Here is a 288358-nt window from a genome sequence, read left to right on the forward strand (position 1 = left end):
TGTTTCCAATTGGTGTACCTCTCCCACCTCACTCTACCTCCATAATTTCTTATGGGTATTTTGTCTTTGCTGTACTTAGCTGGAAGTTTGTACAGCTCCCCCTCAACTGCCACTGTTAGATTAGATGGAACCTGACATTTACGGTCCACTGCGACGTCACATCAAGTACTGGTAGCTGCCACGGCACATAGCTGACTTAAGTGATAAAAAAGGCTTTAAAGCATCAATCTCCAACAAAATGCACTAAATTGCAGGTATGGTGTAGCATGCCAAAAATCTTTTCTGTGTTTTAATTAGTGCTATGGTTCTGTTAACTGTTTTTGAAATGGATGAAATTTTCCCCAGTAGTAAGCAGCTTCCAACTTGCATGTCATATCTCAAACTATTGAGCTCACTGAAATACTTACACATTTCATTAATTATGACAGCACCTCACTAGGCAAGAAATCTTTCTGAAGTTGTGTATTACATTGCATTTCCCATAAACTTTAAAAAAGGTATTTTAATGTTGGCCCTAATTGTCAAAAATCTTAATTTGTAATTATGGCCGGTGTTTTGTTTATGGAAATCAAAGAAATTTTCGCATCGGGCAAAGTTTCCTACTTCTTATTGCATATCTCAGTAACTATTGTATGCACTGAAATAACATTCTGGTGTCTGCATATAATGAAATATATTTAGCATGGAGTCTAACTTCCTATAAGATGTCAGCTGGGTCAACAGTATTCCTCTGTCTCACAATAGGAAAGAGAAATTCGTCAAAATAATTTGACAAATACAGAATTTAAACAGGAACACAATGTTCATTAAAAAACAGTACACAGATGATGAGGAAACACCACTTAATTTGGTCGGACTGAAAATGTTGGTGTCACTGCTCATATGGACAGATAAAATAGTCCTACACACACTTTTGTAATATACCATCATCATTCCCTGCTTCCTGTAAGTTGATCACGTGTTTCACTACCTTTTTCCAGTCTTCAGGTGTGCCTTTCACTGTTGCCTGTTTCAAATGGCACTCCACTTCAATGTAATTACGTTCCTCTGCAGGCATATGGTACTTGACCAGACTCCAAACGAAATTATTCAAAAGCAGTCTTGATTGCAGCTGACCGGTTTCAGCTTTTTAATTACAGACCATCATCAGAGTTTGCACCATCTGGATGATGATAACCATGGAGAAGGCTTGCAACAGCTGCTGGAAAACTGGTATCCTCCATGCTCTTTACACATGAGGCTTCTGTGATGGCCTGGCCTGTTTCCTTCAGGAATTTTTAAAAGACAGTTTTCAAGGTTCATGTGGATTCTGCCTTGTCTGACATCTTTACCCAGGAAACTGGTGTGCCTCATTGTTCCATCCCGAGCATCATCCTCTTTGCTGTTACCATTAACCCTGTAATGGCCTGTCTCCTGCCAGGCATCTCCTGCTCCCTTTTTTTGATTTTTGGCATCTATTGCAGTTCTCCATGGACCTGTCTCACTGAGCAATGTCTGTCATCTTTTCTCCTGGAGCATCAACAGTGGCTTTTATCTACTGACAAAACTGTCTGTATGAATTTCTGGTGGTGCAATTAGTTTCTCCCGCCATCTTTACATCTTCGGCCTGTTGCTCTTCTGTTCATTGAAACTACAAAATCCGTGGGCTCATGCTTCATAGGAAAATATCTTGGTCCTCCCATGTCTCACCTGGCAGCACGCTGTACAGTCACTCAAATGTCCTACGTGTTCTCAATAGCACTTGCTGGGGTGCAGATTTAAACATGCTCCTCCATTTGTACTGGTCCCTTGCCCATTCGAAACTAGGCTATGGGTGCTATGTTTATGTATCTGCACATCCATCCCTCTAATGCAGTCTCAACACTATCAACCATTGTGGTATGTTTGGTCACTGGTGCCTTTTACACTAGCCCAGTTGAGTCAGTATGCTGAAGCTGCTGAAATACCACTGTGACATACTCCTCAGCAGGTATGCTTGCCGTTGGTCTGCCATGCGTGGCCACCCATCTTAAGCTGACTCATTTGATGACTCCTTTGATCACCACTATGGGGCACGACACTCTTATCTGTTAACTCCTGGAGTCCACTTTTGGCACTTGCCACAGTAGCTTAACTTAACACTAACTGCAACTTTCCCAGTGGGAGTGAACCCTTCCCCACCTTGGCTGTGTGAAGGGCCCGTGTTAACCTTGGCCTTTATTCATTTCCTAAGGACACTATTACAGCCCCACTCTACCACTTTGTTTGATGGCTCTCAGACTGACTGTGATGTTCGGTGTGCCTTTGTCTTTGACACCCAGATCTTTTGATATTGGCTCCCAGCACACTGCTCAGTATTAACAACCAAGCTCTTTGCCATTTATCAGGCCACAGATTACATCTGGTGACACAGACTTTTCAATTGCGTCCTCTGCTTGGACTCTCCCAGCACCCTTCAAAGTCTACCGCACCTCTTAGTGCAAAAGGTCCTCGAAAACTGTCACTTACTCACTTGTGGTGGAACCACTCTGATGTTTATGTGGGTTCCTGGTAATGTCTGTCTGCCAGGAAACAAGGCTGCTTATGCTGCTGCCAAACCTGTAGTTCTCGTACCTCAGCCCACTAGTTCCTGCTACAGGCGTCGTGCGCTACAGGCGTCGTGCGCTACAGGCGTCGTGCGCTACAGGCGTCGTGCGCTACAGGCGTCGTGCGCTACAGGCGTCGTGCGCTACAGGCGTCGTGCGCTACAGGCGTCGTGCGCTACAGGCGTCGTGCGCTACAGGCGTCGTGCGCTACAGGCGTCGTGCGCTACAGGCGTCGTGCGCTACAGGCGTCGTGCGCTACAGGCGTCGTGCGCTACAGGCGTCGTGCGCTACAGGCGTCGTGCGCTACAGGCGTCGTGCGCTACAGGCGTCGTGCGCTACAGGCGTCGTGCGCTACAGGCGTCGTGCGCTACAGGCGTCGTGCGCTACAGGCGTCGTGCGCTACAGGCGTCGTGCGCTACAGGCGTTCCACCACCCATGAGGTGTTTTCAGTGCTTGTGTTTTGGGCATATGTATTGCCACTGTACAGTGGATCCTCTGTATGATGACCTCTCACCAGATTGCCCAACTTAAAAGAGAGGCAAGAAGATCCAAGAGTACGAAATCCCTGGATCATCTGTCTTATACAGAGACTCGCCAAAAATGACACACTCCATCCAGTATCACTGCCTCTGTTATATCCTCCCTCCCCCCCCCCCCCCCCCCCCCCTCCTAGCTCTTCCTTACCCCAGCCCTGTCCCTTCCCATCTGGGTGCCACTCCACCTCCCCAGCCAAGCAAGGAAGTGCTCCCCTTCTTCAGAACCTGCTGGTGATGGGGTTCCTCCCACTCCCTCCTCCCCCCAGGACCCCACACCATGGCATCTCTCAGGCCGGAAGCCTCCTACCACAACTCTGCCACGAGATGCACCATCTGTGCATCCCAAGGGCACCTGCTCTTCCCGGAGGAGGAGGAGGAGGAGGAGGAGGAGGAGGACCAGGTCCCAAGACAAGCTCGCCGCCCCCCCCCCCCCCACCCTCTCCATGCCCCTGGAGGTGTTATCTCCCCCCTCGCAAACTGAGTCTGACGTCTTATTTGTGGATGTCGTCCCATCCTTGTCATTGATGCCCACTGACAGTGATGTAACATCCTCTCTGCTTCTTTATGTGCAACCTGAACTCTCATCCCACAGTCATCCAATGGAATTGCAATGGATACTATCATTACCTACCAGAAATGCGTTGTCTTGTTTCCTCCTACTTTGCGTTCTGTCTTGCTCTTCAAGAAATGAATTTCCGTGATGACCACTCTCCAACATTCCATGGTTATCGGGTGTCCTGTCAGAACCATGCTGGCCCTAGGGTAGCATCTGGTGGGGACTGCACTTTGGTTTGCTCTGATGTCATTAGTGTCTGGATCTCCCTTTGAACCAACCAAGACTCAACCTGCGTGCGTTAATTTTCGTCAGTACAAGTATCTGTGGTCAAAGGGTATCTTATAAATTTTTCAACCTGAGTACAAATGACTCTGGCAATCACCATTTGCAGTGTTTACTTCTGGCCAAGTAGGAGACTTCTTTATGCTGAACTGTCTACCTTAATACAGCAACTCCTCACCCCCCCCCCTCCTCCTGTTTCTCCTCCTCAGGGACTTCAATGCCCACCACCCACTGTTGGGAGTGCCACTTAAATGTGTAGGGGTCTTCTAATTGACAAACTTACCACAGACTTCAATTTCTGTCTCCTCAATGATGCTTTCCCTACTCACTTCAGTGTCACTCATGGCACCTCTACTGCTGTTGATCTCAAGATCTCCTCACCTGCTCTCGTGGCTTTCCTAAATTAATCATCCCATGGAGGCCTTGGTGACAGTGACCACTTTCCAATGATTCTATCATTCCCCTGCTGCTGCCAGGCAGACAGGCCCCCATGTTGGGCATTCTGCAGAGCCAATTGGTCTTTATATATGCCTCCTGTGCACTAAGACACCTCTCTCTCAAACTGCATTGTTGCAGTTGTGCAAGGCCCCTCTGCAACTATTCATGTTGCTGGTACTGCTGTCCCCATATCCACATGTAACCCCCCCCCTCCCCCCCTTCGTCATTGATTGGTACCATTGTGGACCAAGGAAGTAGCAGTCACTATCCATGACTGCCAATGGGTGCTGCAGTGATTTAAATGACACCTTTTACAGACCAACCTCCTCGCTTTTAAGTGTCTCCATGCTAAGGCTTGTCATTGTATTAAGCAGAGCAAAAAGGAATGCTGGGAATGCTGTGTTTCCTTCCCAGGGACCTATGCCTCTTCACCGCAGGTTTGGTCCAAGCTCCATGGCCTTCTGGGCCACCAGTGATGGTTAACTGTCCTGGGTCTTAACCTCCAAGGTGCTCTGTGCACCCATCCATTGGTCCTTACAGAGCACCTCGTGATAGACTTAGTGACCACATCGGCATACTCTTCCTATCCTGCCACATTTCTCTGGCAGATCGGCTGAATTGAACGTACTCCCCCTTGTTTCAACCCACACCACGCTGAATCCTCCAATGAACCATTCACTGAATGAATGGCTTACCTCTTCGTGTGACACGGCCATAGGTCCGGATTCCAGCAACAACCAGATGATCCAACACTTGGATGTTACCTAGTGGCAACATCTCCTCAGGGTCTTCAACTGCATTTCGCTCACAGGTGCTTACCCATTGCAATGGTGAGACAGTATAGCTTTCACTGTCCTTAAGCCTGGGAAGAACTGAATGTCTCTAGACAGCTACTGCCCAATTAGCCTGACATCTGTACTTTCTAAACTGCTCGAGAAGATGGTTAGCTTCAGATTATGTTCGGTACTCGAATCTCTGGGCTTGTCGCGGTCTTCTTTGACCTACGTGATGCATCCAACATGGCTTGGTGCCATCCCTCTGGGCTTCTGGTTACCCCAGTGCTGTATGTAGACAATTTGTGCATCTGGTATAGCTCCCACTCAGTAGCATCTGCTGAGCGCCAGCTCCAAAGTGCCGTCTAATGGGCCTCTGCATGAGCCATCTCCCATGGCTTCCAGTTCTCTCCCCTAAACAGGGGTTATGAATTTTTGCCATTGACCCAAAGTATGCCCCAATCCACAACCTTATTTAGTCTACCAGCTCCTCGATGTTGTAGCCCAGTCCAGTTTCTTGGGCCTAACTTTTGATAAAAATCTGACATGGCTGCACTACATTCGCCATCTGAGGACTACATGTATGTGGAAGCTTAATGCTATCAGCATCCTGGCCCACACATCTTTGGGTGCAGACCTTTTCACTCTTCTCCGTCTTTACCGTGCTTTGCTCTTGTCCAGACTTGATTATGGTAGTCAGATTTATGGCTCAGTGGCTCCTTCCACTCTGCAAATACTTGACCCTGTTCACAATTGTGGGGTGCATTGGCTGTTGGTCTTTTTGCACTAGTCCCTTTGACAGTCTCCTTGCAGAAGTGGGGATTCCCCCTCTACAAATATGACGGAGGCAATTTGTGATTTCTTATGCAATTGTCACTTGCCACTTCCACGACCATCCCCTGTACCATGTCCTCTTCACAAATGAGGACTATCTCCTTCCTGACAATTGCCCATGGCATGTGTCTCACTTCCCCCTATCGGGATTTCCATCTCCACTCACTGGAATGTGCTCCATGTATTTCCTCTCCCCCCTTGGATTGTGCTTAGAACACTGATTAGGACCAACCTGTTCCACATATGGTTTTCCAGCGTCTTTTACATGCCGTTCTGGCAGAGTTCCATGGTGCCACCATCTTCTACACTGATGGTTCTAAGGCGATAGATAGTGTGGGATACACTTTCACATCTCCTACTGACTTAGAACATCATTTATTGCCGGGATCATGTAGTGTGTTCACAGCAGAGCTTCTAGCCATTCAGAACCCTCCATTTTGTTCCTCAGACCTCCCTCCACAGTGTTTTAATTTGCACTGACTCAATAAGCAACCTGCAGGCTATTGACCAATGATACATCCATGACATTCTCTCTGCCCCTTGGCTGTGTCGGCTGTTCAATTATCTGTCTCTGGGTCCCAAGTCATGTGGGCATCCCAGAGATGGACTGGCTGACTATTTGGCTAGAGGAACAGATACTTACTCCCCCATTTCCTTTGATTCCAGTTGGGGATATGAGGAAATATTGCTAAGGCACAGTTACATTGATTATAAAAACAAAACTGCCTCATCAAGTGTTTAATGACTACACCTGAAGTACGGCTTTAGAGATTGCTTACAGATCAGCAGTTGGGGAAACAGAATACCTAAACAGCTATTGCAAACACTGACAGGGATGGATTTCTTACCAGAATATTCCTTATGGATGATGTGGCTCAAACTGCTACCTACAAAACAAGCAGTGCACACTTGACAACCACAATTAAGAGCTGTGTGCACAGAAATTGCAGCACAACACACTGATGACATGAGTCAGACTAAATGGTGTAATATAGTCTTTCTGCGTGATCAGGATGACATGACATGTTGCGAAATGCAGTTGGTCTCGGTATCACCAAGGTTTCAGAAGTAAAGCTCAAATCTGTAGTACCATGCAGTCACCCAAATGCTCCTGATACCAACTGAAAGGTGCCAGTGGCTGTTGCTTTCTTCTTGTTGCACTAATCACTATTCTCTTTCAGTTACATTAGGAGCTATGAAGATGTACACTTCCATTACCACCAGAAGAGTGTAGCCAGTTGCACCACACATGATGTTGTCTGCTAACAGCTCATTACAGAAAATTTTAAACAACACTGCTGTCTTTACAGATCTGGTGGTACAACATGGAAACTGATGAACAAATGTGACACAAGCAGCCCACTGTTGCTCACAAATGGTTAGCTCAAGTCTATTTCAAACAAAGTGGAGGCAAGTGCCCAGACTTGTCCTCAGGGCAAGGCAAATTTCACTCCCATTCCGGGTTCTGACACAAAAGTCACAGAGTTCCCAAAATAAGACACAAAATGCCATTGCTTAACCTTTGTGGCAGGTTTACAGTATATAAGCTTCCAAGAAGTGCACTTCGAATATCAGAAGTATGTGGGAGCTTTCCACAAAGAGTTGCCTCAACAATTCCAAATAATTGCTTTTGTGTGGTTGGCTTGAAATGACTCCAAAAGACTTTATTTGTAGTAAACAGGTTAACAGGAACCAAATTCCTGGTGGACACAGGATCTTATCTCTGTATGCTCCCCCATCACAGCTTCAATGCAGATGATTCTGCAAGGTCACAGATTTTGACAGCAGCTAATAAGTATGTTGTTCAGGCAGATGGAAGGAAGCAGTTGAATTTTGAACTCAGTGTGGATAGGCAGTTGCATTGGCCTTCATAATCATGAACTTTGTCAAACCTGTAATAGGGACAGATTTCCATCACCACTTTCTACTAATGGCACATCTCCACAGTGGGAAACGGCTATCACTGGTAACAGTAGAATCAACACAGTGCAACTGGAACTTGGATAGCATAATAGAAGAATTTTCAGACATAAAGTCAGTTGAAGAGGCAAGGCACTTGGGCAAACACAGTACTATATGTTTCATTTGGACATTGCCTGAGCCACCGGTGGTTGCCAAGCTGCACCACCTAACACCAGAAAAATTTGCAGCTGTGCAAGAAAACATTAGTAAGCAGGTCCAAGAAGGTGTGATGGTACCTTTGGTTGGTCAGTCAGTGGTCCTCGCCATTGCACGTGGTGTTAAAGCTGAATGATATGACATTTGTGTTGAGACCAGAGCTCTGAATATCAGAATTTTGCTAACCCTATTCAACACATAAGGGATTTCAAAAATGCTACTGCAAAAGCTCAAATATTCAGTATCATTCATTGTGAAAAGACCCACTGACAAATACTGGTTGCACCCACAGGTATAAAAGATGGCGATCACTAACAAATTTGGCTTGTTTGAGTGCCATTTCATGATGCACTGTCTGAAAAAAATGTGGCACAAACATGGCACCATTTCATTCACTAGCTTCTCAGAGACATTGATTTTGTGTTTTCTTATGTGGATGATATTCTAGTATTTTCAGAGCCGCTAGAGTAGCATGCAAACCATTTCAGATAGCTTTTCCAATGCCTATGCTAATATGGGGTTTTTATCAACAAAGAAAAAAGCATCTTGGGAAGAAAGTAATGTGAACTTTCTCGGTTTTAACATGTTGGCAAGGGGCATAGCTCCAATGTCTGAGAGGATGGACAAATTTCACAAAGTGCTTATACCGCAGACATCAACATTTGTGGCACTTCGTCAGAATGCTTAATTATTACAGAAGGTACCCACTGAAAGAAGTGGAACTTGTAAGGTGCCTCTTATGTGAGGAAGACATTTTTTACCAGTTTTAATAAATTATTGTCTCTTATTGATATATTCACGATAGTTAGGAAGTGCTGTAGTCCATAGACAGCCATGAGTCGGAGAGCATTTCCCACACTGGCTGGCTAGGTGACGAAGCGACCATATGTCGTGTGTAGTGGGGTGGGGCTCGGCACTGGACTGTAGCAACAAGCGTCAGCCTGGGAAATATACACGACGGGAAGTACTGCCATCTTGGCACCAGTCACCGATTTTGTTTATTTATATTTAATAGTTTGTCATTTATGACAACATGAATACTAGGAGCCTCTGGATGTTTAAAACCATTTATCATAATTTTTCCTCATTAAAATTCACACCTGTTCATTAACAAATGCATATCTTAGTAAGTATGAACTTGATCGGAAATCCGCGATCTGTGACGAAACTAGTAAGAGATACGGACTGCGCGCCAGAGTCAGCAGTCAGCATTAAGAGCTCTTCCTGTCTTATTCGATGGTAGCCATGCTCTTGGTTATGAGTAGTTTGTGATATGAGTAGTTTGTGATATGAGTGTTTCATTATTGATCTAATAGGAATAGAAGTGATATTACGGCATTCTGAATGTCAATTTCAAGTAAATAGATACCCCAAAGTTGATCGACAGCAATTTCAGATAATTAGCTTCAACCGACAGACATCCAATGCGCCAATGAAGAATCTGGTCGGGACAACATTTACGAGAGCTGCACCATGCACATGTAGGAGGTAATAAGATGACACGACCACCAAGGTGGATCAAGGAACGTCCGAATTAAACTCGCAAATTCCGGGTGGAAATGCTGACCAGTTACGCTGTACGTCACATATACCACCCTCTACAGACTAAGATGAGTAATAACAGTATCAGTTTAGAATGAGGGAATCTTGCAAACTGCAGACATCCCTTGCAGAGTTGTTGAAAGGAAAAATATATGGCTGGCAGGAGGAAAGTGAAGTGTGTTAAGGAACTGGTGGCGTTCAACTAAATTAAGTTATATGCAGCTCAAGCGATGCTCCTCATGCACCTGTGGCATAGTGCACTGACAGTGTTAATGGTGAATGCAGGCCAGTTATAGGTCGGAGCCACCTTGCAGCAACTTGTACATAGTCTGGCAGCCCATAGCATTTTTCTTGCAAATGCTTATGACAGCAAAGCAAAAACTGAGTGCAACAGACATGGAGTTTTACGTTATGTATGCTGCAATACAACACTTTCACAACTCAGTAGGAGGCACACACTTCACCATCTAAATATTTCATGATTGCAATGCAAATCTATTAGCTCTATTGAGATGTGACAGTTGGCACTAGTCTATCATAAATAGGATTGTTGCTCGCAAAATCGATTTATTTTGTGCATGAATGATAACATATACGTGACTGTATAGAGCTTATGAAATATTAATTATTGATAGAATTTCCCACTGCTTCTAATTTTTCAGAATTTGTTAGCATTTGTACAATTCTGATAATGTTCAGTGGTATTACAAGGGGTGGTCATGATGTTTTATCTTATTCCTGCCAACAATAAGAATCGATTTTGAATTACTGATGTTTTCTCTCTTAGTAATTTAGAGTAATTTATTTGAAGATGAAAGGTACATTAGGAACTTCATGATACCTGGGATTGTCTGCAACCTTTTTAATATTTATTTCTTAGAAGAAAAGCTATTCTTAAAGTGGTTTTGGTCAAAACCTAATTTCAGTGACTAAGTTCTTATTGAAATTTCTCAGAGACTGATGAAAATATTGGTTAAAAGCTGATTTGTTAACATGGGATTTTTTTCTGTTGTAAACATTTGTTTCTAGAAAATGGCTACAAATAATTTCATTTGAAAGTGGTGTATGGTATGCAGCCTCTGTGAGCACATTGTAGAAAAAAATGCAACATCAAATACATATGCCGCGTTTGTAGGTAGTATGATTCTGAAACTTTTCATGTAATTGAATGGAGATGGTGGGGGGGAAAGGAAAGGGAAAGAACTAATATCAGCTGTGTCAGGACTTAATGCAAAATCAGTGGCGATAAGTGAAACTGTGTGCCAGACTGGGACTCAGACCCAAGATCTCCTGCTTACTAGGCAGTTGCGTTAAGCATCGCACCTCCCAGACACAGTTTTTTTTTCCCAAATCCACGGATTATGTTAGCAGGCTCCCTGCCCAACACACATTCTCACCTAGTGCCACTTCTTTGTAGTACCTGCCCATGTCGTCAGTGCTCACTAATTTTAGATGCCAAATGGAGGCCAAATGTAAATGTGCATCCATACTGAATGATGGGAATTTCTTGCCCAATGAGGTGAATCAGTTTATTCGTATGAATGTGTGGTCTGTTCCTTAGGACATGTCTGAAAGAACACACACCATCATTCATGTAATAATTACGTAAAAATTATTTACCTAGATGTTTTGCAAGAATAGGTGGAATTTGTTTTTAATTGCTTTAATGTGAAATAATGAAGGTACAATGATGTCTGAAGTCCCACAGTGGCCAACGCTCTATCAATACACACTGATGGTCATTAAAATTACAACATGAAAGGTAGCAAATAAGGGAGTGTTGTTATATGTACTGCAATGTAGCAGAAAGGAACACACACACACACACACACACACACACACACACACACACACACACACACACACACACACACACACGGAGCCATACAGTAGTTTCCTAGTGTCTCCACCCCATTCCTGTATCCGTTGTTGTTCGGTGCACACCTCTGCTACTGCATTAAGGGAACCCACAACAATGGCAGGATACTACAATATCTCAGTCCTTTCCAACACTAGTCATGGGGTGCAGTTGATATCTTGCATGGTACTGAATACAACCTTCTTGACCCCATCGATTCCCTTATCACATGACAGTTTGAATCCCGATCAATGTCAATAGCAGTATCATGGAAAGATATACAGCAGTCTAAATAGGCCACAATCCTGTTGTAGTTGTATTCTGTCCTGGCTGGTAGATGGTCCTCCTTACGTGAGGCATAACGTGATCTCACAGATAACATACATTCAAATGATTTCTGAATCAGAAATCCATGGCACAATCTTTCCTCATATGTAGAATATAGATGGCATCACACTATACCCACTTTGTACGGGTACGCTGAAATGCTAATAATTTGTACAACCAAGCATGTAGTATGCTGATTGCTAATTTGACTTTTGTTGCAGGCAGCCTTCATGGTTTGCAACTTTGGTGGCCACTGATGTATAATTAATAATACCAACATTTGTCAGAACCAGTGTCCTCGACATTTTGTAGTTTCGAGTGTGACAGTCGGAGGAGGAGGAGGAGGAGGATGAGGATGATGTCTGCATATACATGTAGCCAAGCTGCCACCCGTAGGAAATTGTACAGTTGAACTCTTGAGCATTGATATTATCGACTTCGCTCTTATTTGTATTCTCTGTCTGAGGCTGTTTTTCGGAGTAGAAAGTAAGCTGCAGTGTTGTAGTACTTAAAAAATTTCATTGTATTATGTGTGGGTCTGCACTTCTGTTAGATTTTGGTACTTGACAGTTGCCACAGCCTTGCTGATAAAATTGAGGTTTGTTCACATGTGAACTTGAAGACTTTAGTACTAATGAAAGAATATTCATCAATAGTTACATGATAGCTGAGTATGAACTTTGATGAAATATTCTGCAACAAGGCCAGATGATTGTAGCAGTCTTTTTTTAAGATAAGTGGATTAAATAGTACCAAATAAAACACTGGTTATTCACAATCAAAATTTAACTGCAGCGAGCTAGAGCTGTTATGTACTTGCATCAATGTTCATTTAATTTGGTGCAAATGAGCTATATATTTATTTTTACCTTTGTTTCAAACTCATAACACACCATTTCAGGAGCCTGATTGTTAGTGTGTGTGACCCAACTAAGATCCGTGGAAAGAACTGAATTTTTAGTAGGATCACACACTTGACCACAGCCCCAAGAATATTGGATTACAATTGTGCATCCATGAGTGGGGCCCAATATACAACATGCAGTAAGGCCAGCACACCCCATGACAGTTCCAGTGCTGGAGATGTATATTTGTGGAAGGAAAGATAATGCTTGATACCATTAGAACAGGGTGGGATGCAAGGCATCGGCCATAAAATACTCCTTTTTACTTAAAAAGTGACAGGAAAACCTTGAAATAGGAAAACCTTGAAATAGGAAAACCTTGAAATAGGAAAACCTTGAAATAGGAAAACCTTGAAATAGGAAAACCTTGAAATAGGAAAACCTTGAAATAGGAAAACCTTGAAATAGGAAAACCTTGACATAGGAAAACCTTGACATAGGAAAACCTTGACATAGGAAAACCTTGACATAGGAAAACCTTGACATAGGAAAACCTTGACATAGGAAAACCTTGACATAGGAAAACCTTGACATAGGAAAACCTTGACATAGGAAAACCTTGACATAGGAAAACCTTGACATAGGAAAACCTTGACATAGGAAAACCTTGACATAGGAAAACCTTGACATAGGAAAACCTTGACATAGGAAAACCTTGACATAGGAAAACCTTGACATAGGAAAACCTTGACATAGGAAAACCTTGACATAGGAAAACCTTGACATAGGAAAACCTTGACATAGGAAAACCTTGACATAGGAAAACCTTGACATAGGAAAACCTTGACATAGGAAAACCTTGACATAGGAAAACCTTGACATAGGAAAACCTTGACATAGGAAAACCTTGACATAGGAAAACCTTGACATAGGAAAACCTTGACATAGGAAAACCTTGACATAGGAAAACCTTGACATAGGAAAACCTTGACATAGGAAAACCTTGACATAGGAAAACCTTGACATAGGAAAACCTTGACATAGGAAAACCTTGACATAGGAAAACCTTGACATAGGAAAACCTTGACATAGGAAAACCTTGACATAGGAAAACCTTGACATAGGAAAACCTTGACATAGGAAAACCTTGACATAGGAAAACCTTGACATAGGAAAACCTTGACATAGGAAAACCTTGACATAGGAAAACCTTGACATAGGAAAACCTTGACATAGGAAAACCTTGACATAGGAAAACCTTGACATAGGAAAACCTTGACATAGGAAAACCTTGACATAGGAAAACCTTGACATAGGAAAACCTTGACATAGGAAAACCTTGACATAGGAAAACCTTGACATAGGAAAACCTTGACATAGGAAAACCTTGACATAGGAAAACCTTGACATAGGAAAACCTTGACATAGGAAAACCTTGACATAGGAAAACCTTGACATAGGAAAACCTTGACATAGGAAAACCTTGACATAGGAAAACCTTGACATAGGAAAACCTTGACATAGGAAAACCTTGACATAGGAAAACCTTGACATAGGAAAACCTTGACATAGGAAAACCTTGACATAGGAAAACCTTGACATAGGAAAACCTTGACATAGGAAAACCTTGACATAGGAAAACCTTGACATAGGAAAACCTTGACATAGGAAAACCTTGACATAGGAAAACCTTGACATAGGAAAACCTTGACATAGGAAAACCTTGACATAGGAAAACCTTGACATAGGAAAACCTTGACATAGGAAAACCTTGACATAGGAAAACCTTGACATAGGAAAACCTTGACATAGGAAAACCTTGACATAGGAAAACCTTGACATAGGAAAACCTTGACATAGGAAAACCTTGACATAGGAAAACCTTGACATAGGAAAACCTTGACATAGGAAAACCTTGACATAGGAAAACCTTGACATAGGAAAACCTTGACATAGGAAAACCTTGACATAGGAAAACCTTGACATAGGAAAACCTTGACATAGGAAAACCTTGACATAGGAAAACCTTGACATAGGAAAACCTTGACATAGGAAAACCTTGACATAGGAAAACCTTGACATAGGAAAACCTTGACATAGGAAAACCTTGACATAGGAAAACCTTGACATAGGAAAACCTAAATGAGGATGCCAGAGGTTGAAAATACCGCTTCAGTTGTAAATTTCTTTTATTATCACGACCGGTTTCGGGCTCTTATAAGCCTATCTCAGGTGTCACACACCCCCCCCCCCTCCCCTCCCCGAGTGCTGGGGTGGCAAAATCTTCCTGGGGAACTTCAGAAATCTTCTTGAATCCAATACATTGCAGTGACTACACACCTAATTAGGGGACTGTAATTATGATTACCATTCTTGTTATTGAGCTATTCCATTAATGCAAAAAATTGCCCCTATAGTGTCTTGTCATCTGAGTACAAATCAAACTGCATCTGTACATCCGAGTAAGGAACAAAGGAAGGAAAAGTAGGCGTTGATATCCTGTCAACAATGAGGTCATTAAAGACTGAGCACAAGCTTTGACTGGGAACAATATTTCCTGTGTGCTTTCAAATGAAACATTTTGGCTTAAGCAATATAAAAAAACCACAGAGAACCTAAATTTTTAAGGCCCGATGGAGATTTGAACCACTGTTCTTCTAAATATAAGTACAGGGTCTTACTACTATGCCACATTACTCAGTAGTAAAATTTACAATTTCTGCAAGTACAAAACTATGTATATCAGAGTGAAAGAAAAGTTTTTTTTTGCCCTTTAAGATACATCTCATCTGATTCCCTACACGTTTTTCCCTGAGTTTTGACAATAAATCCTATGTGACATATACGATTTTAAACTAAAGTATTTCATTAAGAAGTGCTGTATATGGAAATTTATGAATTACTAGAGGTGGAAAGTAGAATTGTACCTTGCTTCCATCTTGAAACTGATGTAACAGCTCCAATGAAAATTACAATTAATACTATACCAAAAGTTTGTTTTTAAATATTATCTATCCTTAAAAACAGACAAATAACTCTCACAGAGCAACAGCTGCTCACAATACATTGCTGGCAAAAGTGAGGCACTGAGAAAGGGAGAAGGAAATAGGAGGCAAGCTGGCTACAACTGTTGTAAATAGTCCTTGATACTGATACTGAGTCAGAGTTTAGATAAAAGCTGGTTCCAGACATGTATCTAGAGATCTTGCTGACCATGGGAGTACATCATCACAGACAGGTGTGCCACGTGTGAATGAGCATTGTAGTGTTGAAAGAATGACACCAAGACACTTTTGCATGAGAGGTAACATATGAGAACACAGGATATCTATGATGTATTACTGTGCTGTCAGAGCTGCTTCAATCATTAACAGCTGTGACCTGAAGTCATACCTGGTGGCTCCCCACATTATGACAAGGAATAACACTGCTGTACCTCTCAAATATTAGAAGAATCGACCTCTTCCCAGGTCATTGCCATATTCACTGACAATGGTCATCTGGGCTATGGTAGAAACAAGATTCATCAGCAGTCCAAATTTTGTGCTCACAGCAGCATTGCAGATGCAGCCATTTGTGTTGTGTTAATGGCAGCCAACACATGGAATGGTAATTCCCTAATCCAGGTGCTGCTAGTATCAGACCAATTGTGAGGGTTGACCCAGAATATTGCATGAGGTCCATTGTGTGTTCTCAGATGGCAGGTGCATATATGAAGAGGTTACAATGTGCTTGATGCACAACAAACTAATCCAACCTTGTGGTGGGCAGACACGGTCAGCTGGAACCTTACTGATGAGTAAGGAACCCCACAAGGTCCTATGCCGTTTACTGTCACATCTGAATGTCCCACAAATCCAGATATTGCACAATTAGACCACATGGCTGAATGCAGACCCACAAGCAAGGCCCTTTAAAACTGACGGGTGCAGCTAACACTGTCACACCAGTATGTGACAGCCCTGCATCCTCCACAATGATCACTCAACGTCTAAGGTGGTTCACTCCCCATATGTACCCTACCAGGCCTGCTAACAGCACTAAATGTGAAAAATGTTAATGCACCATGGAGGCTATTCTGCCTGTCACAGAATCGAAGTCTAATCATACACATACTTGTGTACTGATATGAAGGGACACTGACATCAAACCATGTCTTCTGGGTGCAGATTTCCACTTACTTGGAGAGTTTTAGGAAATTGTTGCATATCTATAAAGGAGACACTGTAAAGAACGCTTGTGCAATCCATTCTTTAGTACTTGCGTGTTGGGACCCCACCAGGTCAGAGTAAAGGAAGACATCAAGGCTGACATGCTGCCAGATTGTTATTGGTAGGTTCCATCAACATAGGAGTGTTACAGAAATGCCTTGTGAAATCAAATGGGAATACTTGGTGGGAAGGTAGCCTCCTTTTCCCAAAACACTAATGAGAAAATTAGAGAACTGGCATTTGCAGAGGACAGCAGAATGACTCTACTGTAGTCAGTCAATGTACATTTAAAGTAAGGATTGTGAAGACAAGATCAGAGAAATTAGGGTTCATACAGAGACAGTCATTTTTTCCTTTGCGCTGTTTGATAGTGGAATAGGAAGGGAAATAACTAGTAATTGTAAATGGTACCAAGTATGTGAAAAATGCTAAATTAAATTGTAGTTAATCTATCTCTCGATAACTGTCAGCTGGTTCTCTAGTTGAAGGAAGGCAAAGACATATCACCTTCATTTGAATTTTGTTTACTAAAATGCTGAGTTTTCAGTGAACTTTGGACTGAGGACTACTTCACTTCATTACTTCAGGATATGGCTGTTTCTGACTGTCTAGACTTGCACATCAGTATTGCACCATATCAACATGAACATCGGGTCAGAGAGAAACCTGTTGTCCTGGCCAGTTAACCTATGAAGCTGAACATCATTCAAACACTGTAAGATAAACAGTATACCAAGCCTGGATTGCCATAGGCTGTTTGCTTCACAACGGAGAACATTTTGGACAATTCATGAGAAAATTTTCTGCAGTTGTTTCAGCTACATGGCAAGTTTCTGTGATTTACTGTCTAACCATTATCACCAGCAAAATCAAATAGCAGCTGCAAGGCTAAAATTTAACTGATATAATAAACAGTCTGGTCAGCTGTAAGTGGCTTCCATCACAGACTTATTAAATCACTGCAATTTCACATATAAACAGTGTAGTGAATCCTATGCCAAATCACAACTTGGTTCTTCGCTTAACTAGTGATCAGGAAGTACAATCAACAGCACTTCCATCATCAGATCTTTCTCTCAGAGCAGTATTGCACTTCACTAGATCATTTGACATTGCTTCTAATGCACAGCAAGTTTTTCAGAAAGACAGTGCAGTAACTATCAGGCCTAGTAGTTGACACTGTGATCAACAGTCCAGAGATGATCAAAATACAAAATAATCTTCTAAGAACCAACTGTCACATGATATTCTGTAATCTACATCAGATCTGGATACTTTCTCCACTTCCCCAGTGTGTGCTTCTGACCACTATCTATGAAGCCACCTTGGCACCCAGAGCAAGCAACAGCCCATAACGGAGATTCACAATAATGCTGACAATGTGCCCTAATGCATCACATCTATGTAAGTCATGTCCTGAGTAGCACAACAAACAAGTGTGGTGTCACTGCCTCCACTGAAATGCCAAGCATTTTTCCTTTAACAGGCTGACAAACCTTTCTTGTCTCTTCCCAAACAAGTGTCAATGTCATGGCACGTGCCACCAATTGAATGCCACCAAAGGCATTCCACTGCTGGCTACTAAGGAAGAAGAAAGCCGGGATGTCATCCCATCCATGCTCTGCCTCACATCTTCCAAATGCCTAGTATGAAATCCCATGTGGTCCATTATGTTTACTGTCCCTGACTGGACAAAGATGTTGAACAGGTGGTCCAAGCCAGCTATGCCTGTGTGCAAACTCAGGTAGCCCCAGCCCAACGATTTTTCCCTGTGACCAACCCAGATCAGCCATGGGACTGAGCATATGTTGTCGCCGAACCATTTCATGCAGTAATGGTGGTGATTGGATTGGATAAAGGTTTCATTCCATAGATCTAAAATTGAGATGATTCTCGTGAGTGTGGAGTAAGTCTGAAAGTATAAGATAGGAAATTTGAATATAAAACCCACTACCCCAAGCATTTGTCACAGGAGACTGTCAAAACAGTAAATGCATTAGAGAAAACTGGAATTGTTAATATTTACAGAAGTAATATACTGTCAGAATGAAATAGTTATGCACTTTTAATAAATTTATAATATACAAAAAACCAAATCTTGACTGTTGTGACCAAGTACTGTCAAAACAGAAATATAAGAAACAGTTTTGCTTAAGCTGGACTAAGAGATGAATAGAGTGCAAGGAGTTGCCTATAAAAATGTCTTTCAAACTCTGTTTAAACCGTGCTTTATCTGAAACCAAGTTCTTAATGGTTTCTGGCAATTTATTGAAAATGTGTGTTTGTGAATACTGGACACCTTTCTGGACCAAGGTAAGTGATTTTAGGTCTTTATGTAGCTTAATCTTATTTCTGGTATTGGTACTATATGTTGAGCTATTGGATGGAAATAGATATCTTACTTGTGACAAATTTCATACAGGAATAAATACACTGAGAAGCAGTGGTTAAAGTACAATGTTCCTTCAACAGGTTTCTATATGATGTCCTTGAATTTACACCACAAATGAGTATTATTACTTGCTTTTGCATGCTAGAATGCTTCTGCTTGGTTTGATGAGTTATCCCAGAATATGATCCCATATGACATAATAGAATGAAAGCAAGCAAAGTATGCTAGTTTTTATATTTATATCGCTCCATCTGGCAACATTCTAATTGCAAATACAGACTTGTTTACGCGCTTTGGCAATTCTGTGGTGTGCACTTACCAAATGAATTTATATTTAACACTGTCGACTTCTTTGAGCTGCATGTCCTCATATGTTATAAACATGCAAGAAGGAAATCTTATGGGTTCTGAACTGCATATAGTGGTCTTTTCAATGTTTAATGACAGTGAGTTAGCTTTAATCCATTTATTAATGTCAGTGAACATTTGATTAGCAGCTATTTCTATATCTGTACTTCACTTGCTACTTATTGCAATGTTTGTATCATCTGCAAACAAAACAAACTTGTCATCTGGCAGATGACAGATGAGAGGTCATTATTGCACTCAAGGAAAAAGCAGTGGACCCAAGATGGGACCTTGAGGAACACCAAATGTAATCATTTCCCAATCAGATGATGACTGACTGCTTACTACACAGGTATTGTGCAATGACACACTTTATTTCCTATTAGTTAGATAAAACTCAAACCATTTCGCAGCACTGTTGGTGACACCATAAAATTCTAATATACTTATAGGAATGCTGTGATTCACACAAAGGCTTTCGACAAGTCACAGAAAATGCCAGTTACCTCTAATTTGTTATCTAATGAATTAAGTACATTCTCACTGTACGTGTAAATAGCTTTCTTTACATCTAAACTCTTAAGAAACTCAAACTGTGACTTGGACAATACATTATTTGCAGTCAGATGCTTAAGGAGGTGCTTGAACATAACCTTTACAAATAATTTTGAAAAAGCTGGCAACATGAAACTGGTTGATGGTATCATTGTATCCCTCATCTTGTAAAGAGGCTTAACTTCAACATATTTTAGCCAGTCTGAAAATGTTTGCTGATACGAGACTGATTACACAAATAACTAAAGATAGAACTCCATTGGTATGTCATCATATACACCAGAGTTCTTAGATTTTAAGAGGGATGCTACTTCTTTGGGAGACATGAGTGTCATTTCCATCCTACTGAAGTTATTTGTAAAGACTCGTCCCAAAATACTCCGTTGCACTGTTTACCAAACCTGATAACTGCAAGTTGTCAGTGACAGAAACAAACTGTTTAGGAAGTATGTAACACTACATGTACTTGTTACCAATGTATCATTTATTTTTAGAGCTATCTGTCCCTCTTCCTTACCGAGCGAGGTGGCGCAGTGGTTAGCACACTGGACTCACATTCGGGAGGACGACGGTTCAATCCCGTCTCCGGCCGTCCTGATTTAGGTTTTCCGTGATTTCCCTAAATCGCTTCAGGCAAATGCCGGGATGGTTCCTTTGAAAGGGCATGGCCGATTTCCTTCCCCATCCTTCCCTCACCCCAGCTTGCGCTCCGTCTCTAATGACCTCGTTGTTGACGGGACGTTAAACACTAATATCCTCCTCCTCCTCCTCCTCCTCCTTTTTGGCCCCACCTGTCTCTTGCTTCACTATATCACGTATAGTTTTTATTTTGTTACCTGACGTAATAACCTCTTTTCCTTGATAAAGTTGCTTAGATTTCTGGATTCCTTGCTTCAATGTTTTTGCAGTGTTCTTTGTAATGCCTTACAATGCTAACATCATAGCTGTTTCTAGATAGTAGATACAGTCTTCTTTTTGTCCCACGATATCTTCATTCCTTGTGTAATCCATGGTTTATTTTTAGACTTCTGTTTGATTTGTCTTTAGGGGGGAAAAGTTCAAAAGAGGAAGTAACTTCATTAATGAATCCTTTGTATTTTCCATTTTAGTCAGAAGTACTGTAAACATCAATCCAGTTCACATCTGAGCAATCTCCTGACATTTTCAATTTTTGAGTGATTTATTACCTTCCTATACTCAGAATTAATAGATTTTTTTAAAATCCTGTTGTGGCATCAGATGCCGAATGTGGCGTATTGACACCACATGTAGTGGGTGGGTGCCAGGAGGTGCCATATTAAAACTCGGCCAAGCTTTCCAAATGATTTATTCGTTTCCACTACAGTGCTTCGTTGACGTCGGTCCATGTCACAGGCCCCGCAATGCTGAGGCCACTGACCCAGCAACCTGTGCAACGCAATGCTGTGTCGTGCTGGCCTTGGTCGCCAGCTGTAGAGTTCAGATTACGTCAGGATGGCTGTGCCAGCAGCCGACTCAGTGGCCACCGTCCCCGTTGACTCTGCGCTGCTCTACTGGGAGCTGTAAGCTGGCCCTGCTGCTGCTTCTTCCTCACTAGCGTAGCTGAGAACACGGCGGCAACGACCACCCCTGATCCGGCATCCGAACCTGTGGCCCTAGCCACAGAAGTCTCCAGCGTGTGTCAGGAGCAGACACAACTGCCTGCGGTAGCGAGCCAAAGAGTGGCCTGCCCTGGCTGGCTGCAGACCCCGTGTTGACCTCAGAGGGCTGAACCAGCGACCCACCGTGGACTGGGACACTGTCACCCCATCTGTTGCTGCATGTAGCCCGGTGGAGTGACATGTCCTGCCATCCAGGAGAGCTGCCACACTTGAATGCCGCACTTTGGCCTCAGAGGGTCAAAACAATGGCTCGCCGTGGGCTGGGACGCTGGTGCCCCATCTGCTGCCGTGTGTCGCCAGTAGTGTGACCTCCTCTGCTGTCCAGGAGATCTGCCACACTTGAATCAATCTTGTTAGAAAACACCACCTATTTATACTCAGCTGCACGCCTCTGTTTCGCTAACGCATCGCTCCGCGTCACGTACCCACCACACCCCGGTTGCACCATTAGGCCCGTTCTGCCTGTAGCTTGCACCATGCGAGCCGCCGCGTTTATTCTTTTCAGTGGTTTGATGGCCCTGTGGCCTCCATTCCACTTCGCAACCGCTGGTCAGCGTAACTCACTGCAGTCCAGCTCACACCTGGCTGTAACTTGTGTTCAGAATATAGCACAAAACTAACTTTCCCTCTCCTAAATGGTGGTGCTGCTACAATCCTGACAAGTTTCAACATTCAACCCAAGATGCTGCATGTCATGATCAGATAGGCCATTTACTATTAGTTTTGAGATTTGACTTATTTTCCTAGATTTGTCTATTTGTTTACTGTCAGAGCTTTTCAATAAATCCACACCAAAATCGACCAACAGCAACCAATATTTCCTTTTCTCTCTCTATCTCTGTCTCTGTGAGATGGGGCAACGGATTTTCCAGATTTTTTTTTTTTTTTTTTTTTAATGAAGAGGTTAAAGTTCCCTGAAGGTACTCGGTATATTCTTACTATTCCAAAGGACTTATGAAATGCTACTTCTGTTGCACAAGATTCTAAGTGCTGCTCCGAGAAAAATTTATTGATATAAATGTTCTTTAAATCAAAACAGTTTCTGACAAATGTGGCAACTACTCCTCTTTCCATATTTTCTCTACAGAAGTAAGAAGCTAACTTGAATCCTGTAACGTTTAACATCTCTCTACCAGTGTCACATGATGATCAGAGGGGCAGATTATATCAACTGGTTCGGTCAACTCTGTCTTCAACACAAATATGCTTATCCCAGTCGTCAGATATTCTGATGCAATAAGGATAACTGATTTTGTGCGCTGGCTGAATTACAACTAGATGAACCTAATTTTTCTGTCAATTTTTGAGTACCTCCAGTTTCAATCAGAGGCTGTCTGTATGAACTGTGTGCATTAGATTTGCTTTCTGGCTGCCTGTTTTATGAATGTGAATGTCATTTTCAGCCTGTCTCTGAAAATCTTTTGTTTCTGCCCTTCCTATCCTTAAAAAAACTTGTGTTTTGGTACTTCACCACTTGTGATAGTACCCCCTAAAGTTATTTGCTATTAGCAGAGACAGTTTTCCCTTGCTTGTCCCATTGTGTTAAAGGCCATGCCTAGTATAGTCCCATCTACTTATAGTCAACAAGAACCACAGTGATATGTGACCCCATACCTGATCCAAGAAGCCATTCCACCTACAAATTAACTTTGCTAATAGCGATTAAATGGGGCCAGTCATGGTGCCTCAGAACAGATAAAAGCTCAACACCAGTATGCCTGGTTGCTCACACTCAATTGAATAATTAGGGTCACTATGCTGTTGCCTGCTCCAGCCTCTATCACCTGACCCAGACCTGCATTAGGCTTAAAAACACTTATGACCTGGTAACCTGACCACCAGTTGGCCAAAACCTTTACCATTTGAACTACCTAAGAACAAAGACTACTACTTCTTCTTCTTCTTCTTGCTCTTCCTATTCTTCTCCTTCACAGCTTTTTCTGAATTCTTTCTTTGCAAACACTTCTTGAAAGTTTATATTGTCCTGTCTACTCCTACATCTACTTGTGGTGCATCAGTTTTCAACTGTGACAACAGACCAAACCTGTTTTCCACATTTACAACAACACTGCCAGAGACAGTCCTATTCCTATTTCTTCTATAACCTGTTGTCACTTCCTGCCTCTTTTTCCTTCTCCCCCATTAACCTTTCCGGACCTTGTTTTGTCTTACCTAGTTCCACCAGAAGGGCAGCAATCTTCTCCTTGTTCCACTATCTTCCTATATCTGCAGCAAATACTACACAGCCAATGAGCCTTATTTATGTCCCCGATTCCCATGCTATATTCACCCCATGAAAGACACTGCAACAACCCTCACACCATGCCACAGAAATAATCCTTCAGCAAATCATACACTTCTCACTCATGCCAAACAATCTTTAGCTTTAGTCTAAATTAAACAAGAATAACTTACTATACTACTCAACTAATATTCAAAACTTCCAGATAAATAGAAATGATTAAACCTGCAATGTTTACATGATGAAAGAAAAGTAAACAAAGAACTGAGCCTACATTATATGCACTTTCCTCTTTGGCTACTCACTAGAGAATCAAATGGATAGTGTGTAAGGCTACACTACCAACAGAAACTGTACTTTATTGAAATAATCGTGTAACTTATAGTATACAGTAACATAAACAAAACCTAGTCCAAAATTTGTGCCTATAAAATATTTTCTTTTTCCAAAAAATGTGTAATTAAATGTGAAACCTTCAATTTACACCTTACAACAGGTACTAATTTACTTACGATATAATAGTGCCTTAATTGTTATTACTCAGTTAAATACACATCTTTACAAGAGCTCTGAATGTACACGACTCGATCAACCAAAGATCATTTGGTAGCAGTTGTACCCTCAATTTTTTTCCTACAAGCCATGGATGTCTAAAAGAACAGCAGATGCTACCATATGTGCCCTTACAACTATGTTTGCAATAGAGAGCATTCCCCTTAACTACTTTTACAGATGATGGCCCCCTGTTAACTTCATCTGTGTTCCAACTGTTCCGCCAGCCAAATAGTATTGTATATCTGACCATCACCACTTTTCAATCAGCATCTATTTCTGAGGTGGAGCATTTTCACTATCATTCATTTTGAAAGTGTAAAGTTTAAACTCTAAATGGAACAATAGTCATCGTAAGTTGCACAGTGAATGTAAACCAACAGTGAAACCAATACAGTCCATAAACTAAGCAGGTTTATTATAGTAACAGTGGTAAGACAACTAAGTACTTCATACACACCACAATAGAAGACTGGCCAGCTGGCTGCCTTAGCTCCTTGTGACAGTCACAGCCCATGTGACGTACCATTTCCACCATTGGCAGCAGTTGTCGTAGTGCGCCGCATCATTTCTGCATTGCTATTGATACCTGCTGTTGCTGATTACACAAAACAAGAGTTGTTGAGAATCTTCAACAGGCAGGGGACTTCCATGTAATGTACACAACTGCTCCTATCTATGGCCACAGGTCAGCTAAAATTTTGCATGTGCACAGACCTCACAAACTGTTTGACCTTCTGCACCTGTCCCTGTAAGCCTACAGTGAGTGTTAAAGTATCTGTTACTGTACAGAATCCTATGTCTGGACTTGTACCTTGGGTCAGATCCCAGGGCAGATGCAAGGTATTAGCATTGGTCACAGGGGGGCACCAGCTTTTTGATTAGTGGCCAGACACGAGCATATGTTCAGTAATAGGACTCAGTTTTGGGTACAATAACACACAAAACCTGTGGCTGAATTCAGCCCTAACACAGCCTTTAGCAACCACAACTATAGGCCTATGCAATGGTCTGAACCAGAGACCCACCACCACCACCACCACCACCACCACCACCACCACCACCACCACCACACAGATGGGGATGTCCTCAGAGATAAAGCCTTTAACTATAGACCTACATCTCTAACATCTATCAGTTGTAGAATTTTGGAACACGTATTATGTTCGAGTATAATGACTTTCCTGGAGACTAGAAATTCACTCTGTAGGAATCAGCACGGGTTTCGAAAAAGACGATTGTGTGAAAGCCAGCTCACGCTATTCGACCATGAGACTCAGAGGGCCATAGACACGGGTTCCCAGGTAGATGCCGTGTTTCTTGACTTCCGCAAGGTGTTCGATACAGTTCCCCACAGTCGTTAAATGAACAAAGTAAGAGCATATGGACTATCAGACCAATTGTGTGATTGGATTGAAGAGTTCCTAGATAACAGAACACAGCATGTCATTATCAATGGAGAGAAGTCTTCCAAAGTAAGAGTGATTTCAGGTGTGCCGCAGGGGAGTGTCGTAGGACCGTTGCTATTCACAATATACATAAATGACCTAGTGGATAACATCGGAAGTTCACTGAGGCTTTTTGCGGATGATGCTGTGGTATATCGAGAGGTTGTAACAATGGAAAATTGTACTGAAACGCAGGAGGATCTGCAGCAAATTGACGCATGGTGCAGGGAATGGCAATTGAATCTCAATGTAGACAATTGTAATGTGCTGCGAATACATAGAAAGAAAGAAAGAAAGATCCCTTATTTAGCTACAATATAGCAGGTCAGCAACTGGAAGCGGTTAATTCCATAAATTACCTGTAGCAGGTCAGCAACTGGAAGCGGTTAATTCCATAAATTATCTGGGAGTATGCATTAGGAGTGATTTAAAATGCAATGATCATATAAAGTTGATCGTCGGTAAAGCAGATGCCAGACTGAGATTCATTGGAAGAATCCTAAGGAAATGCAATCCGAAAACAAAGGAAGTAGGTTACAGTATGCTTGTTCGCCCACTGATTGAATATTGCTCAGCAGTGTGGGATCTGTACCAGATAGGGTTGATAGAAGAGATAGAGAAGATCCAACGGAGAGCAGCGCGCATTGTTACAGGATCATTTAGTAATCGTGAAAGTGTTACGGAGATGGTAGATAAACTCCAGTGGAAGACTCTGCAGGAGAGACGCTCAGTAGCTCGGTATGGGCTTTTGTTGAAGTTTCACCAAGGAGTCAAGCAGTATATTGCTCCCTCCTATGTAGACCATGAGGATAAAATCAGAGAGATTAGAGCCCACACAGAGGCATACCGACAATCCTTCTTTCCACGAACAATATGAGACTGGAACAGAAGGGAGAACCGATAATGGTACTCAAGGTACCTTCCGCCACACATCGTCAGATTGCTTGCGGAGTATGGATGTAGATGTAGATATCAAGCAATTCCTGCTACCCACTATATGTAAGCCAAGCCCTGAGCTCTGTCCGCAGCTGGCAGACTGGCCAAAAACATGTGCAATGATATCACTTCTGGTATATCCTGGTGTCAATACAGTGCTGGATCCATTGGTAGATTGCCGAGCACCAACTTCCCCCTTGCCCAGGAGATTCATTTCTGTATGCTGATTAATGGTGAGAGGAATTTAATATCACAGCATATGGACCTAAATAGTAGGTCAAAGACAGACCTGGTGCCAAATCTTAATACTCTGCCAGCCCATAAACAGGGCCATAAGCCCATGACAGATTCATACCTCAAAAATGATAGTGCAGAAATACATGAACAGTGTGCTGTGTCTGCCAAAATGAACTCTATAAAACATGTTTGGGAGCAATTAAAATTCTAGTGTGTCATCACAGTAACCATCCTCATACACTGGGTAACATTGGGAGGGCACTTGTGAGAGTGGACATGCTTGACCAGTAAAATCTCGGTCACCTTATGGACAGGATGGCACAGAGGTCCCTAGTTTATTCCATTGAAGGAGATGGATCAACATAGTTTTTCACAGATGTGCACTTCTGAACAGACTGCATTTATTTTGATCATTGTTTTATTTCGTTTTTATTTCACTGTAGAGTTTCTTCATCATAAACTTGCTCTTTCGTTCCTTGCTCACTTTGACTAAGTCGACATACCTCAGGGAGTATGTAGCTAATGCAAAATGTTTGAGCAATTTATCAACAGTATCCTCCCCAGTTAAGGTTTTTGGTTAACTATGACTGTACTTTTGCTAAATGTGTAGCTCCTGCAGAAGAGATTGTACCCCACCAAAGAGTCTTGTATGTTAGGAATCTGTTGCGGAATATGTTTTGTAATCCTATTATGAGTGCACTCATATTCTAACTTTTCTGAACAATGTACCTAAAGCAGAAAGGGGGAACAGACAACTGGTAGAAGCTAGGACCCCCCCCCCCCCCCCCCCCCCCCAGCACGCACAATTCATTCATTCATTCATTCATTCAAACGTACCTGTTTACTATTATTACAGGTGGGTTTCATTTGGGAATAGAACATTTCCCAATTTTTGAAACAGTTGACCTGTACATTTATGGTCTGCGATTACATGTTACAGGATACTTCAGATTTAATGCATTCTACGACAGTAAATAAATACTATGGAGCTGTGGACAGAATTCTCAAACAGCATTTATTCAGTTAATTTCCAGAGGAAACTAGATTGGAGACAAGATTTAGGACAAGAAAATCAGTCTCAAATCTTTTCTTGGAGGTCCATGTTTATAACGTAACAATGACAAAAGGAATCGCCATATACTGGAGTGTCAAAATAGGGAGTGAGGTCAATTTATATGCCTTTTAAAATCCTGTGAATTAAATAACTCAAAGTAAACCTCGATGTCTACTGGAGCTGTATTCATATGACTAATGGGTTGTCCATGTGGTTGTACGGCTATGGCCAATTGAAGCTCATCCATGGCAGCAGAGTAATGTCAGAAACACTGCCACCTAACAACACAAAGAACCAACCTAAAGCAAAGGTAGTTCTTGGCCACCCGTATACTAAGCCAGTGAAACAGATTAGGAGAATTTCATGACTTACATGAAGAACAGAAGAGGGGCACGGGGAGAAATTTCACCTACGAGAACATTTCATCATAACTTTCCGTCTATTCAGCATACAATTACAAAAGGTCAAATTTTAGGGAAACTATACAACCTGAGGAACAGTTGTCTTTAACACTGAGGTAAGATGCATACACATTTGTCAAAACTGAAAAAAATGCTATACAATACAGTCTTACAATAATAATCCTAAATTGTATTACAAAATAGTTTACAAACAATTTGCAACAATGGAGAACTCATTGTAGTAACTATACATATATTGTACAAGGAACATATAAAATATTTCAATTATGAGCCTGTACTGCTGTTAGCAAAATACGACACGTACGTAGCCGCAGCAGGCATAGGGACAATTTCATTTGTGTGTTAGTAGCATTTTTGTCACTGCATCTTGAAGTGGAGTATTCCTCTTCATGAACTGAAATGCTCCCAGGTGGCAAGTGCCCACAATATTCAGATCGCTTGATGATTGAGGAAATACACTGTAGGATAGGACAGTGGCAGGCACAGCACACAGTTCTTCATCAAGAAGAACATGCAGTTTATGATGAACTACAAGTTTCCTGTGGATAGATATGTTCTTTAAAAAAAGTAGCAGGCTCATTAAAAAAGGTAATCACTGTCCTACTTCAAAGCAGCATTGCTGGCAAAAAAAACTGAGTTTCTTCTTCTGTGTTACAAGAAATGGGTCACCACGTATGTGGGAGTGCTATGTGTTCATTGCGGACATTTCATCTTGATGGGTTCGGTGGAGATTCCATATTATTCATCATAGAGGTTGATCACTGAGGACAATGGGTTGGCTGTGAACTAAGAGTAGACTATCGGGACGTACCTTCAACTAGCAATGACAAAATGCTTGTTGAAGATGCGTATCGTGGGCCAGATGCAAGTTCACTTTCTTGTGACATATGAGACGCAAAATTGTTTTCTAGTTCAAAATCAGCATATGTGATATTGTTATCCTGGAAGGTGAAATGTTCCCATGGAATCTTGTGTGTTAAATAGTGTCCTTCAGAAACAGCGTAGTTTGGAAATGTTGCCATGATGAAACGTCCTTTAGAGGCACTTTGTCTCCACTCCTCCTTTGTATAAATTTGTTGTATTCTCTTCGAGAAACATCTCTTAAGCTATGCCACTTCTTCTTTATCACATAATTAGACAACAGGTTTAAAATATACAAATAATAAAAGTTACCCTGTCATGAATAATATCATCAATGTGTAATAGTGTATTAAAATTCTTTAGTCATGCCATTATTGTGGAGACTTTTGGCTGTTGCATCAGTTGGTGAGGCTGAAACCATATACTTTCCATGCATCTCTAACAGACAACTGAAACAGTGAGCACCATTTTCTGAAGAAATGAACAGGTGTTCAATAGCTTGGTGCTGAAACTGCATAGCTTCAGCGGCACCAAACCCACAAATGTCAACAATATTTAGTGCACCAGGAAGTTGTTAAGTTGTATATGGCACAGTTTGGTCAGGTACCTAGCAAATGGTTCTTCTTTCAAAATACTTCATTTAGAATACTAGATGTTATAGTTGGGAGAGTAGTGAAGGTAACCTCTCACGAAATTTGGGTTAATCTGCACATACTTTTTCTAAAGAAGACAATGTCAGGCCAACAGTAGAAGGTTTTTGGGAGAAATGACAGTTTCCAAATCGTGTGGAATGCATAGACAGCAAGCCTATCAGAATAAAGAATTCCTCACTATTCGTGTAATATGTTTAGAAATTATAAGCAGTTTTTCTGAATTATTTTACAAGCTATAGCAAGGTGGCTACTCACACTAAAAATAGTGAATGCGAGTGTGGGGGAGGGGAGGAGACGGAGCATACCACAATAGGCTGAGCTATATACCAGCAATAAACAGTTTAACTGCAGTTTTTAAACGTCAGTAATTTATATCAAGTATTTAAAATTTGTGACTTATAAAACTCAATAAAATTCAGTTACAGTGCTACATTCAAAACACAAAATGCCCTGAGATTTCCTCGATTATTTTAAAAAGTTTAAGACTGTAATTACCTGAGAATTCCGGGTTATCCACAAGAATCGACACTCTGTGTAGCTGGTCCGAACTATGTTTCCAGCTGTACACACAGGGAAATATAGCGAAGAGAGAGACTGATGTCTTGTTGCATTTTAGCCTTTTTAAGAAACCCGAAAGGTGATATCAATCCGACATAAAAAATCCCAGACGAGCCAAACACTTGAAACCACTATCTTCCCATATACCATAAGAATGACAGTTAACCCTTTGTTGAAGGGTGTGAAATGAAAAATGTTTATAACTTCTTATACAATCTTCCAGAAGACTAATAGCTAATTTAGTGCATCCAATATGCAGGGGTAAGAGAAGTGGATCAAATCACGTATTAATTAGGCAGACGATACATTCGTCTGCTCAGGGATCATCAAAAAAGTTGCCCTTTTGCTGTGCCATATGATGGGTCTTTGCAACAAAAAAGGACACCACATTTTGACGTGTACTCATCCTTTGATTCACTTGCTTCACATATCAGTGGCTTGTTGCATAGTTTCATGTTAAATTGAAAAATGAGGTAATGTCACAACAAAAAGTCATGTTTAAAAAGATGTCACATTTTTCCATTAAACAACACTTAAAATTCACACCATGACATGCTTGCAACATAGTGAGAACACTAGTGCAAAGAATTTTTATGAACTGCTTGCAGAGACATGCAAACTATGATCTGTACTGTATGCAGTCAAAATAGGCATCAACTTCTGGCACACATTACTTTTGTCAATAGAATATTCCGGAAACCTCTACTGCCATGTCAACTGTAATAACACGTAGTTTTATTAACAGTGGAAACTCTGATACAATTTTATCTTCTTACAAATAAAAAAAAATCTAAATTCTAAAATAATAATAAGTTATGTGAAATAACCATGAATTAAAAATCGAAGTCTCCAGAGTATGACACATGAAAAAGTTTGTTTAAAACATGTAATACTAAGGTTCGGTATCAAATTAAATTAAGCAAATTTAACTATGTTTCTGTAATAGAAAGTTGGCTATATACCTAACAAATAATAAATCGCTCTGGTGAAAATGAAATTTGGAGTTCCTGTAAGTACATACAGTTTCTGTAAGTACATATAGTATTTATTACCCAAGTGACTTAAATGAAGGCAAATTAGATTATTTACAGACACTAACTCTTTTCAGAATTATGTTCCCGTTTATTTTTAAAGTTAAATTGATATGACTATCTGTCTGGGATTTCATGTTTAAAGTGTAACTCGCAAAAACATTCTCATAATTTATAAAGAACCTGAAAATGCTTCAGGGTATCGAAAAATTCCATAAAAAATCATGTATTGGCATCCAACACTCTAGAAGTGAAAGTGGTGTCAAACAATTAATATTGTCTAATAGCCTAAATCTTGGTTTGTTGCAAGATGTTGGGCACTACTGAGCTCTTCCAAGGAGGAGGCTACATGCTAAACACTTACCTGACGAGATCATTCTCAGTGTAAGAACGTGGACCAGTGCAAACTACTTTGAACATGAGTCTTTCTAAAGCTTGATAAGTGATAGAATGAGAGTTTGAGACAGTGACTAGTAAATGGAAATTGATCCAAGGAAGTACTAAAATTGGAAAGCCAAGTAATTTTACAGAATACCCACCGCATGTTCAAAATGGCTCTAAGCACTATGCAACTTAACTGCTGAGGTCATCAGTCGCCTAGAACTTAGAACTAATTAAACCTAACTAACCTAAGGACATCACACACATCCATGCCGGAGGCAGGATTCGAACCTGCGACCGTAGCGGTCACTCGGCTCCAGACTGTAGTGCCCAGAACCTCACGGCCACTCCGGCTGGCATACCCACCACATGTACCTGTAATAGTTTTAGTTAAGATGTCATGTATTCAATAAATCTGACCACAACATTTTAGGTTTTTTAATTAATTTTTTTTAATTTTTATTTTTTTTAAATTATTATTTCCACTTACTGTCCATACTCGTGTCCTCTGCATCTTTCAATTGTAGGTTCCTCAATAAGATATAGTACATGTTTTAGTCTATAATTGCTGGTTATTTTGCCTATTTGCTTCCGGTTTTGGTAAACAGTGCTATCGTCAGGCCAATCACTGGCACACAGTAGTCACACCTGCTTCCCAAGGTCTGACAAATATTGACTTCTTGACACACCTACTTGGGAAGCAAGCATGACGACTGTGTGTCACAGGATGGCCTGAGGATGATACTGTGTACCTAAACCAGCAGCCAGTAGGTAAAATAAAAAACTGTAACTATAAACTGAAATGTACATTATTCCTAAAGTGCACTGGTTGCTGTTCCAACTGACAGTAAGTCGAGAATGCCATTGGTAACACCTGGTGTTTCATATTCCACAGTGGCTGGTTCTCATTCATGCAACTGGCAAGCTTCTCTGCGTCTATAGTTGGTAATTAAGTACAAAACACACCCAGATGCAAGCAGGAACTGGTGTTTGCTTGCACCAATTACATCTGACCAATCCCATGTCACTATGATCACTCCATCAGTTGGCTGTGTATGGTCGTATGTGGCCAACACGCTCATGTACAGTGGACATATCCCAGTGTCACTAAATGTCTGGAGATTAGTTGGACAGCCACACATGGTCAACTAGTCTGACAAATATGGTTCCTGTGGATACTCACCTGAAGAGTTTTTCATATGAAAAATCTGATTATAGGACTTAAATACTGTCAACAAACCTTGCAGTGAATCTTCTGTAGAAATGTTCTGTTTTTCAGTTATACTAGATACTGGAGAGTGTGCAGTGGTTTGCTATTAAGATCCTGTGCTTTGCAACTAGCTTAACACAGAGATCACAACAGAAAGTGAAGAAGGAAACAAAATTATAATTGAAGTGTTTTAGTAAAATGTATTTATTTGTCTCCATCTGGAAGACAGTTATAAAATATATGTAAAGGCAGGAAAATACATATACAATTAGCCCGTCTTATAACACAATGGCATTCAGCCACACTGGAAAGAGTATTTCACACTATAACTGCAAATATAAACACATGATCGTTCATTGAGTTCTTAATAAATTCTGCAGCCAGTAACATTTTTATTTATTCCAGAATTACATTTTTCTATTAGTAGGCACCAAAATCAGCCAGTTAGAGGCCTTAGGTCAACTCGTACCTTCTCATCAACACTCAGCATACCAACTGTAGGGAAAAATCCTCCTTTAGGAATTCTGACTTGCCTAATGCCAATTGTTTTGCCATTGCGTGTGAAGAAGACCTAAGAGAGAAAAGGCCCAATTAGAATGTCAGTGAACACAAATAATTTCTTTAACATTCATTTTTAATCATCAAATTAACTCTAATAATGTATTTAGAAGCCCACAAATTATCAAGACAATGTATCATTTACAACTGAGCACTATAATTTGGGCCGAACACATTTGTCATTACGTAACCATTGACAGCTCTCAACCTTATTGATTAAAATTGATTGGTTTCACTGCAAACACGTTGATAAAGACAGCATTCATTGAAAATGGTATAACACAAAAACATATCTTTATTAACAGAGAAGAAAAACTTTATATTTACAACATAAACACACTTGAAAATAAACAACAAATTTGTTTGTATCATGTCTCCTTCCTGCTCTGCAAACCTACGTTATTCATCACTTAATGATATCACTCTATTTCAGGAGTGGCCGGGAATTTAGCTTGCGAGCTGTGCCATCACACGAGTGCTACAGTACTCATCCTGGCTGCTCATTTCCCCCCCCCCCCCCCCCCCCCCCCCCCCTGTCACAGTACAATGTGTAAGCACGAGCAACTGTAAGAGGGGGTAACAGTGAATGTGCCAATTTTAAATGGCAATGCAGCTCCACTGCCTATGACTGGGTTTCGAATTTCACTTTTCTCAGAAACATAGATCACAAACAAAATAAATTTTCAGTATTTATTTTTGGCATGCTGTAGACATAAATATTAGATTATCTCGTACAGTCAGCGTATGGGCGGATCCAGGGACAGATTTTTCAGACTCTGGTTGCCATGTAACACACATATGTTGATTAAAATATTGTACCACTTTTGCAACCTCATTATAGAGACTACTTGAGGAAAACAATGTACACATCATGGACAGTTTTAACATAAAAGGATTTGTCTTTAAAACAGGAATAACACTGCACATCAATTAGTTAGATTTCACACGCAAGGGGGCATTTTCAGCTGAAATGGCAAAGTGTCTCAAACACAGCTCGCAAACAGATGTAAGATTGGTAGTGTCCTCAAAATGTTTAGAAAAGTATCCTTGTAATTCTTTCGGGGCCACAATGAACTTTTCAAACCTCATATTTTCTTTAACACTAGTCAGCTTAGAGAACTGGAATATGTTTGTCAGAATGTGTCCCTTCTACAATGTCATTTTATTTTTTAATACCTCCCCATCAGGTCAGAAATAAGTTGTTTCCGGCCTAGCAATATCTTACTGTGGGCATTGTGCGATCAAGTCCATTTCAAATGCAAGGTCTGTAATCCATTCCAGATATTCTAATTTTTATTATTGCACCCCTTTTCTCCTTCGTAAGTTCAGCATTAGTGGGTTTTAAATTGAAGAATCATTACAGGCATGTTGCTTTACTCAACCAACATACTTTGCAGTAATATATAAACTCCATGTACTCTCCATTCAATTCCACAAAATCTGTTGCAACTGCAAGTGGAATAATGTACGAGACTTCAGACATTTTACTATTCGTACCACCAATTTCTTTGTGCTCCCTACCTGCAAATTTAGCATAGTGTTCTTCATGAACAGAACAATGAATCTCATGTGTCAATCATTGTAATTTTTTGCTCTTTCGCTGCCAAATAAATCTTTAGTTTGTTTCTTTATGGTGTTGTAAGGTCATTTTGCAGCAAATTTGCAGTATCTGTTGATTAAGCAACTACATAATCTGAGAATTCTTGAGTCTCTCTTCAGACATTCCCATTCAGTTTTAAAGGCTTGTGACAATAGATTGCTGCACTGCTTCTTATCATTCACACAGCCACTGGACCTGTGAATGTCCTTCATACCCAGAACAAAGAGTGAAGGGTAAACAGCACTTGCACCACAATTCTGCTGAATTCAAGAGAGTTGTGCCGACCGAAAAATGCCACACTGTAATACAAAATAAAATGTCACAATGTAGTGGATACTTTGGAGGAGGATTGAGCAAAGTCGAGACAGGTCAAGTCTTGGACCATTAGGGTGAAGTTTTAGAGATAGTAGAGGATCCTAAACTGAGTATTTTGAGAGAAGCAACTAATGATCAGATTTTTTTTTTTTTTTTAATTGACATAAACTACTTACAACTATCATCACAACCACCTGAGCTGTAATGATAGTCCTCTACAGTGACTGACAAGGGTGTCTGACAATTGATTTGTGCAGTACATTTAGAATTTGATGGTCCCCATCAGTTGATTTATTTTGCCAAACAAATAAAAAAAAATGAGCTTAATACTACTCTTGAAAGTCTGTTTCACAGTAACTTACCTAACAGTGGACACAGTCATCAGTAATCGCTGTGAAATGTGTCTCAGGGAGTGACCAATTTAAAGGGCTCTTACAATCATTCTCCTTTGGACTCATCAAGACATGGTCTATTTCCTACACTATTCTTGTGCTCTCCAGACTTGTGCTACTCCTTCTCTAATGACATTGTTGTTAAATTTATGTTAAACTCTAACCTCTCCTTTCTCTGTGCAACGCCAGAATAAACGGTACGTAAGGAACACTTTCACTGTTGGAGTGCAATGGAGAAATCATTGTGAAACACCATTCCTCACTCCTGGAACTGGAGAAATTGGAAAGCATGTGCATACTATAGGCAAAATCCAATTGAGGAAATGTAAAAGAACATTTATGTCTTTCAGACAGAATTGGAGGAAGCAATGAAACACACTGAAACTCGAGGAAGGTATAAGGAAGGAGGTTGGGTAGGCACTGGCAGCTGGTAGAAAGGCCAGGTGAAAGACACTGTGAGAATTTTACATTACATCTGCTGTATGGGTTCACTAGAGAAGAGCCCAGGGTGGTAGCAGGAGCAGGAGAAGGAGAAGTATTAGGAAATATACAGCAGACTCCAGCTGTGATATCTGAAACTAGAATCGTGGAAAGAAGAAAGTACTGTTGATGGGTCGTAAACAGAGTTGAGATAAATATCCTTACTTTCAGGAAACTGTAGGGACATAGTACCATGTCATCAGCATTACTTCAAATGAAGGGTTGATCAAGTGGTAGAAGGCAGTGGACCTTCATATAAGGATTTCACAAAAGAGGACGCCAGCAAAAAGTTTGGGCACAAGTGGTGACCTGGAGAAGGCAGCATTGACTTGGAGTGCCTATGTGCACTTTGTTGAGCTGTTTTGGCATCAAGCCTGGGCATGAATTAATTCTTCATCAAAACAAGCAACCACCAAAAAACAAAGTACGATAATTTAAAGCTGACCTTTTGTCTTTAAAAGCACAGTTGTTTGCATTGTAGAACACTAGTGTTGAGATACAGAACTGCAACATGTGTTATCCTCATACAGTAGAATGAGCTCTTCTTGTATGGCTTCTTTTAGGGGTGGGGTTCATGCATTTAAAGCAGAAAAGGAACATAATTTAGCCAAAAATGACTTTCCATAGTTAGTGGTACTAAAGAGTCTGCAATGTATAAATATGACTTTTCACAGTTATCAACACTGAAGAGTTTGAAATATAATGTATTGGGAATGGCAGGGGGTGGAATACGGGGGTAGGAGGGAGGGGGAAGCAGGAGCTGGCAATTAAAAAAAATATCAATAATTCTGTGTGGGTAACAATTTCCTAGTGGTAATACACGCAACCTGTTATTTTTTTATTTGAGTTTATAAAAAACCTCAACTGCCAAAAGCATATTTCTGTTAACTGATGATGTAATACAAAAATTTTATAAACACTGATGAGCCAAAACATTATGACCACCTAGTTAAAAGCATGTTGGTCCACCTATGGAATGCAATGCAGCAGTAATTCTGCATGGCATGATTCAAGAAGTTCTTAGTAGGTTTCCAGAGGTAAGCAGCACCAGATGTCTTTGCACAGGTCATGCAATACCCATAAATTAGGGGCTTGTGGTGTGTGGGTGCAGAGCTGGGGTCCAATAGCCCCGGATATGTACCACCAGGTTCAGATGACACAAATCTGGTGGCCAAGACATCAATGTGAGTTCCCTAGCATGCTCCTCAGAACACTGTGGCGTGATTCTCGCCTAGTGAGAGGAACAATTATCCTGCTGCATCTGTGAGGTGCATGTTTTTAGCAGCCATCCATCTGGATGATGGTGTATCCAGACACAAACCATCTATCTGATGTAAAAAGAAATGTGTTTCATCCGACCAGGGGAAATGTTTCCGCTGATCAACTGTCCAGTCTCAGTGATCCACATGCCCTCTGTAATCATAACTGACGATGGCATCATTACAGCTACAAGAAAATGCATGTTTTTTTTTCCCCCCACCAGTTGTAGTTGTGATGATGGAATGAAAATACCTCAGGAATTGTAAAGCAACTGCGGACAATATTGCCACACAAATGAAGAATTTAACAGAGTAATGAATTTTGTGACAGTGATTTCGCTGTCTTGCTTTAGAATCTATCTACTTATATTATTGTTAGCTTTGGGTAGTATCAATATCATGCTCTCCTGTGAATCACTCATGATGCTACCTTGAATGACAGCATACGGGAAAATGCACTTTCCTGTCCTCCATTATGACACTTAAGCAGTGAGGTAACTGTTAGAGCCATTTTGTACAACTATGATTACTTCTTGTAGAGTCATAAAAAGATACAAAAAACCATGGACCTTTTGAAATATTCTAAACGTTAATACGGGTATGGCTCAAAAATCAAATAATTATAATAGACAAAAAAAAAATGTAAATTTTATGATACATATGATTGTAGAATATCAAGTAATGTATGCTGTTCTGACATTTTCACCAGTTCCATAAGAGATTGTACTACATAAGCAGATGTCATTGAGTCTAAGCGTTAATATGTCTTCAGCTGTGGCGGGGTATTTGCAGGTAGAGAGCATTATTTGTTAACTGTAACAGACGGTTGCACTACTAACTCCATTCAGGCAAGAGAGACAAAGTAACTGGTTACTGCAGTACACACAATCTCACTATCACACAAGTGACAGTTACTGTTGTTATGTTCAGCAGCCATCAAAAATTCAGAATTTCATTCTAGTTATCTCCTTTTGGTGTAGGACTGAAAACTGTGGTAAGGATAGCTGGATCAATCAAAGACTACACAGGATTTGGAGCTTTGTGGATCTACTTGTATAATTTTTTTTCCCTTGAACTAGAGTAAGAAATGGAAAAAGGTAAAAAAGTAGGGCAAGTCAATAAAGAATAAGAATAACTCAGGCAGTATAACTAAAGTGGTGAAGTACTTTGTGAGATGAGTGGGGTCAAATGGTGAAGATACGAAACATGAAATGCATATACACATACACTTGACAAATGTTGCCACTATGTTATGGGGAAAATTGACTACAAAAAACGGGTTGGTCTACCAGGTGTACAAGTGTGAAATGTGTATTTCAGACAACAGATGTCGCACCACTGCAGTTAAATTTGGCACAGGACCATTTTTTTGTGTCATCAACAACTGTCAGACGTACAGTGATAAATTGGAAACGTGTGTGCATAGTGTTCTGTTACTGAGTTCAATATGTCGAAATCTATACCGAACAAAGAGCATTCACAGACAGCATTAATTTTTTGTTTTCACTTGAAGAAAACTGCTGCTGAATCATACCAATTACTTCAAGAAGCTTATGGTGAACATGCTCAATCGCAAGATACGTGCCAACAATGGTTTCAGTATTTCTAAAGTGGTGACTTCGATGTTGCAGAGAAGGAACATGGAAAACTGCCAAAAAAATATGAAGATGTGGAATTGGAAGCATTACTGAAAGAAGATGATTTGCAAACACAAAAACAACTCACCAAGCAATTCAGTGTTAGTCAAAAAGCTGCTTCCAATTGGTGAAAAAAAGAGGGGGAAATTCAAGAGACCGGTAGGTGCATACCACATGAGTTGAATAACAGGCAAATGGAAAAGAGCAAAAACACCTGAGATTTTGCTTGCTCGGTACAAAAGGAAGTCATTTTTGCATTGTACAGTTACAGGGAGTGAATTGTGGATTTAGTTTGAGAATGCCATGCACAAAAAAATCATGGGTAGACCCAGGCCCACCAATCACATCGAGCGCAAGATCAATCGCTTTGGCAAACAGATGATGCTCTGTGTCTGGTGGAACCAGAGGGGTCCGGTTTATTATGAGCTGTTAAAACCTAGGGAAATGGTTCATACTACATGTTACCAACAACAATGACTGATGGGAACTGTTTGCTGCTTGAAAAAAGGTCACAATACCGAAAGAGGCAACATAAAGTCATTTTCCTTCATGACAGTGCTCCTCCACATACAGCAAAACCGGTTCATGACACACTGGAAACATACAGCTGGCAACTTCTAGCCCATGTGGCTTACTCACCAGACTTGGCTCCTGATTACTACTTGTTTGCATTGATGGGTCATGCATTTGCTGAGCAGCACTTTGGCTTGTACGAATATGTGAAAAAATGGCTTGATGAATGGTTCGCAGCAAAAGCAGAAAATTTTTACTGGCGTGGTATTCACAAACTGCCCGAAAGATGGGAAAAATGCATAACAAATGATGGAGCATAATTTGAATAAAGTATTATTCCTCTGAGTTTAACATGTTTTTTTTTGGATGAAACAATCTGCATTTCATACTTGTGCACCTGGTACAATGAAACAACTGACTTTGAAGAGGTTTTTATACAACAAATCACTTTTTAGTGTTTCAATTTATTATCTATTTTCATGCATTTATTTATTCACATTTTTATTCTAGCCAAGATAGATCCTGAAGTACTGTCACAGTACATATAAACAAATGGGTTCTACAGATGCTATACAGAACTGCTGATCACAATCAATAATACTGTCACCACTAAAATGGAATACCACTGAATATATCTAGCAAGAATCTTAAACCTTTCCTATGGTAGTCCATTCACTATGTTGTATGATAGCCTGCAAATGCAGCAATTCTTGGCACATGCTTCAGTATGGGAGAGCCGGTCTCATTTTCATTCCCCATCTCCCATGGCCATTGATGACAAGCAGCTCAATCAATACATTTTAAACAGCAAGTCTGCCAGGTAAGCCTGGAAATCACCTAGTTCGGAAGCACAAGAGAAGATCAAGGTTGTTCGGTTGTTCTTTGGGTGCTGTGGAATGCCCTGCACTGGTCACTGGAGTTAATTACTTAACACTATCCAACATAAATGTATTCAACAAAAACAGTGTTCTGTCTCTGTATACTTGACACTTACATTTCTATAAGGCATATCTTTATGCAGCAAAATGATGTCCCTATATTTTGTCAAAAAGAAACACTGGTTGTCTTTCCATCTTCTGAATTGAAGGCTACATGATAATCACTTTTCAGTTATCCACGGCAATTCTGAGAAGACCAGAAGTGATTTTGAAAGCTTTTCTAGATGATTGGTTGCAGAAAGTTTGTCAATATTGACAGCTACATTGTGTCAAGTGCTTGCAAACCTGTGTGTGTGTGTGTGTGTGTGTGTGTGTGTGTGTGTGTGTGTGTGTGTGTAAAAACCATGGTGATATGTATCTTATTCAAATTGCTTTGTGAATAAAATGTCATTTCCAGTTTTTACTGACTGACCCGCCTTCACGTAAGGTATGAACAGAGCCTTACTGAGGATATTCCCATAGGATCATAAGGTGTGCATATGATATAGGATAAAATAACATAAACAAAGTGGAATGCAAGGAAGGAAAACCCTCAGAGGTGTTTTGTTTGTATTTTATTTCTAATTACTACTTCTCATCACACTCATACCCGTTCTCCTACCAAGTTACATGAGCAGTCACTTGTGAATAGTTCAAATGGCTCTAAGCACTATGGGAGTTAACATCTGATGTCATCAGTCCCCTAGACTTAGAACTACTTAAACCTAATTAACCTAAGGACATCACACACATCCATGCCCGAGGCAGGATTTGAACCTGCGACCGCAGCAGCAGCAGCAGCAGCAGCAGCAGCAGCAGCAGCAGCGCAGTTCCGGACTGAAGCACCTAGAACTGCTCGATCACAGCGGCCAGCACTTGTGAATACACTGAACTAACATACAAGAGGAATAATGACAACATACTCACCCAGCCATCCTCACTTAGTTTTGTTCACAGTTGCCCCCCCCCCCCCCCCCATTTAAAAAAAAAATTAAAAAAAAATTGGTTAAGAACAAAAATGTCATGGTTCCTTGAAAAGAACACAGCCAATTTCCTTCTCCCTTCTTCTTCTGTCCAGTCTTATGTTCCGTATATAACAACATCATCAACAGAACGTTACATCTTAATCTTTGTCACCTCCATGGGGTGCTGACCCTTCCTAGAATGGACTGGTCACTTTTAGGTTTTGCATCTGGTAGACAGTCTTCCCAGAAATGGATATCATGACGATTGTACTCAAGTATATACCCACATACTATGTTGTGAAGAAGCTAAGAAAGGTAGAATGTTATGTAAAGGGTCAAGAGAATAAGCCAAGATAAGAGCCAGATGAGAACCAAGTTGTCAGAAAAAAAGCAGCAAAGCTTAAGAGTGGGCCATGGAATACCATTAGGCAGGAACTGCAGTACAGAAAAGAAGGGTTATTGCAATGGCTTGGAGCACTATGCTTGTCATGCATGTATCCATGAAAGAGTCTTGAATGGTGGAGGGATGATGTGATAAGGCTACAAATGTAAGAGAACAGTGAGGCTGCACAGCCAACCTACATAACTTTACAACACAAAAAGAAGATATTTACCAACTTAAACCCATATTTGAAAACTGCATATTACTTTACATAAAACACCAAATGATAATCAGATTCTAGTCATATTTTGGAAAATATACCATATTTGAAAACTGCATATTACTTTACATAAACACCAAATGATAATAAGATTCTAGTTATATTTTGGAAAATATACTAACTGTAAATAACTCCTGGAAAAAATACCAACTGTTATGCTCAGCTCAGTGTTTCACCATTACACAGCATCACTTGTAAAAAATATAATATAAAAACTTATTTACACTGCCAGAAAATGTTGGTTTATCTTAGATACAGGTTTCTATAATGAAATTGTAATTCATAAAATGTATCACTACTTGAAACTCCATTTTGCATTTCATCAGTTCTTGGTGCATATTTGCTTCTTGGAGAACAAAAGGATCAGTCATCAATGACACAAGATATATCAAAACTGCAATCACAATATACAAAGGCAGCAAACGCATGCTCACTAAAAACATTTTTTCACATGACCATAATAATAAGCTGAGACGAAATGAAACTTACTACTTGACAAGCTAAAGACAACAGAGATGTCTGAAAGCTATAAAAATCGATATCTCACATCCACAGCACAAGACAATGGCCTTTGAATTTCCTTTGATGCTCATGGCACAGATATATGTGGTACTCAAAGTGTTACAAATCCACTGATGAAAAGGTCATTATCCTGAGTACAAATTCAGAATGGAGAACAATGAGGAAGAAGATGTATTGCATCCTTTTAAAGGAACTGTCCCATTATTTGCCTTATGTGATTAAGGAAATTAACAGAAAGCCTAACTGGTTGAACAGGTATTTGAGTCACACACCTTATAACCGTACAATTATCGACACCCTTGGTAAAGACCAATATTAGCGTCTGGTGGTTGTGATTTCACTGACATGCTAGAGGTTTCTGGATGTTAAAGTTTTGTGCCAATGGTCAGAGATCTCAAGTAGACTGTGTGTGGTTTGAGACAATGGAGTTAGTGGCTACTGGTACAGAGTGATAGTCAGGCTGTGTTACAAAGACATATGAGAGGTGTGACACAGATTGAATATTGACGGGTAATAACTTTGTAGAATTAATTATGAAGAATCATGAGTTCTGAGCAGTTTGAAGATGGCTGAGTGATATTCTATGGTCACTATTAATAATGCATGGCAAAGTAATTTCTTTATGGGCGACCACCCACAAAAGTTGGATACTGGAAGTAGTCTTGAACTATTTCAGATAACATAATTGAAACATTCTTTGGACAAACAACATAAAAGAAACTGACTTATTATAAACACAGTTTTTTTTAAGTGACTGTTATCATTTCAGAACAGTCATTAAATACAGTTGTCTGTAGGTACAGGATGCAGTACACAAGTTGCTTTAGCAGATGGTTCAATTCACAGGATGTCTACGTGGACAAGGAAAAATAATTCCCGGATTTTTCCCAGTTAAAAATACACTTTCTCCCGGGCAAAAATACACTTTTTCTGTGTTAAGTGGCACTGTAAAACTCATCAATCCTTTGAATGTTTATGGTTTTATATACCGACGTAGAATTTCCCATGACTTTAGAAAATGAAACTCAGGGGGCGGGGGGGAAAAAAAAAAAAAAAAAAAAAAAAAAGTTTTGAAACACCTCTGATGTGCAGCAATATGTATGCTGCATATTTTCGTATTATGAAGGTATAAATTTGAATTCCACCAAATACTGCATGTTACTTTCCGAAGCATTGAAATCGAGATTGCGATGGGCTTTTGTAAGCCACTCATCACTCATGTCACGTGATCTCGCCAATTGATGACAGCATAGGACATGTGATGTAGTCAGCCAATAGCAAGATCACTCTTAAGTAGTGCGAAAGCACAAATAAGAAATGTTAATGGTTTAAATTAATATACATAGCATTCACATATAATATTGGTCTCCAAGATTAATAAGCTGGAAGAGAAGCTAAGCTTCCACTTATAATGTTGATCTTTTCTGCGTGTGATACACTTTAAGATACATCACACAAATGTGCCAGTAAAATTTTTAATAACGACGTAAATGTGTGATCTTCTGAGCTCAAAATTCTTCTAAATGGCCATCCTCAAAGAGTTGATTTTTAAATGAGAGTCAAACGCTTTGTTATTTACGAAATTCATCATACATTGTTCATCTTGCGTAAAAGAAAATTTGCTTTTAATGTATGTAATGATTTTCAAACCACCACTCGAAATATTTTCCCGCTACCTGTTGGAAATAGGTTCGTTTCAGCAGTTGCAAGAGAGCGCCAGATAACAGTCATCACCATGCGATGACGCAGGAAGGCCATATGTTCGTACGTGTAAAACATTAAAAGATCTTACATTAGGTCATAAAAGAAACAAGACATCAAAGGATACTTCAAGAACATCGTAATTTCGTGAACCATACTAAAATGCATAATTCGGCTTAAAGTGCACATTTGTTTGTCCAGATTCGGATGTAAATTTTCTAGGAGTACCAGTATTATATTATCTCATGTTTGGTTCTTTATTATGGCATAATGTCATATGTGCACTCGAAATCAGCAAACAGTTGAAACCAGCCAACAGTGTGAAATTAAACAGTTCGTTTCAAATAAACTGACTGCCTCAGCAGAAAAGATTAATAAAAGCCAAATCTCTTCAGCAAACCAACAAAGATAACTTCATTGTTCTGCAGGCGATTAATGCTTGACTGTCAGAAAGGCGGAAATAAAATCTGAAACTAATGACATATTTTAGACATCCGTAATTATGCGAACGTGTTTTAATTAATTTGATATCTCCCGGTCAAAAAAATCTGTTTTATCATTTAACGTGAGAGCAATAAACGAAGAGGAAACAACAAAAGCCCTGAACGTAAACACAGGTTACGTGGAGGTGACCCACCTCCCCACCACAACTCAGACTGCTCTGTGCATCACGCCCGGATTTACTATAGTTCCAAACTGGGGCAATATTAGGTAGTGGCGCCAAGCCACACTTCTGTAACGAGAAGCGGGAGAAGGTACTACTCATACGTGACTCAACTACGCATGCACAAGAGCCCGCCCCCAACTGCTCAAAGGAATCTAATTTAAACAGTTGTCACGTCACGCTCCTCGGAGGCAATTTGTTGTTATGAAGCACTGCAGTCTTCCTAAAGCCTTTGACACACTTTGCTGTTGGCAGACACTTGTATGAGCACTGTGTTTTGTTGTTGTATGCAGTGCATTTCCTTTGAAACTTAAGTTTGTTTTACCTTTCTTTTTTTTTTTTCCTTCTTCTCTCGCTCATGTTTCGTTGCTGCAGTTTTATTCTGCAGTAGCGGGGTACAGTAATATTCTTTGTTAGAGTATTGGTTCTTACCTCTCAAGGAGTATTGGTTCTTACCTCTCAAAATCACAAAAATTTAACTGAAAACTAAAACAATGAAAAATTCCCGGAATTGTAAACAATTCCTGGGTTTTTCCCAGTTTTCTACCGGATTAAAAAATTCCCGGGTTTTTCCCAGATCTCCCGGTTGTCCCGGGTCGTATACACCCTGAATTCAATATCAACTTGCATGTCTGATGTTACAAACCCCTTCCCCTCATCTGATTGCCACAGTCTTGAGTGAAAATTATTATTCTAAAATATAAAACCTTCTGGATGTGGCCCAATGTCTTAACCACTGTGCTATCTCACTTGATGGTTTCATACACAGGCATAATAACGTAACTAGATATCTAGATATTTAAAAACTGTTCAGTAACCTTCACTTTACTATCACATTCCATTTCATAGCGTCCATTCCACCAGTCTTCATCTTCACTATCACTTGTGTCAAGTAGAAGCAGTAAGTCATCAACTTCTGTGGGAGACGATGGGCTCATATCGACAGAACCACCATCACTGTAAAAACGCAAAGCCTCATTAACACACTAGTATGTATTGGACAGACAAAAATAAGCTAAAGGTTTATATAACATCATTTAATCTTGTATTGGTTCCGTATTATCCATATGGGATACACTATCTATTCATTGTACATACAAACTGAATTATACTAGTTGGTTGTCAGGTCTTTTGCAAATCCAAATTTATTTAGCACATCTGTAAGCCACCAAATGATTAAAATGCTACAAACTTTAATTAATGCATCTGAATTTATTATCTTGAAAAAATTCCATGCCATTAAAATACATCACAAAAATGGAATATCAACAATGTATACAAATGGAAGTTTGATGATGATCTTCATTTACATAAAATAAATTAAAAGAAACTGTATGGCTAACAAAATCTTTATGGAAAGCGCAGGAAACTGATTTTACTATGAAAGAATATAGAAGAGGCTCACGTACACAAAGAAAATACGTTATTAATATAGGTGAAATTTGCACCACTTTCCTTTTCATAGATAAGTTGCCAGTACAATGTTCTAATTAATTTTTTATTTAATTGTCTTGATGGCAAAGTTTTTTGTAAAATATTAGCAATTTCGGCTATGCAACAGCCATCTTCAGAATCTATCTCGTATTATGTTTTAAATGTTTATGACATGTTGCACTGCAGCACAGTGAGAGAGCTGTTGCATAGCCAAAACCAATCTTGAACGAAAAAGTTTGTGATCAAAACAATCAAATAAAAAATTATGTAGAGCATATGATCGCTCTCCAGATGTTTACTGCATGTTAAATTCTGCTCAACCTTTTAGTCATAAGAAATATTTACAGGTTTTGGCCATGGTAATGCAGACAACAAATACTGTAATTAAACAGAAACGCTACATAATGCTTTGGAAAAATTTTAACTGTACTAAGGAAGTTTAGTGCCCGATACCCAGTTGGTCAAAATTACTAGACACATGGAAACCATTCTTTAACATACATTCTACATTCTGTCCTACCCACTCTTGTGTAGATTTGTTACAAGAATTCCTTGCCTCTTGCTTCATGATTCCTTTCATATCTTCTCCATTTTTCTTTCACGCTCTCACCTACACCCCCTCTCATGACAATATTGTAAAATACAAGTTTTACATAACTGACATTGTATGTGTCCTTAAAATGAAGGGCAAAATTCCTAGACCCATTTTATTTTTAAATCAACTCTCTCTCTCTCTCTCTCTCTCTCTTTTTTTTTTTTTTTTTTTGCTTGAAGCACTTTTACTAGCATTTCATCATTGCAATATTAAACATGACTCATGGATATTCACATTGCTTAATGGGTGTGAGTCAGGATGAACATGGAGTCTACTTATTGGGCTACCCATTCTGGACAAACTTGAAGTGAAGGTGGCTCAGTTCTACTGACAAGCTGACATAGCTCAAGGTCTATTAATAAGTGTTTGTACACCGCTGCATTAAGATGTATAACTGCAGTTGGTAGTTATCCATACAACTCTGTATGTGTCCGTTTGCAGTTAATTTTTCTAAATTGGCATGCTTTTCAAGGCACACTAGATCAAATATATATTTTGTCCCATAGTAAAAGTATAAACATTACTAGGTTCCATAAAGAATAATCTTCACCTAAGGAGCCAAAAAGTTTATGAGACTTCATGGTGGTGTAGAAAATTGTGTACTGAGCTCATATGTCAGATGTTTGAAGACAGATTACATGAACAGTGATATAACACAAGACATGATCAGCCAGAAAATTCTACTGCTGCTAATACCTACATAAGCAGTATGGCGTGAAGAAAAACAAAACCAACTTGTTTCAACCATCTCAAGCTAGTCTCATTAAAGACGCAGTCAAAATAGTATACTAAATGTACTAACATGGTTAATCTAGTAGAGTTTGGGACAATTAATGGGGGTGCTAAGCCTTCACCAGTTCCAAAGGAATGAATTCAGTGAAAATGAATCTATGGTCAAACAAAGGAAAGATGGTCATTAACAAATTACGCAGACTTCCATGTCAGAGTCTGCAGGTTGAGGATGGACTTCCTGTGCCACACCATAAAAGGTTTGTAGTAGTTTCCAGCACAATAAATAGTGGAGTATAAAAAGGACATAACTTCAAAACAAACTGACATGAAACACACTGAAAATAAAGAAAAATGTGTGTCATTACATATCACGTACACCCTTACTTGGTTTTGAATATCACACAGTACAGATTAGTCATCATCAAGTTCCATGCAATCCTGCAGGTGGTGAATGAAAGCTTCTGTCATGTGATTCAGTATGTTCAATGAGATCTCCTCGACAGCTGTTTGCATACTTTCCTTCAGTTCAGCCGCCATATGAAGACATGTAGCACACCCTTGACTCTTCAAGTATCCCCAGGAGTAGTAAAGCCATCGGCACATGGACCGAGCATCCAAACGTTGAGCGTTGAGCGTGCCTAGTTTCTGATGTCATAGCGTGGAATAGCACGTTCGGGAGTCTTTCCAAACGTGCAGAGCAATATCTGACATGTCAGATATGCTGAGCGCGCGTCTGAGCGTTGACCAATGAGATGGCACAACGCCACCTACATCACACGCACGCCGTCTTCCTTCAGTACTGAGTTGTGAGGCGCCATATTGGCATTCATTTCAAGCCTATATGTATATATGCCGTTTATGGACACCAGCAAATTGAGAATCACAGCAAAACCCGTTGTTAACTGTGTGATTCGTTCCAATAAAATAATGACAAATATCATATTCGTGGCAAAATAAGTATTGTAATTTGCGTATTATGAGAGTAGGCTATTTGAAGGCAGCGACGCACTGAAGATCCACCCAAAACGCATTGTTCTTGGTACAACTTCCTATAATTAAATTTCAGTTAGTAACATATCTACGATTAAGGTTTTCAGCAATGGTTAGCATAAAATAATGGGAGGTCCTTTGTATGTTGTTCGTGTAGCCCAATGAGGAGCGTCAGTGTCCTGTGCTGAGGTGTTAATTGGGGTGGCGGTTCACGTCTCGACGCTTCTATATTTTTTTCTTAATGTTAGTGTTTTAATTGGGTTCTGATACTTTATTATTAGTTTAATAGAAGAATATATTATAATATTTGATGTTATGTAAACCATTTTTTTGAGGGGTGACTTTGTTCGATTGGCTTAATCTATAGGGCAGCTTGTGCTACTTGTATAAAGATATATTGCTCGTTTTTCTTTTACGCTTTGTAATTCACATGTTGCAAAGATTCTGCAACTGGGGGGTAGGACCAGTCCTCATGTAAGACTGACTTTGGGGTTTTACTAAAATGTGGGAATAATGAAATAATCAAGAACCAAATTAGTACCGCACTGTTTGTAATGGAACTTTTATAAGCCTGTGTCCTTATTTATTGGACATGGTACTTTCCTTTTCGTGGATGATGCAGAAAATATGCGTTTTAATAGAGCTAACGTGGGAATTTTACGCGCGCCCGTTAAGTAAACAGTGTGATTTACGAACTGGAAACATCCCACAACTGCCGCTAGAGTGTGTCGCGATACCGTATACCACGCTGGGGCCCACGTACCATATGCACAAGTCACACCGTTCCTGAGCGTTCAGCAGCACGTTGAACTTGGCACGCTCAACGTTAATGTTCGGCAGCAAGGTCAGTGTGCCGACGGCTTAAGGGGCAGTCAGATCAGGCAATGATGCTGGCCAATGTGTGTCTCCAGTTCTGGAAATGTATCAATGAGGAAAATGAAGCTGCAAGACATTCATAGACCAGTGGGCCGTATTAGCTGTTGCCACATCCTGCTGGAACTGTATGTTGTCATTCAGCCTTGGAAGGAGGAAATCGTTTAAAAAAAGGACCGATGATGCCAAACAAAGCCATGTAACACAACACGGTCAAACGTTCACAAAGCAGTCACATGAGGATTACCTCAGTTTATAAAGGCCACTTTCTACATGAAAACAGGACTCATCCAACATCAGTATTTGGTTTCACATCTGCTGGTTGGCTGCTGAAATTTCCAGGAAGCACAAGGAGAAGGTTTGTCAGGCAACTTATCTTGTTTGTTTAGTTTCTGTACAACCTGGAAGTGAAAGTGCAGGTTATCACAGATGATGCTACACAAAAAACAATCTGTCACTGTTAGTGCCAAGGCTTGTCTGGTAGCAGAACAGTGAGGATTTCGGTTGAATGCTTGATGTGCTTCCTCCAACTAAGCCACAGTCCATTGTGTCCTTCACTGCCATGGACTTCCTTTCCTTGAACGAGAATCCTGAACTGTTGCACCCACTGTACAATCGTCCATTGATCTGGGATATTTCCATGTTGCTTCAACTCAAAATGGTAATTAAAGAGTCACTGAAATGTGAGAGGAGATAAGTTGTTTTTCAAATAAGCCTCAACAGTGAATGGTCAACAACGTGATCTCCATAAGGCCATAATTAAAAATAAATGTCCTTCCTCAATGCAGCGCAAGCATACTTATTTTACACGTGCACAAAAGCAATGGCATCTACATGACACAAATCCTACTATTCAAGATGCCAACACACAACAATAAACCAGTAACTAAATGACCGATGTGCTGCTTGCAAATGGTGAAACTGATGCCAATGGCAGAACTGTTGCGCAACTGTATGTGGAAAGGTTTCCTGATACAAATAATTTGTATCATTTGATCTTTACAGTAAGATTATGATGGACCAAACAGTTTTAAGTAGGTATTGTATTTCCTGACAACAGATTTTCCAAAATTATACTGCGTACTCCAAAAAAGTGTTTTTTCTGTGATTAATACTTTTTCTTTAGGAACAGTAGTATTGTGTAGTACTGAGGAATTTATGGGATATGCGGTAGACCTAAACACTCCATAACTTATTCTCTATTTTGGTCCATTATTAGGTTTTAATACAAATGCAGTCTGTCCACCCTTGATCTGAGCGGTTGTCTTTAAATAGGATGTTGTGAAAACTGAAGATAAAATGCCCACCAGCACTCCCCAAGTTGCAGAACATTGGTGCATCACACGATAATGTGGAGAGTTGCCTGTGAGCAAGAGTTATCCATACCAACTGTAGAAAGTCCAGGCAACAGTAGTGGAGAAGACCCTGTGACTGATACAGTCTGTGCAATAGCCTTTACAGTGCTACACACATCTGCCATATTTTCCCACTTGGGTGATATTTACCAATTAATGCACATTCACTGAAGACAGCTTTGTGAGTCTGTACAGCAAACATATTTGGACACTTGAAAATTCACATGTACAGATGGTTAGAAATAACTAACAGGTTAATTGTGATTCTACGGGCTGGGATAACTTGTGATCAGATAACTGGGTCATATCTAATGTCTCCCATATTACTAGGACAAATCTACCTCATTTCCTCTTAGATGTTCTTCTGATCCTATTCACTGAGGTGTCACTACATTTTCATCAATTAATGTGGTTGCAAAACGATGGAGCGCCAGCCATTTTGATTCCAATGCATGGCACCATACAGGCGCCATACACTCAAATCTGTGAATTGGTAGAGGGAGACATGTCTCATGGCAACACCTATCACCAGATTATAGCCTCTCGACTATTCACTTTGGGTATTATGAAAATGGTAGTGTATACTAATCCTGTACCAACAATGCAGGACCTCATCACACAAATCTGTACCACAACTGAAATACTGAATGCACAGCCACACTTATTTCACCATGTGAGTCAGACTTTTCACTGCTGATGTATACTCTGCAACCAAGTTGAAGGTCAAAATTTTGAACCCATTTTGTAACTACTGCACAGTATGACACTCTCATCTGATTTCTTCAGAAATTGTGGAACACTGAACTGTCATCATATCTAAACTGTTCTCTAACTTTGAAACCCCACAGTCCCCAAGACACAAACTTCCAGACATATCTTTAAAAACTACCAGTTTTTGTTCTGCTCAACAGACTAAGTATTCAATAGTCATATGAATCTACTTTACAATGATGGCTAATTGGTTGGAAAACTAACTAGGATACCAAACACAATCTGAATAAGCTTTGATGTTGTTCTCAAAACTTCAGCACTTTGCAGCACTAAACTTGTGCATTTCTGGACAGGTTTTCCCTCTTTCATTTATTTATTTTTAAGATTGTTGTAACAATCTTACATAGATTAATGATACCTAAATTCACTGGAACTGTTTATAAGCGACCTCTTTTGTGGAATATTAATCTGGTATCTCCTGCCTCAACAATTATATTACAGTAAAACCCCTTTTTAACAAACCTCTGGGGACTAGGTTTTTTTTCTTTAAATAGCAGTTTTCTTCCTTACACTAAAGAGATGACAGACAGTAATTTCAATGTTTTCAATTATATAAGTATTCATTCATTACGAGTTTTATGTGCTGCTTTGGATGAAGCTGTTGGGTTTTTGCTTAAGTTACAGTACACGTAAAACCACTTTGCTTCCTTCTTCAAATATAATGTACTGACAGACACTGTCACTCCAGCTGGTTTATACTGCATGAAATGACTGAACTGATGAAGAATAACTCCTTATGGTGTCAAGTCCTTGCACAGCTACAGAAAAACTTCTTGCAGGTAAATCCATCTTTCTATCATCTTCCTTGCTGTCTCCACAGCTGCCACAATTTATTTTAACATGATCCTTCACAAGAGAATCGGAAATCCAACTTACATCCATCTAGGGTATGAAGGGTAATGAGAAGCAGTACTGAAATGTCTCACTTGCAAAAACACTGCAATGATTTTCCTTTCCCCCTTATGGAAAATGGCTTCAGCTGGAGATGATGTGGTACAAAAGACAGAATCTGCAAAATATATGAATGCTGCCTGCAGAGTAACAGTTTAATCATCACAAAATATTCATCTTCATTACTGTCTTTCTCTCAAGGAACTAAATTCACCCTGCACAACAGCCGTTTTTTATTTTGCTTTAACAGATCGAATTATGTCCAGGTCCAGAGGTGCAGGTGACTTGTATGTTATGGTAGGAGGAAAAACATAACATTACCAATCACAAAACATTAGCCTCATTTCCTCCACTTAAATTTATCATGTTTTTGGAATTGATCAAGTCAGAAATTTGATGCACTCAATCTTCAATTCCAATTTGCAGCACAATTTCTCTTGCCTTCTCTCGCAATGCATTCCCGCCAGTCTACAGTTCTTATTTCATATAACCATTTTCCTTGGATATAATCTCTGAATGATGATGCGTGAAAACTTTTTTATTTTTAGTGCAGACAAACCTTCAGCTTCTGTACTTAGAAAGGCTTTTTAATATACTGCACAAAGAAGATGGTGTCAAATTGTATTTCTTTGTAAAGATGTAGAGCTCAACATTTTAACATTATGACTGCAACATTGTGAATAACAGTCCACTTGTGTTGAATAATAGTCTGCCTCCAGAGCTGAGCGGTCAGTGCAGCTGATTGTCATGTTGGGGATCTGGGTTCAATTCCCAGTACTTGTAGGGATTCTTCCTTGGTGGGAGGACTGGTATGGGGTGCCTCAGCCTCTTGATGCTAACTGAGGAGTTACTCAACCGACTAGTAGAAGTTCCAATGTCAAGAAACCTGACAATGACCTGGAGAGTGGTGTACTGACCACACGCCTCTCCATACTGTATCCAATGACCCCGTGGCAGAGGACAGAACAGCGATCAGTTGGACCCAAGTGGCTCGTCAAGGGTCACGACGTGCAACTCTACTTCTCTACTGTGTTGACTAATATGTTTTCTTTGTTTACTGACATAAAAATATCTCTAGCACATAATTCTATACTTTGCTGAACAACAGAATGTGATTACAGTTTCTTTTTTACCATAAAACATTTGCCAGTGTCAATCATGGTTTTTGTTCAATTTATGTTATGCGCAAAACATTTTGGGAAATATTTACTGTTGTCTAAAGCATTTTTATTACACAACAATGAGTTAAATGTTGTGGTTACTGTGTGAGCCATTGCATCATTCCAATGTAGAAACTTGTTTAAATTTGCAGTAACAACACTTCATATCTTACAAATGTTGGGAAGGCCAAAAAAAATGTTATATTATACTACTGTGGACTAAGAAGTAATGATGAAGGGCTTTTTTTCAATAAAGTGAACTTCCCAGAATGATTCTGCAGTTCACACACAGCAAGAATTACACACAGTTCATCATAATTTAATGAAAACATACTTGAATTATAATTGTTTCCTCAAATGCATAGCATGTGACAAATATGTCAAAACCAAGCCGTTGTTTCTAGCTGCACGTTTTGCCAACCACTTTATAATGAAAACCATTAACACAGTGTGTTGTGTTCACACGATTACATTTCAAGATAACATCTGTGTCTTCACATCATACGACTGTCACTGCACACAAAGTTGAGTGGATATTTTATATATCCTTTTACCTTCTGACCATGTAAAAAAATCATTTATCACCACTTTCACTCAGACTTATCTTTCCATATTAAGATGTTTGCACAGATAAAAAATTTTGACAAATTTGGAACGTTTACTCAAGGTGTCATGTATGTTATACAAATTGATCCCCAAATTCAGAAGCATGGACGATATACAGATGTAAGAAATGTGCATATTGTACATCCTGATGATGCGGTAGCTGCTAAATGTGATTGTATGACTTTATCAAGTCCATTGATACATCATTCTATTCAAGTTTAGTGTAACCTGTTTGAACACAAAAACCTTAAAGAGATGTTAGGAAGTTTGCAAAAAATAGCTTTAATTTGTAAATTGTTTCATATTTATTGCATAAAAGTAATCTTTTGGCTAAAGTGTGGTTCATGAAAAACAAATTTCAAGAACATTGTTCTTATGGCTGTTTGTTGTGGGACAGAAGGAAATATTGTTTAATAGGGGGAATTTCTTAAAGGGGGGTTAGACAATTACGGTTTTTGTTACTGGATATTGTTTAATGGTACATCTCTGCAGGTTGATAATCTCAGAAATTTGGTTGTTGTGACTGGTTACAGAGATCACTCAACAACAGTGTAATAAAACAATGTATGGTGTTTTTGCCTCTTTACAAGCACTACATATCAGTCTATGCTGTCATCTGCAAGTCTTTGCAAAAAGCAACAATTTCCTTGTGATGCGATTTCTCAGCATATGACGACAGCATGCACAGTCTCAGAAAATCTATCTCTAGTCCCACCACCAATTCTATGTGTGTGTGTTTGAGGTTTACGGGCACTAAACAGTGTGGTCATCAGCGCCCAAACGCATAAAAACAGGAACACATGAAGTGAAGGGACTAAGACGGACAGTGAACAAGAAGAATGGCTAAAAGACACAGACCTGACACAGTTCCAAATCCTCACAGACAGAGGCAAAACAAGAGGAGAAGAAACGCACTAAAAAAGGAAAGGAAACACAAGGAAAGGAGGACAGAAACCGAAGGGAAACAAGCGGGTATTCGTGACTGGTGGACCTCTTACCAAAAACCTGGGTGAACCAGTCACCCAGCAGCACATTAAAACCCTCTCCCTAAAATCCGAGGCAACAACTTGGACAGGACACAAAACCGTAAGACCTTAACCACAGTCATTGCGTCTTGCAAATAGAGGGCAAATCCGGTGGCAAAGAAACCACCGCCCTCTGCTCAGAGAATAAAAGACAGTCAAGTAAAATGTGGCGGACAGTAGTCTGGACGCCACAAGCACTGCAGATTGGGGGGTCCTCCCGCCGGAGTAAAAAACCATGTGTTAAGGGACTGTGCCCGATGCGGAGGCGAGTGAGGAGAACCTCATCCCGCCTGCATGACTGGTAGGACGTGCGCCATGGCCACGTGGTGGCCTTGACCAGACACAGCTCATTGTCACCGACTGCCAGCCACTCCTCTTCCCATTGACGCATAACACGAAAACGCAGGAAGGAGGTAACAGCATGGAGGGGGACGGTACATTCAACAACGTGAGGGAGGGAACATGCATCTTTGGCAGCCACATCCGCCAGTTCGTTTCCCCCAATACCCACGTGCCCTGGCACACAGCAGAAAGAAACCTCCTTCCCCTGCCGTTGCAGGTGGAGTAGGGCATCATGGATGTTCTGGACGACTGTATCTGCTGGGTACAAGTGTTGCATGGTCTGAAGGGCACTCAGGGAGTCAGAACAGATGAGGAACTTAAGACTGGGAACACATCTCATCCTCATCTGCTCCAATGCCCGCAAGATCGCAAACAATTCGGCATCAAAGATGGTAAACGCTGCAGGAAGCCGTAACTTGACAACTCGATCAGGGAAAACAACAGCACAACCAACGGAGTCCCCCTGTTTAGAGCCATCCGTAAATACTTGTACATGGTCGGGATGCTGGTGTAAAATATCAGAAAATAAGGAGGTAAAAACAAACGCAGGAGTGCAGCTCCTCCGGTACTCCGACAAGTCTAAAAGGACGCTGGGCCTCTGGAGCAACCAGGAAGGCAGGCGGGTAAAACCTTGTCGTTGGGGGGCCACACGCTCCACACCAAGGGACTCAAGCAAATGCTTGGCACGAATCCCAAATGGCCTCGTTGCCCTTGGACGACTGGAAAAGAGACATTCCATAGGCGGTCGGGCAATGGTAGGGTACGCAGGAGAGGTAGGACAGGCACGGAATTGACACACCCGTCGCACCATGAGGAGTTTCCGCCGGATGGCGAGTGGGGGTTCTCCTGCCTCAGCACACAGGCCTGGGACTGGTACGGAAGGCACCAGTGGCCAGCCGGATACCCTCATGGTGTACTGCGTCAAGAATCTTTAGATACGAAGGCCTTGCTGACCCATACACGGTGCAACCATAGTCAAGACGCGATCGGATGAAAGCCCTATAAAACTGCAGCAGACGCGCCCGATCTGCTCTCCAGGACCGACGGCTCAGACACTTCAAAATATTCAGTGCCTTCAGGGCCCGCACCTTTAGGTCTTTAAGGTGAGGCAACCACGACAACTTGGAATCAAAAGTGAGGCCCAGGAACCTCACAGTGTCTCTAAAAGGAAGAACGGTGTCCCTCAGACGCAATTCAGGGGAGGTAAAAAGATGTCGAGAACAATTAAAATGAACACACACACACATTTGTCTGCAGAAAAGGTAAAACCCGTCTTTACAGTCCATACCTCTAAGCGCTTTATCGTAAGCTGCAACTGCCGACTAGCAGTGACAAGACTGGAGGAAGAACAGAAAACAGCCAAAATCGTCCACAAACAAGGAGCACTGGGCAGGACTCCGGATAGTGGACGTGATACTGTTAATGGCGACGGCAAAGAGAGTGACACTTAAAACGCTTCCCTGAGGAACACCATTCTCCTGCACGTACAAATCAGATAGCACATTACCAACCCGATATCGAAAGAGGCGGTGGGAAAGAAAGGACCGAATGGAGATGGGGAGACAGCCACGAAAGCCCCACTCATGGAGTTGATTGAGGATAAGGCGGTGCCAAGTAGTGTCATACGCCTTATTAATGTCAAAGAATACACATAGACAATGCTGGTTACGTAGGAAGGCCTGTTGGATGGCCGTCTCAAGCAGGGTCAAGTTGTCTATAGTGGAACGACATCTCCGAAAGCCACACTGAGAGGGGCTAAGGAGCTGCCTGGTCTCGAGCAGCCAAACCAGGCGACGGTTGACCATGCGTTCCAACGTCTTCCCGACACAGCTCGTCAAAGCAATACTTTGATAACTACTGGGATGCGTTCGGTCCTTCCCTGGTTTGAGGAGGGGAATCAAAATCGCCTCCCTCCACGAGTCAGGGTACGTACCGGATAACCATATCATATTAAAACAATTCAGGAGAACTTCCTTGGATGGCAGCAACAAGTGCTGCAGCATGCTGTACCGGATTGGATCATGACCAGGCACAGTATCATGAGCCACAGACAGTGTCGAATCCAGTTCCCACATTGTGAAGGGGCAGTTGTAGGGTTCAGAATTTGGAGACCGGAAGTCCAAGTGACCCCTCTCGATGGCAGTGCAGTAGCGGCAGAAATATGGATCACAGTTAATAGTGGCGGTAGATTCCACAAAATGCATGGCCAGTGTCTGGGCAATGTCTCTCGGCGCCGTGAGGAGACATCCTTGATTCAGCAATGCCGTGACAGGTAGTTGGCAGAGTTTCCCGGAAATCCTCCTGACGGCTTCCCATACTTTCGTAGAACTAGTGGAGCGGGAGATGGAGTTCAAGAACGATTGCCATGACCGTCGTTTGCTCTCTTTAATCACTCGCCGCGCTTTGGCCCTTGCCACCCGAAAGGCCGCAAGATTGTCAGCTGAGGGACGGCACTTGAAGTGGCACAGAGCTGCACGGCGGGCTCGGATGGCTGAGCGGCACTCAGTAGTCCACCAAGGGACAGGACGCCTCTCAGGATGACCGGATGACCGTGGGATTGACAATTCAGCAGCATGGGAGATCATGGCCGTAACATGGTCTACCCATTCGTGGACGCTGGCACGGTGTTCCAAAACAGCCAGTTGGCTGAAAAGTGTCCAGTCAGCTCTGCAGAGGTGCCACCGGGGCGGCACTGGTAATGCGACAGCCTCATCCAGGAGGCGAATCCAGAGGGGGAAGTGGTCACTAGAATGGAGGTCAGCAGCAACCTCCCACAGAGCAGAATCCGTGAGTGCTGGAGAGCAAAAGGAGAGGCCAATAGCCAATGACGACCCGGAAGCAGTACAGAAATGAGTGGGAGCACCAGAGTTGAGGATGCACAGTTCTTCAGACATCATGAGGTGGTGGTGGTTGTTGGGATGTTTAAGGGGGACTAAACAGCGAAGGTCATCAGTCCCCCCATTCCAAAAACAGGCGAGCCTAAAATCGGCAGAGCAGGTAAAAACCAAAGGGGGGAGGAGACTCCCCCCCAGGCACTAGAAGAACACAAATGCAGCAACAAACACTAAAGACAAGAAGAGTACAGATAAACACCAGACAGAAAGAAACAGAAGAAAAGAAGAAGGCCGGAGACTGGTTGACTGACCATGAGAACAAAAAAAGGGGAAAGAGTCAACCATCCGACGACACACCAAAACAGCAACAAATATTGGGAGACGCGAGGACAAGAGACACAGAAAGGGAAAGGTGCAGGACCTCCCTAAATAGAACCATAAAAAGGACTACCACGGATAAAATTTAAAACGTCATCAGCCATGGAGGCATCATCACATAAAATCAAAGGCAAAGTGCCCGGGAGATTAAAAGACTGCCGGAGGGTGCGCAGTCGGGGACACTCAAGCAAAATGTGGGCGACCATCAGCCGGGACCCACACCGACACAGGGGGGGGGGATCCTCCTGACGCAAAAGATGACCGTGCGTCAGGTAGGTATGGCCGATGCGCAGCCGACACAGGATGACAGAGTCCCTGCGAGAAGCCCGCAGGGAGGAGCGCCACACATCGGTCGTCTCCTTGACAGTCCGCAGTTTATTCGGGGAAGTCATGCCACACCACTCAGCAGTCCACATCCCAAGCACCCGACGGCGCAACACCAGCTGCTGATTGCGAGCCGTGAGGCCGATCTCCAAAGCTGGGGCGTCGATCGCCCCTTTGGCCAGCCTGTCAACACGTTCGTTCCCCGGGATGCCAACGTGATCTGGCGTCCAAACAAAGACCACCGAACGTCCAGAACGGGTAATGGCGGAAACGGACTCCTGAATAGAGGACACCAGAGGAGAAGAGGTATAGCAGCGGTCGATGGCCTGGAGGCTGCTCAGGGAGTCACTGCAGATGACGATGGACGTACCTGAGCAGAAACGCATATGCTCAAGAGCGCGCAAGATGGCCACCAGCTCTGCAGTAAAAATACCGCAGCCAGCCGGCAAGGCACGGTGCTCAACATGGGCAGCGTGAGCAAAAGCGTAGGCAGTGCGACCATCAACCAGGGAACCATCAGTGTAGACAGTCTCACAGCCCGAAAAGGAGGCGAGGAGCGCAAGAAAACGGCGACGGAGGGCCACAGGCGGAACCGAGTCCTTGGGTCCCTGTGCCAAGTCCAGACAGACGGACGGCCGGGGCAAACACCACGGAGGCGTAGGTGCACGGACCCGGAAGGGAGGCAGAAGAGGGAATGACCCCAGTTCCGACAGCAGGGACTGGACGAGGACAGCTATGGAAAGCCCAGACCGAGGTCACCGTTCGGGCAGATGGAGGACCACGGCAGGCAAAAGCAGGCGACAATTGGGATGGCCCGGCGAGCAATGCACGTGGACAGCATAGTCGGCGAGCAGTCGATGGCGGTGAATCCGCAGCGGGGGAACCCCGGCCTCCACCAGTAGACTACCCACGGGGCTCGTACGAAAAGCGCCAGTTGCAAGCCGTACCCCACAGTGGTGTATGGGGTCTAAGAACTTCAACACTGAGGGTGATGCAGACCCATACGCCAGGCTCCCATAATCAAGCCTGGACTGCACTAGGGCTCTGTATAATCACAACAGCGTGCAGCGATCCGCACCCCAAGATGTGTGGCTCAGGTAGCAGAGTGCGCTGAGGTGCCGCCAGCACTTTTGCTTCAGCTGAGTAATATGAGGAACCCATGTGAGCCGGGCATCAAAGACGAGTCCTAAGAAGCGGCAAGTGTCCACCACGTCAAGCAGGTGGCCGTCGAGGTAAAGTTCAGGATGAGGGTGGACCGTCTGACACCTGCAGAAGTGCATAACTCGAGTCTTGGCTGCAGAGAACTGAAAACCCTGAGTCAGAGCCCATGATGCTGCCTTGCGAACGGCAACTTGCAGCCTGCGTTCGGCGACTCCCGTAGTCGTGGAGTTAAATGAGATGCAGAAGTCGTCGGCATACAAAGAAGGAGACACCGACGACCGAACGGCTGCAGCCAGACCATTAATGGCCACTAGAAATAAGGAGACGCTCAACACCGAGCCCTGTGGGACCCCATTTTCCTGTATATAAGATGAACTAGAGGCGGCACCCACTTGCACCCGGAAAGAGCGGCGCAATAAAAAGGTTTGAAGAAAAGCTGGGAGCTGACCACGAAGAACCCACTCATGCAATGTAGCAAGGATGTGATGCCTCCATGTGGTGTCATACGCCTTCCGCAGATCAAAAAAGACAGCAACGAGATGCTGATGTCGGGCAAAGGCCGTACGGATAGCAGATTCCAGCCGCACCAAATTGTCCGCTGCAGACCGCTGGGATGGAGCGAGGAGACCGCGCGACTCAAGGACCCAACACAAACGCCGCCCCACCATACGTTTGAGCAATTTCCACAAAACGTTGGTGAGGGTAATGGGACGATAGCTGTCCACCGCCAGTGGGTCCGCACCGGGCTTCAAGATGGGGACAATAACACCCTCTCGCCATTGCGACAGGAAGACACCCTCGCTCCAAATGCGGTTAAAGATGGTGAGGATGTGTCTCAGGCAGTCCCTGGAGAGATGCTTCAGCATCTGCGCGTGGATGCAGTCTGGTCCTGGTGCTGTATCAGGGCAATCGGCGAGGGCAGCGAGGAATTCCCTCTCGCTGAAAGGAGCATTGTATTTTTCAGAACGACGCGTGTGGAATGAGAACGGCGTCTGCTCGTCTCGCTCCTTTAAAGAGCGAAAGGCGGGGGGGGGGGGTAAGTGGCAGTCGCAGAGCTCTTAGCAAAGTGCGCGGCAAGGTGTTCAGCAATGGCGGCAGCGTCCGTGCAGACAGCGCCATCCAAGGAGATCCCAGGGACACCCATAGGGGTCTGGTATCCATAAATCCGACGGATCCGGGACCACACGAGCGAGGGGGAGACACGGGAGCCCAAGGATGAGACATACCTCTCCCAGCACTCCTGTTTACACCGTGCAATAAGACGACGGGCCAAGGCACGGAGCCTCTTAAAGGCGATGAGGGTCTCTAGAGACAGGTGCCGCCTATGTCGCTGGAGAGCCCGCCTACGGTCGCGAATAGCCTCAGCAATCTCCGGCGACCACCAGGGTACAGCCTTCCTCCGAGGGAGTCCAGAAGAGCGGGGGATGGCAGCCTCGGCCGCCGAAATGATTGACGTGGTTAAGACACGGACCACCTCGTCAATGTCACCCTGCGGGGGAGACTCAATGGTTGCAGCAGAAGTAAAAGCCGGCCAGTCAGCCCTGTTGAGAGCCCAGCGGGGCAGGCGCCCAGAAGAATGACACTGGGGCAGTGACAAATAGATGGGAAAATGGTCACTACCACACAGGTCAGGATGCACTCTCCAGTGGAGGGATGGGACAAGTCCGGGGCTGCAAATAGAGAGATCGATGGCCGAGAACGAGCCATGGGCCACACTGAAATGCATGGGAGCACCGGTATTCAAGAGGCTAAGGTCGAACTGAGCCAACACATGCTCCACGGGCCGACCGCGGTCATCGGAGACAGTCCCACCCCATAGAGGGTTGTAGGCATTGAAATCGCCCAAAAGCAGCAATGGTGGTGGGAGCTGAGCCAGCAGCGCAGCCAAGACATGTCGGGGGAGCTCCCCATCCGGAGGAATGTAAACAGAGCTAACAGTAATAGCCGGTGAGAGCTCAACCCTGGCAGCAACTGCCTCTAAAGGCGTCAGAGGGGGTACTGGCGAGCTACAGACAGAGTGGTAAACAAAGAGGCAAACCCCACCTGACGCTCGTTGACAGGCAGCGCGGTTCTTATAGTATCCCCGATAACCGCGAAGGGCGGGGGTCCGCATTGCTGGAAACCAAGTTTCCTGCAGAGCAATGCAGAGAACAGGGGAAACACTCAGAAGCATCCGGAGCTCAGACAGGGGGCGGAAATAACCGCCGCAGTTCCACTGGAGAATGGAAGCAGGAAGGGACTGGGAGGGCGTGAAGGCGACTAAGAGGCAGACGGCGCCTCAGAGCCAACTGCCGCCACCGGGGGAGAGGCAGCTGTGTCCATAGGAAAGGCCCCCCAAGGGTTCCGTGAGGGCGAGATACGAGGCAGAGGCGAGGATCTCCACCTCATCCCCAGAGCCACGACTATGTACAGCAGGCGGTACTGAAACCGCCGGAACGTCCTTCTTCTTGGACACATTCCGTTCCTTCTTCTCACATCGGCCCTTAGGGTGAGAGGGCTGGGAGAGCTTCTCTGAAGGAGCGTCGGAGGCTGAGGACGACGCAGAAGCCCTACGACCAGCAGGTGGCGGAACCTTCACCACTGGCTGACCTCCGGCCGGGTAGGAGAAGAAACGGAGGAAGGGAGAGCCCCGAGGGACCCCTTCCACGAGAGAGGAACCGGCAGAGGCAACGCCGGCGGAGAAGGAGGGGGAGGGATCGAGCCCCCCGGTTTTGGAGGAGACGTCACTCCCGAAGTAAGCGAGGGGGGAGCGACAGAAGAGGGTTTGGCCCCAACTGCTAAGGGGGCAACAGAGGAAGGCTTGTCCCCAGACACGAGGGGGGCAGACAGAGATGCACGGCCCCGAGGGGCCACTGAAGGCGGCACAGATGAGGCGACAACCGTCGCTCGCGTGGGCGACGATAACGTGGCTGCAGCATAAGATGTTCGAATGGAAGCAGGATACAACCTTTCATATTTCAGTTTTGCCTCTCGATAAGTAAGCCGGTCCAGAGTCTTAAATTCCATTATCTTCCGCTCCTTATGAAGAACGGGGCAATCCGGCAAGCATGGAGAGTGGTGTTCCCCACAGTTGACACATACAGGCGGAGGCGCACATGGAGAATCGGGATGAGAGGGGCATCCGCAATCTCGACATGTAGCGCTGGATGGGCAACGGGAGGACATATGCCCAAACTTCCAGCACTGGAAACACCATATCGAGGGAGGGACGTATGGCTTGACGTCACAACGGTAAACCATTACCTTGACCTTCTCAGGCAAGACATCACCCTCGAAGGCCAAGAGAAAGGCACCGGTGGCCACCCTGTTAGTCTTGGGTCCTCTATGTACACGACGGACAAAATGTACACCACGTCGTTCCAAGTCGGCTCTCAGCTAGTCATCGGATTGTAAAAAGAGGTCACGATGGTAAATAATCCCCTGGACCATATTTAAGCTACTGTGGGGAGTGACGGTAACAGGGACGTCACCCAGCTTATCACACAAGAGCAACGCTCGTGACTGGGCTGGGGAGGACGTCTTGAGAAGGATGGACCCATTCCTCATTTTAGACAACCCCGCCACTTCCCCAAATTTATCCTCCAGGTGTTCCACAAAAAACAGAGGCTTCGTCGTAAGAAAGGAGTCACCATCAGTCCTGCTGCAGACAAGGTATTGCGGTACGTAAGGCTCCCGCTTGGCACTAGATCGGCGTCCCTCCCATGGCGCAGCCAACGAGGGGAACGACTGAGGGTCATATTGCGCAGCATCAAACTCAACTCTGCCTCGCTTAGAGACGCTGGTGGCCGTGCGACCACCAGCTTGGTGTGATTTATTGCGCTTCATTGCGCCACATCCGCCCAGATGCCACCTACTCCGAACGAGGGCTCTCCCCAAGGGCGCCACCCAGCCAAAGCAACGGGTACCTGGCCGATATCCCGTTGCCCGGAGTCCCCGTGCCCCAAACAAGATGGGCACATACTCCTTGGCATGCATGGGGAGGAAACAGCTCTGGCATCTGTAGTGCGATCCCTGCGTGGTCAGGGGGCTACCACCAAGAGGGCCAAGAGGGTACATGACGACCCCACCACAACAGACTGGCTACCGTGCTGGATTTTAGGTGTTGAAAGGGTCCACAGCTGTCGTGGGCGCTAAGAAGAGGATTGCGCACAAGACGAGAAGGAGACAACCCAGAAGATGTTGGGTGTAATCCCCCCCCACACGACAATAGGTAACATGCAAGATGGTGGTGCATGATGGACCAATAGAAAAACACCACGTAAGGCGTCCTTCCCCAAATGGCACGCACTAACAACGGAAATTTGGAAAAAAGGAGGTCAAACCCAAGAGGGGACCATCACAGAAGACCGAAACGTTTGAGACTCCTTTTAGTCGCCTCTTACCACAGGCAGGAATATCGTGGGCCTATTCTTACCTCCGAACCCGCAGGGGGGTTCAGACATCATGAGGCTTTCCAGAATGCGACCCCTGAGGGAAGTAGTCGGAGAGCCCCATAAGACATTATGAGCATTGAAGTCCCCCAGAAGAAGAAATGGGTGGGGGAGTTGGCTAATAAGGTCTGTGAGAGCCGCAGAGTCTATCGCATCCTGAGGTGTGGTAAGTAAACTGAACAGACTGTGAGCCTCCGACCCACAAGAAGGTCAACTGCAACTGCTTGCAAGTCTGTAACAAGAGGGAGCTCAGATGACAGGTGCATGTCACAGACAAAAACCGCAACACCACCCTTTGCCCTTTCCCCCGTCAGATCATCTTTTCGATAGATGGTATAGCCCCGTAAAGAAGGAGCATCAGTGGCCCGAAAATGTGTCTCTTGGAGACATAAGCACAAAGGGCACTCTCGTACAAGGAGTTGTAATTCGGCCACATGCGTCCTGTACCCATTCAGGTTCCACTGTAATATGGGAGCCAGTGATCAGGGTGGCTGAACTTTCACCCTGCCCCTGTGCTTTGGAGGAGAGCCCGTACTGGCTGGAGATTTATTCTTGGGGCGAGAAGATCGCCCCCGGTCGACATCAATGTCCATCAGCTCCGATGATGACCCACGGGAGATGTCAGACAGTATGATGGCCTCGTCATCGGACCGACCCTGACTAGTCTCCTGAGGTGGCAAAACCTTCACCTTCGGCGTCTTTGTCTTGGGGGGCTTTGAATGCAGAGCCTTGTCAACAGCTGGAGCTGTACTCGCCTGGGCAGAAAGTGCCATATGGGGACAGGCAGGAAGTACCCCAATGTCAGCAACCATGGCCTTGTCCGACGTTGCGGGGAGAGCTGCAGGTTGCAAAACAACTGCAGCAGCACAAGTGCACTGGCAAATGCAGGTATTAGTGCTAACACTAGCCACCTCCAGAATGAGATTTTTCCTAGCCACCTCTGTTTGCATAGCAACAGTGGCCATTTGTACTGGTTTTTTCAGAGCGGAAGCGAAAGATGTTGAAAACACAGGAGGTTACATGGCCTTAAAGAGCTTCTTGGCCTCACCATAGGGGATGCGCTTAGATGTTTTAATCTCCTGTATCTTCCGTTCTTCGAGATAGATGGGGCAGACCCGGCTCCAGACAGGGTGACTGCCAGAGCAATTCATGCACTTCACAGGCGATGAACAATCGGCTCCTTCATGGGCAGGCTGACCACATTTACCACAAGTGGCTATCCCATTGCACCCCAACGTAGTATGCCCAAAGCGCTGACATTTAAAACAGCGCATTGGGTTAGGGAAATATGGCCGTACTGGCAAACGTAAGAACCCCACTTTAACATGCTCTGGGAGTCTCAGGCAACTGAACGTGAGAATAAACGAGTCGGATTTGACAAGGTCCCCTTCGATTCGTTTCATAATATGCTGTACATCAACAATACCTTCGTTAGCCCACTCAGATTTTAACTCGTCTGTGGGGATATCCACCAAGTCCCTACATGTCACAACACCCTTACTATAAATCAAAGTGGAGTGGAGCTCGATCTCGGTAGTGTACTCTCCGAGACAGGTTGCTTTCCGAAGAGAAGCGACTTGACGGGAACTAGAAGTCTCAACTAACAGAGTCCCATTGCACAGTCGCTTCACAGATTTCAGTGTTCCTGCAATTCCCTCAAGACCCTTGTGGATGTAAAAGGGAGAAACCCTCTCAAATCTACCCTCCTTCCGTTTAATAATCAAAAACACATTCTGATTATCAGCATGTGCTCTGTTACAACAGTCTGATAAATCTCTAGCAACACCAGGCACTGGAGGACTCGTAGCATGAAGTTGCTTTTTCGATGGGGTGTGTTTTCCTACCAGTGGCCCACCCAATCCACTGGTAGGGGGAAATGTAGAGGTCGAAGGGTCCATTGCGGTCCCACGAGCAGCTAGGGAACTAAAGGTCCGCTCAGACAGCCCCGCGTGCCTGAGTAAGCCTTATACAACTGGGGTGCGGCAGGTGCCCCAGAGGTTGCCCGCTTGCGACTGTTCCACCCCAACAGCCATGCATCTTATAGGCGCGGAGCACACCGTAAGATTGAGGGTTTTTTATAGAGGTTGGCCTTCCTCGCAATCCAGGCGATCAAGCCAAGATTACCAGTCCCCGCAGCACACAACGTTCCACTGCCGCGCCATACGGTGGTCGCTGAAGCATGTCCGGGGGTTAAGGTGACAGGAGACTGGCGGCGCTGAGCAGTTCCCAGCTCAGGACCCCGGGGTCGCCAAGCCCGTACTCAGCAAATGAATGCCAAGCCCCTGGGGGGAGCAATTCTATCCTTGCCTGATTACATTAATATGGTAGGATGAAGCAATGAGATGGTGACTCAGGAGTATATGATGGGTGGCTTTCTCGAGAATGGTCACTTGTTACTCAGTTCCACACAATTCTAGATTCTCAGAAGCTGATTATTATTTTGTGGTTTGCTTATTTGCTTATGTCATGTGTGAATGATAAGTAGTGTAAAACTTGCAAAAATATTATCCAGACTTGAGATGCCAAGAATTTACAAACAATGAATAATAAATCCTTATATGTTGCATTCCAGCAGGAATATTGGACTTCAGAAGAAGCATAAGAACACACTTTCTTGAACACACTAGAAACAAACTAGATACCCTCCTACCCCACCCCACCCCCGGAAAAAAAAAACGAACAGTGACTACGCTTAGCTCAGATAGTGCTGAAAACAAAATCTACACTATGATTGTTAAACAAATAACATTTCATCATGAAAAAATGTGCCAAAGTTATTGCAAGGAGTTGAAAATTTTTTATTGCAAGTATCATTTCCACAGAGAAAACTAAAAGTAGATGTGACACCACAAAAAAGTGATGAGTAATGACAGTTTTCTATTTCGTATTTTTGGAGAAACACTCTATGTTTACAGAGAGACCGCACACTACATTTGCAATTCTGTGGAATAAATAGGTAAGACTTTTAGCTTTGAACTTTTTTGATCTAGAATGTCTCTCCAGAAATGAACAAACCATTTTAGTGTAGCTCCTCAATGTATGAATTATTAATAAGCAGTTACAAATTTACAGAAATCTTGCATTAAAGCATCAGCTATGGCACCGTAAATTCATTTCCTTTCTACTAGTACTGAGATGTGTTTATCCCACTGTTTCTGGCTTAAATCATTATCAGTTCCAACCAGGCTGGGATCAAGACAATTTACAGCTGTTATCTACATATATGACAATGCAGATTGGATAAATATTTTGCAAGTGAACTTTTCAGGGGATGCTTCGCACTATTTTGGGACTGAAGCAATTCAGCTATCTGACTGCTTCTGTCCACCTTCATATCATTATGAGTATCAAATTTCATAAACACATGTTTTCAAGAGGGTAAACTTAAAACATCTTGAAGTGCTTCCAATGCAGCATTCCTTAAAATTTCCAGTTCATAAATCATTCTATTGAACTTTTCAAAATCAATGTGGAGAAAAAGGAATAATGTAACATCTGAGGCCAACTTTATGACTTACTTTCATATCCTGCACTTAGGCTCAGACTGTCTCCCCACCCCCCACCCCTCCACCCCCAATCTGATTACATTCTTATAATGTGAACATCATTGCTATTTGCACAATATTGAAACCACACAACCACCTCACAGAATAATATTTGAAAGTAAAATTACCACAGCTGGAACATTGACAGTGTACAGTTCTTCATGCTTGTGTATCTTTGAACTGACTCTGTAGAGTACTTAAGCACGAGACTGCACTTGGAAACACCCTCCATCAACTAGCAAGACTACTGTGCAATAACAATTTCTCTAAATGATATACAGGCTGCTTGTAATTCTACTTTAGCTCTTTTTCCCTTCATTTTGACTGGCGAAATACTTTACATTACACAGACAGACTAAAAACATATATTAGGGGAACATTTTTGGGCAGACTGATAGAATCTTTCTGTCTTTGTATCATTAGATAGATGCCAAATCAATGAATACAAAATAATAATTTATAGTTTCATCAAAAATTTTGTTAAGTATAAGATTTTGGCTCTCGTACTACCCTTGACGAAGCCAATCTTACTCTGGCCTTTCAATGTATCGTCTCAACTGGGTTAGAGTATCATAACCTTAATTGTATGACAAATCACTGAAGGAATATATATGAACTGCTGTCATTATATGCAATAGTAATAGACTTTGATGACAACAGTGAAGCATGTTTAGAAATAGGCCACTGTTTACCTAAAACGTGTTGTGATAAAATTAGTGAAGTGATAGTTTATATCAAAATTAGAAAAAACAAAGACTAAATATTCAGTGCTGATTAATGGAATATACCTGAACTGATACATAAAAATATCTTGCTTTTGTGAGACCAAGGAAATCATATGCGAAACTTCCTGGCAGATCAAAACTGTGTGCCAGACCAAGATTCGAACTCTGGAGCTTTGCCTTTTGCGAGCAAGTGCTCTACCAATTGAGCTACCCAAGCATAACTCACGAGCCACCCTCACAGCTTTCCTTTCACCAGTACTTCCAAACTTTACAGAAGCTCTCCTGTGAAACTAGCATTCCTGGAAGAAAGGCTATTGCCGAGACATGGCTTAGCTGCAAGATGGGCAATGTTTGAAATTCTCACTCTGCAGTGGAGTGTGGGTTGAGATGCTGATATGAAACTTCCTGGCTCACATGGGCGTACACTCTACTTCAGAGTGAAAATTTCATTCTGGAAACATCACCCAGGCTTTGGCTACATCATGCCTTTACAATAGCCTTCTTTTCACGAGTGCTAGTCTTGCACATTGCACAGGAGAGCTTCTGTGTAGTTTGGAAGGTAGGAGATAAGATATTGGCGGAAGTAAAGCTGTGAGGACGGTTTGTGAGTCATGCTTGAGCAGCTCACAGCACTTGCCCGTGGAAGGCAAAGGTCCCAAGTTCGAGTCTTGGTCTGGCACACAGTTTTAATCTTCCGCCAGGAAGTTTCACACCACTGTCCACTCCACTACAGCATGAAAATTTCATTCCGAAATCATAGCTCCCTGACAAATTTTGACATGTAATTCGCATGTAAACAAACTCAGATTCCAAGAGAGAGACGGTCTCTAAAAAAACCAGCCATAACTTATTTATTCCCCAGTTTAAGGGAACACTTGACCAAAAGTTACATACAAGATGTTCATGAGTAAAGAGGCAATGTCAAAGTAAAATTTACAGAGACACTATAGTTGACCAGAAGTCCTTCAATATATGATAGTATTTCTTTTTTCCAAGGAAATTTAGTAATGACTTCTGTGAATCAATGCATTAATAGCATAATAAAAAGGTAAATTTAGGTCTAAGAAAATGGTAGCCATGCACTTATGAAAGAAACAGAATAGTCAATGCTGAAATTAACTGGATGCAGAATCAACTAACAGACAAAATATTGAAGGCATGCCAATCATATTTCCTAAATCAGTAAGGAAAAAAAAAAAAAAAAAGAAAAACAGATATGATATTAAAGAGAATCCAATTGAAAAATAAGATGGTAATGTGGTGTGATACCAAGTTTCTCCTGAACAGCTTAATCTTAAATCAAAGGAACACATGCATTATTGTTACCTTCTTTGAAAGCAAATCCCCAAAATTTAGTAAAGGGTCTTCAGTGCTTGCCCACTTTCCAGAGTATAAAATGCCATACACCGAAATATGGTACCTTAAATCTGGTACATAGCAAGCACCACAAACTAACAGATTCCCCCATCCACATAGGAAGTTGTCATGTGTATTGGGACAATGCTCCATTTTTAGTTATTAGCCACGCCCCTCTCAGCATATGGCACAAGAGGCGATTGCTGCATGGTTTCGGCTGGCATCCAGCTGGTTGGCCATGAGCTGTAAACCAGAAAGGCTGACACCAGCTGGCCAGCTAGCACCATGCAACAAAGTCAGAAGTGGTATGGTTGCTTCCATGTAGCCTCACCAGTGCGGAAGGTGACTGGAACACTTGCAGAGGATGTCAGTCTTGCAGTGAGGAAATCCTGATTCTACAAGTGGCAGTATGAGATCCCACGGCACCCATGCCAGCATAGAATGGTGGAATTATGTACTGCCCCCATCACGACCCACTGCCCCCTGGGAAGATGTCGAGCTGTTGCTGGCATGGGCGTGGAAGCGGCCCAGCAGTGGAGAAACATCAAGTCCAAGGAGGAGAGCTTGGTGCTAAGAGACAAGAGGTGGCGGCTCACTGGGCTCATGGTGGCTGCTTCCTGAACTATGATGCAATGGTGCCTGGTATAGCCTCCCTTGTTAGAAGGTGGTGTTGTGCTGTGTATATGCTTCCACAGTAACACCCAAAAAAATAGTGGTGGCACTACATTGTCGTCGTCAATGTCATCGTCATCTTCAGTCCAAAGATTGGTTTGATGTAGCTCACCATCCTAGTCTAACCTGTGCAATGCACTTCATCTCTGCATATCTGCTGCAGCCTATATCCATTTGAACCTGCCAACTGTAGACCAGCCTTGGTGTCCTTCAACAATGTTTACCCCCCCCCCCACTTTCTTCCATTATCTACCTGATGACTTCTAAATTTTCTTAATGCCTCAGACAGTGTCCTCTCAAGTATCTCCAAGAACGACTTTTTAATGTTTAAAGTTATATTCAGTGTTAAGACATTTACCTTTTACAGAAATTTTTCCTTGCTACTGCAAGCCTGCATTTTACATCCTCTCTATTCCTGTTATTGTCAGTTTTTTTTTTTTACCCAAACAGCAAAACTCGTCTACTGTTTTATGCGCCTCACTTTCTAATGTAATTCCCTAAGCATTGCCCATTCTTTTACCTTTGTTTTACTTTTGTTGATGTTCATCTTGTATCCTCTATAGAAGATATTAGCTATTCCATTCAATTGCTTTTCCAAGTGCCTCTGCTGTCTTACAGAGAATTACAATGTCATGAGAAACCTCAAAATTTTTATTTTGTCTCCCTGAACCAAGTTCCCTTTCGAAATTCCTCGTTGGCTTCCTTTACTGCTAACTCAAACAACTTGGGAATAAGATACAGCCTTGTCTTAGTCTCTTCTCAACTATTACCTCCTTCTCATTTTCTCTGAAACTTGCTCACTGTATTTTATCCCTGCTACCATCATAATTTCAGAATATATTCTGGTCAACATTCTCAAAAGCTTTCACTGAATCTACGAATGGTATAGAAGTAGATTTGTCTTTCTTCAGTCTTCTAGGTGTTATAGTAATATTGCCTCTTCTTCCTATATTTCTATGGAGCCCAAACTGATCTTCCAACACATAAGCTTCCAACAGTCTTTCCCTTCTTCTATAAATAATTCATGTCAGTTTTTTATAACCACAACTTATTAAACAGACAACATAGTAATATTCACAAATGACAGCACCTACCTTCTTTGGAATAGGACTTATTACATTATTTTTGAAGACAGGGGGTATTCTGCATATCTCACATCTTGCATACAAAATGAAATAGCATTGTTGTAGCTGGTTCTCCCCCACCAACCCACTACACTCTCGTAGCAGGGGGAGAGGTGATACTCTGATGTGGCATGTCCCAGGTGGTGGGTAGGGGGTTGTCACTGGTTCGTTGCCAAACTTCAGTGAAATAAAAGACATCTCATGGACCAAACACAAAACAACTTCTAAGGTTAACAACCATAGTTGTAATTCAGAGCTTGCTCCATAAAAGGTTGACTACCTTTGAAAGTCAAATGTGGAAAGAGATCTTTTGAGGAAAAATACACTGCTTGGCAACTATCAAGGGAGACTGCACACGGATACGGTAGGCAGTCAGTTGAAAGATATCTTTGATGAGTTGGAGCATCTGAAAATACTCAAGGCTGACAAAAGATCAAAATTTAGACTCAAGACAGGGCAGATAAACTACATAGCAACACACAATATAAATTCTGTCATACAACCAGGAAATTCAAAATTCTGACAGACGAAAAGGATCACGAAGGGATTCTAACAACTGGGCTTCAAGAAATGAGAAACACTGATCAGGAACTAATAGAATAATCAGGATATAGAGTTTATAACACAATACTATGAAAAAGAGTAATGAAGCAATGTCCACAATTCAGAACAGGATTTGTGGTCAGTATCAACATAACTGAATCTGTAATAGAATTTAAATCATAATCTCCCAGGCTATCAACACTAACTATACAAGCTGCAAATAAAATATACACAATAATAAATGCCCATGCCCCAACTAATGAGAAAAATAATGTGGTGTCACCGCCGGACACCACACTTGCTAGGTGGTAGTTTTAAATCAGCCGCGGTCCATTAGTACATGTCGGACCCGCGTGTCGCCACTGTGTGATCGCAGACCGAGCGCCACCACAAGGCAGGTCTCGAGATACGGAATAGCACTCGCCCCAGTTGTAAGGACGACGTAGCTAGCGACTACACTGACGAAGCCTCGCTCCTTTGCCGAGCAGATAGTTAGAATAGCCTTCAGCTAAGTCAATGGCTACGACCTAGCAAGGCGCCATTAGTAACATTGCATGTATCTAAAGAGTCTCACTTGTATCGCCACAATCTCCAGATGTACCAAAAGGATGGATTAAAGTTAAGTATTACAGAAGCTACGTACTTTTCTTTATAGCATTCATTACGTATCCTGTTTCAGACCTCACGCACCCTGCCTTTCGGCTTCCTCTCATTGTGTCTAGGCTGTCTTGTCTAGACACAACAAATAATATAACAAGAAAGAACACAGAAAATATGTGGATGAATTTTGGAAGATTTTAGATCAGACAACAACAAACATAAATAATAACCACACCAAACATGGAGATTTTAATGCAAAAGAAGAAGAGATATAGAGACATAATAGAGAAATGACCACACAGACTGGAAAAAAGGAGAATGGCAATTGGATCATGTCAGTATGCATAAAAATTGCCACAGGGAAATCTACAATGTGAAATTTTTGAGAGGAACAGATATTGGATCAGATCATTACATGATGAAAATAAAACTTAAATACACCCCACTGACAAAGAAAACAATCCCATCCAAAAAAGAAGAGAACCTAAGACCCTCATAAAGTGATAAGTAACAAGTAATTCGAAGAACGAGCAAGGAATCTAAAAATATTGTATGAGATAGAGGAAGTAGCTCCCCAGTTGAAACAAATAGCTGAGCAGGTAGCCCCAGTAAATCCATGGAGAAAACACCAATTATGGAACAATGACTGATAAAACAGTAGCAGATAGACACAAAGCCTGGATAAGCTATCAAAGTCATAAAATAGATGAATCACATTTGGAACTCAAATAATAAGGGTTAAAAGCCAATATCAAAAAGATATACTTCTGAAGACAGAAGCAAACAGCAATAAAATAAACTCAAGAGATTATTACAAAATATTTAACAGACAACTACCAAGATGTGACACTCAAACTTTAATGTTAAAGGATAAACATAATAAGATGCCTCATAGCAGTAAAAAATTTACAGAAAGTTTAGCAGAAACATTTAACAAAGTACTAAACTGTGAAGATCCATCAAACTACTACAAACAAAAACAGATATCCCTATTAAAATACCAGCAGAAAATATAAACCCACCCACAGTCAATGAAGTCTATAAAGCTTTGAAACAGCTCAAAAACTACAAAACAAGTGGAGAAGATCAAACATTTGTGGAACTTTGGAAATATCCAGCAGAATCAGTGAAGATATCATTACACCAATGCATGGTGAAAATCTGGAACAAAGAAGAACTACCAGAATACTGGACTACAGCTATAATCAACCCATTACACATGAAAGGAGACAAATCAAATCTTGAAAAGTATAGAGGAATTTTCCTTTTGGATATCACATACAAAGTCATGTCAAGAATTCTGTGCAATCAATGTAAGGAACAACTTGAAGAGGCATTAGGAGAATGCCAAGAAGGATTCAGACCCTGGAGAAGCTGCCCAGAAAATATAATCACTTAGGAATTTCAGTTTCCATCGCAAATTTATAAAAATTATAAACTTAACTCTAACAGACACCAGATCTAAAGTAAAGTTCAGAGGGGAAATATCTGAACCATTTATTATTAAAATGGGTTTAAGACAGGTAGATGATTTATCATTGTTACTTTTCAACTGTGCACTTCAGTACATGATGAGGAATGGCACAAAGAAAATTCTAGAAACATAAGAATTGGAATTAAAAAAGATCAAATGAACCTAAACTGCTTGGGATTCACAAATGACTAAGCATTACTAGCTAATAACATTCAAGAAGCCAAAAATCAAGTAAGTCTACAAAATATAGCCCAAAAATAGGACTCCAGATATCAACTGAAAAGACTGAGATACTGATGGCAGATCCACTAGTAAAACCACGCAACAGTAAAAATATTGAAATAATTTAAATGCATAGGAGAAATTTTAGCATACAACTTGGACAAGAAACCTGCATGTGCAAGTAAGAACTAACAAAATGGTAAGAGCTCAAAAAGCAACATGGTCTACATACAAAGAAAAAGTATGTCGATCAAAACTAAAGTAAAACATTACAAGGCAGTGGTTCCACCAGAGTGACACACAGAAGTGGAATTCTTTTCAAAGTCACCCAGAAAAATGGAACTGACAAAATCGTAAAGGTAGAGAGAAGAATAGCTAGAAGATGCACAAACAAGAAATATCACAAACATGGGCAATGGTGGATAGTGCCAAATGAAGTGGTGTTCAGCGAACTGGAGCCCATTACAAATACTATATGGAAATAAGGATCTATCTTTTTCACTCATATTATTAGTACACCACAAACCAGATTATCAATAAAAATTGTAAAGAAACTTTGGAACATGAAGCAACAATTACGATGGATAAAGGAAATCAGGGAAGATTTGAAAGAGCTAGAATTAACCCTGAGCGATTTGCAAAACAAAAAAGAAAATTTAAACAAACTGAAATCATAAAAACTAGATTTAAACCAAAAACAGGCAAATAACAAACAATAAAAAGGTTCTTTACAGATGAGGAATGGCAAAAAAGATCAGAATGAGTGAAAAGATACAGACAATTTAGAAATAAAACCTATTGAAAATGATGACCAGAGAACAACAACAACAACGAAGTTGGTGATCCCAAATATTTTAATAGGTCTGAAGGATGTCATCTACTTCAGGTGCCTGATTTTCACTTAGGTCTTCCAGTGCACTGTCAAATTATTCTTGCAGTATCACATCTCCCTTCTCATCTTCATCTACTTCCTAAGATACTGCTCTCAAGTTTCTTTCCTTTAGATAGCCCTTTTTTATAAATGACTTCCACCTTTGATCCTTCCCTTCTTTGATTAGTATTGGCTTGTCATCTCAGCTGTTGATATTTATACAGTTGCTTTTCTTTTCTCTGAGGGTGTCTCCAATTTTCTCACAGGTGGCACCTATCTTTCCCATAGTCATGCATTCTTCTACAGCTTTGCATTTCTCCTCTAGCTATATTTGGTTTGTCATTTTCACTTTGTCTATCTCATATTTGGACATCTCTTCTGTCTGCTACATTCACTGCATTTTTATATTTTCTCTTTTCGTCAATTAAATTGACTAAGGATTTTTATTGGGCCTTGTCTCCTTGCCTGAATCATGCTCTGCTGCTTACATCATTTAATATCTCAAAGCTACCCATTCATCTTCTATTTTTTTCCATTCTCCTGATGTCAATCATTCCCTAACGTTTCCTCTGAAACTGTTAGCAATATCTGGTTCTTTAAACACATCCAGGTCCCGTCCTCTCAATGTCCTACCTTTCTGCACTTTCTTCAGTTTCAATCTGCAGTTCATAAACAAGAAATTACAGTCATATTCTACATGTACCCCTGGAAACATCTTACAGTGGAAATTCTGGTCTTGAAATATCCATCTTACCATTATGTAATCCTCCTTTCATGATTCTTAAGCCCAATCATAGCAATGATTAAACTGTGCTCTTTACTAAATTCTAACAAGTGGCTATCCCTTTCACTCAGTCCATGTTTTCCTACAATTCTATCTTCTCTTCCTTTTTCTCTATCAAATTCCAGTCCATCATCACACTTAAAATTTTCACCCCCCCCTTAACTATATGAATAATTTCTTTTATCTTATAATGAATTTTTTCACTTATCATCCTTATGTTTCCTGCCGCCATTGTATAAGCAGCTGCCAGCAGCAAGTCGTATACTTCTAGCTCACTTATTTGTTACATTGTTTAATTCATAAATTTCGGGTGTATTATAGTATTTGAGAGTTGTAGCATCACGCTTTAGTACCTGAATAGTGTAAATTCGTGTAGTCGTTTGTCTTCTGTTTTTGTTTTGAATGGCCAGTGTCGGTTGGTCACAGCCAGTGTGCTTCCTGCTGCTGCTGGATAAGCAGCTACCAGCAGCAAGTCGTATACTCCTAGCTCACTTATTTGTTACATAGTTTTGTATAGGAGGTGCAATTTTGAGTTTTAATTACTGTAATCGTAAATTCAGGCAGACTGTAGCGCAGTCGGTAGCCATTTGCACACGTTAGTTCATACATTGTTTGCGTGTTTCCCTTGCGTTATCTAGGCATGGACTCGTGTTTCAGTAACTGTTGTTCAACAGCGATTAGAATGGACAGGGACTGCGATTGCTGTGTTTGGATGAGGGCTGAGTTGGCATCCCTTCACTCACAGCTGCATGCAGCGCTGACTTCGGTCGTGCAGCTTGAGGCTGTTGCCAATGGGCACCACTGTGGGAAGCCGGACTTGGGTATCACGGGGATGTCAACCTCATCCCGTCTGTCCCCAGATCGGTCTGCCGCTGTGGCTGCCCCGGTTGCTGCCCGCAATGGGGCTGAGCCCTCGCCTATGGTTGATTGGGAGGTCGTTCCAAGGCGTGGCAGGCAGCAAAAGACGTCCCCGGAGGCTGATCAGAAAGCCTCCCCAGTGCATCTGACAAACAGGTTTCAGGTGCTGTCTCTGGCTGAGCCAGATGCAGCAGCCTGCCCTGTTTCAGAGGATGATTCTCAGCCTTCAAGGTCCGGGCAATCGCAGAGGGTGGGCTTATTGGTAGTTGGGAGCTCCAATGTAAGGCGCGTAATAGGGGCCCTTAGGGATATGGCAGTTAAGGAAGGGAAGAAATCCAGTGTGCAGTCCGTGTGCATTCAGGGTGGAGTCATTCCTGATGTGGAAAGGGTCCTTCCAGATGCCATGAAGAGCACAGGGTGCAGCCAGCTGCAAGTGGTGGCACATGTCGGCACTAATGACATGTGTCGCTTTGGATCTGAGGAAATTCTCTCTGGATTCCAGCGGCTATCTGATCTGGTGAAGGCTGCCGGTCTTGCTTACGAGATGAAAGCAGAGCTCACCATCTGCAGCATCGTTGACAGAACCGACTGCAGACCTTTGGTGCAGAGCCGGGTGGAGGGTCTGAATCAGAGGCTCAGACAGTTTTGTGACCGTTTTGGCTGCAGATTCCTTGACTTGCGCCATAGGGTGGTGGGGTTTCGGGTTCTGCTGAATAGTTCAGGAGTTCACTGCACTCAGCTGGCAGCTACACAGGTAGCGGAGGCTGTGTGGCGTGGACTGGGCAGTTTTTTAGGTTAGAAGGCCTCAGGAAAGTATGGGGTGAGCTGCAATCTCAAAGGGTGCATCGCAAATACAGGACATGCTTGGATCAAGGAACAGTCGGAATTGTAGTTGTAAATTGCTGTAGTTGTGCTGGAAAGTCCCTGAGCTTCAAGCGCTAACAGAAAGCACAGAAACTGAAATCATTATAGGTACAGAAAGCTGGCCAAAGCCTGAAATAAGTTCTGCAGAAATGTTTACGAAGTCTCAGACGGTGTTCAGGAAAGATAGATTAGGCAGAATTGGTGGTGGAGTGTTTGTGTCTGTCAGTAGTGGTTTATCTTGTAGTGAAGTTGAAATAGATACTCCGTGCGAAATGGTATGGGTGGAGGTTATACTTAACAGCTGAACTAAGTTAATAATTGGCTCTTTCTACCGACCCCCAGACTCCGATGATATAGTTGCTGAACAGCTCAGAGAAAATTTGAGTCTCATAACAAATAAATACCCCACTCACACGGTTATAGTTGGTGGGGACTTCAAGCTTCCCTCGATATGTTGGTAAAAATACTTGTTCAAAACAGGTGGTAGGCAGAAAACATCTTCCGAGATTGTCCTAAATGCTTTCTCCAAAAATTATTTCGAGCAGTTAGTCCACGAACCCACGCGAATTGTAAATGGTTGCAAAAACACACTTGACCTCTTAGCCACAAACAATCCAGAGCTAATAGAGAGCATCATGACTGATACAGGGATTAGTGATCACAAGGTCGTTATAGCTAGGCTCAATACCGTTTCTTCCAAATCCACCACAAACAAACACAAAATAATTTTATTTAAAAAAGCGGATAAAGTGTCACTAGATGCCTTCCTAAGAGACAATCTCCATTCCTTCCGAACTGACTATGCAAATGTAGACGAGATGTGGCTCAAATTCAAAGATATAGTAGCAACAGCAATTGAGAGATTCATACCTCACAAATTGGTAAGAGATGGAACTGATCCCCATGGTACACAAAACAGGTCAGAATGCTGTTGCAGAGGCAACGGAAAAAGCATGTGAAGTTCAGAAGAACGCGAAATCCCGAAGATTGGCTAAAATTTACAGACGCGCGAAATTTGGCACGGACTTCAGTGCGAGATGCCTTTAATAGGTTCCACAACTAAACATTGTCTCGAAATTTGGTAGAAAATCCGAAGAAATTTTGGTCGTATGTAAAGTACACAAGCAGCAAGACGCAGTCAGTACCTTCGCTGCGCAGTGCCGATGGTACCGTTACCAACGACTGTGCCACTAAAGCGGAGTTATTGAACGCAGTTTTCCAAAATTCCTTCACCAGGGAAGACAAATGGAATATTCCAGAGTTTGAAACACGAACAGCTGTTAGCATGAGTTTCTTAGAAGTAGATACCTTAGGGGTTGCAAAGCAACTCAAATCGCTTGATATGGGCAAGTCTTCAGGCCCAGATTGTATACTGATTAGGTTCCTTTCAGATTACGCTGATACAATAGCTCCCTAGCAATCATATACAACTGCTCGTTCACCGATAGATCTGTGCCTGCAGATAGGAAAATTGTGCAGGTCGCACCAGTGATTAAGAAGGGTAGTAGGAGTAATCCATCAAACTGCAGACCTATATCATTGACGTCGGTTTGCAGTAGGGTTTTGGAGCATATACTGTATTCAAAAATTGTGAATCACCTCGAAGGGAACGATATATTGACACGTAATCAGCATGGTTTCAGAAAACATCGTTCTTGTGCAACGCAGCTAGCTCTTTATTCGCACGAAGTAATGGCCGCTATCGACAGGGGATCTCAAGTTGATTCCGTATTTCTAGATTTCCGGAAAGCTTTTGACAACGTTCCTCACAAGCGACTTCAAATCAAACTGCGGGTCTATGGGGTATCGTCTCAGTTGTGCGACTGGATTCATGATTTCCTGTCAGGAAGGTCGCAGTTCATAGTAATAGACGGCAAATCATCGAGTAAAACTGAAGTGATATCAGGTGTTCCCCAGGGAACGACCTCTACTGTTCCTGATCTATATAAATGACCGGAGTGACAATCTGAACAGTTCTCTTAGGTTGTTCGCAGATGATGCTGTAACTTACCGTCTAGTAAGGTCATCCGAAGACCAGTGTCAGTTGCAAAGCTATTTAGAAAAGATTGCTGTATGGTGTGGCAGGTGGCAGTTGACGCTAAATAACTAAAAGTGTGAGGTGATCCACATGAGTTCCAAAAGAAATCCGTTGGTTTTCAATTACTCGATAAATAGTACAATTCTCAAGGCTGTCAATTCAACTAAGTACCTGGGAGTTAAAATTACGAACAACTTCAGTTGGAAAGACCTTATAGATAATATTGTGGGGAAGGCGAGCCAAAGGTTGCGTTTCATTGGCAGGACACTTAGCAGATGCAACAAGTCCGCTAAAGAGACCGCTTACACTACACTCATTCGTCCTCTGTTAGAATATTGCTGCGCGGTGTGGGATCCTTACCAGGTGGGATTGACGGAGGACATCGAAAGGGTGCTAAAAAGGGCAGTTCGTTTTGTATTATCACGTAGTAGGGGAGAGAGTGTGGCAGATATGATACGCGAATTGGGATGGAAGTCATTACAGCAAAGACGTTTTTCATCGCGGCGAGATATATTTACGAAATTTCAGTCACCAACTTTCTCTTCCGAATGCGAAAATATTTTGTTGAGCCCAACCTACATAGGTAGGAATGATCATCAAAATAAAATAAATCAGAGCTCGAACAGAAAGGTTTAGGTGTTCGTTTTTCCCGCGTGCTGTTCGGGAGTGTAATGGTAGAGAGATAGTATGATTGTGGTTCGATGAACCCTCTGCCATGCACTTAAATGTGAATTGCAGAGTAATCATGTAGACGTAGATGTAGATCATCATCTGCAGAGCTATTAGGTATATAAACTTGTACTACTGTTGTGGATGTTGACTTTCCATCTATCTTGGTTAGGTGATGTCATAAGCGTGTGAGATCGCTCTCTAAGTTTTCATATATTTTTAGGTTTCAGATACATATTTTAATGGTTTTTGTGAGAATATTTACTATATAAGTGACGTATTAGTAGTTTCTTCATTCACCTCTGCCTTTCTTGTGTTGTGACCTGATATTTGTTAGTGTTTCGTATCAAGCAACTTAACCTCATGCCTGTGTTTACATTCCGCGCTGACCAGTTGCAGCTGTAGCGGCGCATCGAAAGCTAAGTACTAATTAATTGTTTGTGTATAGTGGTTTATTTAGGAACTTTCGTAGTCTTCAACCGGTGTTCTCGGTGTTTTCTGGTGAAATAATTTCAGAAGAACCTTTTGGGAACTGTTTTCAGCTTCGTTACTGTGCCATTAGACATTTGATTCTCTTTCTGTATTAGTCTTTTGTTATATTCACATTTGTTGTTTATTAATACTGTTAATAATAGTCATTACTTCCCTTGTAGAGTAAGTTTGTGATTATTGTAGTCAGGTTTTTAACATCTTCTTATTGTAGTAGCAGAACTTAGAAAAAGTAAAATTTTACCATGAGTGAGAAGTGTGGGCTTTGCCGTAGGTTCGTGAGTAGTGGATTGCGGTGTGAGACTTGTTCGAAGTATTTTCACTGGGGGGAATGCAGTGGGGAAGCCAGTGGGCATTCTGGTGAGATCCTCTCCTGGAACTGCAGGTTATGTAGCAAGAGTAAGTTGATAGAGGAGCAGGAGCGTAAGATCTGTGCCCTTCAGGTGCAGCTGAAAAACGCACAGGAGGAGCTAGATAGGATGAGGAGGGAGAAGGGGGTTGGGGAATGGGAGCTGGCTGTTGGCAAGAGATCTGCTAGGAGAAGATTTTCAGATAGTTTTACTATTGGTGTTTACAATAGATATGACCAACTGTCAGAGTCTAGTGCAGAGGAATCTCTAGTAGCTGTAGATGTAGGAAGTATGCAGCAGACCTCAGTAGTTACTGTGCCTAGAGCAGTTGCAAAGTCAAAGAGGAAGAAGAAGGTTCTGCTGTTACAGGGTGTTTCAAAAATGACCGGTATATTTGAAACGGCAATAAAAACTAAACGAGCAGCGATAGAAATACACCGTTTGTTGCAATATGCTTGGGACAACAGTACATTTTCAGGCGGACAAACTTTCGAAATTACAGTAGTTACAATTTTCAACAACAGATGGCGCTGCAAGTGATGTGAAAGATATAGAACACAACGCAGTCTGTGGGTGCGCCATTCTGTACGTCGTCTTTCTGCTGTAAGCGTGTGCTGTTCACAACGTGCACGTGTGCTGTAGACAACATTGTTTATTCCTTAGAACACAGGATTTTTCTGGTGTTGGAATTCCACCACGTAGAACACAGTGTTGTTGCAACAAGACGAAGTTTTCAACGGAGGTTTAATGTAACCAAAGGACTGAAAAGCGATACAATAAAGGATCTGTTTGAAAAATTTCAACGGACTGGGAACGTGACGGATGAACGTGCTGGAAAGGTAGGGCGACCGCGTACGGCAACCACAGAGGGCAACGCGCAGCTAGTGCAGCAGGTGATCCAACAGCGGCCTCGGGTTTCCGTTCGCCGTGTTGCAGCTGCGGTCGAAATGACGCCAACGTCCACGTATCGTCTCATGCGCCAGAGTTAACACCTCTATCCATACAAAATTCAAACGCGGCAACCCCTCAGCGCCGCTACCATTGCTGCACGAGAGACATTTGCTAACGATATAGTGCACAGGATTGATGACGGCGATATGCATGTGGGCAGCATTTGGTTTACTGACGAAGCTTATTTTTACCTGGACAGCTTCGTCAATAAACAGAACTGGCGCATATGGGGAACCGAAAAGCCCCATGTTGCAGTCCCATCGTCCCTGCATCCTCAAAAAGTACTGGTCTGGGCCGCCATTTCTTCCAAAGGAATCATTGGCCCATTTTTCAGATCCGAAACGATTACTGCATCACGCTATCTGGACATTCTTCGTGAATTTGTGGCGGTACAAACTGCCTTAGACGACACTGCGAACACCTCGTGGTTTATGCAAGATGGTGCCCGGCCACATCGCACGGCCGACGTCTTTAATATCCTGAATGAATATTTCGATGATCGTGTGATTGCTTTGGGCTATCCGAAACATACAGGAGGCGGCGTGGATTGGCCTCCCTATTCGCCAGACATGGACCCCTGTGACTTCTTTCTGTGGGGACACTTGAAAGACCAGGTGTACCGCCAGAATCCAGAAACAATTGAACAGCTGAAGCAGTACATCTCATCTGCATGTGAAGCCATTCCGCCAGACACGTTGTCAAAGGTTTCGGGTAATTTCATTCAGAGACTATGCCATATTATTGCTACGCATGGTGGATATGTGGAAAATATCGTACTATAGAGTTTCCCAGACCACAGTGCCATCTGTTGTTGAAAATTGTAACTACTGTAATTTCGAAAGTTTGTCTGCCTGAAAATGTTTTTGTCCCAAGCATATTGCAACAAACGGTGTATTTCTGTCGCTGCTCGTTTAGTTTTTATTGCCGTTTCAAATATACCGGTCATTTTTGAAACACCCTGTAGGTAGTTCTCATGGCAGAGGTGTAGGCCAGCAGTTGCAGGATGTGCTGGGGAGTGAGTACCAGGTCACCAGCATTGTGAAGCCTAATGCAGGGTTGGCTCAGGTGACTGTTAACATAGGGGGGTTATGTAGGGATTTTACTAAAGAGGATCAGGTAGTGATTGTGGGTCGGGCTGGTAATAGTATTGGTAGGGAAGGGGAGTATAACATAGATGGTGACCTGGAAAAGATAGCCACGCAGACTGGCAACACGAATGTGCATTTCGTGGAACTGTTTCAGCGTCACGATCTGCCTCATCTTAATACAGCCGTCAGGCGTAATAACATGAGACTTGGGGGTGCGCTGATGACAGAAAGCATGGGTCACATTTCAATGGTGTCGGTGGAGTCTATCAGCAGGACGGGTTTCACTAGACATGGCCTGCACCTCAACAGGTATGGGAAGGGGAGGTTGGCAAAGCTTATAGGTGGCAGCATAGGTGGGGTTGGTGGGATCACTCATGGGAAAATTCCTGCAGTAGTGGGTGTTAGAGCTGCAACTTTTTTAGATTGAAGTCAGCTGATAGGTATTCCTGCTTAAGGGAAGTCTCTCTAACAAGGGAATCACTTTTGACAAAGCTTAGGTATCCGAGTAATGAGGGAATTAGTATATTTCATCAAAATATACAAGGTATTAGAGATAAAGTTAGTGAACTGCTTATAGATGTTGACTCTGAAATTATTGGTATATCTGAACACTTCTTAAGTAAGGAGATAATTCAGAGGCTTCCTTTACCAGGATACAAGTTGGCTGGCAGCTTTTCGAGGAGCTCTTTGCGGTGTGGGGGAGTAGCCATGTATGTGAAAAATGGCATCCCATTTGAGTCAATTGATGTTTCAAAGTACTGCACTGAAAAGGTGTTTGAATGTTGTGCAGGTGTGATTAAATTTAACGGAGCTGAACTTCTAACTGTTGTTATTTACAGATCCCCAGACTCCGATTTCACAACATTTTTGTTAAAGCTAGAGGAGGTTCTTGGTTCACTTTATAGGAAATACGAAAAGTTAGTTATATGTGGTGACTTCAATATTAATTGTATAAGTGATTGTGCAAGGAAGAGGATGCTGGTTGACCTCTTTAATTCATATAATCTTATGCAAACCGTATTCTTTCCAACGAGAGTGCAAGGGAACAGTAGAACAACCATAGACAACATTTTTGTTCATTCCTCATTACTAGAAGGGCATTCTGTTAGCAAAAAGGTGAATGGCCTTTCAGATCATGATGCACAAATTTTAACTCTAAAAGATTTTTGTGCTGTAACACGTGTTAACAGAATGTTCAAAACAGGGCACTAGCACAAACAGGCAGCCTGTGTGGCTGACTAGAGGGATAAGAATATCTTGTAGAACAAAGTGGCAATTATATCAAAACGTTAGAAACAGTCAAAATCTAAATGCAGCAGCCCATTACAAACAGTATTGTAAGGTGCTTAAAAACGTTATTAGGAAGGCAAAAAGTATGTGGTATGCAGATAGAATAGCTAAGTCTCAGGATAAAATTAAAACCATATGGTCAGTCGTAAAGGAAGTTGCTGGTCTGCAGAGACAGGTCGAGGATATACACTCCTGGAAATTGAAATAAGAACACCGTGAATTCATTGTCCCAGGAAGGGGAAACTTTATTGACACATTCCTGGGGTCAGATACATCACATGATCACACTGACAGAACCACAGGCACATAGACACAGGCAACAGAGCACGCACAATGTCGGCACTAGTACAGTGTATATCCACCTTTCGCAGCAATGCAGGCTGCTATTCTCCCATGGAGACGATCGTAGAGATGCTGGATGTAGTCCTGTGGAACGGCTTGCCATGCCATTTCCACCTGGCGCCTCAGTTGGACCAGCGTTCGTGCTGGACGTGCAGACCGCGTGAGACGACGCTTCATCCAGTCCCAAACATGCTCGATGGGGGACAGATCCGGAGATCTTGCTGGCCAGGGTAGTTGACTTACACCTTCTAGAGCACGTTGGGTGGCACGGGATACATGCGGACGTGCATTGTCCTGTTGGAACAGCAAGTTCCCTCGCCGGTCTAGGAATGGTAGAACGATGGGTTCGATGACGGTTTGGATGTACCGTGCACTATTCAGCGTCCCCTCGACGATCACCAGTGGTGTACGGCCATTGTAGGAGATCGCTCCCCACACCATGATGCCGGGTGTTGGCCCTGTGTGCCTCGGTCGTATGCAGTCCTGATTGTGGCGCTCACCTGCACGGCGCCAAACACGCATACGACCATCATTGGCACCAAGGCAGAAGCGACTCTCATCGCTGAAGACGACACGTCTCCATTCGTCCCTCCATTCACGCCTGTCGCGACACCACTGGAGGCGGGCTGCACGATGTTGGGGCGTGAGCGGAAGACGGCCTAACGGTGTGCGGGACCGTAGCCCACCTTCATGGAGACGGTTGCGAATGGTCCTCGCCGATACCCCAGGAGCAACAGTGTCCCTAATTTGCTGGGAAGTGGCGGTGCGGTCCCCTACGGCACTGCGTATGATCCTACGGTCTTGGCGTGCATCCGTGCGTCGTTGCGGTCCGGTCCCAGGTCGACGGGCACGTGCACCTTCCGCCGACCACTGGCGACAACATCGATGTACTGTGGAGACCTCACGCCCCACGTGTTGAGCAATTCGGCGGTACGTCCACCCGGCCTCCCGCATGCCCACTATACGCCCTCGCTCAAAGTCTGTCAACTGCACATACGGTTCACGTCCACGCTGTCGCGGCATGCTACCAGTGTTAAAGACTGCGATGGAGCTCCGTATGCCACGGCAAACTGGCTGACACTGACGGCGGCGGTGCACAAATGCTGCGCAGCTAGCGCCATTCGACGGCCAACACCGCGGTTCCTGGTGTGTCCGCTGTGCCGTGCGTGTGATCATTGCTTGTACAGCCCTCTCGCAGTGTCCGGAACAAGTATGGTGGGTCTGACACACCGGTGTCAATGTGTTCTTTTTTCCATTTCCAGGAGTGTAGAATCAGTGCGTAGTGGGAATGTCCGTGTTACTGATAAGTCGCATATATGTACAGTATTTAATAATCACTTTCTGAATATAGCAGGTGAACTAAATAGAAACCTAGTCCCAACAGGGAATCATATAGCGCTCTTAGAAAAAAGTGTTCCGAGACTGTTACCTGAAATGCTCCTCCATGATACTGACAAGAGGGCGACTGAGCTAATAATTAAATCACTAAAGACCAAGAACTCTCATGGATATGACGGGGTATCTAGCAGAATACTGAAGTATTGTTCTACGTATGTTAGCCCAGTTCTCAGCCATATCTGTAACTTTTCCTTTAGGAGTGGTCAGTTTCCTGACCGATTAAAGTACTTGGTAGTGAAGCCACTTTATAAAAAGGGAGACATTGATAATGTTGACAATTTTAGACCCATTTCTATGCCATCGGTGTTTGCTAAAGTTATCGAGAAGGTTGTATATACAAGGTTACTGGAGCATTTAAATTCACATAATTTGCTGTCAAATGTTCAGTTTGGTTTTAGAAATGGCTTAACAACTAAAAATGCTATATTCTCTTTTCTCTGTGAGGTTTTGGAAGGATTAAATAAAAGGTTGCGAACGCTAGGTGTTTTCTTTGATTTAACGAAGTCTTTTGACTGTGTTGACCACAAAATATTACTAAAGAAGTTGGACCATTATGGAGTAAGGGGAGTAGCTTACAATTGGTTCGCCTCTTACTTTAAGAACAGAAAGCAGAGGGTAATTCTCCGCAATATTGAGAGTGGTAGTGGTGTTCAGTCCCAATGGGGCACTGTTAAGTGGGGCGTTCCCCAAGGGTTGGTGCTGGGGCCACTGCTGTTTCTTATTTATATAAATGATATGCCTTCTAGTGTTACAGGTGATTCAAAAATATTTCTGTTTGCTGATGACACCAGCTTGATAGTGAAGGATCTTGTGTGTAATATTGAAACAGTAACAAATAATGTAGTTCATGAAATAAGTTCATGGCTTGTGGAAAATAATTTGATGCTAAATCACAGTAAGACTCAGTTTTTACAGTTTCTAGCTCACAATTCAACAAGAACCGATATTTTGATCAGACAGAATAGGCATATTATAAGCGAGACGGAACAGTTCAAGTTCCTAGGCGTTCGGATAGATAGTAAGCTGTTGTGGAAAACCCATGTCCAGGATCTTGTTCAGAAGCTAAATCCTGCTTTATTTACCACTAGAGCAGTATCTGAAATAAGTGACACTTCAACACGAAAAGTAGTCTACTTCGGATATTTTCATAAGCTTATGTTGTATGGTATCATTTTTTGGGGTAATTCTTCTGATTCAAAAAGGGTATTTTTGCAAAAACGGGCTGTTTGAGCTATATGTGGTGTAAGTTCGAGAACTTCTTGTCGACCCCTATTCAAAAATCTGGGAATTCTGATATTGCCCTCACAGTATATATTTTCTTTAATGTCGTTTGTTGTTAGCAATATTAGCCTATTCCCAAGAGTTAGCAGCTTTCACTCAGTTAATACTAGGCAGAAATCAAATCTGCATGTAGAATGCACTTCCTTGACTCTTGTGCAGAAAGGAGTGCAGTATTCTGCTGCATCCATTTTCAATAAGCTACCACAAGAACTCAAAAATCTTAGCAGTAGCCCAAACTCTTTTAAGTCTAAACTGAAGAGTTTCCTCATGGCTCACTCCTTCTATTCTGTCGAGGAGCTCCTGGAAGAGCTAAAAAATTAAGCAAATTCCAGTGTTACATTGTTGATTTTCTTCATTTAAACTTACGGCTTGTCACCTGAATATGTTTTTTTATATTTCATTTTATCTGTTTCTAATATCGTGTTATAATTTCATGTATTGACTCGTTCCATGACCATGGAGACCTCTCCTTAATTTGGTCCCACGGAACAATAAATAAATAAACAATATAGCTACTATGCTGTTCATAGGTAGCATTCCTATTTTATATTCACTATTAGAGCTACCCTTGCATTACTCCTGTTTCATTCTGTGTTGATAACCCTGTAATAACCTTTCTAGAAGTCCTGTTGTTCCTACCACCACATTCTACTAATTCACACTAAAACTAACTTCATAGTTATTCCTGTCTCTCTTCAGATCTCTAACCTAACTGCCCAATTAAGGGATCCGAAATTCCATGCTCTGATCAATAGAATGCCAGTTTTGTTTTTGAAGATGACATCCAACTTACCTATGACAACTCTTCAAAGCTGTCACAGTGATTGATATGAATGTTTTTCACTGTATGGACCGGTTATTAATATTTTACTTATTACCACCTAGTAGCTGATTTTTGCTTAGGGAGCTACGTTCATCATATTGATGTGTGGCAAATGTGTGTTGTTCATCATTTTGATGTGTAGCAAATGTGTTATTAACTACAGGGACAGGCATAGCATAAGTGCAGATGAAGTAAACATAGTGACCTGAACACCAACCAACATTGGGAAGAGTCAAATGGCTTTAAACAACACATCTACATCAATAAACCAATTACAACAACACTGAACAGCAACTAATCTTGATTGTACAATCCATTGGTGACACACAGTCATCCATCTTCCCCATGTAAATGTCCATCACCTGTAGCTCCTACTACCTACTCACACTTTCCCTCCACATGAAAACAAGCAACATATTCTTGCAGTTAAGTTTTTCAATTCACTAACATTAGTACTTTAAAGTTTACTAGATTCTGGTTTTCACTATGTCAGTCACATCAAATGTGAATGTAAAAATAACTGGTGAAGTGTAAGTAGGACTCGTGCTCTGGGGGTTTTGTACAAACTTTTTAAAGTCTATAGATGATGATGATGGTGGTGGTGGTGGTGGAGGTGATAATAATAATCTACAGATACTCTGCAAGCCACTGTATGGTGTGTGGTGGAGGATACCCTGCACCACTACTAGCCATTTCCATTCATAGATAGAATGAGAGAAGAGCGGTTGTCATGGTCCTTACGCACAATGTATGTTGGCGAGTGTAGGATCTTTCTGCAGTCAGGTTCAGATGCCAGTTCTTTAAATTTTCACAAGTGTTTCTCAAAGAGAATGTCGCCTTCCCTCCAGGGATTCCCATTTGAGTTCCCGAAGCACCTTCGTGTTGTTCAAACTTACCAGTAACAAATGTAGCAGCCTGACTCTGAATTGTTTTGATGTATTCCTTCCATTTGAGCTGGTACACATCCAAAAAATGTATGCAGCACTGAAGAATAGGTGGCACCAGTCTCCAATATGTGATCTCCAACTGAAGTCAACTATTTGTCTTCCCTACCATAGTTCTCACATGCTAATTCCATTTAATATTGCTTTGCAATGTTAGGCCCAGATATTTAAATGACTTGACTGTGTCAAGCAGGATGCTAGTAATATTGTAACCGAACCTTACAGATTTTTTCTTCCTACTCATCCACACATTAACTTACAATTTTCAACATTTAAACCCAGCTGCCATTCATCACACCAACTGTCTTTTATCTTCCTACAGTCACTCAACTTTGACACCTTACCGTACACCACAGCATCATCAGCAAACAACTGCAGATTTCTGCCCGCCACATCATTTATGTGTACTGACAACAACAGCTGTCCCATCATACTTCCCTGGGGCACTCATAAAGATATCCTCATCTCTGATGAACATTTGCCATTGAGGACAATGAACTGGGTTCTATTACTTAAGAAGTCTTTGAGCCACACACATTATCTGTGAACCATTTGCTCATACCTTTGTTAACAGCCTGTAATGGAGTACCGTGTCAAACTCTTTCCAGAAATCTAGAAATATGGAGTCTGCCAGCTGGCCTTCACCCATAGTTCACAGTATATCATGTGAGAAAAGGGCAAGTCAAGTTTCACATGAGCAATGCTTTCTGAAACCATGCCGATTTGTGGACACAAGCTTCTCAGTCTCAAGAAAGTTTATTATATTCAAACTGAAAATATGTTCAAGCATTCTGCAGTGAATCAAAGTTAGGGACATTGGTCTGTAATTTTCCGGGTCCATTCTTTTACCCTTCTTATACACTGGAGTCATCTATGCTTTTTTTCCAAGTCACTTGGGACTTTGTGCTGGGTGGGAGATTTATGATAAATGCAAGCTAAGTAAGGGGCCAATACTCTAGAGTACACTGTGTAAAAGTGAATTGGGATTCCACCTGGACCTGGTGATTTATTTACTTTCACATTCTTCGGTTGTTTCTCTATGCCAGGGATGTTTATTACTATGCCATCCATAAGAGTGTCTGTCCGATCGTCAAATGACGGTATATTTGCACGATTCTCCTGTGTGAACGATTTATTGCACAACAACAACAACAACAACAACAACAATAATAATAATAATAATAATAATAATAATAATAATAATAATAATAATAATAATAATAATTTAATGTGGCTCATTGGCCTGGTGCAAGTCTTTCTATTGGATACCATTTTGACGGCTTGTGTCTCCCTAACATACTGCAGTTATGTGACTGGGGAAGGGGTCCTACTGTTTAGATGGGAATCCAAACCACTTGTTGCCTCTGGCAACCCCACACCTCACTCAGAGGTGTAGGTTAGATTAAAACAAAAACTGAAAAATCTGACGCCTGACCAAGCTTCACTCCCGTGACCTCAAAATTTCCATGCACACGCTTTACCACTAAACCACCAGGACCACCATGTATATAGATAATTCTTTATTCAAGATTTCTGACACAGCTGCATGTATTTTATACTGTTCTAGTTTCCAACACAGCTGTTCATTTTCAGACCAGAACTACAGAACATTTCAGCATTAGGAAAACATGTAATGAAATAACATTAATGTGATGTATTTTGAACTGTTCTTAATAGTGCAATTAACATTTTTTTGTTTTTAACAAAGTTGCACTGAAGTGTTTATCAAAGCAAAACCTCACCAACATTATGTGGTAACATAACACAGTCTTATAACAGACATGGTGGTAATCATATAACAGTGTGATACTTTTGACAGGTGAAACAATATTGACTGCACATACTACAAACAAGTTCACAAGTCAACAGCTGTCACTAGTTTCCTGCCATGTATGCATGCTCACGATATGTGGCCAATTGCATGTCACAGTCACAATGTAATTTGTTCACACCCACCATCACATAACAGTACATTACAGTTTTTTAACTGCTAAGTAAAAGCAACAAATCTATGTTCTTATATATTCCATTACAACACTTTGACCTACAAAATTTGCATGAAACCATGTGATATGGTTAAGAAAAACATGGGAGACTGTACCAAAGTCATCTCATCATGGTAGCTCCTGCTATATGTACTGTCATCCTACAATTTTTAGCTTATTTCTGCTACATCTGTCTCATTATTGAAATTAACTGTGCACTTAAATCTGTTTCATTAATACAGAAACCTGTGACACTGGCACATGCAACGGCAGAATACACACCCATTAAAGGCTGTCACACTGCAACACAAAGCATCAAAAGTACTACACATCAAGTGACATTGTAATTCTACATTCAAAACATTAAATTATAATGCTATACACACCCCAATATAGTTAAAATAAAATAATGATTCCATTATGTTATACCAGTAACTGCTCATCTCACAATTCTAAAGACAATATTTACTTACACCGCCATCTTCTCACAGACGATATCGAAACGGGATTACATTAATTTGGTTAATGTTAAAATAAACAGTACCCATAGCAGGGGACTAAAATAAGGGGTAACTTTGATACTGTTTCCCATACTTTTCTTAACACATATCACATGATCACATAATGGATGCAAATGATGTAGGTCAAAGCACTGTGATGGAATATGTAAGAGCAAAAGTTTTCTGCTTTTACTTAGCAATTAAAGAACTATGATGTACTGTCTAGTGGTAGTTGATACAAACACATTACACAGTGACTGTGACATACTACTGGCCATGGGCCATGCGCATGGATACACGGCAGGAAACCAGAGACACCTGTTGACTTGATGTGAACCTGAATGAGATTTTCACTCTGCAGCGGAGTGTGCGCTGATATGAAACTTCCTGGCAGATAATGTTTTAATCTGCCAGGAAGTTTCATATCAGTGCACACTCTGCTGCAGAGTGAAAATCTCATTCTGGAAACATCCCCCAGGCTGTGGCTAAGCCATGTCTCCGCAGTATCCTTTCTTTCAGGAGTGCTAGTTCTGCAAGGTTCGCAGGAGAGCTTCTGTAAAGTTTGGAAGGCAGGAGACGAGATACTGGCAGAAGTTAAGCTGTGAGGACCGGGCGTGAGTCGTGCTTTGGTAGCTCAGATGGTAGAGCACTTGCCCGCGAAAGGCAAAGGTCCCGAGTTCGAGTCTCGATCGGGCACACAGTTTTAATCTGCCAGGAAGTTTGATGTGAACTTGTTTGTAGTACATACAGTCAGTACTGTTTCACCTGTTGAACATATCCACTGTAATACGATTATCACTATATTTGTTATAAGACTGTGTTATGTGACCCAAATATGTCGGTGAGGTTTGTTTCGATAAGCACTTCAAGTGAAGGTAAGTTAAAATCTAAAAGTGTTAATTGTGCTATTAAGAACAGTTCAGTTGTGTCATGTTAATGTTATTTCATTAAACATTTTCCCGATACTGCAATGTACTGTAACTCTTGTTTGAAAATGCACGACTGAGTTTGAAACTAGTCGCCAGCATAATATAAACAAAACCATAACAGATATTTTGAATAAAGAATTATCAAATCTAAATTGCTTGTCCTTTTCCAAGAAAAATGCTAGAACTACATAAATATGTATATAGACAGTTCATCTGCTCACCTCTAAGTTTTGAGTGAGTTTGAAAATATCAAAATATGAGACATGTATTTCCATATCTTTTGACTGCATTGTCTATGATGCTTATATTTTTTACACCACCAAGGGACAGTAGACCTCAGTATTTGATGTAAATTTCAACTTGATACCTCTATCCTTTCCTGGGAAAAAGAGGTCTTAACAGATGGACGGACAGACGGACAGACAGACAGACAGACAGACAGACAACATATGGTGAAAAAATATTTTTAATGTGATATAATTACAAATTAACATTTTCAGACTTTTTCCCTTTACTTTAACTGTGAAACCTTGCTTCTTGTCAAATTTAACGATTGTAGGTCACTGGCAAGTACCGTGCAGATTTTGAAGAGTGAGTTTGCAAGTATTGAAAATGTGACATAAATTAATGCCAAATAATATTGTTGAACAGTCAACTACTACTCATTCAAGACAACACAGATACAGATAATGTTTAGACTTATACAATGCACCACAAGAGGGAAATTGAACATAAGTACAAGGAGTGGTATAAAGTTTTAACTGCCCTCTCAAAAAAAAAAATTAACTTAAATAATATATATTTCATTTGTTTGGAGGTGCATATATACAGTCCTGATACACATTTAAATCCTCACATTACAGTACCACAGAACACCACAAGAGAAGCCAAAACAAAATGGTGCAGCCCATCTCCACTTTATCAATGAGCTGTGCCATTTACTTTGGGTTCTTCTAGCAATGTGCTACAGTATTGTGGCATGAGGATTTCAGTATTATGAGGACTTTAGATGTGCACCTGCAAACAAATAAAAAATTAATTGTGTAACTTTATATCACAGAGAAGATAATTAAAACATTATGACTACTTCTCGTAGGTTACTGTATGCAAATGTTAATTCTCTCTCTCTCTCTCGAAACTTGGACACCTAATGCTTTTCTGCAGTAACAACAAGCATTTTATACAAGGTGTCCCACGACTGGTCAATATTTAGGGATATGACGGGAACGTTCATTCAAAGCAAAAAAGTCTAGTAAACATGGGCTCTAAAATAAACACCTTAAGAACTATGATCACTTCATCTTTGATACAGTGTAACAAATGTCTTCTCCTGCAAGCTCTTTGCTTTCCATATTTCAAAAGGTGATAGTATGGACCAAAACATGAAAAAATGTACAGTAAATACAGACTCTAAAATGCATACCAAGAACTATGTGCACATGTTCATATTTGCTGCTATGAAACACATCTCTTCTAATGAAGAAGTGCTGTTAGCTCTTAATGTATTCATTTTAAGGCCCATCTGTACTACACTTTTTTGCTTTGAATTATCATTCCTGTCAAAATCCTGAGTATTGACCATTCCTCCTACAACACTTTGGTAGACGTAGACAGAAAACTTTTTTCAACTAAAGTTACAACATGGATAAGTGACAGTAAGAGATCAAACCTGTCATAATCACAGACGTAATCACGAGGAAATATTATTCCACAGCCCATATGATCACCTTTGTAGCATCTAGGACCAAATGGGTCACCTAGTCCACTACCAACAAAGATTTTTCCATCATCTGCGTGATAGCCAATGGAGCCTTTGTTCCAGCCTGGATGTCTATGTTTAGGATAATTCTGAAAAAATGTAAAATACTGTTATTAATTGTAAAACAAAATACATACATAATTATGAAACAACAGCACTAGATATAATCATCTGCAGCGACAAAAACAATAATGGTCATTGCTAAAGTGTGTGTGTGTGGGTGTGTGTGTGTGTGTGTGTGTGTGTGTGTGTGTGTGTGTGTGTGTGTGCAGCCCTTCCAATCCCTTAGTGATGACAAGTGTAACTGCCAAATAGTTACAATGATATATCACCAAACATTTTTCTGTTCCATTTCAGCAGCTGAATGCAAAGTGCAAAGTCTTATGTTCCCATAACATAAAACAATGTAAGAAATATTCAACTTTTGGATCATATACATCTAAGAATATTCGTAATGTGGCCATGTAGAAGTTTATTAGACCATATGAATAGTTCACACATCCAAATAGAGCTGATCATCAGAATATATAGCCTATTTTATTCCACATAATTACAAATGAAACTGCACTGAACACATTACTGATAATTATGATGTGTGGCTACACTGCTATACTTAATAAAATCACTATAACAGGTGACATTAATAACACTAATATGCAGGACACTGTCAGTGCTGTAACAGGGACCTGAAAGACATGTCTTCATTGCAACAGATTTCACACTAAAATTAGCATAAACCCTGTGATTAATTCTATAAAACCTCTCCTGGAGGTTCTTTCATATGATACTAACATCTTCTGAAATAAAATGCACAAAAAATTGCACCACTATAATATCTGTGTGGCCTAGATTCAAGGGATGTAGGAACTGAAACAATAATAATACTACTGAAACCATATTATATACTTTTGTCTGGAATAAAAACAAAGCAATAACCAAACTAAAGCAGTCTGTTTCAAAGTGTACATCTACCATATAATTAAAGTGTTAAATGATAACAGGTTGGTCGGTTGTTTTTGGGGAAGGAGACCAGACAGCGAGGTCATCGGTCTCATCGGATTAGGGAAGGACGGGGAAGGAAGTCGGCCGTGCCCTTTGAAAGGAACCATCCCGGCATTTGCCTGGAGCGATTTAGGGAAATCACGGAAAACCTAAATCAGGATGGCCGGACGCGGGATTGAACCGTCGTCCTCCCGAATGCGAGTCCAGTGTATGATAACAGGGTGCACAGTTATGGAGAAGCTGTGATTAACTTCATGATAGGCCAAGATGAATATGCGACCGAAATGCAAGTGCTAAGGACAGAGAGAAACACTATGAAGGTATGTTGGGGTTAGATTTCCTGGGAGCTAACCATGCTCAGAACAGTGTATCAGAAACAGAATCTGATTTGGTCACCCTAATTGTCAGACTTGGAGGAATGTTAGTGCTGCTGAGGTAATGTGCTATAGACAATGTACATTTGATTAAATGTGAGTGCATACTCCCAGGAACAGGAAAAAGTCTGTATATCAACATGAAGATGCCAAAGTGCAAGAGAAGTAGTTTGTTGTTGACAGCTTTCAGTAAACGATGACTTGATAGACCGGAGGCATTGCTATGTAGCAAGAACAGTCAGCGTCATTAAAGAAGCACCTAGTGGGAAAATTGCACTTTGCAGTAAGCATTGCTAATGTGAGTAATGCAGAAGTGGAGCCACTGCAATGAACTACTGTAGCATCAGTGCCAAACATAGACCCACGAGATGTGATAGAAGTACTTACCAAGGAGCATGATATTCAGGTAGTAAATTATTGTCCACCTAATGACAGAGTGAAGAAATTAATTGACAAAGCACTTGAACCAATTGAACAAGAGCTGCTTACTAAATTAAAACAAGGAAATAATTTCACCAGTGCTATTTAACTACTCTGATATTCTCCTAGAACACAGATAGAGACCAGTCTAACTTAAAACTGATTGGAGCCTTGAAGAACTATCCAGAAGTGATGAATGCAAAAGAACTGCTGACATTCCTAAGCACTGTGAATTTCTACTGGCGTGACATTCAGGGGTGTGCTGACACAGCATGACTAAAGACTCATTTACTGAAAAAAGGAAGAGCTTTTACTTGGCATTCCAAATGTTCGCAAGTGATGGAAACATTGAAAACAGCTTTGACAATTGCTCCCATGTTGGCTTACCTAGACTTCTCAAAACCCTTCATCCTAGCAACTGACACTAGCAGTTTTGCCATTGGGCAGTTTTATGACAGGAAGTAGATTGAGATGAGCATCCAGCTTCATTTGCTTTGTGTCCTCTGAACAGAGCGGAATGCAATTACTCAGAAACTGAAAAGGAATTATGTGCACTTATGCATGGCATAAACTACAACCGATGTATCTTAGTTGGCCGACTGCTGAACATCAAGGACCCCAGCAGTACATTAACCAGATGGGTCTTACATTGAAGTGAGTGCCATTTCGAGGTAGTTCACTGACCCTAAAAACTGCAAAGCCATGTGGATGGATTGAGTAGAAAAGTCGGAATATGTTTCATAATCAGCAGGGAAGAGGAATTAATAAACAGGGATGAGGCTGACGTGCAGTGTCAGTCCTGGAAACAAAATCCTAAATTCGAAGTTGGTGATGGGATACTGTACAAGAGAACTGCTGAAGGTAACCATATTGTCATACCTCAAGTCTTACAAGAACAAGTGTTAAAAGAATGTCAAGATTGGCAGGACAAAGGTGACCAACTAATCTATAAATAGTGCAAATCTACTGGTGGCCGAACGGGAATTCCAATGTCTACAGTTACATTTCGCATTATGACTCATGCAATAAGTGGAAAGATGTGGGCAAAACCAAAGCACATGTTTAGAATGGTAGGTACTGATATTGTAGGTCCCTTACCAAAAACAAAAGACTGAAAGCATTACACCTTAACTATTCTGGCTCATTTCTCAAGACCTATTAATGACACAAATCCCAGACCTAAGTGCTGATACTGTGCTGGATGTGTGTTTGTCGAAGACTGGATTTTGAAATATGACTTACTTTCTTCTATAATTAGCAAGTAATGTTCCAGTTCTACTTCCGACTTACTACAGAAAATATGCAGGTTACTGAAGGTTGGCAAGTGGAGGATAATGCCAGCTCATCCAGAGAGGATTGGCCAAGTGGAAAGAGTTCATCAAGCCCTCATGAAAATGATAAGTCACTATGTTGCTAGTAAGCCGGTTTCGTGGGACACCTACATACGATATGCACTCAGTGTGTACAACATGAAGGGCCACGTGAGCACGCAATTCAGCTCTTAGGAAATTGTCTCTGGCAGGTGAATGACCTTGCTATTTGACTAACAACATCAGCAAGAGGCAAGAGCAATGAACATGTCATGGACTTGGTCAGCTAAATAAATGAAGCATGAAAGTGTGTAAAGGGTCGAAATCATCAGTCATTTCTGCAGATGGCTGTTCAACATGACTGCGTAGCTGTTATACCTAAATATTGCATTGGAGATTTAGTTTATTTGAGCAGTCCAGTATTGAAGAAGGATGACATCTGGAATTTAAGAGTTTGCTAGAAAGGACTGTATGAAGTTCTTAAAATCACTTCCCCAGTTATATGGAAAGTTCAATAGTCGTTTTACTCTGTCATAGCGCATGTGAACCACATAAAGCCATACTCGAGCAGGTCAGCTACTGAACCAGTAGCATTTATGGCCTATGAAAGGGAAACTGATTGCTTTTTAGATCTTTGACCCCACAACAATCTCGTTAGACATAAGTGGGCATGTTTGACTTTGGTGGTAACTTACTTAGAGGTATTTGGAACCTTACGTAACAAGGACTTGGTTGACATGAATAATAAGTAGAACAGAAGTGCCAATCTTACCGCTTAATCAACTTCACCCTATAGCTCATTCAGAAACACATCTAATGTTCACTGTCCGAACAATTTTGTCCCACTGTGCAAATCATTTTCACTAAGCTCATACATATAAGCATTAACTTTCCTAATTCAATTCTAAAAATGCTAGATTCATTCCCCATCCAAAACAGGCATGCTGTGGAGTTGCTCCCTGTATGGCTTTGCAATGTTTATCCTCTTTTTATCATCACACAAGTGTCTGTTTAAATTTGTCGTTAAGTAGCTGCAGGACTGCACACGGTATCACATGTGACAAAATCGAGTGCATCATCTTGGACTGGCTACTATTTACTTGACCCAGTTCCTCCCAGTTTCTGCACCTGCTTTTAACTGATGAATTGCTGAGCATAACTGCACTGTAACAGTTTGCAAATCCACACCTTACTGTGTGCCCATCATGACTGATTACCCAGTTACTCCAGTTATTAAAAATTTGTAATCAATGCCATTTGCATGAATGCCAAGCAAAGCTAGTACCTTTAGTGCTGGACCTCACTCTGCTGCGTCACTGGAGAGAAGTTCTATGAGGAAGAATGGTGCCTTTAACATTCTTGCACAAGTCCCATGTACAGATACTACACGTGAATTCCCCAATAATATTGATCACTGCTACAGCCCATGGAAAATTGTAGGTTTTCTTCTCATAGCAACAGTCCAGTTACTTTTACTTAACTTAATTCATAACATGGCATACATACACTCTAGTAGTCAATGTCCCACTGTCCACATGACATGATGGAGCTGTGACTGGTGATGACATAACATTCAGCTGGTAGAAGGGTCCCCCTTTTATTGTGCATGGCTAGCTATATTCGTGGTTGACAACCCAGGCATGTGGATTCAGCAGACACAAGAATGTGTGTACAGAGCTGGAGGGTGAATTTTCGAATGCTCTCCTTCCACGCTCTCACAACACACAAACATTCCTCATGAATCAATCTATCTATTAGTGAAAACCATAGAAATATCCCTAAAATAGTTTCTGACACAAACTTTCACATACAGACAGAAAAATGCAGCACCAAACTTTAATTTATAATATGTGCAGATTATGGTTATGACTGCTTCGTAATTGCTGATACCAGTTTCAACACGGACATCATCAAAGAGTGTATGTCTATTTGTTGCCGTTGGAATGAATATACACCGATCAGCCAAAGCATTATCACCACTTGCTCAACACCATGTTCCTCTACATTTGAAACACAACACAGCAATGACTGTATGTGGCATGCATTTGAAAAGTACCTGACATAGGTGGCTTGAGTTGGTTTTGCATATGTTATGCAATTCCTATATGCTACAGGCCAGTGGCTTTTGGGCACAGAGCTGGCACCAGATATCATCCCTAATGAGTTCCATCAGTTTCAGATCAGGTGCATTTCATGGCCAGATATCAACATGAGTTCACTATCACAGTTCCCAAACCACTCTAGCGTAATTCTGACCTTATGACATGGACAGTTATCCTACTGGAGGATGCTGTTGCCTTCGGGGATGATTTCCAGCATGGAAGGATGCAGTTGGTCTGCAATAATGTCACACAATTGCATGGAAGCATAGATGAATGTACCACATAACATGATAGTCCACCCACTGGTATGCAATCATGGTAAGGTACATCCTTTTAGCAAACATTCATGTGGATGATGATGATGATGTGTCCAGAACTAACCATCAACCTAGTGTAACAAGAAATGTGATTTACCCAAGCACGCAACACATTTCCATTGAGTCACAGTCCAAGCTCAATGATCCTGTGTCCACCACAACTGATACCATTGCTGGGTCAACACTGGAAATGTAGAGGTCATCTGCTGTGGAGCTCAGCCTCAAACCTCCATGTTGTGTGATAAGTGGATGTCCAACACCTTATAGGTTTCACTCTCCTTCAACTGCTTGTCACGATTCTTAAGGCAGTGGCGTTAAACAGCTTTGTTATTTCTGAGGAGATGCTCATTACCAAGCACCACGTTAGTGGATTTCCCGTGTTAGACATATACAGACAGGGCTGTACAAATAGTCACAGGTTTCTTTGATGCATAGGAGAGTGAAGAAACTGAATTGGCAGACTCTTGAAAATAGACATACACTATCCTGTAAAAGCTTGCTTACAAAGGTCAATAAATCAGCTTCAAATGATGACTCTAGAAGTGTACTACAATTCCCTGTGTTGCTCCCATAGGGATTGTGAGGACAAGGCAAGATTAATTACATCATGCAACGAGACATTTAAACAGTCATTCTACCCAGGCTCCTTAGACGAATGGAACAGAAAAAGCCCTAATAATTGGTATAGTGGGACATACTCTCTGCCATGCACTTCACAGTGGTTTGCACAGTATAGACATAGATGTTGATTTGTGGTCTGTATCACTGCTAGAATGATTCCCCCCATTTGTCTCTGTTCTACTTACATACTTTCCATACAGCATCATATGACCATAACACCACCATGGGGCACTGAAACTGACAGTGTGCAATGATCTTAATATTTTGGCTTATCAATATATTTCTGTTGTAAAGTGGGCTATCTGTCCTAAGTACAAGGGACAGTCACATAGTTCCAATTATCAACTCAGTGGAGGAGGGGGAGGGGGGGGGGGGGGGAGACGAGAAAGAAATTCAATTAACATTTTGTTTGCCCATGGGCACATGTCCCCGGTCCTGATACACATTGAAATCTTCAAACCACAGCACAAAACCACAGCCAAAACAAAATGTCACAGCCCATTAATAAAGCAGAGATGGGTTGTCTCATTCATCTTTAGACGATCCAGCAGTACGTCCTGGAACTGTGGCTCAGAGACATCAACTCGCACCCAGAACTGCAGAGATTTATCCATATAGACATATAAAAAAATCAATCACATATCTTTACTTTTTTGAGGTGATAACCAAAATCCTACACCAACCCATTGTAGTTTTCAGAGAAAGCAATGACAATTATTTTACATGATGCTTCATCACGCCCGCCACTTAAAGCAGTAATTACCCCAGTCGATTGTGGGATCATTCAAGTCTTCTCCAATGATAACAGTATAACTGGAGCACAGATGTGTCAATGAGCTGAACTTTTCACTAAAATTTCCAATTATACCTGAGGGTGAGAGTAGTGATGTGAACAGGCCAAATGCCCAGTGGGCAGGAAATTTATAAATGGATATTTGCCAGGAAGTTGCCCAAACCAGTTTTAAATGCCCAAAATCTGCCAGATTTTGGGAATTCATAAAAAAGTATTTGTCAAAGTTTTTACTGGTAGAAAGTACAATTTATGAATTAAAATAAGGGACAAGATGGTACTCCCAATATTAAAAGTCGGTAAATGTTTACACCTGAACCTATGTCACTCATTGCCTTTATGGCTAAGAATGAAAGGAAAGAAGAGAGGAGTATTTTTTTTTTTACTAGCACTCCAACTTGTGGTACCAAGGAATGGTGTGTGTTGCTGGCAGCTGCTTATCATTTATAATGTAGTTATTCTACTCTCTCTCTCTCTCTCTCTCTCTCTCTCTCACACACACACACACACACACACACACACAGACAGACAGACAGAGAGAGAGAGAGAGAGAGAGAGAGAGAGAGAGAGAGAGAGAGAGAGAGGGGGGGGGGGGGGAGACTTCCCATGTCGAACAGCTGTGAAGTGGTCGATAGTTGGTATAAAAGAAGAACATTGTCCTTAGGCTATCGCTACGTAATAATAATCCGTGTCAAGTCTGAATACTATTGAAGGGCAATTATTGATAGAAAAATTATTACTGTATGTATTAAACAGCTGGCCTGTGTTTCTTGATGATAAATGTATTCTGTTTTCAGTGGGGGAAAAAAGCATTATTGTCAGATGTAGTGACATTTGAGACAGACTATAGTTTTCTGTACTGCTCCTTTCTTTATCTACTTTTGTACAGCTGCACTGCTGTGAAGATAAAATTGACCTCATTAAAGATGAAAAAGCTATGTTTACAGTCTAATTTATTTCCGCTTATAATTCTCCCCTCCTAACTCTCAAGCACGCTTTTTCAACTTGGTTACCCAAACACTAAAGAAGCAGTTTTACAAAACACATTTTCCAATAAAAAAGTCAGCTTGAAATATTTTATAATTGTCACTTATCAATTTAACTTTAAAATGCATAAATGCCTGGCCATTTATGAATTTTGAGCATTTGTCCAGGCACTCATCCTCGACATTTGCCCAACTTATAAATGCTCAGGTATTTTGCCCCATTATGTGAGAGTGACTGTCAGTAGAAAAATCCCTAATGTGATGAATATACCATCTTCGCCTTCAATTAGCCTATCATTTGAACATTATTTAATCTAAACCTCAAATGTTCACTGCTGTCAGTTGTGGGTTTCAGACAGTTATCTATACACAGTATTATTTGAACTCCACATCTTCTTAGGTGTACCTCACAAATTCTGGGACTGGATGGAAAGTCTCCTAACCAAAACTTACACACCACACAAGTCACCTACCTGTGTAGCAGCCTCTGATGGGTGATGTACCTATGAACATTTAGGGAGATTCTATAGTCGTTAACTCCAAGCCTACAAAGTAACAGCCCAGTTTGCCACAGAACCTTCAAAGTTTCATGTTTAATCCTTTTAGTTGACTCAGAAACAGTGAGGCATAATCAGCTATGGTGACAATATCACAAATTTTAAGCTCTGTTCACAATCCTTGAGCAAGTTTGTCTTCTCTACCTTCTCTGCCAGTTGCTGGAAAGATCCAAGTATGACCTCTGAGCCTGAACGAAGGGCATTGTTTGTTCCAACGTGCACCAAAATCTGCAACTGATTACATTCTGTTACCTACATGGTTGCCATAACAGCCACTTCATCATGTTGAATGAGGCCCCCATGCATAAACACTAAGTGTACAAGGTGACCCTTTCCATCTCTTGTTGCCATTTCCCTAAGGGGTATCATAATTCATTGTACATTCAAACTGATGATGATTAACAGACCATTATCCTATCACACACACTTAACAGATCATTACCCTTCTGCACATGCTTCTCCTTCTCCCTGAAAGATGATTCAGCAGGCTTCTCAACATATAAATTACCTCGCACTGGCTCGGTTTTAGCTTCTGGGGGAGAAAGCACCTCAAACTTGTTGGAAAGAGATATGTTCTCCGTGGTCTCTACTTCCACTGTATAGGGGCCACAGACCTACAACTGACATACAACGCAAACTGTAATCGACGAGTGACAGTAGATCGAGTACTTCATAGAGGGGACAGTATCCGTGGGAGAAGATAGTATTTGAGATACCTATGGTATCTCTGGTATGTGACTCTTGGTAGTTATGCCCTACAGACCCATTTGCAGTAGTTCCCAATCACTTGACAGCACTCAGGGAAATTTCCAGCTGCTTACAAACAGCAACTAACTTCTCACGTGCCTGAGAACGGCATTCACACCAGGGTCAAATTGTGTTGGTGCCATATTTTTCTGGATAGTAAACAAATGACTTTAAATTAATCACATCTCTTTCAATTTCAGGATATGTTATGCTACAAGGATTGCAAGTTCCTTCTAGCAGCTGAAACTGAAACACCCAAGAAAGTTGTAACGAGGGAAAATCCTTGATAAGTGATTTTTGTAATGAACTTGAAGACAGATGTTGTCGAAAAGTTCGGTACAATGTAAATACTCTTGGATTGAAGAAGATCACTTACGAAGAAGCAGAAGCATTGAGTCATTGATAGGCACAAGCATTGAGTCATCGATAGGCACACACAAAAAGAAAGTAAACTTATTAGCTTTCAGAGTAGGGCCTAATCTTTTTTCAAGCTGCGGCAAAACACACACACCCTAATATCGTTACATGGTGTTGGCTGGACAAACAGTGTCAGTGCTGCATATTAGCAAGTGGACTAGGTTGCAGGGGTTGGGGGGCGGGAGGGGGGGGGGGGAGAGGTAGAGGGAGAGGGGGGGAAAGAGAGAGAGAGGGGGGGGGAATCGGTGGGGGGTAGCACACATTGAAGGTGACGTGTGGGGGGACAAATTGGGAGAGGAAGTGGAAATTGTTGGGTGGAGGGTGTGTGTACAGTGGCTTACCAGAGATTGAGGGCAGGACGGTTACAGGAGTGAAGGAGATGTTGCAAGGATAGCTCCTATCCGCGTAGTTCAGAGAAGCTGGTGGAGGGAAGGATTCAGATGGCTGGGGTTGTGAAGCAGCCACTGAAACTGAGCACGTTGTGCTCACTGCATGTTGTGCGACCAGTGGTTGACCACTGGTTGTTCTTGGTGACAGTTTAATTGGGGTCATTTATGATGGTGGACAGCTGGTAGGCAGTCATTTTGTCACAAAAGGCTGTGCAGTGTTTGCGGCAGAGCTGGTATATGACGTGGCAGATTTCACAGGTTGCCCAGCCTCTGATGAAGTAGGATAAGCCTATGACGGGACTGGAGTAGGAAGTGCTGGGGTGGATTAGGCAGGTCTTACACCTTGGTCTACCACAGGGATATGATCCCTGTAGTTCTAATTTATGACAAATATGGACATTACATACTACCTTCGAAATGGAAAACTAAATGAAACACAATTGGCAGTTATAAATGCACCAAACACCATCTTAACACAACAGCAGTCAACTATGTAAAGTCATGTTTATGTCATGATATAAAATTCCAAATCTAGAATTTTATGAACTATAAGATGCACTGTTTTTCTTTGCAAAATCGCCTCCAAAATTCAGTTGCATCTTATAGTTGAAATTAATATTAAAACGTCAAGTGTTTGATTTAAAATTCCCACCAGTCTTAAGAATGGCCAGATCTTTGATACAGCAGAAAACCTATCTCTATCTGGCAATACTGGGTTCAACTGGCAGTAGCAGTGCAGTGATGCGACGAACATGAGTTGCAGGGATTCACAAGCTTGATAACATTGTCTCCCTCCTGCCACATCTTAACAAACCCAGAACACTGTCTAGCCTATGATGCAATATTGCAGTCTACAGTGACAGTGGACTTGAACTGAAAGTGATCTGTGTTATCAGTAACAGCACAATATTTTTGTAAATAGCTAGTTTTGTAATGCAAAAAAAGTTATTCATATGATGTGAGTGGCTATAAATTGAAAGTAATAGCATATGCAGAAGAACACGGAAACAGAGCAGCTGAGCGGTCTTTAGGCCTTCCACCAACAGAAAAAAACCATTTGCGATTGGCAAGCTAGTGTGTGTGTGTGTGTGGGGGGGGGGGGGAAGACTTAAATGTGCAAATTAAGGGCTGAATGCAAAATCCCCACAACTGGAATATCACGTATGGAAATTGATTCAAGGACTTAAATGTGCAAATTAAGGGCTGAATGCAAAATCCCCACAACTGGAATATCACGTATGGAAATTGGTTCAAGGACTTAAATGTGCAAATTAAGGGCTGAATGCAAAATCCCCACAACTGGAATATCACGTATGGAAATTGATTCAAGGATACCGTCAAAATGGCACTGGAATTAATACAAAAATGATTCAAATAATGCTCATAAGCTAGCGCTACAGTGGAACTTACCAGGCTTTAAGGGTGAAGTTTGCTGGTGCTACAGGTTTATGAAGTGTCACAGACTTAGCATGCAAACCAATACCAAAATAACCCAAAATAACCCAGAATATGCCACAAGCATGTGAAGAGAAAGTATTATCTTTCCATCACTTTATTATTCAACATCGAAAGAAAACCAGTGTGGAACTAAGCCAAATAATGAATATGGATACAACTCCTTTGACATTTGATGTGGAGAGTAACAGAACTGTCGCCATGAAAGGTGCTAAAACTGTAACTATAAAAAACAAGTGAAGATGAAAAAATGCACTACACTGTTGTCCTCCTGTGTTGTGCTGATGGTGCTAAACTTAATCCAATGATCATTTTCAAGCACAAAACAAAGCCAAAACCTTCTGAAATACCACTAGGTGACAAGGACTCGTAATGGAAATGACAAATAGACCTCATTTTGTTATATTATACACTAATTAAAGTTGTGTTAAGAAGCATTTGCTTAATATGACATTAGGATAGGTGTTGCAATCAACAATCGATATAGAAATTGTATGTTCCTTGTCGCTATGACTGTGATCTTTGGTGAGCAACGGGATTTCGGCCACTTGAGTTTTGGCCGTGATCAAGAGTAGTTGTTTTCAAGTTCTGGCAATAAATATGTGCTTTTTTAAGCAAACCATGGACTCCTGCATCATGATTTTGATAGTCTAGTGATAATCAAAACCTGGACCTACCTTGCACCCAGAGCAGCAAAGGAACCATCCATCGCCTAGACAACAAGACTGCATGGGCAATGGGCACTCAGCAGCATCAACAAAGGACACACATGGCCAGCTAAACAAAGTACTTTACAGCCATTAGCCACACCGTAACGGTGTCCTTATGGAGATAACCTTGCATCATAGTAGAGCGGGTCTATGATAAATGGGGCCACTGTGCCATCTAATAAGCACGTGGTGCAAAGAAGTGCAATACATGGAAGTCAAGGGAGATGAAACGAAGCGGTACAGTGGACTGAACACATGAGTGAAGGCCCAGACTGAAAAGATAAGTACATTTGTGTAGTGCTTTTTATTCCTTTCATTATTTTGTTTGTGAAATTTTACAAAAATGACTGTTGCAAAAGAGGAAAGTGGTGCTGAGTGTGAATATTTGTTACTCTCTGGGGACTTAAGACATGCCAATAAAAATGGAAGAGGAGTCATTCAAAGAAGTGGATCAACATAAAATCAATGTTAAAAATGATGGAACAACCGTTAGCTTTAAATCAAACAGTTGCAGCACGCTTACAAGCTAATGAGGAACAGTTACAAAACATGAATCAGAAGGTCACAGACAGTTTTCGGGTCATAAATCAGAAAGTATCACATCTCAAGGGAGTGATGAACAAAAAAATTGGTAATGTCTTACTTTGGGGTAATAAACTTCGCAACGACATATCCAAGATAGACAAGAAATTTAGCAGGATGGAAACAAAGATTTTGGCAGTTGAATCTAAAGTGGGAGAAGTAAAATCTAGTCTGAGTAACAAAATTCAATCTGTAAAAATGAACTGATCACAGGCAGAGAGAAAAATGCAAAGTGTTTTGTTAATGTTAACAGACAAATAGGTACAGTTTGTGTAAATGTAAAAGCTATGGCTCTAGGTCTTGAAAGTAGAGTAGGTTCAAAACTAACTGTTGTGAATGATTAAGTGGAAACAGTCAGTAACATAGTAACACTCCACGAGGTTGAAACTAAGACAAACGTTAGTGAACTAAAAAGTACAATATCAGAGTTAAACCTGAAATACTTAGCAATGATGTATCTAACAAAAATATTTCTATGAACACATGTACCTTATTATCTAATATTCCACTTAAAAACATTTCTAATGAGTGTAGTTTGCATCCTGTCGACTTTCTGCAGAGTTGTAAGGACAACGTTTTGCCTAATATGAGTGAAAGTTTGAAAATTAAGTTTGCAAAAAAAGTTTTGGAGGGAGAATCTTTGTCATGGGCCTATCAAAATTTTTCTATGGGCATGTCTTATGCAGAATTTGAAATAGAGTTCTTAAAATGGTTCTGGTCTCAAACTAAACAAGCCAGGATAAAGAGCGAGTTCCTGAATGGACCAAATTGTAGGGATACACAGGGGGCTATGAAACAGTTTTGTAAAAATCAGTTGAAGAAACTTGTACATTTGAGTAAACCCTTTGATGAGTTCACACTGATTGATGCTTTAAAGAGAAGGTTGCCAGCTGATGTGCAATGGGACCTAGTTTATGGACCGTATGATAACACTGAACAATTTCTAAACTACATGAACAAACTGACAGAATTATAGACACAGTGGGGAAACCAAAAAACTATTTCAATCACACACAGAGATGTGGGGATCATAGTTGGGGAAATACTAATTTTAACGGAAGGGGAAACAGTAGGTCTAACAACCATAGTTTTCATCATAGGGAACAAAATAGTCACAATAATAATAATTTCAATTCAACGTAAAACCATAATTTCCATTCAAAAGGACAATCTGGGAAGACTTGCAACAGAAATAATAACAGGGAGTTTGAAAACAGGAACGGGAATTGGAATAAACATAGTGACACCAGGAGTCAAAATGCCATGGGAAGTCATGAAGTAAAAAACTAGCATGCACTCCATTGTCGGTCCACTAGGTGGGGGCGAAAAGCATAGATAATGGAGGGACCAATAACAGTGACTACACTGTACCAAAAGATACATCTGAAGTAATGAGTAGTTATCTTATGAATGTGTACTACCCTGTAAATACAGTACCTGTTAAGAATGACACTTGTTCCTCATCTAACACTAAAAATGCAGGTAAGAGGAATGAACACACTGGTTGTAATAAACAGTCAGAGGAAGTAATTGACTTAGTTGAATTTTATGAATGGGCAGAAACTTGTAGTTTGTCAGAGGACCAGCAGGTTAACAATTTACACGATTTAGGAACTGAAGCACTGATGAGAGAACCAGGTGAGCAAACTGCTGACACTGATTTCATTAGCAAAGAATTAAATACACTTGGGTGTGAAAGCAACATTGTAAGTTTTCGGGAGAGAGAGGTTGATGTTTGTAGAATTTGGGAAAATGAAGATTTAATGGTACATGATGATGGTGAGAAATATTTCGTTCATTTGAAAGAGGAAATGGGAGCATTAGGTGTCTGGTAGAAACTGATATGCATATTGTAGATATACCCAAGGATGTTGTTAACAATTTAAGTGGTGTTAATGTCAGTGTCACAACCAATAGGTCCTGTAATCCAACATCTTATGAAGGAACATGTGTAGATGATAAATATTCTCTGAACAGTAAAACTGACTGTGCAAGTAGGCTACCATTTGCAATGAACAAAGGTGAATTATTTCTTTATAATATGTGGTTAAATAGTGATGCAATTAGAAATGATAGTAAGTTAGAAAACTGATTTTCAATATGTGTCAAATTTTATATCCTGATTGGTGGCAAAACAATAAACATATTGTTGAACAACTGAAGGATAAATACCTTAGTGACGAACAATGTTATACCGATTAAAATGTTTGGATTAATTAAATTATCAATGTAAGTGACAGTGTTAATAATGTGTATGTTAATGTAATGACAGTAGGTAATAAAGGTGACAGTAATAAAGGTAACTGCAATTCAGGAAGTCATTGTTTTAGTGAAATTGAAAATGATTTGTTGTATGAATATGTTCAATCTGAAAAACGTGATGACATATGTAGTCCATTCATTAGAGTAAAAGTTGGTACCTCGGAAGGCAAGTGCCTTGTGGACACAGGGAGTCAAGTGTAGGGAATATCTGAAATACTAACCACAAAGCTGAAGTGCAAGAAAGATTACATTGAAATGCCAGTCATGGGGTGAAAATAAATGGTGCTACAGGAAAACACAGTAACTTAGTGAAAAGTCAAACTTTGTTATCTTTTACAACTGAGGCAGTCACATTTACGCATGGATGCCTAATTATACCAGGACTCAGTGAGGACTGTTTTCTCGAGAGTCATGGATTAGGAATGTAGATGTAAGATTTGACTGGGGAGGACAAAAACCTATCACAACACCACCAAATGGGGGGTGTATCTCCACCAAGTTTGTCAGATCAAATACAGTTTTGTGTAATGACAAATTTAATACTATAAATTGTAAAGGAGAAAAGATATGTTGACAAAGTCATACCAGAGCTAGACTTAAGTGAAGTAAATTTCAAAACACTTGCACCAATACTAAGATTTCAGAAGATAGTGGTCTAAATGATGGGCAAAAACAGGAACTAGAGTCTTTGTTATGGGAATACAGTAATGTCTTTAGCAACATTGCAGGGAAAGTTAGGGGTTACCAATGTACTTTGTTAGTGAGGCGCCATGATCCATTTTTCATAAAACCTTATGGTGTACCCATTGCAAAATGTATAGTGGTTGAGAAAGATTTACATAATTGGAAGTGTGTGGCATTATTGAAAGGAATATCAGTGCTTATAATAGCCCCTGGTAGTTGTGTCAAAGAGAGAGGGGAGTGTGAGGATAGTTCTTGACTCCAGGTCAAGGGGAACAGACCACACTGAAAACATCGATGAGCTGTTGCACAAGTTCAAGAATATAAAATTAATGTCAAGTCTAGACTTCACCTCAGGCTTTCACCAAGTACCCCTAGCTCCCAACTCTAGGAAATACACCGCTTTTCTATACAATGGTCGTTTCTATCCGTATTGTGTAACCCCTTCCGGCTTGAACTCTTTGGTAGCGGAATTCATTAGAGCTTTAAGACCACGTGCTTGGGCACGAACTTGTATTCTAATTAGTGATTAATGTAGATGATATTTTAGTAACTGAACAAGGTTGGAATGAGCATGTTGTGCTTTTTAGCCAGGCATGTGAGAAATTTAGAAGAGGGGGAATGACAATAAAACTGGAAAAGTGCAAATTTGCAGTACCCGAGTTAAAATTTTTGGGCATGTCATAGCAGAAAAAGGAATTTTGGCAGATCCAGACAAAATTAAAGGGCTATAGTATACTCTGATGATAAAGCCTTAAGCTATTTACAGGAATGCAAGTTCTATCATGTTAGGCTTACAAGATGGAAATTGTATTTACAATTTCACTTTGAAATTAAGTATATTAAAGGCACTGACAATATAGTTGCAGATGCTTTGATCAGAATGAAGAAAAACAGTTTAAAATGAGGTCTTTTAAAGGGGTCACAGATGAAAAAGTTGTTAGATCATTGTGTGATAGAATCAGGAGGAGCCAGAATCATGACAAAAATTAGAAATAAATAAAAAAAGAGCTGTTTAGGGAAAAAGAACTATGAAAAATCAGACAAGTACTATAAGGTGTTTAAGGGTACACCATATAGGAGAACTGATGAAGAATTGACAACTGGAAACTATGCTGGCCTGAAGATGAAGCCGAAAGGTTAATTAGGTATACACATGAGAGCCATGGTCATTGTGGCATCCAGAAATGTATGCAGAAATTACAAGAAAATATATACTTCTACAACATGGCCAAGAAAGTTAGAAAAGAATTGCCAACTTGTGATAAGTGGCACCAAGTCAAAGTAAGTAACAAGAAACATCAAGACGAAACGCAAAACATTACTCCTGCACAACCTCCAGACTTAGTTGGTGTTGATATCTATGGGCCTCTTCCAAGGAGTAGGAGTGGCCACGGCTACATTTTTGTCATGGTGGATGTATTTTCTAAACTAATCAAGTCATATCCTATCAGAAAAACCACAGATAAAGACATACAAAAGTTGAGAAAGACTATTTCTTAAACGTCGGGAAACCAAAAGCGATCTTGCTGGATAATGGTTCACAGTTTTTGTCAAAAGTTTGGAAAGCCTTTATTGATAAGTCGGGAATCAAACATGTTCAAATATCCGTATATAATATGTCGTCAAACCCGGCTGAGAGTGGGGCAAACTGCCTCCGGCCAGAACACATACAGTACATATAGGGTGAGTCACCTAACATTACTGCAGGATATATTTCGTAAACCACATCAAATACTGACGAATCGATTCCACAAACCGAACGTGAGAAGAGGGGCTAGTGTAATTGGTTAATACAAATCATACAAAAATGCACGGAAGTATGTTTTTTAACACAAACCTACGTTTTTTTCAAATGGAACCCCATTAGTTTTGTTAGCATATCTGAACATATAAACAAATACGTAATCAGTGCCGTTTGTTGCATTGTAAAATGTCAATTACATCCGGAGATATTGTAACCTAAAGTTGACGCTTGAGTACCACTCCTCCGCTGTTCGATCATGTGTATCGGAGAGCACCGAATTACGTAGGGATCCAAAGGGAACGGTGATGGACCTTAGGTACAGAAGAGACTGGAACAGCACATTGCGTCCACATGCTAACATCTTTTTATTGGTCTTTTCCACTGACACACATGTACATTACCATGAGGTACACGTAAGCACGTGGTTTCTGTTTTCAATTACGGAGCGGAATAGAGTGTGTCCCGACATGTCAGGCCAATAGATGTTCAATATGGTGGCCATCATTTGCTGCACACAATTGCAATCTCTGGCGTAATGAATGTCGTACATGCCGCAGTACATCTGGTGTAATGTCGCCGCAGGCTGCCACAATACGTTGTTTCATATCCTCTGGGGTTGTAGGCACATCACGGTACACATTCTCCTTTAAATTACCCCACAGAAAGAAGTCCAGAGGTGTAAGATCAGGAGAACGGGTTGGCCAATTTATGCGTCCTCCATGTCCTATGAAACGCCCGTCGACCATCCTGTCAAGGGTCAGCCTAGTGTTAATTGCGGAATGTGCAGGTGCACCATCATGCTGATACCACATACGTCGACGTGTTTCCAGTGGGACATTTTTGAGCAACGTTGGCAGATCATTCTGTAGAAACGCGATGTATGTTGCAGCTGTTTGGGTCCCTGCAATGAAGTGAGGACCAATGAGGTGGTCGCCAATGATTCCGCACCATACATTTACACTCCACGGTCGCTGTCGCTCTACCTGTCTGAGCCAGCGAGGATTGTCCACGGACCAGTAATGCATGTCCCGTAGATTCACTGCCCCGTGGTTTGTGAAACCCGCTTCATTGGTAAACAGGTAGACTGCAACGCATTCTCTGTTAATGCCCATTGACAGAATTGCACTCGATGATTAAAGTCATCATCATGTAATTGCTGATGTAGCGACACATGAAACCAGTGAAAGTGGTCACGATGCAGTACGCGCACGACACTACTTTGACTCAGTCCACCGGCTCTCGCAATGTCCCATGTACTCATGTGTGAGTTCATGGCAACAGCAGCTAACACACCAACTGTACCCGCTTCTCCTGTGACGGGCCTGTTACGGACCCGTTTGCGTGCTACGACCATACCTGTTGCATACAGTTGGCGGTAGATGTTTTGCAATGTGCGGCACGTTGGGTGCTCTCTGTCCGGGTACCGTTCTGCATACACCCTGCAGGCTTCAGCTGCATTTCGTCGACACTCGCCATAGATGAGTATCATCTCCGCATCTCCGCCTTTTCAGAGTTAGAATACACCATGGTCACAGTTCCCACAACACTATACTATCACAGACGTCTGGTAACATGGTGTACTACAGTTGGTCTGCGTGCGGAGACGAATGCAGAATAACAATAGCAGCAAGCGCTACATGTGGACACTGCGCCAGCTAGACCAAACCACAACAGTGCACTACAGCCACACTCGTAAACACGGTCGTCATCGTAAACATGTCCCTGCAGATGCTGCTCGCTGACCGTGGCCCATGTTTGTTACAACACGCAACTGAACGTCGGAGGTTTCAAGCGTCAACTTTAGGTTACAATATCTCCGGATGTAATTCACATTTTACAATGCAACAAACGGCACTGATTACGTATTTGTTTGTATGTTCAGATGTGCTAACAAAACTAATGTGGTTCCATTTAAAAAAACCTAGGTTTGTGTTAAAAAACATACTTCTGTGCATTTTTTTATGGTTTGTATTAAACAATTACACTAGGCCCTCTCCTCACATTCAGTCTGTAGAATCGGTTTGTCAGTATTTGATGCGGTTTACGAAATATATCCAGCGGTAATGTTAGGTGACTCACCCTGTATACAGCTACAGAACATTCCAGTACAATGCTTCTTGACAATTGTGGATACTTCTAGAATGTACTCAAACCGAATATAGAAATTAAAATTGTGCAATCCAGGTGAGTTTTGAACTCACAACCCTCCATACAACAGTTTAGTATCATACCCACCACACCATGGTGCTACTCAGCTTCTTCTGCGACAATATTACAGTCATAAACACCCTAAATGGTACAACCAGGTACTAGACTTTGAAGATGTCATGAACAACTTGCAACATACTTCCACAGGATTTTCACCTTATGAAATTATGTTTCATCTAAAACCAGACAACATTACCACTGAACTCGCAGAATTTCCGCCATGCACAATGATGACTGTGTGAACATGAAGCCATAGTCAAAGAAACCATGATAAAATGGGGAAATTAGAAAAAGACAACATGATAGCAAGACCAAAGCAACCAAGTTTAAAATTGGAGATTATGTTTTAGTAAAATCACACGAGTAAGCAAAAATGTTAACTTCTGAAATAAAGAAATTATTTGATATCTACATGGGTCCATTCGAGATTGTGGAGAATCCACACTCTAATGCATACCAATTGGTGTATCCTAAATCCAGGAAAGTTCTCAGGCTAAGGAATACTGTTTCATTGAAATTGTGTAAACAAAAGGGAAAGACTATTCTGAGAAAGTTAAAAGAGATTCAACAAAAGTTTTTTCACTGGAAATTATGAAATGTTGCGTGTAAAAAACTGACCGATTTTATAATACAGTTTTGTACCCTTGAAAATGTTTATTATTTCTTTAAAATGTATTTGCTGTATGGAGTGTTTGCAATGAATTTTCTTTGTGTAATATGCTCATCATGTCAGTTCTTGATATTTCTATATGTTTATGCAATTTGGATGATATTTGATAATGTGTGTAATTTTAGCTTCTGTAACATTCTCACACTACACTCGTTGAGACATCACTTACAATGTAAATCACTAATCAGTGCTAAATCTGTCTTGCAACAATGAACAGTTTTTTAATTCTTTTAATCTTAAAGGCAGAGTCTTAATTACTATAAACCTAAGTTGTTGAAATGTGCAACCAAACAAGAGGGAGAATCGTTTTAAGTAAACAACATGAATTACTGTATATTTGTTTCTTGGACACTGCAAAGCATAGGCAGTAATATTTTTCTAAGTTTGATATATACATATCATCCTAATACTTTCAAACAACCATGACTCTACCCTTGCACTTTTACGGTGAATATGAACTCTTGTAACAGACTGACTGTAGCTTTACTTCTGAAAACAATTTAATTTTTTGTTTATCCTTGGTTTAGGTGTCATAGTTTGCGATACGACATTTTACACGCAATATGTTAATGCATTTGTATCACAAGTTTATTGAATTTATTGTTAGTTAAGGGATCCTTTTTGGAGCAGTCGATATCTGTGTAGTATCACTCAGACAGATCCTGTAAAGTTATCCCACTAGAGAAACATTACCAGAAGGATAAATATGTATCCTAACCATGTACTTACATATAAACATTATGTAACCAAGAGGCGATCACTGAATTTGATTTTTTGATAACATGGGATTATAATCAATGATGAAGCAATACAAACAGCTAAGCTGTGGAAATGGACTTGTTTCAGTACAAGCAGAAATCAAACCTATTAAAGGAGGTCAACTGAACACAGATGGACAATGTGGGACATTACTGTGACTATTGAGTACAGTGGTGAACAAAAGAAAGTAAAACAAACCAATAGTCAAAAGTTACAACCTTTCAATGGTACCAGAACTTCAAGCGCTGATAGAAAGCACTGAAGCTGAAATCGTTATAGGTACAGAAAGCTGGCTGAAGCCAGAGATAAATTCTGCAGAAATTTTTACAAAGGTACAGACGGTGTTTAGAAAGGATAGATTGCACGCAACCAGTGGTGGAGTGTTCGTCGCTGTTAGTAGTAAGTAGTTTATCCTGTAGTGAAGTAGAAGCGGATAGTTCCTGTGAATTATTATGGGTGGAGGTTACACTCAACAACCGAGCTAGGTTAATAATTGGTTCCTTTTATCGACCTCCCGACTCAGCAGCATTAGTGGCAGAACAACTGAGAGAAAATTTGGAATACATTTCACATAAATTTTCTCAGCATGTTATAGTCTTAGGTGGAGATTTCAATTTACCAGATATAGACTGGGACGCTCAGATGTTTAGGACGGGTGGTAGGGACAGAGCATCGAGTGACATTATACCGAGTGCACTATCCGAAAATTACCTCGAGCAATTAAACAGAGAACCGACTCGTGGAGATAACATCTTGGACCTACTGATAACAAACAGACCCGAACTTTTAGACTCTGTATGTGCGGAACAGGGAATCAGTGATCATAAGGCCGTTGCAGCATCCCTGAATATGGAAGTTAATAGGAATATAAAAAAAGGGAGGAAGGTTTATCTGTTTAGCAAGAGTAATAGAAGGCAGATTTCAGACTACCTAACAGATCAAAACGAAAATTTCTGTTCCGACACTGACAATGTTGAGAGTTTATGGAAAAAGTTCAAGGCAACTGTAAAATGCGTTTTAGACAGGTACTTGCCGAGTAAAACTGTGAGGGACGGGGAAAAACCCACCGTGGTACAACAACAAAGTTAGGAAACTACTGCGAAAGCAAAGAGAGCTTCACTCCAAGTTTAAACGCAGCCAAAACCTCTCAGACAAACAGAAGCTAAATGATATCAAAGTTAGCGTAACGAGGGCTATGCGTGAAGTGTTCACTGAATTCGAAAGTAAAATTCTATGTACCGACTTGACAGAAAATCCTAGGAAGTTCTGGTATTACATTAAATCAGTAAGTGGCTCGAAACAGCATATCCAGACACTCCAGGATGGTGATAGCATTGAAACAGAGGATGACGCGCGTAAAGCTGAAATACTAAACACATTTTTCCAACGCTGTTTCACAGAGGAAGACCGCACTGCAGTTCCTTCTCTAAATCCTCGCACAAACGAAAAAATGGCTGACATCGAAATAAGTGTCCAAGGAATAGAAAAGCAACTGGAATCACTCAACAGAGGAAAGTCCACTGGACCTGACGGGATACCAATTCGATTCTACACAGAGTACGCGAAAGGACTTGCCCCCCTTCTAACAGCCGTGTACCGCAAGTCTCTAGAGGAACAGAAGGTTCCAAATGATTGGAAAAGAGCACAGGTAGTCCCAGTCTTCAAGAAGGGTCGTCGAGCAGATGCGCAAAACTATAGACCTATATCTCTGACGTCGATCTGTTGTAGAATTTTAGAACATGTTTTTTGCTCGAGTATCATGCCGTTTTTGGAAACCCAGAATCTACTATGTAGGAATCAACATGGATTCCGGAAACAGCGATCGTGTGAGACCCAACTCGCTTTATTTGTTCATGAGACCCAGAAAATATTAGATACAGGCTCCGAGGTAGATGCTATTTTTCTTGATTTCCGGAAGGCGTTAGATACAGTTCCGCACTGTCGCCTGATAAACAAAGTAAGAGCCTGCGGAATATCAGACCAGCTGTGTGGCTGGATTGAAGAGTTTTTAGCAAACAGAACACAGCATGTTGTTCTCAATGGAGAGACGTCTACAGACGTTAAAGTAACCTCTGGCGTGCCACAGGGGAGTGTTATGGGACCATTGCTCTTCACAATATATATAAATGACCTAGTAGATAGTGTCGGAAGTTCCATGCGGCTTTTCGCGGATGATGCTGTAGTATACGGAGAAGTTGCAGCATTAGAAAATTGTAGCGAAATGCAGGAAGATCTGCAGTGGATAGGCACTTGGTGCAGGGAGTGGCAACTGACCCTTAACATAGACAAATGTAACGTATTGCGAATACATAGAAAGAAGGATCCTTTACGTATGATTATATGATAGCAGAACAAACACTAGTAGCAGTTACTTCTGTAAAATATCTGGGAGTATGCGTGCGGAACAATTTGAAGTGGAATGATCATACAAAATTAATTGTTGGTAAGGCGGGTACCAGGTTGAGATTCATTGGGAGAGTCCTTAGAAAATGTAGTCCATCAACAAAGGAGGTGGCTTACAAAACACTCGTTCGACCTATACTTGAGTATTGCTCATCAGTGTGGGATCCATACCAGATCGGGTTGACGGAGGAGATAGAGAAGATCCAAAGAAGAGTGGCGCTTTTCGTCACAGGGTTATTTGGTAACCGTGATAGCGTTACGGAGATGTTTAACAAACTCAAGTGGCAGACTCTGCAAGAGAGGCGCTCTGCATCGCGGTGTAGCTTGCTCGGCAGGTTTCGAGAGGGTGTTTTTCTGGATGAGGTATCGAATATATTGCTTCCCCCTACTTATACCTCCTGAGGAGATCATGAATGTAAAATTAGAGAGATTAGAGCGCGCACGGAGGCTTTCAGACAGTCGTTCTTCCCGCGAACCATACGCGACTGGAACAGGAAAGGGAGGTAATGACAGTGGCACGTGAAGTGCCCTTCGCCACACACCGTTGGGTGGCTTGCGGAGTATAAATGTAGATGTAGATGTACTGTGAAGTGCTACGACATTATAGGCTCATCTAAGTGAAAATTGTAAATCTTCTTTTGCATTTCATTTACCTTAAAATTAACAATTGTAAGTTTTCCTTTACTTTGTGTAACACAATTTGTGTTAAACCTAATGTGTTGCCAATTGCTATGGGTGGAAAGTTAGCAAAATTAAAAGAAAATTGTCCTATTAAAGATTTTAATTTATTTAAAATCATGTTCTTGGCAGTTCCATTATTCTGGGGTCAGAATTTTGTTCGCATGTTCATATTTACAAAATTCTTGGGGGGCTATTGTATTGTAATGAAACTGACAAATAGATCTCATTTTGTTATATTATACACTAATTAAAGTTGTGTTAAAAAGCATTTGCTTAATATGATATTAGTATAGGTGTTACAATCTATAATCAATATAGAATTTGTATGTTCTTTGTCGCTATGACTATGATCTTTGGTGAGCAACATAAAACAAACAGTAAAACATTAGAATCTAGAATTTTTAAATATACTGTCTTTCATACGCATTCTCATAAAAAACAAAAATCGAAAGCTAGTATATAAATGTAAATAAACGTGCAAAATGCACAGATTTTGCACTTAGTTGGTGTTGTAACACCTTCTACTTTCATGGAGAAGACAAATTAGAACTGCTTAGGATACAAAACTTTATAGCTTGCATTTTTGGAGGCATTTGCCCACATTCAAACAGCAGACTTCACCTTGGTTATGACATTAGATTCAATTGTTGGTCCGACTTTTTTATATATGCTATTTCCAGAGAAAATGAAACCTGCTTTCTCTAATGCTTGAAGCAGTCACCTTAATGAAAGCAGTTTTCAGTTGTTTTGCATTTTTGCATATGAACAGGACACCAAGTGTGGCGCGGGGGGGGGGGGGGGGGGGGGCATATTACCTGTTTTGTCACAATGATTTCTTGGAACTTTCCCTCTTGTATAAAGTAAGAGCATTTCTTCTCTATCTTTGGTGGACACATAAATATGAGATGTGATCACAAAATATGGTGAATAATTTTATTAGAAACAAATAAGCTTACATGAAATTTGATTTAATCTCCAAAGTACTGTTCTTAGCTAGCGATGCACTTAACCCAATGTTGAATCTACGACTGGAAGTACTTCTGGAAGGCTTCTTTTGAAAGGGTGTTCAGCTGCTCTGTTGTGGCCCCCTCAATGCCAGGAATTGTTTCAAAATGTTTTCCTTTAAATTTTCGGGAAGAGCCAGAAGTCGCATGGTACTAAATCTGATAAGTAAGGCAGACGTGGATGGACAGGAACACTTTTTCTGGCCAAAAACTTGGCAATCAAAAGCGAGCTGTGCCATGGAGTGTTGTCGTGATGAAAAAGGAAGCCGTTGGTTAACTTTTTCGGTCTCTTTCTTCATACATCATTTCGTAAAAGTTGCAATACATCCTTGTAAAATTCGGCATTTACAGTTGCTCCCCTAGAATGAACTCTGATCGCATTATGCCCTCAATATCGGAAAAAAAAAAAAAATTGAGCATGACTCTGATATTAGATTTGCACTGAGGTGCCTTTTTAAGGATAGGAGATTCACTGGTTTTTCATTAGGAAACCCACGGACCCAAGATTCATTTCCAGTTACAATTTTAAGCTGTAGAGCATGCTCTGCAACAGGATATTGTGTGTTGCCAGTCCACACCCTCTGTTTATGCCCATTCATCCTAAATGATACCTGGGTGGTAGTTATGCCAATGTAAAAGGCCGAACAGTGTGTATATAACAGCTGGTATACAGGGTGAAGTGAAATTCATGCACTCGGGCTTCGCAGTGCGACTCCTCACATGTCGGCAATGAAAAAATGTGTCACAAAATTTCGTCCAGCAAGTACATCTGGCAGAAAAAGGACGTTAAATATCAGCAAACTGGCAACACTGTAACCAGATGAAGGGTAACTACCTCTGACAGCACATTCTACTTGTGCTGTGCAGTTGGTGCAGTGGATAGAGTTTTGGGTTAGCGCGCAGGTCAAGGGTTCAACTCAGGGTTGGGGCACTTTTTTTTATCACATTTATCCTGAATTTACAACATTTTGTAATGCTGAACACAACAGGTACGTGGTTAGACAAATAAGAAATAGACAGCTGAAACAAGTAATGGGACCATGGTGACAACACATAGAAATAGTAACCGAGTTTGGACATTATTTGCACGGCATGTTGCAAGTCCTACTGACAACGTAAGGCCCTAACGAAATGTAATGGACCTGAACGAGGCAAGAATAATAGTTGGTACTAACCTATGTGAACATTAGAGGAAGGTACAAAGAAAACAGGTTTCGCATCTAGTAGATGAAGTGGTGCAAATAAATTTGGGCCCCCGATGTGGAAAGGGGTTCTTTCAAAGCGAATCAATCTTCCATTTCTACGATTGTAGTTTATAAGTGCAAATGTTTTCCAGAGGACCCGCTGCAATTGCTGTTGACAATTAAGATGCCAGATACCATACCACCTGGACTACATTTACCAAATAAAAAAACATATGCTTGAACTCAGGATTGAACCCTTGACCTTCTGTATGCTAACCCAAAACATTAACCACTGCACCAACTGTACAGCGCAAGTTAGCTGTCTTGACAGAGGTAGTTACTATACATGTGGTTACAGTGTTGGCAGATTGCCACTCTTTAATGTCCTTTTTCTGCTGGATGTACTCGCCGCACGAAATTCTGCGACAGACATTTTTTTATTGCTGTCACATTAGGAGTCACTCTGCAAAGCCCGAGTGCACGAATTTCGCTTCACCCTGTATGACGTGTCATTTCACAGGTGGCTCTCCCTTTGAAAGTATATGTTTTTCTAACTACAGGGCTGGTACAGCTGGTGGTAGGAGGGTGCCTAAGGCAAGTCCTGCAGTGGGGCATTCTCACCTCAGCCTTCACTGGACATTAATTACCTCACCAGCCTAGTTCAAAAGCAGATTTCCCAGGCCATCACATTCAATTGTGGTACTGCAGATTCCTCCAAAAAACAACTTTAGAGCACACCAATTGTCACTCAGTATCATCCTGGTCTTGAATGTATTATTCAGCTACTTCAACTAAGCCATGACTACCTAAAACCATGCCCTGAAACGAGATCCATTCTATCCGAGATTTTGCCCACCACACCTAGAATAGCTTAATAGCATTTTGTTGCCCTCCCAATCTGTGCAATATCCTTGTCAGACACTGTGCTCCCTCTGCACCTGTCTCCCTACCCTATGACTCTTGCCTGTGACCGTCTCTGCTGCAAGACTTGCCATATGCACCCTCCTAGCATCACCTATACCAGCCCTGTAACTGGCATATACTATCAAAGGGAGAGCCACCTGTTAAATGACATGTCATATACCAGCTGTTATATAAACACTGTTCAACCTTTTACATCAGCATCAGTACCACTCAGTTATCAGTTAGGAGGAATGGACATAGGCAGAGGGTGTATACCTGCAATGTACAATATCCTGTTGCAGAACATGCTCTACAACATGAGAGTTATGACCTCAGTGCCTGTTTCACCACACGTGCCATCTGGATTCTTCCCCCAAACACCAGCATCTCAGAACTCCACAGGTAGGAACTAGCACTAATACGTGTCCTTGGTCCTCGGCATCCCCCTGGTCTTAATTTACATTCATTCCATATCAGCATTTCTTCACAGCAACTACTCCTTTCTTCACTCCATTTTAGTTTTCTACATCTTTCATCTTCTGACCTGTCTATTTTTTAACACCCCCCCCCCCCTCTCTCACCTTTCTTACATACAATGCACTTAGCTTTACACTGTTATTAACTTGTGCATGATGTTTTAGCAGCAATCTCTGTCTCGCATATTACCCTGTCTTCTATCTTTAAGTTCTCAGGTTTTCGAATCTCATCCAGTACAGTCCCCAACAACTAGTCTTTCCTTCTCATCCTGTCTGGCAAGTCTCTCTTCACTCGCAGATCCTGGGTGACTTTTCTGAATTGTATACCTTTTCCTAAAACTTTAGACTCCTTTTCCTATACCCCTCCAAGTACAACACTGTAGTGCTACAAGAAATAAGATGGGAAGGACAAGGACATATGGATACGCCCCAGTATTCTCTCCTGTATCGTGGACCAGATAGAAGAACAGGACAATTTGGAACAGGATTCATAATAACAAAGGAGGTTGGTAAAAGTGTTTTGGACATTGAACCCATAAATGAAAGACTTAGCAGATAGAGAGTGAAAGGGAAATACAGCATATGTACCAGCACAGGAAGCAGAAGAAGAAACAAAGGAAAAGTTTTATGAACATCTAGAAAGGGCATGCAATGAAGTACAAAAGTATGATCTGTTCTTGGTTATGGGAGATTTTAATGCACAGGTTGGGTGAAGCGAATATGGAAGAGTATCTGGGAGATACACACTACAAGAAGAAAGTAACAAGAATGGAGAAATGTTATGTCAGTTTGCTGCTAGAAATAATATAATCATCAGGAGCATGTTTGCCACATAGAGGAATACATCTCAGAACATGGAAATCAAATGTAAGTGGAGTAGTCAATCAAGTATACCACGTGCTAGTAAAGGCATGCCACGTCAATTATTGACGTGAGGAGCTGCAGGGGCCCTAGCTGTGACTCAGTCCACTATGCTGTAAACGCTGTAGTGAGAGAGAAACTATCTGTAATACCTAAACCTGGAATGGAGAAAAATACAAACTGGGACACAGAAAAACTGAATAACCCAGAAGTTGTGAAAGCATACCAAGCAAAAGTTAGAGATGCATTGACTCAGGGAGGAAACAATGGGAATTCAAGAGAGATGGACTAAGATCCAAAAAGCACTGAAAGAGGCAGCAGAAGACATAGTCGGGATGAGAAGAGATACTCGAAATGAGTGGTTTGATGATGAATGGAAGCTAGTAATAGAACATATGAATGCAGCAAGACTGAGAATGATACAGAGAGAAACAAGAAGAAATGTGGATGTGTACAAAGAATTAAGATCCAATGCCCAAGGAATATGCAAGAAAAAGAAAAAGGAAAAGGAATGGCTGACATCAAAGTTTAAAGAGATAGAAGAATTAAAGGAACAGAATGAAACGAAGAAATTCTATCATACTGTGGGAAAGATGAGAAAAAATTTTCTACCTAAACAAAATGCATGCAAAAACAGAAACTGTGAGATAATAAGAGTTGAACAAGAAATATTGCAGAGATGGGCAGAATACTTTGAAGATATGCTCAACAAAAACTCAGATCAGGCCCCAAGAGGTACACAGGAACAGGAAGAGAACACAGAGGCAAGAGAAATTGAAAGGGATGAGGCACAAAACCCAAAATCCAGAACTAATAAAATCATGTGGGCAACGTCTGAGACGTGAAATATTTAAACTAATAAAGAACATATGGGTAAATGAAAGCATGCCGGAGAAGTGGAATACTGGAATAATATGCCCAATATATATGAAAGGAGAAAAGCTGAATTGTGAAAACTATAGAGGCATAACCCTACTGAATACAGTACATAAGATTTTCTCTGGAGTGCTGACTGAAAGAATAAAAAAGTGCTCCGAGAAGATACTCAGAGAATACTAATGTGGATTCCGAACAAACAGAGGTACATTTGATCAGTTGTTTGTTGTTAGACAAATAATGAAAACATTTTATAAATATGATATAGTTATCCACTTCCTGGTCATTGACTTTAAACAAGCTTTTGATAGTATCAATAGACCAGCACTGTATAAAGGGCTGAAAGAATTGGGCATCTGTGATTAACTGAGAAGGTTAATCGAGCTAACGATGAAGAATACAAAAGCAAAAGTGAATAACCGAATGACCAGGCAGTTTGACTTTGAGGATGGAGTGAAACAAGGTGATGGCCTCTCTGCAGTCCTGTTTAACTTAACACTGCATAGTATGATACAAAAAGTAGATAAAAGAGGAACAATAATGATGAAGTCCAGTGAGACATGTACATATGCAGATGATATTGCCATTGTGGCAGGATGTAACATTACTTAAAGAAATATATGGACAAATGGAAGCAGAAGGAACAAGAACTGGACTTACTGTAAATGAAAGCAAGACAAAATATATGGTTATGTCCAATTCTAAAACTAGAAGAATACCACAGGACCTGAAGATCTTTGATAAGTGCTTCAAAGGTGCTAGATGCTTCCATTATTTAGGTGTGCCCCTAACCAGTGATAACAGTATGAGAAAATGTATTAAGGAAAGGATACAAGCAGGAAACAAAGCCTATTATGTAAACCTAAAGATACTCAAGAACACTCTAATTGCAAGAACAACTAAATTGAGAGTATACTATTCCCTTGTGCGACCTGTTACCACATATGGGTCAGAAACATGGACAGTGACAGAAGCAGACAGTAACAGCCTAAGGGCATTTGAAAGGATAATCTTGCGAAAAATCTATGGGCCTGTGACAGAGGCAGAAGGTTGGAGAGTCAGATACAACCATGATATACAGGAGCTTACACAAAGGAAAGATATAGTGAAATTTATCAAATCTCAGAGAATATGTTGGTTAGGACATGTGGAGAGGATGACGGAAGACAGGATGCCCAAATGAATAATGAATGCCAGACTGTATTCCACCAGAAGGAAGGGCAGACCAAGAGTTTGATGGATGGACGATGTGCTGGCTGACCTCGCCAAGATGGAGATCCATGGACGGAAGGAAAATGCTGAGAACAGAGAGATATAAGATTGTTAAGGAGGCCAAGGCTCACCAAGGGCTGTAGTGCCAAAGAAGAAGAAGAGGGATATTTTGCCTGTGTCATATATATTGTGCACCCGGGAAAACAGTTTTGCCGTAGCTGGCTTTCCCATGGATCTCAATAAATGTAAGGAAATGTTTTCTACTCCAGAGGCCTTGTTTTGACTTAGAGGTTTCCATGCTCTGTCAGATTCTTCTCGCAGTATCGTATCTCCCTTCTCATCTTTATTACTTCCTCTTCCCTTTCTATAATCTTGGCCTCAAGTTCATTTCCCTTGTACAGAGAATTCCTTTCACCTTCCACCTCTCAGCTTTCCCTTTGACTAGTAGTGGCTTGCCATCTTTGCACTTGATATTCATACAGCTAATTCCTTTTATCCAAAGGTCTTCTAATTTTTCTGCAGACGACATCTCTCTTTCCCCAACATAAGCGAGCTTCCACAGCTTTGCATTTGCCCTCTAGCTATTCCTGCTTTGGTACAGTACACTTTCTGTCAGTCTCATTTTTTAGACATCTGTACTCCCTGTAACCTGTTTCATTTGCTGTATTTTCATATTTTCTCCTTTCATCAATTAAATATCTCCTGTGCAATCCAAGGATTTTTACTAGGCCTTGTCTTTTTACCTGTTTGACCCTCTGCTACCTTCACTATATCGCCTTTCAAAATTACCCATCTGTTTTCTGTAGCAACAATGGAAAATCCTGGATGGAATAATACAGGAAGTAAAGTAAAAGAAAGGCAAACAGGAAATATGTAAAGTAAAGGAAAAGCAGCCACTTTCGTATCACTGATTGATGTGTGGCACATAGCAACATGCAACAGAAAACAGTATTTAGACTAGCTGTTAAGCTCTTGCTCTTTCTCTAGTAAAAGTGAGTGTGTGCGCACCACCATCACACACACACACACACACACACACACACACACACACACAGTAATTGTTGCCTTATGCTACCTTCCAAACTCTCAACAACATCTGGTTATTTCAGTTTATCCAGGTCCCATCTCCTTAATTTCCAATGTTTTTGCAATTTATTCAATTTTAATCTGCAGTTCATAGCCAATAACTTATGGGCAGAGTCCACATTTGCTCCAGGAAATGCCTCATTTTATTTCAGATTTCAAAATTTCTATCTTACCATTATATAATCTACACTCCTGGAAATAGAAAAAAGAACACATTGACACCGGTGTGTCAGACCCACCATACTTGCTCCGGACACTGCGAGAGGGCTGTACAAGCAATGATCACATGCACGGCACAGCGGACACACCAGGAACCGCGGTGTTGGCTGTCGAATGGCGCTAGCTGCGCAGCATTTGTGCACCACCGCCGTCAGTGCCAGCCAGTTTGCCGTGGCATACGGAGCTCCATCGCAGTCTTTAACACTGGTAGCATGCCGCGACAGCGTGGACGTGAACCGTATGTGCAGTTGACGGACTTTGAGCGAGGGCGTATAGTGGGCATGCGGGAGGCCGGGTGGACGTACCGCCGAATTGCTCAACACGTGGGGCGTGAGGTCTCCACAGTACATCGATGTTGTCGCCAGTGGTCGGCGGAAGGTGCACGTGTCCGTCGACCTGGGACCGGACCGCAGCGACGCACGGATGCACGCCAAGACCATAGGATCCTACGCAGTGCCGTAGGGGACCGCACCGCCACTTCCCAGCAAATTAGGGACACTGTTGCTCCTGGGGTATCGGCGAGGACCATTCGCAACCGTCTCCATGAAGCTGGGCTACGGTCCCACACACTGTTAGGCCGTCTTCCGCTCACGCCCCAACATCGTGCAGCCCGCCTCCAGTGGTGTCGCGACAGGCGTGAATGGAGGGACGAATGGAGACGTGTCATCTTCAGCGATGAGAGTCGCTTCTGCCTTGGTGCCAATGATGGTCGTATGCGTGTTTGGCGCCGTGCAGGTGAGCGCCACAATCAGGACTGCATACGACCGAGGCACACAGGGCCAACACCCGGCATCATGGTGTGGGGAGCGATCTCCTACACTGGCCGTACACCACTGGTGATCGTCGAGGGGACCCTGAATAGTGCACGGTACATCCAAACCGTCATCGAACCCATTGTTCTACCATTCCTAGACCGGCAAGGGAACTTGCTGTTCCAACAGGACAATGCACGTCCGCATGTATCCCGTGCCACCCAACGTGCTCTAGAAGGTGTAAGTCAACTACCCTGGCCAGCAAGATCTCTGGATCTGTCCCCCATTGAGCATGTTTGAGACTGGATGAAGCGTCGTCTCACGCGGTCTGCACGTCCAGCACGAACGCTGGTCCAACTGAGGTGCCAGGTGGAAATGGCATGGCAAGCCGTTCCACAGGACTACATCCAGCATCTCTACGATCGTCTCCATGGGAGAATAGCAGCCTGCATTGCTGCGAAAGGTGGATATACACTGTACTTGTGCCGACATTGTGCATGCTCTGTTGCCTGTGTCTATGTGCCTGTGGTTCTGTCAGTGTGATCATGTGATGTATCTGACCCCAGGAATGTGTCAATAAAGTTTCCCCTTCCTGGGACAATGAATTCACGGTGTTCTTATTTCAATTTCCAGGAGCGTATTTGAAACCCTCTAATGTGTCCAAGTCTCTTCATTGTATACACGCTCCTCATATTATTCTGAAACCAAGTGCTAGTGATGATTAAATTATACTTTGCAAAATTCTAGTGCCTGGCTTCCTCTTTCATTCCTTTCCCCCAGTCCATGTTCTACTACTATTTTTCATTCTCTTCATTCCTACTATTGAATTCCAATTCCCAATCACAATTAAATTTCCATCTCCCTTAACTAACTAAATGCTTTCTTTTATTTCATCATATGTTCTTTCAATCTCTTCATCTTTAAGAATACAGGGTACTTACAAATGGTGGAAAAATCGAAACTTTTATGACCTTATTAAATTCTATAGTCTTTCCTGATTACATTGGTATATACATTATAGAGTTTCAAACGAAAAATGACCTATATACATCAAATTTTAAAGTTACAGTCATGTATGCCGCCACACCCCCTTTATTTCTGTTACAGGAACCAGTATTATTTTGAAAATAACCATGAACTTTCTGTTTCCAGCAATTATACATATGAGACATTGTATATGTTGGTAACAGTGCAGGTTTCTAGTGTGTGTGTATGTGTATGATTATCTTTGCTAGTATTTACTTTTGTTTCGCTGAAGCAGTTTGCTCACGTGTTACTGAATGTTTGTTGCCCAGGTGCTACATATATTTGAGGAAGTACATATCCTTTAGTGTGCGATAAATATGAGCTATGCCACGCATCAAGAAATTCAATAACAGGAAATTCCATGGTAACCAGTTCACAAACAAAGCAAGCCACACTGTTGAAAGTAATCTATGTATTAGTCCTTCAGGAAAGAAACTCCTACATGGCACGCCTCCTGGTGATTCAAATTTTTGTGTTAACAATGACGCTGTCTGTAGTGGATTTGTTGTTACTGATGTGGGCATCTTATCTTCTTTGATAAAGGAAGTGGCGAAATGTAAATAATGTGATGGTGTAGGCTGTCTGGAAATAACTGCACAACAAAGTAGCAGGAAGGTTTAGCGTCAAAATTAGTTGTTCTGTGTATATCTTGCAATAAATTTCCCTCGAAAATGACTTCGAACATTGCGCATTATTCATATGACGTGAATTTGAAGTTAGTGTATTCAATGCATGTAATAGGAAAAGGAAAAAAAGGCTGCTCAAATGTTTGGTGGTTCAGCAAGTACATAAAAATACTTTTAGGTGCCTTGGCAGTTGTATCTAAAGCATCTATTAAACGTGCATTAGAAGAAACTGTAAATATTAGTGGCACCTGGGACATTGCTGTTGCACTTGATGTGACATGGCAGCATCGTTGCAAGTGCTACTTCTCTGGAGAATGGAAAAGTTGTTGATGCTGAGTGCTTATCTAAGTACTGTCACACCTGCCAGGACATACTGAACATCAGTGTTCTAAGAATTATGATGGTTACAGTGGAAGTATGGAGTGTGATGGAGCTCTAAAAATATTTCAGATTTCAATAAAATTATTGATTTCAATGTTTATGGTGATACCTTGGTAACAAAACTGGAGTGTTGTAGACACGTGCAAAAGAGGATAGGCACTACATTGAGGGAGCTACAAAGAGAAATGAAAGGAAAGTTGCTATCTGATGGAAAATCTATGTCTGGCCAAGGCATATTGACAGGAACTGAAATAGACCTTCTTCAGAGTTATTATGGAATGGCCATTAGATGAATTGCACCTCTGAATGATGTTACAGCAATGCAAAAAGTTATATGGGCCACCTACTTTCATAAGTTGTTCACAGATGACCACCCTGTTCGAGGACTTTGCCCTAAAGGAGCAGATTCTTGGTGTGCTTACCAAATAGCGAAAGAAAGTGGTCAAATATACCACCATAAGCATTCTTTTCCTGAGCCTGTTATGAATGAAATAAAACCAATTTTTAGAGACCTGAGTGACCCTGTTTTGCTTAGTAAATGTCTTCATGGGGGCACTCAGAATACAAATGAAAATTTCAACCATTGCATTTGGGAAAGAGTACCCAAGAATGTTTTTGTAGGACTAAATACATTAAAAGTTGATGTACTAGATGCAGAGGTATGTTTCAATGATGGAGTGATGGGAAGGTTGGAAGTCCTGAGAAATTTAGGCATAAAATGTGACTCTAACATGGAAGATCAATTGCTTGCATTGACAGATAACGGGTGCATGAAGCTGAAAGATTTGCTCTTCAAGTTACCAAAGAAGCAAGAATCATGAAAAGGAATGCCAGGAGAGAGCTTGAAGATGAAGAAATGCTGCAGGATGAAGACTATGCTTCAGCAATGTTCTGGGGCACAGTTTAATTGGACTCATATCTTCATTCGCAATGTCCTGCTAGTTATATTTTCCAGAATTCAGGTACAAATATTTCCTAACGTTTATAAAGCATTGCTCTAATTTTTTCTGTAACTTGCAATAGTCCATACTTACGTAGTAGACCTAAGCTTTATTGCAGAATCAACTAAATTATAGAAAAAAAATTATGAAAATTGAAGTGTAACATGTGATACTTTTTTAAACTTGTAATATACATAATAGGTGGAATTAAATAGGTCTCATACCTCAGCCATCATGACACGCATATCTGGTATAAATTTGGTCTCCTTCAAATGTATTAACATTGGATTAAATGGTACCTCAATTTACGGGAGCATTTTGGAGAAAAAAACATTGCATCAATTTCTTTGTAATTTTTTTTAATAACCCTACGCAGGTTCAAAAATATTCAAAATACTTCTAAACTGTTTAGAAAGTGTGCTGCATTACCTGATATGAACAAAAAATCTGTAAAACATATACATCATAAACAGTTCCTAAAGGAAATAGGTGTTGATTTTTACATAATATTGAGCTGGACAAGTACCCTGTATCCTTAACCTGGCTATCTGATTAAGAAATCTAGCTGGCCGCTGTAGCCGAGCGGTTCTAGGCGCTTTGGTCTGGAACCGTGCAGCCGCTACGGTCGCAGGTTCGAATCCTGCCTCAAGTGTGGATGTCCTTAGGATAGTTAGATTTAAGTAGTCGTAAGTTCTAGGGGACTGATGACATCAGATGTTAAGTCCTAGCTCAGAGCCATTTGAACCATTTAAGAAATCTAACATTCCACACTGTTACCCACAGCATGACACCTCCCCCCCCCCCCCCCCCCTCCTCTGCCTGAGTAGTCTTTACCCAGATATCAGAATGGGGGACAATTTTTATGTCCAGAGATATCAGCATTTAAACATTTGATAGAACTGTGTACCCTTGCGGAAAAAATGATAGCTATTGTTTCCCCTAGCATCTTGCACATGAATGTATTCATTATGTATTCATTTACCAAACAATACCTTTCTATTTGACAAACTGGCTTCATATGCTTTGAGATTTATGCTAAGAGTGATGTGTGTCTGGTATTTTCAGCCATCATACTACCAGAACAGCAAAGCCATGTTGGCTGATGTTACAAAGCCAGATCAGTCAGTCATCTGTACTGTTCCCCTGCAGCTACTGAAAAGGCTGCTCTTCAGGAACTGTAGATCAGTCTGTCCTCTCCACAGATATTTCCTCCATTGTGGTTGCACCTACATTATAGCTATAGTCCCTGGTTCACTGGGGCAGGGGGCTGATAAACCTACTTCAATAACATTTTTAGAAACTAGCTGCTTGCTAGCAACATAGCAGCTCTGATAGGGAAATAATTGATACGTTAGGAAAAAATTGAAAAAATTATCTTGTTCTGAGGCAGGACTGTGCTTTCAATAAGGAACAGCTTTTGGGCTGTTAATAATCTTGCATATGAATGTATTCATTTACCAAACAATACTTTTCTATTTGACATAGTGGCTTCATATGCTTTGAGATTTATGCTAAAAGTAATGTGTGTGGTAATATTTATTTTTATAATGCTGCAAGTAGTTTATGATCATCTTTACTTATTATGACATAACTAGTAATTCACGTGAGGCAGCATTCACCTGCAGAGTCTCACAATCCTGAAGTATAGGAACGAACACACACACACACACACACACACACACACACACACACACACAAACACACACACACACTCTACTCCTCACCTACCACTTTCCCCCCCCCCCCCCCCCCCCAAACCAAGTGCCTTTAGTAATCCCTGTGGCATCTTTACCAGCCTCCATCATCCATCACTAGTATCTTTCGCACACATCTGATTACAGAACAAGTGTAGTGGTTAACAGTATGACGGACAGAAGGTAATAGTGCGAGACAAACTGTTTCAAATGTGGTTATTGTTAAACATGATAATATGAACTGCTCCTAGCCTTAGTGCTGATGAGTGCTGCCAATCCTCTACAATTGTAAGGTTCGTACATACCTCAGTGTCCTTTCTGCAGTACAATAATTGAAACTTGTGTGTCATGAGAAACACAAATCTTGGCTTCACTGCCTTATTTTATAACTTCAAGTGATGCTGAATGCTAGTGGGATGGATGGCTGCCAAGGCAAAACCACCTTTAGTGGACTCGTGCTGCACCCCACCTGTATTAGGCTTACCTAAACAACAAAGGATTTTCTTCTAATGCTACATATTTTCCTAGCTTTTTGCGTCACTCCAGTGTAATCCACTGATAAACTCTTAAACAGTTTGTGGTTCTGATGGACCATTGGACATTAGTAATGCCTAACAATCTGCTGAAAACAGCCTGGAAGGGTTGCCCTCCTGATAAAGAATCTGCTAAGAAAACATTGTAAATTGGAAATAGGACACATCTATTGTGTCAAAATATTTTTGTAATTATCAGAAGGAAACTACAAACCACTGAGAATTATATCCATTTTGTAATCATGTGGGTTTTCACAGGTGAGCTGGACACACTATAATTCTCAGTGATTATCGTGTAAAAGCTGAAATTCATAATGCTCTTGACTTCTATTAAATATGTTAAAAGTATTATGAAACAATGGAAAATCCAGGATGGAATAATGACAATATTATGAAAATGATAGATTGCTACTCGCCATATAGTGAATGTTGAATCGCAGACAGGCAAAACAAAAAGACTGCTAAAAAAGTAAGCAGTCAGCCAAAAAGCTTTCTTCTGAATTAAACATCACACACACATGCAAATTCAACAATCACACACATGTTCTTGTGAAACACAACTAGCTCTTTACGCTCATGGAGTAATGAGTGCTATCAACAGGGCATCTCAAATTGATTCCATATTTTTAGATTTCCAGAAGGCTTTCGACACCGTTCCTCACAGCTGTGTGCCTGTGGAATATCGCCTCAGTGACTGGATTCATGATTTCCTGTCAGAAAGGTTGCAGTTCATAGTAATAGATGGAAAATCATTGAGTAAAACAGAAGTAATATCCAAAATTCCCCAAGGAAGTGTTACAGGCCCTCTATTGTTCCTGATCTATATTAACGACAGAGAAGAAAATCTCAGTACCTGTCTCAGATTGTTTGCAGATGATGCTGTCATTTACCATCTTGTAAAGTCATCAGATGACGAAAACGAATTGCAAAATGATTTAGATAAGATATCTGTATGATTGACAATTGACCCTGAATAAAGAAAAGTGTGAACTTATTCACATGAGTACTAAAAGAAATCTGCTAAATTTCGATTACGTGATACGTCACACAAATCTCAAGGCTGTAAATTCAACTAAATACTTAGAGATTACAATTACTAATATCCTAAATTGGAACGATCACATACATAATGTTGTGGGTAGAGCAAACTAAAGACTCCAATTCATTGGCAGAACACTTAGAAGGCGCAACAGGTCTACTAAAGAGACTGCTTACACAACACTTGTCTGCCCTATTTTGGAGTATTGTTGTGTGGTGTGGGATCCGCATCGGGTTGACTGATGGATGACATCGAAAAAGTTCAAAGAAGGGCAGCTCATTTTGTCTTATTGCAAAATAGGGGTGATAGTGCCACAGACATGATATGTGAATTGGAGTGGCAACCATTAAAACAAAGGCATTTTTTGTTGTGTCGGGATCTTCTCATGAAATTTCAATCACCAGTTTTCTCCTCTAATTGCAAAAACATTCTGTTAACACCCACCTACATAGGGAAAAATGATCATCACAATAAAATAAGAGAAATCAGGGCTCGCACAGAAAAACTGAAGGCTCATTTTTTCTGCGTGCCATTTGAGAGTGGAACGGTAGAGAGACAGTCTGAAGGTGGTTCTTGAACCCTCTGCGACACACTTTATTGTGAATAGCAGAGTAATCACGTAGATGTAGATATAGATGTAGATGAGTCTCTGGCTTCCGAGATCAGTCTGGCCTCGACCGACAGAGACAGTGGTCATGTTTGTGAGAGTTGCATTTACACGAATATGTGTGTGTGTGTGTGTGTGTGTGTGTGTGTGTGTGTGTGTGTGTGTGTGTTGCTGAGTAGCAACCTATCCTTTTTTTAAAATTATTATGAATATGATCATCTCTCAGATTAAGTAATAGTTGGGTGGGAGATAGTTTAATGAGATGGATAGCTGGTGAAACTTAAAAGACTAATGCCCTTATTGTGACATTCAATTCTCATCTGTCACTTGACTATTTTAAGACATGTTTTCTGCATTCAAAATATGTCTGATACCTCAAACACACTGAAATGATACAAGGTCCGGGAATGTAGTTACCCAGTATTGGTCTATAATGAACAAGCAACATGTGGGAGTTGTGGGAATTTGAAAGTGTGTGCAACCCCCCCCCCCCCCCCCTCCTCCAAATAAAAAAGAAAGAAAGAAAAGAAAAATATTTGCAGGAAATGAATCTGAAACAAATAATGGATTTTAAATAATTTGTGAACATTAAGTTGTGTTTAAAGTTGCAAAAAAGTGTTAAAGAAACTCGTGAAATGTGATAATTGGGGTATGGCAACAATGCTGTAACTCTGAGGACTTTTTACAAGTGCATGAGTGATTTAAAATCAGAAATGAGTCTGTAGAAGACGACAATGTTCAGGTCATTCCTTAACATCAAAAACATATGAAAATGTGCATAAAGTGGTAAAAATTGTTATTCAAACTGGCAAATAACTATTTGACAGCTTACCGAAGAACTTAGTGTCTAGTACAGGTCTGCACAAAGCATTTTAGCTGATAATTTGCAAATGAGATGCTGGAGGGTAAAATTTGTTCCCAGAATTTTGAGTAATGAACAGATGGAAAATCATGTTTTGCTTTTCATGAATTGAAGGAACATCTTCATTCAGATCTGGAGCTCCCAAAGCATGCATAAGTTACAATCTGTCTCTCTCCGTGTGTGTGTGTGTGTGTGTGTGTGTGTGTGTGTGTGTGTGTGAAGTGTGTGTGTTTCTCCTGCTGCCACTTGGTGAGTAGATTTTCTTTTTATCTATTACGCTGTCAAAAATTGATTATTTTCATTGTTATATCACTTGAATAAGTCTAGGTTGCAAAATATGGACAGAAAAATTGAAAAAATGGTGGAAACTAACTTCAGGGTAGATCAGTTTGGGTTCCAGAGAAAAGTAGGAAAACACAAGCCTACACTGAGCCTACAACTTACCATAACATGTAGAGACAGCTTTTAACAATGTTGACTGGACTACACCCTTTGAAATTCTGAAAGTAGCAAGAATTGAATGATGGGTGAGAAATGTTATTTACAACTTCTACAGAAACCTGATTGTAGCTGCAAGAGGCAAAGGACATGAAAGGAAAGCAGACGTTGAGAAGGGAGTGAGATAGGGTTGTAGCCTATCCCTGATGTTATTCAATCTGCACATTGAGTGGGCATTAAAGGAAACCAAGGAAAAACCTGGGAAGGGCTTTTAAATTCTGGGTGAAAAAATAAAAACTTTGAGGTTTGCTAATGAGATTGTAATAATCAAAGACAGAAAAGGACTTGGAAGAGCAGTTGAATGGAATGGGTAGTATCTTCTAAAGAATTTATCAGATGATCATCAACAAAGGTAAATAAAAGGTAATGGAATGTAGTAAAATAAAATCAGGCAATTCTGAGGAAATCAGATTGGGAAATAAGACAGTAAAAGTAGTAGATGAGTTTTGCTATGTGGCCAGCAAAATAACTGATGGTGTCCAAAGCTAAGAGAATTTAAAATGCAGACTGGCTATTGCAAGGAAAGCACTGTGCTCCCTGCCGCCGTTGGATAAGCAGCTGCAGCAGCAAGTCGTATACTCCTAGCTCACTCATTTGTTACATAGTTTAATTCTTAATTTCTTTGCGTGTTTTTGGTACTTGCATTGTTTAATTCATTAATTTCGGGCGTATTATAGTATTTGAGAGTTGTAGCATCGCGTTTTAGTGCCTGAATAGTGTGAAATCGCGTAGTCTCCTTCTGCCGCCGAGCAATGTGTCAGCAGTGCGCAAGTAGCAGCATTACTGCATTTACTAGGCAATCTTGTATTTTAATAACCGTTTAAATTTTGTGTCGTTTTGTTTGCGCTTTCTGTAGATTAGTTCAGACGTTCTTTGCACAACAGTTATTAGCATGGATAGGGACTGCAACTGCTGTGTTCGGATGCAGGCTGAGTTGGCATCCCTTCGCTCCCAGCTTCAGGCACTGTTGGCTTTGGTCACACAGATTGATGCTGTTGCCAATGGGCATCACTGTGGGGGTCCGGATGGGGGTTTGTCGGGGACGGCCAGTTCGTCAAACGCATCCCCCGATCGGACTACGACTGTAGTTGCCCGGGATACTGCCCACATTGAAGCTGATCCCTCACCTGTGGTAGAGTGGGAGGTCGTCTCAAGGTGTGGCAGGGGGCGAAAGACATTCCGGAGAGCTGAACGGAAGGCCTCTCCAGTTTGTCTGACGAACCGGTTTCAGGCTCTGTCTCAGGCTGATACTGATCTTCGGCCTGACATGGCTGCTTGTCCTGTCCCAGAGGTTGCCCCTCAGTCTGCAAGATCCGGGCAGTCGCAGAGGGTGGGCTTACTGGTAGTTGGGAGCTCCAACGTCAGGCGCGTAATGGGGCCCCTTAGGAATATGGCAGCAAGAGAGAGGAAGAAAACCAATGTGCACTCCGTGTGCATACCGGGGGGAGTCATTCCAGATGTGGAAAGGGTCCTTCCAGATGCCATGAAGGGTACAGGGTGCACCCATCTGCAGGTGGTTGCTCATGTCGGCACCAATGATGTGTGTCACTATGGATCAGAGGAAATCCTCTCTGGCTTCCGGCGGCTATCTGATTTGGTGAAGACTGCCAGTCTCACTAGCGGGATGAAAGCAGAGCTCACCATCTGCAGCATCGTCGACAGGACTGACTGCGGACCTTTGGTACAGAGCCGAGTGGAGGGTCTGAATCAGAGGCTGAGACGGTTCTGCGACCGTGTGGGCTGCAGATTCCTCGACTTGCGCCATAGGGTGGTGGGGTTTTGGGTTCCGCTGGATAGGTCAGGAGTCCACTACACGTAACAAGCGGCTACACGGGTAGCAGGGGTTGTGTGGCGTGGGCTGGGCGGTTTTTTAGGTTAGATGGCCTTGGGCAAGTACAGAAAGGGCAACAGCCTCAACAGGTGAGGGGCAAAGTCAGGACAAGTGGGGACCAAGCAGCAATCGGTATTGTAATTGTAAACTGTCGAAGCTGCATTGGTAAAGTACCAGAACTTCAAGCGCTGATAGAAAGCACTGAAGCTGAAATCGTTATAGGTACAGAAAGCTGGCTGAAGCCAGAGATAAATTCTGCAGAAATTTTTACAAAGGTACAGACGGTGTTTAGAAAGGATAGATTGCATGCAACCGGTGGTGGAGTGTTCGTCGCTGTTAGTAGTAAGTAGTTTATCCTGTAGTGAAGTAGAAGCGGATAGTTCCTGTGAATTATTATGGGTGGAGGTTACACTCAACAACCGAGCTAGGTTAATAATTGGTTCCTTTTATCGACCTCCCGACTCAGCAGCATTAGTGGCAGAACAACTGAGAGAAAATTTGGAATATATTTCACATAAATTTTCTCAGCATGTTATAGTCTTAGGTGGAGATTTCAATTTACCAGATATAGACTGGGACGCTCAGATGTTTAGGACGGGTGGTAGGGACAGAGCATCGAGTGACATTATACCGAGTGCACTATCCGAAAATTACCTCGAGCAATTAAACAGAGAACCGACTCGTGGAGATAACATCTTGGACCTACTGATAACAAACAGACCCGAACTTTTCGACTCTGTATGTGCGGAACAGGGAATCAGTGATCATAAGGCCGTTGCAGCATCCTTGAATATGGAAGTTAATAGGAATATAAAAAAAGGGAGGAAGGTTTATCTGTTTAGCAAGAGTAATAGAAGGCAGATTTCAGACTACCTAACAGATCAAAACGAAAATTTCTGTTCCGACACTGACAATGTTGAGAGTTTATGGAAAAAGTTCAAGGCAACTGTAAAATGCGTTTTAGACAGGTACGTGCCGAGTAAAACTGTGATGGACGGGAAAAACCCACCGTGGTACAACAACAAAGTTAGGAAACTACTGCGAAAGCAAAGAGAGCTTCACTCCAAGTTTAAACGCAGCCAAAACCTCTCAGACAAACAGAAGCTAAATGATGTCAAAGTTAGCATAAGGAGGGCTATGCGTGAAGCGTTCACTGAATTCGAAAGTAAAATTCTATGTACCGACTTGACAGAAAATCCTAGGAAGTTCTGGTCTTACATTAAATCAGTAAGTGGCACGAAACAGCATGTCCAGACACTCCGGGATGGTGATGGCATTGAAACAGAGGATGACACGCGTAAAGCTGAAATACTAAACACCTTTTTCCAAAGCTGTTTCACAGAGGAAGACCGCACTGCAGTTCCTTCTCTAAATCCTCGCACAATCGAAAAAATGGCTGACATCGAAATAAGTGTCCAAGGAATAGAAAAGCAACTGGAATCACTCAACAGGGGAAAGTCCACTGGACCTGACGGGATACCAATTCGATTCTACACAGAGTATGCGAAAGAACTTGCCCCCCTTCTAACAGCCGTGTACCACAAGTCTCTAGAGGAACGGAAGGTTCCAAATGATTGGAAAAGAGCACAGGTAGTCCCAGTCTTCAAGAAGGGTCGTCGAGCAGATGCGTAAAACTATAGACCTATATCTCTGACGTCGATCTGTTGTAGAATTTTAGAACATGTTTTTTGCTCGAGTATCATGTCGTTCTTGGAAACCCAGAATCTACTATGTAGGAATCAACATGGATTCCGGAAACAGCGATCGTGTGAGACCCAACTCGCTTTATTTGTTCATGAGACCCAGAAAATATTAGATACAGGCTCCCAGGTAGATGCTATTTTTCTTGACTTCCGGAAGGCGTTCGATACAGTTCCGCACTGTCGCCTGATAAACAAAGTAAGAGCCTGCGGAATATCAGACCAGCTGTGTGGCTGGATTGAAGAGTTTTTAGCAAACAGAACACAGCATGTTGTTCTCAATGGAGAGACATCTACAGACGTTAAAGTAACCTCTGGCGTGCGACAGGGGAGTGTTATGGGACCATTGCTCTTCACAATATATATTGACCGAGCGAGGTGGCGCAGTGGTTAGACACTGGACTCGCATTCGGGAGGACGATGGTTCAATCCCGCGTCCGGCCATCCTGATTTAGGTTTTCCGTGATTTCCCTAAATCACTCCAGGCAAATGCCGGGATGGTTCCTTTCAAAGGGCACGGCCGACTTCCTTCCTCGTCCTTCCCTAATCCGATGAGACCGATGACCTCGCTGTCTGGTCTCCTTCCTCAAACCAACCAACCAACCAACCAATATATATAAATGACCTAGTAGATAGTGTCGGAAGTTCCATGCGGCTTTTTGCGGATGATGCTGTAGTATACGGAGAAGTTGCAGCATTAGAAAATTGTAGCGAAATGCAGGAAGATCTGCAGTGGATAGGCACTTGGTGCAGGGAGTGGCAACTGACCCTTAACATAGACAAATGTAATGTATTGCGAATACATAGAAAGAAGGATCCTTTATTGTATGATTATATGATAGCAGAACAAACACTGGTAACAGTTACTTCTGTAAAATATCTGGGAGTATGCGTGCGGAACGATTTGAAGTGGAATGATCATATAAAATTAATTGTTGGTAAGGCGGGTACCAGGTTGAGATTCATTGGGAGAGTGCTTAGAAAATGTAGTCCATCAACAAAGGAGGTGGCTTACAAAACACTCGTTCGACCTATACTTGAGTATTGCTCATCAGTGTGGGATCCGTACCAGATCGGGTTGACGGAGGAGATAGAGAAGATCCAAAGAAGAGCAGCGCGTTTCGTCACAGGGTTATTTGGTAACCGTGATAACGTTACGGAGATATTTAACAAACTCAAGTGGCAGACTCAAGTGGCAGACTCTGCAAGAGAGGCGCTCTGCATCGTGGTGTAGTTTGCTCGCCAGGTTTCGAGAGGGTGCGTTTCTGGATGAGGTATCGAATATATTGCTTCCCCCTACTTATACCTCCCGAGGAGATCACGAATGTAAAATTAGAGAGATTAGAGCGCGCACGGAGGCTTTCAGACAGTCTTTCTTCCCGCAAACCATACGCGACTGGAACAGGAAAGGGAGGTAATGACAGTGGCACATAAAGTGCCCTCCGCCACACACCATTGGGTGGCTTGCGGAGTATAAATGTAGATTGCGGAGTATAAATGTAGATGTAGATGTAGATAAAAAAGAAGGCATCTGTTAACAATGTATATACATTCTTTTCTGAAAGCTTATGTCTGGTATGTAGCCTTATATGGAAGTGAAACATGGGGGATTAGCAGTACAGGTAAGAAGAGAAAAGCTTTAGAAATGTGGTGCTACATAAGAATGCTGAAGATTAGATGGATAGATCAAGTAACTAATTACGAAGTACTGAATCAAACTGAACAAAACAGAAAATTATGGGACAACTTGAGCAAAAGGAGAGATCAACTGGTAGAATACATAGAAAGAAGGATCCTTTATTGTATGATTATATGATAGCGGAACAAACACTGGTAGCAGTTACTTCTGTAAAATATCTGGGAGTATGCGTACGGAACGATTTGAAGTGGAATGATCATATAAAATTAATTGTTGGTAAGGCGGGTACCAGGTTGAGATTAATTGGGAGAGTGCTTAGAAAATGTAGTCCATCAACAAAGGAGGTGGCTTACAAAACACTCGTTCGACCTATACTTGAGTATTGCTCATCAGTGTGGGATCCGTACCAGGTCGGGTTGACGGAGGAGATAGAAAAGATCCAAAGAAGAGCGGCGCGTTTCGTCACCGGGTTATTTGGTAACCGTGATAGCGTTACGGATATGTTTAATAAACTCAAGTGGCAGACTCTGCAAGAGAGGCGCTCTGCATCGCGGTGTAGCTTGCTGTCCAGGTTACGAGAGGGTACGTTTCTGGATGAGGTATCGAATATATTGCTTCCCCCTACTTATACCTCCCGAGGAGATCACGAATGTAAAATTAGAGAGATTAGAGCGCGCACGGAGGCTTTCAGACAGTCGTTCTTCCCGCGAACCATACGCGACTGGAACAGGAAAGGGAGGTAATGACAGTGGCACGTAAAGTGCCCTCCGCCACACACCGTTGGGTGGCTTGCGGAGTATCAATGTAGATGTAGAACACATCCTGCGGTGTCAAGGAATCAATCTGGTAAAGGAGGAAAGTTTGAGATGAATACAGCAAGCAGGTTCAAATTTATGTTGGCTGCAGCATTTATACAGAGATAAAGAGGATTGCACAGGAGAGACTCACATGGAGAGCTGCATCAACAACAATAGTACTTTATTCCACATTATCCTATTTGCAGCAATATCGTTTAGTCTCCTCTGACTTGATTACCAACTTAGAAAGTCAATTATGGAAAAATTAACACTTCACGGTGAAATCTTAACAGCTATGTAACCTTTTAAAACAGTTGACACAAAATTTCAATAAAGTGCACAGATCACATATTCTACAGCGTAGTATGGTCCTTTTGACTGTTTTCTGTAATGAAGAACTTCTGCTGTGGTCTAATTTGAAAGTACCTGTATTTTACATTTTTATTTGTGCAAATATAATGTATGCTTTGAGAGTAATGGTGTTTATTGCACTATAATGAGAAGAGTACATGGCGGAACTGTCCAAAATCTGGAATACTGACAAATTTGATTCTGAGTGTTCCTCAGTCTATGGTATGGAAAATTTTACGACAGTGGCTGCAGTGCATGTGGTGTCACCGCCAGACACCACACTTGCTAGGTGGTAGTTTTAAATCGGCCGCGGTCCATTAGTACATGTCGGACCCGCGTGTCGCCACTGTGTGATCGCAGACCGAGCGCCACCACAAGGCAGGTCTCGAGATACGGACTAGCACTCGCCCCAGTTGTAAGGACGACGTAGCTAGCGATGCACACTGACGAAGCCTCGCTCAATTGCAGAGCAGATAGTTAGAATAGCCTTCAGCTAAGTCAATAGCTACCACCTAGCAAGGCGCCATTAGTAACATTGCATGTATCTAAAGAGTCTCACTTGTATCGCCACAATCTCCAGATGTACCAAAAGGATGGATGAAAGTTAAGTATTTCAGAAGCTACGTACTTTTCTTTATAGCATTCATTACGTATCCTGTTTCAGACCTCACGCACCCTGATTTAGCTTAGCGCGTGTCTTTCGGCTTCCTCTCATTGTGTCTAGGCTGTCTTGTCTAGACACAACAATTTTTGGCGACGAGTCAACGGAAAGGGTCTTGTTCTTTCTAATTGCTTACATTTACTTGTGTCATGGCTTCGCCAGATGTACTGTCAGAATTTTATCGCTTGCAGAATCAGCAGACGCAGGCGTTATTGGATGCCCTTGGACAGCTCGTCCAGGGGCAACGTGCACTGCAAAACGATGCGGCCGCCGCCGCTTCATCGCTACCGCAGCCACAACATGCAGTTGCACCACCATTCCGTAATTTTCAACCAGCTAAGGAAACATGGACGGAGTGGTCACGCCAGTTTGGATTTCATCTCGCCGCCTACAGAATTCAAGGTAACGAGCGGCAGCCTCATTTATTGGCGTGTGTAGGGGTGCAAACGTACCGTGTGATAGTGAAATTATTTCCCCGACGCGACGTAGCAACTCTGTCCTACGAAGAAATTTTGTCGGCATTGGACGCCTATTTCAAAGAAACAGTCAATGTAGTTGCAAAGAGGTATACTTTCTTTCGTACGAAACGTACGGCCGGTCAGACTAATAGGGAGCGGGTTGCAACATTGCAAGGCCTTACAAGGGATTGTGCTTTTGAGTGTGAATGTGGACTCCCTTATTCAGATACAATGGTACGTGATGCAATTGCACAGAACGTTTCTGATGTTCGCATACGGGAACAGATTTTGAAACTAGTCAATCCCTCCCTTCAACAAGTGATAGACATATTCGATAGACAAGACACGCTTGACTTTGCTCAGGAATCATTTGCAACTTCGCCAGCCGTGTGTAACATTAACCGGCCCGCCGGGCGCGCTGCACGGCCCGGTAAACTGCCCTCGCGCACGTCCGCGCAGCTGTCGCTACGCTCTAAACCAGGTGTGCCGCGCAAGCATACAAATGCAGTGAAATCATGCCCGCGGTGTGCAACTAGACATTCGCGTGACAATTGCCCGTCCCGTCAAGCTATTTGCTTTTTCTGTAATAAGAAAGGACATGTTCAAAGTGTTTGCCAGAAAAAGCTCAGATCAGACAATCACAACCATTCCAGGCCCTTTGCTTCGCGCCGGAATCGAACCAAGAATACTCAGGCTCGTGAACCTTCGCCCATGGACATTCATGTAGTTAATTCCACTTCGTCCAGTGCCACTGTCTCTAACAGTGACTGCGTTCATCCCACACAAAGTGTGCGTCGACGTCGCCGGAAATCACGTCAATTAGCAAGTGATGCTGTACCTGTATCAGTTCAAATTGCAAGGGACAGTCGCTCTTGTCGTCAGCAGGACAATAAACTTTTTGTAGATTTGGACTTTAATGGCAAGGTCATACCATTCCAGCTCGATACCGGAGCTGCAGTTTCATTGCTCAATCACGACACGTACAAACAACTGGGCAAACCTCCGTTGCGTGCCGCAAATGTTCAGTTAAATAGTTATTCAGGTCAGAATATCCCTGTGTTAGGACAGTGCACTCTGCTTGCAACATACAAGGGACAAACAAAACTGGTGTCATTTTACGTTCTTTGTTCTTCTACTGCCGTGAACTTGTTTGGTTTAGATTTATTTCAGTTGTTTAACATGTCTATAGTACATCAGGTCCTATCAGTGAATCAGACTGTGCCTTCAGACAGTGTTTCTCGTCTGTGTGAAGAATTTGCAGACATTTTTGCACCGGGCTTAGGTTGCGCTCAGAACTATGAAGCACATTTGGAACTGAAAGTCAACGCACAACCGAAATTTTTCAGAGCGCACAATGTTCCTCACGCATTGCATGATGAGGTCGCAAGAACATTAAACGATTTAGAATCACAAGGTGTGAGTGAATGTGCGCAATGCCTCTTCCATTTCAGCTCCGCTTCATCGCTTACGCCGTACAGGTGTTCCGTTCGTCTGGACGATGGACTGCGACCGCGCTTTTCGCCAGTTGACATCGGCGTTGCTTTCACATACTTGCCTTACGCCATTCGATCCCCAGAAACCCCTTTTGTTGATGGTAGATGCATCGGATTTCGGGATCGGTGCTGTGCTTGCGCACAAAGATGGATCGCATTATCGCCCTATTGCCTTTGCGTCAAAATTGCTCTCGTCTGCGCAAAGAAATTATTCACAGATAGAGAAAGAAGCTTTGGCTCTCGTATTTGGTGTTACTAAGTTCCATGATTTCTTGTATGGTCGTCACTTTACCATCAGCACAGACCACAAACCTTTGACACCGCTTTTTCATCCGACCAAGCCTGTACCTCTGCGTACAGCGCAGAAATTCATTCGCTGGTCTATTTTCCTCTCGCAGTACCGCTACGATATCTTGTATCGGTCCACTGCTAAGCACGGAAACACTGATGCGTTGTCCCGTTTGCCTGTTGCTGAAGATAGAGCATTCGATTCTTCCGAACTTGCTAGCCTGTTCATTGATGCGGAAACCGATGAAGTGGTCGAACCGTTTCAGATTGATTTTCGTCGTGTAGCTACAGCCACAGCTGCTGACCCTGTCCTTGCTACGGTTTTGCGTTTTGTTGCTACGCAATGGCCTTTGTCAAAGTCACGGATCGAGGATCCGTTGGTTCGCCGATTTTTTGCTCACAAGGAGAGACTTTTTGTTCGACGTGGTGGTTTTGTTGTTGTGTTCTGATAATGATCAGTCCCGAGTCGTGGTCCCACATTCGTTACAGTCCTCTGTTTTACGGCTTCTTCACCAAGGACATTGGGGTATAGTGCGAACGAAACAACTTGCTCGTCAGCACTGTACTTGGTTCGGAATCGATGCTGCGATTACGAATATGTATTCTTCTTGCATGGCGTGTGCCGATCAACAATCCGCACCGCCGCGGAAAGTCTTTGCATGGCCAAAAGCCACTTCCCCTTGGCAACGCTTGCACATCGATTTTGCTGGCCCATTCCGGAATGCTCGATGGTTGGTTCTGGTAGATGCCTTCAGTAATTTTCCTTTTGTTGTCCGGATGTCTTCCACGACGTCCTCTGCCACCATCCAAGCGTTGTCTGCTATCTTTTGCATTGAAGGTCTTCCACACACTATTGTTTCTGACAATGGCCCACAATTCATGTCCACAGAATTTCAGTCTTTCTGCCAGACCAATGGTATTCAACATCTGACATCCGCGCCGTTTTCGCCTCAGTCAAACGGTGCCGCTGAACGATTGGTCCGCACTTTCAAGTCACAGATGTTGAAGTTCAAAGAGTCGCATTCTCAGGAGGACGCGTTGTTGCTCTTTTTGTCATTGTATCGCTCTCAGCCCCGAGATGGTCGCTCGCCGGCTGAGTTGCTCCACGGTCGTCCTCATCGAACCTTGATGTCTTTGCTGCACCCGCCGCATCAGGTTCCTGTGCAGGGGCAGACTTCTGCTTTTGCTCCAGGCGACGTTGTATTCTATCGCAACTATCGAGGTTCACGGCGTTGGCTCGCAGGGCGCATTCTTCGCTGCCTCGGCCGCGCGATGTATTTGGTTTTGGGGGCCTCTGGTGAGGTGCGTCGGCATCTCAATCAGCTGCGCCTCTGTCGTCGCACGGGTTCTGCCGCTCCCCATCTGCTTTCAGTGATGGTGCCGTCCGGTCAGCGCCCTGGGGACCCATCTACTGGCTCGCCTCATCCCCAGGTGTTACCGACGATGCCTTCCATTTTGCCCCATGGCGACGCGCCGCCGCCGGCGCCGCCCGCAGTGGACGCTTCGCTGCGGCCGCCACGCGCCTCCCTGGGTCACGCGCCGCCGATCGCTTCCCGTGACCAGCTGTCCTCAGCCATGGAACTCTTGCCCGCTCCGGACTACATGACGTCATCGCGCGTCGGATACCCCGACGCAATGGAGGTCGACCCTTCGGCCCCTCCTGTCTCTTTACGGGCGCATACACCGCATGTTGACGTGCACCCTGGACTAGGTTTTCAGGCGTTTCCTAGCTCCCCTCGGACCGAATGGCCGGGTGCGGGTGGCACAGCCTCGCCTGTTGTTAGGCTCCCCACCTCATCGCATACGTCGACATGGGGTCCTCCCCACGGCGGGCAGAAGCCTTATAACACGACCGTTCGCCGATTTGCGGGGAAGGAATGTGGTGTCACCGCCAGACACCACACTTGCTAGGTGGTAGTTTTAAATCGGCCGCGGTCCATTAGTACATGTCGGACCCGCGTGTCACCACTGTGTGATCGCAGACCGAGCGCCACCACAAGGCAGGTCTCGAGATACGGACTAGCACTCGCCCCAGTTGTAAGGACGACGTAGCTAGCGATGCACACTGACGAAGCCTCGCTCAATTGCAGAGCAGATAGTTAGAATAGCCTTCAGCTAAGTCAATGGCTACGACCTAGCAAGGCGCCATTAGTAACATTGCATGTATCTAAAGAGTCTCAGTTGTATCGCCACAATCTTCAGATGTACCAAAAGGATGGATTAAAGTTAAGTATTTCAGAAGCTACATACTTTTCTTTATAGCATTCATTACGTATCCTGTTTCAGACCTCACGCACCCTGATTTAGCTTAGCGCGTGTCTTTCGGCTTCCTCTCATTGTGTCTAGGCTGTCTTGTCTAGACACAACAGTGCAAAATGTACAGGTTGCAACTATTGCCAGCGTTAAAGTGACAATCATAAGCAGAGACGATGTGAGTTCTGTATGGAGATAGTGAACAGAATGGAAAATGAATTTTCTTGATAAGATAGTGTTCACTGATGAGGCCATGTTCCACCTTAGTGGTAATGTTAAGTGCCGCAATGTGTGGATATGGGATACACAGAAACTGACTAAGGTCTGGGAACATACATAAGACTCACCAACAGTGAATGCCTTTTGTGTTGACTTCCATAAGAGTCAACTTTTTTTTTTTTCTACGAGCAGGCTGTCACTGGAATTACATATCTAGATATGTTGCAGAACCACCTGATGCCATAATGTCAAGAGGACATGGGTATATTCATTTCCTAACAAGATGGAGCCCCTCCACATTACCAACAAGAGGTCACAGCATATCTATCCCACACTGCTCCTGTTTGGGTGTCTGTGGGGATATGTTAAAGACAAAGTGTTCCTCCCTCCACTTCCTGCAACTGTTAACAAGCTTCACAAATGCATCAGTGGTGCATTGGCTGAAAAAGTAGGTTTTGAATTAGTAATATCCTGTGTGAATATCCAGGAAATTATTGATTGTATCTATACCCACATTGAACTGGATGTTATATATTCATCTTTTTGAGAAAGCTTGGTGTGCCTAGTCATCCCCCCCCCCCCCCCCCACACACACACACCACACCTGTGACAGTACATAACACATTTTAACAGAAATTCAAATATAAGAAGCTTTGTTTCAAATTTCCCCATACACATGTCTACTGACATAGGTGATAATGGGGAATCTATTGCCCATCCATCAATTAAAGCTTATTAAGTGAAATAATTCAGATTGCACAAACTCTACAATGTCTATAGTGGTACCTTGTTCTGTTAGACTAATGTGGTATTGTTGCACACATAAAATGTCCATGTCTTATGTCATTGGTCTACTAAGGAAGAGAAAGTGAATGTCAAAAGAAACTAATTTATTATTGGAAGTGGTGTTCATGTGACCTAAGTTATTTGACACATCTATAATAATCTTAATACTAAATTTTACTTTTAAATTTAGTTACGATCTTTTTCTGGTGGTGTAATGAAGTCCATGAGTGCAATATCGATATCAGCATTCAACTTTTTGTGTGGAAGCTAACTCACTGTGAGTGCTGTGTTAATAGCAATATTGTCGTACTAAAAAGAAAGAAAAAGGATATACAAATGGTCAGAAATCCGGACCATATGAAAATAATTATTTCATGGATCATAAACTTAAGGACAGTTTGTCAGTCTATTTAAGGTTTTATTAACCCTTGCAGACCTGATTTTTTATTCACTTATAAAAAAAGTCTGATATGATTTTTACATTCAGGTGAGTCTCCTGACAACATTTTTCTAAAAGAAAATTTCATATGATCTCTAGTTTTCTAGATATTTAATGTACACAATTGTGTTCATCAGGTCTCGAGCTTCATGTCATACATTAAGAAGGTTAACAGAATGGATCAAGTATGCCACTCTTTATTTCACTTTAAAATAGAAGAAGCAAGAAAAATAATTCCAAATTACAGTTCTTATTTAAACAGCAATGGTCAATGCACTGATTTTGAGGTTTAGTATGAAACTGCAAAAAACAATTTCTGTCCTTTTGGAGACACAAACATACTTTACATTTTCTGCACTGAATTCTAGAACGCCCTGTACATTTTGGAAATTTGCAGCTACTTGGAGTTCCTACATCATGCAAAGGCAAATGGTCAATGGAATCAAACTGTATCTCTGTCGCTGGTCATAATTCTCCTCTTTTTCTTGGTATGACTCTCATGTCTGACCCAGTCCTTCATCAGACGGACGCCCCCTCTTCTTTAGTCACTTTCTTCTGGCACAGTATCAATCCATCTGCTACCCTGATACGAAAGGAAAGAAGGACCATTTGCTTCTTCTCTGGGATAGACAGGTTGTAATGTGTAAATATTAGTATGTGCTGCCATGCTAGCGAAAAAGCCATCTTTTGAAGTATTGTATTGGAGAACACAAGACAGATTCTTCAAAATTTGGAGCTTTGTATGTTTTTGCCATGGTACTTAGAGGCTTGCATTTCCATTTTATGGATTCTTTAGGTGTCACCAACATGTTGTCACACAGGCTATTCAATTCTGGGTTGTTTTCATTGTATAGAAAAATTCATTTCAGCGTCCATCACCTCTACACACATAATTCACGCCCACTTTATCTGCTCCAACACGTTTCACTATTTGTGGAGCTTGCCTTTCAATAAGTGGTACACTGTCATCCTTATCTCCACTCAAACTAATGTCAGAAATGTCACCATTTTCAATTACGTCCATAATCAAGTCTCAGCCTTTCTCCACAGAAAGATATTCCTTATCCATATTTGTAAGTCAAAAGCCAGCAATATAAAATAAAATCATATGTACAGGTCATTTATTCTCCTCCTTCCCGCTGGTACTGAAATTATTGAAAAAAATACCACATATAACTACCATAGCCATGCAAATACAGCTGAGGCACATTTTAGGTTACATTTCCTAACATACACCATTAAGGACCTGTTGTACACAAATGTGTACATTAAACTTACTTGATACGTAACACAAATATGAACTGAATGAAATTGCTGAAACTTCCACTGAAAGAATGTCTAATGTTTCCAAAAGAAAGAAACCACACAAAACATTCATTATCAAAACCCACAACGTAACTATTATAGCAATAAAGTCAACGGGTAATGGCTTCCCACCGAGAGACAACACCAGAACACCACTTTACTATGTGGTTCACAGACTGCTCACAAGAGAGCAGCAGCTGCTGGAGCATGACTAAAAGAAACATACACAAATGTGCACAGTGAGTTTGGATGCACCTGACATTTCTTGTCATCAAAATATTAGTGAACAAACTTTATGTACACAATTGTGACCACCAGGTCTGAAATGGTTAATAACATGCAGGAGTATAAGACAAGTATTAGATTCACAACAACCAAACATCAATTCCCAGGCTCACAAGATGACTAGTTTTCTGTGAACAGTGACATTACCCACACAAAAATTTAAGAACAGATTAAAGAAATGGATCCCAATAGATTTCCTTGCAAACCGTTACTGGTAAGCGCAACCAGTTAAACACATAAAATGACAGAAAACTGTACCAAAGAACAAAATACTTCTGTCAAAGGACAAAGCACCACCCGGATTAAAATACTACAGAACTATAGATCTAGAGTTAAATTAGTTCCTTTTTCAAGCCTGTAACTCATAAAAACGTTTGAAACAATGAAAGCTCCATGAAAATTATGGTCATACCCTCCTGGTCAATCCAATCGCTATATAGCAATTTTCTCCGGGATCTATAATTTCAATTTCAAAATAGTGATTTGTTGTAGTCAGTGGAGCTCTGGCTTGGGCCAACCCCACGTCAATTATGCTTTTACCCCGTCCAGTGTACTCCAAAACCTGCAAAGAGGATTAAGTGTAACATACATAAACATGTTCACTGATGGATAAGCAATAAAGAGGACTTCCACATTATTATGGCAGACCAAGTAACTTTTTATTGAATGCTGCACTACACTTTGAAGTGACACAGATACATGACACTAAATCTTAACACAGTCGCCAAGCCGTATACAATGCTCAGAATGTTCTACCAATCATTCAATCCATTGACGGTAGAAGTCACATATCCTGTGTTGTGAGCAATTTATAGAAGCAAAATCGAGAAGGTGCCATGTGACTTACATACTTCTGAAGCTCAAGTGCTGTATTTCTTATTTATACTTGCAGATTACAAAAATACACATTTTCACTGATGCTCTGCATTAAAGTCCTCTCCAAAACATGACATTTTTTGTATGATTTAGTGTACAAAAATATTGGCAAATGTGATGCTGACAGACAAAAGAATTACTTCTATTCCACCCTAAACAGTTTCATTATTGTAGGAAAAGGCACTTTCGGTGATGAAATTAGCAAGCTTTTTTAGAAACACAGAGACAGATACTTCACAAATAACAAAACCCTGAAACACATTGTGTTGTACCTTCAAACTACACTAACAACTCTTATGAACATATATCCATGTTCATCTGTGAGCACAGCTTGACATTTTTATTTCAACCATATGATCATAATGACGAACTCTATTAATGCTGACACACAAAGATTCTGTTATATATACCTCCTCAGGTACAAAGAAATTATGAAGGGATACAAATCCCTTCATAATTTAGTGGAAAACAACTTTCCACGCCAACAGGAAATGTAGACAATGTCAAATTTCTGGTGTTGTGCTAAAGACAATTTCTCTGCAGTGCTCAAACATAGATTCGTGGCAACTGTTTTCATTCTACAATGAAGTGCTGACAGATTGTAAGAATCACATCTCAGAATAAAACTATGAAGCTGTAACAACGTTTTCTTCTGAAAAACTTTCAAGTGTATGGTTGCAGAGTTGATTAGATTTTGTAGGTTTAACACAAATGTTTCTATTTTTTCCAATAAGTACATGTAAAGTAACTGATACATTTAAAATGAGAATATCAGAAGCTAATAATGAGACAGGTCATAAAATAAAATGATTTTCCCCCATCACCAGTTATAAGACAAACATCAACAAAAGTAAAACAAGTATAATGGAATTTAAATGAATTAAATCAGGTGATGCTGAGGGCATTAGAAAAACGAACACTAAAAGTAGTAGCCCAGTTTTGCTATTTGGGCACATAAAATGCACACTGGCAAAATCACGGAAAGTATTTCTGAAAATGAAAAATTTAATAACTTTGAATACAAAATTTAGTGTCAAGATATCTTTTCTTAATATATTTGTCTGGCATGTGGGCTTGTGTTGGAGTGAAATGTGGATGGTAAACACTTCGCAAAAGTTGCGAATAGAAGGTTTTGAAATGTGGTGCTACGGAGGAATGCTACAGATCATATGAGTAGATGGGATAGGTAATGATGAAGTACTGAACAGAATTAGGTAGAAAATAAATTTATAACACAACTTGACTACAATAAAGGGTCAGTTGATAGGACACATCCTGAGGCATCAAGGAATTGCCAGTTTTTTCATGGAACGTGTGTGTGTGTGTGTGTGTGTGTGTGTGTGTGTGTGTGTGTGTGCGCGCGCGGTGGAGGGAATAAAAACTATAGAGGCAGACCCGGCTTGACTACAACAAATCTGTTCAAATAGATATACGTTGCAGTAATTCCACACAAAATTAAGAGGCTGGCACAGAATAGACTAGCGTGGAGAGCTGCATGAAACTTGTCCTTGCATAACGACATCGTCATCTTGATAAGCTTTCAAAGTGGTGCAAAGGCTAGCAACTTGCTTTAAATATTCAGAAGTATAAATCTATCTACTTCACAATATGTAAAAATAGTGTCACAGTGCTGCAATATAAATAATTCACAACTGGTAACAGTCAACTCATATAAATACCTGGTACAGCAATTTGTGGGAGTAAGAAATTATACGGTTATGCAGGCTGAGTGGTACATGGCAAACTTCAGTTCATTACTTGTATACTGGGAAAATGGAATCAGTCTAGGTGGTGGTGGTGGTTAGTGTTTAACGTCCCGTCGACAACGAGGTCATTAGAGACGGAGCGCAAGCTCGGGTTAGGGAAGGATTGGGAAGGAAATCGGCCGTGCCCTTTCAAAGGAACCATCCCGGCATTTGCCTGAAACGATTTAGGGAAATCACGGAAAACCTAAATCAGGATGGCTGGAGACGGGATTGAACCGTCGTCCTCCCGAATGCGAGTCCAGTGTGCTAACCACTGCGCCACCTCGCTCGGTGGAATCAGTCTACAAAGGAGGCTTACAAAATACTAATGTGACTTGCCCTGGAATACTGCTCGCCTGAGTGGGACCATAGGAAATAGGATTGGCAAAAAATACTGAATACAGTCTACACAAAGAAGGGCAGCACAAATTGTCACAGGTTTTGTTTGGCCAGTGGTAAATAGGCCTGAAATGTGGATAAACCTAAACAGGCAGGGCTAGACGACAGATATCAACTATCATACAAAAGCACACTTCCAAAGTTTCAAGAATTAATATTAAATGAGGAACCTAGGAATATATTAGGGACTGGAAAGACGGAATTAGACTAAATCCAGACACTGAAATAGTCATTCTTTCAGTGCTCCAGATGTGAATGGAATGGAAAGAAACCCTGATATCTGTTACAATGGTAAGTATCCTCTGACAGATACTTTGCAGTGGTTTGCAGAGTATTTTTTATGTAAATGTAAACTAACACTAGCACTATTGTTACTACCACTGCTGCCTCCCCAAGAGAAAAATTTGACAGTAACAATCTACATATAGTGTGTCAGCAGCTATTAAATGCACGAGCACATGGCACGCTTCATACCAGCTGACAACACCAACACTTTCCACGCCTGCCATCTGTCAATCACAAAGTTATTTTAACAAAGCTCTACTTCTACAGGGTGTAAATAAAGTCCGGGAACACTTAGAATTGTTTATTGCACAAGAAGTAAACATTGTACAGATGTCATATGTATTACAGTTTTAAGAGAAACTCTGAAAGTTTTTTTTGCAAACATTCGATATGCGAACCATGAGTGACCCAGCAGACATTAATACAGTAATCGAATTCTTGCCATACCCGTCCCAGCATGACATCGTCGACTGTGGCAGTCGCTTCCTGTATTCTCTCCCGGAGCTCTGCTACATCACATGGTAGAGGCGGTACATGCACCAGATCTTTAATGTGTCCCCGCAGAAAAAAAAGTCACACGGAGTGAGATCTGATGATCGGGGAGACCATTTCATGAAACATTTCGAACTACAGCATGCAGAAAGCTAGCTCCACACCTGAACTTGCCATGTTTGCGACTAGCGCTGACCATCGGCAAATTACCAAACTACGCTGTGGCGGTATACATGAAAAAAAAATTTCAGGGTTTCCCTTCAAATTGACATATGTATGATATCTGTACAATGTTTGGTTCTTGTGCAATAAATAATTCAAAGTGTTCCCGGACTTTGTACACACCCTGTATCATAGCACAACATTACTTCTTAGGCACAATTATGCTAGTGTTACTTATTATAACTGGATTTGTGAGAAAATTTATTAACACAAGTACAAAGAGTGTAAAATGTATGAACAACAGCAGGCACTAGAGCAGTCGTCTTATAAAAGAAATAACAGGCTATTATTCCCATTTATTAGATGTATAAAATAGTGAAATATATTATAATGTGATAGTTCTATTGCAGTATACACACCACAACAGACAGAGAGTTTCATTACTAAAATAGCCACATGCAGTGACCAAGCCATTTTCTATCATATCCTTTGTAACAACAGTACTTGCCTAACAATATATGCAGAGTTTTGATTAGTGTGAGTATTATGAGGAGGAGGAGGAGGAGATGACAGGCACTGGCAACAACTATCTAAGTGTCCCATGGAGTTACTTAGATGGCTTGGATGGTAAATTGGTATGTAGTTTTACTCTATCAGGAAGTTACTGTTTGCATTAACACTTGCTTTGTCTAGTCTTAGGCTGCCTTATATGCCAGAGTCAGCATGACCCTATCAGAGGACGCGCCTGTGGATAAATGTCATCTGAGTAATAGTGCCACAGTGATAGACAGTAACACTGTAGCAACTGCTCAGTTTCCATGGTAACATCAGGTGGCGCAACTATATCCCCCTTCCCAAAGCAGTGACCAATGGGGCAGAAGGCGAAGTTTGTGTGCAGTCAACAGCAGCGCTACCAGGTAAGGTAACAAGCTGATTGATATATATGGGTGCTGATGCAGAAAACTGTGGCAAGACAAGGCTGAATGGAGACGACAGAGTTGTCAAGGGGCCAGTGGGTCTGCCAGGGGCGGAGAAGCAGGTGGCCGCTGATTAGGATGGTGGACAGGAAGTTGGTTTTGATGGCACTGCAAAAGTCAGTTGGCAGAGGCCATGAAATACAACATGGATCCAAGAAGGGCTGAGATCATTCCACAGATCCACACTGGGGTACTTGAACTGATGCGCCCACATTGAGGCACCCACTTTAAAAGGAAGAGGCCTCGGTGATGATGGGTGCAGTGTGTCTAAAATTGTGCAGTGAGGGTTGTGACCCTCAATGGGGATGACCCTGTAAGATGCTAGAAAGTCAAAGAAAGCATTAGATGCACTATATAACATCATTTGCTTATGGGGATAGGTTTTAAATGTGTCGATAAAGTGTTTCACACCACTTCTATAGCTGGGTGAAAAGGTGTGCGCAAAGGTGTTGAATCTCACTAACGGCACAAAACCATTTGACATCGTAGGAGGACAAAGTAGTCTGTTATCAGAAATGAAAATGTGTAGGGTGCTCCAGCAGCAAAGACCTTTTCCAAGACTGCAATAGTAGCAGTAATAGTGACCTGAGGCGTGTGCAACATAGACATGAAGTGCAAAAAGCGACCAATCACAATCAACCACATGGAGCCCAAAAATGGGCCAGCAAAACGTAAGTGGATAAGTTCCCACAGTTCTGCAGTGCCAGGCCAGGGGAAAATCACTGGGGGGTCAATCCAAATGAAGTGGTCCAATAAAAATTAAGTTGGTTCCTTGACTATTTTTAAATATTTTAATTTTTTTATATATGATTACCCTATAATTTTTTAAAAAAATTTACCTTTCACCTTTACTGAATGGCGGCCATTTCGTTTGTAAGCGTGCGACGATGTTTCAGTTTAGAGTAGTTAGCAAAAATATGAATATCTCTGCACTGGGTTAAGTTACAACCTTGAAATAGACATATTTGTTTTTAGAAAAGTGTCCTCTACAACATTGTCTATTACACAAAATACCCTAAATTCAAAAATAACCAGTCAAAATAACCTCCAAAATTTGGTATCCAAATTTTCAAAAATCCACTTTTTAGGCCCAAAAATAACAAACAAGGAGTGATTTATGAGAGTCTATTTTTTTTCCTATAGTTAGATATCATATACTCCTAGCCTCATATAGAGCAAGAACACTTACAAATGTTTCCTTAATTTTTTATGAATTTTTGAAATTTGAAAATTTTCATTTTTTGTATAGTTTGGGGTTAATGATCTCAGGTGGGACTGAATATAAAAATATAATTTTTGCACAGTTGGTACATCTATTTGATAGAAACGTACTGTAAAAATTTCAACATTGATATCTGATTGTGAACAAATATATGAATTTTTGAAAATGAGGAGATAATTCACATTACTCTACAACTGATCTTATGGCTGTTGCCTATTCACATGTGATATTGGCGAGATATAATCAATTATTATTGAAGTAAGGTACAAAAAGTGGAAACATCACTGAAATTAACATTTATATTATTTTGACATACTTAAAATAAATATTTTCAATTAACATCCTTCGAGATGCGGCTGTTCCTAAATCTGGTGGTAAATGTTAAGAACACTTATTTCTTCAGACAGCTACTGTGATATAAAATAAGACCTCCCAGTTGCTATGGTAAGTTAAAGCACTGAAAGTTTCCATAAAACATTTTTCATTGGTATCCAAACTTTGTCACTAGTAGATTTCTTGAATGATGTTCTTGGGCCAGCAGGGTGGTAAAAATCCACAAAAACATCATTGTTTTCCAAACTTATTCTTTCCACCTCTGCAAGCCACCACTGTCCGTCATACACACATGCCACTATGTCATTCAACGTTAAAGACAGAGATGTAATTTTACTGACACAATGATCCTCATAAATTTCGGTTTCTGATGTTACATAGCATCGAGCTAAGTTTTCTGCAATGCCAATGAATTTGTGGAAATGCCTTGTTCCTTTTATTGCTATACAGTTTTCAAATCTGGTTTGAAGTGTTGTTTTCATATGCAGAACCACTTCTTCTTTCTTGGTCAGAAAATAGGTAACGTCTTTAATATTATCCTTGCAAAAGACATACATGGCCTGTACTGTGAGAATTTGGTCTGTGGTTGGTCTTTGTAGGCTGGCTTCTACTCCATCACATGCATTTTTAACATGGCAAGATGCAAAAAAGTGTCATTCAGCCTCCAACCCAAAGTCTACTCTGTGGTTGCCCAGATTTGAAAAATTCTTTTTGTACTTATACAGACTACCACTTCCATCTGAAAAGTAGATCAGCTCCTCAACCCTGCAAAAATTTTCTTTCGTGTAATTTATGACATACTTTTGAAAAACATGTACAGCCAAAGTGTTGTGCTCCAAGTAGTCGCTTTGTATGCAAATTGAAGAACTGCAAACTGCATCTTTCTCATTTTTAAAGTAGAGAATGAATGGATGCACTGTTGTCTGGTCACTGACCCAGTGGTACCCTTGTACTGCATCCTGAATCACAAATGTAAAATTTTCTGCAAAATCAGCTAGCACTATGCATTCAGTTTCATGAAGTTGTGTTTTTTCGTCCTTCAAAAACTTACTTTGTATTTTAGAAACATAGTGGTGACTTTTGAGGTTTGGAAGTTACCAATTAAAGATTCCAAGTACTCTTCCTGAGATTTAACCACTGTTATCATTTCTGCTCTGTTAGTTGTGACCCACTGTTTGAAAGTAATACTGTCTGGCATTTCCTCACCATATTCGTGAAACAATTCAATAACGGTTTCCTTACAAGGGCATTTATTACACACACTCATCATGCAGCCATAACTGTTAGTGTCACAGACCATTAAATCTAGTAACTCTCTGTACATAAGATCACTGAGGTTTTGCATCCGCAATCATCATTTTGACATTTTGATGATATAAACAAACACGCACGGAGTGTGTCCCTGGAATCCAGCCAAAATACGCCACTTAGGGTGGAGGTCACAAATTTTTGACCTTCCAATTTTGCATTCAGGATGAGAATTTCTGAAAGCTACATAAAGTTCTTTTAAATTTGACAGCATTAGTCATTTCTGCTTTGTTACTTTAACTGCATTTGAAACAACTCTTTTTCTATCTTTGCAATCTGGGCACATTCTACTGTTTTCATCATCTTCACAAAACTGCTGGATCTTTTTAATTGTTTCTTCACTTATACCTACTCCTTTCTTCTTTCGTAAAACTGGAAGAATGCCTTGCTATTTCACTAATTTTTGGGTTTGTTTAACCAAATGATGAGAAACGTTGAATTCATGAACCATTTTTTCTCTTGACCATGAGTCAGGGAGCAAACTTAAAATTTTAACCTTTTCCTCTTTAGATGTCACTGAACATTTAATTTCTCTATTAATCTCAAATATTCAGTGTCAGATGATGCTGGTGGTAAGTTTTGTTCTTCTTTAGAAATGATGTTGGTATCTGTATTATTAAAGCATGATTCCAAGTCTTTTCTAATTTTGACTGAAATATGTTGTACCTTGAAACTTCATGGCAGATTAAAACTGTGCGCCGGACTGAGACTTGAACTCAGGACCTTTGTCTTTTGCAGGCAAGTGCTCTACCAACTGAGCCACCCAAGCACGACTCACGCCCCGTCCTCACAGCTTTAATTCTGCCAGTACCTCGTCTGTGAGGACGGGGCGTGAGTCATGCTTGGGTGGCTCAGTTGGTAGAGCAGTTGCCTGAGAAAGGCAAAGGTCCCAAGTTCGAGTCTCGGTCCGGCACACAGTTTTAATCTGCCAGGAAGTTTCATATCAGCGCACACTCTGCTGTTGAGTAAAGATTTCATTCTATGTTGTACTTTATTTTCAATAGCTGCGTTTCTTTTTCTGCTACTTAATTTCATTATTTTCGAAGCAGGAGATACATCTAACTTAGAACAAGCAAAATCCAATATGCTAACAGCTTCCTCATTAGGAATATAAATGTCATTAAGAAGGTTGCACGATTCTGGTTCTGGATTCACAACAAATATTTTTGAGTAACAATTTGGGCACAGGGAATTTCCAGGAATCACATCATGTTTCACTTGGGAATCTGTTTCACACTCACATAAGAAAGACAAATGTTCAAATTTTATTTCCCTCAAACCTTTAGTAATAGGCTTTTTATGAACTTTAAGTGGATCACAGTACTTTCTTCCAAAAATGTGGTTGTACTTCAGAATATATTTCTTCTCACGATACTCACACACTGATGTTACAGAAGAACTTACTCAAAATTTAAACAGAGTTTGTCAAACTTCATCAAAGTCATTGACATTTTTCAAGTTTTTTGAAACTGAACTGTAAACTGTTTTGTGACACACTTCACTTGCTATCTGTCCGACACAGCACTGTTCACCAATGTTATTGCATTCCAGTTAATCTCTCAAAATTAATTATAAATTACACACAGAACAAAGCACATAACACATTCTACACTCTCTATGAAGTATGTACATCCACTCTAAAAGAGGTTTCAGAGCAGACTGACTACAACAATGCCACATCCAGCAATAATGTACTTCTACAATGCCACACCCAGCAATAATGTACTTCTTTATTGATGATAAAACTAAACGTAAATGGGCATTTTTATTACCATAGAACAAAAGCGAAAGCTCCTATTGTTAATTTTTGCATTTTTAAAAATAAATAAACTAAATGAATATTGCTTGATGCAATAATTTACCAAGAGACGTATGTATTGTAGAAATTTATTTTATGAACTTCTTATACGCTACCAGTTTTGGCATTACATTGATGCCATCTTCAGGCCCCACACATCATAGTCGTGAAATCGCTATACACGGAAGCAGCCATATAATCGGATCTGTGAATCAAATCGCTATGCAACAGCTCTTGATGGCCTGGCCAGCAATGTAATGCCGAAACGGGTAGCATATAAGAAGTTCATGAAATAAATTTCTACAATACATACAGCTATTGGTAAATTACTGCAATACATGGCAGCCACTGTCCCACAGTCCATAATGGACCAATAAAGATTAAATGAATATTGGGTGAGAGCGTTAACTAAATATATGTCACAATTAAATTTGTTACAATGAAACAATAAACCATTTAAATAGGCAACAGCCATAAGATCAGTTGTAGAGTAATGTGAATTATTTCATCATTTTCAAAAATTCATATCTTTGTTCACAGTCAGACATCAATGCTGAAATTTTTACAGAATGTTGCTATCAAATAGCTGTACAAACTGTACAAAAATCATATTTTTATATTCAGTCCCACCTGAGATCACTAACCCCAAACTTTACAAAAAATGAAAATTTTCAAAATTCAAAAATTCATAAAAAATTAAGGAAACATTTGTAAGTGTTCTTGCTCTATATGAGGCTAGTAGTATATGATATCTAACTATAGGGAAAAAGAAATAGGCTCTCATAAATCACTCCTTGTTTGTTATTTCTGGGCCTAAAAAGTGGATTTTTGAAAATTTGGATACCAAACTTTGTAGGTTATTTTGATTGGTTATTTTTGAATTTAGGGTATTTTTTGTAATAGACAATGTTGTAGAGGACACTTTTCTAAAAACAATAATGTCGATTGCAAAGTGGTAACTTAACCCAGTGCAGAGATATTCAAATTTTCGCTCATGTTCACACATCTTTTTAAGCTACTCTCTTGGTGCTCCATCTCAGATTATCTTCAGATTATCATCACACTACTACTCAATTACTCCGAGCACATGGACAACAGTGAAGTGCAAACATTACGAACCTAGTATGACACTAGTGCTACTATGACTGCTAGTGAACACTGTATAACCAGGACTAGAGGAATAATTGATGGTTGGTTGGTTTGTGAGATTGAAGGGACCAGACTGTTGTAGAGGACACTTTTCTAAAAACAATAATGTCGATTGCAAAGTGGTAACTTAACCCAGTGCAGAGATATTCAAATTTTCGCTCATGTTCACACATCTTTTTAAGCTACTCTCTTGGTGCTCCATCTCAGATTATCTTCAGATTATCATCACACTACTACTCAATTACTCCGAGCACATGGACAACAGTGAAGTGCAAACATTACGAACCTAGTATGACACTAGTGCTACTATGACTGCTAGTGAACACTGTATAACCAGGACTAGAGGAATAGTGATGGTTGGTTGGTTTGTGAGATTGAAGGGACCAGACTGTTGTAGAGGACACTTTTCTAAAAACAATAATGTTGATTGCAAAGTGGTAACTTAACCCAGTGCAGAGATATTCAAATTTTCGCTCATGTTCACACATCTTTTTAAGCTACTCTCTTGGTGCTCCATCTCAGATTATCTTCAGATTATCATCACACTACTACTCAATTACTCCGAGCACATGGACAACAGTGAAGTGCAAACATTACGAACCTAGTATGACACTAGTGCTACTATGACTGCTAGTGAACACTGTATAACCAGGACTAGAGGAATAGTGATGGTTGGTTGGTTTGTGAGATTGAAGGGACCAGACTGCGATGGTCATTGGAGAGGAATAGTGAGAGAGACTGCACAGAGACTAAAGGATACATAGTTATATATGCTTTATACCAACAATATTACAAATAAATACATTTATATTTTAAACCTTCTATAGCATTTGATGTGTTCTGCAGTATTTATCCATCTCATTACACTGATGGACACATAAGACATTTCTGTGATGAGTTGGTGATTTGTGACTATTTGGATTCATGGAAAATTATTTGACACCTCTTCATTTATAACTAATAAGTATTTCTTTCAGTGTCGCTGGAAATAACTAAAATTTTTCTTTTCTAGAAACGGGCAGGAGCAGAGTGTATCTAGATATTTTCATTTTTGCATCATTATTATTATTATTATTATTATTATTATAAACACTTACAGTACTTATTCATTTCCAAAGCCAACAATTTAATCTTTGCTAAACAGTGTAAGTGAACCGGTGAAAACTAAGCAGTCATCAATGACAGAAGCACAGATTTCAGGTGGCAAGGTGTCACCTCCTCCCTGCCACTCTTTTGATGAAAAAAGAAGAGGAATAGGCACAGTGGATGGCTGAACTCCGGGCCATGCCTAGGAGCTGTAAATTTAACTTCATTTGTGAAGTGCTAGTGCTAGTTCTGCAAGGTTAGCAGGAGAGCTTCTGTAAAGTTCAGAAGGTAGGAGACGAGGTACTGGCAGAAGTAAAGCTGTGAGGACGGGGCGTGAGTCGTGCTTGGGTAGCTCAGTTGGTAGAGCACTTGCCCGCGAAAGGCAAAGGTCCCGAGTTCGAGTCTCAGTCCGGCACACAGTTTTAATCTGCCAGGAAGTTTCATATCAGCACACACTCCGCTACAGAGTGAAAATCTCATTCTGGAATAAATTGTTTGAAGAGGGCGGGTCAGTTTGGAATCACTGGGAGAAACAATTTTCAACCACCCATCATTTCATGAGGCATATTTGGAAGCAATTTCAGGGTTTTCCTTGAGCAATTTCGGAGTTTTCCTTGATACAACCCCATGTATGTCGAAACTTCCCTCAGAAGTAATTACTGCCACAGTGGTTTCATTTCGAAACTATAAAAATATATCACAATCTCCTATAATCACATATCATAATCTCCATGTAGACTGTTGTTCAGTACGCTCTAGGTAAATGCTAGAATGCACTACATTTATAGAGGTACCTCTGCGTACCACTAGATGTTTCTGTCTTGTGACAGCATCAGTGTTGGTTGTTTTTGGGGAAGGAGACCAGACAGCGAGGTCATCGGTCTCATCGGATTAGGGAAGGACGGGGAAGGAAGTCGGCCGTGTCCTTTGAAAGGAACCATCCCGGCATTTGCTTGGAGCGATTTCGGGAAATCACGGAAAACCTAAATCAGGATGGCCGGACGCGGGATTGAACCGTCGTCCTCCCAAATGCGAGCAACATCAGTGGTTTCATGCAGAAGGCACTAGTACTTGAAAACAAAATTAATAAAATGGCGGTTTCAGGCAGAAACCACTGGTACTCAATAAGTTAAAGCAACAGTTAGCACTCAAACAGTTACTGATTCCATTCCACCACCACATATTGAGGAGCTTATGGATTGCCTAGCATGTGGACAATTGTTTTCTAAAATTGATTTAGCCAATGTTTACCTTCAACTTCGTCGGGGGGGGGGGGGCGGGGGGGGGGGGGGGGGTGGATGGCGGTCAATACACTTGCCAGATTGTACCAATACCAGTCAGTGCCTTCCCTTCAGAAGCACATCTGCTCCAGTATTATTTTAGTGCTTTCTTGAACAAGTGATGTTGAAAGTTCTGCCCTGTTCAAATTATCTAGATGACATCATGGTGTGCAGACAAACACCAGAAGATCATCTCAAAAATTTTGAAGCATAAGTGTAATTTCCAGAAGCACTCATTTTTCAACATTGAAACTGAATATCTGGGACATCTCATTGATGTCTATGGCACTCGTCCGTCTCTAACGAGGGAAACTCCCCATCGCACCACCCTCAGATTTAGCGGTATGATGGCCCAGTGGATAGCCCATCACAAACTGAATGCACATCAAGCATGACAACAGGCGAAGGTGTACTGAACTGCGAAAAAAAGCAAAATAAAAACAGTGAATGGTCCAAGCTTAACAAGTGCAATATCGAGAGTAATAGAACAGCTGTCGTGGTAAAGTGGTTACAGTTTTAGACCATAAACTAGATGAGCCATTTTCAAAACTCCCTCGTGCCATTTACTTTTATTTCATTTTATTTTTTCACATTATGAATTGTCCATACATTCACTTAAATGATTGTTCCCTTTATGTAGTCTTGGCAGTAGCCTTACTATACATTAGTTATAGAATATGAGTCATGTGCCAAGAATATATTACTGTCGCTAGTAAATGTGAAGAATGGTGAGAGCAGGCAAGATACCACGCAGGCATCTCTCAGAAATGAAAAACAACAAATACATGGGTGTGAACAATGTTACAATAAAGGAATTCAAGAGTTAAAACTTCCAAAATGTAACGCAATTTCAAAAACACTAAAAACATGTTTTGACAGAGCACAGAGAAACTGTGGGTTTTCATCATTTCCTTGTGAGTGATCATACTCACACAAACACCTAAATTGGGCAAGGAGTCACATCTCACTCACTTACCAGACGTACAAATTAGGTTCGTCGATAAGAAATTCCTGTCATACAACAACATACTATTGCTAATGCCATGTATGACACACCAGACATGTTTTGCGGTGGATGGTTGACTTGATGCCTTGTCATCAAACGTTTGCAAACTTGCAGTTGCAAATGGACATTACACCACAACACAGACACAAATTTGAATAAAGTAAAAAGCAGAGAAAAAAGCAGTCCAACACTGTGACCACTTAACTACATTGCCATTACTGTTTGAGGCTGCTCTATATTGATCTTCTTGTCCTTGGACCATTCATTTTGCTTTTTTTTTTACGGTTCAGCACACCTTCTTCCTGTTTTCATGCTTGAGCTGTGTTCAGTTTTTGATGGGCTGTCCACTGGCCCCTCTTACCACTAAATCTGAGGAGGGTGCGATGGAGAGTTTCCCTTGCAAGCTTGTACACATTTAGGGGACAGCAGTTCAGGACAAAATGCCCTACTATATCAAATTTATTCTAAATACAGCACAAACTGCCACTCATTTGCATTGACTCCAGCATAAAAATGTTCTTTCTAAAGCATTGGAGTGAGTGAACGACCCATTCAAAAATTGAAAAATGCACTGATTAGTCACCCATGCCTTCTTAAGTTCAATCTGCAAAATTCAGTAGTGCTTGCACTTGCTGCATCATCACATGGAATAGGAGCAATTTTATCTTACAAATTTTAGTAACAGTGAAAACCCCCATTGCTTTCATGTCTCAGACATTGAACAAGGCCCACGTCAACTCCAGTCAGTTGGAAAAGAAAGCCTTAGCTTTATAGTGTCATGAAATTTCATCAATATCTGTGTGCTAGAAAATTTTTTCTCATGACAGATCATAAGATGATAATAGCTCATTTTCATCCAAAAAAATATGTGTCTGATAGTACTTCACGGAAGCTGCAATGCTGATCAGTACTTCTTTTAAATTACCAGTATGAAATTCTCTATTGCCTTATGGAACAGCATGCAAACACAGACAGTCTTGCTTCCCGATAGGAGATGATTCAGAATTCGATGTATCAGAAGCTTCTTGTCTTCAAATTGATCAATTTGATTTGCAAGCACTGCAAGCTTTTCTCTTTGATTGTTGGTGGATTGCACAAGTTATTGAACAGGTTCACACACTACGAATGATGATGTATTACATTCGGATGGGTTGGTCTCATAATCTGAAACAAATTTCATATGCAGAAATATGCAAATACTATGCGCAATGCAACAGTATTTCTCTACAGAATGATGTATATTTATTGCACACTCCAAATGAACAAACATGAGTCACGATTTCTGCATCATTTCAGCTACACGTTTAAAAATGTTACATAGAGGGCATTTGGGAATTGTTAGAACTATGCAGCTAGTGTACCTGCATTGTACAGGCAGAAAGAGCAGATGACTTCCCACTGTCAAGCACAGGCAGACAAACAAGTAGCATTGCACCAGAAATTTTTCAGCTAGCCTTGACCTGACAATCCTTGGCAACACATCCACATTGATTTTGTTGATCCTTCTTGGAACACATGGTAGCTGATTATTGTTGATGCATACAGCAGAAATCCGGCTGTCATTCCAATGAATTTGACAACTGGTATTATTATTATAAAAGCACTTGCTCCTGCCCTTTGTTTACAATGTTTGCCATGAGCTATCATTTTGGACAATGGTCCACAGTTTTATTCACTGGAATTACAACAATTTTTCTACACAGCTCTGATCTCTCCCCAATCAAGTGGTGAAGTCGAACATATTGTTTGCTCTTTCAAGACTCAGATGTCCAAATTTTGTGCTTTGCACATCAGGGAAAATGCTTTGTTTTTGTGAAACTTCCTGGCAGATTAAAACTGTGTGCCGGACCGAGACTCAAACTCGGGCCCTTTGCTTTTTGCGGGCAAGTGCTCTGTCGACTGAGCTACCCAAGCATCACTCACAACCCTTCTTCACAGCCTTAATTCTGCCAGTACCTCGTCTCCTACCTCCAAACTTCACAGAAGCTCTTCTGGAGATGAGGTAGGAGACAAGGTACTGGCAGAATTAAGGCTGTGAGGACAGGTTGTGAGTTGTGCTTGGGTAGCTCAGTCGGTAGAACACTTGCCTGTGAAAGGCAAAGGTCCCGAGTTCGAGTCTGGGTCCAGCACACAGTTTTAATCTGCCAGGGAGTTTCAGATCAGCGCACACTCCTCTGCAGAGTGAAAAATTCATTCTGCTTTGTTGTTGTTTCTCAGCACTCACTGCACTCTGCATTTTCACAATGCTTTGCTGGCAGAATTATTACACTGTCATTGTCATCTTACTCTATGGCATGTAGTTTACCCTTGACAGCCTTCTTCAGACACCAACATTGCAACAAAACTCCACACAAAAAACAAAGTTTTTTATTATGACTTTCAAAAGCCTAAAAAACTGAAAGTCTGGCATTGTCACTCAGACAAATGGCTGAGCTAATTATGCCGTTTGTGGCAAAACAGGCACCCACCAACAGTACCATAATCAACTGTTTCTTCCATGATTTTTGTGATCTTGCCCTTGATTTTGATGTTTCAGAAATGTTGCCTGCATCCCAGAATGGTGCCCCCGAGCAGCCCTTGCTGCGTCAGCTGTAAAGCCATAAGTGTCCACGGCAGTGGCAGTGCTGCCCCCACCTGTCCTGTTGGATGGACAATAGGATGGACATCCTACCTCTGGATATTTTGCAGATGTTCCCGATGGTTTGCAAGACAAATGTCAGGATGCAGGTTGGTTGATGCCATCTGCCACAGCCAACTCCATTAGCAGTCCACGACACAGACCTTCCCCACATCACTGCCCACAGCCCACAATATGGAACGATGGTGCACAATTTTTTATTTATTTATTGAGGGGGGTAGTGGGAGGGAGGAAGAGGAATGTGGTATCAACCGTGTCTTTGTCGACCACACTCAGCATGCTGTTCTCATCTCCACAGAAGAAACATTAAAATCAGCCACCGTGACCCACTGATAGGGAGGGCACACCAGATGCCGTCAGGTGACATTACACACGCAACCAGATGATGCCGAGTTCACATCATCTCACTGCCTGCAACTGTCATCAGTCTGCACATCTTTTTAAGCTACCATACTCTGAGCTCCACCTCAGATTATCTTCAGTTTATCATCCGGCTACTTTCCAATCATACCAAGCATACAGATGGCAAGTACAGTGAAAATTTTACAAACCTAGCACTACACTAGTGCTACTACAACTGCTAGCAAATATGGTACAACCAGGACCAGTGGAACAGACAGAGAGATTGCAGAGAGACTACAGGATACAAAGTTACAGATGCTTTATACTGACTTAAGTGTAAATAAATAAATTTATGTTTTAATCCTTCTTAGTGTTTGAAGTGCTCTAGAGTGTGCATCCACTTGGTTGCACCAACATACAAAACAAACATACCACACATTTCATCTCTGACATGCTCCAATGGGCAGTGTGCAGGAGGCGCAGCAATCAGAGCTACAGGAGAGGAGGATTTAGGACACAGCAGTGGTTCTCCTCTGAGATGAACAACAGATCTCCCTGATTTAGGTGAAACTGATGCTCCTGTGGCTAACAGGGGCAAAATTCATGCATGGGAAGTGTGTCCAGCCACCAATGTTGCACAAAGTGAACAAGAGGTCATAGCATCTGGTTCTTGCAGGTATGGTTACTATGTCATGCAAGGCTAAGGGAAAGATGGAAATGGCCATATCCAAATCCAAAGTGAGCTGGAAACATTCCAATTCACATCGGTCGAAGACTGGGTCAAGTCCCATGGCAAATCGTGAGAGCACATCCGTGTTCGCATGTAGCATTGCTGCTCAATACTGGATACAATAATAAAAATTAGACAAATGCAGTACCAAATCCAGGAGGCAATGTGTGGTCCAGTCTGGTAAGAGATGGTTGAGGCCGAAGGTAGTGAGAAACATTTAACGGTCTGTGACAACATGAAATTTCTGTTCATGAATTTCTGAACTGCATATACAGTGGTGATGGTCTCCTGCTTTATTTAACAACTGCTGCTGAGAAGCAGATAAGGACTTATAAGCATACATGATAGGGTGCTCAACACCACCTGGTTATTTATGGGATAGGATTGCACCAATACCATCAAGGGACATGTCCATTGCTACTACTAAAAGCAAACACAGGGGTGTACGTCATCAAACACAGTACCTGCATAAGTCAATCTTTTAAAACGTGGAAAATTTGTTGAGACCAAGGTGACTACTTGAAATGTGTACCTTGGTACCATAACTGTTTCCATGGATACAACAGTTTGCAATGAATCAACAAAAATAGTTGATCTTACCCAGAAACACTTGTGAGTCTTCGATATTCATAGACGGGGGGGGGGGGGGGGGGGGGGCTGCATTTTATCAATATCTACAACATACCATATTTATGTGATTATAAGGTGACCCTGAATGTATAAGACAATCCTGTTTTCTGAAAAGAAATTTTTATTTTTAACATATTCTCACTAATCAAAGTTGCAAACTGTTTTATTGATATAAATAGTGGTGTGACAGTTTTTGGTCAGCACAACTCTTGTGAGTTTGGCAGAATCATGGTGTTAGCACTGTTGACCCTTCGCTATTTGTTTGTGGTGTGAAGGACGTTCACAGGTCCACTGGCTGTTTGCATAAAAAGGGGCAGTCTAGCGATGTACTGTCACAATCCTTTAAAATGAATGGGAATGACAGAAGTGAGGGCTGAGAATTCTCAATTCACGTAAGCAATGGTTACTGCATATTAGCTATGAAACAACATTAAAATATCATGCAGAAAGAATTTAAAGATTTGGTAGACAATGAAAGAGCAAAAAATTACAATGGTTGACAGATGGGATTTATTGTTCTGTACATCAAGAATCACTTTGTGCTAAATTTGCAGGCATGGAGCACATGAAGAAATCAGTGGTACATATAGCAAAATTCTGAAGATGCACACATTATTCTATTGTCAGTTCCAGCAGTTTTCAATGGAACTGAATGAAGAGTCTGGGGACTTCATATATTACTGAAAAGTACAATGGCCAACTGAAGGGTCATGCCTGGAATGATTTTTTTATTTAAAACCTGCTATGAAGGAAAAAAGAGTGTAGCAACAAAAATTAGAACATCTGGAATGGATTGCAGACTTCACATTTTAAGTGGACTTGATTTCACACTGACGACAGCAAGACACTGCAAGGTAACTTATTTTTGATTTGATGGATGTGTATTTAAAAACAAAATTGCAGTGTAGTAGGGACATATTCTGACAAAGACAGTCCAGTTCCCAAAGCTCACAGGTGTTAGAGAAAACACGAGGTTTTAAAAATTCATTGTAGCCTTGAAAGAATTCCGAGGATAGTTTTATAAAGGTTTTGAAGACATTGTCAATCTTAAATCTGTTTTTGGACTGGTTGCCACTTCAGTTGAAAGTGTTCTTGTGTACGTGCAGATGTCAACGAATTACCTGTATGGTAATTCTAGTTTTAATGATAAATCTTTTTACATTAAAACTATTCAGGATGTCTACTTTGCTTTCCTCAGGTAGAGTTTCCAACTGTCCATAATGAAGTTGCAAAAGTACTACAATATTTCAATCAACATATTTGTGTGAAAGAAGTTTTTTCAATTATGAAACTAAATTAAGTCACGTTTATGTGGCAACTTGAGTACGAAACTGTGAAATTGTCTCCATCTGTCCGTATGCCAACAGTTTGTACAAGACAGAAATTATGTCTTCAGTGTGACAAAAATAATTAAATAATGCCAAAAATTTGTTTTGTTTGTGATCTATTTTATTGAGAAATTTGAAATTTAAAACCTTGTCATATGCAGTGCGACTTCATTGCCATTTACACGCAATGCATTTGCTTTTTTCCCCTCTTCCCCCTCCTCACACTCAGACAGTTGGGTGTGCCAATAGGGGAAATGTGCAGCAAAGCTGAGCACTTTGGCACTCGTGCCCAGGCAAGGTCCTTGAGCCGAATTCATCATCATTATCATCATCTTCATTTGTAAACCCACTGCCATTTCTTCTCTCTTGGCACACTTCCCCTATTATGTCATCTTCTGAGCCATCCATAGCATTGGATATGCAAAACTTTTTGAATTCTTAGTTGAGATTCTGGCCCAGGCAGTAAGGATCCACTGGCCCAGCAGTAAGGGTTTGATCTCCTTGCAAAAGTCACTCACCATAAAACTATCACACATGAGCCTCAAAAGGTCTGTTCACAACAAAATCCATTACTTGATGTTGTGAGGTCATACCACTAGGAGTTATTACCACATCTGTGTAGTTTTCCGATATCAGATCCTTAATTTACTGGAAGAAATGTCCCCTGAAAGAAACCTGCACCATTATTTCTTTCTGTTAAGAAAAGAGTCTTGCATTCTGCTCAAAACAACCTTCAACCAATCCAGCATTGGATCATTTTTTGTCCATCCATTTCCTTGGCATCTAAAGATAAGCTCTGCAGGTAGTTTTTCTTTTGGTATGGTTTCTCTGGAAAGAACCACATATCTGAGGACTTTCTTTTCATCTGCTAGCACCCCCAGAATTGCTGTTTTTTGGTCCTTTCATTGCCAGAACTTCTTATAGGAACACTTTTAACACCCTTCATGTAGACACCACCTATGAACATTCGCTTCAGTGACACCAAATTTTCTTTTTGCTCCACAGCTGTTCATGGTCTCTGCTCTGTTAACTTAAAATTAGTGTTGTATTATTTGCATGAAGCAACTGTTGCCAACCCTGAAAATTAACAGTGCTATACAGCAGTAGCAGCTTTACCACTGTTCCTATAGAAATGTATACTACTGCTCAGTATTTGTACAGTTTTAAGGTTAGTTCAATTCTAACGGCAACTGTATTCATGCAAACTACAGTTTAAGCTTGGTAAATGTCCATAAAAAAGCCAAGTTATGCATTACATTCCATAGTTGGCAGCATGATGAAATTTGTAGCTTGCTCACTGATCCCCTCCTCACATTTGTCCTTGTGCTCGGCTAAGTTAGTGTTACTGTCCCACCTCCCACCCTTCCGAATTCTTCAAATTAAATCTATGCACAATCTCAACTGTCAAAAACTTCAGTTGGAAATGTAATTTATTACACTAAGTAAAACTGCTGACCTTAGTTTAATCTGCAAATGTAAGATGACTCTGCATTTTTCAAATGATGAATTCAGTACATATAAAAAAAAATAAAAAATGAAAAATAAAACCCTCGTCTTAACACGCAGGCCAATACAGTAATCCATAGTTGGTTCCAGTATATCTGCTGCAAGTTCAAACCCCAAATGTGTCAAGGAAGGCTGCATGAAAGAACATACATACATGATGCCATTTAAGCCTTGTTGTCTCAAAAAAAATTCAAGGTTGTGAATGTGAAGACAAATATGGAGGTGCCCCAGTAACCAAAATATTGTCAAGGTATGCAACACAACTGATCCATAAAATGCCGAAATACAGCAGACTGAAAAGATCCAAAGGTAACTGTTTATAGCAGTAAAGGCCATACAGCATGTCTAGTGCTAAGAATGTTTGTGATGTTGCATACACAGGGATTTGAAAATGTACCTCTTTCAGGTCAGATTACTGAATAAAGAGCCATGGCTCAATTTTGCAAATAGTTCATCTGGGAACAGTAGAGGATAAGTTTCCACTTCTGCACATGTATTGATTGTTACTTCGAAAGGTGCCATTGGGTTTGCATACTTCTACCTGGGGAGTGACCCATTGACTATGGGTAGTAGGCATTAAAACATTTTCATGAGTGAGCCTATCAGCCCTGTTTTGGAAGAATCCTTACAAGCTGAGAGCTTAAGCTTTGAAAAAAAGTGGAATCATTGTCCTTTAACAATGGTGCGAACTTCAAAATCAGTTGTTTACCACATCACCAACAGGTGAATGCTAGGTTAAAAGGCAGACTGAAAAATCCATGGTCCAACTGAGATTCAACCCCATAACCTTTTGGTTTCCCTACACACGCTTTACCACTAGACCACGAGGCCTGAGATGGTGGCAAAGGAGTTGCATACCAGACAGATACACTGTGTGATCAAAAGTATCCAGACATCCCCAAAAACATATGTTTTTCATATTACGTCCACTGTGCTACCACCTACTGCCAGGTACTCCATATCAGCAACCTCAGTAAACATTAGACATCATGAGAGAGCAGAATGGGGCACGGACTTCGAAAGTGGTCAGATGATTGGGTGTCACTTCTGTCGTATGTCTGTACGTGAGATTTCCACACACCTAAACATCCCTAGGTCCACTGTTTCCAATGTGACAGTGAAGTGGAAACATGAATGGACAAGTACGGCACAAAAGCATACCTTGTCTGTTGACTGACAGAGACCGCCGACAATTGAAGAGGGTCATAATGTGTAATAGGCGGGTATCTATCCAGACCATCACACAGGAACTCCAAACTGCATCAGGATCCACTGCAAGTACTATGACAGTAAGGTTGGAGGTGAGGAAACTTGGATTTCATGGTCGAGTGGCTGCTCATAAGCCACACATCACGCCAGTAAATGCTAAACGACACCTTGCTTGGTGTAAGGAGCATAACCATTTGATGATTAAACAGTGGAAAATCATTCTGTGGCATGACTAATCATGGTACACAATGTGGCGATACAGTGGCAGGGTGTGGGTATGGTGAATGCCCAGTGAACGTCATCTGCCAGCATGTGTAGTGTCGACAGTAAAATTCGCAGGCGGTGGTGTCATGATGTGATCACATTTTTCATGGAGGGTTTGTACCCGTTGTTGTTTTGTGTGGCACTATGACAGCACAGGCCTACACTGATGTTTTAAGCATCCTCTTACTTCCCACTGTTGAAGAGCAATTCGGAGATGGCGACTGCGTCTTTCAAAACGATCGAGCACCTGTTCATAATGCACGGCCTGTGGCAGAGTGGTTACAAGAAAATAACATTCCTGTAATGGACTGGCCTGCACACAGTCCTGACCTGAATATTATAGAACACATTTGGGATGTTTTGGAACACCAACTTCATGCCAGGCCTCACCAACTGACATCGCTACCTCTCCTCAGTGCAGCACTCCATGAAGAATGGGCTGCCATTTCCCAAAAAACCTTCCAGCACCTGACTGAACGTATGCCTGTGAGAGTGGAAGCTGTCATCAAGGCTAAAGGTGGGCCAACACCATATTGAATTCCAGCATTACCGATGGAGGGTGCCACGAACTTTTAAGTCATTTCCAGCCAGTTATCTGGATACTTTTGATCACATAGTATACCAACCATATCCAATACATACTATGTTACATGAATTCTTTGCAAGATATAGACACACATTAATCTGGTGAAAAACATCTCTAGGAATGCTTATGGAGGATAAAATTCTATCAGACTCTACCAATCTCCCGATTTTGCTGTCATTGATCCAATTACCTGTCTCAAACTAGTCAGGACTGCACACATTATCCAATAACGACCATGAGTAGCATTTGCATACAACCTGAATAAATGAATTTAGAAAATGACAACTATAATCACACTGTAGTGTGGCTGATGATAAAGATCAATATGTTGCCAATCGGCACATCACTATTCATACTGATGAGGTCTGTGTGGCTTATTTCTTTTTCCTTTATGTATCCTATTACATGACAGCGTACATTCGGCATGGTGAATGTGCAATTATTCTCACAAACATATCTCAAATTCATATTAAATCTTAAAGAAATAAACTCTCAAAAGGCAACGTATCAACAGTATAAAAACAACTTTGGTCATCATTTTTCAAATGTTATTTTTTAATTATGTTGTTGCTAAGACAATTAAAAAACAATAATGGAACTATACACACCCCAGACTAAAACAGGCAGAAATACTCACCTGGCCATTAACTCGTATATCACTTAGCCTATACCAGTCATCTTCGTAGCTGTCAACTGACATCCGTGAATCTTCTTCAGGAAGCCAGCTAAGATTTAATGGCACATGAATTACATTCCCAACAGATGACTGCATTTGTGCCTTGGGCTACAAACACCACAACAGCATAACAGTCCAAAGAGTAAGCTGAAACAAAAATATTTGCCATAACAGTGACATAGAGCAAATACATTAAATTGCTCAACAATAAAGGAAAATACATGCCCCTGCCAAGTTTCAGAGGGTCATATGCCGAAGAAATTAGGCAAAAGAAAAATCTCTAGGGTCTTTTGACCCAAAGCCAGTACTTGAGAGTTAAGATGGGATGCACAAGGGATTTGTAAATAGTCTCTTTTGTAGACTGGCTATATTATACTGCCAACAAAATGAAGTCTGCCACTTGCCATATCTAAGATAATGTGGTCATTCCATTTCATATCACTACAACTTGTTATATTCTCAGGTATTTGTATGAGCTGACCATTTCTAACTGTGAAAAACTGATATTTTACTCATAAGGCACTGTGTTTTCTTTGCTTTTGTCTGAATACTGGATTTAAAAATCCAATCTGGTAAAGGCATACAGAATAAAAATGTTAGCTGCTATTGTAGGAACACTGACTGTTACTTGGTTCTTCAAAGCAATAAGACGATTGCTATACATAAACACACAATGTTTACATAAAATGTAAATGCTAACTCCATCCACAGGTCCTGGCAGGTCCATTGGTACCAGTTGACTGCCTTGTCACCCTCTGCCAATGGCGTCATTGGATGCAGTATGGAGGGACGCGGGCCCACCACTCTGCACTCTTGACAGTTGTCAGGTTTCATGTTCTGGAGTTGGTGCTGCTTGGTCAAGTAGCTCCTCAACTGGCATCACGAGGATAAGTCCTTATTTTCACTACACTTTGCAAAATAGCACTACTACTATTACTACTACTACTACTACTACTACTATTACTAATATTGCAGTTTTGTTTGAGCTGGTGTTGAGGTGGAATTTATAACTACATTTTTAATTATCTTACTTCCACGATTGTGTGGTGGTGGTGGTGGTGGTGGTGGTGGCGGCGGCAAAGAATCTGCAGATGATTATGTCATGTTTCATCAGTCGACTTTTGAGAACGATATTCTCTAGGATGCACAATGTGCAGCTAAAAACTTAACATCAAGTGCATGTTGTGCCACGGATACATTTTTAAATTAGTACTGATGAATGAAAACCACAATCGTGTGACACAGCAATGCACACTGCAACAAAGTTCCAAAATCAAAGTCAAGGTACAGAAAGCAAAGTAATTGTTGTTCTGGAGAGTTGGGATTACTATGGATTCAATACCTAAGTATTAACTGCTAGGTCTGAAAGCTGTGCTGAGCATTGATTTACAATAGTGGGCTAATGGCCATCCCCATATAACCTACTCTCTCTGACCCCTATGCTTGCAGTTGCCAGAAGCACTGGACTTTGATGAGTCCAGACGAGCTAACCAAAAACGAAATAAGCTTCATCCTAACTAACAAAGAGGAGTACTGTAAAGATTTGTCTGTAGGGAACATATTTGACACAATTATTTTACTTTTATTCACAGTCCTGCAATATTTTAGAAAGGACAACACTTTCTGCCTGGACTGCTATTAAGTGAATTTATTCACCATGATCAAGATTTTAGACTATTATGGCATTCTCAACTGTAAGAAGCTAAATTCCTTAAAGACTACTTAAACTTTAAGAATACATTCTGTTCTCCAAAATTTGACCTAGGAAGAGGACCCTTTCTTCCAATGGTTTGGGGAGGCACAGCGGTGTTACTCCTTGTGTCATGATATGACTTTGGGTCACAGGTGGTAGTGATTGAGGGAACTCTGATGGCACAACAGTATGTCAAGGACATCCTGTCTCCTCGTGTGTTACCCCTCATGTAACAGTATTGTGGTGCCCCCAGATATGTCTCCAACAGAACATTTGTGGGACCAGCTCAGACATTTTCTCTGTCCCAGTGGCAGCATCCAGGATATCAAGCAGCAGTTATAACAGCTGTGGGCCAGCTTGTCTCAGGAGAGGATTCAAAGACTTTGTGACCCCTAACCAACCAAATAAGTGCATGCATCCAGACCATATGGGGTGCAACATCATAATGATAATTGGGCTCATACTGCAAAGTTCTTTGTACATCTGACTCAATTTTGTAATCACAGAAATAAAATCACATATCCTCTCAACACGTGAAGTTTCATTTTGCTTTCTCTTCCATTTCGGGTGCTTAGCTTTTGTGTAACACAGTACAGATTATGTTCCTCTGACACTTGTACCCATGTTATGGCCAATAACAAGCACATAATTTGAGGTTCACTGATGAATCTTTCAACAACTTCTACAAAATCAAATGTCCTTACATTGTGCCACCTTCCTATAAGACTGATTAGATACATATTCCTGAATGTGTCCGTGCAGTTACACAAACAATGTGTGCTACTGGTGATGTTTAACTGGAATTCACCATCGGGAGGTACAAAACCCTCTACAGCTTCCTATCACCTCCAAAAAATGCTGTTACTTGGTGTGCTCTGGTAAGGTCCATATTCAGTGAATAACTGTCAACAAATTGCTCACAAAGTACAAAACATTAGCAGATGAGGTGGAAAAAATCTATCACTTAATTGAACACAGGAAACATAAAACGTCTGGAATAAATTGGTTCTGCTTCTCAAATATGCCACCTTGCTTGATAAACTTCAAACAACAATTTATATCCTCAAATCAAATTAGCAAGATGGTATGGGTTTCTGAGGAAAAATTTTGTCTTTTCTACAAGAGTTATGATTCTTCTAAGATTTGACACAGGATCTGACTCCTGCTGTATATTGGTAATCTCAAAACAAAGTGTATCAAAAACGTTTTTCATTACTATTGTCAGCCTTAGAAATATTCCACTGAGAAGGAAGCACAAAAATATTAATTAGTCATAATCTATGATGCCACAGAAAAGAGAAACTTACATGTTGGTGATACACAGTAAATTATCTTCTTACATCTCTCGATGATTGATGGGGTACTGAAATCGTCAATCCTTTACTCTGTCACAAAATGGAGGTGGACAGCCATAACATCCTTCCTGGGATAAAAGTACTTTGTTCAGCAAACTGGAACATGAAGAATGCAAATAACAGGCATCTTACTGCAAAGTAACAAAAAAATTCATTTACAGTCAATCATACAGAGCTCATCTCTCTTTCCGAATGATAACAATAAGAATACAGTTGGCCTCTGCTCAACCTTTCTCACAAAGCACATTAATTTTGCTTAAATCTATTATAATGGTAATGAAAATAATGATCTGTCAACTGACAGGACACTGTGTTGTAATAGTAGTTGTAGATTTCAGTCTGAAGGCTGTTTTGATGTGACTCTCCATGCTAATCTACGCAGTGCAAGCATAGTCACCTCTGTATAACTACTACAACCTACAGCCATTTGTAACTATTTACTGTACTCAAGTCTTGATCTCCCTCCACAAATTTTCCTCCACACTTCCTCCCACTATCAAACTCACAATTCCTGGATGCCTAAGGATGTGTCCTATACAGCAATCCATTCTTTTAGTCAAGTTGTGGCATAATTTGTTTCCAGCACTACTGTATTCTATCTCTCTTCATTAGTTATCTTAATCTTCAGTCTTATCTTGTATCAATCGCCTTTTCAAATACTATTATTCCCTTCCTGTTCAAAAAACTGTTTATCATCCACATTACATTTCTGTACAGGGCTACATGCCAGACAAATATCTTCAGAGGACATCCTAGCAGCTACATTTATAATGTATGTTAGCACAGTTCTCTTTTTCTGAAATATTTCCCTCACTATTGCATCTGCATTACATATCCTCACTATTTCAGTTATCGTCAGTTATTTTGCTGCTGAAATAGTAAAAGTTATCTACCACTTTTGGTGCAGATTTTATAAAGCAGTTGGTCTTTAATTAGCACTCAGGTCAAGCTGAACTGAGAAATCTGTGTTGATAAATGTTAACCTCAAATTATGTCACCACGAACTAGGATAAACTTTGAGTGGCCAAATTTCATGGACCAAGTTCACTGCAATCTTCGGTTTACAACCTAATAACACTACCAAAGAATGGATTTTGTTTTGGGCAAATACATGTTGAAAAGGGGTAAATAATAAATAAGTTATTGTTAACACAATAAATAGTAAAAATATGTGAATATGTTACTACCATGCTGCTGAAGTTCGAAACAGTGTTTTTTCAATCAATTGAGGAAAATACTGGCAATTTATGTAATGAATGCAGATAATAATTGATCTCATAAAAGTTAATGGAAATGACTCATAATTAATGTAATTAATTCAAAGACATATCAAATCGGATAAAGAGAGGGAAATTCGAACTATCTGAAGCAGACAGACAGCAGTCAATAATGATCAAACATCTCTTACGATAATGTTCTATAGGCACGAACAGCAGCAACTAAACTATTTCTATTACATTTTTAACTACTGAACATGTCTTTAAATTGTTATCACAACTGCACACACATTTCTGCATAAAAACAGTAATTACTTGTAAGACAATGAGCAACTACATGTTAGTTGGCCAATACCTAAACATAATTTTGTCCTCGTAGCTCAGTGGTAACATGGTGTATTACTGATCAGATGGTCTGGGGTTCTATTCCAGATCAGTCATAAGAATGTTTTTTTCCCCACTTATTGCTACTCTCACCTGAGGCAATGCTTATTAATGTACAAAATACTGAGTTCAACTTGTTTCGGAGCCCGCCTTAAACTGTAGGTCCACATATGTCTGGGGGACTGAAGATGACAAGGGTACACCTAGACTGAGAGGACCCTGCCCAATAAATCGCTGTGCTGGTCAAACCAACCTACTGATTGATGTCAGCTCTATCTAAGGAGACAGTGCAAATATGTACCTTTGCCGCTCTTCAGTTTGATTTAGTTTCTTTAGGGTTAAATAAAAATGGCTTTGAGTCCTACAAACTATTGAAAATTTGAAGTTAAAATCTTCTGGGTTACTAGGCCGTGTCATGTTTCTTCTAAAATGTTTGACGTTTTGACCCCTCTGTTGGGATCTTCCTCAGGATCTTTTGGTGTCCGCTACTGCTAGAACACTGTCAGAGACGAGTGTCGCGTCCACTTGTAAAGGGCGGGTTTTGTGGTGTTGGTGCTGGAAAAGTAATAGTATTGGTTAAAATTCATTTGGCTACCATTGGTGGGCCATAGTCATAGGCTAATAGTCCCGCTATGCTGCAGAAGAAGGGGCGTTGGTAGCTCATCTCCTATATGGCTATAGGCTTCCGGCATCGTGGCTCCCCGCCGTCAAGGAAGTAAATACGCGGCCGCCGTGTGTGAGTGGCATAAACAATGCACTGCAAGTCACCTCGGCAGGCAATAATATTTTAGGTAAACATTCCCCGTCTCTTGCTCTGTCCGTTTCGAATCTAGCCACTGATGACGACCAACCAATAGCAGCAGCAGGCATTTCAACCAATAACCCTTCTCCATCATAAGTGTGGAATAGTGCCTTTCTATTCAATGACGATGGACCGCCAATGGTATCCACAGGAAATGAGCTACCAAGTTGGCCATTAATGTTGTATTCCCTGATTTAATCCAACTTCATTACACTACATTTTGTTAATATTCATTTTATAGCTTGTTTCCAAAACATCGTCCATTCAACTGATCTCCAGGTCTTGGCCATCTCTGTCAGAATCACAATGTCATCGACAAACATTCTCAAAGTTTTTATGCTTCTCCCTGAACTCCAATTTCCTTATCAAATTTCTCCTTGATTTTCTTAACCTCTTGCGCAATATCCACACTGTAGAACACAGTGAATAGGCAACAGCCTTGTTTCACCCCATTCTCAACAACTGCTTCCCTTTCATATCATTTTACTCTTAAAACTGGAGTCTTTACAAGTCTTAGATAATCGTTTACTCCTTGCATTTTATCACTGCTATCTCCAGAACTTCAAAGAGTGTATTCCAGGAAACACTGTCAAAAACTCTCTCTAAATCTACAAGTGCTATAAACACAGGTTTGCATTTTTTCAACCTATCTTCTAATCGGAGTCACAGGAACAGCACTGTCTTGCATTTTACTACATTTTTCCAAAACCCAAACTGATTTAGCCCAAGACTGAATCTACAATTTTTTCATTCTTCTTTAAACCATTCTTGTCAGTATTTTGCAAGACCTGCCCTCTTTGGAAATGGAACTATTATATTCTTCTTGATGTCTGAGGGTATTTCACCTCTCATACATCTTATATGTCACATCTATATCTACAAAAATCACAAACGGAGTGATCGGAAAACAACTTGTCTGTACGCCTCCATGTCAGCCCTAATTTCTCCAGTCGTTATGCAAATTGTACATTGATAGCAGTAGAATCTTTCTGCAATCAACTGCAAAAATACCAGTTCTCTAAATTTTCTCAACAGTGCTTTGCTAACCAAGGTCATTGCCTTCCCTCTTGGGATTCCCACTGGAGTTCATAAAGCATCCCAGCAATACTCGCATGTCGACTGAACCTGCTGATAACAAATCTAGCAGCATGCCCCTGAATTGCTTCAATGACTTCTTTTAATAGGACCTAGTGGGGATCTGAAACACTCGAACAGTACTCAAGAATGGGTCGCATTAGTGTTCTATACACAATCTTCATTATAAATGAGCTACACTTTCCTAAAATGCTCTCAATAAACTGAAAGTCTACAATTCACGTTCCACGCTATCAACCTTATGTGTTTGTTCCATTTCATGTCACTTTGGAATGTTACACCCAAATATTTAATCATGGCGGTGTTTAGCAGCACACTGTACATGATCATTATAGGGTGGTTGTTCCTACTCATCTGCATTAACTTACATTCTTCAACATTTAGAGCAAGCTGCTATTCATCACACCAAACAGAAATTGTGTCTATGTCATTCTGTACCCTTCCCAAGATTTACACAATGACATTTTGCTGTACACTACAGCATCATCAGCACAGTTGCACATTGTTGTATATAAAAACCGAGAGTGGTCCTAATATACTTTCCTGAGGAACTCCTGATGATTCTGTCTCTAATGAGCACTTACAGTTCAGTGCAATGAACTGGGTTCTATTACTTAAAAAGTCTTCAAGCCACTCACATATCTGGGAACCTATTCCCTATGCTGAGACTTTTGTTAATGGTCAGCAGTGGAGTACTGTGTCAAATGCTTTCCTGAAAACTAGGAATATGGAATTTTTCTGTTGCCTTGTATCCATCATTCACAGGATAACATGTGGAAACAGGGCACGCTGAGTTTCACAACAGCCACGCTTTCTAAATCCATGCTGATTTGTGGACAAAAGATTTTCTGCCACAAGGAAATCTATTACTTTCAAGCTTAGAATATGCTCAAGAGTATTGTTATTAAATCACAGTGGGTCTGTTCCATTCTTAATCCACTTACCTGACACAAACTTCTCCAGAGCACAGGCTACAGTCTGTTTCAACTTTGTCCATAATTCCTCTACGTTCATCATATTAGAACTAAATGACGTCCATTCAGTATACAAGTAGGATACTAACAACTGCTTATCTGCTCTTTCTAACATAAAGATTCTCCTATCCTTCTTGACTGAAATAATTTAGTAACAGTTGTCGCTATGACAATGAGATTATTACTAATTCTCGTCTCTACACTGACACTGTCAATAAGGTCACGCGTGTTTGTAGCTACAAAGTTCAAATATTTCCATTACATGTGGTCTGTCAACTATATGCTCAAGGCAGTTTTCACAAAATGCATTTAGAACTACTTCACAAGATTGTCAGTCAGTACCATCTGCAACGAGTCCATAGATGCCTCAGTCTATCCATGGTAGGTTAAAGCCGTCTCCAACTGATACTGCATGTTGGGGTACTTCCATGCTAATAAGCGTAGAGTTTCTTTTGGATGATTCTCCAACTGTTACAGCAGGATCGTGTGGCTGGTAAAAACATCCAAAGATCAACTTTAGTTCACACCTAGGCCACATATTTGTGTCCATACTGCTTTGCTGTCAAACTCAATTTCAACCTTAATGGACACAATATTTTTGTCGACTGCAATGAACACTCCAACTTCTATGGCACCTAACCTGTTTTTTTTTTTTTTTTTTTTTTTTTTTTTTTTTTTTTTTTTTTTTTCAATATATGTTCCACCCTCACTAAATATTTCAGTGCTCTCTACTTCAGGATTCATCCAGATCTCAGTTTCGAGTATAGTCTGAATGTGACAGCTTTCCTGGGGAGGAGTAAATTCAGGAACTGTGTTATGAGTGCTACAACAATTTACTGTCAAAATTTTGGTGGTCAGTGTGACTTTATCTTGTGCGTGATTCTCTGCATGTCATTGTCAGCATTCAACAAAGGACATCAAACTATTATCCAGCCTATAAACCCTACATGTACTCCACAGCACTCTGCTAGTCAAGTATCTCCTTTCTTTATGCAGTGCACCCCTGGTCTATCAAAGGGATTCCTACAATTATCCATCCCACAACACAGGTCAAAAAATTTGCAGCCAAGAACCCCAATCAGTTCTGGGTATGATATTGCATATTGTGAGCTCTGCTTGCATCCTACAAGTGAGGTCAGCTGTTTTCACCTGCCGCCCGTAAGGCACACTGCATCATCAGCAGCCACAGACAAACCCTCCTCCACATCTCAGATGAGGTTCCCCGGCAGGTGTAACAAGCACCCATTGGACGTCTTTCTAGCCCCGGGTGCTATTTTCCCAAGGAGCTCTATAACATGTGTAATACTGCAGTTCCGTCTGCCTCCGGTAGCTGAGTGGTCAGCGCGACAGAATGTCAATCCTAAGGGCCCGGGCTCAATTCCCGGCTGGGTCGGAAATTTTCTCCACTCAGGGACTGAGTGTTGGGTTGTACCATTCATCATCATTTCATCCTCATCAACACGCAAGTTACCGAAGTGGCATCAAATCGAAAGACTTGCACCTGGCGAACGCCCCCACCCCCCTTTCCAGTACCAGTTTGGGCCCTACTGAAGAAGAGGGCACTTGTCCACTCACAGGGTGACTGGGCGAGACCAGATGGTAAGTCCTCACACCAACTCTCCACCTCGAGCAACATGAACGTATTAAGATCTGCCAATCACTCTGCAGTAAACACAGTTGTCCCACATCCAATGCACTGGAAAGTGCTTCAGCAGCAGAGCCCATGGGCAAAACAAGACACACCTGAGGTGTCCATGTGACGTGTCAGTTTCTCCGTCACCACTACACTGCAAGTCAGCAGGCCACAGACAACAGACCGCAGCAACCGCATCTTCTGTTGTTCACCAACTGTGGCCTACTCCTTCTGCATCTGGACACAATATATAAGATTCTTTATCCATTCTAGTGCTAGACTTTAAACAAAAATAATAGGTTCAAAAAAGATAAAAATGAATTCTGATGTTTTTTATTTTAAGATTTGCACTATCAAACTTCTTAAGATCACATGCAAGCTACTAGAAAGTACTAAGACCGTTCTTGAGACTACTTCATTGAATGCTGGCAGGATAGGAAATGCAATAATTCTGTCATGGTATGTTCTCCCAAGTACAACAATAATTTTGAGTGAATGTTGTCTACCCCAGGTCCCTTATTTTGGATAAAGTATTTCATGGTTCTGTCTAATCACCTACTTCTTCTTCACTCTATGTAATATTGTCATGAAAAACGTTTTATTTGAATAGACCTTCTATACAGGGTGTTCATTTTAACTGAAGACAAAAAAAGTTACAATTCCAGTTTGTTTGTTTCGGTGTAGGTGGCAACTTTGAAATCTTCAATGGGAACCACCTATGGCAAAATATACATACATTTTGCCTCGAGTATTTTCTTCACTTCATCACATATGGCGCTGTAATTGGACATGCTACTCAATGGCCCTTGAATATCCAATGACACGTGGGACCTCACCTTCACGCTGTGAGGGTAGAACATGCTAGTATTTCATAACTTATATTTGGAAATACCATTCACAACACTGTACTCCTCCAACGTACTGAACAGGGGACTACCCAATGCACCACCATGACCGTGTTGCAAACAACGACGTATCATAGCAGGCAGCACACTGTGACCAGTGCTCACGTATCATGGAAACATAGAACAGACACCGGCTTTAAACATTACAATACTTGCACAGTGTTTATTGCTTGCACACCTACCTATTAGATGTGCAAGTGTATGATGAATGTTGGAACCACAGGGGGGGGGTGGGGGGTGGGGGGGGGGGGGGGGGTGGGGGGGGGGGGGGGTGGGGGGGGTGGGGGGGGGTGGGGGAACTGGAGTGATCCTGATTTACAGGGAATGTAAAAGAAGTGTAGAGGTTGTTTTTGCCTTGTATGCCAAGTGTTTTCCAGAGAAAGCTCACACTTATTTGTTCTTTTACAAGATTGTGAATGCCTTTATGTCTGATGGCAGTGTACAGACTGGAAAATGGAAAGGATGCAAACACATAACAGGAGAAGCTAATGAAATAGCTGCACTAGTGGTAGTGCGCAATAACCCACAGTTAAGTTCTCCGCAATTACACCTCGATTCCGGTATGTCCATAGGTATTATTGTCACAATACTGCATCATCACAAGTATCATCCATACCATGAGTCATTGGATCAAGAACTTCCTGGTACCAATTTCTATACAGATTGTGTTTTGTGAAAGGTCACGTCAACAAATGCCAATGACCCCCCCCCCCAATTCTTTGCCGAGGTACTATCTTCCGACGAGTTTACATTCACATTCCATGGCAGTGTTAACCACCATAACATGCATTACTGGAGTGTACACAATCCCTACTGGTTACGGCATCAATGTCCTTGGTCAGTTAACGTATCGTGTGGAATCATGGGGAACGAACATTGGTATGTATTTTATCAACAACGCACTGAATGGACGTAAATATCGAATGTTTTTGGAACAGAAACTACTGGTACTACTGGAGAAAGTTGCCCTGCATGTTTGACAACATTTGTGGTTTCAGCATGACGGCTGCCCAGTACATTATACATTGAAGCACAGAGGTATTAGACTGAATTTGCACTGGTCGGTGGATCAGCAGAGATGTCCCTATTAATTGGACATCAGTGGATTTCTTCCTGTGGGGATATTTAAAAGATAAGGTGTACCACCAAGTGTCAACAGGCCATGAAGACACGGTCTACTGCACCAGAAATGCCTGTGCTGATCTGCTTCTGTCCTGTGTACGGTCATTTGAGAATCAGATAACTAAGTGTACTGAAGTTGGCAGCACTATGTTTGAACACTTACTCTAATTGGAAAAGTATAGTAGTGTTTGCCTCAAGCCATGGGCACAGCGGCACATCGAGATGTCCTCTGTTCGCTACATCAGAGGGATGCAAGGCTGCAAATCAGAGTTTCCAATTACAAGTTATGAAATACTACCCTGTCCTACTATCACAGTATGGACATGGGGTCCCATGTACAATTGGATATTGAAGGACCATTGAGTAGGCATGTCATAAATTATGATTGGATAGCCATTTTTATTCCTCCGATTACAGTACTATCTGTGGCAAAATGAAGAAAATGCTTCAGACAAAATGCATGCAGATTTTGCCATAGAATCATAATCTTTAATATAAAATGGGGGTGCCCAATCAAGATTCCAAAGTTCCGTAGAGTGTGGTATCATTGGATGTCCCCTTCAGAGACAAACAAATTGGAGTTATGACCTTTTTTTTATCTGATGTGTAGTTTTGGAGATATTTCAATGTCTTCAGTTAAAATGAGAACCCTGTATATCCCTACCATCTTCCAATGAAACCCCAGTATCCTTAATTCTCTGTCTTTCTGAAACTTACTCAGCCTTAATCTGTAATTAATAAGCAATGAGTTATGGGCAGAATGTATGTCTGACCTTGAAAAATGTTTGCAGTTTAAAATATGGTTTCAAAATTTCTGTATTACCATTGGATAATCTATCTGAATCATTTGGTGCCTCTAGATCTCTTCGACGTATTCAACTTCCTTTCATGAGTCTTAAATTAAGTATTATCAATTATTAAAGTTTCCTTTGGAGAAAATTCTACCAGGTGACTTTGCCTTTCACTCCTTCCCCCTGTCCATGTTCTACTGTTTTTCATTCTCTTCCTTTTCCTTCCATAAAATTACAGCTATCCATCACAAATCTTCATCTCACTAAATGATCTGACAATTTCTTTCCTCGTAAAGCTACATCTACATTTACATCTCTACTCTGCAGACCACTAGGAGGTGCACGGCAGAGGATATGTCCTACTGTATCAGGTATTTGGATTTCTTCCCATTCCATTCGAATATGGAGCACGGGAAGAATGATTGCTTAGATGCCTCTGTCGGTGATGTAATTAATCTAATCTTGTCCTCATGATCCCTACGTGAGTGATACATATGGAGTAATAGTATATTCCTAGAGTCTTCATTTAAAGCTGGTTCTTGAGACTTTGTAAGTAAGCTTTCTCAGGATAGTTTATGTCTGTCTTCACGAGTCTGCCAGTTCAGGTTCTTTAGCATCTCTGTGACACTCTCCCATGGGCCAAAGAAACCTCTGAATATTTGTGCTGCCCTCCTCTGCATATGGTCAAAATCCCCTGTTAGTTCTACTTGGTATGAGTTCCACACTTTAACAATTTCTAGGATGGGCCATACAAGTGATTTGTTAGCAAACTCCTTTGTGGACTGTACGCGTTTCCCCAGTATTTACCAATAAACAGAAGTCTACCATCTGCTTTAACCACAAATGAGCCTCTGTGATCATTCCATTTCATATCACTACATAGTGTTACACCTATGTATTTGTATGAGCTGACTGATTCTAATTGTGACTCATTATATCCGCAGGATACTACGTTTTTTCATTTTCTGAAGTGCACAATTTTACATTTCTGAACATTTAATGCAAGTTGCCAATCTCCGCATCACTTTGAAATCATATCAAGACATGACTGTATATTTATGCATTTTGTTTGAAACAGTACTTCATTATAGATAGCTGCATTATCTGCAAAAAATCTGAGGTTACTATTAATATTGTCTACAAGATAATGAATATACAACACAAACAGCAAGGGCCCCAACACACTTCCCTGGGGCATACCCAAAGTTACTTCTGCATCTGTCGATGACTCTCTGCTCAAGATAACTTACCAAAAATCCTCAAAACCAGTCACAAGTTTCACTTGAGAGTCCATATGACTGTACTTTTAACACTAGGTGCAGATGTGGTACAGAGTCAAATGCTTGTCAGAAATCAAGAAACACTGCACCTATCTGACTGCCTTGATCCAAAGCTTTCAATACGTCACATGAGAAAACTGTGAGACAGGTTTGCATAAGCGACGTTTCTGGAATCCATCCTGGTTGGAATAGAGGACGTCACTCTGTTCGAGATACCTCATTATGTTTGAGCTCAGATTATGTTCTAAGATTCTACAACAAATTCATGTCAAGGATACTGGATGTTAGTTTTGTGGATGATGTCTACCACTCATCTTGTAAATGGGTGTAACACGTGCTTTCTTCCAACTATCGGGCATCGTTTCTTGTTCAAGATATCTATGATAGATTATAGTTAGGAGACGGGCTAACTTAGCCACAACTTCAGTATAGAATCTGACAGGGATTCCATTGGGCCATGGAGCTTCGTTCAGTTTCAATGATTTCAGTTGTTTCTCAATACCATGACAATAACACTTCTTTTACTCATCTTTTCAGTTGAACAAGGATTAAATTGGGGCAATTCTTCTGGGTTTTCCTTTGTACAGGAGCATCTGAAAACTCAGTTAAGCATTTCAGCTTTTGCCTTGCTAGTCTCAATTTCAGTTCCTGTCTCATTAGAGAGCATCAGTTCTGTTTCACAAGATGAAGTAGCTAAAGCAATAAAAGGACTAAAAAATTCCAAATCGGCAGGTATTGATGGTATACCTGCAACAATGTTAAAGAAGAGCGCATCAAACCTAATTGAAGTACTCACACATTTATGCGACTGCTCACTTCAGGCAGGCACTTCCCCTGATGTGTTAAAAACATCAAAAGTTATTCCTGTATATAAAAAAGGGGATAAAGACAATGTAAATAACTACAGACCCATCACAATTTCCTCCTGCATCTCTAAAGTACTGGAAAAAGTTATGTATGAGAAACTTATGAAATTTATAAATAAAAACAGCATCCTATGTAATGAACAACATGGATTCAGAAATAAGAGGTCAACGACAACTGCTGTCTATGAGTGCATCAATTCCATCCTAAACCTGATGGACAAAAAACAGGAAACAATAGGAGTCTTTATTGACTTGTCAAAAGGTTTTGACATGGTGGACCATAAAATTCTGCTATCAAAGCTAGAAAGATATGGTATTCGAGGTCTGTCCAACAAGTGGATCAGGTCCTTCCTGACAAATCGTATGCAGGCAGTATGCGTCAAGCACATAAATATTGAACTAAAAACTGTATCTAATCACTTATCTGACTATAAACAAATAAAATGTGGTGTACCCCAAGGATCCGTATTGGGACCCCTTCTGTTTCTTCTGTACATAAATGATCTAAGCTTAAATATTGATGCACACAAATCAATCATATTTGCAGATGACACCACGATTCTACTAAAAGGAGACGACGATGAACAGTTACAGCAGACAGTAAACACGGTCACGAAACAACTTAGCAGCTGGGCACAGAGTAATCAGCTTGTAATAAACAGTAAGAAAAGCGTTGTTCTAAAATTCCACAATGTTCCTAATAAGGACATGTTTATCCCATCAGTCTCTATCAATGACGAACCAGTTGGTAACAGTACTGAAACCAAATTCTTAGGACTTTGGCTGCAGAGTAACATCAGATGGAATAAGCATATTGAATATCTCAATGCAGAACTGAGCAAAACATGTTATCTTCTTTGTTCATTAAAATCATGCTGTAGTGAGAAAACAGTATTGAATGCATATCATGCGTACTTTCATTCTCGTCTTAGATATGGGGTCACCTTCTGGGGAAACTCTAAAATAGCTAATAGCACTTTTAAACTACAAAAAAGGGCCATTAGAATCTTGTTTGGGTGCAAGCCTAGAGACTCTTGTAAACCCCTGTTTAAGAAATCTGGTATTCCCCCATTACCATGTGTATACATTATGGAAACCCTTTTGTTCTTTAAATTAAATGTAATAGGCAAGGACCAGAGACTACAAAAAAACTGTGATATACATGAGCACTTTACCAGACAAAACAGAAACTTACATATGACTCAAATCAGCACAGCACTGTGCCAAAAAGGTACTTTTCACATGGGAGTTAAGCTTTATAACAAACTTCCTGAAAACATAAAACCTATCACTGAGGCCAATACATTTGGAAAATCTCTAAAGTCATATTTACAGCATCACTGCTTCTACTCCATTGAAGAATATTTATATTTATGAAATGTGTTATATAAATACTTACATGTAAAGTGTATTATTGTAAGCTTAAATATGTATGCCTTGAAATTACTTTCAGACTGTATATTTATAACTTGACTTGTCCAATGTCTTATGCATAAGCTGCTATGTAGACAACAGGACCAATAAAATACAATCTACAATCTACAACGACTAGGCACTAACTCTGCTGCCACCAACAGCCTTTACATATGATCAGAATTTCTTTGGGTTTTCTGGAAGATCATTTGACAGAATGGTAATCACAGGAGGCTTCACACATTGCTCTCGACAGAGAAATGCATTTCATTCAGCATCTCTCTGTACATAGCCCTACACTTTGTTTTACACCTGTTTCGTAGTCGTCTCCGTTCCTTTAGGAGTTACTTTACAGTGACTGTATAACATGGAGGGTCCTGCTCATTATGAACTGTTCTACTTGGTACACATGTATCCAGTTTATGGTCAACTATTCCTTTAAACTTCAGCCATAGTTCCTCTACGTGCTCCCCGTGCTGAAAATTTCGAGTTCCTCATTGAGATATGACTCTACTGCTTTTTATCTAATTTACTGAACAGTCATTTCTTTCTACTTGTTTCAGTTGTCCTTTGTACTTTGGTAATCACTGTTTGCACAACCGTGTCATGGTCACTGATATCAGTTTCGATGTGGACATCCTGAAGGAGGTTAGGTCTATTTGTTGCTATCACTTCTAACACATTTCTATCATGAAAGGAGTTCTGAACTGTCTTTTACAGGTAGTTTTCAGAGAGGCATTTTGTAATGTTTCACAGGATGTCTTGTCATGCCCACCACCGACAAAACTGCAATTTTTGCAACTAACGGTTGGATGACAGAAGTGTCCAGCAATGATTACAGTATAATTGAGGAGCTTACATACAAGGGAACTAAGGTTTTCTCGAAAGTTTTCGGTTACATCAGGAGGTGAATCTCATGAGCAACAGGAGTACCAAATTACCATTTTATGTCCACCTCTGATACTGAGTCTGGCCAAAACAATCTCATGTGCAGCTTCAATTTCTAACTTGGTGAATCTGAGTTTTTTGTCTACTGCCACAGAAACATCATCTCTATTCCCCATTAGCCCAGACTTTCAATAAACAGATAAATTCTCCCCTAAAATCTCACTGCTATCAATTTTTGTACCTAGTATTATGTGAGTTTCACTGCTTTTCAGAAGTGCTTCAAACTCTGGCACTTTGTTGCAAATGCTTTGGCAGTTACCTACTAGGATTTCAATGCTCTTGCCTGTGGGGGATGGGCATTCTTTTGGATTTTACACTTATACTCTGCATCACCTACACCTGTCGTTATCTGAACTGGATGGAATCGCCTAATCAAAAAAAACCTTGTGTGCACCCTACACACAAGCAGCTACCTGGGTAGCAGACGCTCATGTGTAGTGCACACCTGACCCATTTAGGTGAACCCCACAGTTCTCAACCGTATGGCTCATGTCCAGGAAAAAGAATCCTGTAATGTTTGAATACTCCATTAGTAGTGTAGCGCTTGACACAGTCATGTCGATTAAATATTTGGGCGTAACATTGCAGGGTGATATGAGGTGGGACACGCATGTAATGGCTATTGTTGGGAAGGCGGATACTCGTCTTCGGTTCATTGGTAGAATTTTAGGAAGATGTGGTTCATCTGTAAAGCAGACCGCTTATAAAACACTAATACGACCTATTCTTGAGTACTGCTCGAGCGTTTGGGATCCCTATCAGGTCAGATTGAGGGAGGACATAGAAGCAATTCAGAGGCGGGCTGCTAGATTTGTTACTGGTAGGTTTGATCATCATGTGAGTGTTACAGAAATGCTTCAGGTGCTTCGGGTGGGAGTCTCTAGGGGAAAGGAGGCGTTCTTTTCGTGAATCGCTACTGAGAAAATTTAGAGAACCAGCATTTGAGGCTGACTGCAGTACAATTTCATTGCCGCCAACTTACATTTCGCGGAAAGACCACAAAGATAAGATAAGAGAGATTAGGGCTCGTACAGATGCATATAGGCAGTCATTTTTCCCTCATTCTGTTTGGGAGTGGAACAGGGAGAGAAGATGCTAGTTGTGGTACGAGGTACCCTCCGCCATGCACTGTATGGTGGATTGCGGAGTATGTGTGTAGATGTAGATGTAGAAGTCACAGCCTAAGTTGTCACAGAGCTTTCGAAGTCTCTGGTTCAGTCCTTCCACTTAATTCAGAACCTGCAGACCATGATCAGTTCTAGGGACAATGCTGCAAATTGTGAGCTTCATTGAAACTCCATGTGGGAGGCTGGTCTTCTTAACCTTCTCTGCCAGTCACTGGAATGATTAAAAGTGTGCCCTCGGAGCCCAGAAGACAGGCATCATTTGCTCTAGTGTGTGTCACAATCTGCAGTTGGCTGCACCTGTTTCTCTCATTATCATATGCAGAGCAAGAGGGTGTCTACTCCGTGTCTAACATGGCTATGATAATGTATTCACAATGTTGTTTAAAGTCGCTCACACTCATTCTTCTTCCTTATTAATCATTAGACTTACTCCTGCATTGCTCCTATTTAATTCTACATTGAAAATCTTACACTCACCTGAGCAGAAGTCTTATTCTTTATGATATCGCACTTCACTACTTTTAACAATTCCTACATTCAACCAATCCATTTCTCATTTTAAAATTTGTATCCTACTTATCCGATGAAAGGATCTTACATTCCTTGCTCTGACATTCGAGAGTAAATTATATCTGTATCTGAGAGAAATGGCACAAGTCCCAAATTTTCATCTTAAATGGGATACATATTATTAACTTGATTGGAAACAATCTGGACAATAAAAAAAACAGTTTATATTTGCTGTTGGATCACAGTCTCCAAGAATTTTTTTAATAACTTCATATTCACCATGAACTGTACATTTATTACAATATCCACAATTGCAATTTTGACTTGAGACCTTTTCTAGTGATTATTGTTGCAATCAATGTATATGACAAGGTTAGAGACATCACTTGAGATGTGGAAGTGATTTGCTATTTTACTAACCATACACATATCCGATTTCTTAAGTTCCAAAATCACAGCAGTCAATTAAGATAACGCAGAGAGGTGTTTGTTTATTTATTTATTTATTTATTTAAGACTGACTGGTAAAACAGTATCATGATCCAACCTTCGGATCATGAGATATTTACCTTTTAATTAAGCACTGGAATCAGAATTCACTATAGCATACGATGGCTGAATGTGGCCATTGACACACAAAGGGCAGCTAAGTGCCCGATAGCTTGCAAATCATCACAGCGGGAGTCTGGAGCACAACACTGGAAAACTTCTGGAACCTTGGCACAAGGATATGATGGGAATGAACTAAATGTTAAATGCAGTTTGTGGAGCAGACAACCCTTAACAACATGCAGGTGGACTCAGTCCAATCCCTTGAAGCCATGAAAAAGAAAAATAGTTAATCCGAAAAATATGTTTTTAAGGAATTACTTTAATATATGGGAATGCAGCCTTTCTTAGATGAGAACTCGAGAAGACTTCATCACTGAGTTAGCACGATTGTAAAATTTTTTCAAGAAGTGTTCCAAAAGAATCTTCACAATGTAGGACATAATATTTTTAAAATTGTAAATATTATTAAAGTGGTTCATCTGACCTTAGAGTACACCTAACAGTTATAAGCAGCTGTGACAGACCATTACGTAGACGAGAACAAGTCAGGTGTTGGCTGAGGCAGGATCTGTGTCAAACAGCAATTTCATGTTGACAATGTCACACAGGTAGTGCTTTTAATTGATGTTTTGAAGTTATGTTTTGATGGTAACAGCATATACAGACTCAGACACTGGTAGTGTAAATGAACACTACTTATGTTGCGTGCATCATAGCAGCATCTGTCACCCTATCGTCGGTAAGTCGGATGATGTTTATTTTATTATCTACTTGTGTACTTTCTCATTGTTGTAATCAGATTGTCACTGATGAAATTCTGGTGGCGATTGTGGACATAGTTTGTTTTTTGATTTGGAGCATATAGTGCAATTTATTGACAGGCTGACCCAGAATTAGCAATGGTCATATAAGCTCCATGAATTCTGATGAGTGTCACCTATAGATTTATGAATTCGTTGTAACTAATGTACACCAAAAAAATTGGAGGACATAGGGCCACAACAACATATTATGATTTTGGGTACAGAACATATGTCGCAACTCTATATTAAAAGGGAGTTGATTGCGGCACTGTATGACGATTAAATAAATTTCATCAGATTCTTGGAAAGGATCTGCGTCTAAATCTACACGATTAAGTGCCTGGCAGAGGGTTCATCAAACCACCTTTAAGCTACTTCTCTACCGTTCCACTCTTGAACAGCACACATGAAAAATGAACACTTAAACCTTTCCATGCAAGTTCTGATTTATCTTATTTTATTATGATGACCACCTCTCCCTATGTATGTGGGCACCAATAAAATACTTTCACACACTAAGGAGAAAGCTGGTGATTGAAATATCATAAGAAGGTCCTGCTGTAGTGAAAAACACCTTTGTTTCAATTATTGCCACCCCAATTCATGTATCATTTCCATGGCACTCCCTCCCATATTTCACAATAATACAAAACAAGCTGCCCTTCTTTGAATTTTTTTGATGTCCTCTGTCAATCCTATCTGATGCAGATCCCACACTGCACAGCAATACTCCAGAAGAGGGCGGACAAGCATAATGAACACACACTATATCACAGACTTGTTACATTTTCTAAGTGTTCTGCCAATAAATCGAAGTCTATGGTTTGCTTTGCCCACATTACTATGTGGTCATCCCAACTGAAGTTATATGTAACTGCAATCCCTAAGTATTTAGTTGAGTTTACAGCCTTTCGACTTCCGTGATTTATTGTGTAACTGAAATTTAGCGGATTCTTTTTAGTGCTCATGTGGATGACCTCACACCTTTCATGATTTAGAGTCAATTGCCACTTTTTGCACCATACAGATATCTTGTCTAAATCATTTTGCAATTCATTCTGATCATCTGATAACATTACATGACAGTAAATGACAGCATCATCTGCAAACGATCTAAGAAGATTCCTCTCAGACTGTTTCCAAAATTGTTTATGTAGGTCAGGAATGACAGAGGGCCTATAATGTTTCCTTGAGGGATGCCAGACATTACTTCTGGTATTACTTGTTGAATTTCCATCAGTTATTATGAACTGTGACATATCTGACAGGAAATCATGAGTCCAGTCACACAACAGATAGGATTACTTCTTGAGAATAAAGAGCTAGTTGTGTTTCATAAGAACAATATTTTCTGAATCTCTGCTGGCTATTTGTCAATAAATAATTTTCTTTGAGGTGATTCATGATGTTCGAGCAAGTATATTCCAAAATCCTGCAGCAAATCAATGTTAGTGGTATGGGTCTGCAATTCAGCGTATTATTCCTGTTTCCTTTCTTGGGTATTGGTATGATTTGTGCAATTTTCCAGTCTCTTGGTACAGAACTTTCTATGACCGAGAGGTTGTATATGATTGCTAATTATGGAGCTACTATATAAGCATACTCAGAAGGAGCCTGATGGTGTACAACAGATGGAACGGATGTAGTGGTTACATGGGCAAGACGGCAGGAACAACAATTCTCAGCCATGGCAAGGTGGTGGTAGGCAGTTGCGCCTTATGTGTAGTTACAGCTGCAGGTCAAACTCATGCAATGTGTGATCATATAGGAGCCACTGTGAGGGGGCACCAGAGAAAATGAGGTCTGACATCTCAACATTTAGAGGACATTTTGCAGTAAATATCACCATTTTGCAAGGGCATGAAGTGTGGAATGAGTATGCCACAGTTTACCCTGAGGGTGTGAAGCAGGCACACCTGGGGACAGATGGTCCACTGGCTGGCCACGTAACAAAGCTGATGGGAGTTCTGGGAACCTTGGTCAGAGTGGAGATGCAGTTAGCCTTGAAGAATGGGTGCAGGGCACGCAAGCAGTGCAGCACTTAAGAGCAGTGCAGTTGGCAAGTATGGGAATTGTAGGATCCAAAGCAGAACTTGGAAGGAAGCAAGATAGGCAATGCTTCCAAAGTACAGGCATGGGAACTTGAACAAGCAAAATAATTTTTAGAGAGCACAAAAGTGCCTCTGGAGGAAAGCGACATTATCTACTAATTCATATTCAATGAGGATTCTGAATACAAACCATTCTTCGTGCTGGATGATGAAAATGCATTACCTTTAGTCTCACTGGCTGAGCAGCACAAAGCACAGCACATATGTGAACTGTCATTTCATGACTAAATGAGTCAAGAGTTTTGGTGTATGCTTTTAGGTAGAGTAAAACCTGAAAATTCACTGATTAAGTGAGATTTTGACTGAACAGTATTTGAAGAGGATCCAGTGCAAACTTAAGATGGTATTAAACCTATTGCAATGGTAATAGTAAATGGATTACAATATGAGCTACTCAGAGACAGTGGTTCCAAACTTTTCAGTGATTTCTCAAGCATATTTAGAAGCCTTGCCAAGCCAAACAAACAAGGTAGTTATGCTACTATTAACAGTTATGCCAGTATTAAGTGTTAAGAAACTTTGGAGCATCAGGGAAGTTGTCAAAAACCATCAGGTGAGAAATCATTCAGCCTGTCCAATTTAAAGATGCTGTACTAGAACATACATTTTTAATTATTCTGAATCTAGTGGTGCCGTTTGTGAAGCAAAAGGAAAAATGTTTGGGTACCTCTGAAATTTGTAGTGTGGTAGAAATAAATGCTGGGAACCCATACCCCTGTGCCAGGCGGTTCATTCTAGTGTATTTTGTAGGGCTGGTTTTGGGGCCTTTTACTTTCTCTCAAGGTAAATCGACATACTAAGGGTTCATGGATAATTCTGCTAATTGCCAATTACGGCAGGTCTTATTATGAGCATCATGTACAAATGCAATAAATTTATGTAAGGGAATTTAAAATGTTGGATGCTGACAAAACTACATGTTTTACAGTACAACCGTGAAGAATTTGGGTTAAAAATAAACCAAAAATTACTCATAAGCAGAAAATACAGCACTACTCAACATTAATAAAAAGAATAAAAATGAAGTCACATACACTCACTGTATAAAATACACCATCACACCACAAGAACAAATCATAAAACAAACAGATAAGTGCAGCAATCTTAACTAATTTTAGCAATATGTGACAGATGGGATAAAAACTTATGAAACTGGATTTGTGCATACTGGACATAGTAACTAACACTATTGCTGCACTAGTATTAGTCTTAGTCGTAGGAAAGAGGAATTTTGTTAAAAATTCAGTAGATGCGTGGTTGGGTAATGAATTATGGGGCCTTGAAGTTATTGCAATGTATGAGGCAGGGGCACTAGTCCAGAGCCAGGAGGGCGATGTGTAAGTGGCTGATGTATGGGAATTTAACCCTGCCATAGTTTCTGTCTCTCTCTGACACTATGTCAGAAGTGAGGGGAAAAGCAGTATAAATAGTCAGGCACTTTTAGCTTAAGGGGTGTGTGCCAAGTCAGTCGAGAGTCGGGTTGGACCTGTGCTGGTCTACACTTATAGGGGCCAGACTGACAGCGATGTTGTAAATATTCTATGTAAATCTGTACTTTGTTTCCATGTACTTGTTCGGGCTGTATTCCACCTCTGAGGACACAACACCGGGACGGGACAGCACGGCAGCTGGGTACCTGGAGACTGCACAGTTGGCCTGAAGGAGGAGTGACAGCAGTCTGCAGCGGGTCCAGGACGGGCCACATTCGCTTCCAACCTGGTGTACCAGGGTCTGGGCGAGACGTACGCTGCAGGAGGCGGGGCACTGCTGCAGCAACACCAGAGACAGCGGCGGGTGTTGCCATTCGGCAAGCACCACTAGTGGCGAGTTGCGGCATGGCATCCAGGAAGGCGCGGGTTCAAGTCCGGTCCTATCCTGTCCTGGGAGCAGAAGTGGCCGAGGGCCACAGGTGACCAGTACAACCACCTTCGTCCCATGGTCAGACAGAGCAGGCCAAATGGGGCAGAGGGCGGCAGGGACCAGGGACTCTAACAGTCTTTGGAATAGCGGGCAGCTATGCAGTGCAAGACGCAACACTTGGTGGGCGGCCACCGGGCGAGCACGGCTGAGTTCCAGCTGATTGGCCTTGCAGACGGCGGCAGCGGTGTCGGCATACCAGAAGCTGCTGAGCCGGCTGGACTCGCGGCACAGTGCGCGGGCGGAGTGCCGACGTTACGCTTCTGTAACTTATGTGAATAAAGAAACGCTTCCGAATACCGCTGTATCACTCTGCACTGCCCCTTGACGCTATTGGACTTGCTAGGCCTCCTGACAAAATATGGCGTGGTGGGTCCCGGCTTCAGCTCAGCCATCTGGAGTCCCGGGTTGGGCCATCAATGCCTGCAACACCATACTGGCCAAAATGTGTGGCAACAGCTTCAACATATTTAAATCATTTTTGAGGACTACATTTGAGATAAGACTAAGGAATTACAGGCATTGGCTATGAGTAGGCACTGACTGAAATCAGTGGGGACAGTTAAAAGTCTGTACCATACCAAGATATGAATACGTCCAAAAGAAAAGACACCATGTATATACACATGTGAGATGTACGCAGGTGTCTTGATCTTTAGGTGCTAAGCTTAAGGTTATGGAAGAGTGAGGACTATCCCACTTGATTAACAGTATAAAAAAATGCACACATATGCATAAATTAGAAAATACATTACAAAGTACATAGTCACGAAGGTATTTACACTATCATGGCACAACTACAAAAGTTCTTGTATAACACAGCTTCCCTGGACTGTATATAATATGTAATGTATTGTACTACTTAAAGGATGGGACGTGAAGTGTGCGGCTCGTAAGGCATCACTCCTCAAAGACAATCGTGCAATAGAAACACTTTCTTGAGTGCCAGATACAAAAGTACTACTACCATCTGAAACAAGGTATACAGCATCATCCTTACATTTGAATTTAAGTAAAACTCTTCATGACACAACACTGAACATGTCATGTACTGTATTATTTAAAGGGTGGGATCTAAAATAGGCTCATGCAGGCATCACACCACAAAGAAACCAAACAACGCAAGGAGATTCCCTGTATTTCAGTTATAAAAGTATAATCACTGTATTAATTACGGCAAAAAACATTTTCACATTTCGATGTAAGTAAAACACTTCCTAATCATGCAGAGATTTATAATGCTATGGTATATCTACATAAATTTTCATATTGTTAACGATAAGACAGCATAGAAATACATAAAGTATTCTACCCAAGGGAATGGGCAACACGATGATCATTACAAGGAGCATTCACCTAACATAAGCCAGTTTTTGAAAGACTGGGTTGAATTTGGCCAGAAATCTTCTATGAAACATTTTTTCAAACAATGGAAAATCCAGGATGGAATGTAACAATATTATGAGAAAGGAAGTTGCTACTCACCATATAGCGGAGATGCTTCAGTCGCAGGTAGGCACGACAAAAATATTTTCACACTTAAAGCTTTCGGCCAATGGCCTTTGTGTATTGTTCACAAAGGCCATTGGCCAAAAGTTTTAAGTGTGAAAAATCTCTTTGTTGTGCCTACCTGTGACTGAAGCATCTCCGCTATATGGTGAGTAGCAATTTTCCTTCTCATAATAATGAAACATTTTTTTGAAAGATTTCATGATGCCTTCAGCTGCCATTCTCTTTATTTCATGTACTATTGTACAATTTCAGCCTTAGGCCATTTTCAAGCATCTAAAATGGAAGCATTATATATTGGATACATTAGTGACACTTCCATGAAATAGGTATGATTGTTCATTTAACGTATTTTCACAATGAGTCTTGAGACAATCATGAAGTCCCATTTCTTCCAAAACGTTCATGGTACTGCCCTCCTCTGTATGGCGTGCAAGATTTGGAGGGATGCACCAAAGTCAACATTAAGTTGCGTTTTATCCCAATTTCAATGTCAAAAAGTTAGAGGATAGCTTAAATCTGCTACCTTGCTTTTTTACAATCAATTGCTGTACAAAAATTAAGCTCACTTGCAACAATACAACTAGAGTCCGTAGCCAAAACTAGTGACACAGCATTTTATTACACAACAATGCAAACTTTTACCAGTGTTTTATTGGTGTTGACATTGTGTAGGTCTACCAGTATCGTTTCATTAGCTTATAATTCAGTTTTAGTTCGATACTGATACGAAAGCCTGATTTATGACCATATGAACGACCATTTAGAGCAAAAGGCATCATTATGCCATGAAATTCGGAGTAGTTACAATGCAAGCTTCAAACTTACAATAGTGCATTATGCCAAAACCACAACCAACAGAGGGGCCAGAAGATCTGGACGAATCTGATGTGCTACACTGAGCTGCTTCAGAGGGAAAATGGGAAAAGGCAGTTTCAACAAGAAAATCATTTGGAGCTGAAATGTCGCAAGTATGCAGAACTTGAAGCTAAACTTCTTTCCTATGTGCAAGATATGAGGAAAGATGGGATGCCTATCTCATGAGAAATTATCCAACTGAAGGTCTTGGAAATCGCAAAAGTCTTAAATGTGCCACAATGAGAATTTCATGCGAGTATTGGGTCGTGTCTTGTGTCTTCAGTTTATGCAGAGAAATGGCCTTGCTCTCCAACAAAGTGCTACACTAACACAGAGAATACCAGCAGATTTCAAGGAGAAGCTGGCCAACTTCCAGTGTTACATCACATCCAGTTCCAAAACTGTCACTCATATCCTTTTTCACCTATTACAGACTGTAGGAGAAAGTTACGCCTTTATGTCACTCTTAGAAGAAAAACAATGCAAAAAAAAAATCCTATATGCTTAGTGATTTTCTGTCAAGGAAATGGCTGACTGACAATGCAACTCATGGTTGACTGGCAGTCTACTGTTTGGAATCACAGACCTGGGGCACTGCTTGCTATGAAAGCCATGCTAGTTTTGGTTGCTTATAAGGGACATCTAACATCTGAAGTAAAAGATAAACTTGCTGCACAAAAAACATATCTTGTAACACCTACAAGAGTGGCTTCAAAACCACAAGTACTAGATGTGGCCATAAACAAATCATTCAAGGACAACCCCCAAAAAATGTATTCAGATTGGGTCCTGGACAAGGACCACGCCCTTACACCATCAGGTAAGATTAAGAAGCCACCAGTCACCCTTTTGTGTGAGTGGATTCTTACTCCGTTGTCCTCAATATCATCAGAGCCCATCATCAAGAGGTTCAAGAAATGCTGCATATCAAATATGCTGGATGGAAGTGAAGATGACATACTGTGGGAAGAAAGTGATAGGAGTGAGAGTGATGAAGTGAATAATGGTACTGATAGCAATGAGAGTAAATAAGACAAAACACATGTTGCAAATCTGTTCTATTAAATTTTAGAACAAATGTTTACAATACATACTGATGTCTTACATGTAAGTAAAAATAAAGTTTTGGTAATTTATATCCGATCAATCAGATTGCACCTTATTTTAGTGCAAAACCTTTTTTCTTTTTTTTCCCCCTTAAAATTTTGGGGAGCAGCTTATATGTGGTGATGGCTTACCTTCAGGCCAATACGGTATCTCCTTAAGATGAATACCAATGTGGAAATACCGCTATCTGTTTTCCTGGCATTTTCCTTAAACTTGATGCTAAAAAGATGTCCTGCCTATATAATGAAGTACTTGGAGCATATGCCACATGGAATATTATACATGCCTGTTTTACTGAAAGGTTTCCTTTTGTTACTGTTAGGTCAGATTAGCCTCTGCAGAGTGTTGTTTGTTTGGTAACTAATTCCTACTTTTGCATTCTTCAATGATGATGCAAGTTTATCCGAAACTACCCCAAGGTACGGGAACGACATCTTTTTTTACATCACTTCCTCAAGTTTTACTATTATGATCTCATTTTCACTTTGTTTTCCATTAGCATTGTATCTTTTGTTATTCATAATATGTCACTAAGAAAGCCATTCCTAATAGCCAGCTCTTTTAATGTGGTTGCTTCTCTCTGATTTTTGACATTATCAAGTGGCAAGCTTAACAAGTAATGTACCAGAGAATAAAACACTGCCATTTAGTATGCAACCAGGTGGCACAACTAATTTTTAATCAATGTGTCCGCTGCTGAACTTTTAAGAAAAATACTGAATTTATGCTGAGCTCCACCATTTAAAATTTTCAGATCTTGGTACTTCATACACTTATTAACTTCCATTTCTTTAGTAAATTTCATCTTATGGTGTAAACTATTAAACTGTCATCATTTTACGTCAGTATATGCATGACATCCATTTCACAGGGCGTACCTTCAAACAACATCAGTATATGACTGACATACACCATGCAAATGAACACCTACATATCTACATTTGGTATACGCCTTAACGACAATAACGGTATGGCTGGTAGTATAGAAGTGTCACTCCAAATCTTTTACACAGTACAGAAGGGTGGAAACATCAACAATTTGGAAGAAATGGGAATCTATGATTATCTGAAGACTCACTCTGAAGACATGTTAAATGAACAAACAGATCTATTCAACAGAAGATCTCAGCACAAATTACATTCAATCTTTCAAAAGAATGCTGCTGTTAGATGAGTTCATGTTGTCAGTGCCTCCCTCTCATCATGGTTCTGATTCCCTTGAGTAGAATACTTTACGTATTTCTATGCCCTCTTATTAATTAAAACACAAGGATTTATATAGATATACCATGGTCACATGTAAGAATGTATTTTATCTTGTGTGATATGGTGTTTGTGCTTTTGTATCTGGTATAAAAGAAGGTGTTTGTACTGCATTGTTTTCTTTGAGTAGTGTTGCCTGCATGAGCCCCACACTTCACACCAATCCTTTGAGTAACACAATGCATTAAATTTTATATACAATCCAGAGAGGTATGTTATGTGAGAACTTTTGTAATTATGCCATGATACTTTATGTACCTTCATGATCATGTATGGTTCAATGTATTTTCTAGTTTTATCACTGTTAATATTCAATGACCTTACACTTAGCGCTCAAGAGTATACATGTCTTGCAACTTATGCTTTAGCATCAAGACACCTGCATACATCTTCAATGTACTCTTTTAAAGTGATGTTAATACAGTGAAGCTGATTCTCATCTGTTTCGACCAGTATGGCATTCGTTACTGACATGTCTGGTATGTACAACACCAGTTTCATGAGTTTTTATACCATGTATCGCATACCATTAAAATTAGTAAAACAGTGCTGCATTCAGCTATTTTTTGTGACTTATTCTTGTAGTGTGATGGTGAACTTAACACAGAAAGTATGTGACAAAGGCTGACGTGAGTCACAGAGGCTCACACCATTTTTATTTATTTTTTTTATTACTGTTAATGTTGACTAATGCTGTATTTTCAGTGCATGAGTAACTTTATTTTTAACCCAGATTCTTCATGGACATACTGTGGAACATGTACATATATTTGACACCAGTATGTCTGTCCTTGATGTACATACTGACGACTCATTCTGGCTTTGCACATGTAGCACCATGTATCTACAGCCAGATGGCCTGAGAGGAACAGTGGCAATTTTGTTTATACACCAGTGTATAGAATTATGATTAAAATACAGGGAACAATGTTAGGTCACAGAATATCATCACTTTCCTACAGATTACTGCAAGCAGCCTAACAATGCAAGCTGGGCATGAAAGGCATCATGCCACCACAGCCAGTCATTTGTTGGCAGGGCAGTCACTGGAGCACTTTGTGCACTGCACTGGCTATAAGAGGTAACCATTAGCGTGAAATCACCATTGAGTGCTGCTCCCACTGCTTTGGTGGCACAGTAGCTCACAGATCCCATCATCACCATCAGATGTCATTCCAAATGCCAATTAAATATGGAAGTGAGAAAATTCATACCTCTTGAGAAATTTCCAACTGCAGCCTCATTCCAGAGTGAGTATCAAAATCCCTACGATAGTTCCTGAGATTAGTCCTGAGACACAGGCAGAAGAAAGGTGGTGAGGGACTTTAATTTAAATTATATATGGAAGGAGAAAATATCCACAGACTGTAGTAATAATAATGTTGTGTGGCTCAATGGCATGGAGCAACCATTTCAATTGTGTGTTTCTAACCAGTTATCCAATAAGGGAAAGGGGACCTATAGTTTAACATAGAATCCAAACCACATTTTGTTTCCGATGAATCTTGGTACCATTGAGCATGAAAAACACACAGTCCACCTGGGATTACATGCCACAATCTTTCAGTTTCTAGACACATACTTTACTGTTACACCACCATGCCATCACAGATTTTGGTCACCCTGTGTTGCTCTCTAGAGTTGCAGTGGCTGCAGCACTAGGTGGCAGCGGCAGTGTTTCCATAGTGGCAGGGCACATTAATTCGTCATAGTTCAGCCAATGCCCATGAAATATTTATAATTTATATAAACAAACCTTCCTTATGAACCAGTTTACCTAGTGGTCAAAACCGGATCAAAATCCCTAGAGCAGGGTCTGAGATTAGCCCAAACATACAAACAGAACTGGTGGCACGGGACATACATATGTACAGAATATATAAACAGAAGATAGACAGAGGAAGATAGAAGATAAATTGTAGCTATGACCACTTGAAAATGACCAAAGGTCAAAATTTCAATAGTGAATATTGTAATATGTAGTACTGTCAACAATGAAAATGAAGTCATTTAAGAAATGTAAGCAGAATGTCCACATTATCCCATCATGATCTTTGGGATCTCTCTTGGGAACATACTGGCTGACGGAGAATTGGTGTTAAGCTGATTTTGCTGCAAGCAAGATGATAATTAAGGGGGGAATGAATGAGATGGAAGTTGCATTTAAGAGGATGCAGCATGGACAAGGGGGACTGGAAACTGTGTGCATGGGTTTAATGTATATTCATGAGAGAGAAAAGGGAGCTGCAGTTCAAATTAATCTTGTGAGTTGTGTCAAAGAAGAGGTAGAAGATATATTTAGTGAAATTCAAATCAAGGTTCACAGCTTGATTGAAGCCAATAAGCAAGAGTTAAATGAAATACTGGTACTACTGTATAACTACACAGTATTTCCTAAGAGGCCTGAATTAATAAGGGTTGTATATGTAAACTGGAAATAAAAGAAAATGTGCCTTTTAGCAGCAGATCTTATGTAATTCCATCTGTGAAGCCCGAGGGCTTTGTAGGAAGAAGAATCAGAGCTGTCCAGTCATTTGTACAGAGGCATCCAGGAGGAGGAGGAGGAGGAGGTGGTGGTGGTGGTGGTGGTGGTGGTGGTGGTGGTGGTTGTTATTTGAAGGCACTTAGCAGCAAGGTTCTCAGTGCCCTCACTGAGTATGAACACATACCTTTTGCGAATTAAAGAAATAAATCTTTCCTTACACATAATGCTACTGACATGCTGTACAATACTAGCGCCATGGATCTTGCTGTAGTGGGATGGCTTGCATGCCTCAACGATACAGATAGTCATGGAGGGGTATCTGTTGAGAGGCAAAACAAACATGTGGTTCCTTAATGGGGGCACCAGTCTTTTCAGTAGTTGCAGGCACAACAGTCTAGATGAGTAAATGATCTGGCCTCATAACTTCAGCCAACACGATCTTGCTGTGCTGGTACCGTGGACAGCTGAAAGCAAGGGAAAGCTACAATCATAATTTTTCCCATGAGGATGCCGTTCTGCTATATGTTTAAATGATGATGGTATGTTCTTCAATAAAATATTCTGGAGGTAAAATAATCCCACTTTTGCATCTCCAAACAGGGCCTAACCAGGATGGTGTCGTCTTCAGGAGATACAAAACTGAAATTCTACGTGTCAGAGTGTGAAACATTAGCTTCCTTAACGTAACTTATAACATTTAAAAAGGGAGAAGGATAGGCTGAAGTTATATGTAGGAGAAATTAGTGAAATTTAATGGCAGGAAGAACAGGTGGGTACAGGGTTATAAATATGAAATAAAATAGGGGTAATGCAGAAGTACGTTTAATAGCAAATAAGAAGATATGAATGCAGATAAACTACTATGAACAGCATAGTGAATGCATTACCATGGCTAGCTAAGATAGGCATGAAGCCCACACCGACCACAGCAGTACAAGTTAATATGCCAACTAGTTCTGCAGACGAAGAAGAGATTGAAGAAAGGTATGATGAGATGACAGAAATTATTCACATACTTAAGGGAGACAAAAATTTAATTGTGGTGGGGGATTGGAAATCGATAGAAGGAAGAGGAAGCCAAGGACTGGGGGAAAGGAATGAAAGAGGAATGCCTGGTACAATTATGCACATACCATATTTTAATCATCCTTAATACTCGGTTTAAGAAGCCTGAAAGAAGGTAGTATATGTGGAAGATACCTGGGGACACCATAATGTTTCTGACTGATTAAATAATGATGAAACAGAGATTTTGGAACAAGATTTGAAGCTGTAAGACATTTCCAGGGGCAGATGTGGACTCTGACCACAATTATGGTAGAATAAAACTGAAGAAATTGCAAGAAAGTAGCAAATTTATGAGATGACATCTGGATACATTGAAAAAACCAGAGATTGTTGAGAGTTTCAGAGGAAGCAGCAGGCAACAGTTAACTGCAACAGGGAAAAGGAATGCAGTAGAAAACAAATGGGTAGTTTTGAGGGATGAAATAGTGAAGGCAGCAGAGAATGAAATAGGTAAAAAGACAATGCCTGGAAGAAATCCTTGGGTATCAGAGGTGATTTGAAATTTAACTGATGACAGGAGAAAATATAAAAATGCAGCAAATGAGGCAGGCAAAAGGGCATGCATACATCTAAAAAATGAGATTGACAGGAAGTGAAAATTGGATACACAGGAATGGATAGAGGGCAAATGTAAGGGTATAGAAGTATGCAACCCTAAGGGAAGGGAAGATATGACCAGCACGTAAATTAATGTGGCCTTTGGAGAAAAGAGAAGCAGCTGAATGAATATCAAGTGCTCAGATAGAAAATCAGTACGAAGCATAGAAGAGAAAGCTGAAAGGTGGAAGGAGCGTATACAGGGGCTATACAAGAGAGATGAGCTTGAAGGCAATATTATAGAAAGGGAAAAGGACATACATACAGATGAGATGGGAGATATGATACGAGAATATGACAGATCACTGAAAGACCTAAGTCGTAAAAACGCACCTCAAGTTGATGACATTCTGTCAGTACTACTGATATCCTTGGGAAAGCCAGTCTTGACAGAACTCTTCCATCTGGTGTGCAAGACATATGAGACAGTCGAAATACCCTCAGACTTCAAGAAGAATTTAATAATTTTAATTCCAAAAAATCAGGTGCAACAGGTGTGAATATTACCGAACTGTCAGTTTAATAAGTCATAGTTACAAAACACTTCTTTACAGAAGAATGGAGAAGCTGGTATAAGCCGATCTCGGAGGAAGGTAAATTTGAATTCAAGAGAAATGTAGGAACAGGCAAGGCATTACCGATCCTATAACTTCTCTTAGAAGATAGGCTAAGGAAAGGCACACATACTAAAAGCATTTGTAGACTTAGGGAATGCTTTTGATAATGTCAACCAGAAAACTCTCTTTGAAATTCTGAAGGCAGCAGGGATAAAATACAGGGAGCGAAAGGCTATCTAGGACTTATACAGAAATGAGATGACAGTTATATGAGTCGAGGGGGCATGAAAGGGAAGCAGTGGTTGAGAAGGTCGTAGCCTATACCAAATTTTATTCAATCTGTACACTGAGCAAGTGAAAAAGGAAATTTGCTACTGATGGGTTTGAACAACACACAGTATTACAGGGATACTTCAGGAACTCAAATGGGAATCCTGGAGGGAAGGAAATGTTCTTTCTGAGGAACACTACTGATAAAATTTAGAGAACCAGCATTTGAAGCTGACTGCAGAACAATTCTACTGTGACCAACATACATTTCATGCACAGATCACAAAGATAATATACAAGAAATGAGGGCTTGTTCAGAAGCATACAGACAATTCTTTTACCCTCGCTATATTTTCGAGTGGAACAGGAAAAGAACAGCGTACCGTCCACAAAGCACCATAAAGGCAAATTTGAAGGAAGTATTAAAGTTCAAGAAAAAGAAATATAAACTCTGAGGTTTGTCTACGACATTGCAGTTCTGTCAGAGACAGCAAAGGACTTGGAAGAGCAACTGAATGAAATGGACAGTGTCTTGAAAGGAGGATACAGAATGAACATCAACAAAATCATAACAAGGATAATGGAACACAGTTGAAAAACATTACGTAATTAGAATAGGAAATGAGACATTTAAAGTAGCAGTGGAAGTCAGCATTTTTCCCTCACAAATTTTGAGACCTCAAGGGTAAGTTAAGATGTGAGCTGACAATCTGTCTTTGCAGCTATGGTACAAGAAACAATAGTGCAAACAAGAAAATATCTTTAAAAAAACTTTCAAGCAGATGGCGTTCCCTGATGTGAGCAAAAATCTGAAGTACTAACACCAGCGTCTTTTGTAATGAACTGTTTTTAGATGGAGAAAGCAAGCCAAATGGTATGTGTGTTTCATTAACACACATGATGTTATTTTATTCCAATAAAATGAAACACATTTGGTGGCAAAAATATGCATTTGGTTGGAGTCACAAGACAGATTTAAAATACCTTCACTGATTTCAGAAACAATCTAAGAAAAAAGTAGGCCTCTTGAAAGAAGTGTATAAGGTGGGGAAGAATTGTGTAGCTGACCACCAATAATACTTGGTTCTACTATGTTCATTATTGTCAATTATTACCCACTGTGTTATATCTATTACTTTAGAGGTATTTTTTGATTTTTCTTCCGAGAAATATATCATCAGTATATAGCGTACAGACAGCCAACGACTGACAATTTTCTTCTTCTTATCGTCCATACTTTATAACACATAAACCACTTTTTAAGTGGAAAAATGTACTAAGAATAAATAAAATGTCTGTACAATTTACTTGCAGCGAGACAGTTGCGGTTCCTGAAATCCATCGCTCGTGGCCTCTGACCAACTGAGTAGCACTGCAGTCATGGGCCCATGGATAAACTATGAAAATACCCTGCATTACACTACACACAAACTGATCTGGCCTGTTGGCAGATCGGTCAGACTAGATCTGATGGGCAGGGCCTGCACATTAATGGGAACTGAATGGCTTTAGACTGACAGGCTTGATCCATGACACATACCCACAGGAACGGCCTGCGGCTTTGGCCCGTCGCGGAAATTCACTTGTGTGGCCAGCTATTCACGAGCCACAGGCAGCATGTTGATGAAATGATACCACGGTGATCAATTCGTGCAACAGATAACTTGTTCATATACTCTGAGAATCAATAATAATGAGGATAGGTAGCAACTCACCATAAAGATGATTGCTGAGCTGCAGACAGGCACGTAGAAAAGAACATCACACTCTTCAGTCATAGCTTTTGTCAGAAAATGAGAGTGCGCGTGCGCGCATGCACACACACACACACACACACACACACACACACACACACACACACACACGACCGCCGTCTAGTCTCAGAATCAGACCCAAACAAACCACTCCTCATACCTCCCTGCCCCTCGTCGACAGCTGCTAGGCTAGTGGCAAGAAGTAGTGGCAGCACTGACTGCAAGCTGAGGGGAGTGGTAGGTAGGGGAGAAGCAGTAGTAATGAGGAAATAGGGAAGTGGCAGACGTACTCAGCTGCACCCAGCCAGTGACAATGCATGACACCTCAGTAAACAAACCATTTTGTCTAGCGAGAGCTTTTGGAATGTGGTACTACAGAAGAATGCTGGAGATTAGATGGATGGATCTTGTAACTAATTTGTGGCACAACTTGACTAAAAACACGGATTGGTAGATGGAACACATTCTGAGACATCAAGAGATTACCAACTCAGTACTGGAGTGAATGGGTGGGGGGTAAAAATCGAACACCAAGAGATGAATACAATAAGCACATTCAGAAGGATGTAGGTTGCAACAGTTCTTCAGAGATGAAGAGGCTCGCAGAAGATAGATTATCATAGAGAGCTGGATCAAACTAATCTTTGGACTGAAGACCACAACATATCCACCATGCGTAGCAATAATATGGCGTAGTCTCTGAATGACATTACCCGAAACCTTTGACAACGTGTCTGGCGGAATGGCTTCACATGCAGATGAGATGTACTGCTTCAGCTGTTCAATTGTTTCTGGATTCTGGCGGTACACCTGGTCTTTCAAGTGTCCCCACAGAAACAAGTCACAGGGGTTCATGTCTGGCGAATAGGGAGGCCAATCCACGCCGCCTCCTGTATGTTTCGGATAGCCCAAAGCAATCACACGATCATCGAAATATTCATTCAGGAAATTAAAGACGTCGGCCGTGCGATGTGGCCGGGCACCATCTTGCATAAACCACGAGGTGTTCGCAGTGTTGTCTAAGGCAGTTTGTACCGCCACAAATTCACGAAGAATGTCCAGACAGCGTGATGCAGTAATCGTTTCGGATCTGAAAAATGGGCCAATGATTCCTTTGGAAGAAATGGCGGCCCAGACCAGTACTTCTTGAGGATGCAGGGACGATGGGACTGCAACATGGGGCTTTTCGGTTCCCCATATGCGCCAGTTCTGTTTATTGACGAAGCCGTCCAGGTAAAAATAAGCTTCATCAGTAAACCAAATGCTGCCCACATGCATATCGCCGTCATCAATCCTGTGCACTATATCGTTAGCGAATGTCTCTCGTGCAGCAATGGTAGCGGCGCTGAGGGGTTGCCACGTTTGAATTTTGTATGGATAGAGGTGTAAACTCTGGCGCATGAGACGATACGTGGACGTTGGCGTCATTTCGACCGCAGCTGCAACACGGCGAACGGAAACCCGAGGCCGCTGTTGGATCACCTGCTGCACTAGCTGCGCGTTGCCCTCTGTGGTTGCCGTACGCGGTCGCCCTACATTTCCAGCACGTTCATCCGTCACGTTCCCAGTCCGTTGAAATTTTTCAAACAGATCCTTTATTGTATCGCTTTTCGGTCCTTTGGTTACATTAAACCTCCGTTGAAAACTTCGTCTTGTTGCAACAACACTGTGTTCTAGGTGGTGGAATTCCAACACCAGAAAAATCCTCTGTTCTAAGGAATAAACCATGTTGTCTACAGAACACGTGCACGTTGTGAACAGCACACGCTTACAGCAGAAAGACGACGTACAGAATGGCGCACCCACAGACTGCGTTGTGTTCTATATCTTTCACATCACTTGCAGCGCCATCTGTTGTTGAAAATTGTAACTACTGTAATTTCGAAAGTTTGTCCGCCTGAAAATGTACTGTTGTCCCAAGCATATTGCAACAAACGGTGTATTTCTATCGCTGCTCGTTTAGTTTTTATTGCCGTTTCAAATATACCTACGCATAATTATGTGCTGGTGATAACACGTGCCCGTACACGCTTTCCAAAAAACTAGATGGATAAAAACATTTCAATGGATACATGTGGTTGGCTGGTCATTAATACAAAAAATAGGAATGAATCTACCACTCAACGCTAAAAATCGGCTTACTAACAACTAAGGGAACAGCCCTCACAAAATTTAAAAACCTATCTACATTCAACAAGCCATTCATTTTTAAAAAACCACATGTCCAGCTAAATCATTTAAAGATCTCATCAACAAATACCACTTAGATAAAATGGGACCCAATTAAAATGACATCACATATGTCACATTCTTTGTTTTGTAACATAGCTGAAACTCAGGGGTTGAAGGGTTGTACCCTATAAGAGCGCAAGCTAAAATGATACTGTTTCATATGAATAAATGGATGGAAGTATGCCATGATCGGGTGGCACATGTCCCCTGTTTCAACCAAGGTACTGTTTGCCCAAACATACCAGGGGAATCTTGGAATACATTATATTGTTCTCCAAAACAAGCCTGGATCACTAATGGCTTTGTGGTTCACAGACAGTTTGGGAATAGTTGCTCCGTTGGTGGGCGAGGAATGATGATGGACACTATAGACTCTCTTTTTAAAAACATGCTGCATAGTCAGGAGCTGCCCTAAGATGGTAAGTGATGGCTCACAACCTTTGGCAGTCAGGTTGAGGATAGGGCTTGTTCTGTACGCCCCTGTTGCCAGTCTGATGCCCACACAATGTACAGCACCCAACATCTTTAGTACAATGATCAGGCTGAACTAGCAATAGTGTAATAGTCTCGATGGGATGAGATGAATATAAAATTATTACAGACAAGACCTGCACATACCCCAGACCTTTCCATTCAAATACTTCAAAATGTCAATGGCTTTAAATGCTCTTGCTTTAAGCTATCACAAATGTGATGATATCCACGTGTGCTTTTCAACATCTACATGGATACACTGCAAATCACACTTACGTACACAATGTATCAAGCCACCTTCACTGTATTTCTATATTATTCCAATCTTGAACAATGTGCGGAAAAAAACAAACACCTATATCTTTCTGTGCAAGCTCTGATTCCCCTTATTTTATTATGATGATTGTTTCTCCCTTTGAAGGTCAGAGTCAACAAAATATTTTCGCTTTCAGAGGGGAAAGATTGCAATTTCGTGAGAAGATTCCACCACAGCAAAAAATGCCTTTGTTCTAATGATGTCCACCCCAAATCCTGTAGCATGTCAGTGACACTCTCCCCCCATTTCCCGATAATAAAAAATGTGCTGTTTTTCTTTGAACTTTCTCAGTGTACGCCATTAATCCTACCTGATAAGGATCACAGACCATGCAGCAGTACTCCAAAATATGATGGAAAAGCACAGTGTACAAAGTCTCTTTAGTAGATCTGTTACATTTCCTACGTGTTCTGCCGATGAAGTGCAGTCTTTAGTTTGCCTTCTACACAAAATTTTCTGTGTGTTTTTTTCAATTTAAATTGTTTGTAATTGTAATTCCTAGATATTTAGTTTAATTTACGGCCTTTAGATTTGACTGGTTTATCGTGTAACTGACATTTAATGGATTCCTTTGAGCACTCATGTGGATGACCTCACACTTCTCATTATTTAGGGTCAACTACCAATTTTCGCACCATACAGGTATCTTTTCTAAATCTTTTTGCAATGTTTGGATATTCTGACAATAAAGGACAGCACCATCTGCAAAATACCTATGACAGCTGCTCAGATTGTATCCCAAATCATTTATATAGATAATGAACAGCAGAGAGCCTATAACACTACCTTCAGGAACACCAGACATTACTTCTGTTTTACTCAGGGACTTTCTGTCATTTACTATGAACTCTGACCCCTCTGACAGGAAATCGGGAATCTAATCACATAACTGCGAAAATATTCCATAAGCACGCAATTTCACTACAAGCTGGTTGTGTGTTTGTGCAGTTCTGCCTCATTCAATTTGCAAAAGATATGGTTAAAATTAACAAAACAACCCATCCGATAAAAACTTGAAACCTGTGTTGCGTGCCCAGTCATCCAGTCTCTTATGTCGACTGTAATTGGTGAGTTGTGGATGCAAGGCAGGAGGAGGAGCAGTGAATCATTAAATAGTCTATAAACAAATAATTCTTTACTGTACTCTTCAATGTATTGGTTGCATTGTTTACATCAATGGTGAAGAGAATGTGAAATCCTACCTTTAGGTTAGAGCTATTCAGCAAATCTGGTTAACTGGCGAATAACTCGGGGTTTCCAACCAATGCCGCCCTCCTGTTATCTCTGTTTCTACTTTAGGAAGGGACAAGCAAGCCAGACGTCACCCAGAGGCAACATATGAGACAATCATCTGACCAACTGCATTTCAAGCAGGTAATTTCAGTATTGTCTTACAAGGTTATGAGAAAACGAAGCAGGAACTCAGACAATGAAGGACAAATGGACTTGCACTGGATGTTGTGATATATATTATATGACAGATAGAAATGCATTTTCTCTGTAAATATTATTATCCTCTGTCAGTCCCTGTATTTTTTTCTGCTACTCACTGCTTCTTTCATCTCTATTATTTCAAGATTGAGACAGACGTCAAGACCAAGATCACATGAATCGCAAAATTTCTGTGAAATGCGTTCTTTTAATATAACTGGCCAGAGCCAATAATTTCTATCTTTTTTACTCAGAAAAACATATTATGTTCTTAATTTATTATTCATGCTTTGCATGGGCAAACTAACAATATTCCTGTAACCTTATCCTGTTACCTTAAATTCAGTTGTGGCTTTCAGACCTTCACATACCTTTGAACACCCTCATCATCTTAGAAAACAAAATCTTTTTATACCCTACTATGCACAAAGCCAGTTTATAACTTATTCACTACCATTTATTTGGATGTTTTAAACGTATGAAGTGCTGCCCAGTGTTGCTAACACATCTGAGCCCATAGGCAGTTCAGTCAGTCTTTTATGAAGGATGTTTATATGGGATGAAATGGACCACCTAATATATCTCTCACTACCAATGATACAGGAACATACTGTCTGATCATGTGCATCCCCTTTCTACATGAGTACTCTGCAATTCACACATCAGGTGCCTCACACAGGATTCATCAAAGCGAGTGGTGTGCATATTGGATCCATCTCCAGGCAATGTCTGTGAGCTTCAGCTACCAGAGACTGCAGTCGTGTGTGTGACTGTAAGTGTGTGTCTCTGTTGTCTACTTACGACATAGGCCTTCTTGGCCGAAAGCTTATATTGTGACGGTCCTTTCGTTGTGCCTATCTGCAACCCAGCATCTCCACTATATGATGAGTGGCAACTTTCCTTTCCATAATATTGTTACATTCCATCATGGATTTCCCATTGTTTGATTATATAACATGAGGTGCTTCATAGTAGGCCTACATATTGCCATTTCAACTGGCAGATAGTCATATTCATCTGATGAACTGGTGATGTTATTCAGAAAATGTGTTTTTGCTTTGTAAATGTTATATGTTCTGCCAGTTTTATTGATGGTAAGAAGGACCTCTTCACTCTGATACTGCATACTATGTTACTGGTATTAAGCCACAAAAACAGGTATGAATCATATATTTACTGTCAGCGAAAACAGACAATGAGTAGCTGACAGTTCTCTATTTCAAAGTATCAAAAAATAGTAATTAAAGGACACAGCCAGAGATTTAAAGCAGTCAAAGCAGTCAGAAGGTAATGGAAGTGTCACTTTCTAACAAATGGGATACCTACAAGACATATGTACAATCAATCTACTGCACAAAATAAGTTAATAACATCAATGTGAAATGAAAAGACTGGTAAGACTGCAAATCTAGCATAACACATACAAAACAGTCACACAGAAAAAATTATTAAGCATACAGTGTTCCAAGATAAAAAAATAATAATTAACTTTATATTCCAGGCAGCCACAGCTGTGGAGATACGTCTTGATAAATGAAGACCAGCAACATCTGTTAAATGATGCTTTATTGAAACAACCGTCCATGCAGCTTATAACTGCATCCTCAGATATAAATCTGAGGAGAAACTTTTTTTTTATTTTAGGTTTCATATTTTATCATGATTTTTACCTGATCTAGTCTTCTGCCTTCTTGTTGTATCCTACTGGCACATCAGTCTATTTTGCATTATATTGCTCTCCCAATATGAGTATATCTATTATAATCCTATTTTACACCGAATCGCCACAGAAACTGGTACAGACATGCATATTTAAATGCAGATCTATGCAAACAGGCAGAATACTGCACTAAGGTTGGCAAGGCCCCTATAAGACAACAAGTGTCTGGTACAGTTGTTAGATCAGTTACTGCTGTGCAGGTGATCAACATTTAAGTGAGTTTGGATGTGATGTCAGCACATGAGCGATGGGACACAGCATCTCCGAGGTAGCGATGAAGTGGGGATTTTCCCATATGACCATTTCAAGAGTGCATCAGGAATCTGGTAAAATATCAGATCTCTGACGTTGCTGCGGCCGGAAAAAGGTACTGCAACAACGGGATCAACGATAACTGAAGAGAATCGTTCAATGTGACAGAAGTGCAATACGTCTGCAAATTCCTGCAGATTTCAATGCTAGGCCATCATCAAGTGTCAGTGTGTGAACCATTCAACGAAACATCATCGATATGGGCTTTCGGAGCTGAAGACCCACTTGTGAACCCTTGATGACTGTACGACACAAAGCTTTATGCCTTGCCTGGGCCCATCAACACCGATATTGGACTGTGGATGACTGGAAACATGTTGCCTAGTCGGATGAGTCTCATTTCAAATTGAATCGAGCAGATAGACGTGTATGGTTATGGAGACAGCCTCATGAATCCATGGACCCTGCATGTCAGCAGGGGACTGTTCAAGCTGGTGTAGGCTCTGTAATGGTGTGGGGGAATGTGAAGGTGGAGTGATATGGGACCCCTGATACGTTCTGATACGCCTCTGACAGGTGACATGTTCATAAGCATCCTGTCTGATCACCTGCATCCATTTATGTCCATTGTGCATTCTGATGGACTTTGGCAATTCCAGCAGGACAATGCAACACCCCACATGTCCAGAATTGCTACAGAGTGGCTCCAGGAACACTCTTCTGAGTTTAAACAATTCCACCAAACTCCCCAGACATGAACATTATTGAGCATATCTGGGATGCATTGTAACATGCTGTTCAGAAGAGATCTCCACCTCGTCATACTCTTATGGATTTATGGACAGCCTTTCAAGATTCATGGTGTCAGTTCCTTCCAGCATTACTTCAGACATTACTCGAGACCATGTCTACATCTACATCTGCATTGATACTCCGCAAGCCACCCAACGGTGTGTGGCGGAGGGCACTTCACGTGCCACTGTCATTACCTCCCTTTCCTGTTCCAATCGCGTATGGTTCGCGGGAAGAACGACTGTCTGAAAGCCTCCGTGCGCACTCTAATCTCTCTAATTTTACATTCGTGATCTCTTCGGGAGGTATAAGTAGGGGGAAGCAATATATTCGATACCTCATCCAGAAACGCACCCTCTCGAAACCTGGCGAGCAAGCTACACCGCGATGCAGAGCGCCTCTCTTGCAGAGTCTGCCACTTGAGTTTATTAAACATCTCCGTAACGCTATCACGGTTACCAAATAACCCTGTGACGAAACGCGCCGCTCTTCTTTGGATCTTCTCTATCTCCTCCGTCAGACCGATCTGGTACGGATCCCACACTGATGAGCAATACTCAAGCATAGGTCGAACGAGTGTTTTGTAAGCCACCTCCTTTGTTGATGGACTACATTTTCTAAGCACTCTCCCAATGAATCTCAACCTGGTACCCGCCTTACCAACAATTAATTTTATATGATCATTCCACTTCAAATCGTTCCGCACGCATACTCCCAGATATTTTACAGAAGTAACTGCTACCAGTGTTTGTTCCGCTATCATATAATCATACAATAAAGGATCCTTCTTTCTATGTATTCGCAATACATTACATTTGTCTATGTTAAGGGTCAGTTGCCACTCCCTGCACCAAGTGCCTATCCACTGCAGATCTTCCTGCATTTCGCTACAATTTTCTAATGCTGCAACTTCTCTGTATACTACAGCATCATCCGCGAAAAGCCGCATGGAACTTCCGACACTATCTACTAGGTCACATCATGTTGTAGCACTTCTACATGCTCGCGAGGGCCCTACACGATATTAGTGTACCAGTTCCTTTGGCTCTTCAGTGTATTAATTACCTTTATTTTAATTCCACATTTTAAAACTTTGAATTTTAGACACTATCACTTCTCTTGACTTTTTACTGTAGTATCCCCTGTCTGGGCTGATCAACTCCATCATTCTGCTGATCTTATTACCTGACTACCGTTCCTTTGATGGATGTTTTGTTTTCATTTGAGTGAGAATGTTGGGTTGTCCGTTTAAACCCAATCTGGATTTTATACCTACATCTATATGATTACTCTGCAATTCACAATTAAGTGCCTGACAGACAGTTCATCGAACCACCTGTAAACTACTTCTCCACTGTTCCACTCTCAAGCATTGTGTGGGAAAAAAAACACTTAGATCTTTCCGTGCTTGCTCTGATTTTTCTTATTTTATTATGATGATCATTTCTCCCTATGTAGATGGGTGCCAACAAAATATTTTCACAGTTGTAGGAGAAAGTTGATGATTGAAATATCATGAGAAGGTCATGCCGCAGTGAAAAACGCCTTTGTTTTAATAACTGCCATCCCAATTCATGCAATATAGATGTGGCACTCTCTCCTTTATTTTGCGATAATACAAAATGAGCTGCCCTTCTTTGAACTTTTTCAACGTCCTCCGTCAATCCTAACTGATCAGGATCCCATACAGCACAGGAATACTCCGGAAGAGGGCAGACAAGCATAGTGTAAGTAGTCTCTTTAATAAACCTGTTACATTTTCTAAATGTTCTGCCAACAATTTGCAATCCTTGATTTGCTTTTCCCACAACATTATCTATGTGATTGTTCCAATGTAAGTTATTTGTAATTATAATTCCTAAGTATTTAGTTGAGTTTACAGCCTTTTGATTTTTGTGATTTATTGCATAACAGTAATTTAGTGGATTCTATTTAGTGCTCATGTGGGTGACCTCACACTTTTCATGATTTAGAGTCAATTATCGCTTTTTGCACCATACAGATATCTTGTCTAAATAATTTTGCTGTTTATTTTGATCATCTGATGGCTTTACATGATAGTAAATGACAGCATCATTTGCAAACAATCTAGGAGGGCTGTTCCGATTGAATGAAATGGAATAATTGTAAGTATTCTTATTCTTACCCATTATACAATAAAACCTTTTTGAACTTGTGGTACAGACAATATTGTTTATTTTATTTTCCCCCTTTTTTCCAGCCTAGTCAGATGGTTCACCTGAGGATGCAACTATATGCTGTGAAACTGGTCATTTCAGTAAAGGATCATTTAATAGCTCTTGTCATCAATCAAAATGAAGTTATAAATTTCTCCTTTCTTTGCTATACACAACCTTCTGAAAATTTATGTAGCTTGCATTAGTTTAGAAAGAACTTCGCTGTCCATGCAACGGAATAACTTGTCTGACCAAGAGATTAACATCAATCAAAATAATATATAAAATTATATACACTGTTGTTGCGGGCTTCAGTCCAGAGATCGGTTTGACACTGCTCTCCGTTCTAAAGCAGAGTAGAGATATACGCTATGCAAATAACCGAAGTGCATGGCAATGAGCATTTAGCATGTTACCACATGTTAGGGTTCCTTCCCATTCCAATTGTGTATGGAACACAGGAAGAATGACTGCTTAGAATCCTCTGTGCACGTTGTAATTAAGCTACTTCTGTTTTCACAGACACTACGAGACTTACATGTAGGTGGCCGACTATTGGTTCTCAAAGTTTTGTACGTAGGCTCATGCAGTATAATCCTCAAGAGTCTGCCCAGTAAGGTTTTTCATTTCTCTTATGCCCTCCTGTAAGGCACACAAATCTCTGATCATTCATTCTGCCTTCCTTTCTATACACTGAATATCCCTTCTCACTCTTATCTGGTATGCGTTCCACACACTTGAGCAGTAATCTACGAAGAGACACGTAGTATATGCTGGGCTGGGCCCCTGAGTATTCAGCCACCACACTCACGGATATGCTTCGTGGGTCAGGTACGAGGTGCATTCAAGTTCTAAGGCCTCCGATTTTTTTTTTCTAATTAACTACTCACCCGAAATTGATGAAACTGGCGTTACTTCTTGACGTAATTGTCCTGCAGACGTACACATTTCTTACAACGCTGACGCCATGATTCCATGGCAGCGGCGAAGGCTTCTTTAGGAGTCTGTTTTGACCACTGGAAAATCGCTGAGGCAACAGCAGCACGGCTGGTGAATGTGTGGCCATGGAGAGTGTCTTTCATTGTTGGAAAAAGCCAAAAGTCACTAGGAGCCAGGTCAGGTGAGTAGGGATCATGAGGAACCACTTCAAAGTTGTTATCAAGAAGAAACTGCTGCGAAACGTTAGCTCAATGTGCGGGTGCGTTGTCTTGGCGAAACAGCACACGCGCAGCCCTTCCCGGACGTTCTTGTTGCAGTGCAGGAAGGAATTTGTTCTTCAAAACATTTTCGTAGGATGCACCTGTTACCGTAGTGCCCTTTGGAACGCAATGGGTAAGGATTACGCCCTCGCTGTCCCAGAACGTGGACACCATAATTTTTTCAGCACTGGCGGTTACCCGAAATTTTTTTGGTGGCGGTGAATCTGTGTGCTTCCATTGAGCTGACTGGCGCTTTGTTTCTGGATTGAAAAATGGCATTAACGTCTCATCCACTGTCACAACCGACGAAAAGAAAGTCCGATTCATGTTGTCGTTGCGCGTCAACATTGCTTGGCAACATGCCACACGGGCAGCCATGTGGTCGTCCGTCAGCATTCGTGGCACCCACCTGGATGACACTTTTCGGGTTTTCAGGTCGTCATGCAGGATTGTGTGCACAGAACCCACAGAAATACCAACTCTGGAGGCGATCTGTTCAACAGTCATTCGGCGATCCCCCAAAACAATTCTCTCCACTTTCTCGATCATGTCGTCAGACCGGCTTGTGCGAGCCCGAGGTTGTTTCGGTTCGTTGTCACATGATGTTCTGCCTTCATTAAACTGTAGCACCCACGAACGCACTTTCGACACATCCATAACTCCATCACCACATGTCTCCTTCAACTGTCGATGAATATGAATTGGTTTCACACCACGCAAATTCAGAAAACAAATGATTGCACGCTGTTCACGTAAGGAAAACATCGCCATTTTAAGTATTTAAAACAGTTCTCATTCTCGCCGCTGGCAGTTAAATTCCATCTGCCGTACGGTGCTGCCATCTCTGGGACGTATTGACAATGAACGTGGCCTCATTTTAAAACAATGCGCATGTTTCTATCTCTTTCCAGTCCGGAGAAAAAAAATCGGAGGCCTTAGAACTTGAATGCACCTCGTACTGCCCTTGCTTTACCTTGGGAGGTAGTTTGTCAATAGAAAGGTTCACTGAGCTGTTACTGCCAAGCCTCCTGCAACCACCACAGTGGTTGCGGGAGCAAGCAATGTCGATACGTGGTATGCAGGTAGCAGCAATCAGTGCTGCACTCACAGGCAATGATTTGAGCCTGCCGGTCTCATGACCAAGTGATGTTGCACCTGTATTCCTCCACTGATGGGTTCTTAGGTTGTCACTAAACCTCTTGACAGCCAGTTCTGCTCTGGGCTCCAGACCAACTAGCAGCTGCTGCAGCTCTATGTTTTAGATCACAATGCCTGGCACTGCTGCTACCCATCAGACAGTGCTGTCTCATGCCTTTGCCAGATGTCTTACAGGCACTCCTGCACCTGGACCTGCATTCCGACAGCCCATGATATCACAGCCTCATGGTACAGTGCCGCTGATCATCCATGGTACTTCCCGGCTCATCATCACTTCCGACGATTGTGGACTTCACCATACTGCGCACTCATAACACACACTCATAATGGACATTCTGGTTGTACTCAAGTGCGGACTTTCATTCTTTGAAGCCGTACTGAATTTAATCCAATGAGTGGATTCAATCACTATCAGTCACACCACTTGCCATAGGGTATAACAGGACACACAGTGATTTGTAAACAGTCTCTCTTATTGCAGACTAGCTGCATATTTCTAGTATACTGCCAATGAACTTAAGTCTGATACATACAACTGAGCCCGTGTGATCATTCTATTTCATTCCATATCCTACAAATTGTTACAACCAGGTACATCTACATCTACATGATTACTCTGCAATTCACATTTAAGTGCTTGGCAGAGGGTTCATCGAACCACAATCATACTATCTCTCTACCATTCCACTCCCGAACAGCGCGCGGGAAAAATGAACACCTAAACTTTTCTGTTCGAGCTCTGATTTTTCTATTTTATTTTGATGACCATTCCTACCTATGTAGGTTGGGCTCAACAAAATATTTTCGCATTCGGAAGAGAAAGTTGGTGACTGAAATTTTGTAAATAGATCTCGCCGCGACGAAAAAGTCTTTGCTTTAATGACTTCCATCCCAACTCGCGTATCATATCTGCCACACTCTCTCGCCTATTAAGTGATAATACAAAATGAGCTGCCCTTTTTTGCACCCTTTCGATGTCCTCCGTCAATCCCACCTGGTAAGGATCCCACACCACGCAGCAATATTCTTACAGAGGACGAACGAGTGTAGTGTAAGTTGTCTCTTTAGTGGACTTGTTGCATCTTCTTAGTGTCCTGCCAATGAAACGCAACCTTTGGCTCGCCTTCCCCACAATATTATCTATGTGGTCTTTCCAACCGAAGTTGTTCGTAATTTTTGCACCCAGGTACTTAGTTGAATTGACAGCCTTGAGAATTGTACTATTTATCGAGTAATCGAATTCCAATGGATTTCTTTTTTAACTCGTGTGGATCACCTCACACTTTTCGTTATTTAGCATCAACTGCCACCTGCCACCCCATACAGCAATCTTTTCTAAATCGCTTTGCAACTGATACTGGTCTTCGGATGACCTTACTAGACGGTAAATTAAAGCATCATCTGTGAACAACCTAAGAGAACTGTTCAGATTGTCACCCAGGTCATTTATATAGATCAGGAACAGGAGAGGTCCCAGGACGCTTCGCTGGGGAACACCTGATACCACTTCAGTTTTACTCGATGATTTGCCGTCTATTACTACGAACTGCGACCTTCCTGACAGGAAATCACGAATCCAGTTGCACAACTGAGACGATACCCCATAGGCCCGCAGCTTGATTAGAAGTCGCTTGTGAGGAACGTTGTCAAAAGCTTTCCGGAAATCTAGAAATACGGAATCAACTTGAGATCCCCTGTCGATAGCGGCCATTACTTCGTGCGAATAAAGAGCTAGCTGCGTTGCACAAGAACGATGTTTTCTGAAACCATGCTGATTATGTATCAATAGATCGTTCCCTTCAAGGTGATTCATAATTTTTGTATACAGTATATGCTCCAAAACCCTACTGCAAACCGACGTCAATGATATAGGTCTGTAGTTCGATGGATTACTCCTACTACCCTTCTTAAACACTGGTGCGACCTGCGCAATTTTCCAATCTGTAGGTACAGATCTATCGGTGAGCGAGCGGTTGTATATGATTGCTAAATAAGGAGCTATTGAATCAGTGTAATCTGAAAGGAACCTAATTGGTATACAATCTAGACCTGAAGACTTGCCCATATCAAGCGATTTGAGTTGCTTTGCAACCCCTAAGGTATCTACTTCTAAGAAACTCATGCTAGCAGCTGTTTTTGTTTCAAATTCTGGAATATTCCATTTGTCTTCCTTGGTGAAGGAATTTCAGAAAACTGCGTTCAATAACTCCACTTTAGCGGCACAGTCGTCGGTAACAGTACCATCGGCACTGCGCAGCGAAGGTATTGACTGCGTCTTGCCGCTAGTGTACTTTACATACGACCAGAATTTCTTTGGATTTTCTACCAAATTTCGAGACAATGTTTCGTTGTGGAACCTATTAAAGGCACCTCGCATTGAAGTCCATGCCAAATTTTGCGCATCTGTAAATTTTAGCCAATCTTAGGGATTTCGCATTCTTCTGAACTTTGCATGCTTTTTCTGTTGCCTCTGCAACAGCGTTCGGACCTGTTTTGTGTACCATGGGGGATCAGTTCCATCTCTTACCAATTTATGAGGTATGAATCTCTCAATTGCTGTTGCTACTATATCTTTGAATTTGAGCCACATCTCGTCTACATTTGCATAGTCAGTTCAGAAGGAATGGAGATTGTCTCTTAGGAAGGCTTCTAGTGACACTTTATCCGCTTTTTTAAATAAAATTATTTTGCGTTTGTTTCTGGTGGATTTGGAAGAAATGGTATTGAGCCTAGCTACAATGACCTTGTGATCACTAATCCCTGTATCAGTCATGATGCTCTCTATCAGCTCTGGATTGTTTGTGGCTAAGAGGTCAAGTGTGTTTTCGCAACCATTTACAATTCGCGTGGGTTCGTGGACTAACTGCTCGAAATAATTTTCGGAGAAAGCATGTAGGACAATCTCGGAAGATGTTTTCTGCCTACCACCGGTTTTGAACAAGTATTTTTGCCAACATATTGAGGGAAGGTTGAAGTCCCCACCAACTATAACCGTATGAGTGGGGTATTTATTTGTTACGAGACTCAAATTTTCTCTGAACTGTTCAGCAACTATATCATCGGAGTCTGGGGGTTGGTAGAAGGAGCCAATTATTAACTTAGTTCGGCTGTTAAGTATAACCTCCACCCATACCATTTCGCACGGAGTATCTACTTCGACTTCACTAAAGAGAAAAACCACTACTGACAGACACAAACACTCCACCACCAATTCTGCCTAATCTATCTTTCCTGAACACCGTCTGAGACTTCGTAAACATTTCTGCAGAACTTATTTCAGGCTTTGGCCAGCTTTCTGTACCTATAATGATTTCAGTTTCTGTGCTTTCCATTAGTGCTTGAAGCTCAGGGACTTTCCCAGCACAACTACAACAATTTACAACTACAATTCCGACTGTTCCTTGATCCAAGCACGTCCTGTATTTGCCATGCACCCTTTGAGATTGCAGCCTACCCTGTACTTTCCCGAGGCCTTCTAACCTAAAAAACCGCCCAGTCCACTTGTATGAATTGACTGATTCTAATTACGAATCACTGATAATCGTGTCACTACTAGGTAATACATCTGTACCTAAAATGGCCGATGTCAAGGAATTTGCAGTCAACGAAATAATTTCATAATATTTCATATATCTGTAGACTGTCAACAGTGTCTGTTCTTTCAGACATACATGTAAGATATTGTAGTCATTGGATATTACATTATTTTTCATTTTGTGAATTTCATAATTTTAAATTTCTGTACTTTTAAAACACATTGCTAATCTTTGCATCATTTTTGAAGCCGTATGGATATCTGACTATATATATTTATGAAGCCCTTTTTCAGATAGTAGTTTATTATGTATTACGGCATCATCTGCAAAAAGTTTGAGGTTGCTATGAACATTATCTGCTGGGACATTATTTTACAACATGAACAACAAGGGTCCCACACACTTACCCAGAGTGCTCCTGAAGTTACTTCTACTTCTGTCAATAATTGTCCATCCAAGGTTACATGTTGCACCATCCCTTTCAACAAATCCTCGATTCAGTCGCAAATTTTGTTCATTACCCCATATAACCATACTTTTATTAATAATAGTTGCTGTGGTAATGACTCTAATGCTTTTCACAAGTAAACAAATACTGCAGCCACCCAAATGCTTTCATTAATGGCTTCCAGAATGTCATGTGAGAAAAGCGCAAGTTTGGTGTCGCGTGATAGATGTTTTCTGAATCAATGCTGTTTAGCATGGAAGAGGTTCTTTTCAAAATATTGTGTTCTAGGATTCTACAACTGATGAACATGAACAAGATAGGATGGTAGTTTTGTGGATCACTTCTGCTACCCTTCTTGTAGATGGGTGTGGTCAGGTTTTCCTAACAATCACTGGCATAGTTTATTGTTCAATGGATTTTTGGTATATTATGGCTAAAATGGGAGCTAACACAGCTGCAGATTCTATATAGAATCAGACAAGAATTTTATCGGGCCCTAGAGTCTTGTTAAGTTTAGCTGTTTGTCACAATCACTGACATTACCATCTACCTCAGTCATCTCAGCAATGGTACTGGTAGTTAACCGAGGTTCTTCTGTACCCTACTAAGAAAAGGAATATTTAAAAATGGAATCTGGCATTTCTGCTTTGCCACACTTAACTTCAGTCCCTATGTTATACATGAGTGTGCAAACATGAAGTTTGGCGCCTCAGACAACATTTATATTGATCAGAATTTCTCTGGTTTTGTGGAGATCTTTTGATAATATTCTGCTACAACAGTCAATAAAGGCTTCACATGTTCTCCACTTATCAGCGCAACCTCTTTCCTTCATCATCACTCAGTCTCTAGCCCTACACTTTGTTTTAAACCTATTATGCTGCAGTCACTGTTTCTTCATAAGTTTCTTTACACTGACTCTATACCATGAATGTTGCCTCCCTCCCATCATGAACTGTTCTACTATGTAGATATCTATCCAGCACATGGCCAATTAATCTTTTAAACCTGAGCCACAGTTTCTCTATGTGCCACAGATGCCAATGTTTTGATTTCCTCTTTGGGATACAACATTGCTGCTTTTTTATAAAGCTTACAGAACATATAAATCTTCCTATATGTTTGAGCTGCACAGTGTACTTTAGTAATCATAGTTGTTACCAGTGCCTTATTATCACGGAAACTAGTTTCAACATGGACATCATCAAAGAGTTCAGGCCTGTGTGTTGCCATTAGGTCAAATTTGTTTCCATGATGACTGGGCTCCAAACTATCTGTTTAAGACAGTTTTCAGAGAAGGCATTTAGTAATATTTTAGAGCAAGTCTCGCCAACAACCACCACTTAACATTTACAAAACTGTAATTTTCCCTAATTAATTGTTGGAGGACTAAAACTGGCTCCAATAATGAGACAGTGTAAGTGCGGAATATTCGTAGCGCCATACTGACGTCTTCTCGGCTCAGGGGAAGGGTGGTGTCCATTTCAGGCTTTAGTCAGCTTTCTGTACCTAGTGTCATATGAGCCCCACTGCTTTTTAGGAATGTTTTGAACTACGGAACTTTGAAATGCTTCATCAATTTATCAGCATTTCACCTGTGGGTGTCATTTCTTTGAATCTTATTATAATACTTCAGCGTCTCCTGCAGTTATCATTATCTGTAATGGATGTAGAGTTGCCTAAACATTTAAAAAAGAAAAAAACAAGAAATGAAAAAGAACGAAAGAAACAAACAAACTTGTGTGCACTACAAACACAGTCAACTACCTGGGTAGTAGGCATCATTCATTCCATTGTGCACCACAGTCTACAGTTTGTTGTGTCTTTTTCCCTCAATGGCTGCCAGAATAGCCACTTCAATGCAATGAATGAGACATGCAGGCACACACACAGTGTACAAGGTGATTCCTTCCATCCCTTGCTGCTATTTCCCAGAGAGGTGCAGTTATTAGCTGTAAGTTTGAACTTGCAGTGATTAACAGACCAATACCGTTTTGTGTTTACATTCTCCTGACACAGGAAACAAACAAGTTAATCAACAGATGATGTGTCCCACTGGCTCAGATTCAGTTTCAGTGGAAGACAGCATGTTAAACTTGTTGGTTAGAGGTATGAGTGTAATCTCCTTGGTACCTGCCTTCCCTGTACAGGGCCAAGTGGTGATAGATCCTGTACTTCCTGCAGAGAAGACAGTATCCATTGGACAGAAGGGTACTTGTAATTCCTTTAGCATCTTTATACCTGGATCAGAATAACAAAGTGATTGATAGCTCATTGTTTACAGGACAGTTACCATACCAACAACAAACCAGGGCATGAGTTTCGTCATGCTTTCTGTCCTGTTCACCATTGTCGTATCACTCTGCTATCTCAGGTGCCAGCTGCCAGTCAGTTGCAGACAATGCTTGGGACTGACAATGTAACAATGGTAGTTTGTGTTCACTGTTTGTATTGTTCCTCTGTGTGGCATGTTTATTTTGCATAACAGAACACCCGAAACTAGTTTCAAAATTGTGCAGAAAAGTGATAAACAGTATTACTACCCTGGACGCAACCCCAATTAGGGCCGTATGTGAACGCATGCATCAAAGAACAGTGTTCACAGTGGGATTGCATTCTCAATGGTGCCATGTTCACCGGAACGCAAAACAATTACCTTTAAATTGGCCTCGCTGATATTGTTTTAACTGCAGGAACTGTTATGATACAAGTATTGCAAGCTCCATTTTATATCTAAAGCTACAGTGTTCAAGAAATTAATTTGTGTCAACAACAAGAGAAAAACCTGGAATGAAATTTACAGATTACTTGAAGAGACCTTGGTTTCTTCAACTTTTTCTCCAAGTTATTCTCACTAAGCAACTCATATAACAACATAAAAAAGGTTGAAGTGGAAAACTAAATGGAACACAACATGAATGCTATAACATGTCAAACACAATCACAGAGAACAATAATTTATGGAGCACAGTGGTTATCTTGGGCATGTTTCTCCAACCATACTTCATTGTTGCATCCTATATACATTTGTACCTACTCACTACATTCACACCTCAGTCTCTCGCAACAATTTTTAACCACCAACCCACCTCCCACTTACTTCCATTACCAAATTAACTATTCCTCCATGCCTCAGTGTGTCTCTTCTTTAATGAAGTAGCACCATAAATTTACTTTCTGATTCCATTCAGTACCTCTTCATTATTTATCTGATCAAGCCATCTAAACTTTTAGCATTTTTATGTAGCATCACACTTCAAAAATTTCTATTTTCTCCTTGTCCATTCTGTTTAGATCCACTTTTCAGTCCTGTATAAGGCCATATTTCCTAACACTTAAATTTATATTAATTTCTTTTCTTTTCAGAAAAGTTTTTCTCACTAAGCAAGTCTACATTTTATATTCTCCCTACTTCTGCCATCATCACTTATTTTGTTATCAAAATACATAGAACCTTCTATTACTGTCACTGTCCCATTTTCTAATCTAATTCCCTCAGCACTGCCTGATTTCTTTTCAAGACATAATCTGATAAATTTTGGGTATACAATAAATCTCAAAAATCTAAGGGCTGTAAATTTGACTAAATACTTAGGAATTACAATTACGAGCAACTTAAATTGGAAAGACCATATATAAAATATTGCGGGGAAGGCGAAACAGGCCTCCCCCCTCTCTCTCTCTCTCTCTCTTCCCCCTTCTCTGGACAAATTTCTGCAGACAAACATTATCATATTCTTCTTGAAATCTGACACTATTTCACCATCTTAAATCTTACGTACCAGGTTTAGTAGTTTTGTCATGATTGGTTCTCTCTAATAGCTTAAGAATTCTAAGAGAATGTTGCTTACTCCAGATGCTTTGTTTCAACCCCAACCTTGCAGTATCACATCTCTATTTTCATCTTAACCTTCTTCATTTTTAAAATACTGTCTTGATTCCATTACACAGCCCTTCTATACAGGGTGAAGCGAAATTCATGCACTCTGGCTTCACAGCGTGGCTTCTAAAATTTCGTCTGACAAGTACATCCGGCAGAAAACAGATGTTAAAGAGTGCCAATCTGGCAACACTGTAACATGTATGGTATCTACCTGTGTCAGCACATATTAGTCATGCTGTACAGTTGGTGCAGTGGGTAGAGTTTTGGGTTAGCATGCAGGAGGTCAAGTGTTCGATCCTGGGTTGGGATGCATTTTTTTTTTTTTAATTTGCTAATTTCATTCTGACATTTCATATTGTAATATACACCATTTCTTAGGCCATGTGTCCTAAATTCATCACATTTTGTAACACTGAACATAACAAATACATGGGCAGACAAATGGGAAATAGATAGTTGAAACAAATGACCTGTCATAGGACAGAATAACTACAAAAGCCCAACACACTATCCACTGCACCAACTGTACAGCATGACTAGCATGTGCTGACAGATAGTTACCATACATGTGGTTACAATGTTGTCAGATTGCTACTCTTTAATGTCCTTTTTCTCCGGGATGTACTCGGTGGATGAAATATTGTGAGACACTTTATTTTATCGCTGGCATGTGAGGAGTTGTGCTGCAAAGCCCGAGCGTGCAAATTTCACTTCACCCTGTATATTCCTTCCAACGGTCAGCCTTCCTTTTTTTGGTTAGTATTGGCTGCAATCTGAAATCTTTATTTTCAACTAAATATTTCTATTTTCTCCAGTGGTTTTTTTAAATTTGCATATATGCGACACCTGTTTTTTCCATAGTCATGAATGCTTCTACAGTTTTTGATTTCATTCTCTACAAGTATCTGCTTTGTCATTTTGTAATTCCTGATAATCTAATTTTTTTAGAATCTTTATCTACTTTTAACTGCTTCATTTGTTGCATGTTTTACGATTTCTTCTTTTTTCAATTACATTCTGTACCTTATACTTTTAATAACAATTTGAAGAAAATGCTCAAAAATAACACCAAACTGGAAAATCTAAACACAAAATCTTTTATACCCCACACTGTCAAAATTTCTGAAGTGGCTTAGACTTGTTCATTTAGGCTGTATTTTCTACATGCATCCTTCTTAAGTTTGCAAGAGTAAATGACAAATCAGAGTATATACAGACACCACATGCTATTTCAATATAAGCTGCCCTTCCATGTATACATTCAATTAGCCTTTTCCTCACAGCATTGCCTGTGTATGTGTTCAACAAATATTGTGAACACACCTCCTCCAACCTATCTCTGTGCTCACTTCATCATCCCACCTTCATTTATCTATTTCCTCTTCCCAACTATATCTGGCTCTTCATATACTCCTCCCCTCTCTTTTCCATTTCCTCCTCCCCCTCGTTCTGCCCACCTAATCCTTTGCCCCTCTCACTCTGTCCCCAGACATGCACATTGGCACATCTAGTTCAATGAAGCAGGCTGATACTACTCCCACAACATGCCTGGCATGCTACACATAAGGGTTTGAAAATCATTTATTTGCCCCTGACATACAAACTGCCATGCAAAGCAGATCAATAACGCAGGCCGATACTACAGCAACAAGTCTGTAATGCAGCGTATCATACACACAAGGGCCTAGAAAACCATCTCGATTGGGCAGGCTGATATTCCCTCACATGCCTGTCTTGCAGGGCAGGGTATGTAAAGGGCTGCAAAAAACACATTTTTGACCTTTTCTGTTCTGTTATATGGCCTAAGGGGTTATAAACGCCGGGCACAGTGCCGATATTCATGAGGCTTGCTGTTTCTGTGCTAGATTTGACTTACAAGGGGAGGCCGCCGATTGCGAAATTCAGATTCGATTCATACTGCGCATAATAAAAGCTCATGGCCAGAGGTGTAATGTGGCAAAGCACCAAGATGCACTTCTCAGCCGTTGTCGAGAAAATCGACAGTTAAAAGAAACCGTTGCAGTGAAATAATCCCTACGATTAATAACTCTCTACAGCGCCGTGGCGCAGCGGTAAGCGCTCTGGTTCGTAATCCAAAAGTCGCCGGATCGAATCTCGCACTATGCAACCTTGTTTTTTTTTTCTTTTTAGTATTTGCTTTTTATAATTCAAATATATATATATATATATATATATAAATTCCCGGCAATCAGTTGCAACAATTATGCATATAATAAGTTGTTTAAAGTCGTTTGTCGTGGAAAAACTGGCGACTTCGAATATAATTATGTTTTCCGCAAACAAAGTTGTGTTTCACAAATGTTATTAATTGTCTTCATAATGTTAACCACGGATAGTTAACGGAAGACGTAGAAACGATATTCCGAAACGAATACGTATAGCGTAAGTCAAACGTTCGAATTAGAATAGAGACCCCACGAACACAAATTTGCTGTGGCAGGTATGAAATATAAACTCCGTTACTCGCTCGTTACACTTGAATGACAAATGTTGAATGGGCCCAAACGAGCCGCCGCATAACAGCGTAGTTGCCTGGTAACTTCGAAAGAAGGTAGATGCGGTCCCTAGCGCAACTTATAACATTGTCGAAAATCAGTGCGGACGGCAGAGCTTTGGTACATCATGTTAAAAAAAAAAAAAAAAACCGAAAAATGGAGGCGGTACAATTGGAGAGCGATCCGCCTTCACCAACATGCATAAGCAATTCATTAATACTTTATATATTTGAATTACAAAAAACTAATAACAAAAAAAATTGCATGGCGCGAGATTCGATCCGGGGACCTTCGGATTACGAACCCGAGCGCTTACCGCTGCGCCACGACGCTGTAGAAAATTACTAATCGTTGAGAGTATTTCACCGCAACGGTTTCTTTTAACTGTCGATTTTCTCGACAACGGCCGAGAAGTGCATCTTGGTGCTTTGCCACATTACACCTCTGGCCTTGAGCTTTTATTATGCGCAGTATGAATTGAATCTGAATTTCACAATTGGCGGCCTCCCCTTGTTAGATCAATCCAGGGTTTAGGGAAGATCCTGCACATACACTCAGTTTTATACATAAAACAAATTTCTGTTTTTAGTACTCCTTTTATGGACACCATACATTTAAGCAATATTCTAGAATGGGCTGCCCAACTATTTTGTGTGTGTGTGTATATATATATATATATATATATATAACAGATTTTTGTATTTAGTCGTACTTTGTACGGATACCATACATTTAAGCAATATTCTAGAATGGGTTGCCCAACAATTTTGTAAGCAATCTCCTTTATAGACTGATTGCATTTTCTTAGTATCCTACCCATGGATCCAAGTCTGTCACCTGCTTTTCCTACGACTGAGCTTATTAATCAATTCATTCCATATCCTGACTAAATATTAAGGAAGTAAAACAGTAGTCACTTCAAAAATTGTTTTTAACACCACAGTGCTTTACTAGGCATGGTCTTGTTGATGGTGGTATGCTGTTGCCTTCCTCCAACCTGTGACCAGGGGGTCAAACCTGAGACTTTTAGATTTGTAGTCTGGCACTTTAGTGCTTTAAAAAAAAAAAAAAATCTCATTTTGTTCATTATTGGCCGTTGTATTTGATTGGGACGGATGTCCCATGATGCTTGTTCACGTTCACTGTTGATCCATTCACTCAGGTTGTGTTTTTTTTTTTTTTTTTTTTTTTTTTTTTTTTTTTTTTTTTTTTTTTTTTTTTTTTGGGGGGGGGGGGGAGGGGGGCAGCTATCCCTCTGACCGAACATGCTGAGCTACCGGCACCACTGAGCCATCAGCTATTTGTATGATTTGACCAACTCCAACAATGACTCATTGACAGGTCCTTTGTAGTCATGTAGTATTCTTTTATTTTGTGAAGTGTATTATTTTAATTCCCCTAAGATTTAAAACAATTTTACAATCCCTGCAACACTCTGAACTCTGTCAAGATGTGACTGAATAGCTGTGCATCTTTTTTTCTGACAGTGTTTCATCATAGATAACTGCATCAGCTGTGAAAATTCTGAGGTTGCCACTAATATTGTCCACCAGGCCATTAATGTACAACATGAACAACACGAATCCCAACACATTTCCCTGGGCACACCTGACAGAACTTCTAAATCTATGAATCTTCATGTAACATGCTGAGTCGTCGCTATCAAGAAATCTTCAATGCAGTCAAAACTTTCGTTTGGTATGCCATATGATAATTCTTTCATTAGTAACTTTTGGTGTACTACTGAGTAAAATGCTTTTTGGAAGTCAAATAAACTCCATTTACCAGACTGCGTTTACCCACGGCTTTCAGGATATCATGAGACACTAGCATTACTGCTAGTTTTTAAGACACAGGTGAAAAAAGAATTTTGCAGCGGAATCTGTTACACTAAAGATGTACCAAGGCACAAATATCAAACACCGAAAGCTCAAAATTAAACACAACTGGGAGTAGCAGCCTTGCAGAACAATCTAACTACACAATTGGAAAAAAAATAATAATAATAAATCAAAACCTTGCTCTCACCAACTATCAGGAAATGAATTTATTTGACATCCTGACTTTAGATTCAATATTTATCTATTGCATCATGCACCTGTTAATGAATTCCCTTGACAACTAACAAATATGTAGTACCCTAGAAGAGACTTTAGTCATGCTGGTGTAAAAAGATCCCTGACAATTGCAGTGGGATGGACATGCATTTTGCACACCTACCTCAATCAACCACAAAACATGACTTTGTAAATGTCTCTATGGAAACGCCTGTGTTGCCACAGCTCTGTAGATGGCTATGTATTGTTTCCTCCTACAACTGTTTGCTCTTCGCAGTTGAAAGCTGACAACAGTGCTGCTAGCTGTCAGGGTTCTTCTTACACGAACTTGATTATAGTTGTGCACATGACATTTTACGTATCAAGAGTTGAATATATGAGGCTGGTCACTATGGATGTTTATCCTTGTGGATGACACAAAACACAATCTGTAAACAACATATACTGCACTCTTAACTGGGCCTTTTCATGATATGAACAAGCCGTGTATCAGGGAAAAGTGACCACTTTGGACGATAGTACATGAATCCTGGATCACTTTCAATCTGCATTTCTACCTCAGCCCCCTCTCTAACACCAGCATTAACATAAATTATAAGAGCAGAAACACAAAATTAATGTTACGAAAGGTGACATACTGATCATACAAAAGAAACATGTTAACCATACAATGACTGAATAGATGCACTGTAAGAGTCCTTCGCAGGAAATTAAGTTTAACATTATTATTTAGTTTCAAGGCCCAGTATCAAACATTGTGCTACTGATAAAACAGGGGTATTGTACATAAAAAAGGCAATGAATGCATCAACTGAAATTTACCGTAACTGTATTGTTACAGATGAATCTGTAACAATTCAAAACTTAATACATACTGTTTCAATTATGACACATATAACTAAAGATTCTTGATTAAATTTAACATTCAAATTGTTCACTTAGTATGAGTTACAGATGGTTTATGATGTTATCGTCCAATGGTCTACTACTAGCAATAAAACTGCATTATTCATGGTACCTGAGTACTCCATTTATGTGAATCAAAGTCTGCTACTTCAATGGACTTTTCAAAATAAAATATCATGTAAACTATTATTTTTTTATAAATTCCACCCATTATCCGCCATAGTTGATACAATTTATATGATACTACAATTGCAACATTTAATGTTTTGTTTCCTTTTTCACATACATGAAGATATCCACAGCAGTTTTATTGTAGCGCATTGGAAGCATCACTATTTCATATAAAATAAAGATTCGTTCTCTGTAACGGCATATCAGAAATTTAAAAATATGTTCTCTACAATACACGAGACACCTGTTGTAAAAATAAATGCACAATAATAATTTCCCACTACATTAAGTCTGATAATATAAATTTGGAACTTTCAGTCGTTACCTGGATGGTGTGTACGTTTAAACAGAATTATTGGCATCATCATCACATGACAAATGAAGCTTTTTGTTACACAGACACTTAAGACAGCGGAGAAGTTCAGTTGAGTGAGATCTTTCCGCAAAACGTTATTAGGCCGATGACTGTTGAAACATCTTGGCAATAGTCCACATCTGATACCTCAGAGTGCTCGCAGCACTTGTCATACGACAACGTTTTCGCGAAAAGTGTACGCTGCTAAAAAATTGTGACTTAAGGCTACTGTCACAAGCAGCTGGAAATGTACGTGCATAAACATTTCAATTGTGTATAGCACCAACAGAACTAGCAGGGCAGAAACTTGACAAATGTCAATAAGATACAGCAGTAACGGTTTCCCAAAGTCTACAATGGTGCCAGCGCCGAATCTGACAGATATATTGAAGTATAAATCAACGCTCGCACATGGCGAATGAAAAGCATTCCGCAATGTCCGTAGTGAGCAGCTATATTGTGGAACATGTCAAATTGCTTTACGTCATTGGCCTTAACAATATTTTACTCCACATCACGGTAAGTTTTCTTCATTAAAAGAATATTTGTAGTCCATTTAAATTTATGAGGATAACTAACATGCTGAACTGTTTTCTTCCGTTATTCTACGAAAACATTTAAAAACTGTTACAATTACTAAACTCACTCAGCATAAAGAACTGATGATAGGAGTGCGGAATGTAAACAAACAAACATACGTATTAATAGTAAACTTAACCCCACTCTCTATGGTAAACTTAAACACAACATATAACAAACACAATAACACATACTCAGAAGTTAATCCAAAGTTACCCTACACCCTGCCTTCGGTGCAATGTTCTCTACTAACATCATTGGCTCTCGAACTGGTATGGAGATCACTGGCACAATCTAATAGTCGCGAAATTCGATGTGAAACTCTGTCTAGTTTTTTTGTCCACTGCCATAACAGCGCCCCACGTAACTAGCAAGTGACACTTCTCAGTATGCCTTGGGATGAGTGCGAATGCTAACGTTTATATTGATTTGCAACATAGTTTATACAAAGAGTGTATGTAGTGCCAAAAGAAAATCGACAATAACTAATAAATGACACTACATTTGTCATTATTTGGTTTCCTAAGAAACTCTGGGAGGTTCGAAACGGTACATTACAAGAGAGTTTATTTACGATTCTCTTACAACTTAGAGATACTGTATGAATCATGTCGTTTTCCTTTAATAACAAAAAATTGCCAGTAAACACCAGAAGACTTGGCCTTTCGCATAAAGACGTCGTATAGCCACCTAAGAAAGTGGAGTTTTGTTTGCTACTCGTTCAACCAAATCAGTGAATATGGAACGTAGGAAACCTGTTGGAATGTAAAGCTTTGTTCACACACGCATCTAACGTGGCGCCACAGCTTGTGGCTTGCTGTAGTGGCATCGTAAGCTACCGTCCACATGGGACGCAACAAATTCTGCGGGTGGCGTCAACTGAAATCAAACGAGCGGGTATGAATGTTATAGTGCAGGTTATGTCCTTAGAGCTAGGATGACTGTTAAATACGAGGAAGACGAAACCTAAATGTTAGATCCGAAAATAGATTTCTCTCATGCATAAATCAGGGGAAACAAACACATTTATAACAAAATAATATTCAGAGAAGAAAATGCTGTCTGCAATGGCAGATTAACCAACAGCTGGCATGTATCATCGGCAGACACGCCAGTCTTCCAAGACTCCTTATTATATCCATTGATACAGGCATTTCGAATAACTAATTTTTAGTATAACAGCTACCACATCACACTCTGGAACTATTTCCTGCGTGTAATGCAAAATTTATGCAATGCTTGGTCTCACAAATTACGAAGTTTATACGACACACTTTTATGGTTAAATATATTAAGTTTCTTTATTCATCTTTTAAGACTATGGGTCATGTAATTTATTCCCCCCCCCCCCCCCCCCCCACACACACACATACACACTGATGGTGAAAATCATAGGTTGCCATTCGTGAAGTTCTAGAAGCTGCAAAAGTGTACCTGCCGACCATTGTTTTCACATTTTTTTTTTTTAGAAATAAAAAAGACACTGAAATCGATGGTGTGCAACAGCAATTACACCACGATAACTGCGAGAGAATACTCCTGTCTAGAAATACTGCCACCAGGGAGCAGTGCTGTTAGGAAAGTGGCGCATCAAAGTTCCACCAAGCTTAACTTTTTGTGGGATGACAAAACTTGTGTCTCTGAAGTTGCACCACTAAAACCTGGGAGCTCACACATGCAACTGCAATGCAACTCCAATATGCTACTGACTGTGGCGACACTTTTGTTGCGTGTGTGAACTCGGCTTAATACCTGTGTCATTTAACGTATCAAATGAGCCACAACACCTGTGGCATAAGGGAAAACCGCACAGACTTCGTAATAAATAATCAAAAGCAACGGTACTGTTTCTCAACACAAAAGAAACCGATTCTACAGTGGTTGCTAAAACTGTGCCGCAAATGGCAAGAATCTTATGCACATTCGCTTTTGAAGAAAGGTAATTACATTGACATAAAATATTCGCGTATTAAAAAAGCGATTGAAGTGTAAGAACGGCCGAACCATTTGACAAATTTTAAAAATTCTTCAATGTCAAAGAAAGTGGCTATAATAATATCAACAGGAATACATGCTTCTCATGCATGAAATATGTGCTAATACTCTCTTGCTTTCAGCAGAGTAAGTTGCCAATGTAGACATATTTGAAAGTATTCATTCATGAAGAAGTTGTAGCTTATGTCATTGAATCAGTGTGATTCGACTGTCTTTATATGTATTTCACGATATTGGTGTCTTTCAGTAATTTGCTAATGGATGAAACCCAAAAATATAACAACTATATCGTTAGTTAGGTAGAAAATAACTAAAAAGAAAGCATTGTCCTTGTGAACTATCAAGAATGGGGTTCCACAAGGGTCGGTCTTGGGTCCTTTATTGTTCTTAATATATATTAATGACTTGCCATTCTATATTTATGAAGAGGCAAAGTTAGTTCTCTTTGTTGATGATACAAGTATAGTAATCACACCTGACAAACAAGAATTAACTGATGAAATTGTCAATAATGTCTTTCAGAAAATTACTAAGTGCCTCCTTGTAGCCGGCCGCGGTGGTCTCGCGGTTCTAGGCGCTCAGTCGGGAGCCGCGCGACTGCTACGGTCGCAGGTTCGAATGCTGCCTCGGGCATGGATGTGTGTGATGTCCTTAGGTTAGTTAGATTTAAGTAGTTCTAAGTTATAGGGGACTGATGACCAGAGATGTTAAGTCCCATAGTGCTCCTTGTAAACGGACTCTCACTGAATTTTGGTAAGACACAGTACATACAGTTCCGTACAGTAAATGGTATGACGCCATTAATAAATATAGACCTTAATCAGAAGCATATAGCTAAGATAGAATATTCAAAATTTTTAGGTGTGTCCATTGATGAGAGACTAAATTGGAAGAAACACATTTATGACCTGCTGAAACGTTTGAGTTCAGCTACTTATGCAATAAGGATCATTGCAAATTTTGGTGATAAACATCTTAGTAAATTAGCTTACTACGCCTATTTTCACTCATTGCTTGCATATGGGATCATATTTTGGGGTAATTCATCATTGAGGAATAATGTATTTATTGCACAAAAGCGTGTAATCAGAATAATAGCTGGAGTCCACCCAAGATCATCCTGCAGACATTTATTTAAGGATCTAGGGATATTCACAGTAGCCTCTCAGTATATATACTCTCTTATGAAATTTGTTATTAACAACCAAACCCAATTCAAAAGCAATAGCAGTGTGCATAACTACAATACTAGGAGAAAGGATGATCTTCACTATTCAAGATTAAATCTAACTTTGACACAGAAAGGGGTGAATTATACTGCCACTAAAGTCTTTGGTCACTTACCAAATAGTATCAAAAGTCTGACAGATAAGCAATAAGTATTTAAGAAGAAATTATAAGAATTTCTGAATGACAACTCCTTCTACTCCATTGAGGAATTGTTAGATATAAATTAAGAAAAAAAGAAAAACCAAACAAAATAATTATAAGAAAATAAATAAATAAAAAAGTTGTTATATTAACTTAATTATGTTGTTAAATTAACTTAATTATGTCATGCATTGGAAAATTTGACTCGTTCCACATCATTACGAAATATCGTATTCATGATCCATGGAACTAGTATTAATCTAATCTAATCTAATCTGTGACACATGTGACTGTCTGCTTTCTGACTGCTTGTAGCGCTAGTGTCGCTCCAGCTGTCAAATGGTAACAATTTTCGCACTGTAGAGTTTTATGACTGTGTGTATTAGACTGCACCACTAGGTTACCGTGAACTCGATGTGCACAATGTGGCAAGACTTGCTATTTGTTTTGCCACAAATCTGTTGTACACAATAAGTGCTCCAGCTTGGCAGTTGAACTAGCTGAGTACCCGGCATTGCCTGGGTATGTGTTCATTTCAATCTTCCATTAGTCCATCTCCTTTGTCCCCTCTCTCTGTCCATTTCCTCGTTCACCCCCTCACTGTTCATCTCATTTACCTCTCTGTCCACATGCTCTACCCCACCTACTCTCTGTCCATCTCCTCCTGGCCCTTTCTATCTCCATCTCTTCCTACTCCTCCCTCTGTCCATCTGCTCCTCCCCCTCTCTCTGACCATCTCCTTCTCCCTCAGCCTGTCCATCTCCTCCTCTTTCCTTTCTCTGTCCATTTCCTCCTCCCCTTTCTTTGTACATCTCCTCCTTCCCTTCCTCTCTGTCTATCTCTTTCTCCCCCAGTCTCTGTCCATTTCTTTCATCCCCTCTCTCTACCTATCTTTCCCTCCCCCGTCTCAGTTCATCTCCTCCTCTTTCCTCTTTCCACCCATCTCCTGCTTTCCCCTCTCTTTGTAGTTTTCTCCTCCCCTCACTCTTTCCATCTCTATCTGTGTCTATCTGCTATTCCCCTGTCTGTCTGTTCATCTGTTTCTCTCATTCTCTTTCCACATCATCACCCTCATTCAAATAGGAAGCTGGTGATTCTTACCCCCACAGCAGTTCTTTGAGGACCTTAATTAATATGTGTACCAAATTTGGATGAAATCATTTGAGGGGTTTGGGATTGTTATGACTTCCTTTACACACAATGTGGTTCTTTAGCCAATACAGGATTGAGGTACACGTGCTGTTTATGAACAGAGAAGTCAGATATCAATTTATTCTACGTGTAATATCAAAGATTAAAAATAATACATAACTTTGTTGTTGAAGTTGCAGTGTCACTCACTAATAGTAGCTTGGAATGCTGAGACATATACAGATACTGCAGATTTACACACCAGTCAATCTTCAGTACAATGACTATTCAGTAGATCTGGAGTCCTGGCCGCTATGAAAGTCTGTAAATGTTATTCACTTGGCAAACACCGGAAAATGGGGTCAGTGTGTGCATGGATGCTCGAACTTAAGTACACCAGCTGCTGAAGCTCCAGGGAGGATGCTTGCATCTCATTGGCAGCAGCATAACCGTTGATGGCAGTGCCCTTGTCCCACAGTGGCGGTTGTAGGAAACGCAGCGGTGTAACTTGTGGCGTGCGTACTTGAAAGTGCGGTTGACTGGATAGCAGCCTATAATGCAAGGACTAGCTTTTTACCCATGACTTTGTCAGTATATGCATATGTCACATATACAGGGTGGAGAAAAATTGTCACGAAATTTTAACCCTGGACAGCTGACGCCACTAGGAACCAAAATTACTAATGTTGTGTAGGTCGACAGTGCACAGTTTTTAAACAACGGAAACTTGGCGCCACTCACTCCGATTGGCCGTGGGATTGCCCTGTTGCCATTCGTTGGTTGACGGGCAGCGCTATGGTGGTCCGTTCATGTGCACAAACATGCCTCGCCCCATCACTGTCCAAACATGATATGCACAAATGTCGAATAGGTCTTGATGTTTGTCTCCACCTCAAGTCAGAGCCATTCACCCATAAGCTTTGCTTCGGAGCACACACAGGTCACCTGCGATTTAGTCATACAGTAAGCATGGCGGTACAGTATTCGTTTGAAGAACAACGAAATACCGACGGTAATGCACCTGAAGCTCGACCGTCAATTTGAGGAACGATACCCAGCAAGACGTTGCCCACACACCCAAACGTTTACAGCAATTCACCGGCAACGTGGCGAAACAAGCTCATTAGAAGGATATCATGGTGATGCTAAAAGACCTTGAACACAACAGGATGCTGCATTTGAAGAGACTGTTCTTGAGCGCTTCGAGGAAGCAGCTATGACAAGTACTCGAGCAGTTGGATATGACATGGGGGTCACTCATTGGTTAGTGTGGGAGGTTTTGAGGGATGACAGCCAGCATCCATTTAGTTTCCACCCTGTCCAACACCTATATCCTGTGGCGGACTATGATCTCAGGCTGGGGTTTTGCCAGTGGTTTCTGTGACATATATTACAATATCCCGACTTCCCCACCATTGTGTTGTTTACCGATGAGTGCATCTTCCATCGGGATGGCATTTACAACACTCAAAATGTTCATTACTGGGCAAGGGAAAATCCTCACCTCACTTACGTTCACGGACACCAGGAACGATTTTAGCTCAACATTTGGGCAGGCATTGTGGGTGGCCATCTGATTGGGCCAGTCCGTCTACCTCCTCGACTTACCAGGGAAAATCACCTTCACTTTTTGCAAGAAACTCTCGCCGGTCTGTAGGAAGATGTTCCCCTGGACATGTATAAGCTATGCATGTGGTTGCAGCATGATGGGGCGCTTGCACGCAACAGTCATGCTGTGCGCAGATATTTAAATTAGTTCCTTGATGGCCGGGTAATTGGTAGAGGTGCTCATAGTACATGGTTCCCCATGATCACCAGACCCCACGCCAATGGACTTTTTCCTGTCAGGATTCTTCAAGATTCTAGTTCACCCACCCAGGCACAAACCACCTAGAAACCAAAAGAAATTAATGGATCGCATTCAACATGCCGCCAATCACATCAGGGCAATGCCAGAAATCTTTAAAAAGAGTTCGGCAAAACACCATTCGACGTTACAAAGCTTGTGCCGTGTCAGAGGTATGCCAGTCTGAGCACCTTCTTTAAGTAAACAATGTCCTAGCTACAAAAAAGGCCCTTTTCAGGGCTGACACAATTTGTAAAAGACTTTCTGTATATGAACTAACAGCTGTTGATGGGTTTCTTCCCAGTATGTTTTATCTTGAAACTACAATGCATGTGTCAGGACCTAGGCGGATTCACCCCCAGAGTGGAAGGCTGGCGCGCTGTCGCCGAGCGTGTGGGCTGTCGTGGATACATCGCGATCTCTGGCAGGCAAAGCATTCGCAGTTGTGCATTTTCGAGAGCATCTGGCAACATGGCACTCCCATGGCCAATCAGAGCGCATAGCACTAAGTTTCCATAGTTTAAAAATTGTGCATTGTCGACATAAACAACATTAGTAATTTTGGTTCCTACTGGCATCAGCTATCCAGGGGTAAAATTTCGTGACACAATTTTTCCCCGCCCTGTATTCAACATATTTCATACGTATTTGTACATGTATTTCACCTGTAGGGAATTTCACCCGGCACATTCATGTTCACGCAGCTCTATGTTTGTGATGTTGTATCGCCTGAAATATGAGTTGTATGTATCTGTGCTGGTACAGTCAGTGGTATATGTGAGTACTGCCTGCAAAATATATCATGAATACAGTTAGTAGAAAAGAAGTAATAAAATAAAATTACGTGCTTCATATGACAAATTTACTGCACGAAAAGCGAAAATGCAGTAAGCGATAAACTTTTTACCTTTCATCATTTTTTGGGATTTCGTGTGAGAAAATGTTTCATAAGTGTTTGAAAATATATGTGAAGTTTGGTGTAAGTCACTAAGTGCTCGCATTCTCAGATACTGGATGATTAAATCATTGGGTATCCATGCATTTTGGGCTATGTTGCTTTTTCACCTCTGATAGGTAGGTGGTTCTCAACCCGTCAGCGATTCTTTTCAGACTGATCATGCTGCTTAACAAAATAAGTTAGGAGGGAAAGGACTCCTAGGTGTTCAAAATGAATGACATAGATCATGTCTCAGCAATTGGCAAGCAAACTTCAGAAAAATTCTGTGATGACAAGAGCCATTTTATAACAGTATTAGGCAGAGCAATGCTTCAGTCATTATGAGACACACCATTGGTGGCTCTAACTCTGTGCTCCACAGGAAATGAACTCAGAATAAACAATGAAACAACTATACACTTTCTCATATGGCACCACAAGTAACAGAATTATCTGTCCTTGGAGAAAAAGAAAATGATGACCATTTGAAATTCCTGCCTAGATATCTGCAAAAAATTTAAAATGGAAATATATATACTTAGTGTTACAGCAAAATTGTGAATTATCTCGTACATGAGACAAAAAGTGAATTCACTTATAAGAGAGAAACAGTAGTGGCAGTACATCATGCATATTTTCAGTCTGCAATCAGCTATGGAGCACTCTTCTGGAATAATATGCCCTGTAAACAAACTTTATTGAAAACTCAAAAATCAATCATCAGAATTATCTGCAACAGAGACAAGACTCATGTCCTTCTCTATCCCTAAATTAAAACTCAGACCCCATGATATTTATAATTTTTATAAGTGAATATTCTGTAATATCAGATGCTTATTAATAAAACACTTCCTCGCATAAATATGGAACAAGGAATGGCCGTAATATTCATGCCTTCTAAACAACAATACACACTAGTGCCAGAAAGTAACACGCATTACAAAATTTTAGTCAAGAAGTCTAAAATCACCATACTGCTGAAACAGGAGAAATACCCAGACCTCCCACAAAAGTACAGATCAATCACACTGCAGTTTGGTACATACAAACTATTTGATCAATTGATACAAAATAAAACAGTATCAGTAACTGATATGTAAATCCCAGCGGAAGAAGTTAGATTCTTTCTAACTGGTGACAGTAGTGATCAGTCCCCTCATTACCCACATATCGGGAAACTGGCTTTTTGATGAAAGAAATAAGTGCTGCTGTCTTACTAATAACGTGTAGATAGTGGCTTTTAATGAAACTGATCAAGACAATATCATGCCTAAAGATCATTTCCTTATAGGATAAAATATAGAATACTCGTGTGTTCCAAATTTACTCCAATCAAAGACAGAGTAAATTACACAAACTGAAATTGCTTCCCTTAAGATTCACTTCTCTACCTTACACCGTTCAACTTATGTACCAAAGCACCAGCGCCCCACGAAATTATAGTTGTTGATCTTTTTTGTCTAGTAGTTCAACTAACTATACATTTCGGGGATATATTGACAGAGGCCTTGCATGTATTGGGCAAGTATCAAGAGATGGAAGGTGAAACTAAATCCACTGATGACGTAAAATGCAGCATTCCATCTGAGCAACAACTATGCACTCTAGTGCCCACAAATGATATTTTAGAAAGTGAATTGGAATGAAACAGTTATCCAAAGTGTCTTGCAGACGTGTGTAGTCCTAAAGCACAGACTGCCAATCAAACAGCGCAGTGCTGCGAAATGGCATCAAGAAGACACTGACCCACATACCAATGGGAAGAGCGGGCAGTGCTATGCCTCCAAGAAGACAGAGTTCAGTATGCCCTGTTAACTCTAACTGAACCAGCAACGCATCGCTGGTGGGCTCCAGTTCAGTCACAGACTTTGAGGGCATCAGTACTGAGTGATATGAAGACAATACTTAGCCTGCATTCTGTGATTAGTACTAGTGTATAAATGTACCTGCATGTAGGTTGCGCAAGAAGCACGTCATAATAAGAAGATAACTCATGTTTCTTTCCTTCTTACAAATAAAGGATTCTATGAATTTGAAAGTGGTATTTATAGATCATTTTGGAGTCCTGGCACCGCCCATCGCAACTTCTCTCCTTCCTTATTTGTGTTGGTGCTGATTACCACAGTAATTGTGTTCTTTCTTGCAGACCAGCCGCAACGCTTCCGCTATTTTATGTATTTGCCTTGCTTCCAATTACTTTGTGCCGCTCCTCTCATTAAAACGGCTTCTGTCTCGCCTCCTACACCACCTGCACCTATGCCTCCAGTGACTGCTGGCTTTGATCTAATCCAGTTTCAGAACCACCTAATGTGGGGTTGATGGTGACAGTCCAGCATCTCATTAATGGACGAGCCACTGTTGCATCAACTCCACCACAACAGTCACCCACATCCAAGGCACTGTCTCCGCGCATTCCACTGTTTCGAGCTTTCAATGGGCAACAAGAGGAATGGAACGAGTACTACGCTCAGTTCGACGCTCATTGTGATTCACTTCAAGTGCAAGGTAATGTGAAACTTTCTTATTTCTTGTCACTGCCTGGCACAGGAGTGTAAACTCCTTGTTCAGGAGTTATTCTCGACCAATTGGCCGGAGTTGCTAGTTTTTGAAGATTTAGTTTCAGTCCTCACTAAGTATCACGAGATTCAGGTACTGGTTGCTGCAGCTCGTTACAGGTTCTTTCGATTGCGGAAAAAGCCAGAACAGATATACCGTGAGTGTGTCACTGAACTTCAAGGTTTGACATGACAGTATAGTTTTCAGTGTAGCTGTTGACAGTATTATAGTGATGCAATGATTCGTGATACAGTTATCAACAATGTGCTTGGCAGTAGGATTCGCGAACAAATTCTCAAGCATTGTGATCCCGTTTTGCCAAGTGTTACAAATTATTGAACATCACGACTTGTGTGATGTGGAAAACTATGAGGTAAGTACCGTCTGCAGTCTAATGCAAAGTGATAACCAGGTATGGTCTTGTGACCAACCACCATGCGCAAACAGGTCGCCACGCCATGGACAGAGTAAACAAGTTTCAACGAGTGTGTCTGATGTGAAATCATGTTCCCGCTACTTTTCCACACATAAGAGACAAAATTGCCCTTCGTGCAATGCTTGTGTGCAGTCTGTGTGTTTGCAACAGAAAAAGAACTCTACCCACATTCATTCTTGTAAGCGAGGAGCACCTTCCCGCTCAGTGAATGTAGTTTTCTTCTAAACTGGCTACTGGCACTAGTAATGAACAATTTCAGGATGTGCCTCCACACCCTCCTCCCCCCTCCCTGCCCCCAAATGCTGTGTAATGACAGTCACAGAAACTGGTTGTGAACTGAGTCATTGCCAGACGCTGTGTGCGACTTCAGTTACACACTTGTGCTTCCATTACAGTGCTAATCATGCCACTTGTGAACAGTTGGGTTAGCCACAGTTGATTAAATCTTGCAGGCAACTTACTGCGTATAGCTGTCTGGGTATTACAGTGATTGGTACATGTAGTTTGCCTGCCACATTCCAGTCTCACGGCAGAACAGTGACAATTACAATTTTGCGTTCACAGAACTGCGAAAATATTTATGGGCTAGATTCATTTGATATGTTTGGTCTTCGTATTTAGGGCAATCTACTTTCTGTTTCTGTTTCAACCCAAATGACAGCGTTACTTAATTGATGGATTATTCCGATTTATTTTCTGAAGGATTTGGCAGAGTAAATCATTTTGTTGCACACGTTACAATGGGCACGTCCCATCCCTCTTGCACTTAGAGACAAAGTTGCAAGTAAGCTTAAGGAATGGTAAGACAATGGTGTTATTCCTTCTATCCAGGCTAGTGAATTGGCTTCTCCCTTAGTAATCTTACTAAAGCCTTCTGCAAAACTTCATCTTTGTGTTGACTTTAAATCCACTGTGAACTCACAAACAATAATTGATACTTATCCATTGACTCACCCCTAGGAATTAATATACCGGGTGGTGGAGGCCGCTATTTTTAAAAATTGACTTCCTCGATATGTATTTGCAAATTCCACTACATGAGGAATCTCAGAAAGTGTTTGTGCCCAGCACGCATTTAGGATCGTTCAACTTTTTGCGCTCACCTTTTGACACTGCTTCTGTGCCTGCTGAATTCCAGCGGTACTTACAACAGCTTACTGCAAGAATTGTCTTCTGTTCAAATTACTTGGGCGATATTGTGGTGTCACAATGCACACAGGAGGAGCATATCCGTAACCTCCATAGGCTTTTTCCCAGTACTTCCAGCTGCACATTTGAAGTGTTGCCTGTGCAAATGTGCCTTTTTTCGGACAAAATTTCGGGACTTAGTCATGTACTTAACAGCCAAGGTCTTCATCACCTTCACTTACATTTGCTGGCCATCTGGGACCTCTTTACCATGCAGAAAGTGACCGAATTCCTGTCACTTCTCATGAAGTTGACGTGTTCTATCTGTTTTACCCCAACACAGCTCAGATAGCGGCTGCATTGCATCGTTTGCGCTGGAAGAACGTGACTTTTGTTTGCACGAAAGAGTGTTAGGATGCATTCCAAATCCCAGGTGCTGATGAAAGTATGAAAATATATCTGCACATTTTGTTTGGTTGACATTATACATTCTGCGACTGCTGTTAATGAGATAACAAACAAGTCATGCATCACCGCTTCCAGATGCTGAGGGCAGGTTCAAACGCGGGTTCTGTGTTTCCTTGTCACTTCTGACATGTTTACACATTCTGTTTTGCCGACGCTATCACTGTATGGGCGAGTTACCTCCATACGTCAGTGAAAAAAAAAGTATTGAGTATTTGTTATAAAATCTACAAGCCCAGTTGGAACAATCCCTTGCAAAACAGTCTTGTTTCGATATAGTGAAACTCTTATAAAAATTATGATTCTTGTGATCACATGTTTCCCGTTGCACAGTGATGAAATTGTGCTCATTGCACACATCACCCTGCTATATATAATCATAAATAACTTGAGTATCAAATGAGGTACTGTTCTCCTTTCAATTTTAAATCATATATCGATATCTCATCTACATTTCATACACAGTAATATAACAGATAAAACCAACCACATTCAAAGTGTACACAGTGTGTTTCTGTCTTTATAAACTGATTAAACATTTCTGTTTTGGTTTACTTAATTTGATGTAGAACAGTAACTATGAGAAAAACAGAAAGAAATTAAGTCCTTTATAGAGAGAAGACATCAGGCTTTATGAAACGCAAAGAACAGATTTTTTTTTCAATGAATAGACTTCTTACCACAGCATGATGTTTTTCACAATAGTCAGAACTTCATCTCTCAGCAAGGGTTACCATCAGGCAAGCAGTACGGTGACAACATAGTCACCCTCAGCACGGAATTCGAAGTGCACATCTCATGCAGTCAAAGTGTTAAAAGACAGGCCAGAAACGTTTTTTAACAACACAATATGGAACAACAGTTTTGACACTGTAACATGACCTAATAGCAACAGAGCAATGGCAACTACATGGTAATACCTCAGACATTGAAGTATACATTAAAATATAATTCAACTAGAATAAGGAACCAGCTGTACCAAATAGTAACATTATCTCAAATAATCAGTCTAATATGACCATCATAATCTAAGCCTACTACTATTGTTGTACTTCATAAACATGTCAGTCATTGTATATGAGCTACCACAGTGTTTAAATGTCAGGAAACAAATGATGTGCCAAACTGTTCATTTCCTGGTTGGCCCTTGCACTGTCAAATGATGCCACACATTATGACCTCTGTGGGCACACGTGCACAGTGAATCTATATAAAATGAAATATCTACAAGTATGTGAGCTCTGGATATTTCCATTTACTGTACACCCCGACAGAAAGACACAAAACACGATTGTACACAATGTATGCAACAATCTTGAGGGGGGAATGCAGTACTTCAGAATGATTGTTAATATAATACACAACATTTCTTTCAAAATTACGTGAAAGACAGTGTCTATGTCATATTCAGGACAGTCAGTTAATCTGCATAGTTGATTGCTAGCACATGTAATAGTCGACATAATTTTGCTTGAACATGTTAGAAAGGTTACAAGGGTGCAGTTTGCACTGGAGATGAAATAAACCAACCAATGATTATATATATATTACAGGCAAAGATAGACAAAGTGCTGATGTCTCCATGACAGGGCACTCTCAACCACAAAGTAAACCCAACTCTCAAGCATATCAAATTTTAATGTCTGAAACTGTTGTGGCAGTTAATAATACAGGCAATGTTCACTGTGTATATTGATATACAATGAACACAAATGAAGTGTGGCACTCATTCACTAAGCTATAGCATTTCTTGATCAAAAGTAGACTGATTTGTTAAAAATAGTGTTCTCTGCTGTATCTGTTGCTAATTACCATTGCCAGTGTCACATGGCTGTAGCTGCCACTGAAGATGAAGTAAACCAACAAATGGTACCTAGTTGTAGATTTAGTTCACTTATGTCAGTTATCCCAGGTGTAACGTAAGTATGAAACTACATCTGCACATTTTGTTGGATTGATATTATGAATTCTTCACCTGCTGTGTATGAGTTAACTCAACGTGCTTCACCACTTCCAGATACTAAGGACATGTTTAAATGTGGCTTCTGGGTATCCTTGACACTTATGACATGTCTGTCGATTGAGTTCAGCGCACCCTATCACTGAGCAGAATTGTTACCATCATTTCTCATTAATGAGAAAAGCTTTGAGTACTTGTTATAGATTATACATGCCTCGTTTTGTGCAATAATTTGCAAGAAGACATCATTTGGAGATACTTAAAGGTTTATGAAAGCTGTGGATTGTTATGACCACATTTCCAGTTGCACAGGGTGAGATTCTACATCTTGGAAGCGACTCCCCCCTCGATACAAACGTCAATAAATCGAGTATCAAACGCGGTATTGTTCTCCTTTCAATTACAAATCAAATATCGATATCTTATCTACATTTCACACGCAGTAATCTGCGAGATAAAGTTAACCACATGCAAGGTGTATGCAATGTGTCTCTATCTCTGCAAACTGATTAAACATTTGTGTTTTAGTTTATTTAATTTGATGTAGCACAGCAACTACGAGCGAAAACGGAAAGAAATTAAGTCCTTTGCCGAAAGAATATAAAAGGTAGTAAAACGTGCAAAGAACATATTTTCTTCACTGAATAGATTTCTTAGAGTCGTTCGTTAAGTTTTTCATAGTAGTCAGAACTCCACCTCTCAGCATGGGTACCAGCATTAGGCAAGCAGTGCAGCAACAACATAGCTGTGCTCAGCAGATATGTTAGAGTCAAAGGGTTAAAGACAGGTCAGAAACTATTTTCAACAAGACTATATGTCACTACGGTTTTGACACCAAAGTACGATGAAATAGTATGACAGGAATGGGAACTACACATTAAGCCTCAGGCATTAAAGTATACACTGAAATTCACTTCAGCTGGCATAAGAAAGCTGTTGTACTAAAGAATGGCATTATCTCAAAGAATTAGTGTAATTTGACCCTCATTATCTAAGCCTACTTCTACTGTAGCTTATCAAATATACTGTGCAAAACTTTTGTGGCTGTTAATAACAATGCAATGAACAGAAATGAAATGTGGCACTCATTTAGTATTAGTATAGTATTTTTTGATCAAAAAGTAGACTTGTTTTTTGTAGACAGTGTGTTCTGCTATGTCTGATGATAATTGCCATTGCCAATGTCACAAGGTTGTAGCAGCCACTAAATTTTAACTAAACGTACAAATAGTACCTAGCTGATGAAGATTTAGTTCATTTTATCTGCTATCCCGGGTGGTAATGTAAATATTAAGCCCCAACTGCAGATTTTGTTGGGTTGACATTATAAATTCTAAAACTGCTGTAGATGAGGAAAATGTCATGCTTCACCGCTTCCAGATGCTGGGGAAATGTTTAAAAGTGGCTTCTGGGATTCCTTGACATATATGACATGTCTATGGATTCTGTTCAGCACATCATATCACTGAATGGACGATTTACCTCTATTTCTTATGAATAAACGAGTTCTGAGTACTTGTAACAGAACATACAGGCCTCCTTCAGTGCTATCACTTGCAAAATAACCTTATTTCGATATAATGAAACGTTTAAGAAAAATTTCTGTAAACTGATAAAACGTTTGTTTATGGTTTACTTAAATTTATGCAGCACAGTAACTATGAGGAAAAACGAAAAGAAATTAAGCCCTCCATCGAGAGAAGATATCAGGTAGTATAAAGCGCAAAGAACAGATGGTTTTCAGCGAATAGATTTGATGATGAGTTTTTCACAGTAGTCAGTACTCCATCTCTGAGCAGGGTTCAAGCATTAGGCAAGCAGTACAGCCACAACATAGCCACGTTCAGTATCGATCTCAATGTTCACATCGCGTGTAGTTAAAGGGTTAAAGACAGGTCAGAAACTTTTTTCAATAATTCTATATGGATCTACAGTTTTGACAAAAGTATGATGTGATGGTCTGGAAGAGAAGGGAAATGCATATTACTGCCCCAGGCATTAATTTATACAGTGACTTCAGTTCACCTAGCATCAGGCAGCTGCTGTGCCAAAGAATGGCATTTTCACAAATTATTAGTGTAAGTGACCTTCTTCATCTAAGCTGACTATTAATGTTGCACACCATAAACATGTCACTTAATGTATATGAGATATCACAGTGTTTAAATGGCAGGAAGCAAATGAGGAGCCATAAAATAATATATGATGTAAACTGTTTATTATGGCTTCAACTGCACTGTACAATGATGCCGCATATGGTGATCACTGTGGGCACACGTGAACAGTGCATCTATATAAAGTAAAATATCTACAAGTAGGTGAACTTGAGATATTTCCAGTTACTTTGCACTCCGAGAGAACGGCAGAAAACAAGGTTGTACTCAATATATACATCAATTTTTAAGGGGGAGTGGAGTAACGGTACATCAGAATGATTATTAATACAATATAGCTCATTCCTAACAACATTACATGAACGACAGTGTCTATACGATATTCAGGACATTCAGTTATGCTGCACAGTTGATTGCTAACACATGTAATAGTCGACATGAATATGCCTCAACAAATGACATACGCTACGAAACTGCCCTTTGCACTGAAGCTTAAATAAAAGACCAATGATCCTTAAATGAAGTAGGGTTAGTTCACTTTTGTCGAGTAGGCCATACCCCTGGTGCTCCCAAAAGAATGAAAATATACGGATACACTTCGTTTAGATGACATTGTTGAATACAATTCTTTAAAATTTGACAAATGCTTGAATAGAGCTACAATTTTGAACCAACCTATGTTTTGATGATGTAACATGAATGAGGACTAAGGTATTTCGGCATCAGATATAAGAGTACACAAATAACATGAATGCACCTATTATAAGAGAGATGCTGCATTAAAAGCAGCATTATCTCATGTAATTACCGTAATATTTCCTTGGATAGTTTATTAACAGCTTTATAAACTCTCAGGATGTCACTCATTGTGGTGGAAGCAAATCTGGTGCCACAAAATAACATATGAGGCAAGCAGTTTATTTCCTGGTTTGCTCTTACACTGTCGATTAATGCCATACAAGATGGTCTCAATGGGCACGTGTGAACTGTGTGTGTACATAAAATAAAAAGTTTAAAAGTATATCAACCACGGATATTTCTAACTAGTGTACAGGCTTTGAAAAAAGGCACATACCATAATCGTACTCAATATATGCGACAAATCTGAAGGGAGATCGTAGTAACAGATTTCAGATCACTTGTTAATTTGACATAGTACACTCTTAACAACACTATAGGATTGACTGTGTCTGTATGACACTCAGGATATCCACTTAATCCTAAACAATTGATTACTGCCAAATGTTATGGTCAACTTGGTAAAACATGAGGACAGTTCTCTAATAATGTATCACTCAGTACACATTTTTCAACTACCCCCTGCGGGTTCGGGTGTTAGAATTGGCCCGTGGTATTCCTGCCTGTCGTAAGAGGCGACTAAAAGGAGTGTCCACTGTTTCGGCCTTTATGTGTTGGTCCCCTTTCGGGTTTCACCTCCATCTTTCACAAATTTCTGTTGCTAGCGCGTGCCATTTGCGGAAGGACGCCTTACGTGGTGTTTTTTGTTTGTCCATCATGCACCAAGATCTACATGCTACTTATTATCGTGTGGCGGGCTTTGCACCCAACGTCTTCTGGGTTGACTACTCCTCGTCTCCTGCGTTGTACCATCCTCCTCGCCCACGACGATTCTGGACCATTTCGACATCCGAAATCCAGCGCGGTAACCATCCCGTTGTGGTGGGGTTGTCATGTACCCTCTTGGTGGTAGCCCCCTGACAACACAGTGATTGTATTGCTGATGCCATAGCCGAGACCTCCCCGCATATGATAAGGAGTAGGTGCCCATCCTTCTGGGGCACCAGGACTCCCGGCAATGGCCATCCTGCCAAGTGGCCCTTGCTGAGGCTGGGTGGCGCTTGTGGGGAGAGCCCCTGATTGGAGTGGGTGGCATCAGGGGGGATGACAGCCAATGCAACAGGTTAAATCGAATCAAGTTGGTGGTCGCTCGGCCCCAGCAGTCTCAAAGAGTGTCAGGAATGATTTCGATGCTGCGACCTATGATTTCCAATCATTCCCCTCCCTGGCTACACCTTGGGAGGATTGTCGGGTGAGCAGGTCTCGAGAGCCGCATTCCCCTCAGTACCTCGTCTTTTAGCAGGACTGATGAAGAGACCTTTCAGGCAACAAAGACCCAGTTTTTTGCCTACCACCTTGAAGATAGGTTTGGGGAAGTGGCAGTGTGGTCCAAAATGCGTAGCGGGTCGATTTTGATCCAGGCGGCCTCCCCATCCCAGTCGTTGGCGCAACTCGCCTGTGACAAGCTGGGTGACATCCCTGTCTCGATTACACCCCATAGAAGCCTTAACATGGTCCAGGGTGTTATTTTCCATTGTGACCTCATTTGGCAGTCGGTTGAGGAGCTCCGCACCAACTTGGAGCGACGGGGTGTCCGCGTCGTCCAGTGCGTACATAGATTACCCAAAGATAACACAGTTGCTACTGGTGCCTTCATCTTGGCTTTTGAGGGCGACTCGTTACCTGATAAGGTGAAGTTGATGGTTTACTGTTGTGATGTAACCTTACGTCCCTCCTCCTATGCGGTGCTTCAAGTGCTGGAGTTGTGGCCACATGTCATCTCGCTGCAACTCCAGCGCCACCTGCAGGGATTGTGGTCGTTCTCTGCACCTGGAAGCTCTGTGTGTGTCTCTTCCCACTTGTGTCAACTGAGGGACATGCCACTCTCCCTGCTTGCCTGTCTGCCCTATTCTCCATAAGGAGTGGCGAATAATGGAAATCAAAACACTGGACAGGCTTACCTATCAAGATGCAAAGAGGAAGTACAAACGCCTTCATCCTGTTACAATGACTGCATCACATTCTGTGACTGCGACTTCGTTGCCCCCGTTGGTAACAGCTGTCCCTGCATTTGTTAAACCTCCAGTGGGCCCTCAGTGCTGCCCCGACTCTTCCCCCATGTCCATGATGGGAGCACTGCTCCTTCTGGTGCTACCACAGTACCTCCCTTGGGAGACCAACACACCAAATTGTTGGGGCTATCGAACCCTGCCCCCCCCCCCCCCACCGCCAGAGATACACCAGCCTCCTACGGCTTCTCTCACATGGAAAGGGTCCCTTGGAAGTCTACCTTGTCTTTGATCCTCCTTCTGTGACTCCCTCTGACGTTGCTCCTAAGGAGCAGCAGAGGGCAGAGAAGAAGAAGAAGAAAAAGAAGACAAAGCTGGGTAAAAAGGAAGAGGTTCCGGTTGCCTCTGTGCCACCTGTCCTTACCAGCTCTGTGTCTGAGGACGATTTACTGATTTTGCGCACCCTAACGACCTCAATCTCTCCTCTACCTCAGACGCAATGGTTCTTCATTCAGGCTCTAGATGACCCAGTGTTGTAATCTGCCTCCTTGGTTCCTTCATGCCTTTTATGGTCACGGACAAAGTCATTCTTCAGTGGAATTGCAGCGATTTGTTCTACCACCATGCTGAGCTCAGACAACTTGTCAGCCTTCACCCTTTCTTCTGCATTGCTCTCCAGGAAACTTGGTTTCAGGTGATGTGAACACCTGCCCTCCGTGGCTATCGGGGTTATTATAAGAATCGGGCAGCTTACGCGAGGATATCAGGTGGAGTCTGCATCTACGTCCTTAGCTCTCTTTACAGTGAGTGTGTACCTCTTAAAACACCTTTAGAGGCTGTTGCTGTTCGGATGTGGACGCCTCAGGCTGTTACTGTCTGCAGTATCTATCTTCCACCAGATGGTGATGTCCCACAGCATGTACTGACTGCGGCCGTCTGGTGTGGCTGAGCGGTTCTAGGCGCTTCAGTCGGGAACCACGCAACCGCTACGGTCACAGGTTCGAATCCTGCCTCGGGCATGGATGTGTGTGATGTCCTTAGGTTAGTTAGGTTTAAGTAGTTCTAAGTTCTAGGGGACTGATCACCTCAGATGTTAAGTCCCATAGTGCTCAGAACCATTTGAACCATTTTTTGTACTGGCTGCGCTGATAGCCCAACTGCTGCCGCCTTTTCTGTTACTTGGCGATTTTAATGCCCATAACCCATTGTGGGTTGGATTGGTGGTAACAGGCTGAGGCACTGTCGTTGAGTAAGTGTTGGCACATCTCGACCTTTCCTTCTTAAATGATGGTGCCTCCAAACATTTCAGTGTGGAGCATGGGATTTACTCAGCCATCGGCCTTTCGATCTGCAGCCCTAGCCTTCTACCATCTTTTCAATGGAGTGCGCATGACGACTTGTGCGGTAGTGACCACTTTCCGATCTTTCTGTCGCTGCCACAGCGTCACTCTTCTGGACACCTCCCCAGATGGGCTTCGAATAAGGCTGACTGGGATTCGTTCACCTCCATTGCTACTACTGAGCCTCTTTCTCATGACGCCATTAATGAGGAGGTTCACACGATCGCCATCAGCATTGTTTCTGCAGCGGAATCTGCAATTCCCTGTACTTCTGGGACCCCTCAGCGGAGGACTGTGCCTTGGTGGTCACCAGAGATCACTGCGGCGATCAGAGATCGCAGCCGGGCCCTCCAAACTCATAAGAGGCACCCGTCACTGGAACACCCGATTACTTTTAAGCGGCTTCGTGCTCTAGCTCAGCGCCTTATTCGCCGACGGAAGCATGAGTGCTGGGCATGGTATGTCTCCACCATTGGCATCAGTACCTCTCCATCGCAGGTTTGGACCAAGATTAGGCGACTCTATGGATATCAGACCCCCGTAAGCATACCTGGGCTTTCCCTGGATGGAGCGGACTGCATTGAATCAGACATGATTGTAGAACTCTTAGCAGATCATTATGTTCAGAGTTCTGCATCTATGAATTACCTGCTGGCCTTCCGCTCCCTTAAACAGCGGTTGGAACATCGGAGCCTTTCATTCCATATGTGCCACCCCGAATTGTACAATGCTCCATTCAGTGAGTGGGAATTCCAAAGTGCCCTAGCCGCTTGCCCTGATATGGCTCCCAGGCCAGATCGCATCCACTGCCAGATGCACAAACACCTGTCGATGGACTGCCAGCGACACCTCCTCAACCTTTTCTGGGTTGAGGGTGGCGGGAAATCATCATCCTACCAGTGTTGAAATATGGAAAGAACTCACTGGAGGTTGACAGCTACCACCCCATTAGCCTAACCAACGTTCAGTGCAAGTTGCTCGAACGCACGGTGAGCCGGAGGTTGAGTTAGCTACTTGAGTCTCTGGGCCTTCTGGCTCCGTCTCAGGGTGGGTTCTGTAAGGGCTGCTCTGCCACCGATAATCTGGTCAGCCGAGAGTCTGCCATCCGTACGGCATTTGCCCGCCGTCAGCAACTGGTTGCCACCTTTTTTGACATGCTGAAGGCATACAAAATAACATGGCGACATCACATCCTCAACATGCTTAGGGGCCCAATTCCCAATTTTTATTCAAAATTTTCTGTCGCTTCATTCCTTCCGCATGCAAGGTGGTTCCTGCCATAGTTCCTCCCGAGTCCAGGAAAATGGGGTCCCACAAGGCTCTATCTTGAGTGTCTGCCTCTTTTTAGGTGCTATCAATGGGCTCCCTGCAGCTGTGGGAACGCCCATATCAACTTCTTTGTATGCTGTTTGTGCGGCTGGTCCCAACGAAGGTTCGAGTGCTCCCTCGGGCATGGGTGTGTCCTTAGGATAATTTAGGTTAAGTAGTGTGTAAGCTTAGGGACGAATGACCTTAGCAATTAAGTCCCATAAGATTTCACACACATATGACCATTTGTATGCTGCTGACTTTTGCCTGTACTGCAGCTCCACTGGAATTGCAGCTGCTGAACGGAAGCTGCAGGGCGTTATCTGCAAGGTGCAGTCTTGGGCCGTAATGCACGGCTTCCAGTTTTCAGCCGCCAAGACTTGCGTCATGCATTTCTGCCAGCATCACACTGTGCACCCTGAGCCTTTGCTTTATCTTGACGACGAACCTCTTGCTGTGGTGGAAATGCATCGGTTTTTGGGATTGCTTTTTGATTCCTGGTCGACTTGGCTCCCTCATATTCGGCAGCTTAAACAAACATGCATGCTGGTGGCAACTTAACGCTCTTCGTTGCTTGAGTCACACCAGCTGGGGTCCCGTCGGTCTACCACTCTACGACTGTATCAGGTGTTGATGCAGTCCTGTCTTGATTATGGGAGCCTGGCTTACGGTTCGGCATTGCCTTCCATGTTGTGGTTGCTTGACCCCATACTTCACTGCGGGATCCGACTCGCAACTGGAGCTTTCTGCACAAGCCCTGTCAACAGCATACTTGTGGAGGCTGGTGTCCTTCCCTTGAGGATCCGGCGCCAACGACTACCGGCCACTTATGCTGCACATGTTTGTAGCATCCCAATTATCGTCTCCTGTTCCCCAACTTGGTCATCCATCCTCTAGAACGGCGGCCCCGGTCAGGGTGTACGATTGCGGTTCGTGTCTGGTCTCTTCTCACTGGGCTTGAGTTTTTCCCTCTCCCACCTCTTTTCCGGGCCCATCTACGCCTCCCCCGTGGTGTGTGCCCCGCCCACGCCTTCAGCTGGATTTGGCGCAGGGCCCGAAAGACTCTATCCCTCCTGAGGCTCTCCGCCTACGCTTTCTTTCCATCCCTGCCGCGTTTCACGGCTCTGCCGTCGTCTATGCCGTCGTACGATGGTTGTTGGTCGCGTTGGTTATGCTTTTACTCTTGGGGATCACTCTGAACAACGGTCGTTGCTGGAAAAATGCAGTGTTTTCACTGCGGAGCTGGTAGCCATCTCTCGCGCCCTGGAGTATGTCCGCTCCTGCTCAGGTGAGTCCTTTGTCATCTGTAGTGACTCCCTACACAGTTTACGAGCTATCGACCAGTGTTTTCCTCGCTCTCGTCTGGTAATGGCTATACAGGAGTCCGTTCATACTCTTGCCCATTTCGGCCGTTCCGTAGTTTTTGTGTGGACCCCGGGTCATGTCGGCATCCCAGGTAATGAACAGGTTAACAGGCTGGCCAAACAGGCTATTGGTGCACCGGCCCTGGAGATTGGCCTTTCTGAGAGTGATCTCCAATCATTTTTTCAGCAGACGGTCCTTGGTACCTGTGGTGATGAATGGTACACACTGCCTTCACCCAACAAACTTCGGGTCATCAAGTAGACTACTGGTGTGTGGCACTCCTCCTTGCGGGTCTCTGTTGTACTCTACCGACTATGCATTGGCCATAGCTGGCTGACACACGGTTATTTATTGCCTCGCGAGGACCCACCTCTCTGTCACTGTGGTTCAGCATTGAGTGGTCCACATTATGTTGGACTGTCCGATTTTAACTGCGCTCAGACAGACGTTTGCAAGGCCTGATACGCTCTCTGCACTTTTAACAGGTGACGCTGCAATGGCAGGCATAGTTTTGAGTTTTATTCGAGATGGGGGATTTCATCGCTCGATCTGAGGGTTTGCCTCTTTTGTGCGTTGTGTCTGGCTGTTGGCCTACTGTTTTAGATTGGGATTTTTAGTGTGTCTCTTGGATGTTGAGTTTTCTATTTTTTTGTTTCCTTGGTCGTCCAACCACTGTAACACTCTGTGTGCTTTTAATTCCTTTTGTCTTTCTTATTCTGTGTCCTGCCTTATCATCTTTGTTGTTTGTTTTTATTCCTTGTGGGTGTTTCGTGGTCGTGGAATGAGGGAGCGATGGCCTTTGCAGTCTGGTCCCTTCAACCCCCCCCCCCCCCCCCCCAAACCAACCAACATCATTCAGCTGAATAAAGGAAATGATGTTGATGTGCTACACATGCAATAACTATCACTAACATGCCACAAAAGTATTATTGCAACAACAGAACCAACAACTGGTTGTGAAATACTTGCTTTGGAGAAAAGCTGTAAGTTACAGTGGAAGACAGGCAATGAGCTACTGTCTTCATTACAGGGCAAATTGATTCACAAAGTAAACCGAACTAATTTATAATTACAAGCATATCAATTTTTTTTTCTAAACTGTTGTGGTACTTAATAACAGCAGAAATATTCGCTGTTTATCTGAATATGCATTCAACAAAATAGCAAAGTGGCACTCATTCGCTAAGATATAACATTTTTTGTTAAAAAAATAGACTGCTTCGTTGAAGATGGTTTTATCTGCAGTGTCTAATGCTATTGGCGCTCCCAATCGCACAAGGTGGTAGCTGGCACTGAAGGTTAGCTACACCATTAAATGGTACATACTTGAAGCAGATTTAGTTCACATTATCAGGTATCCAGTTGCTAATTTCAATACGAAACTTTATCTGCATGTTACTTGGGTTGACATTATGAATTCTATAACTGCTGTGGATGGGTTATCGGTCCGTGCTTCTTCACATTCAGATGCTTATTCCACGACTAAATGCTGCTTCCCTGCTTGCTTCATACTTATGCCACGTCTATCGATTTCGTTCGGCACAACATATAACTGTGGGGATGAGTTACATCCATTTATTACAATAAAAAACTTTCGAGTATTTCTTGTAGAATATACATTTCTCTGTGAGTGTTATCATTTGCAAGAAATCTCGTGTTGATGTAATGAAACATCAATGAAATTTTAGTACTGTTAGGAACAAATTTCAAAGTTGCACAGGAGTGAGATTGTGCACGTGTCATGCGATTCCACGCTCGTTATGAAGTTGAATAACTTGATTATCAACGATTTACTGTTATCCTTTCACTTTTAAATAAAGTATCGATATATCATCTACATTTCAGACACAGTAATGTATGAGATTTTTAAAAAAATCATACGGAAAGTGTATGCAATGTGTTTCTATGTCTTTAAATCGATTAATTGTGTTCTTCTTTACTTAATTAGAGACAGCATAGTAACTATGAGGAAAAACTAAAAGGAACGAAATTATTTATCTACAGAAGATATCTGGCAGTATAAGGCGCAAAGAACAGATCTTTCTCACTGAATATATTTCTTACCATTGCATGATGAGTTTTTCACATTAGTGAAAACCACATCTCTCAGCATGGGTACCAGCATTAGGCAAATAGTACAGCGACAACACAGTTGCACTCACCAGAGAATTCAAAGAGTACTTCTGTTGCTGTCAAAAGGTTAAAGAAATTTCAGAAAATATCTTCAACAATACTATATGTTTTTATACCAAAATATAAAGTAATAGTATGACAGCAATGGGAACTACATATTAATGTCTCAGACGTTAAACTTTACACTGAAATTCAATTCACCTAGCATAGAAAAGCTGCTGTACCAAAGAACAGCATCATCTCAAATCATTACTCTAACATGACATTCATTATCCTAGCCTACTATTAATGTTCTACACCGTCAACACGCTACTTATTATGAATAAATTACCACAGCGTTTAGATGTCAGGAAACAAATGAGATGCCACAAAATAACATATAAAGCAAACTGTTCATTTCCTGGATTGCTCTTGCCCTGTCGAATGATGCCACACATGATGATCTCTGTGGGCACACGTGAACAGTGCATGTATGTAAAATAAAAAGTCTACAAGTATATGTACCATGGATATTTCCAGTTAGTTTAAAGTCCTAGATAAAGACACATAGCATTATCTACATGTAGATTATCGTACACAGTGTATGTAACAGTTTTGAAGTGGGAACGTAGTAACTTTACTTCAGAATGATTGTTGATGTAATATTGTCCATTCCTAAGAACATTACATAAAAACCTGTGTCTACATCATATTCAGGACATCCAGGTAATTCTGTTGAGTTGGTTGCTACCACATATAATAGTCGACGTGGTTGTGCTTGAAGCAGTGAGATACGACATGAGACTATCATCAGCAGTGAAGATTAAATAAAACCCCAGTGCTACTGAAATGAAGTGGCTTTCGTTCGCCTTTGTTAAGTATCCCTGGTTGTATCAGAACAATGAAATTATACCTACACACTTCGTTTGGATGACATTGCTGATGGCAATTGTCCATGGATCTAGAACTTGGAATCAATGTTTTAATGACGTAGCAGAATGAGAACAGTTACTGCGTGAAGTGAAGCACCAGCATGCATTCGGGAATAGAAAAGAAGAGTATGCTATGAGAGAAGGTCAGACAATCACACACTAATCACACCTCCCTCCAGGACGATAACATGACAGCATGTGAAGAGGGCAAAAGCGACGCAACCAACTGGGGAGAGCACAGTTCAATAGCAACTTTCAGACTATCTACTTCGATAGCAGCGTTAATGCTCTTCGCTACGCTTATACTCGCTATGTAACACAGAGTTGGGATTGTCTATACTGAAGACGATTGTTTATTTTGTTTGTCGAATTTTGCTTGTGACACATCTGTGTTATTGCTAAAGTTAAGTACTGTAATTTTATTTTTGTAATAAAACTCAGTAATACGACTTGACTGTATGTTTTTCTAGCGAACCTAGTGTGCACGCTTCTTAGACACTACAAGAACTAAGGTATGTCTGCCTCAGATATTAAAGTAAACAAATAACTTGAATGCAAGTATCATAAGACAGGTGTTGCAGATAAACAGCATTATCTCAGACAATTAAAGTTATATGCCCTTCACTAGATTATGAACAATCTTGTGCACTGTTAGCACGTCACTTATTGTGAGTGAGTTAGCGCAATGTTCACATGTCAGGATGCAAATGAGGTGCCACAAAATAACGTATGAGGTATGCTGTTTATTTCCTGGTTTTCTTTTGCACTGTCGATTAATCCCACACAAGATAGTCTCAGTGGGCACATGTGAACAGTGAGTGTAAATAAAATAGAATGTCTACACCTATATGAACCATGGATATTTCCAACTAGTCGATAGTGTGGGAGCAAGGCACTTAGCATAATCATGCTCAACATCTGCAACAAATTTGAATGGGGATCACAGTAACAGTACTTCAGATTACTTTTTAATTTAATATAGTGCATTCTTAACAACATTTTATAGGAATGACTGTGTATACATCACACTAGTATATCCGCTTGATGCTTCATTATTTATTACCACCACATGTCATGGTGAAATTGGCCAAAGTGAGCATTGTTGTCTAATAATGATTCACCTAGTATGTATCATCCAGCTGGTTAAGTCAACTCAACTATCACTAAAATGCACTAAAGGATTGTTGCAAGATCAGAGCCAACAACTGCTGGCGAATTATTTGCTTTATAGAAAAGATCAATCTATCAATATACATTAAATTTAAGTTACTGTGGAAAACATGCAGTGTGCTATTGTCTCTGTGATAGGGTAAACTCATTTGCAAAGTAAATCAAACTATTTTCTCATCTCAAGCATATCAAATTACTGTACGAAACTTTTGTGGCTGTTAATAACACAGGAAATACTAACTGCATACATTGATATGCAATGAACAGAAATGAAATGTGGAACTCATTTAATAAGCTATAGTATATTTGATCGAAACATAGATTTTTTTAAAGCCAGTGTTCTCCGCTTTGTCTGCTGATAATTGCTGTTGCCGATGTCACAAAATTGTAGCTGCCACTAAAGATTAATTAAACCTACAAAAATTCCTAGCTGATGTAGATGTAGTTCACTTTATCTGCTGTCTGAGATGGTAACGCTAATATCAGACTTTATCTGCAGATTTTGTTGGACTGACATTATGAATTCTACAACTGCTGTGGATAAGGTAACTCATCATGCTCCATCGCTTCCAGATATTGAGGACATGTTTAAAAGTGGCTTCTGGGATTCTTGACACATATTACATGTCTATGGATTCTGTTCTGCAAATCACTATGTGGACGAGTTACCTCTATTTCTCATGAATAAAAAAGTTTCGAGTATGTGTTGTAAAATAGCCATGCCTCCTTGAGTGCAATTATTTACAAAAAAACCTCGTTATGATATACTGTAACGTTTATGAAATAGAAGGATTGTTATGACCACATGTTCCTCATTGCAGAGGGATGAGATTATGCATGTTGCACTTGAGTCCCTTCTCAATATAAACGTGAATATCTTGAGTATCAAAAGAGGTATTCTTCTCCTCTCAGTTTTAAGTAATATATCGATATCTCACCTATATTTCAAATGCAGTAATTTATCTCGTACATTACTGTACGAGATAAAACCAACCACATGCAAAGTGTATGCAATGTTCTTGTAGCTTTGTGAACTGATTAAACATTTGTATTTTGGTTTACTTACTTTGATGCAGCACAGTAACTATAAGGAAAAAAGAAAAGAAATTAAGTCCTTTATCGTGATTAGACATCAGGGAGTATAAAGTGCAAAGAACAGATTTTCTTCACCGGAGAGTTTTCTTATCATCGCATGATGAGTTTTTCACATCTCTCAGCATGGGTACCAGTATTAGGCAAGCAGTACAGTGACACCATAGAAGTGTTCAGCGCGGAATTCAAAGCCCACATCTGTTGTAGTGAAAGGATTAAAGGAAGGTCAGAAACTTTTTTCAACAACACTATATGGAACTACAGTTTCGACGCCAAAATATAATGAAATAGCAAGACAGCAATGGTGACTACATACTAGTGGCTCAATCATTAAAGTATACATTGAAATTCAATTCGCCTAGCATAAGGAATATTCTGTACCAAAGAATGGCATCATCTTAAAGAAATAGCGTAATATGACCTTTATTATCTGAGCCTAGTTTTAATGTTGTACATTGTTAACATGTCAGTCATTGTTGATAATTTAGCACAGAGTTTAAATCTTAGGAATCAAGTGAGGTACCACAAAATAACATATGAACAAACTGTTTATTTGCCTAGTTTGCACTTGTACTGTCGATTATGTAACACATGATAATCTATGTGTTCATATGTTAATAGTGTGTGTACATTAAATAAAAAGTCTATCAATAAATGAACTTAGGATATTTCCAGTTAATTTACAGTCTGAGGTAATGCCACATAGCATGATCGTACACAATATATGAAAAAATTTTGAATGGAGAATGTAGTGATAGTGCTACAGAATGCTTTTTAATTTAGTGTCTATATCACAATCAAGATATCCACACTATCCTGCACAACAGATTACTACCATATGTGATGCTCAGCTTGGTTAGACATGAGCACAGTTGTCTAATAATGTGTCATCCAATACAAATCATTCAGCTGAATAAGAGAAATCACATGTTACATGCACATTAAGTACTACTAAAATGCCACTACAGAACTATTGCAAAAACGGAGCCAAACACTGTTGGTGAATTATTTGTTATAGAGACAAGTTTAACTAAACTAACTAATGGTACCTAGTTGAAGTAGATTTAGTTAACTTTATCAAGTAACTAGGTAGTGTACGAAATATTGTTTATTATTTATGAAATATAATTATGAAATACGAGGATTGTTATGTCCACATGTTTCGTGGAGCGCAGGGATGATATTGCATATGTTGCACGTAACTCCCCGCTTGATATGAACAAGAATAACTCAAGTATCAAAAGAGATATTTTTCTCATTTCAAACTTAAGTAAAATATCGAGATCTCATTGACATTTCATACACAGTAATGTGCGAGATAAATTTATGATGCAGTAGTATGACGCCAAAGGGAACTAGATATTATTGCCTCATGCATTAAAGTATACATTGAAATTCAATTCACCTAGTATAATGAGGATGATTTACAAAAGAATAGCATTATCTCAACTAATTTGTTTAATATAACCTTCATTACCTGATTTATTATTAATGTTGTACATCATTAACATGTCACACATTGTATACGAGTTACAACAGTGTTTATATGTCAGGAAAAAAATGAGGAGCTACAAAATACTATAAGAGGCAATCTATTTCTTCGTTTGCACTTGCACTGTCCACTGATGCCACACATGATGATTTCTGTGGGCACACGTGAACAGTGCATCTATATAAAATAAAATATCTACACATATGTGAACTTTGGTAATTTACAACTAATTTACAATTAATTTACAGTCCAAGAGAAAGACACAAAACACGATTTTACATAGTATATGCAACAATTCAGAAGGGGGTATATACACTCCTGGAAATTGAAATAAGAACATCGTGAATTCATTGTCCCAGGAAGGGGAAACTTTATTGACACATTCCTGGGGTCAGATACATCACATGATCACGCTGACAGAACCACAGGCACATAGACACAGGCAACAGAGTATGCACAATGTCGGCACTAGTACAGTGTATATCCACCTTTCGCAGCAATGCAGGCTGCTATTCTCCCATGGAGACGATCGTACAGATGCTGGATCTAGTCCTGTGGAACGGCTTGCCATGCCATTTCCACCTGGCGCCTCAGTTGGACCAGCGTTCGTGCTGGACGTGCAGACCGCGTGAGACGACGCTTCATCCAGTCCCAAACATGCTCAATGGGGGACAGATCCGGAGATCTTGCTGGCCAGGGTAGTTGACTTACACCTTCTAGAGCACGTTGGGTGGCACGGGATACGTGCGGACGTGCATTGTCCTGTTGGAACAGCAAGTTCCCTTGCCGGTCTAGGAATGGTAGAACGATGGGTTCGATGACGGTTTGGATGTACCGTGCACTATTCAGTGTCCCCTCGACGATCACCAGTGGTGTACGGCCAGTGTAGGAGATCGCTCCCCACACCATGATGCCGGGTGTTGGCCCTGTGTGCCTCGGTCGTATGCAGTCCTGATTGTGGCGCTCACCTGCACGGCGCCAAACACGCATACGACCATCATTGGCACCAAGGCAGAAGCGACTCTCATCGCTGAAGACGACACGTCTCCATTCGTCCCTCCATTTACACCTGTCGCGACACCACTGGAGGCGGGCTGCACGATGTTGGGGCGTGAGCGGAAGACGGCCTAACGGTGTGCGGGACCGTAGCCCAGCTTCATGGAGACGGTTGCGAATGGTCCTCGCCGATACCCCAGGAGCAACAGTGTCCCTAATTTGCTGGGAAGTGGCGGTGCGGTCCCCTACGGCACTGCGTAGGATCCTACGGTCTTGGCGTGCATCCGTGCGTCGCTGCGGTCCGGTCCCAGGTCGACGGGCACGTGCACCTTCCGCCGACCACTGGCGACAACATCGATGTACTGTGGAGACCTCACGCCCCACGTGTTGAGCAATTCGGCGGTACGTCCACCCGGCCTCCCGCATGCCCACTATACGCCCTCGCTCAAAGTCCGTCAACTGCACATACGGTTCACGTTCACGCTGTCGCGGCATGCTACCAGTGTTAAAGACTGCGATGGAGCTCCGTATGCCACGGCAAACTGGCTGACACTGACGGCGGCGGTGCACAAATGCTGCGCAGCTAGCGCCATTCGACGGCCAACACCGCGGTTCCTGGTGTGTCCGCTGTGCCGTGCGTGTGATCATTGCTTGTACAGCCCTCTCGCAGTGTCCGGAGCAAGTATGGTGGGTCTGACACACCGGTGTCAATGTGTTCTTTTTTCCATTTCCAGGAGTGTAGTAAATAAGTATCGGTATGATTGTTAACATAATGTAGCACATTCACAACAAAATTACATGAACGAATATCTCTATGTCATATTCAGCTCACTCAGGTAATCTGCACAGTTGACTGCTACTACGAGCAATAGCTGGAAAAAATTTGGAAATTTGTGGTAAGGTCTTATGGGACCAAACTACTGAGGTCATCAGTCCCTAAGTTTACACACTACTTAAACTATCTTACGCTAAGGACGACACACACATCAATGCCCGAGTGAGGACTCGATCCTCCAACCGGGGGAGCTGCGTGGCCGTGACAAAACACCTCAGACTGTGCGGCTACCCTGGGCGCCTTGCAGTAGTTAACATCGATATGCTTGAACAAGTTAGAAAGGTTTAAGACTCTATTTCGCACTGAAGACTAAATAAACCAAGCAATATCATTTAACTGAAGTAGATTTAGTTAACTTATGTTTGGATGACATTGCTGAAGACAATCCTGTAAAATTTCAAAAAGACGTTACATGGACCTATAATTTTGAACCACCAGAAGTTTTAATGATGTAACAGGAATGTGAGTTAAGGTATTTCCGCCTCAGAACTTCCAAGAGATTTCCTTCTGGTGTGTGTATAGTATATGATGACATGGAAAAAGGAGAAGTTGAGAGTGTAAAATGCTTGGGATTACAACTTGAAAATAAATTCGGTTGTGAGCAACATACTAACGAACTGCTAAAGCGACTAAACAAGTCTGTGTTTGCAGTGCGTATGATGTCAGACATAGGAGATACAAATATAAAAAAACTGGCATATTTTACTTATTTTCACTTCATTATGTCATATGGTATCATATTTTGGGGTATCTCCACCAACAGAGAAAAATTTTTTAGAGTGCAGAAGCGTATAATAAGAGTAATGAGTATGTAAATCCAAGAACATCATGTCGAAACCTATTCAAAGAAATGGGCATAGTAACCACAGCTTCTCAGTGTATTTATTCCTTAATGTAGTTTGTTGTAAATCATACATCTCTTTTTCCAACTAACTGATTAGTACACAGTATCAATACTAGGAATAAGAACAATATACATAAAGATTTAAAATCACTTACTCTTGCCCAGAAAGGAGTCCAGTATTCAGCAATGCATATTTTCAATAAATTACCAGCAACCATTAAGAGTTTAGTTGCAGACAAGGCACAATTTAAACTCAATTTAAAAGAATTTTTGGTGGCCAACTCCTTCTATTCCATCCATGAGTTTCTCAACAAGTACAGTAAACCATTTTAATCAAAATGTATTATACTTTAATTTTTGACAATACTTGGTTGTAACAGCCAAGTAACTACCTACTGTGTGAATGATGGATGTATGGAAAGCAGATGTAAGTCTTAAGTCTGTAAATAGTGGAAGTTTAATTTTAAATCTTGTACATAATCTGACTGTTCTTAACTGAGGATCACTGAAATGAATAATTTACTTTAATTTTTGACAATACTTGGTCGTAATAGCCAAGAAACTAGCAATTGTCTGAATGATGGTTTTAATGAAAGCAGATATAAGTACTAAAACTGTAAGTATCAGAAGTTTAAATTTAATTCATGTACATAATTTTACCGTTTATTGACTGAGGATCATTAAAATTAATGAAACTCAAGTTTTTCTAATTACATTTTTGTAATGTACACTCCTGGAAATTGATATAAGAACACCGTGAATTCATTGTCCCAGGAAGGGGAAACTTTATTGACACATTCCTGGGGTCAGATACATCACATGATCACACTGACAGAACCACAGGCACATAGACACAGGCAACAGAGCATGCACAATGTCGGCACTAGTACAGTGTATATCCACCTTTCGCAGCAATGCAGGCTGCTATTCTCCCATGGAGACGATCGTACAGATGCTGGATCTAGTCCTGTGGAACGGCTTGCCATGCCATTTCCACCTGGCGCCTCAGTTGGACCAGCGTTCGTGCTGGACGTGCAGACCGCGTGAGACGACGCTTCATCCAGTCCCAAACATGCTCAATGGGGGACAGATCCGGAGATCTTGCTGGCCAGGGTAGTTGACTTACACCTTCTAGAGCACATTGGGTGGCACGGGATACATGCAGACGTGCATTGTCCTGTTGGAACAGCAAGTTCCCTTGCCGGTCTAGGAATGGTAGAACGATGGGTTCGATGACGGTTTGGATGTACCGTGCACTATTCAGTGTCCCCTCGACGATCACCAGTGGTGTACGGCCAGTGTAGGAGATCGCTCCCCACACCATGATGCCGGGTGTTGGCCCTGTGTGCCTCGGTCGTATGCAGTCCTGATTGTGGCGCTCACCTGCACGGCGCCAAACACGCATACGACCATCATTGGCACCAAGGCAGAAGCGACTCTCATCGCTGAAGACGACACGTCTCCATTCGTCCCTCCATTCACGCCTGTCGCGACACCACTGGAGGCGGGCTGCACGATGTTGGGGCGTGAGCGGAAGACGGCCTAACGGTGTGCGGGACCGTAGCCCAGCTTCATGGAGACGGTTGCGAATGGTCCTCTCCGATACCCCAGGAGCAACAGTGTCCCTAATTTGCTGGGAAGTGGCGGTGCGGTCCCCTACGGCACTGCGTAGGATCCTACGGTCTTGGCGTGCATCCGTGCGTCGCTGCGGTCCAGTCCCAGGTCGACGGGCACGTGCACCTTCCGCCGACCACTGGCGACAACATCGAGGTACTGTGGAGACCTCACGCTCCACGTGTTGAGCAATTCGGCGGTACGTCCACCCGGCCTCCAGCATGCCCACTATACGCCCTCGCTCAAAGTCCGTCAACTGCGCATACGGTTCACGTCCACGCTGTCGCGGCACGCTACCAGTGTTAAAGACTGCGATGGAGCTCCGTATGCCACGGCAAACTGGCTGACACTGACGGCGGCATGTGTACAAATGCTGCGCAGCTAGCGCCATTCGACGGCCAACACCGCGGTTCCTGGTGTGTCCGCTGTGCCGTGCGTGTGATCATTGCTTGTACAGCCCTCTCGCAGTGTCCGGAGCAAGTATGGTGGGTCTGACACACCGGTGTCAATGTGTTCTTTTTTCCATTTCCAGGAGTGTATTTATCTGACATGTTCCACACCCAGGAGGATTCCCTCTTTTATGGGTCTATGGAATGAATAATTAATCTAATCTAATCTCTAATCTAATCAGATATTAAGGTATGCATTTAATTTGAATGAAACTATCATAAGAGAGGTGCTAGGCTAAAAATGACAGTATGTACAACAATTATAGTAATATTTCCTTCACTAGATTATCAACAGTCTCTTATACTGTTAGCATGTCACTTATTGTGTGTGTTTTAGCACAGTTTTTAAGTGTCAGTAAACAAATGGAGTGCCACAAGAATACGTATAAGCAAGATCTTCCTTTTCTGGTTTGCTCTTGCACTGTTGATTAATGCACACAAGATGGTCGCAATGAGTACAAGTGAACAGTGCATGTATATAAACCACAAAATCTACAAGTATATGAGCCACAGATATTTCCAACTAGCTGACAGTCTGGGAGAAAGGCACATAACATAATCATACTCAATGTATACAAAAAATCTGACAGGGCATGTAATAATAGTACTTCAGATTGTTTGTTAATTTGATATAGAACATTCTTAACATCATTATAGGAATGACTGTGTCTTTATCAAACCCAAGTTATCCACTTAATCCTACATGATTGATTACTACCAATTCTAATGGTCAACTTGTCTCAGAAAGAAAGCATCATTCAGCTGAATAAGAAAAATCAAGTGCTACATTTGTAATAACTACAACAAAATGCCACTAAAGGACTATTGCAACATCAAAGCCAACAACTGCTGGTGAATTATTTGCTTTAGAGAAAAGAGCTGTACGTATATTAAATACGGGTTACAGAGGAACACAGGAAGTGTGTTAATGTCTCCATGATGTGGCAAATTCCTACACAGTAAACCAAACTAATCTTAAATCATATGAAGCATATCAAATTTCACTGTTTGAAACTATTGTGGCAGTTAATAACACAGGAAAAGTTCAGTGTGTACATTGATATGCAAGGAACAGAAATGAGATGAGGCACACATTTTGAATGCTATAGCTTTTTTTTATCAAAAGAGTAGACTATTTTGTGGGAGATGGTGTTCTCTACTGTGTCTTGTGCTAACTGCTATTGGCAATGTTACAGTGTTATAGCTGGCACTGAAGATTAACTAAACCAAGAAATGGTACCTAGTTGAAGCAGATTTAGTTCATTTGCGTCAGGTGTGCCATGTGGTAATGCAAATATGAAGTTTTATCTGTACATTTTGTTGGGTTGGCTTTATAAATTCTATGTCTTCTGCGGATGAGTTAACTCACATGCTTCACCGCTTGCAGAGGCTGAGGACATGTTTAAATGCCACTTCTGGCCTTCGTTGACACTTATACCACCTTTATCAATTTTGCTCAGCAGACTGTGAGGACCAGTTACATTCATTTCCAATTGCACATAGATGAGATTATACACATGTCATGCGACTCCCAGCTCGATATAAAGTTGAATAACTTAATTAATAAATGAGGTACTGTTCTCCATTCAATTTTAAATAAAGTATCGAATTCTCATTTACATTTCATAATTTCATACACATAGTTGCAGTGAAAACTCTTTTCGATATACTCAAACGTTTATGAAATTTAAGGATTCTTGAGACAATATTCCCCATTTCACAGGGATGAGTTTGTACATGTTGCAAGCAATTCCCCACTCGATATCAAAAAGAATAACCCGAGTTACAATCGAGGTTATGTTCTCCTTCTAGTTTTAAATTAAAGTCAACATCTCACCTACATTTCATACACAGTAACGATTGAGATAAAACCAGTCACATGCAATGGGTATGAAATGTGTTTCCATCTCTGTAAACTGATTAAACATTTGTGTTTTCAAATGGTTCAAATGTCTCTGAGCACTATGGGACTCAACTGCTGAGGTCATTAGTCCCCTAGAACTTAGAACTAGTTAAACCTAACTAACCTAAGGACATCACAAACATCCATGCCCGAGGCAGGATTCGAACCTGCGACCGTAGTGGTCCTGCGGTTCCAGACTGCAGCGCCTTTAACCGCACGGCCACTTCGGCCGGCTAAAGATTTGTGTTTTGCTTTATTTAATTCGACGCAGCACAGTAACTATGAGGAAAAACGAAAAGAACTCAAGTCCCTCATCTAGGGAAGATATGACCCTATAAAGCTAAAAGAACAGTTTTTTTCAATGAATGGATTTCTCAGCACATGATAAGTTAATCACATTAGTCAGAACAACATCTCTCATCGTTTGTACCAGGATAAGGACAGTCAGTACAGTGACAATGTGGCCACTCTCAGCATGGAATTCAAAGTGCACATCTGCTGCAGTCAAAGGGAAAAAGTCAGGTCAGAAACTTTTTTCAAAAACACTATATAGAACTACAGTTTAAGAATCATAAATATAATGTAATAGGATGACAGCAATGGAAACTAATTACTTTTGCTTCAGGCATTAAAGTATACATCAAAAATGAAACTCACCTACCATCAGAAACATGCTGCACCAATGAATGGCATTATCTCTGATAATTAGTGGAATATGACCTTCATTAGCTAAGCCTACGTTTTGTATTGTACACAATTAACATGTTACTAATTGCGGATAATTTGGCACAGTGCCTAAATGTCAAGAATCAAACGAGATGTCACAAAATAACATGGAATGAATGAAACTGTTTGCTACTTGGTCTGCACTTGCACTGTCAAATAATGCCACGCACAGGGATCTCTGTGGGCACACGTGTACAGTTCTTCTACATAAAATAGAACATCTACAAGCATGTGAAATATGGATATTTAGAATCAGATTACAATCCGAGAGAAAGGTACAAAATACGACTGTACACAATACATGTAACGATTTTGAAGGGGGAATGTAGTAACAGTACTTTAAAACGATTGTTATTATAATACAGCACATTAGTAACAACATTACACGAATGACAGTGTCTATATCATATTCAGGACATACAGTTGATCAGCACAGTTGATTACACTCACGTGCACTAGTCGACATGGTTAAGCTTGAACTAATGAGAAAGGTTACAATGCTGCATTTCACACTGAAGATTAAATAAACCAATCAATGATATTTAAATAAAGTAAGTTTAGTTTACTGGTGTTAAGTATCTGTGGTGGTCACATAACAATGAAATTATACCTACACAATTCGTCTGAACGACACTGCTGAAGACAATTCTGTATATTCACAAAGACTTTATATGGACCTACAATTTTGAACCAACCTACGTTTTCGTGATTTAACAGGAATGAGAACTAAGGTACTTGTGCATCAGATATTAAACTATGCAAATAACTGAAATGTACCTATTATAAGAGAGTTGCTGCACTAAAAATAGTCTTATCACATACAATTAAAGACATATATCCTTTGCTACTTTATTAATAATCTTGTACACTGTTAGGATCTCACTTGTTGTGGTTGAGTTAGCACAGATTCTAAATGTCAGGAAACAAATAAGATGCCACAAAATGACATATGAGAAAAGCAGTTTATTTCCTGGTTTGCTCTAGCACTGTCGATTAATGCCATACAAGATGGTCTCAGTAGACACACGTGACCAGTGCGTGTACATAAAATAAAAAGTCTACAAATATATGAACCACAGATATTTCCAATTACTTTACAATATGGGAGAAAGCAACATAGTTTAGATGGTTTCAATATATGAAACAAATTTGAAGGGGGAACATAGTAACAGGATATCAGATTGTCTGTTAATTTTAAACAGTACATTCTTAACAACGTTACAGGAATTACTGTGTCTATATCACACTCATGATATCCACTTAATCTTACACAGCTGTAATAGTATTTCATCCAGTACACATCATTCATCTGAACCAGAGAAATCAAGTGCTACATATGCAACAACTATAACTAGCATGCCACACAAGGATTATTGCAATAATAGAAATTACAACTGGTGGTCAATTACTTGCTTTCAAGACAAGTTGTAGGTTACAATGGAAGAGAAGCAATGATTTAATGTCTCCATTATAGGGCCAACTGATCCACAATGTAAACTAAACTAATGTATCACTACAAGCATATTAAATTTTTCGTTTCCGAACTGTTGTGGTAGTTAATAACAGAGGAAATAATCACTGTTTATACTGAAATACAATGAACGGAATTGCGATGTGGCACTCATTCACTAAGCTACAAAATTTTGTAATAAAAAATTAGCTGCTTTGTCAAGATGGTATTCTCTGCAGTGTCTGGTGCTAATTGCCACTGAAATTGACACAAGGTATTATCTGGCATTGAAGATTAACTAGACCAACTAATGAACGTAATTTGAATTTGATGAAACTATATCTGTTCATTTTATTTTTTGACATTATGAATTGTACACTGCCATGGATGAGTTAACTCGCCATGCTTCACCACATTCTGATGCTTTGGCCACAATTAAATGCTGCTTCTCGGATTCTTTCATACTTATGACAAGTCTATCGATATCATTCAGCACACCATGTCGATGTGTGGACGAGTTACATTCATTTCTTAAGAATAGATAAGTTTCGAGTATTTGTTATAGAATACACACACCACTGTCGATGATCATTTGCAGGAAAACTCGTCTCAAAAGAAAGAAACGTTAATGAAATTTGAGAATTGTTACAACCACATTTCTAATTGCACAGGGACATCCGCCTCCATAGTGTAGCAGTATCGTTACTGCCTACCACCCAGGGGGCCCGGGTTCGATTCCCGATAGGGGACTGGGTGTTGTGTGTCCTTCATCATCATTTTCATCATCAGCGACTCGTAAGTCGCCTAAGTGGCGTCAACTAAAAAGGACTTGCTATACGGCGGCCTCACACCCCCGAATGGGACATCCCGGCCAATAATGCCATACGATCATTTCATTTCACTGCACAGGGATGGGATTGCGCATGTGTCATGCGACTCTCCACTCAATATAAAGTTGAATAACTTGATTATCAAGCGAGGTATTGCTCTCATTTCAGTTTTAAATAAGGTATCGATATCTCATCTACATTTCATACACAGTAATGTATGAGATGAAAAAAAAAAACAATCAACTTGTATGCAATGTGCTTAAACGTCTTTAAACCGATAAAACAGTTGTGTTTTTCTTTACTTAATTAAATACAGAATAGTAGCTATGAGTAAAAACAAAACGGAATGAAGTTCTTCATCTACAGAAGATATCAGGTAGTACTAAGTGAAAAAAAAAACAGATCTATTTCACTGAATAAATTTCATATCATTGCATGATGAGTTTTTCACAGTAATCAAAAACTATTTCTCTCAACACGGGCACCAGTGTTAGGCAAGTAGTACAGCGACAATACAGCTGCAATCTGAACAGACTTCAAAAGTGTACTGTTGTTGTTGACAAAGGATTAAAGAAAGGTCAGAAACTTTATTCAACAACAACTCTATATGGATCAACTGTTTTCACACGAAAATATAAAGCAGTAGTATGATAGCAAAGGGAACTACATATCAAAGTCTCAGGCGCTAAGGTGTACACTGAAATTAGATTCACCTAGCATAAGAAAGTTGCTGCACCAAAGAATGGCATTATGTCAAATAATTAGGCTAACATTAAATTCATTATTTAAGCCTACTATTAATGTTGTACACTGTTAACACTTCACTCATTGTGGATACTTTACCACAGTGTTTAAATGTCAGGAAAAATAAAAGATGTCACAAATTAACATATGAAGCAAGCTGTTCATTTCCTGGATTGCTCTTGCACTGTCAAATGATCCCACACATGATAATCTCTGTGGGCACACGTGAACAGTGCATGTATATGAAATAAAAGGTCCACAACTATATGCGCCATGGATATTTAAAGATATTTTAAGCCCTTTATCGAGAGAAGATATCACATATTATAAAGTGCAAAGAAATGATGTTTTGAGCGAATAGATTTTCAAAGTTGTCAGATCTCCATCTCTCAGCACGGGTTCCAGGATTAGTCAAGCAGTGCAGCAACAACATACCCACTTGCAGTAAGGGGTTTCAAATCCCAGATCTGTTACAATTGGCAGGGTTAAACACAAGTCACAAACGTTTTTTGACAACACTATATGGAATTGTCTCACACATAGAATTATGCACTGATATTCAATTAACCTTGCATCAGGAAACTGCTGTACCAAAGAATGGCATTTTAACAAATACTTAGTGTAATATGACCTTCATTATCTAAGCCTACTATTAATGTTGGGATCAGGAAGCAAATACCATAAAATAATATATGATGGAATCTATTTATTCCTTGGATTCACATGCATGTCGAATGCTGCCAGACTGCGTGACCACTGTGGGCACAGGTGAACAGCGCATCTACATAAAATAAAAGAGCTACAGGGAAGTGAATTTTGGATATTTCCAATCACTTTACAGACCAAGACAAAGACACTAAACATGATTGTGCACAGTATATGCAACAATTGCGAATGGAGGATGTGGCAACAGTACTTCAGAACGATTGTGAATATAGTATAGCTCATTCCTAACATTACACGAATGACAGCGCCTACAAAAAAAATTCGGGACATTCAGTTAATCTGAAAATTATTTACTACCACATGTAACAGTCGACATGGATATGCTGAAACTAGTGAAAAAAACGTAGAATGCTGCATTTAACATTGAAGACTAAATATACCAAACAATGATACTTAAACTAATTAGGTTTAGCTTACTGGTGTTAATTATCTGTGGTGGTCCCAGAACAATGAAATTATACCTACACAATTCGTCTCGATGACACTGCTGAAGACAATTTTGTACATTCACAAAGACCTTACATGGAGCTACAATTTTGAGCTAACCTATGTTTTAGTGATGTAACTGGAATGAGAACTAAGGTATTTCGGCATCAGATATTAAAGTATGCAAATAACTGAAATGTACATATCATGAGAGAGGTGCTGCACTAAAAATAGCATTATCTCATACAATGCAAGACTTATTTCCTTGGCTAGTTTATTAAAACTCTTATACACTGTTAGGATGTAACTTATTGTGGATGAATTAACACAGAGTTAAATGTCAGAAAACAAATAAGGCAAGCAATTTATCTCCTGGTTTGCTCTAGCACTGTCGATTAATGCCACACAAGATGGTCTCAGTTCGCACAGTGCGTGAACATAAAATAAAAAGTCTACATGTATATGAACCATGGATATTTCGTATTAGTTTAGTCTGGGAGACTGGAACATAGTTTAGTCGATATCAATATATGCAAAAAATTTGAAGCGGATTGCAGTAAGTGGATTTCAGATTGCTTGTTAATTGAATATCGTCCGTTCTTAACAACGTTATTGGAATGACTGTGTCTATTTCACACTCAGGATATCCACTTAATCCTACACAGTTGTCATAGTGTGTCACCCAGTACACATAATTCATCTGAATAAGAGGAATCAAGTACTACATGTGCAATAACTGTCACTAGCATGAAACAAAAGAATTATTGGAACAATAAAACCAACAATAGGTGGTGAATTACTTGCTTTGGAGACAAGTTGTAGGTTACAGTGGAACAGCGACGATAGGTTATTGTCACACCACATTTTCATGAGGGTTAACATTTGCAGGAAACCTCATCTCAAAAGAATGAACTGGTTATGAAATTTGAGGATTTTTACGAGCACATTTACTAGTTGAACAGGGATGAGACTGTGCATGTGTCATGTGACTCCCCGCTCAATATAATGCTGAATAATTTGATTTCCAAATGAGGCATTGATCTCATTTCAATTTTAAATTAGCTATCGATATCTCATGTACATTTCATACACAGTAACGTATGAGATAAAAAACACATGAAATGTGTATGGAATGTGTTTATATCTCATTAAACCGCCAAATTTTTTGTGTTTTTCTTTACTTAATTAGATAAAGCATGATAACTATGAGGAAAAACGAAAAGGAACGAAGTTCTTTATCTACAGAAGATAACTGGCAGTATAAAAAGCAGAGAACAGATATTTCTCACTGAATAAATTTCTTACCATTGCCTGATGAGTTTTTCACAGTAATCAAAACTATATCTCTCAACATAGATACCAGCATTAGACAGTAATACAGTGACAAGAAAGCTGCACTCAGCACGGAATTCAAAGCATACGTCTGGTGCTGTCAAATGTATAAAGGAAGGTCAGAAATTGTTTTCAACAACACTATATGGAACCATTGTTATGACACCAAAATACAAAGCAATAGTATGACAGCAATGGCAACTACATACTAATGTCGCAGTTGTTAATGTGTACAGTGAAATCAGAGTCACCTAGCATAAAAAAGCTGCTCTACAAAGAATGGCATTATCTCAAATAATTATTCAAATATCACATTCATTATTAAGCCTACTATTAATGTTGTACATCATTAACATTTCACTCATTGTGTCTACCTTACAACAGCATTTGAATGTCAGGGAGCAAATGAGATCCCACAAAATAATAAATGAAGCAAACTTCAATTCCTTAACTGCTCTTACACTGTCAAATGATGCCACATGTGATGATTTCTGAGGGCACATGTGAACAGTGCATGTATATAAAATAAAAAGTCTACCAGTATATGCACCATGGATATTTCCAGTTTGTTACAATGTGACAGAAGGGCAGACAGTATGATCGTACACAATATATGCAACAGTTTTGAAGGGAGAACGTTGCAACCTTACTTCAGAATGATTGTTAATGTATTATGGTACATTCGTTAGAGTATTACTTGAAAAACTGTGTCTATATCATATTCAGGACATCCAGTGAATTCTGTAGAGTTGGTTGCTACCACATGTAATACCAGTAGTTGACATGGTTATGCCTGAACAAATTTTATTATTTACATAAATTACAAGGCTGACATTTGCAGTGAACATGAAATAAAAACCTAACAATACTTAAATGAAATAGGTTTGATTCACTTTTGTTAAGTAAGTATTATACCTACACGCTTTGTTGGCAGGACTTTGCTGAAGACAATTCTGTAAATTTCGCAGGCACTACATGGATCTAGAATATGGAACCAACGTTTTAATGGTGGAACAGAAATGAGAACTAAGCTATGTCCACCTCAGATATTAAAATAAACAAATACCTTGAAAACAACTAAGAAAAGAAAGGTGCTTCAGAAAAACAGCATTACCTCAGATAATTAAAGTAACATTTCATTCACTAAATTATTAACAATGCTGTACACTGTTAATGTGTCACTCAATGTGGGTGAGACAGTGCAATGTTTGACTGTCAGGAAACAAACTTGTTGCCAAAAAATAACATATGAGGCAAGGTGTGTATTTCCTGGTGTGCTCTTGCACTGTAGATTAATGCATACGCGAGTGTCTCAATGGGCACACGTGAACACTGCGTGTAAATACGATAAAAAGTCTACAACTATGTGAACCATGGATATTTCCAAATACTTGACAGTCTGGCAGAAACGCACACTGCATAATCATACTCATTATCTGCAACAATTTTGGAGGGTAATCGTAGTAACAGTATCTGAGATTACATGTTTATTTAATAGAGTACAGTCTTAACAACATTTTGGGAATGACTGTGTCTATATCACACTCAGTATATCCACTTAATGCTTCAGAACTGAATACTTCCACATGTCATGGACAACTTGGTCTAACATGAGCAGTGTCCTCTAATAATGAATCACCAAATACAGATCATTCAGCTGATTAAATGAAATCAACTGTTACAAGCACAATAACTTTCACTAAAATGCTCTAAAGGATTGTTGCAAGATCAGAGCCAATAATTGCTTGTGAATTATTTGCTTTAGAGACAAGATCTATTTATCAAAATACTTGAAATTGTAAGTTACAGTGGAAAAGAGGCCATATACACTATGTCTATGATAGGGGAAACCCAATAGCAAAGTAAACCAGACTAATTTCTCATGTCAAGCATATCAACTGTACTGTGAGAAACTTTTATGGCTGTTAAGAACACAAGAAATTTTCGATGTTTACGTTGATATACAATGAACAGAAATGAAATGTGGCTCTCATTTATTAAGTTATACTAATTTTTCATCAAAATTAGACTCTTTGTTTGAAGACAGTGTTCTCTCCTATGTATTATTTATTTATTTACACATCAGGTTCCATAGGACCAAATAGAGGAGCAAATCTCCAAGGTCATGGAACGTGTCGGTACATCAATGACAACATAACAATAATAACAGATAAAAATAAAATGTTTATGAATAAAAAAGCCATAAGATCAAGTGAACACAATCAACAATATACGTTAGAATCATCTTAATTTTTCAAGGAACTCCTACACTGAATAGAATGAGTGACCCATGAGAAAACTCTTCAGTATCAATTTGACAATGCATGGATTACTGCTAGGATTTTTGTGTTCTTGTGGTAGCTTACTGAAAATGCATGCAGCAGCATACAACACAGTTTTCTGTGCAAGAGTTAAGGAAGTTCTGCCAAATATTAATTGGTAGACAGATGCTTATTCTTGGCAATAAGCAACTGTTGTTAACAAGAAACGACAGTACAGAATATATATATATATATATATATATATATATATATATATATATATATTGAGAGGACAGTGTCAAAATACCCATACTAGTGAACGGGAGCCTGCAAGAGGTTTGCAAACATACATCACTAATTTCCCGAACTGCCCTTTTTGAGACAAAAATATCCGTTTAGAATGGGAAGAGTTATTAGAAAACATAATACCATACAACATAAGCAAACGAAAATATGTAAAGTAGAGTACTTTTCGTGTCGAATGATCATTTACGTTAGATACCATTCGAATAGTAAAAATGGCAGCATTAAGTCTTTGAAAGGCTTTATACGACAGTTTATTATATACCTGAACACCTAGAAATTTGAACTGTTCAGTTTCACGAATCATATTCCCATTCTGTGAAATTAAAATCTCAGGTTTTGTTGAATTGTGTGTTAGAAACTGTAAAAACTGTGTCTTACTATACTTTAGCGTTGGTTTAGTTTCTACAAGCCTTGAGCGTGCGTCATGAACTGCAATATTTGAAACCGACTCAGTGTTGAACATAACCTAGTAGTTTCATTAGCAAACAGAAATATCTTATTGTTAACCATAACATTAGAGGGCATATCATTTACGCAGGGTGTTACAAAAAGGTACGGCCAAACTTTCAGGAAACATTCCTCACACACAAAGAAAGAAAATATGTTATGTTGACATGTGTCCGGAAATGCTTACTTTCCATGTTAGAGCTCATTTTATTACTTCTCTTCAAATCACATTAATCATGGAATGGAAACACACAGCAGCAGAACGTACCAGCGTGACATCAAACACTTTGTTACAGTAAATGTTCAAAATGTCCTGCGTTAGCGAGGATACATGCATCCACCTTCCATCGCATGGAATCCCTGATGCGCTGATGCAGCCCTGGAGAAAGGCGTATTGTATCACAGCCGTCCACAATACGAGCACGAAGAGTCTCTACATTTGGTACCGGGGTTGCATAGACAAGAGCTTTCAAATGCCCCCATAAATGAAAGTCAAGAGGGTTGAGGTCAGGAGAGTGTGGAGGCCATGGAATTGGTCCACCTCTACCAATCCATCGGTCACCGAATCTGTTGTTGAGAAGTGTACGAACACTTCGACTGAAATGTGCAAGAGCTCCATCGTGCATGAACCACATGTTGTGTCGTACTTGTTAGGGCACATGTTCTAGCAGCACAGATAGAGTATCCTGTATGAAATTTTGATAACGTGCTCCATTGAGCGTAGGTGGACGACGAAACTAAAATGAGCTCTAACATGGAAATTAAGCGTTTCTGGACACATGTCCACATAACATCTTTTCTTTATTTGTGTGTAAGGAATGTTTCCTGAAAGTTTGGCCGTATCTTTTTGTAACACCCTGTATAAATAAGGAACAGGAGTGGCCACAACACTGATCCCTGGGACAACCCACATTTGCCGCACCCCCTCAGACCACACATCACACCCATTCTCAACACTGTTAATAATGACGTTTTACTGTCTGTTGTTGGAGTAAGAGGTGAACTAATTCTGATCTACTCCTTGCATTCCCGAATGGTCCAATGTTGAGAATAATATATTGTGATCAACGCAATCAAACACCATAGTTAAATCGAAACATATGCCTAGAGTTCAAGACCTTTTCTTTAACCCATTCAGTCTCTCACAGAGGAAAGAGAATATACCATTTTCAGTTGTTAAACGACTTTAAAGCCGAACTGTGCATTTGACAGTAAATTACGTGACATAAAATGATCAATTATCCTTACATACACAGCTTTTTCAATAACTTTAGCAAATACTAATGGCATAAAAAAAGGTCTGATATTGTCTACGATCTCCCTTCCTATAAAGTAGCTTTACTACTAAGTATTTTAATCACTCAGGAAACTGACCATTCGTAAAGCAAAAATTACAAATATGGGTAAGTACAGGGCTAACATGTGCAGCACAGTATTTTAATATTCTGCTTGGCACCCCATCATATTCATGAGAGTCATTAGCCTTCAGTGATTTAATTATTGACTCAATCCCCACCTTGCCTGTATCACAGAGGATTATTTCAGACATCAATCTAGGAAATGCGTTTGCAAAGAGATTTCTGTGATTTCCTGTGGAGATTAAATTTTTATTTAATTCACGAGCAATGCTCAGAAACTGATTGTTAAATGATGTACATATGACTCATTCATCAGTAACAGAAATATTTTTACTATGAAGTGACTTTATACTGTCGACCTTGTACTGCAGACCAGACACTTCCTTCACAACTGACCATACGGTTTTAATTTTATCCTATGAATTGACTATTCTATTTGTGTACCATATATTCTTTGCCTTCCTAGCAACATTTTTAAGCACCTTACAGTGCTTTGTAATAGGCTGCTGTAGCTTGATGCTACATGATATCCTTATCTCACTAGTCAGCCAGCCAGGCTGTCTTTTACTGCTAGGACACCATTTACAATGTTCTAATGGAAAGCTACTGTCAAGGAGCATGAAAAGTTTCAAGGAAAACATTATATTTGTCATCAGTGTTATTGGCGCAGTAAACATATATGTGACATTTGTTTGAGTGCAAAAGCTTTTTAGTATTAAGATTTGTGCAACTTTGTCTGAAAGGTCATTCACTCTTTTACTAACAGAATGTCACTCTAGTAATGACAAAAGAGTAAAAATATTGACAATAGCTGTGCTACTGTACCCCTGCATCCTAGTTGGAAAAAACACATGCTGCATCAGATCATATGAATTTAGGAGATCTACCAACATCCTTATTCTTACACAATCATAAACGAAACTAATATTGAAGTCACCACACATAATTAATTTCAGGATCTTTCTATAAAGTGAATCAAGTATCATCTCTAACTTGAGCAGAAATGCTCTGAAGTCAGAGTTAGGGAACCTATGCAGCCAGCCGGGGAGGCCAAATGGTTCTAGGCGCTACAGTCTGGAACCAATCAACCGCTACGGTCGCAGGTTCGGACCCTGCCACGGGCATGGATATGTGTGATGTCCTTAGGTTAGTTAGGTTTAAGTAGTTCTAAGTTCTAGGGGACTGATGACCTCAGAACTTAAGTCCCATAGTGCCCAGAGCCATTTGAACCGTTTTTTACCTATAAAACACAAGCTAGAAGTTTAGTTTCACTAAATTCAACTGCTCCTGCACAACATTCAAATATCTATTCAGTGCCTTGCCATGATACTTTTATGGACTCAAATGGAATACGGTTGTTTACATACATGACCGCTCCCCCACTCCCTAAGGAACTCCTCGAAAAACCGCCAACTAATTGGTATCCTGGTAAAGAAAGCCTCTGAATAGTCAAATTACTTAGGTGGTTTTCTGATAGACCATTAACTTCAAAATCAGCATCTATAAGCAATACACTACCTTTATCTTCAATACCTCTTATATTTTGATGAAATATGCTAATTCTTTCTCTACTCCAACTGCTGATAATTGCTGTTGCCCATGTCACAAGGTCGTAGCTGTCACTGAAGATAACTAAACCTACAATTAGCACCTAGCTGGTCTAGCTTTAGTTCATTTTATATGCTATCCCAGGTGGTCATGTAAATATCAAACTTGATCTGCAGATTTTGTTCAGTTGACACTATGAATTCTACAATTGCTACGAATGAGGTAATTTGCCTTGCTTCACCGATTCCTGATGCTGAGGACGTGTTTAAAAGTGGCTGCTGGGATCCCTTAACACATATGATATGTCTATGGAATTTCTCCAGCACACTGTACCCCTGTGTGGACGAGTTACCTCTATATCTCATGAATAAAAAGGTTCCGAGTGATTGTAATAGAATATATATGCTTCCTTGATTGCTATTATTTCCAAAATAACCTCATTTCGATATACTGAAACGTGGAAGAAATATGAGGATTGCCATGCCCACATTTACCATAGCACAGGGATGAGGTTGTGTGTGTTGAGTGCATTTGCCCGCTCTATATCAACATGAATAATTTGTGTATGAAATGAGGAATTATTCTTCTCTGAATTTGAAGTTAAAATGTCGATATCTTATCTTCATTTAACACACAGTAACATACATGATAAAACCAGCCACATGCAAAGTGCCTGGAAACTGCTTGTATTTCTGTAAACGGATTAAACGTTTGTTTATGGTTTACTTACATTTATGAAGCACAGTAACTATTATGTAAAACGAAAAGAACTTTAGCCCTTTAACGAGAGAAGATATCAGGTAATATAAAGCCCAAAGAACAGATGTTTTTTAGCCAATAGATTCCCTTCCATCACATGATGAGATTTTCACAGTAGTCAGATCTCCATCTCTCAGCACGGGTTCCACCATTGGGCAGGCAGTGCAACCACAACATAGCCACTGGCAGTATGGGTTTCAAAGCGCACATCTGTTGCCACTAAAAGGGTTAAACACAGGTCACAAACTTTTTCGACAACACTATACGGAATTGTCTCACACATTAAAATATGCACTGAAATTCAATTAACGTAGCATCAGGAAGCTGCTGTGCCAAAGAATGGACGTTTAGTAAATAATTAATGTAATATGACCTTCATTATTTAAGCCCACTATTAATGTTAGGATCAAGAAGCAAATGAGCAGCCATAAAATAAAATATGTCGCCAACTGTTTATTAGTTGGCTTCACATGCACACATGGTGATTACTGTGGGCAAACGTGAGCAGCGGATCTACATAATATAAAATACCTACAGGAAAGTCAATTTTGGATATCTCCAATTACTTTACAGACAGAGACAAAGACACTAACCATGACAGTACACAGTATATGCAAAAATTGCGAAAAGGGAATGTAGTAACAGTACTTCAGAATGTTTGTGAATATAGCATAGCTCATTCCTAACAACATTACATGAACAACAGCACCTACAAAAAAATTCAGGACATTCAGTTAATCTGAAAAGTTGATTACCACCACATGCAATACTCGACACGTTAATGCTTGAACTAGTGAGAAAGGTTACAATGCTGCATTTCACACTGAAGACTAAATAAACCAACCAATGATATTTAAATGAAGTAGGTTCAGTTCACTAGTGTTAAGTATCTGTGGTGGTCCCAGAACAATGAAATTATACCTACACAATTCATCTGGATGACATTGCTGAAGACAATTTTGTACATTCACAAAGACCTTACATGGACCTACAATTTTGAACTAACCTATATTTTAGTGATGTAAGTGGAATGAGAACTGAGGTATTTCTGCATCAGATATTAAAATATGCAAATAACTGAAATGTACCTATTACAAGAGAAGTGCTGCACTAAAAATTGTCTTATTTCATACAATTAAAGACATATTTGCTTCGCTAGTTTATTAACAATCTTGTACACAGTTAGGATGTCACTCATTGTGGTTGAGTTAGCCCAGAGTTTAAATGTCATGAAACAAATGAGGTGCCACAAAATGACATATGAGGCAAGCAATTTATTTCCTGGTTTGCTCTAGCACTGTCGATTAATGCCACACAAGATGGTCTCAGTGGGCACACATGAGCAATGCATGAACATAAAATAAAAAGTCTACAAGGATATGAACCATAGATATTTCCCATTAGTTTATTCTGGGAGACAGCAACATAGTTTAGTCGTTCTCAATATATGCAAAAAATTTGAAGGGGGATTGCAGTAACTGGATTTCAGATTGCTTGTTAATTTAATATAATCCATTCTTAACAACGTTATAGGAATGACTGTGTCTATTTCACACTCAGGATATCCACTTAATCCTACACAGTTGTAATAGTGTGTCACCCAGTACACATAATTCATCTGAATAAGAGGAATCAAGTACTACATGTGCAATAACTATCACTAGCATGCCACAAAAGAAATATTGGAACAATAGAACTAAGAAATGGCTTTGAATCACTTGTTTTGGAGACAAGTTGTAAGTTATAGTGGAAGAGAGGCAATAGGTTCATGTCTCCATTATAGGGCACACACACAAGGTAAACCAATCTAATTTACCACTACAAGCATTTTCCCTTTCTAAACCGTTGTGGCAGTTAATAACAGAGGAAATATTCACTGTTTGTACTGATATGCATTCAATGGAATTGCAATGGTGCATGCATACATTAATATATAAAGCTTTGTGGTCAAGATATAGACTGGTTTGTTCAAGATGGTATTCTCTGCAGTGTCTGGTGCTAATAGCCCCTGTTGATGACACAAGGTATCAGCTGGTACTGAATATTAACTACACCAACAAATTTTACATACATGAAACAGATTTAGTATACATTATCAGGTATCCGAGGTAGTAATGTAAATCTGAAACTTTATCTGATCATTATTTGGGTTGACATTAAGAATTGTACAATTGCTGTGGATGTATGTAACTGGTTGTGCTTCACCGCATTCAGATGCTTCTACCATGACTGAATACCACTTCTCGGATACCTTCATACTTATGACATGTCCGTCGATATTTTTCTATGGACCGTATCACTGTGTGGACATGTTACATTCATTTCTTAAGAGTAAAAAGTTTCCGAGTTATAGAATACATACGCCTTGTGAGTGTTATCATTTGCAGGAAACCTCGTCTCAAAAGAATGTATTGGTTATGAAATTTGACGATTCTTACGACCACATTTCCAGTTCCACAGGGATGAGACTGTGCATTTGTAAAGTGACTCCCCACTCAGTATAAAGTTGAATATCTTGATTACCAAGTGAGGTATTGCTCTCATTTCTATTTTAAATAATGTATCGGTATCACATCTACATTTCATACACAGTAAGTTACGAGACAAAAAAAA

At 40.8% G+C, this 288358-nt stretch overlaps 1 protein-coding gene and 1 pseudogene across 3 annotated transcripts; both read right to left on the reverse strand.

Moving 5' to 3' along the window:
• Nucleotides 1-29041: 29041 nt before the first annotated feature.
• Nucleotides 29042-33393, reverse strand: LOC124556126 (annotated as a pseudogene).
• A 199-nt stretch (nucleotides 33394-33592) lies between these two features.
• Nucleotides 33593-236847, reverse strand: LOC124556630 (SPRY domain-containing protein 3-like). Of its 3 annotated transcripts, none has more exons than XM_047130600.1 (7): nucleotides 236829-236847; nucleotides 178467-178610; nucleotides 175428-175613; nucleotides 151852-152001; nucleotides 95875-96053; nucleotides 46408-46546; nucleotides 33593-33975 (listed from the first exon to the last, which is right to left on the reverse strand). In XM_047130600.1, the coding sequence occupies exons 3-7, from the start codon at nucleotides 175560-175562 to the stop codon at nucleotides 33841-33843; spliced, it is 738 nt and encodes a 245-aa protein (XP_046986556.1). In that variant the 5' UTR covers nucleotides 175563-175613; nucleotides 178467-178610; nucleotides 236829-236847; the 3' UTR covers nucleotides 33593-33840. The 3 variants fall into 3 exon arrangements, with proteins under 3 accessions (XP_046986556.1, XP_046986554.1, XP_046986555.1); XM_047130598.1 differs by having other exon boundaries at nucleotides 236702-236830; XM_047130599.1 differs by lacking the exon at nucleotides 236829-236847 and adding an exon at nucleotides 236026-236586.
• Between the last annotated feature and the right edge of the window lie 51511 nt (nucleotides 236848-288358).

The sequence above is a fragment of the Schistocerca americana genome, chromosome X, assembly GCF_021461395.2.
Source record: "Schistocerca americana isolate TAMUIC-IGC-003095 chromosome X, iqSchAmer2.1, whole genome shotgun sequence".
NCBI classification, from domain to species: domain Eukaryota; kingdom Metazoa; phylum Arthropoda; class Insecta; order Orthoptera; family Acrididae; genus Schistocerca; species Schistocerca americana.

Excerpts from the sequence above, each read along its gene's own strand:
- LOC124556630 (XM_047130600.1), bottom strand. The coding sequence starts at position 175,562 with ATGCAGTCATCTGTTGGGAATGTAATTCATGTGCCATTAAATCTTAGC. Across the intron at positions 152,002-175,427 it reads ATATACGAGTTAATGGCCAG|GTTTTGGAGTACACTGGACG; the intron begins GTGAGTATTTCT and ends TCCTCTTTGCAG. Across the intron at positions 33,976-46,407 it reads AATGTGATAGTAAAGTGAAG|GTCTTCTTCACACGCAATGG; the intron begins GTTACTGAACAG and ends TTTCTCTCTTAG.